This window comes from Panthera pardus, unplaced genomic scaffold, assembly GCF_024362965.1.
Source record: "Panthera pardus isolate Hobbes unplaced genomic scaffold, ASM2436296v1 HiC_scaffold_4, whole genome shotgun sequence".
Taxonomy (NCBI): Eukaryota; Metazoa; Chordata; class Mammalia; order Carnivora; family Felidae; genus Panthera; species Panthera pardus.
The window spans coordinates 17118531-17338662 of record NW_026526969.1 but is presented as its reverse complement, the minus strand read 5'-3'; the positions used below and the strand labels follow the sequence as shown (position 1 = coordinate 17338662).

At 61.9% G+C, this 220132-nt stretch overlaps 21 protein-coding genes, 7 long non-coding RNA genes and 1 other non-coding gene across 84 annotated transcripts; 11 read left to right on the top strand and 18 right to left on the bottom strand.

The window, feature by feature from the left end:
- The first annotated feature begins 11151 nt into the window (after positions 1-11151).
- Positions 11152-14539, top strand: LOC128774718 (uncharacterized). The gene is made up of 2 exons (XR_008419128.1): positions 11152-13483; positions 14279-14539. It is a non-coding gene; the product is annotated as an uncharacterized LOC128774718 (long non-coding RNA).
- A 2565-nt stretch (positions 14540-17104) lies between these two features.
- LOC128774711 (uncharacterized) lies at positions 17105-18859 on the bottom strand. Its single transcript, XR_008419120.1, has 3 exons — positions 18676-18859; positions 18200-18391; positions 17105-18105 (listed from the first exon to the last, which is right to left on the bottom strand). It is a non-coding gene; the product is annotated as an uncharacterized LOC128774711 (long non-coding RNA).
- An 887-nt stretch (positions 18860-19746) lies between these two features.
- Positions 19747-22630, bottom strand: LOC128774715 (uncharacterized). The gene is made up of 3 exons (XR_008419123.1): positions 22309-22630; positions 21129-21216; positions 19747-20103 (listed from the first exon to the last, which is right to left on the bottom strand). It is a non-coding gene; the product is annotated as an uncharacterized LOC128774715 (long non-coding RNA).
- Positions 22631-42352: 19722 nt separating this feature from the next.
- Positions 42353-44623, top strand: GNG13 (G protein subunit gamma 13). 2 transcript variants are annotated; one of them, XM_019437345.2, is made up of 3 exons: positions 42353-42479; positions 44128-44259; positions 44433-44623. In XM_019437345.2, the coding sequence occupies exons 2-3, from the start codon at positions 44162-44164 to the stop codon at positions 44536-44538; spliced, it is 204 nt and encodes a 67-aa protein (XP_019292890.1). In that variant the 5' UTR covers positions 42353-42479; positions 44128-44161; the 3' UTR covers positions 44539-44623. The 2 variants fall into 2 exon arrangements, with proteins under 2 accessions (XP_019292890.1, XP_053749948.1); XM_053893973.1 differs by lacking the exon at positions 42353-42479 and adding an exon at positions 42723-42845.
- On the bottom strand, positions 44594-53179 carry CHTF18 (chromosome transmission fidelity factor 18). Of its 3 annotated transcripts, none has more exons than XM_019437341.2 (22): positions 53026-53179; positions 52625-52819; positions 52393-52543; positions 52053-52221; positions 51539-51631; positions 51405-51457; positions 51131-51275; positions 50450-50659; positions 49589-49686; positions 49222-49345; positions 48987-49138; positions 48781-48874; positions 48379-48477; positions 48160-48290; positions 47801-47972; positions 46789-47013; positions 46557-46706; positions 46329-46459; positions 45517-45661; positions 45286-45402; positions 44958-45015; positions 44594-44884 (listed from the first exon to the last, which is right to left on the bottom strand). In XM_019437341.2, exons 1-22 carry the CDS (start codon positions 53114-53116, stop codon positions 44748-44750), a joined length of 2940 nt encoding a protein of 979 aa, XP_019292886.2. In that variant the 5' UTR covers positions 53117-53179; the 3' UTR covers positions 44594-44747. The 3 variants fall into 3 exon arrangements, 2 of the variants coding, with proteins under 2 accessions (XP_019292886.2, XP_019292887.2); XM_019437342.2 differs by having other exon boundaries at positions 52625-52708; XR_002076721.2 differs by having other exon boundaries at positions 44829-44884; positions 45517-45690.
- Positions 53180-53515: 336 nt separating this feature from the next.
- On the top strand, positions 53516-56592 carry RPUSD1 (RNA pseudouridine synthase domain containing 1). The gene is made up of 6 exons (XM_053893975.1): positions 53516-53630; positions 54127-54316; positions 54415-54538; positions 54625-54727; positions 54909-55010; positions 55492-56592. Exons 2-6 carry the CDS (start codon positions 54135-54137, stop codon positions 55887-55889), a joined length of 909 nt encoding a protein of 302 aa, XP_053749950.1. The 5' UTR covers positions 53516-53630; positions 54127-54134; the 3' UTR covers positions 55890-56592.
- A 14-nt stretch (positions 56593-56606) lies between these two features.
- LOC128774722 (uncharacterized) lies at positions 56607-58005 on the bottom strand. Its single transcript, XR_008419140.1, has 2 exons — positions 57921-58005; positions 56607-57035 (listed from the first exon to the last, which is right to left on the bottom strand). It is a non-coding gene; the product is annotated as an uncharacterized LOC128774722 (long non-coding RNA).
- Positions 58006-59320: 1315 nt separating this feature from the next.
- LOC109259611 (mesothelin-like protein) lies at positions 59321-66145 on the top strand. Its single transcript, XM_053894246.1, has 15 exons — positions 59321-59336; positions 59544-59664; positions 60282-60750; positions 61615-61700; positions 61857-61983; positions 62064-62254; positions 62582-62672; positions 62880-63021; positions 63378-63571; positions 63651-63806; positions 63875-64002; positions 64564-64694; positions 64774-64868; positions 65083-65338; positions 65749-66145. Exons 1-15 carry the CDS (start codon positions 59321-59323, stop codon positions 66012-66014), a joined length of 2469 nt encoding a protein of 822 aa, XP_053750221.1. The 3' UTR covers positions 66015-66145.
- Positions 66146-66435: 290 nt separating this feature from the next.
- On the bottom strand, positions 66436-69760 carry MSLN (mesothelin). Its single transcript, XM_019437363.2, has 10 exons — positions 69643-69760; positions 68939-68982; positions 68736-68835; positions 68283-68461; positions 68054-68209; positions 67818-67960; positions 67612-67739; positions 67158-67252; positions 66723-66909; positions 66436-66648 (listed from the first exon to the last, which is right to left on the bottom strand). Exons 1-10 carry the CDS (start codon positions 69725-69727, stop codon positions 66560-66562), a joined length of 1206 nt encoding a protein of 401 aa, XP_019292908.2. The 5' UTR covers positions 69728-69760; the 3' UTR covers positions 66436-66559.
- An 81-nt stretch (positions 69761-69841) lies between these two features.
- Positions 69842-81775, bottom strand: LOC109259669 (uncharacterized). Of its 2 annotated transcripts, XR_008419139.1 has the most exons (5): positions 80645-81775; positions 80345-80478; positions 72585-72700; positions 70348-70507; positions 69842-70000 (listed from the first exon to the last, which is right to left on the bottom strand). It is a non-coding gene; the product is annotated as an uncharacterized LOC109259669 (long non-coding RNA). The 2 variants fall into 2 exon arrangements; XR_008419138.1 differs by lacking the exons at positions 72585-72700; positions 80345-80478; positions 80645-81775 and adding an exon at positions 70986-71194.
- Positions 81776-90561: 8786 nt separating this feature from the next.
- CIAO3 (cytosolic iron-sulfur assembly component 3) lies at positions 90562-97835 on the top strand. The gene is made up of 11 exons (XM_019437260.2): positions 90562-90694; positions 91895-91990; positions 92684-92827; positions 93108-93240; positions 93745-93879; positions 94171-94289; positions 94512-94641; positions 95337-95409; positions 95905-96042; positions 96469-96626; positions 96862-97835. Exons 1-11 carry the CDS (start codon positions 90629-90631, stop codon positions 97098-97100), a joined length of 1431 nt encoding a protein of 476 aa, XP_019292805.2. The 5' UTR covers positions 90562-90628; the 3' UTR covers positions 97101-97835.
- LOC109259628 (uncharacterized) lies at positions 94968-96469 on the bottom strand. Its single transcript, XR_008419234.1, has 3 exons — positions 95966-96469; positions 95763-95835; positions 94968-95350 (listed from the first exon to the last, which is right to left on the bottom strand). It is a non-coding gene; the product is annotated as an uncharacterized LOC109259628 (long non-coding RNA).
- A 35-nt stretch (positions 97836-97870) lies between the features above and the next one.
- HAGHL (hydroxyacylglutathione hydrolase like) lies at positions 97871-101235 on the bottom strand. Of its 16 annotated transcripts, none has more exons than XM_019437262.2 (9): positions 100966-101235; positions 100325-100399; positions 99912-99976; positions 99704-99821; positions 99508-99616; positions 99327-99430; positions 98995-99096; positions 98566-98645; positions 97871-98302 (listed from the first exon to the last, which is right to left on the bottom strand). In XM_019437262.2, exons 1-9 carry the CDS (start codon positions 101233-101235, stop codon positions 98155-98157), a joined length of 1071 nt encoding a protein of 356 aa, XP_019292807.1. In that variant the 3' UTR covers positions 97871-98154. The 16 variants fall into 16 exon arrangements, 10 of the variants coding, with proteins under 10 accessions (XP_019292807.1, XP_019292808.1, XP_019292809.1 ...); XM_019437263.2 differs by having other exon boundaries at positions 98995-99093; XM_019437264.2 differs by lacking the exon at positions 98566-98645.
- A 490-nt stretch (positions 101236-101725) lies between these two features.
- On the top strand, positions 101726-105718 carry CCDC78 (coiled-coil domain containing 78). 14 transcript variants are annotated; one of them, XM_053894261.1, is made up of 13 exons: positions 101726-101833; positions 102125-102211; positions 102284-102370; positions 102606-102920; positions 103044-103111; positions 103237-103315; positions 103420-103545; positions 103786-103973; positions 104041-104212; positions 104352-104440; positions 105147-105213; positions 105291-105391; positions 105488-105712. In XM_053894261.1, exons 1-13 carry the CDS (start codon positions 101774-101776, stop codon positions 105597-105599), a joined length of 1551 nt encoding a protein of 516 aa, XP_053750236.1. In that variant the 5' UTR covers positions 101726-101773; the 3' UTR covers positions 105600-105712. The 14 variants fall into 14 exon arrangements, 11 of the variants coding, with proteins under 11 accessions (XP_053750236.1, XP_053750231.1, XP_053750234.1 ...); XM_053894256.1 differs by lacking the exon at positions 105291-105391 and having other exon boundaries at positions 102606-102731; positions 102864-102920; positions 103420-103973; positions 105488-105718; XM_053894259.1 differs by lacking the exon at positions 105291-105391 and having other exon boundaries at positions 105488-105718.
- Positions 105717-107806, bottom strand: ANTKMT (adenine nucleotide translocase lysine methyltransferase). 3 transcript variants are annotated; one of them, XM_019437273.2, is made up of 5 exons: positions 106906-107806; positions 106602-106706; positions 106369-106509; positions 106106-106156; positions 105717-105969 (listed from the first exon to the last, which is right to left on the bottom strand). In XM_019437273.2, the coding sequence occupies exons 1-5, from the start codon at positions 107065-107067 to the stop codon at positions 105748-105750; spliced, it is 681 nt and encodes a 226-aa protein (XP_019292818.1). In that variant the 5' UTR covers positions 107068-107806; the 3' UTR covers positions 105717-105747. The 3 variants fall into 3 exon arrangements, with proteins under 3 accessions (XP_019292818.1, XP_019292819.1, XP_053750242.1); XM_019437274.2 differs by lacking the exon at positions 106106-106156; XM_053894267.1 differs by lacking the exon at positions 106602-106706.
- Positions 107807-108421: 615 nt separating this feature from the next.
- METRN (meteorin, glial cell differentiation regulator) lies at positions 108422-112549 on the bottom strand. The gene is made up of 4 exons (XM_019437271.2): positions 112357-112549; positions 111808-112208; positions 110860-110919; positions 108422-110775 (listed from the first exon to the last, which is right to left on the bottom strand). Exons 1-4 carry the CDS (start codon positions 112452-112454, stop codon positions 110465-110467), a joined length of 870 nt encoding a protein of 289 aa, XP_019292816.1. The 5' UTR covers positions 112455-112549; the 3' UTR covers positions 108422-110464.
- Positions 112550-118579: 6030 nt separating this feature from the next.
- On the top strand, positions 118580-130276 carry FBXL16 (F-box and leucine rich repeat protein 16). 2 transcript variants are annotated; one of them, XM_053893753.1, is made up of 6 exons: positions 118580-118890; positions 125443-126101; positions 126776-127284; positions 127690-127774; positions 128121-128184; positions 128345-130276. In XM_053893753.1, the coding sequence occupies exons 2-6, from the start codon at positions 125457-125459 to the stop codon at positions 128491-128493; spliced, it is 1452 nt and encodes a 483-aa protein (XP_053749728.1). In that variant the 5' UTR covers positions 118580-118890; positions 125443-125456; the 3' UTR covers positions 128494-130276. The 2 variants fall into 2 exon arrangements, with proteins under 2 accessions (XP_053749728.1, XP_053749727.1); XM_053893752.1 differs by having other exon boundaries at positions 118581-118885.
- On the bottom strand, positions 130180-133608 carry LOC128774692 (uncharacterized). Its single transcript, XR_008419087.1, has 2 exons — positions 133497-133608; positions 130180-133258 (listed from the first exon to the last, which is right to left on the bottom strand). It is a non-coding gene; the product is annotated as an uncharacterized LOC128774692 (long non-coding RNA).
- Positions 131456-136629, top strand: WDR24 (WD repeat domain 24). Its single transcript, XM_019437258.2, is given in 9 exon segments — positions 131456-132534; positions 133522-133699; positions 133849-134314; positions 134316-134522; positions 135078-135196; positions 135275-135396; positions 135491-135595; positions 135675-136015; positions 136169-136629. Coding segments are annotated over 9 exon segments (2373 nt in total). The 5' UTR covers positions 131456-132053; the 3' UTR covers positions 136523-136629.
- A 60-nt stretch (positions 136630-136689) lies between these two features.
- On the top strand, positions 136690-139153 carry JMJD8 (jumonji domain containing 8). Of its 3 annotated transcripts, none has more exons than XM_053893758.1 (10): positions 136690-136933; positions 137019-137117; positions 137260-137308; positions 137386-137482; positions 137557-137625; positions 137730-137849; positions 137945-138012; positions 138089-138223; positions 138310-138406; positions 138984-139153. In XM_053893758.1, exons 1-9 carry the CDS (start codon positions 136818-136820, stop codon positions 138388-138390), a joined length of 834 nt encoding a protein of 277 aa, XP_053749733.1. In that variant the 5' UTR covers positions 136690-136817; the 3' UTR covers positions 138391-138406; positions 138984-139153. The 3 variants fall into 3 exon arrangements, with proteins under 3 accessions (XP_053749733.1, XP_053749731.1, XP_053749732.1); XM_053893756.1 differs by having other exon boundaries at positions 137924-138012; XM_053893757.1 differs by having other exon boundaries at positions 137924-138012; positions 138310-138435; positions 138982-139153.
- STUB1 (STIP1 homology and U-box containing protein 1) lies at positions 137716-140838 on the bottom strand. Of its 2 annotated transcripts, none has more exons than XM_053893754.1 (7): positions 140555-140838; positions 139827-140025; positions 139575-139740; positions 139275-139362; positions 139094-139150; positions 138982-139004; positions 137716-138435 (listed from the first exon to the last, which is right to left on the bottom strand). In XM_053893754.1, the coding sequence occupies exons 1-7, from the start codon at positions 140711-140713 to the stop codon at positions 138387-138389; spliced, it is 741 nt and encodes a 246-aa protein (XP_053749729.1). In that variant the 5' UTR covers positions 140714-140838; the 3' UTR covers positions 137716-138386. The 2 variants fall into 2 exon arrangements, with proteins under 2 accessions (XP_053749729.1, XP_019292815.1); XM_019437270.2 differs by lacking the exon at positions 137716-138435 and adding an exon at positions 138439-138809 and having other exon boundaries at positions 138888-139004; positions 140555-140835.
- A 1572-nt stretch (positions 140839-142410) lies between these two features.
- Positions 142411-145952, bottom strand: RHBDL1 (rhomboid like 1). 10 transcript variants are annotated; one of them, XM_019437300.2, is made up of 8 exons: positions 144938-145949; positions 144321-144683; positions 143852-144076; positions 143626-143774; positions 143396-143508; positions 143221-143321; positions 143080-143140; positions 142411-142910 (listed from the first exon to the last, which is right to left on the bottom strand). In XM_019437300.2, the coding sequence occupies exons 1-8, from the start codon at positions 144974-144976 to the stop codon at positions 142732-142734; spliced, it is 1230 nt and encodes a 409-aa protein (XP_019292845.1). In that variant the 5' UTR covers positions 144977-145949; the 3' UTR covers positions 142411-142731. The 10 variants fall into 10 exon arrangements, with proteins under 10 accessions (XP_019292845.1, XP_019292843.1, XP_019292847.1 ...); XM_019437298.2 differs by having other exon boundaries at positions 142411-143003; positions 144938-145947; XM_019437302.2 differs by having other exon boundaries at positions 142411-143003; positions 144321-144482; positions 144938-145112.
- A 767-nt stretch (positions 145953-146719) lies between these two features.
- Positions 146720-152478, bottom strand: RHOT2 (ras homolog family member T2). Of its 3 annotated transcripts, none has more exons than XM_053894220.1 (19): positions 152324-152478; positions 152138-152196; positions 151967-152048; positions 151835-151878; positions 150889-150942; positions 150349-150401; positions 150167-150275; positions 149870-149971; positions 149676-149774; positions 149435-149543; positions 149224-149344; positions 148901-148985; positions 148673-148815; positions 148489-148589; positions 148279-148409; positions 148066-148146; positions 147828-147950; positions 147533-147739; positions 146720-147251 (listed from the first exon to the last, which is right to left on the bottom strand). In XM_053894220.1, exons 1-19 carry the CDS (start codon positions 152358-152360, stop codon positions 146967-146969), a joined length of 2025 nt encoding a protein of 674 aa, XP_053750195.1. In that variant the 5' UTR covers positions 152361-152478; the 3' UTR covers positions 146720-146966. The 3 variants fall into 3 exon arrangements, with proteins under 3 accessions (XP_053750195.1, XP_053750196.1, XP_053750197.1); XM_053894221.1 differs by having other exon boundaries at positions 152138-152191; XM_053894222.1 differs by having other exon boundaries at positions 146999-147251; positions 147537-147739; positions 152324-152477.
- A 269-nt stretch (positions 152479-152747) lies between these two features.
- WDR90 (WD repeat domain 90) lies at positions 152748-168942 on the bottom strand. The gene is given in 44 exon segments (XM_053894223.1): positions 152748-153135; positions 153628-153712; positions 153799-153918; positions 153994-154137; positions 154247-154377; positions 154491-154691; positions 154694-154730; positions 154801-154923; positions 156894-157065; positions 157214-157325; positions 157446-157614; positions 157703-157893; positions 157989-158148; positions 158312-158433; positions 158760-158862; positions 159416-159513; positions 159857-160039; positions 160179-160310; positions 160499-160539; positions 160620-160750; positions 161018-161146; positions 161365-161526; positions 161889-162019; positions 162501-162631; positions 162773-162912; positions 163134-163369; positions 163592-163708; positions 163782-163912; positions 163997-164140; positions 164283-164401; positions 164903-164960; positions 165030-165175; positions 165254-165364; positions 165836-165904; positions 166135-166197; positions 166317-166526; positions 166615-166718; positions 167008-167075; positions 167160-167274; positions 167544-167714; positions 167900-168008; positions 168094-168270; positions 168377-168468; positions 168816-168942. Coding segments are annotated over 44 exon segments (5610 nt in total). The 5' UTR covers positions 168826-168942; the 3' UTR covers positions 152748-152923.
- An 803-nt stretch (positions 168943-169745) lies between these two features.
- On the bottom strand, positions 169746-175800 carry MCRIP2 (MAPK regulated corepressor interacting protein 2). 3 transcript variants are annotated; one of them, XM_019437309.2, is made up of 5 exons: positions 174644-175800; positions 174424-174541; positions 171642-171781; positions 170357-170458; positions 169746-170126 (listed from the first exon to the last, which is right to left on the bottom strand). In XM_019437309.2, the coding sequence occupies exons 1-5, from the start codon at positions 174693-174695 to the stop codon at positions 170056-170058; spliced, it is 483 nt and encodes a 160-aa protein (XP_019292854.1). In that variant the 5' UTR covers positions 174696-175800; the 3' UTR covers positions 169746-170055. The 3 variants fall into 3 exon arrangements, with proteins under 3 accessions (XP_019292854.1, XP_019292855.1, XP_019292856.1); XM_019437310.2 differs by lacking the exon at positions 171642-171781 and adding an exon at positions 170689-170816 and having other exon boundaries at positions 174644-174850; XM_019437311.2 differs by lacking the exons at positions 170357-170458; positions 171642-171781 and adding an exon at positions 170689-170816 and having other exon boundaries at positions 174644-174897.
- A 3539-nt stretch (positions 175801-179339) lies between these two features.
- TRNAG-CCC (transfer RNA glycine (anticodon CCC)) lies at positions 179340-179410 on the top strand. Its single transcript has one exon. It is a non-coding gene; the product is annotated as a tRNA-Gly (tRNA).
- A 349-nt stretch (positions 179411-179759) lies between these two features.
- Positions 179760-181492, top strand: METTL26 (methyltransferase like 26). Its single transcript, XM_019437313.2, has 6 exons — positions 179760-180025; positions 180176-180338; positions 180503-180562; positions 180943-181010; positions 181114-181192; positions 181272-181492. The coding sequence occupies exons 1-6, from the start codon at positions 179829-179831 to the stop codon at positions 181317-181319; spliced, it is 615 nt and encodes a 204-aa protein (XP_019292858.1). The 5' UTR covers positions 179760-179828; the 3' UTR covers positions 181320-181492.
- A 326-nt stretch (positions 181493-181818) lies between these two features.
- On the bottom strand, positions 181819-186172 carry WFIKKN1 (WAP, follistatin/kazal, immunoglobulin, kunitz and netrin domain containing 1). The gene is made up of 2 exons (XM_019437321.2): positions 184119-186172; positions 181819-183423 (listed from the first exon to the last, which is right to left on the bottom strand). Exons 1-2 carry the CDS (start codon positions 184287-184289, stop codon positions 181945-181947), a joined length of 1650 nt encoding a protein of 549 aa, XP_019292866.1. The 5' UTR covers positions 184290-186172; the 3' UTR covers positions 181819-181944.
- Positions 186173-186287: 115 nt separating this feature from the next.
- Positions 186288-215570, bottom strand: RAB40C (RAB40C, member RAS oncogene family). Of its 5 annotated transcripts, XM_053894189.1 has the most exons (7): positions 214752-214818; positions 214402-214625; positions 195669-195729; positions 195114-195174; positions 189277-189354; positions 188771-188993; positions 186288-188187 (listed from the first exon to the last, which is right to left on the bottom strand). In XM_053894189.1, the coding sequence occupies exons 2-7, from the start codon at positions 214541-214543 to the stop codon at positions 187907-187909; spliced, it is 846 nt and encodes a 281-aa protein (XP_053750164.1). In that variant the 5' UTR covers positions 214544-214625; positions 214752-214818; the 3' UTR covers positions 186288-187906. The 5 variants fall into 5 exon arrangements, with proteins under 5 accessions (XP_053750164.1, XP_019292869.2, XP_019292867.2 ...); XM_019437324.2 differs by lacking the exons at positions 186288-188187; positions 188771-188993; positions 189277-189354; positions 214752-214818 and adding exons at positions 191385-193503; positions 215390-215570; XM_019437322.2 differs by lacking the exons at positions 186288-188187; positions 188771-188993; positions 189277-189354; positions 214752-214818 and adding exons at positions 191385-193503; positions 215106-215183.
- Between the last annotated feature and the right edge of the window lie 4562 nt (positions 215571-220132).

The following is a 220132-nucleotide window of genomic DNA, read 5'->3' as shown; positions in this document are numbered from 1 at the left end:
TCCTTGCCAGGCGTCCTTCTGGGGGTCTCTGCCACGTGACGTGGACTGAGGCCCCCACATCGTTACTGCCTGATATTAGCTGGGAGCAGACACGACTCCCACCCCACGGCGGCGCCCCTGCCGATCAGGTGGCCCGACTCCCTGCCCTAGCTGCCCCTCCCCCTCCCCGCACCCGTCAGGAGCGCCTGGCCACCCCAGGGAGGGTCCCGGCGGGAACGAGGTGCTTCAGGCAGGAGGCCCGGCCGAGGGGGGCACAAGCGCGGGTCTGTGTGGAGGGCCCCCCCACACACACAGCCCGCCGGGCGGGGGGGGGGAGGGGGGGCGGCCAGCCGGTCCAGGTGCCAACAGAGAGGCCGTGTTCCTGCTCGCGGGGACACAGGCTCCCTGTGTCTGGCTCAGGACAGACGCGGCCTCAGACGAGGAGCCTGGAGCCAGCGAGTCTGCCCGCGGCGGCCGCACGGAGCTGCCCACCAGCCCGCCGTGGCCTGGGCAGCCCTTCCTAGGGGGCTGTCCCGGGAGCTCTGCCGCTGGGTGGGGGCACGGGGCGGGCGGGCGGCCTGGGGAGACTCCGCCGCCAGAACCACCGCAGGCCCCTGGCAGCTCTCGTTCTGTACCCTGGGCTCACCACACCCCTGCCCGTGGGCACCACGCCAGGCCTCCTCCACCTCTCCCAGGACAGCCTCCAACGGGCACGATGCTTAGGCCTTCGGGGCACACCGGCCCTCGGACAAGACAAACATCCGCTCGCCCAGAGGGCCACTGCAAGGGACACACGACATCTCCCACGGCCCGTACCCTCCCAGAGGCCCAGGGTGCCCCAGCCTCCACCTTCAGAGCCTGTCCCGAGGCCCACCATCATCTCCCTCCTGAGACCCCACCCCTCCTCCACTCGAAATCCTCCCGTGGCCCCAGCCTCACTGAGCACAAGCCTGGGGTCGCGCCGTGGCCCCCGTTCCTCACGCCCACCGGTGCCGGACCGCAGGGCCTTTGCTCTGGCAGCTCCCGTGCCGGCTCCGCACAGCCCACCCCCCCTTGAGGGCCACCTCACCCTGCCTTCGCCGGACCCCAAGCCGCTCCTCTCAGGGCCGAGCGACACCGATACGGGCCTGCTGGATAAACTGTCGGCCTGACAAAGTTGAAAGGTCCCAAATCCGCATCTACTCAGCCTGACCCTGTGGTCTCTGGGAAGCTGTTTCTTGGTCAACCCAAGAGAAACTTCAGGGGCTGGGGCTCGGGGACACATGGGGACATTAGCTCACCCTGCCTGGGTGGTGCAGGTGGACCGGGTGCCTCCTCTACCCACCCCCCGCTCCACCGTAGAAAAATCGTCTCCCGGGGGCGGGGCTCTCTCCTCACTGGGAACAAACAGACGCGGAGGTCAGGCTCAGGTCAACGCTAGGCTAGATATGCTGCCCGCACCTCCTGGGGCACAAGGCTCGAGGGAAGGGCCTGGCCCCAGGGAGCCGAGCCCGCCCAAGCCAGCGACAGACCGACGACCGTGTGCGGGGCCAGGGGAACCTTCCCTTTCCGAGAGGGTTTTCGCTCGGCAGCGGTGACGTGTGAAGGTCGAGCGGGGCTCCTCTCTACCTCGCTCGGACCACAGACCTGCGGGCGCAGGAGTTCCGGGCCCTGCCCGCCACTGCAGGCCTCCTGCATCTGCAAGGGGAAGGCCCCGTGCTCTGCCCCCAGGGCCGCCGGGTTGCGTCTGCACAGGGTCCGCGCACTTCAGGCCCCATGGCTCTGCGGACGGACACAGTGACAAAGTCGAGAAGGGCGCAGATTCCTAAAACCTGCCGGGTGGGCCCCGGGCAGCCTGAGTGGCCGTTAGCCATCACTGTTCCGCTCAGCTGCTTTTGCGATTACTCACGGGTCACCAGCCTCTGCCGTCTGTGGGGTGACGGCCCTTCCCTGCTCCCGAGGCTCATCTGGGGCTGGTCTTTCTTACCGCCTTCTCAGTCTCGCAGCACCGGCGCTGGGTTTTCCAGCCAGCATCCCCCGGCCCTAGCGCACAGACACTCGTTCTTCCTCCCTGCCACCTTGCGGGGGTTCCATCGGTGCCATCTTGGACTGAAAACTTCACTTCTTTCTATTCCTCCTTCTGACCTCGAGGAAATGGGGCCAAGGGCCCCATGGCTCAGCTGGACACTGTGGGCCTGGTCTGTGGATTCTAGAACTGCTGCCTTTCCCTTCAACCCATCCAAAGACAGAGGTGGGGATTTTAGTTTCCAGAAAAAAGGACTTGGGGCTACCTTTTGACTGTCTTCTATTTTACCCCATGCGTTCGCCACCCCCAAGACCCCCCTCCACCTCAGGCCCCCGCATCCTTAGGACCGACGTCCCTCTGGGAAGGACACCCTCGCCAGACGTGAAGTGGCTGCTTGCCTCCCTCGGCCGACAAGTCCCCTTGCTCCGCAGCACAACACCCTGGGCCCTGGGCCGCTCCCCAAGTCGACCTCCCTGCCCTGTACCCTCAGGGCATAAAGATGCCTTTGTCCTCAGGGAACTGGTTCCAAAGCCACTGAGTAAAGCAAACTGACCTTTAAAACTCCTAAAGTAATCCATGAAATCGACAAACCTTTAGTTTAACAAACAGAAAAAAAAAAAAAAAAAAAAAAAAAGATGCAGAGAACTAAAATCAGAAAAAAGAGATCGGGAGCATTACTACTGACCTTAAGTAAAAAGAACTTTAGGAGTACTAAGAGCAGTATGCCGACAAATGAGATCGCGTCGACGAAACAGACAAAATCCTAGAGACGCACCGACTACCAAAAGTGACTCAGGAAAAAACAAAGCTGTAAAAGATCTATCACAAGAGACTGCATCAGTAATCAAAAACCTCCCAGTAAATAAAAACACTGGACCAATGGCTTCACTGCTGAATTCTGCCAAGAATTTAAAAGAGCGTTAACACCGATTCTTCCCAAACTCTTCCAAAAAACTCAGAAAAGGGAACACTTCCTAAGTCCTCTCGTGAAGCCAGTTTTACTTGGTAACAAAGCCAAAAACACCAGTATCCCTTAAACATACAGACCGGAAAGTTCTCAACAAAATACTAGCAAAATAACAGCATGACCAGAGAGGATTCCATGCCACGGCCAAGTGGGATTCTGCCCCAGGAGTGCCAGAGTGGCTCAACTTCAGAAAATCCATCACCGCGGTACGTGCATCCGCATCGACAGAACGCGGCGGGTGGGGCACGCACAGTCCTCTCAGCAGATGCAGGAAAAGCATCTGACAAAATCCAGCCGCCTGTCGGGATAAGAGCCGCTCAGAAAACTTCCTCAACATAATTCAAGGTGGCCAGCCACAGCCCACAGCCCACGTCATTCTCAGTAACGAAAGACTGAAAGCTTTCCCCCCAAGATCAGAGCTGAAACCAGAATGTCCGCGGTCACCGGAGCCACCCAGCCCTGCACTCGAATTCCAGCGAGGGCAGTTGGTTGAGGAAAACTGAAGTATAACCACCTCTATTCACAAATGACATGATCCCACAGACAGAAAATTCCGAAGATCCACAAAAACAAACACAACAACCCCACGCCACACGGGAGCTAATACACTAACTCAGCAACCTGCAGGGTGCAAGACCAACACGCAGAAATCAGATGCGCTGCTACACACCGGCAATGAGCAATTTGGCAAAGAAACCAAGGCAACAGTTGCATTTACGAGTGCAGCCAAAAGACAAAATACCTACAAAAAAACGTAACCAAGGAAGCGAACGACCTACATGTTGAACACTACATAACACTGCTGGAAAACATTCTAAAGACCTAAGTCGGTGAGAAGCATGCCCCTCCACCAACCGTGCGGCTGGAGCGTCAAGAGGACAGTACTACCCAAAGTATCTAAAGACACAGTGAAATCTCTATCGAAATTCCGCTGGAGAAATGGAAAAGCCAATGCTCAAATTCACATGGAACTGCACAGGGCCCCAAATAACAAAACAATCTTAAAAAGTTGGAGGACTCACAGTTCCTGATATGAAAACTTACTCCAAAGCTACAGCTATCAAAACGGTGTGGTCCTGGCATAGCGACAGACACACGGACCAGAATAGAACGCAGAGCTAACAGACCCTCACGCATATGGTCAAGTGATTTTAGACAAGGGTGCCAAGGCCGCTCAGGGAGAGGGCAGTCTTTTCAACAAATGGTGCTGCGAAAGCAGGATCTAAGCACTAAATGATGAAGTTGGGCCCTTACCCCACACCATATTCAAAAATTAACTCCAAATGGATGAAAGAGCAGCAACTATTAAAAGTCCCAGAAAAAAAAAAATAGATTTACCAATGGATCCTTAGATGGGATGCCAACAGCAGAAGCAACAAAAGGAAAACCAGATAAATTGGACACCATCAAAATTTTAAACTTTCGTGCCTCTAAGAACGTTATCAGCAAAGTGAAAAGACAACCCACACAGTGGGAGAAAATATTTGCAAGTCATAGATCTGATAAAAGTCTAGTATCCAGGATAAATAGAGAACTCTTACAGCTAAACCACAAAAAAGACAAACCAATTCAAAAGGACTTGATTAGCCATTTCTCCAAGAAAGGCACACAACTGGCCAAAAAGCACATGAAAAGATCCTCGACATCCTCAGTCGCTGGGAAATGCACATGAAAACCACAACGGGATATTACTTCACACCCACTATAATGGCTCTGATTTTTTTTTTTAATAAACATGACAAGTATTGGCAAGGATGTGGAGAAATTGGCGACAAAACTTTATTCCTTGTCCCATTGTGCAGAGAGACCACATTTTGTTCATGTGTCACCAACAGACGATTTGTCGCCTGCTACAATGTGGAAAACCTTAAAAGTATTGTCCTCCGTGAAATAAGCCAGACACAAAAGGTCACCCATTACGTGGCTCTATTTATATGACATATCCTCAAGAGGTAAGTCTGTAGAGACCGAAAGACTAGTGATCGCTAGAAGCTGGAGCGAGGGGAGAACGAAGAGTGACAGCACCGTGGGTTCCTCTTGACGGGATGAAGCAGGTGGGGACTAGATGGAGGCGGTGGGTCCACAACACTATGATATACATACTCAGTGCCACCACCTGTTCCCTATAAAATGGTTAACTGTGGTAATGCCGTCTTCACCTTAAGTTTTCAAAATAAAACAAAAGCGAAGAAAGGCCTCCTAAGCGTCCCAAGACCCTGGACCTCCCTGTCTCCGGCGTCCAGAGACCTCACACTGCCACGATCGAGTGGGAACGCAGGGAGAGCCAGCAGATAAAGCGGCCATCCCTTCGGTGTTAAGTGCATACGGCTAGGTTCCCTTAAGGCCAGGACATAAGGTGGTACTTAGCCAGTGGGATAGAAAGCGGGTGTGCAGAGACAGTGTACGACCGTACACGAACTTTCTTCTAACTGAAGGTCTAGGAAGGACAGTTACAGGTACACAAGTACCAATCAGTCGTGGGAAATTTGAGCAGACGGAAGGGCAGCCAAGGTTACATTATGTTGGTGAGGCATAAGCCTTGGCCATCCGGATGGCTTCTGCCGAGGCTTCCGCCCTGTGGTTACCTGGTGTCAGCTCAGCACGCAGCATGGATGGGGTTACGCCCCACCTCGCTCCACTGGGACTGACCTGGCTGGGTTGGCAGCAGCCTCCAGGCTGGGTGGCTCACTGCTGGGGATCCATATGTGCCCACGTGTTTCTACATAGTCCAAACTGTTGCAGCTTCATAATCCTGGCACCTGGTGGTTTCAGCCCCCCAATTCTCAAAACTGCCTATCACTATTGGCCCAGTGCTCAAAACAAGCTAAAGTTCCTTATTCTAATAGTTCACGTGCAAACAGTGGACAGTGTCGTTTCTTCCCTTCCCGCCCTCGTTCCTTTCTTATCTTGTGCTGGCATCCAGGTTGAGGCCCACCATCTCCCTTAGGACCTCATCTTTTTCTTAGCCTAGAAGCTGTCCGTTTAAAAATCTCACTATGGTGAGCTAATCTACTACCCTTTACAAATACTAGGTAAAATATAAACAAACTTGATATGTGAACTCACAAAAAGAAAAGTGGAAAAATCTGACCCAAGAAGAGAAGCCAAAAAGCCAGAATGGTGCACCCCAGGCTGCAGGGAAGAGGCACCTTGTCCTGACAACGTGGGGACTCCCAACAAAGACCTTTGCATCAAACTAGAACCTTTTCAGGGTCAAACACTTGAGAACAAAACCAATGGAACCCAATCTGGTTCTTTGAAAATACCAGTGAGATGGATAAACCTCTAGCTACAACGATCAAGAGAAAAAGAGAGAAAAGACAAATTATCTATATCAAGAAGGAAAGCAGGGTCATCACTACAGATCCAACAAACACTGAAAGGGTATTAACATTATCAACTTTATTCTGCATTAGAATACTAGATGAAATTTTTTAAAATCCCTGAAAAGACATAATTTACTAAAACTGAGTCACAAAGAAAGAGAAAACCCAAACAGTCTCATAACAATTGAAGGAAATGAATTTGTGATTTAAAACCTCACACAGAAAATTTCAGGCTGAGATGACTTGACTGGTGTATTCCATCCGACATTTAATGAAAGAATGACATCATCCTGCACAAACCCTCATACACTGCTGGTCAGAGTATAAAAAAGGTACAACTGCTCTGGAAACGTCTGGCATTTCTGAAAACACTGAGCATAATCTACCATACAACCCAGCCATTCGAAGTATCTACGCAAGAAAAATGAGAAGACAGACTTGTGAGCCATGCTTTTAGCAGGTTTATTCAGACCAGCCAAATACTGGGAAACAGCCCAGGGGTCCACCAGCAGAAGAGTAGATGAGCCCATTGTGCTCTATCCACACACAAACAGTCCTTAGCGATTAGTAGATCATATTATTGACACACATCACCACACATCTGAACGTCAAAAACATGCTCAACTAATGAATCCAGAGACAGGAAAATATACACCCTATGATTCCATTTATACGGAACTCTTGAGGAGGAAGGAAGTCTCAACTGTGGTGATGGAAAACAGGTCAGTGGATACCCGGGGCCACGATGGGCAGGGGCTGACAGAAGAGCAGAACAAGGGAGTTTGCAGGGAGCTAGAAACATTCCAGGTCTCAACTGCGTGGCAGGTAACGTGGCATCTGCCAAAACCCATCAAGCTGTACGCTTAAAGGAGATGCAATTTATGGAAACTGCAATAGACCCTCCAAACAAAGACCTGATTTGTAGTGTTTTTGTTTTTTTTTTTAATTTCCATGATCTAAATACACTGCGTCTGATTTCGGCACGGAAGTGGAGAGGGATACACACAGTCGGCTCTCGTGTGGCGGTATAAGCCGGCTATCACCTGTACCTCAATCAAGTTGATTTTGAAAACAAAAGACGACAAAGAAACCCCAAAATATCCCTACACCAGGCTACGCTAAGTAACACTGGCAATGCCAAGTAGACAAAGGCACAGAGCACTCACAACACTGGCTCACCTGGGACTCAACAGATGCACGGACAAGTACCTTCGAGGAGGCCTGCGCTGGAGGTCACCAGCACTGTTCCTAAGAGACAAAAACTGCCAGGTCAGCGCCAAGAGAAGAACGGACAAATGGGCGTTCGCGGAATACTTCACTGCGGCAAAGAGCACCGACAATCTAGAACCCCTGGCAGACGGGGTGAATGTCACAGGCACGCTGCTGAGCCAGGGGGCCTGAAGCACTGAGGCAAAGGCCGCACGACCGAGTCACAGGTGTGAAGGATGACACTGGGGGCCACACAGGGCCAGGCGTACGGTGGGGGTGACACAGAGGTCTAGCAGTGTTCTAGCTCTTGGCCGGGTGGCAGTTACGCTGACGTTCGGTTTGTGGCAGTTTCCTGAGTGCACACATTTTGTGGGCTTTTTCTGTGTGTTCCGATTCACAACTAAAATATTCTAAACACAAAAACCTATGTTTCCAATGTCAAGGGGGAGAGCCTACTTTATTTCCGGTATTTTATTATCAAGAACCCTACACTGTTGTCCTTTCACAGGCACACACAAGCAAGCGTAAGCACAACGGATGTCCGCTCCCCTCCCGAGTCCTGATGCACCTCTGCCCCATCCTCTCGTGTCTCGACTGCGCTCCTCCCCTGCTTGTTGCCACCCCTCCCCACCCGCCGTTTTTCACTCTTTGCAAGTGTTTCCGTCCTCTTTTTAAGCTGCCAGGGTACCTGTTCTGGCCCAGGCAGGGACCGGCAAAGCCCCGCACGCCCCTTTTCTCCATGCAGGGCATCAGGGTGGTGACGTGGCTCTCCCACGAGCGTGAACTAAGTTCGCCTGACGCCCGAGGGACACGTGCGAGCCTGACAAAGCTTGCCACCACGGAGAAGATGGACAGGCCCCCGTTCCCGCCCACGGCTCCCTGCAAAGACACCTTGGCTTGAGGCGAAAAGCCAAGGAAGCTGTGACAGGCAAGGCCAACGAGACGAGATGATGCCTCCTGTCGAGGAGCAAACGGTGCCTTTGTCCTCGGGGAGGGTCGCCGGCAGTCACCTCCTCCTTGCGCTGGCTCTGGCGGGCGCTGCACCTGGGCCGTGGAGGGCACTCGGCGCCAGCCCTGCAGCTGGGGCCTTTCTGTGGTGGGCACACATTTGCATCTCAATAACCCCTGATTAATATTTAAGGAGCCAGCTGTCTGTGCCACATGGAAAAAGGGGGGAAAAAAACCCGCCTTGTTCCTTTAAGGGGTGGGCCCAAGACCCTTCATCAAGTGGCCTTCATCTCCCCACCGGGTCTTCACATTCACACGATTCTTCTCCACGAGAAAATACGAAGCGCCATTAGCGAGCTATCAGGGGCCGACTGTGTCCCCATCAATGCCCCTCAGTCCATTGTGGCCGCCGTGCAGCTGCAGGGCTGGCGCGGCAAGCTGCCGGGCTGGGCCCCGTCCCTCTGTCTGTCCGTTGTCATCGGGCACTGCGTCCAGCGTGGCCTGTCACTGCCCCATCCAACGGAAGTGGACAGCATGTTCGGAGCCCAGACCCCGACGTGGGGGCTGAACCAGCCAGCGCCCCCGCCCATCACCGTCCCCCGACGCCTGCACAGCCGCCGGTGCAGAGAGCCCTCCCCTCGCTGGCCACCGCCCCAGGCCGGGTCCTGGCTCACAAGTCTGCCCAAGAAGCCTCCACTGTGGGTCTCCAGGCAGGTGTCAGTTGCAGCGGGTTAACCAGCGTCCCTCAAAAGGCACGTCCTCCCAGAACCTCAGGACATGACTGTCTTTGGAAAGAGGATCTTTGCAAATACAATTAGCTAAGAGGAGGTCACGCTAGAACACGGTGGGCCTTGAATCCAATGTGTGGTGTCCCTGTAGTAAGAGGAGACACGGGGAGAAGACCAGGGGACCCCAAACCTGCGGCCCCCAGTGTCCCACACACTCTGCGGCAGTGCAGGTAATGACTCTGGGCCCGGAGTGGCCGCTCACAGCCACCCTCCTCGCCAACCTGGTGGCAGGGGCCAGTTGCCTCCTGGACAGCAGCCCCACCGAGAAGGTCGGGGGGTGGAGGGCGGCGGGGCCAACGGTCGCCTGGGGACCGCCCTCCCAAGCCCTGTCTGGCCCCTTGATCTCCACCCCATGTGAGTCCCGGGCCCTCTCCAAGCCCTTAGCACCGAGCTAGGAACCACCCAGGGCCCCTCACCCCCACGCAGGGGGGCCTTTCGCCCTCAATACACAGGAACCCCTGGATCACCGAGTTCCTGGGAGGCTCTGCTGGGCGTGCACGGGGGCCTCCACCCGGGGGAGGGGACAGTCCCAGGCCCTGCTTCTTCTCCCACCCCCCCCCCCCCACCCGAGGGCCGGTCCAGAGGAAGCCACTCGTCCTCAGAGCTCATCATCAAATTCTTCCCCAGACAGCATGGCCAGGTCCCCCAGACCTGGGGCCTCTGGCTCCTGCCCACCCAGCACCTGCCCTCCCTCACGGCCGGTCCAGGCTAGGGGCCACCGACATCGTTGGGTTGACTCGACAGTCAGTCCCCTTCCCCAGAGGGAAGGCCACAAGGACAGGCTCTGCACGTGCGCCTGCCTAGGAGGGGCCCTGCCCCCCCCCCCCAAACACCGTTCCCTCCCCATGATTCACGTGGGTCCCTGATCTGAAACTCAGCACCTTCCATCTCCCACCCCCACCCGGGGTCCCAGGCGAGGCCAACGTGTGAGGAGCAGAGGAACTCACCTCACCTGATCTTTTCCCTGCCCCTGGGGGCCAGGTGAGTTTGGAGGTTTACAGGCAGGGCTGGGGCAGCCCCAACGTCACTGGTACTCGGGGTTTCTGCAGGGGACAGACAGAGGACAGGCTAGACCAGTGGAAGATTCTTGCCAAACCTCCGATAAAACGTCTGGTCTCCAAGTGTGGGATTTGGAGCTGCAGGTCGGGGCGGTGGGCGGGCCTCCTGGGTCATGGATTTCCCTGAGGAGAGACCCCCTGCTCCCCGTTCCCCAGGGAGAGAAAGTGCGCAACGCCTGGAGATGGCCCAGGCACACACACGTGCACTCACGAGCAGGCAGGGGCACGTTCGACAGCACACACTAATATCACGATGTCATACACCGTGTGAGCGGCTAGATATTCCAGACCTAGGAATGAGCACCCAGACCTGACCTTCCGCCCTGTGGGCCCACAGGCTGCAGCCCGCCAGACCGAGGGCATCTACCCCAAGGGACAGCCTCCAAGCAGGAGCCACCTGCCGGAGGTATCAGCTGCCTTTTCCTTCTACAGCAAGGAACATAAGCTCCAGGCTTCGAAACGCCAAGGAAGGAACTCTCTCCGGGTTCCAATGCCCCTTCGAAAGGAAGGTCCAACACCCCAGGGGTGGGGACATCCGAGGCCAGCCCAGAGCCCACACGGTCTTGCTGACCGTCCCTGTGCCCCCACAGGATGCCCAGGAGGGTGGTGTCCGCTGCCTCTCAGGAGCCAGGAAGGTACCAGGAGGACACAGTCTGCTGGGCCCGGCCCCCTGCCCAATCTGCAGCTGCGCTGACTGGCCCCACGCAGGGCAGCTGTGAGCAATGAGCCCACCGCACACAGCCCCCCGGGCTCATTCCACACTCACTCTTCTTGCAAGATCTTGCTGGGGGGACACCTCCTTTCATCCCTAAGCGCTGGGGTTGGGGAAGAGCAGCGAAGCACAGAGGGCCTCCAGGTGGAGGCCGCAGCTCTGCCCCCTGACCCCACAGAGATACCACACAGTAGTCCTCCCTTCCCAAGTCCCCAGCGCCAGGGGAGGGCACTCAGGAGGGCTCCCTGCCTTCTCGGGGTCGGTTCTCCCCTAGCCCAGCCACGCCCGAATGGCCGGGGCAAGACAGCTGCCGGTGCAGGAGGGACAGCCACATGCAACACAGAAGATGCCAGGTCCCCGGACTCAGTGGGACACACCTTTTTAGGACTGGGGTCTCTGGCTCGGGTTCCAAAAGCAGCTCGGCTCTGGAGCAAGATCTAAACGAGGGTGGTCTCCCAGAACAGGCTGGCGGGGAGGCGGGAGGGTGAGAAAGCCCGGCAACAGGGGCGCAGAGTAAACGCGGCCCCCAGTGGGCAAGGGGCAAGTCCCATCCCTAGGGATAGGACCTTACTTAGGATCTTTGCTGTTGTGATTAAAGGTCTCAAGAGGAGATCGTCTTGGCTTACCAGGACAGATCCTGAATCCAGTGACAACCATCCTTACAAGAGACACAGAGGAGAGACCACATGAATACAGAGGCAGAGCCTGGAGGGATGCGGCCACAACCCAAGGGATGCCGGGAGCCCCCAGAGGCAGGAAGGAGCCTCCTCTGGAGCCTCTGGAGAGAGCACGACCCCACGAGGGTCTTCATCTCAAACTCTGGCCTCCAGGACTCTGACGAAACAAGCTCCTGGTGTCCTCAGCTGCCTAGTTCGTGGTAAATAGTTCCAGCAGCCTCAGGACACAGCACAGCCACCATCCCAGCCGTGATGTGGGCGCAACAGGGCAGCCCCATCGGCCCACGCTTCCTCTAAATGCTCTGGTCAGCCCTGGGGGAACAGCTGCCCCTCGGCCTTGTCGGGACTCACCCTTGACCTTGGGCTACACCTGAGCTACCGAAAGCGAGAAGCAGAAACTTTGATAACTTAGATGGAACGGACCAATCCCTCAAATCCACAAAACGCCAAGCTCATCCACATGTTACTAGATATTCAATAATATGTAACTGATAAAGACATTCGATTTGCAGTTAAAATATAAACGTCCAGGTCCAAGTGGTTTAACTGGTGAATTCTGCCAAACATTTAAAGAAAAAACACCAATTCTACCCAATCTCTTCTAGAAAGTACAAAACAAGGGAACACTTCCCAATTCATTTTATCAGGCCAGCATTACCAAAACCAAACCCAGGAAAGACAACACAAAAAAACCACAGACCGACATATCTCACGAACGTAGAAAAGTCCTTAACAGCATACCAGCCAGTGCACCAGCTGTAGACACGTAAACGCAGAATCACGTGCCGTGACCAAGTGGGGTTCACCGCAGAAACGCAAGAGCAGTTTGAAAATGGAAAATCAAGGCGCCTGGGTGGCTCCGTCGGTTAAGCGTCCGACTTCGGCTCAGGTCATGATCTCACGGTTCCTGGGTTCAAGCCCCGCGTCGGGCTCTGGGCTGACGGCTCGAAGCCTGGAGCCTGCTTCCGATTCTGTGTCTCCCTCTCTCTCTGCCCCTCCCCACTTGCACTCTGGTCTGTCTGTCTGTCTCTCTCAAAAGTAAACGTTATCAAAAACAGTGGAAAATCAATGAAAAGACTAAGAAAAAAACACAATCGATAGATGCGGAAAGAATACTAGGCAAAATCGAACATGTATTCGTGACCAAAAACAATTTGTTTTGCCTCTCAGCAAATCAGGAACAAAGCAGAACCTCCTCGGCCTACTGATGAGCTCTACCCCACCACGGCTGCGGTGCCTCCCAGCAGCTTGGGCGCAAGACAAGGACGCCTGTCCCGCCACCACCCTTCAGAGCCACGCAGGGAGGGAAGGGGGAGAGAGGAATTACACTGAGTGAAAGAAACCAGACACATGAGGCCACGTACAGACCGGCCGCACTTCACGCGCAGTTTTGGGACAGGTGGGGCCCTTCTGGACAGATGGACAGACCTGAGGGAGCACAAGGAGCTTCCAGGGCAATGGTGGGGGCAGGGGCATGGGTTTCCGACGGGCCCTTTTGTCGGAACCCACAAGCCGTGTGCGGTCACACTCTGTTTCACACACGGAAGCGTGGGGGACCTCGGCGCGGCTGTGGCCCTCCATCTCATCGGTACGGAAGCCACGGCCCAGGTCCCTCTAAGCCCCCTGAGGATGCCCACACTGTAGCCCAGCCCCTCACCTTAACTCAATTCCATCTGTAAAGACTCTGTCTCCAAACAAGGCCACGTTCAGAGGAACTAGGGACACACCTTCGGGGGGCACCATCCAGCCCGCCCCCAGGAAGGCACTGCCACCCTCCAGAAACTCACGCAGCCTGGTGTGCGCCTCCCAGGCCAGTCCCTGGCAACCCCGCTCCCCCTTCGCAGCCTTCGGTGATGGCCCACGTGGGGGGCTGACACACGCCAGAGGGGAAGGGCCTCTGACCCTCACAGATCTCCTGGTGGGCCCCCCTCCTACCCCAAGTTTGGTAACATGCTGGATCCGGTGTCAGCCTGGGTGAGGCCTGCCCCACACTGCCCTCCTGGCGGCTCTCGGCTTGAGGAGCCCCAGAGGGACGTCCCCACATGAGCATGACTTGTGAGGCCCATCGGCGATGACAGCTAGAGGCAGGAAGGAAGCTGGTGCGTGCCTCCCCGGCTTATGGCCGAAAGGACCTGGGCCGCATGCCTCCCCACGAGTCCCTCCACCGAAACTCTGCCGCTTCGAGGTGACTCTGGTCTCTGAGAAGGCGAGAATGGGACCAGACCTTGCCCCTCCCCCACAGGCCTGCCAGGCTCTGGGCGGGGCCTCCCCGGGGACTGGCGCCCAGGCCTGCAGGCGTCCCCCTGCGGCTCCCAGCTCCCAGCTGACAACCCTACAGGCTTCGGAGGAGCCTCCTGGGCTCCTCTGCCGGAAGTTACATTAGGAATTTCATCTCTCCCTTACAGACCTGTTCAGAGTGCCTGTTTCTGCTTGACACAGTTTTGGTGGTTTCTGTCTTTCCAGGAATCTATACATCTGATCCGGTGACGGTCAGTATGCGGTTTTCACCACACCCCCTTGTGACCTCCTCTAAGTCGGCGTAAGGCCTGCGGGCAGCCTGGCCTCATTCCCAACTTACAGCAAAGAGGTCAGGAAGTCGTCCCCCACAGTGCTGTGCGTCTGTGCTGCACACTCTCTTTCAAGTTCAAGAAATGACGTGCCATATTCCTAATTTTCTGAGGGTTTTTATCATAAACTGGTGTGGAAAATTAAATACTTTTCAGCATCAACTCATAAATAACTAGTACCGACTCTCAGATATAAAATTATATTACTAAATCCCTAATAATGATGCACATGTTTATAAATGCCTATCTCCAGGATACAAATATCTATAAATGTAAATAAAATTCATTTTATCAACAACGGTATTCTGATTTTCTGTATTTTCCCCTACTTTCGCTCTACTTGTTCGGCGTGTTGGAGGGGTGTGTTCAAGTCCCCACAGACATCCCCAGCTCTGTCCTGAAAGTCACCTGTCACGTCCAGGGCCAGGTCATGCAACAAGAGCCGGCTGTTAGCATCTTGTCAGAGATTCTCCGACCACTGGCTCAAACGCCAGGGTGGACACCACAGCGGTGGCATCTCCCCTTGGGCCCGTCACTTGAAGAAAGCCAGCAACACGCTTTAAACCTGCAAGCTCTACACCATCTCCCCAGGCCTTGCTTTCAATATTTATTCATTTTCTTAATTTCTAGTGAGCTTTTTTGTTTGGTTCGGTCTGGGTTTGTTTTCTTGTGTCCTTTTAACTATCAAGGCAACCCGTGCTAGGGTGAGAAGCTCGGGAACCCCAGGGACAGGGGAGGAACCGTATCTGACTCTGACCAAAGCCTACAGACATTTCAGAGAGGGTGGCATGTTCGCACGGTCACGGGGCCAGAGCAGCCCTGGTCCTCGGGATGGAACCACAGGGTCCTGGGTGGGGACAGCCCCGTGTCCTGGGCTTACCTGCATTCTCACGGTGCCTCTCGGCCTCTGACAGTGAAAAAAGACAAAGGGCAAAAACCACGGAAATCACATGGATGTGAGTCTGGAGAGAAGGAACCCACCCGCCTGTGTTCTCAGCTCTATTTTCCGACTGTGACCCAAACATCTGCTCCCCTGAAGTCGTCCCCCGTCCCTGGCTGTGAGAGGGGGATGCATGAAGCAAAGACTCCGCAGAGCCAACCTCCAGGGCCGACGGGCCCCTCATAACAAAGGGGACCCATGTCCCTGGGGTCTGTGTCCTGTCCAGACAGCTCCAGAACAGGAAGGTGACCGGGGCCAGCCCAAAAGCCGGTGTGTGGCCACCACTGGGACCGGGCAGATGCTGGCCCACTTGGGGCGCGCAGGAAGGGCGTGTGAGACCCTGCAGGCATCCCCGGGGGGACCAGCCTGTCCTCCACCTGGGGCGTCCTCGGGTGACCGAGTCAAGCCACCACCCCGCTCCCACTCCTGCTGATAACGGCGCCTGCTAGGAGCCCACACCAGCAACTTCCGCCACAGATTACGTCCAAGGCCCACAACAGAGGAACGCGTGCCCTGCCAGGTTCCAGACTCCACTGGCCAGGGCCTGATTGAGCCCGCGTGAGCCCCCCACTCAGCCCCCTCCCTCCCCAGCGTGTCCAGCTGCCCGGCGATCCCTCCACATCCGGTCCAAACGCCTGACGCACCAGCCCGCCTCCCAGTCCCCCACCGTCCTCACAGCCTTCCCCGGCACTTGCCGCGGATCCCACCCCAAAGCATGTCGCCAGCCAGAGCTCCAGCTGCCCCGCCCGGCCGCCCCACCTGCCTCATCCCCGCTCACGGGGCTCTAGGACACGCTGCCCTTCCCGGCGGACCCCTACTCACGCTCCTCTTCTCGGAGAGACGGCCCGACGCCCGGCAGCATAGAGTCCGCGAGTTTCCGCCGTGGTCCCCTGGCTTCGGCTCAGGAGCCAAGGAGGCGCCATCTGTGCCGACTCCCCGCCTCCTGCTGCCAGACCGCCAACGCTGCGCCTGCGCACAGCCTGGAGCCGGCGGCAGCGTGCGGAGAGTGCGGCTGCGCGACGGGGGAGCCTCGAGGCCAACTGCAAGGCCTGCAGCTGCGCCTGCGCACGGCCTCGAGCAGGCGGCGGCGCGCGGACAGTGCGGCTGCGCGACAGGGGAGCCTCGAGGCCAACAGCGGGAGCCTGCAGCTGCGCCTGCGCACAACCTCCAGCAGGCAGCGCCAGGCGGCCGCGAGAGATGCGCTGTCGGTGGCAGTGGCCTGTGGCTGTGCCTGGGCACAGCCGTCTCCCCTCCCCCAGGAAGCTCCGCTGCGGCCACCCGCGTTCCCGGGGCCACCCTGCCCGGCACGAGGCCGAGTGGAGAGCGAGCAGAGCCGAACTGGTCTCCCCGCGAACCGCGTGTGCCGCTCGAGCCGCGGTTGCTCCGCTCGGCCTGTGCAGACTGCAGGCGGAGTCCGCCTCTCGCCCACCCGCAAGGGCCCAGGAAGCGCCAGGCGCTGGGTGGCAGAGGAGGCTCGAGTTCTGGCCCCGCTAGGAATAAATGACATAGAATAACTATCCCGCAGTGACATTTCATGCGGAGCGCAATAAATGCGAATTTCCAGATGAAGCGGCTACAGTGGGGGGCGGGACCCTAACCACACCGGTTCCACGGAAGAAAAGAGCCTCCAGCGAACCGCAGCCCCCAACGAAAACGGGCCCTAATGACTCCACAGATGAACTCCACCACATGTCTAGGGACCAGATGGTCACAGCTTGCCCAGTTGTTCCGGCGCCCTGAAGTGGAGGGGCACACGCTAAACTGTGCCGGCCAGTGGAGCCCCGCCCAGGAGTGCTGACCCCAGCCCCCTCCTAGAAGGCCAGCCGGCAGAGCCCCACCGCAACGGGAGCTCTGACCCCCAGACCCTACTGGAAGGTGCAATGGGTGGGAAGACAGACACGGTGACCACGTGCGGGACTGACGCCCAGATGCCACAGCCCGCCTGGTTGCTGGGAAATCCATTTGTGAAAGTCACTCTTGACAGACCCAAAGAGAAAAATCACGTGCTTTCTCCCCATAGGTGCACAAAAAGCCTCTGGCAAAATTTAACACCCATTCCTGATAAAAGTACAAACAGTAAGGAAAACAGGAAGTGACAGCCGCTTTCTTAACATAGTAACAGAGCCTTTTCTAAAGTCTCCACCTCACTGAAGCAGACGCTGGTGTCATTAGGGGCAAGATGAGGACTATGCTTGCCTTCACCGCCCGCCAGCCCGGCCCTGGAGGCCTCAGCCGCTGCAGTCAGACACGGGGAACCCGTCAAGGCCCCGAGAACAGAGCCCAAAGCCAGCTGTGTCCATTTGCAAAGGCTACACTGACGTACCTGGAAAACGCTGGAACAGTAACATGCAGTGAACTTTTCACGATGAGGGGATGTCCCACAAGCTCAGTGTCGGAAACCCGCCAAGCCCGTGCGGCCGCCAAGCACTGGGAATGGGGCGAATGTGGCGGCATCGTGAGCCTTTGGTCTCATTTCATCTCATCTGTACACGCGAGCTTAGCCACATGGGACTCCGGACCGGGCAGCGAGCGTGGCACCAGGCCATCAACAGGGAGGAAACAGACTCAAGGGATAAACGAACTCAGTAAGGCTAAAACTAACACACAAAAACCAAAAGTGCTCATAGCCACACAAAGTCACCAGCTGGAGGATGGAGTGGCAGAGGGACCCCGGCAACGATGGCAAGCAAGAAGGTGAGGTCCTCGGAAAGGCCCCCGGGAGAAGTGGGAGTCCTTCCCGGGACAGAGAACCGAAGACCTGTGAATGCAGACTGCAGAGTAGAGACCATGTATCGTTGCAGCAACACGGACGGCCGCCCCGGCGGCAGCACACCCTGGTGTGGGGAACACACCCCGACATATTCCACTCTGCAGATTCAGGTGCGAGAAGGAGAAAGCAAACGCAGGAACACGTGAACGTTTGGGCGACCTGCCAGAAAAGAACACGGGGAGCCGCTGTACTGTTTTTCACAACTTTTCTCTAAAAGTGAGATGAATTCAAAATCAAACAATAATTTACGAACACCCATGTCCTGGGCCCAGGTGCTCCCTGGCAGGAACTCAGATCACGCTTGGTCTGTGAGGGTACCTTCTGCTCGTTCCGGCCTTTGTGATTACGTCCTGAAAGTCTCCCGACGGCTTCTCACGCAGCCACTGAGAAGAACCCAGCAGCTCTGGACACACCGATGCTGTGCAATCCCCACGGCGTCCTGGGGCTGAGGGAGGAGGGCAGATGATGCACGGGGCCTCTGCACGCGGACAGCACCCCCGGGATGCCCGGCCTCGCGACCCACCACCACGGGGCTGGAGGTGGTGGCAGTGAGCTTGGGAAAAGCCACATTTCTGTGCGTTTCTCTCAAAGCTAATTTTTTTTAATGTAAATGGTTTTTCAATACCGTCGAATGGAAGAGGGCACAGCTGGGACCTGCACTAGGTTGAACCCTCCCACGAAACGATATGTCTCAGTCCTGACCCTGGGGATCGCAGCATGGGGCCTTACTTGGAAACAGGGCCACTGCAGGCACCATCAGTAAGAGGGAGTCGGTGACCAGCTAGAGTCGGTGACTCCCCCCCAACAAGAGAGCAACGCCGTGTGCCCCTGGAGGCAGAGAGGGGGTGACGCATCCACCAACCAAGGGACGGCAAGTATGTCTGGCACCACCAGAGGCTGGAAGCTGTACAGGGTGCCCGAAAGGCAGTGCCCCAAAGGCCAAAGGCAGCATGGCCCCGCGACACCTCAGTTTAGGGCTTGCGGCCTGCAGGCTGAGAGGGATGCCTGCGGTTTGAGCCCTGAGTCTGTGGCTTCGTTAGGGCAGCCCCAGGAAAGTAATAAGACCCTAAAGACAAACAGAGATTCCTGAGTCCACGGTGGGCCCAGCGTCCACGAGCCCTCCATTGGCCAGGGACACCCCCTCCTCCGTCCCTGTCACAGGATGTGGAACGGGTCCTCCCTGCTGTAGCGAGAAACCACCTCTGGCTTGTTCAGCGCAAACACGATTTCCACCGGTCGCCGGGACACGCAGGAGGCTCCACGAAGGAAACGCGCAGGAGGCACCAGAAGCTCAGAGGAGCTACAGATGCGGGTCCGCCACCCACAGCACCGGGGACGGGGCGTGTGGTGACCAGAGAGCAGAGGACAGTGACCGGCACGCGTCCCAGTGGCCACAGTGGCTGCCGGCACAGCAGAGCAGGAGTAGCCGTGTCAGCCCGAGGGTCTCACGGGTGTGCAGGCCGGCGGCCTCGGGGTGGGCATCACGCGGCTGCAGGAGCGGAAGCCGACGCCCAGGGGAACGCCGCTCATTCTGCGGTCCTAGACGTGGACACACGCAGCACCCCAGCCACAAGGGCTCACCAGGCGCCCCACTGCGTCTTCACAGCCGCGCCCTGGCTCCAACGGGACAGCCGGCGTCTCGGCCCCCGTCCCGAGGGGACGTGGGGTGGACACGACCATACCCAGAGCTGGTGGTGGAACCAGGCTCCCCTCCACCTCCCTGATGGCCCTGAGCGGAGGCCAGGGCAGACCGCTCTGCCCTTCCCAGAAGGAGCAACCCTAAAGCCACAGAGGGTCGGCCCGAGGTCCCCCCGCCCCCGCCCCCGGACTGGCAGTCACACCGGCATTGTGGCAGCAGGGCTCTGAGCAGCACAGGGGGGATCCGCGCTGTGGAGACAGGAGCCACAGGCTCTGACACGGAAAACCCAAACGAGCCTGCGGACGCGGTGGAGCCGAGGCATCAGCGAACTCATGGCTCTGGTGGGAGCGGTGGTAGACGAAGGCACCCACGGAAGCGTGTACTTTCTCAAATCCGCGTCTGCCAGAGGCACCAGGACAGAGGGGACGGGCGGAGGATCTCAACACCGGAGTCCCGGACACCAAGGAAGGACGCCCCCAGGACAGGCTCCCACTGGCCACGGCCCAGGCAGCCGGAGCCTGAAAGTACGAGGAAATCACATAAATGAACGAAGAGAGTTTGACGGGAAGAGGGCACTGGCAGTTTCCAGGCTACGAGGGGAGAAGGGGCCTGGAAGGTTCCTTGCTGACAGAGCACGGGGGAATCACGCCCTCCCCCATGGCACATGCCAGGCCCGCTCCTGCACGCGCACGCACACACACACACACACACACACTGCCTCCTGTAGCGTGGTGATGTCAGGCCGACTCAAACCCGGGGACCCACTGGGCAGAGCCTGAGCTCTCCAGAAATAAATGAGATGCAGCAGCGTCAACCTCTTGGCCCAGGGCCCACTCCGTGAGCGCCCCAGCTTGCACAGGGTCCACACGTGGCAGCTCGTGGGTGTCACAGAGCTGATCCCCTTCCCCAAAGGACCCTACAGCGTGGATTAACTTCTCTGTTGACTCTGCTTTGGAGTTTTCCTAAGAATTTAGTGACCCTCCCTTGGCACAGAGAATGACCTCAGATTCCAGGAGGGGGTCCTGACCCGGAGGAAAGACTCCCGATGACTTTGCTGCTCCAGGCAAGAGCCTTGCCCTCAGACAGGTCTGCGTGGGGAGCATCAGGAGGCGGGCCACCCCGTGCAAGGCGCTGGCGGGGAACTCAGAGCATACAGAGCCGAGAGGGACCAAGGTGGGCACGTGGCAGGGGTTCTGGGCTGACGGTGCCACTGTCCCGGGGCACCCCCCACCCCTCCCCCAGCCAAGATGGGCACCTATCATGGTGTTTCCAGGGGCCGCTTCCTACCCCACTGGTTCCGGTGGTGCTGGACGGGACCCCCGAGGCCTGGCCCCTCGCTGTGGCCAGAGGGGTGAACAAGGTACCCTGGGTCCGTGAAGGGAGGCCTCCCCAGAGCCCAAGCTCCAGCGCAGGCTGCCCGTGGGCCTGAACGCAAGGCCCGTTTGGATTCCAGAGAGCGTGTCTCCGTGACCCACATGTGCAGGCCACGCAGGGCTGCTACCCTGAGGGGACGTACCCCAGCCCCATCCTGCCACTTGCTTACCCGAAAGCTGCCTGGTGAGATCCAAATTCACTTCTCTTCTTTGTGTGTATTTTCTCTGGAGCCCGACCCATGGGCTTTTCTGCATTCTCTTTGAGATAAAAATCAAAAACAAATCTTTAAAGGCCATCTCCAAAAACCACAGAATGGCTGGAATTAAATAAACATAAAGCTTGTGGTTTTCCTCTCAGGAACTTCCTGCCTAACTGAAATGCACTGAATCAGCAGCACCTCAGAGCCCAGGCGGAGGCTCCCAGGACCCCGGGCTCAGCCTTGGGGCAGGGGCCACACCCAAAGGTGACCACGTCCCACCCTAGTGAGCCCCGGCCAGCCCTGCTGGCCTAGTGCAGCGCAGACGTGGGAGTAGCTTCCCGTTCGAGAGGAACTTCACTGAGGCCTGCACACCATCAACGCAGTGTGAGCCGATCAGGGTCCCCCAAATATTCATGTCCACAGAGGAGAGGCTCCGGGCAAAGACAGCTTATTACGCCCACGGACACAGGGCACAGGAAGCACCAGAGTGTTGGGGGCAGAGGCCTGAGTTGGGGCGGCAGGCTGCAGGCTTGAGATTCGAACGGGCTTGGGCACGACCGCCCGCTGCTGCCCAGTCCCTGGCCCTGGTGATCTAGGACACGGGGAACGCCCGCGCTGTGTGGGAGGTGGACAAGGGGCGGTGGGGCCATGGACGCAGGATTGTCCAGTTCCACAGGAGGCTCCAAACTTCCGCCTCCTCCCACCCGAGAACCTCCCACGTCAGAAAGGAGGCCACTGAGCTGCTGTCACTCGGGGCACGACCAACACAACGTGTGCGCTTTTCTCCTGACATCAGCCGAGTCTGCCGCTCTCCGGACACCAGCCGGGGGTCCTGCGACTGAACTCAATCCCGATACCAACCGCCAACGTCAGTGCAGACCCCCCGGGCTGAGGGGCCCCTCGAGACTCCCCCATGTCAGGTGCCACAGCATCAGGTCACCCGGGGAGTTTGGGGGTTTCTTATGAAGGATAAGACTCGGGAACAGGGATGGAAGAGACACTCAGGGCAAGGGGTGGGGAAGGGGCTCGGAGCCTCCAGACCCTGCGGGGGGGGAGGGGGGCGGGGAGATGCGGGGGGGGGGGGAGGCACCACCCTCCCGGCACCTCAATGTGTCCCTTCTCCCCAGGAGCCCAGGGGCGGTTTCATTACAGAAGCGCGATTGATCGCGTCACCGGAGGCTGGGCGTCGATCCCCATCACTTTGCTCCTCCACTGGTCTCTCTGGGAGCAGCCCCCAGGCGTCTCAGCAGCAAGCCAAAGAGCCTCACCCGCCCCAGGGGCCAGTGCCTGGGGACAAAGATCAAATGTCGACTTTTTATCATCCCACAGGCCTCTTCCCACGAACATCCTTCAGCTGTCTTGAAAGCCGAGGTCCGGGAACAACTTTTTTGATCCGCAGGTGCAGAGCGGCGGCCCCAACGCAGCCTGTGCGCAGACGCGTGGCTCTGCTCGCGGCCTCCCTGCAGGCGGCTCGTGGAAAGCAGGGCCAGGCGGGGGCAGACACCCGCATCTCCGGGAGGGGCCCCAGGAGGAGACGCAGGGAACCACGCAGACCCAACCCGCCCCACAGACCCATCCGCGGAGCCGCCCCGCGACCACCCCCGCACGCGAGGACCTGTGCCGCAGTGTCCACAGCGGGGCAGAGTCCGCCCACAGAGGAGGGTGGGCAACACGGGGCCCATCCACAGGATGGAATACCACCCTGCCTCAGAAAGGAAGGGGATTCTGACGCGCGCTCCGATCGGACGCACCCGGAGGACGTCGCGCCCACGGAAAGCCGCCGCCACGGGAACATGCTGTGGTTCCCCTTCTGGGAGGTCCCTGGAGGGGTCCAAGCCACAGACGCGGGGAGTAGACGGTGGGCACCGGAGCCAGTGCCAACCGACCTGGGGTTTCATTTGGGGACAGCAAAATGTCTTGGGCCCAGAGAGAGGCGATGTCGCACGACCTCGTGAATGGCCTAAACGCCACCGAGTTGCTCCCCTCAACATGGTTATTTTGTGCCAGGTGAACGTTGCCTCGGTAAAGGAGCCCGAGGCCGCCCTGCGAGGCCCGGCGGCCCGTCCCCCAGCAGACAGGGCCCCGGGCGAGCAGGCGGGCAGCGTGCCGCACCCGCCCTCCCTCCCCGGACTCCGCCAGGCACCCCCGCTTCCTCACTCCCACCACCCCGCGGTCTCCCGCCTTTGCCGGGGCCCCCACGGCGCAGCCACTCGCCGCCCAACCTAACAGACAAAGAAGCCAAGAGGGTGGGCCGGGAGCACCAGCCTCCACGGGCGGAAAGCCCGGCCAAAGGGCCCGAGGCCCCCACGCGCCCCGCCCCAGCGCTCATCCGGGGGTCTGAGAAGTGAACTCTGGCCCCACTTTATGAGAAGATCTCGGCCTTCCAACGCACACGTACGAAGGTCTCTCTCGGCAGAGGCTTGAATGAATGGTCAGCCTCCGCTCCCTGAGGGAGCAGCAGATCCGCTGCTCCAGGGCCCGAAGCCCGGGGGCGGCTCCCAGAGGCTCGCTGGCTGGACCCCTGTGGAGGGGCACCGCCGGCCTCCAGCCAGCCGCACGGCATTCGGTCTGGAAGCGACACGGGGGTTCCTCCAAGGTCCCGAAGGGGCTGTGGGAGAGGGGCCGGAGCCCGTCCTGAAGGCGGCCCCTCTCCACCCGTGGGCGCAGACCCTACGGGAACGGAGGCAGGTGTCAGACTCGGCCCCACGTCGCGGCAGCACAACAGCAAAAGGCAGAGGCAACCCGCAGGTCCATCCCCAGACGGACAGACAAATAAAGCACCCCATCCACACGCGGAACGTCGCAGGAAAGAGGCACGGACGTATCCCGCAACACCAACCTCACACGCGGGCCGCTCAGCGGGGAAAGCCAGGCAACAGGCCACACGGCGTGACTCCACTGACGGGACGCGCCCGGAGCAGGCAAGCCCGCGGACACCGAGAGCACAGTGGGTGGGGAGTGACCACTACCGGGTACAGAGTTTCTTTTGGGGGCAGGTGATGGGAATGTTCCGGAACGAGACAGAGGTGGTGGGTGCACAGCACTGTGAATGTGCTAAATGCCGCTGCATTGTCGAGTACTAAGCGGTTAATTTTATGTGCGTTTCGCCTCGTTTTTTAAAACAGAAGAAACCGTGAAAAATCAATTCGTTTAGAATCACAGACCGGGGGTGGCAGAGAAAGTTGGAGCGGAGAGAGGCCGGTGTGTCTGACGTCCTTCCCGCCGTCACGGCCCGAGGTTCCCACACTCGTGGCACGCCCTGCAGGACAGGGTCCTTAGGACATGTGACTGATGCACTCGGGACAGGGGATGGCCCCGTTCCCCGTTGTGACCTCAGGCCTGTTACTTCCCCTCCCCTCCAGGAGCCTCGAGGCCCCCGGCGCCCCAGCGTCGGCCGGAATCCAGCTGCGTCCTGAGCAGGACTCACGTGCGTGTGCCCGTGCTCGTGTGCACTCACGCACCATGCACCGTGTCGCATCCACATCTGCGCGCACATACACATGCCCGTGTTTGCGTGCGATGGCGTGTGCTCATTTGCGTGCGTGTCCGTGCACGTGTGTTCTGAGAAGGCGGCTGTGGCACAGCTCCATCCAAAGAAATACCATATGAGCCACAGACTCACCTTTTTTTTTTAAGATTTTATTAAATAATCTCTAGGGGCGCCTGGGTGGCTCTGTCGGTTGAGCGTCCGACTTCGGCTCAGGTCATGATCTCACACTCCGTGGGTTCGAGCCCCACGTCGGGCTCTGTGCTGACAGCTCGGAGCCCGGAGCCTCCTTCGGATTCTGTGTCTCCCCCTCTCTCTGCCCCTCCCCTGCTCACACTCTGTCTCCCTCTGTTCTCAAAAATAAATAAAAACGTTAAAAAAAATTTTTTTAAATAATAACCTCTACACCCAGCGTGGGGCTGGAACTCACGACCCCGTGATCAAAAGCCGCACGATCCTCCGACAGAGCCAGCGGAGCGCCCCTCGGCTGTTGAGTTTTCCAGGAGCTGCCCATATCGTAAAAGGAAAAGGAAACACAGAGTTAATGTGAATGATACACTTAACCGGATCGGTCTAAAACACTACCACCCGGCCACGTAACGCATATAGCGCGTTATTCACCTGCCGTCTCGCGATCTGTGCCAAGTCTCCCCGTCGGGTGGGACTCCGCCCCGAAGCCCCTCGCTGCGGGCCAGCCACACTTCCGGGGCACAGAGGCCGCGGTGTCCAGCGGCATGTGGCGGGCACCCCGGCTCCTCCTCGCTGCGGCCGGCACCAACGGCGAGTCAGAAACGACCGACGAGGGGCGCCTGGGTGGCTCAGTCGGTTCGGTGTCCGACTTTGGCCCAGGTCATGATCTCACGGTTCGTGGGTTCGAGCCCCGCATCGGGCTCCGCACTGACAGCTCGGCGCCTGGAGCCTGCCTTGGATTCTGTGTCTCCCCCTCTCTCTGCCCCTCCCCTGCTCACACTCTTTCTCTCTCTCAAAATAAAGATTAAAAAAAAATCTTTTTTAAAGAAAGAAACGACTGACAAAATCGCACACGGCCACTGCTGGCCCAGGGGGCACCAGCACAGCCATGGGAATGGCCGCCATGACCCGACGGTGGCTCTGAGGTCCGGTCCCGAGCCCGAGGGGCAGCAGGCAGATCACACTTCCCTTGCCGAGTCCCTTGGTCCAGGCCCCCGAATCCACAGTCCCCAAAATGTTCCAAGGGATTTGGGTAATGTCGTCATGAGATGGCATCACCAAACCAACAAAACTGTCCATTAAGCTGCTTTCAGCTGCCCGGGGTGCCCCTGCAGGACAGCGCGGGAACTCAGGGCAGGGCTGGAAGGAAGACCCTCTCAGGCCGTGTCTGTGCGTCTGTGTGTCTGCCGTGTCCACGCTGGCGGCCCAGAAAAAGGCCTGGAGAGACGCGTGAGGCTCTCGTCGCTGGGAACGCCGGGTTCCGGACGACCGGCCCTTCGGACCATGGCGTGCCCCTGAGCGTGGGCTGCCTGCACGCACAAGGGGAATGTTCTGGTCAGGTTGCGGGAGCAGGTACTCGGCTGCATGGCGGGCAGGCAGCTCTGCCGGGGCGGCTCCTCCCACACGTAAATTTGAGACCCGGGACGTGGGGGCTGAGGCTGTTCGAATCCGCTCGAGGTCTCTGCTGAATTCCACAGGGTTCGACTTCAAGAAAACAACACCCACGTGAGTGGCACCCACGCCCGGCTCCGGCGCCCTCTGCAACCTGCGACCGCCTCACAGTCTGTCCCTGGAGGTTTGCCAACCATGTGCTCTCAGCTCCTCTGGACAGATGGAACCCTAGTCTTTCCTTTCCTGCACTGGGAAAACACAACAGCTCTTCTTGAAATCCACTGTCGGCGCGCGGTAACAGAAGACAGCAGACCGTCAGAACCCAGCTTTGCTACAAAGTGGCTGGCTGGGAGGCAAACCCGATTCTATTTAGGTGGATGAGACGGCAGGTCAGCTTGGCCAAGAACGAGAACTTGGAGAGAAGAGACAAGACGTGAGGAATCAGATGAATTTCTTTTGTGAGGCAGAGTATTCTCTCCGTTTCCAGCTATAAATTCTAACAAGCTTACTGAAAAGAAAACAGAAACCACACGCACACACACACCCCCAATGCAGAGCCCAAGGCCCAAAGCTGTTCCAGAACAGAAGAAAATTAGAGCGATAGCAAAATCACACTTGAAATTAAGGCAGGGAGGCTCAAGGAAGCGACCGTACCCGCTCGGTTCCTTCCTGCCAGGAACAGAGAGAGAAAAGTAAAGCTTTCAGAAAAGAACAGGGGCAAGGGGTGGGTGGTGGGGAGCCAAGAGGCATCTAATTTTATCTGGCTTCTTTCCAACAGCAAAATCTAATCCATCATTCTCCCCGGGTGGAAGCTCTTAATGAAAATGTAGAGACCGAACTTGGAGTTCTCCGGGGATCCCGCTGGGAAGGGTCCCAGCAGCCCCGCATCCTGCCCGGAGAACTGCCTCATGTGAAGCCTTCAGACTGTCCTGCGGCTCCCTGAACACCCTGTCACTGAACACGAGGCCAAGACGTGCTTGTGTTTATGCCCCCGAGCCTCCTCCTGGCCTGGGGGGGGGGGGGGCGGGGGGGTCTCCTCCGAGATGCCAGCTGGCAGCTCTTGGCCCCGGAGACCTTGCAGAGAAAGGCCGGTCCTGGGCTCCGCCTCCACAGCCACCCTTTCCCCTCCCCTGCGTGGACAGGGCACGTGTGCCCAGCCATCTGTCCGTCTAGAGACACTCAGGTCATCTGAACCTTTGGCTGCTGTGAATAGACCTGCTACGAGCCTGGGCGTACGGCGATCCGTGCAGACCCCCGCTCTCGGCGGCCTTGGACGTGCACCCGGGAGCGGGATCGCGGGCCATACGGTGACTCCACGTTCCACCTGCTGAGGAGCCACCACGCCGTTTTCCACAGCGGCCGCACCGTTTCCCGTCCCGCCAGAACTCGTTATTTCGCATTTTGTTTTCTCGTCATCACCACAGTGGGTGTGAAACGGTACCTCGGGGTGGCTGTGAGCCACGTTCCGCGAGGAGTTTTTTTCGGGGGCCCGCTGGCCGTCTGTGTCTCTCCTTTTGGGAAATGTCCGTTAAGCCCTTTGTGCGTTTTTTAAAGTGGGCCTTTTGTTTCCGCTGGTCTTTCTCGAGCCCCTGAACGGAGGAGGCTCTGGGCGTCCCACGGTCTGGGCGCAGGGGGGTCCCCCATGCTCGGTGGGGAGGCTCGCAGGGCCTGCCGGCACAGCCCACCCTGCAGGACGATGGGCCAGACATGGTGCAGCAGCCTCGCTCACTGCTTGGAAACAGGCAGGAGGGGCCGGCTCAGCTTTTTGCCTCTCTCCTGGGTGATCCCTAGTTAAGGATCTTGGATCGAGGGACGGTATCATCCAGTAGATCTTATTTTCTCCCAGGAAGAAACGGATCCCAGCTAGCACAGAGCATAAGCAGTGACCCAGAGGCCAGGCGGACGGCTTGAGCCAGAGTGGTGTAACCCGTCCAAACCATCCAAACGAAAGCTCGTGGCAACCAGAAATTCTGGAAAAGGCTTTCGGAACCAGACGCTGCCTTCATTCAGAGGGAAAAACGGTTACCGCTTGAAAGAGACAACATGTAGCGATACCAACATGTAGCGATACCAGATGTCACCGTTATGCTTAAAATAGTGACAAGTCCCGAACGCAAAAGACGCCTTCTCCCGCTTCAAGGTCGTGCCACCAGCCCTGCCGCTCCCCGCGCTGTGGGCTCCGTGTTCCTTCAGTTTTCTGCCTGCGACAAACAGACGATTGGGATTCATTGCCACAAAAGCCGGGCCCACGTAACTCTCAACAGACATGCTCTCAGCACACGAGGCGCTAAGAGCCATGTTACAGCACTTTGCATTTCAAATTTCTGACGTTCCAAAGTGTCTCTCCCTGACACACTGCATGATTTAAAAGGAGCTACCCAAAATAGAGAAGCCATGTTTCTCCGTCCCTACGTGGAAATATGGGTGTGACCGCTCACACGTGCAAGCTAGCAGTGAAGCCCGGGATGGTAAACACCCCCGGCCACGTGAGCACAGCCCCGTCCGGGCCGGGGTTCCGAGGGCCGCTCTACACAGTGCCGCCCCGTCCCGGTTGTCCTGATGCCGGAAGCACGCTGGAGCCGGCTGAGCCCCTGGCGTCCCCCCGGCCCAGGCAGCGAAGGGCTCCCAGTTCTCTCCGAGCACCACGCAGATGACACACGCGGGGTGCGGTGGGGCCGTGTGGCCAATCCCCCTTTCGTTTCTCACGTGGGACATTTTGAACCCGATTGAAACAAAACACCGGGGAAAACTAAACATTTGGTGGAATTTTCCAATATCCACTAGCCACCCGAGACTGCGATGAGCCGCCCACCCTGGAGAGGCGCGTATCCTGGCCTGCTCCACGGGGGCCCCCGCCTGCCTTCGACCGGGCCTTCTTCTCCCACTCACCTTCACAACGTGACAATGTCTGCCAAGGACATGATGAGCGATCTTGATCTTTCCACTCATTCTGCTGAGTTTTGTGAGTGTGATGTCACACATACGAGAAAGAAAGGAAGATGGAGGGTGTAGGGGTCCTCGGTCCCAGCACCCATCCCCCACCCCCCTTCCACCCGCCTTCCCTCACCCCACCCCCATGACTGGCCAAGTTGGGGAGCCTCTGTCAAGAAGGCTGCAGGAGCCCCTCTTAGGTTATGTGCGTGGGGCCTGTGAATTAAACTGACAAGCAACGGATTAACAAAAGAAAATAGTTTAGTCACGCGCCCATGGGAGCCAAGACAAATAGTTGGTTCAGTAGTTTCAATTAGATGTTTATATATCTAACTTGGTAGGGGAGAGGGAGAGGGGAGAAAGATCCTTCTTAAAGTTGGAACAAATAGACTTCTTTAGGAAAGACAAATGTGTTTCAGGAAAATAAGTGAGATGTAAGGAAGTTTGTGACACCACTTGTCTCTACAGGTGTAGGTGGCCTCTTTGGCCCTTTTAGGGCCATAAAACCCCCGGAGAAGAGACTTGGGATAGGTTTATCCGTGGGATCCCCTTTGGGAGTAGACCTGCCCTAAAGAAGGACTTGGTGGCAGCCTGATTTCCCAGAAGTTGCTTCTGGTAGTCAGATAGGGGAGGCTCCGACAAGGATTCTTTCTGCGTCTGAGTCTCAATTATCTTCAGCTCAAAATAACCCTCAGGCCGAGGTGGTGTATTTTGGAGTGCCATCTCCCGCTCCCTTCAAGGCCTCTAACCATGACGCATTCGCCCCATCACCCAGCTATAACCAGTCCTCCTGGGCCAACGGGAGTCACTGCTGTGTGGACTCTGTCTGTTCTTTCCTCTAAGACCGGGCCACGGCAGATCTTTTAAGAGCCACTCGATCTCCCGAGTGAGGATGTTTAGAACACCCAATGCAGAAGGAGCCAGGAGAAGAGTGTGGCCCCCGCGGCAGCCCAGAGCCCACTGTGGAGCAGAGGAGAGGGACCACGTCGGGTCCTCGCTCCAGGAAGCCAGCGACCGAGCTTAGGAAGGAGAGGGGGCCGGACATGCCACAGCCTCCCGTGTTCCGCCAGCCAGGCCAGGGCCTCACGGTCCGGGCCGCCCTGAGTAAGGAGAGGTCACAAAAACATCCTCTGACGGAAACCATTCAGCTAATCGCTTCCTGGAGCCCTGGTGATACGGACAGTACTGAGCGGCTTAGATAAGCACTGTGCTCGTGTCCGCTGCCCTTCTCCTCTACGGCCAGCACCCCGCCGCCCCACGGTTGACTCTTTCGGCCAAACCACGGTTGTGTTCAGGGCACCTGATCGATTGCTGTGACAATAACACAAGTTGAAGGGTCTGCCCCGACACATCAGCGTTTCTTCCAGTTGGAATAAGAAGAATACATGCTCCTCAAGTGGTCGGAAAGAAGAGAGCTAGAACGGGTCCTGTGGGCTTAAGAGGTGGGGGTCAGAATCCTCAGGCTGTGTCCTGGCCGTTAGCAGTAGCTCCCAGACAGGGTGCAGCCAAGGCTGTGAGGCCCATCATCACCACCAGCATCGCTGTCGTCACCAACATCACCACTCGCATCGTCTCAGGCTGACGCTTCCGTGGCACTAACCATCAACCTACGGTTAAGCTAACTGTCTGTTATCTTATCTTATCTTAAGCTAACTGTATCTCATCTTGGCACCCTCGGGAGTAGAGATCATTAACCCCAGTTCACAAATGAGGCAACCAGGGCATCCAGAAACTAAAGCCATACGCCTAGGAAAGGACAACACCACAGTGCGAACCCGGCAGTCTTTCTCCACAATAAACACCAGACCTGTCCCCGAGACACCGGAACATTTGCGAGCCTACCTCCCAGGGCCCGGAAGGCTCACGGGTGCCTGGTTGGCAGGGAGCCGTCCTGCTTCTCTTTCCCTTACTTCTCTGTTTTTGACACAGGGAACTCTGAGCTCTTCGGCAGTAAAACGGGGTGGCCCGGGTCACGTACAGCAAAAGCTCCGCCAGCCCCCACTGGGGAAGAAGGAAGGCGGGAAGCTCTGGCTATTCACCCACAGCTAAAGCAGCCCACGTGAGTCCAACTCAGCATGTGGTTTGCTTTTCTGAAGACAAACCACAAAAGTTCAATTCCTGGGGAGCAGAGTTGGTTCTGTTTCTGCTTTAAATGCTAGACGATGTCACAACTCGGGGGCTCCAGGCTGAGAAGAGCAGACAGGCCGAGGGTCTGGAAGAAGCTACGGCTGAAGGGCCAAGAAACGCTCTCACCAGAAGCAGCCAGAACCAGCAGTCACACCTTGCCGGCTCCACGCACGGCTGCCTCAGTCACGGGTCGTGCAGAGGGGTGTGGAAAGCTGTCGTCCGTCCATCAGCCTGTGTCCAGAAGCTCGCTGAGAACATCAAAAGCCAAGAGCCTAGATTGTTACTCAGCTGAAGGCGCATCAGGGCTGACTGGAGCCAGACGTACTTTTTTAAAGCAGGAAGCAACCTTCACCACAAAGCAGGTGTCACCAGAGCAGCGATGTGTCAGATCCAGACGGCCATGGGGCTCCAGGCGGCTCCCCCACCAAAGCACCGGGAGGGTGAAGGGGACGTCCCAGAATGGCTTCTGGTCTTTCAGCACCTTCCCCCCTACCCAGTCCAGCCTGACCCTTCCAGGCTCCTACGCACGCCCCTGCGTCCGGCTGTGCACACACCCGCGTGACTTTCCACCCCCACCGGCTCCCCGTGGAGCTCAGCTCTCAGCAGAAGCAGGTCACCCACAAGCAGCCTGGGCTGGGAGCAGGGCTGCCTTTCCCGGCCCGAGCCGCCCTCCACGTACTGGCTGCACCAGCAGAATCGGGGGCCTCAAAGCCTCACCTGGGTGCTAAGGGGTAACACAGGTAAAAGCGGCACCTCGAAGCCCTAAGAAACTCCCATCGCCACAGTGAAGCCCCCAGAAAAAACAAAAGGAGATGGCGGGAGACGCCGTCCTGAACACACGCCCCCCCGTTAGCCGACCTGAGGAGCAGGCCCGACAGGGAGCCGGCAGGCTGGCCAGGGTGCCCGCGGGATCCCTGCAGACCCACGGGCTGAAGCTGGAAGACGCGTGCTCCCTGGGCAGAGCCCGGCCGCCAGCGACCCAACAGCTCCTGGCCAAAGCGGACCCTCTGCTCCCCCCTGAGGCCCCCAGCTAGAAGGAGCTGCAGAGCTGCCTGCCAAGTGCTCCCTGCCAGGTGCTCCCACCGGCTGCTCTCACCAGGTGTTCAAGAACGTCGGGCCCCCATTTCCCTTGGCTCTGCTTTCTGGTTGCCGCTTCTGGGACACCACGGGCTCCCCCAGCCAAGGGCTGCTATCCCTTCACGCGCTCGGCCCTACCTCCCTCTCTCTCTCCACTCTGTTCCCCAGTCCCCAGGCCCTCTCCGTCTCAAGGGAGGGAAATGGGACCTACACAAAGGTCATGGTGCGAGAAGCAGTTGCCATGTCCCCACCTACCCATGAGAAAAAAACAGCTAACAAACCCCAAGTGAGAAGCATCCAAAAAAATTCCTGACCGACACACCTCAGATGGTCAAGGCCATCAAAACTAAGAAGAGTCTGAGACATTATCGCTATTGTCCCAGCTCAGAGGAGCCCAAGGGGACAGGATGATCAAACGCCATTGGGTCCCAGGACAGAGGGTACCAGGTAACAGCTCAGGACATGTGCTTAGAGTGCCAGCCTCAGTCTGCAACACTGTGCCAGGGACAGCTCAGTAACTGTGACAGGCACACCACACTGATGCGAGAGGTCATCAGCAGGACGTTCTGCACGGGCCGACAAGCACAGGGGAGCTCTGTCCTTTCTGCTCTGTTTTCTTGGAAACCTAAAACTTCTCTAAAAAAGGAAGTCTGGGGGCGCTTGAGGGGCTCAGTCGGTTAAGTGCCTGACTCTTGATTTCAGCCCAGGTCATGACCTCATGGTTCATGAGATCGAGCCCCGCATCGGGCTCCACACTGAACACAGAACCTGCCTAGGATTCTCTCTCTCTGCCCCTCCCCAGCTCGTGCATGTGCACATGCTGCCCCTCCAAAGGAAGAAAAAAAAAAAGGGAAGTCTACTATTTTTAAAAACTAGCAAGACTCCCAGAACCACACCAGCTCAGTCTTTCCACAGACCCCCAAAACGAACAAGGCCCTTGCCCTTCGCGACTGATCTGCAAAGTCCCTGACACAGACATATGCATGGTCCCCCCACTAAGTCTCTGCGATACTTGGGGGCCACTCCCACAAGAGCCCCACTCAACTTGCCATCCTTCTCGGGGTTTCTTGAGACGGTGACTTCTGGGAATCTCAAATAATCCGGGCCTCGGCAGGAGTGAAAGGGGCAGCTCCTTAATGTGCAGAGTAACCTTTATTACAAATCAGACTGCTGCAAGTTCATTTCTCCCCATAAAAGCATATTAAATATTTTACGTCTGGTCCTCCTGCTCTCTAACAAAAAAATAAATAAAAGGAAATAAAATAAATAAATAAATCAAATGAAAATGCAGCAAACCAATGTAGACAGGATACCAAAAAGGACACGAGGCAGCTGACAGCTGTGTCTGCTTCTCAAGGTAGTTGCAGGGCTGTGGGGACTGCTAAGAACTTGCCTGGTTTTTTTTAATGTTTATTTATTTTTGAGAGAAACAGCATGAGTGAGGGAAGGGCAGAGAGACAGAGGGACAGAGGATCCCAAGCGGGATCTGTGCTGCCTGCAGAGAGCCCCGTGTGGGGCTCTGCGGGGCTCAAACTCACGAACGGCCAGGTCATGAGCTGAGCCAAAGTCAGATGTCTCACTGAGCCACCGAGCGCCCCAAGAACGGCCTTTCACACCCGTTCTCTTGAAAGGGCCCAGCAGCGCGCTCCAGAGGCTACCCGATGGTGATGTTGGTAGGGACGAGGGCAAAAGGAGAGTGGAGAGCACAGCTCTGCCTTCAAGGGATCGGCCTAAATGTAAAACATACCTGTAAATTTGTTTGGGTAAAATACTGCTTTTTCTTAAAAAGGAGTGCTCGTGTGTAGTGGGTTTTATTATCGTTTTTTGTTTTAAGTTTATCTATTTATTTACAGATAGAGAGAGGGGGAGAATACCAGGCAGGCTCCGCACTGTCAGTGCAGAGCCCGATGTGAGGCTCAAACTTGGGAACCTTGAGACCATGACCTGAGCTGAAGTCGGACACTTAACCAACTGAGCCGCCCAGGAGCTCCTATCATTGTTTAAGTTAAAAAAAAAAAAAAAAGTATGCGCAACAAATTTGTTTCCACTTCTAACACAGTATATACCCCTCCCTATACAGCACCACATGACAGAAGTTCAACAACGTTGGAAGATAGTTAATAAGGGGTCCTGAGACTGGGAACCAGGGATGGCACTCACGCGCACCTGCGGCGCCACCTAGCGGCGAGGACCGGACCGGGGCGCGCACAGGGCCCAGCCTGCTGACGGATGATGCGGCCGCCTGGTGCCTTATTCCATCCGCCGCGCAGAGTCACCGGGCTTCTGTTTTCCAAGATAAATGGGTGTCATGGAAAGATCCTGACTAGTGCCTTTTTGGGGTGCTGTTAGATGTATAATCAAATTCTGTCCTGACAAGGTCTTCCCCCCAACGTCCAGCCCCGCGGAACCTTGGCCCAAGGTTCTACTGGGGGTCCTCCAGGTTCCGCAGAGTGTGCTGCCGCTGGTTTGTTTGCAACCGGCTAGACAAGGTTCCCACCTGCACACCCCACACCGCACGCAGGCCCGGGTCCAGAGGACTCGGGGAGGCAAGGAGGGAATGCACGAGCACACGGCCAACAGGAAGGGATGAGAAGCAGTCTTAAGGCCGGAACTCAGAGGCCCAGCAGGATAGGGCAGTGGTAGGGCCACCCTGGGCAACCGACACCGTATCGACCCAGTAGCACAAATGTGGCACAGACAGCGGTGGGGCCTGAACAGACGTGGGACACCAAGCTTCGCGGGAATGCCAGACGTCACAGCTCTCTTCCCGTGCCTCAACTAGGCTGCGATCTGTCTCCAGGCCACCCCTCCCCACTCACCTACAAACCTGCCATCACGCCTTTCCTCATCAGGGTCCAGAGCCACGACGCTACTGGGGACAGAGCCTGAGGTCCTTGGACCGAGTCCCACTGGAAGACCACCTTTGCCTACTGTCACCCATCTTTCCAGCCTGGGACTTTTGTACACCTCAGCCCCTGATGTCAAACTCTAACAGACCTTCCGAAGATTCCTTTTGAACAGTAAGTAGTAGCCTGCTCAGATGTATACAACACTCCTTTAGCCTGGAAGAGCTTCCGCTGCTTTGCAAAGGGACAATATGGGGTGGGGAGGGCTGAAGGTGGTGACCCAGGGCAAGGAACCTGGGGGAGACGCTGGTGAGGACACCTGGGGGGGGGGGGGACCCGAGTGGGGACACGCCGAGGGGGCACCTGGGGGGATCCTGAGTGATGAGATGCTGGAGAGGAGACCGGAGGCGGGCGAGGGAGGGACCTGAATGAGGAGATGCTGGAGGAGAGACGGGAGGAGACCTGAGGGGACCTGAGTGGAGTCCTCGCCAGGCGCCGTCTTCTGTCTCTAACAACGCCCGGGTTTACACGGGGTTCCACAGCCCAACTCGCTCATCCACTGGTCGAGTTAGGGTTAACACGGGCCTGGAAAACCCTTCCGGCCGAGGAATTGCACGTTGGAAACGCGGCTCCAGGGAAAAAAAATCCGAAAGCCGGACCCCTGACACCTCGCCCGGCCTTCGTTCCAGGCCGCCGCCGTCGCCGCCGTGCTCCGGGTTGCTTGCGTCTTGCGAGCCGTAGCCCTAGACTCCTCCCCCACGCTCCGGTGACCCGCCCCTTCCGGCACTTAACAGGAAGCGACCTCCCAAGGCGGAAGTACCCGGGCGGGTGGAAAGTTGGCGACCGGCGGGTTTGGTTCGGTGGGGTGGGAGGCTGCAGGGAAGTCGGGCCCGTGCCAGGCGGTCCCCCGAGAGCCTGGAGGGCGCACCCGCACGGCGAGGATGGGGCCCGGCCGGCCTTCCGGGGCAGATCCTGGGTGGCCGCGGGGACACAGACCGAGACCCCCATTCTGGGCAGCCGGGGCCGCTCAGCGAAGCCTCCGCAGCGAAGGCAGGACCACAGACATTTGGCGTCCCCTTCCGCCTCCAGCTTTCGTCCCTTCTCTTCGTCCCAAAAGAGCAGGGTTTTGTACGGCCTCTGAGCGAAAAATTGTTTTTATGTTTGTAGAGGTTTAGATGAGCAGCTGCCTTGGGCCTGGGGAAAGTGCTCAAGGCACATCTGTTTGCCCTCAGGTTCTGTGCCTGGCGGATCGGAGGCCGGGAAGCGGTGAGGGGCTGAGGACACTGTGTTCCTAACAAGTGCTCCCAGGGAGAGCCGGTCTCTCAGCCCCGGCCCGTTCGGACCCCTCTGGGGGACCGTGGGCGGCGTTGGTCGGTGAGCCGGCGTGACTGTTCGCAGGGACTAGGTTTGCCGCCTGGCTGGATCCCCAGAGATGCTCCGGCTTTGATGCCGACGCCCGGGGACCAGCAAAGACATGGTCCTGGATCAGCGATGGCGACACAGGCGTGGACGTGAGCTTCAGGAACTCCGTCCTGGTGAAGCCTTCCAGTATGTGGTGCAACCGTTGGCCTTTTCCATTAAGGGTAGTGTTTATTTTATAACCACTAGGGTTTTGTAGCTGATCACCAGGATGCACCAGGATGGCATTATCCTGGGGGTTCTGCCTGTGCTCTCTGTGTGGTTTCACCCCGGATGTAAAGTAGGTGACAGGTACCTCTACCAGGCTGGAGAGCTGGGTGGGTCCTAGAGGCAATAAGGGCCCTGAGCACGTTCATAAAGTAGTGCTACAAGTGACTGACTCAGGACAGTGCCAGGACACTGGGAGGCTGGCAGCCACTGTCGCCCCGAGTGCTGTGCCTCCCGCTGCCTTCCACCGTGTGCCTGTGGCTGAGGGGTGTCTGTGGTCATGAGACCGGTAAATGGCTAGCATCACATCCACCCCTGGGTCTTAGGTCTCCCCAGGCAGCTTTGTGGGGCTTCGGCCACAGTTCCTGCACTCGGGAGTCCTCAGGAGGACCAGATGGCTTCCTGGGTGCCACGACTTGCTGCAGATAGAGGGTGTAACAGCATCCTGGATGGTCCCAGAACACCAGGTGCCTGTGCTGACTCTTCCCCTCCTAGGGATTCTGCGCCCACCCTGCACCTCCGCATTTGGTGGGGACTGGCCTGTGAGCTGCCCCCCACCCACACCCTTCTGAACACCCGCCTGCACAGCATCAGATGCAACTGCCCGGCTGGCCCGACCTGTGACCACCCCCTCTCCACATGGCCCCAGGGCAGCAGACAGCCTGTGTGGGCTCCATCCCCATTGCGTGGGCCTGGCTTCTCTCTGAATGGCCCCCTGATGCGTTGCGGCCTTGACACATACCGTGCGTGTGGCCAGAGAATCTTGCAGGGGCACAACGACAGCCTTCTCTGCCCCCAGACTCTTCTCTGGCGTGGACAGTTTGTGCAGGGCACCCCTCACATGGTGCACAGCCTCACTTTGCCCTCACTGCCCCCTCTACGTAGTCATGGACACCATCTTTCTGTCAGCTGGGCTTTGGAGACCTGCGTCCTCTGCCTCCAGGACACTGTCCACATGCTGCTTGGGGAGCTGCCCTGGCTGCTAGACATCCTCGCCTTTGGGGTGAGGCCTGCGGGGGGAGGGAGCAGAGTGATGTCCCCTGAGGTGTCTCCTCCTTTTGCCCTGGGAGGAAGAACTGGGCCCTGAAGCTGTTTCTAAAAGGCCTCTGGCATAACACCGCCTTCAGTGGTGGGCGCGATGGCCTGGCACCGCAATTACCAGAGCCACACCTTGTTGACTTGGCCATCAGGCCACTGTCACCGCGTGGGGTGGCTCCCGGTGCAGGGACAGCGGTCTGTGCCTGCTTCAGGAGCTGTGTGGGGGGTGTCAGCTGCTAAGCATAGAGCGCAAGGGGCCCTCCATTCAGCCCCAGCCCTGTCCGCGTGCCTGCATCCACACTGCTGCTGTGGTGCCACCACCCCTGTTGGCTGGAACTGGGGTCAGGCCAGCAGTCGCTGCAGCACGGCCAGCCCTCAGAGCAGCCTGTGCCCCTACGCGCCAGATGCCCAGATGGCCCAGTGGCCCAATGCATACATCCCCCCCCTTTATGGTGCGTGTCTCTGGGGGTGCAGACCAATAGACTTGCTGATGATGCACTGGGTGGGACCCCCCCCAAAGGTGGGACCCCCCCAAATGGCGCTAGCCTCATCAGGCAGTGACCCCACGCAGTCTGTAGGTGCAGTCAGACCAGAACCAGCCGCATGCCAAAGTATCCTGAGCCTCTGCAAGTGGCAGACCTAGGCCCCACTGTATGCAAGCTGCTGTGCCTGTCCCCACACTTGGTGGCCACACATCCGGGCCACTGGCACCCTCCAGTCCTGTCTGGTAGCGGGAGGCCTGAGCCAGTAGGTGGCACCTGCCCACGTTCCATCTCTCAGCAGGGATGAGGTGATGTGAACCGCACGCAGGGGGTCTCAGCACGGCAGGACCCTCCCCCAAGGACTTGTCCCCTGGGTCTGGCCTTGGCGGGGAGGATGGTGCTGGGCCAGCTCTGAGATGCCCCTTCACTCCACAGGTGACCGGGCAAAGTTACTTGACCTCGTCTCAGAGTAAGCGTCCGCTGGAGGGGAGACAGCTCTGACAGCCAGGGGGGCCTGTGGGGCCGGTGCAAAATGGGACAGTGGGCAGCCTGAGCCAGTGACATGGCAGGCCTCCCCTGCACCCACCACGTATCACAGGCTCCCCTCCACGGGCCTTCCCGAGATGGGATCACCTGCAGCTCGGCAGATTTGTCTGTTTTAGACAACTACCCTAACTTTGCTTGACGTTCAGAAACTGCTTTACTATTGGGCGCCTGGGTGGCTCAGTGGGCTAAGCATGTGACTTTTGGTTTCGGTTCAGGCCCCAATCTCCTGGTTTATGAGTTTGAGCCCTACGTCCAGCTCCGTGCTGCCAGTGTGGAGCCTACTTGGGATTCTCTCTCCCACTCCCTCTCTGCCCCTCTCCTCCTTGCTTGCCAGCTCACTCTCTCAAAGTAAATAAACTTAAAATAGATCTATATTTTAAAAAAAGAAAAAGAAGAAGCTGCTTTACTAGTCTCTCGCTTTGCCCTGAAAGACACCTCGAGGACTTGGGTCAGCTGCAGACGAGGGCCTGGCATTGGTTCCCTGGCCACCGAGCTGCCAGAATGAGCCGCTTCCCTGAGACGGACTCAGGAGGTGTTGCAGATGACATCCACCCTCCTGCCCGTGGCCTCCCCGGAACCGTGTCTTACGGGTTTGCGCAGAACAGTCTAAGCGAGCCTAAGTTATTTACGACTGTCGCTTCCGAGCTTGCAGAGGTCACGTACAGGCCGGTGTTCCGTGAGCTCTGCTTAACAGGGTAAAATCAGAGGTTCTGTGCTGGCTTTCCAGTCCTGGTATTTACCACTGTCAGTCATCCCCGGGGCAGGAAACAAGTCGGCATGTCCCCGTGGGGCTGCCAGGGCCACCGTCGCCGTGCCTGTTGTAAGCCCATGGGTCCCATGCCCTCCCCTGGGACAGAACGTTGACAGGCCTTCCCCCCGCCAGCCCAGGCCCTGCAGCGTTGACCGCTTGTCCTGTGGTCTCACCCCCTTAGGACGTGTCTGTGGCCTTGGGAGGGTTGTGGGGGGGTCTGACCCCCCAGAAGTCTGAGGCAGAGCCGCACACTGGCACTCAGCGGTCTCGCCTCGGGCCTCATGGTGCCCACGTGCAGGCTGGCCATCTGCCCAGAGCCGTGTCTTGCTGAGGAGCCTGGTCTCAGGACCCGAGTGTGCCCATGGCCCAGAGTTGCCAACATGCCTGTGCATCAGTGGCCCAGTGATGGAGACCAGCCCCAGCTCTGGCCTCTACCAGTAGAGAACCCACAGGTCACGGTGGTATCGGGGACGACACTAGACGGCGGGTCCCTGTCTGGTGGGGGTGTTTCCTCTCCCTCCTCCCTGGGCCCTCTTCAGGGTCCCACCCAGAAGGGATCAGGGCACCCCACACGCACCAGTCTTTGACTTCCTGCCGCAGTCTCACTATGCCTGCCGCGTCCCCCAGAGGCCCGGCCCACACTGCCCACCCGCCCGCCCGCGTGGCAGGAGCCTGGCAGTGGGGCCTGCGGCAGCCGTTTCTAGGCCAACAACCAGCCCGTTGGTCTCACCAGCAGCCCAGTTAGCGCAGCTAATTTCAGCACGGTGTCTGGTGTCCCAGGACCTGCTCTGGGTGCCTGCAAGGTGGCGGTCAGCTAGAGGACGAGCTGTTACTGCTTCCCCCTGCGCAGCATCCCAGGAAGGTGAGAAATGCGGGTCCTTACAGGCGTGAGAGCAGACTTGCGCCACCGGTTCCACCACATGAACTCGTGGCCTCTGTGACGTGGGGCTGCGGTCAGCGCGAGGACCACCCTCGCCCGGCAGCAGGTGTGGCCGGCGCCCAGAGGCCAGAGACAGCACAGCAGTGATGTTCAGGGAGGGCCTGTGCCCCCCGCAGCTGCCACCTGTAGGCCTGGCTCCCACCGTCCTGACGACGACCCACGCTGCTGCCTAGCTGCGCCCAGGTGCCCCTGCCGTGTACTTCCTGCGTCGGTCGCAGCTGTGACCACAGCGGACCCGGGTCACAGCAGGGCTTCCCCCAGTGGACTCTCCAGAAGCTGTCTGGTGCGGGTGCCCTGTTCTGTCTGTGCAGCCTGGAGAGAAGACATGACTGTGTGGCAGGATCTGTCCGGCCCGGGGGTCAGTCCAAACCTGGAACCAGTCCCGAGGGCCGACATAATGCCGTGCCCTTGGCTGCCCACCCCGTGTGAGCAGCACCATGGGCCACAGGAGAGCCCTGGGCAGCAGGAGCAAAATAGTATGCGGGGCCTCGCAGGTAGGTGAGCACAAATGGGCCTCAGCGGGGGGAGCAAGGCCAGCACTGCCGACCATCTGCCCTGGCAGGATGGCAGTGCCCTGGGATCTAAGCCCCCATCCCCCTAAATCCATAATAAAAATAATCCCGCATTTGCCTGATCTGCCCCAGTTCCAGAAGTGTCTCCTGATGTGTCATCGTGTTGATGCGTGACAGCAGTCCAGGGAGGCACAGCTGACCCCATTTCACAGAATTGCACCAGGGAGGGTTTGGGAGCCCAAGGGGGCAGGGGACACCCCATCCTGCCTTCTAGGTGAGGACACCTGACCGTTCATAGGCCCCCAGCCCAGAGCTCCTGCTAAGAGCCTGGTCCAGGCCTTTGCGAGGATCATGACTGGGAAGCTGGGCACTGCTGGTCCCTGCGGCTGCCGTTGCTGCCTGGGGGCCCCCCACCCAGGATGCAGCCTGGCGCCTGCGTCACTCAGTAGCCCCAGGGGCACAGTTCCCCTGGGAGCAGGACAGCAGGGCCTACCACACACACCCAGAGCATCACGGCTGAGGGGAATGTGGTCCCAGCCCCGACGGCACCTTCTGCCCTGAGGGGCAGAAGGCAGAGGGACTGTCTGCTTGGGCCCCATCGCGGGCCGGGTGAGGAGCCTGACAGAGAGGTGATGGGCCGCCTCCCTCCTCGGAGCCCCCAAAGCCACTCAGCCTGGGCTTGGGCACCCCCGAGCCAGACACCGCCTCCTGAGGCAGGACACTGCCAGGGCACCCCTGGGCCCACGAAGAGCAAGTCTGGCTGTCTCTGGCTTAGGGTAAACTGAAGTATGGACATACCTCCCCGCCCTCAGGGCAGCTATCCAGTCTACCCGCTGCTGGCCTGGGCATGGGGCACAGGCCCAGATGCCCTCAAGGGGACAGGCTCACTCCTGTGGGTGGCTCAGCTCCAGGGGAGGGCTGCCCACAGACCCTTCAGTTGGCACTGCTGAGACCTCAGAGGGGTACAGTGTCCTGGCCCTGTTACCCATACCTAGTCTATGATTCAGCCCATCAGGGGCACGGAGGGCTGTGGCACAATCTAATGGCTCTAAGTCTTTGGTGGCAGCACCACACGGCAGCCCAGGAGCCCACCCAGCCCTGTGGGAGACCACTGTCCAGGGCCAGAGCTGACCCACGTGGCCTACCCCTGCATCTCCCACCCCCAAGGGCTGGCAGACCATGTAGGGTCAGGCGCAGTCCCTGGAGGAGGAGGGGAGGCAATGGGGGCGGTGCCAGAGCCTGGCCCCCAGGTGGCAGGAGTGGGCGGGGCACCTGCCCAGGCTCTGCCCGCTTATGTGCCCGCTCATTCACTTGGTCTTCGCTGTCACTCACCATCACTTGGTCCTTGTCACTTGGCCCTTGCTGGCACCGTCCAAGGTAGGTCTGATCAACTGGCCCCCTGTGCAGAGCAGGAAACCGAGGCCGGGAGGGATTCTGGGACTCGCCCAAATCCCACCAGGCTGACCTGGACCATCCTAACCCCCAGATGCCCCTGCCTGTTGGTCTTATGGCCGAGGGCAGCTGCCCTGCGTGTCCCAGCAGGCCCGACCCCACCGGTGGGGAGAACCCCCTCGGTCTTCGGGAGGGCGGGGCGGGGGCGGGGGCGGAGCGGCCGAAGGGGAGGGGAGCCGCGTCCTGCGCCGTGCGCGCCGCCCGCAGTGCCCGCCGAGCGCCGAGCGCCGTGGCCGGGGGCGTCGCGGGGCGCGCGGGACGGGCAGCCGGCTCCGGCGGCGCTGCGCGCAGGTAGGGCAAGCAGGGCAGGCGGCGGGGGCGGCGGGCAGGGCCGCCGCCCCCGCCCCCGCCGCGGAGAGCCCCCAACCACGTGGCTGTCCCGGCCAGGGGTGGGGATGCTGAACTTGGGGTCTCCGGGAGGGGAGCACCTGCATGCCCCCCATTGACTGCCCCCCCCCAAGAGGCAGACTCCCCTCCACCGGGGCTCTTATCCCTGGCTCCTGACTGACCCTCCCACGACGACTCCTAGTGCGGCTGTTCTGTCCCCAACCGACCAGGGCTGACCCCCCCCACCCCCACCCCCACAAGAGATCTTCCTGCCAGGAGTCCCCTCCACAGGCTGACGCAGACAGGGCCGCGCTCCTGTCAACCCCTGTCCACCCTCCCAAGGTCCAGGAAGCCTGGCTCTCAGCCTCAGTGATGGGAGCAGGGCCTGGGGCCCAGTGAGGGACTCCCTGGGCCCCTGGAGTGGGCTGAGGTGGGGGAGGAGGCAGGAAGCAACCTGCTCTGCCAGGCTGGTGCACGGCAGAAACTGGGCCAGATGGCTTGTGGAGGGTGCTGGGGGCAGCAGCCCTGGGCCCAAAGAGGCTGCAGCCCCTCCCCAGTCCCAGACCTGCTGTGCAGCCTGGGACCCCAAGGTCCTCAGCACCTCCTCTCTGCAGCCTCTAGGCAGAGATGCAAATTGCAGCCAAATCCTCCTGGCTCTGGGATTAACTTCCTCTGGGTAGGCTTCCCCATGCAAAGCATTAGAAAGGAACTGGAAGGAAGCCAAGCAGGGCCCCACCCCTTACATGATGATGGTCTGGGTCACCCACTCTGCAACCAGGGTGGCAAGTGGGCCTGGGAGTCGGGAGGGCGGGCTTCTGGGAACCCACTTGTGCCGTGTGCCTGGCCCTGCTGTCGCCACAACATTGCCCCTTTCCTTCCCACCCAGGGACCGGGCCGTGGTAAGGCTTTGGTGGGGGTGGGAGGTAAGGGTGTGGAACTGAGTAAAAACTTTTCCCTGCGGCTAATTAGCCCCATGGGGGAGGGGCAGGCACATGGGGCCTCATTTGTGGGGCTTCAGCTCCAGGCCCTGCACCCTGTGGACCGTGTGGGTGCCTATGTGGACCTTGGGAAACCGGTGGTGAGGCCCCTGGGGACCTCCCAAGCCGCAGACTGGGTGTCACTGTACAAGGGTGGGCCTCCCTCCTTCCTTTGGGAGGGGGTGCCCTCAACCAGTGGGTAGGGCACATCTGGGGGTGACCGCCGGCTGGCGGGCCCCCTGGCTGTTGCTTCCTCTCGCGCCCTCCAGCCCCAGGCTGGCCACTTCCGAAGCTCCCGACGCCATGGAGGAGTGGGATGTGCCTCAGATGAAAAAAGAGGTAGAAAGCCTCAAGTACCAGCTGGCTTTCAAGAGGGAGATGTCGTCCAAGACCATCCCTGAGTAAGTCCCCAGGACCCCACGGAGCCCCGCCCACCCAGGGCTGCCGGCTCCCATCGGCATCTCATTTCCCTGCCCTGAGCGTTTTGCATGAGCCAGAACCACACCTCCACAGCCAGCCCTCGCCCTCGGGCACCCGCCTGCTCACCTCCCCCTCTCCACCCTGCCGCACACAGGCTCCTCAAGTGGATCGAGGATGGGATCCCCAAGGACCCGTTCCTGAACCCCGACCTGATGAAGAACAACCCGTGGGTGGAGAAGGGCAAGTGCGCCATCCTGTGAAGCACCCCCGCCCCAACTCTTGCCTCTTTGTAGGGAGAACACCTCGATAAAGGTGTGGCTTTTATAAAGACTCTTTGATGACGTCCGTGCTTTTGTACATTTTCTGATGGAGAAAAAGCAACAGCACAGCATCAAGCCTGGACCCTGGGGCGTCTGGTGGGGGGGTTCCAGGGCACCCAGCACGGGTCGAGGTGTCCGGCGCAGGCCCGCTACAGTAGGTCCCGGATGTGCAGGCTGCGCCGCACGGCATTGGAGACGCCCTCCTTGAAGCGAAACCAGACGTCACTCCTGCCCACCGCTGTGCCTATGCGCCACTCGGTCGCATCTGTGTCCGGGGCCACATCTCCTGTGGAGGACGTGTGGTTGCTACTCTGCCTTGCTCCGGCCCCTCCCTCCCTCCCCTCCCTCCCGCCACACACCTGCATTCAGGGCTGGCGCTCTCTTGATGACCACACGACCAAAGAAGTCTCTCTCGGGCTGAAGGAGGCAGGTTGGTCAGGGTCTCAGACTCCCTGCTGTGAGCAGAGGGCCCAGCGGCTGCGGGAGCAGACGCCCACCTCCCCTCCCAGTCTCCCTTCCCTTCAGCCCCTCAGAACCCGCATAGTGGCAGGAGGACACCGTGACCAGATCCAAACGGAGCCAAGTGGAACGCCCTACGCTGAGCAGCAGGGAACCACTGGCAGGCCCCCCAGGGCTGAGCACCAGCCCCATCCCTACCCGCCTGCCCCCCACCCCCACCCCCTGCACCTGTTCCTCCAGGGCCGCTTTCTTCAGGATGCGCTCCAGCCGCTGCTCCTCGTGGCTGCGTGAGGCGGGTGGCTGTGTCCCTTTCTCCCCAGCAACCCCCTGGGGACCCTCCTCTGCCTGCAAAAACAGGTGGCGAAGGCTGACTGCGCAGGGCCACTCCAGGGACAAGGTCCCTTCCAACAGCCCTGCCCTCCTAGGCCTGGCTCTGGCCCGAAGCCTGGGCAGGCTTACCTGGTGGCTGTCCCCAGCCCGGGCCAAGGCCTCTGCCCGCCGCATCTTCTCCATTTCAATCTCGTGGGCGATGAGCTGCTTGGCCTGGTAGGTGAGGGGCTTGCGGGCCGGCAGCTCAGGAAAGCGGCAGACCTCCTCCACATTCCTGCTCTCAGAGTTGGCACAGAGATGTACCTGGTCAGCAGAGACAGGCAGGGGCCACCTGCCACACCAGCCCCAGATGCCAGAATGTAAGAGCTGCAGGGTGGGCCCGGTCCTGGCAACACAATGCCTGAACCCCACAGCAAGAGAAGATTACCTGCCCCAAACCTGTTTCCCCGACTACACGTGGGCACAAGAAGGGAACCCCTCCAGGGCCACAGGATGAAGAAATGAGACAAGGCAAGGCCTGGTCTCAAGTCTGGGGCTGAGTGCTTGGAACGGTCACCACTACTGCTTCCCTGTGACTGTGACAGAGGGAGACGTGCGGCTGGTGCCTCACTGGGTAGCAGGGCCCCGGGGACTATCTCGGGATGGGGAAGCCGAGCCCTGGGGAGCTCAAGGGCCCTCTGTGGGACACTGAGGCAGCGAGAGCCTCCGCAGTAAACCTCAGACCCCAGCGCTGTGCCTGACCTGGAACACCACGCCTCACGATCACATCTGGGCAAAGGCTAACCAGGAACCGAGCCCCTGCCGCTCCCCCACAGACGGCAACACCAACACACGCGTCGCCGAGACCACGCTTTCAGATTCCCGGCCCAGAGACCGCCACAGCACTTGGAGCCCAGCTTCCTGCCCCCGGCACCCCCGCCCCAGGTGCCGCACAGACTCACGGCTCTAGCCTGTAGACATAGTGCCCGTCGGGCATGCGCTCCTGGCGGTAGGTTAGGCTGTAGGCAAGCATGGTTCCCACAAGGCCGGCCAGCTGCTGTTTCTCACGAGTGCTGTACAGCTGTGTGCTCACCTGGGGACAGGGGCAGGGGCAAGGGCACGGACGCTGAGCACGGCCAGGGGCCCTCCCCTGTGGGCAGTCGCAACCCCGCCCTGGCTGAGGCACTCACAGGGCGCAGCTTGGGCGCCAGGATGTCCAGAAGCAGGCAGAGGACATCCAGGACGAGGGCCTGAGGTGCAGCTCGGCTGCGGGTAGCGGGCGTCAGGCCCGACACCAGCGTCTGGATGAGGTTCTGTGTCCTGCTTGTCCGGTTCTGGGCCTGGGGCAGAGAGTGAATGGGGCCTGGGTAACCCGGCGTCTCTGGGCCGGCCCTGAGCCCCGGGCTGGGTGCAGGGGCACACCTCCTGCTGGCTGCTGGGGAAGGCGATCCTCGGCACGTGGCTGGAGGCGAAGAGCAGGTGGAAGGCTGCCGGCAGGAAGGGCAGGTAGCGCAGCAACCGGAAGCTCTGGCCGTGGTGGGCGGCCCGGCTCAGCAGGTCGTCAAAGGCCAGCCAGTCGAGCGCTGCGCACACGGCACCCAGGCTGGAGTCCCGAAGCCGCAGGCGCAGGAAGTTGTCAAACAGGCCCTGGGGGTGAGCAGGTGGGTGGGCCCCGAACCCCTCCAGCCGCGGCCCCCAGCCCACCGTGTAAACACCACCCAACGGGAACCTCCACCTCCCACCGCCCTGCCAAATGCAGGGCCTCGGGACATCTGCAAACACCAGCAAGGGCCCGCCCCAAAACCCCAAAGACAGACCCAAGAAGGCCCAGCCTGCCACCCCGGTGTTCTGACCAAATCCCTGACAGACGCACCAAAGAACCCGACCTCCTCCCTAAAGGAAGTTCCGTCGGTCAGAATCAAGGGCATAGAAAAAGCCCCACTCTCGTTCCTTGCAAGAGTCGTCTCCTTGGGCTACGGCACGACCCCTCCCCGTAACGGTTTCCAGATTTACGGATCACCCAATAATCCAAAGCTGCTTAGTCAGGGAGGCAGCTTAGGCCAGGCTTCCCGGGGGTGGGGGGCACCTGTGCCACCCGCCCAAACCGGAACTCCACTCTGCCCGCTCCGCCCCACCCAGATGGATCCCGACCAGCAAATGGAGTGACCCCACCGCGCACCCGGCCCACCTCCCCACCCTGCCAGCCCACACGGGGCGTCCCCTCCTGGCACCAGCTAGTCCCTCCACCCAGGCCTCTGTCCATTTGCTGTCATCTCTGAGAGATCTCCCCGATGCCCCATGTCCACCACCCCTCGCACCTATCCTGTTTCCCTGACACCACCTGAGGTGTCTCCCACCCGCTGTCTGGGGACAGACACGCAGCCAGGTACTGAGCCACTGGGAGCCCCCAAAAACGTCCCAAGAGCATCATTACCTGGACCACCTTCTCATGCTCGCCTGCAGACGCAGCCACGTGCAGGATGTGGTAGAACCGCTGGGAAGTCGCGGTCAAAGGCACCTCGGCAGGACGGGGCCCCAGACCTGTGGGCCCATCGCCAAGCAGGAGCGTGTGCGGGATCAGGGCCAGGTTCTGGCCCCAGCGTTGCCTGCAGAGGGGTGCCGAGGCTGGAACGGAGCCCCGCCTCTTTATCGCTCTCAGTGGCACCTTGCCACCCAAAGCGGCCTGAGGGTCTGCTCTACTGGTCCTTAACGGGATGGCGGGGAGGCCAAGTGCCCCCAGGGCCTGGGCAGCATTCGGTCTCTGCTGGAGGCAGGGCTGGCCGGCCTGCTTACCTCTGCGCCCGGGGCAGCTGGAAGACCTCCTGCCACACGGAGAAGAGCCCCTTGCGCTGGTCCTTGAGACCCACGCGAGTGGTCTGCACGACCTGCACGCTCAGCTGTCGCCGGCCCCGCCCGTGCAGGAACTGGACACAGGGTGTGCGGGGCAGTGAGAGGCGGCTGAGCCCTGCCTCCCCCGGCCGCAGCCCCTGCCCCACCTGCCCACCTGCCCACCTGCAGGGTGTTGATGCAGGCGCGGATGTCGTTGTCCGTCTTCTCGCAGAGAGCCGCCAGCGCACCCGGGTCGGCCTGCATGCCCCGCCCCAGGGAGATCTGCAGGGAGGCGGGAGGGTGGGCGCTCTCCCCCCCAGAAACCCACCCCAAGGCCACCTCTTCCCGAGAACACAGGTGAACGCAGGGGAACAACAGCTACAGACTCTGGGGCCCGGCCTCGCTCTGTGCTCGAACCATCTACTGCCAGAGGGCAAACTGGTCCAGTCACCCCCATGCCCAGGGGTCAGCTAGGGGATGGGGCCTGGATGCGAGAGGGGACCAGGACAGGCGCGGCGTCCCCCCACCCCATAGCTGGCCACATGGCCCCCCGGTTGCGTATTCCCCACCACGGCCCTCACCCACCTCTTGTAGCCGCTGCACGAGCCTGGAAGACAGTGTGGGCGGAAAGTGGAGAAGAAAGGCCTGCTGCCTCAGCTGCCGCAAGGAGGGCACAAACCTGTAGGGGGCAGACACGGGCACACACCCGCCCCCAAGGGCAAAGGCGGGGGGGGGGGGGGGGGGGGGGGGTGCGGCACCCTCCCAGGGGCCCTCTGCTCTCCCCCACTCACTGGTCATTGCAAATGCAGATGACGGGCCTCATCAGGAGTCCCCCCTCAGCCCGGCGTCGCCGTCCCCCACTTGTGGGAACAGCCGGACCCCCAGACTCTGCTTCTTGCGGGCCCTTGCGATCCAGGATGCTCAGAAGAACGTTGACAGCGGCCTGGGGTATGGGCGGAGGACACGGTGAGCCCTAGCCCGTCGCCGGCCCACCTGCCCACCCACTGGGGCGCCCAGGAGGCCCACCACAGGGGCCCCGTCGATCTCATCGATGACCAGACAGTTGGGTTTCCCGCCAGCACCCAGCACCGACTCCATCTGCGTGGCCGCCTCGATGCACGTGCGGAAGGCCTCAGGGCTGCGGTCGTCACTGGAACCAGTGAGGCCAGAGGTGGGGCCATCAGGGGAGCGATCGGGGTCCCTGGCAGCACAGGCTCCCAGGACTGGGCCACCAGGCCTACAGCTAGAGGCTACCCTGTGACAGGACCACCCCGCGTCCCAGCGAGCCCTGACAAAGCACGAACTCCACCGCCCAAGACCCCGGGACCAAGCCCCACCTCTGGCCCACCACGGTTTCGGGGGAGTCAGAACAGACCGGAGGCCTGGCACGTACCTCGCATTCAACTCCACCACGCAGTAACCAGCTTGCCGCGCAATCACGTGAGCCAGGGTGGTCTTGCCCAGCCCCGGGGGGCCACACAGCAGCGCCACCTGCGGCGGAGACAGGCCGGATGAAGACAGGCTACCACCCGTACCGCCGCGGAACCCCCGCCCCGCCCCCGAGGCTGAAACTCCCGTCCCGTGAGGCTCACTCCTAAGGGATGTGCCCCAAGCCCACGGTGGCGAGCACACAAGCACAGACCACACTCAGCGCGCTTGGCTTCCCGCCTACCGCTTCAGAGTCGGAGACAGCGCCGCCCGAGACCAGCAGTGAGGAGATCGGACAGGGACACAGACGCTGCTAGTGCAACTGACCCCCAGAAACCACCCGCCGTCGCCGTGAGCGTCCTGGAAAGGTACGCGGTCCTCCGAAAGGCAGACTTCGGCCGGGTCTTTTTTTTTTTTTTTTTTAATTTTTTTTTCAACGTTTTTTATTTATTTTTGGGACAGAGAGAGACAGAGCATGAACGGGGGAGGGGCAGAGAGAGAGGGAGACACAGAATCGGAAACAGGCTCCAGGCTCTGAGCCATCAGCCCAGAGCCTGACGTGGGGCTCGAACTCACGGACCGCGAGATCGTGACCTGGCTGAAGTCGGACGCTTAACCGACTGCGCCACCCAGGCGCCCCTCGGCCGGGTCTTTAAAGCACGCTCAAATTCCAACTCACGGCGCCGACGTTCCGTGCCAACAGCCTGGCGCTATGACGCCCTCAGCCACGGAGACAGAGGCCCCCAGAGGCCGCACGCGCGCTGGCCACCCGAGAGCACAGCCCCCGGGCTCAGACACGTGTGTGGCACGGCCAGGTGGGGCTCACCTTCTGCCGGGGCCGCCGGCTCGGGTCCAGGTCAGCCTCCAGCATGTCCTCTAGCACCTGCTCGTGGCTTTTCCATTTGCCGGAGGTCGTGGCCTCCTTGCCACCGCGGGCCAGCTCTAGACCGGGTCTGGGCCTCCTCGCAGGCCTCTCTCGGCCGAACACCACCAGGTCCCACAGCTTCAGCCACTTGAGGAGGCAGCGGTTAGTGAACTGCGGGACGGGAAGCGTGGCCTGGAGGAACCGCCAGCGCCAAGGACTCCCCGTGCCCGCCCTTCACGTCAGCCTGCGGTCCCAAGCCCCGAGAGACACACGGGAATGTGGAAGCTAAGGAACAGGTCACCCTGCCGGTGAGTGACAGAGCGAGGCACACACCAGGACCTCCATCCCTACCACCTAACTCCCTCAGGAGACCCCACTGTCCCGCGTGTTCCAGCATCAGCTGCCGGGACAGTGGGGAAGGAAACAGGCTGCAGGCAGGGGGAGCCCTGGACCCCCAGCCCAGGTCGCAGGGGACCTCCAGAACGCCAGCCCCATGCTGGCCTCAGCTTCCCCACATACAGCTCCAAAGCGCAAATCCAAACCCTCTCCGCCCTCCCAAGGTCCTTCAAGCTGACAAGACCAACTCTAGGGCAACAAAGAAATCAGTCACGCTTGAACGGGAACAAGAGAGCGAGGTCTCACGTCATCGCTAAGAAGCTCCGTGTAGCACCGGGGTGCGAACTCATCCACCCAGAGGCAGTGCTGGGAGTCGTCTTGGCTGTCAGCCAGCTCTTCCTCAGGGGCCCCCGAAGTCTGGACCTCCTCTCCCACCTCCTCAGAGCTGAGGCTGGAGAACATCATGCCCTGAGCTGCCGGGCGAGTAGAGGGACTGCACACCCCCCGCCGACTACAGGCTGGAGATCAGCAGTCCAAGAGCCGGTAAGGGTCCCAGGGCTGGAAGGGCCCACCGTGTCACCTGCGAAGCGTGTCTGAGAGCTGACGGGCCTCCTCAAGCAGTTGCTGCCTCCGCTGTGCAAACAGCAGAGACGGGATCAGCATGTCTCCAGCATGCAGTCACCCCAGAGCTACCCTTCTCCTGACAAATCCCACCTCACTGTCGACCTGCTCCTTCAGGGACGCGAAGGACACACCCAACAGGTCCAGCTGGCCACGGCCTCGCCACCAGATATCAAGGAAAGGGTTCTGCATGGAAACGAGGACACCATTTGTCATCTCTCAGAACACAACCACCCACAGACCCTCTCTCGTCAGTGCTCAAGGACCCAGGTGGCGTTTTCTACTGACAACAGACCAACGCAAGGACAAACCGCATCTCCAAACAAAAATCCTAAAGAGAAAATGCACTGGGATGGAGATAGCTTTAAAAAAAAAGGTAAAGGTTAAAACATCAGAGAAAGGGAAAAGAGACACCACAGGAAGGGGACAGTGAAACAGGCCCTCACAGGTGGATGACCGCAGGTCACATGAACTTCCTGAGGGGTCCCCAGGGTCTGAGGATTGATATGATGTCTAGGACCCTTTCCTGGACAGCACCGAGCCCGCCAACCCTACGGGAAGGCTGTTGCCAGCCTCTCACCCCCACTTGTGGCCACACAACACTCACCTGCACCCCTGTGCCCACGGGGTCACCCCGCAGCACCAGAAAAGCCCGGCAGCCACCAGTGGAGGTCACACTGACATAGTCCTCCAGGACAGGGGGCCGCCTCAGGACAGGATTTCGAGCTGCTGGAGAGGCCTGAAGGGGACCCACATCAGCACCAGCATCCAAGAGCCTAGGAAGGGACAGATGCTGACCTGGGGACACTCACCTCCTGTGACCATGGCAGGAGAAACTCAGATCCACTCTTGACTATACATTCCTCCCACACACACTCAGCCCCAAGCCTCCCAAAACCTGGGACCCTCCCAAAATCCCTGGGGCATCTGTGCCCCGAGCCACACACCCTTTGCCCCACAGTTCAGGGGGGATCTCCGGACTCGGTGGGGGGGTGATGTCCCCAGCAGGTGAGTCAGGAAGGGGCGGCTCTTCCATTTGCTCAGGTCTGAAGTTCAGCTTCTTCACGACTTCCAGCCTGAGCCGTTTGACCCTGGGGGCTGGGGAGAAAGTCGAAAGTTTCAGAAGCTCTTGCCAAGCCTCACACCCCACCCGTATGCCTTGGGGCTCTGAGGACATACTGGGGGGCAAGGCCCCGTCCCTGGGGTCATGATCGGCCAGCTGCCTCTTCCTGGCACTGCCTTTGTGGTTCCCTGGAGGTCCGCCTGGAGAGCGATGAGTGGCAGCGTCCCCTCCAGCAACGGCCTCCTCGAATGTCAGCCGGGACCGACACACTGCGGGCCAGGGACCCCTGGAGGGCGACGGGGTGGCTGTCCCTGCCGGGAGAGAAGGTTGACAGCAGCGGCGCCAGGTCAGCCTGTACAGGCAACAGCTCCCGCGGCCTGGGGCGCTGGAGGGCCCTTCTCGCTCCGATACGCCCCCGCCTGAGCTCGCTCCAGCCTCCGGGTCCCCCGCCGCCTCCCCTCCTCCGACCAGCCCTCCAGGACTAGGGGGACGAGGCCGAGGCGGGGCCCACGCCCACCTTCCAGTTCGGCCAACACCTCGAGCTCGGCCGCAAACTGGCTGTAGAAGTCGTCCTGGCCGCCCCCCAGCTCGCGCTCGGGGTCTCCCATGGCGCCCGCTCACGCTGCACCAACCCGCCGCTCCGAACCTCCCGCGCGGCCGCCGGTGCTGCGCGCCGTTCCCGCCCCTCGCGTCCCGGCGCCGCCAATCAATGGCCGGCGTGCCCGGCGGCTCTCGCCATTGGCCACCGGAAGGAGCGGGGCGGAGGCGGGGCTGCGCGCGCAGGCCGGGCGGGGCCGAGCCAGCGCCGTGGCCTCGGGCGCTCACCATTGGCCGGCACGCCCGCCCGTCTGCGACGAGGGCGGGGAGAGCGCCGGGCTGAGCAGACGCGCCGGAGTCGAAGCGTAGGTCCTGGGCGCTCACCATTGGCCCTCACGGCCGCCCGTCCGGGGCGTGCGCGGGGCGTGGGCGGGGCGTGGGCGGGGCGTGGGCAGGGCTGCGCGCTCCGGTAGGTCCCGTGAGGCGCGGCTGCGGGGTCGCTGGGCCGCCAGGTGCGGGGACGTGGTGCTGGAGCCGGCGCCCGGCAGCTGCCTCGCGGGCCGGGGCGGCGCGGCTAAGCTGCAGGTCGGTCCGATGTAGGGGCGGGGCAGGCTGCGGGAAGGGCTCCCAGAACCCGTAGGCCGGTGCCCATCAGACGCGGGGGTCGGGGGCTGCCGGGGAGGATTGTATCTGCTTCGGGGCGGGGGATGAGGGCGGAGATGGCCGCCCTCGCTGGGCGCCACGGCCGCCGGGGGGGGGGTGGGGGGTGGGGGGGGGGGCCCGGCAGCTCCTCTCTTGGCCCCTCCCCTCTCGGCAAGCGGCTCCGGTCGCGCGTTGGAGGACTGCCCCGGAGGGGTCCGCGGGGGTGGGCTGAGGCGCGAGACTGCTTCTTCCGGGCTCTGCGTTTGGGTCGGACAACCCCACAGTCAGAGCTGAGAAGTGAGAGTAGAAAGGGATCTAGTGCGTGCGGACGCCGCGTCAGTAGCTTCACGCCGGGGACCCTGGAGAACAGGGATGTACACGCCAATTGCGCAGGACGCTGACGTGCGCTGTACTTCCCGTGGACCCCCGTGCGTTGCAGGCGCCAGCATGGAAGCAGGCCCAGTAGAGAGCCTGTCGGTGGTGTACCAGAGCCAGGATTTCCTGGTGGTGAACAAGCACTGGGACCTGCGCATCGACAGTAGGATGTGGCGTGAGACCCCCACCCTCCAGAAGCAGCTGCGCCTCCGCTTCCCGGAGTTAGCGGACCCTGACACCTACTATGGGTTCAGGTGTGCAGAGGCCAGGCACTGGTGGCCCCCAGCGGCCTCTGCGGGAGGGAAGTGGCCACCCCCAGTCTAGCCACCCCTGATCCGCTGCCCCATGCCAGGTTCTGCCACCAGTTGGACTTCTCCACCAGCGGGGCCCTCTGTGTGGCCTTGAACAAGGCTGCAGCGGGCAGCGCTTACAAGTGCTTCAAGGAGCGCCGTGTCACCAAGGCTTACTTGGCTCTGGTAAGGCCTGACCAGTCTCCGAGGCAGGGGGTTCCCCAGAAGTGGTGGGTGGCCCCGAGGGCAGCTCGTGACCCTCTGCCTGGCAGGTACGGGGACACGTCCAGGAGAGCCGGATGACCATCAACTATGCCATCGGCAGGAACAGCACAGAGGGTCGGGCTCACACCATGTGCATCGAGGGTACACAGGGTACGCGGGCCAGGGGAGTGGGGTCTGTCAGGGGGACATCCCTGGGGACCAGTGGGAGGGGGAGGGTCATCCAGTGAGAAGCCTGAGCGGGCAGGGCCCGGGGAGACAGGTGAGCTGGGCTGGAGTGGATCGGGCCCTAGGCTGGTCCGGCCAACTTCACGCCCTGTTCTCCTCTTCACAGGCTGTGAGAACCCAAAGCCAAGTGTCACCGAGCTGGTGGTCTTGGAACATGGGCTGTACGCGGGCGACCCCGTCTCCAAAGTGCTGTTGCAGCCCCTCACGGGTACGTCTGGGGGCGGGGACCAGGAAGCTGTCCAGGCCCCTTTGCTGTCTGTTAACGATGTCCCTCGCGCCCCTGGCGTGGTCGATGTCTGGCACCCACGTCTCTTCACACAAGGTGCTGCAGTGTCCCTTCTGTTACGCATGAGATGAAACGGTGGCACAGGGGCAGAGTGGCCTGCCTGGGGCCGTTCCGCTATCTCAGCCCCACACGGGGTCTTGCTCCTGGACGTGAGGGCCTCTGGAAGGCCGGCAGGAGTTCTCCAGCGTGCCTGGCCCTGACCCTCCCGGCAGCGACTCTTGGAGTCGACCGCTTCTCTAAATCCCGATGTTCTCGTTTGTACCAGGAAACAGAGAGGTCTGCCGTTTTCAGGGGTTTCGTGGGGCTTCCAGACAGCGACAGGACAGGGCTGGGGCGATGTGGGGGGAGGGGAGGGGCACGGGATGCCCTCCCCACCCTACCTGTTCCCTCGGCACCCCCACAGGCCGGACGCACCAACTGCGCGTGCACTGCAGCGCCCTCAGTCACCCCGTCGTGGGGGACCTGACCTACGGGCAGGCGTCAGGCCGGGAAGACCAGCCCTTCCGCATGATGCTGCACGCGTTTTACCTGCGCATCCCCACCCACACCGAGTGTGTGGAGGCCTGCACGCCAGATCCCTTCGTGCCCACGCTCGATGCCTGCTGGAGCCCCCACACCCTGGTGCGGTCACTGGACCAGCTCGTCCAGGTCCTGAGGGCTGCTCCCGACCCTGAGCCTGCGGAAGGGAGCCCCGGACCTTGCCGCACTCCCACACCCTCCACCAGGCCCCCCGAGACAGAGGCACAGCGGGCGTCGTGCCTGCAGTGGCTGTCAGAGTGGACGCTGGAACCTGACAACTAAGGGCACCACGGTGGGTGGGAGCGCCAGCTGGGACCACTAGGGGTGGAGGCTTCAGGGGAGAACCCTAGGCCCGTCCCAAGTCGGGGGTGTCCCTGTGTGCGGCGCCCCTGCGGACAGGGACGGAATCCCCTGGCTGTGGCAGCTAGACCTGGAGAGGGGCCGCAAGGCCAGCAGGGGGAGCCAGGCCGCCACGATTCTGGAGGATGAGGCCTTCCTCCGAGCCCCCTCTCCCCCAGGGGAAACCAAGGCCTGCCTTCCTGGCTCCAAAGCTTCATCCCTCGCGGCTTGTTTTTGTAAATTTGCTCAAGGTCTCCCTGCAAGAGGCAGAGGCAAGAGCTGAGCCAGCCTCGAGTTGGGTCCCTCCGGGGCCTCAGAGCACCTGGTCCTCACCGTTCTCAGAGGTCCTGTGTTGGTCAGCCTAGCCTGGCTGGGCCTCCCCTCTTGCAGACCCTGACCCATCCTGCCCGTGATACTGCCTTGTGCCTTTGCTTCTACCAGACTCTGCCCCTGGGCCCCCTCCTACCCAGATGGCTTGTGGGGAGGGTCTGAGCCACGCCTCTCGACCCTCTCACAATGCCTAGGCAGCCAGCAGTCCCGGATTTGGGCTTGGGAGTGAGGACGACCAGCCCCCATCCCCGGTAACAGCCCCGTCAGCCTACTTGCAGCTGAGCGTCAGGGACTCAATAAATACTCAGTGACTGACCCCGTGAGCGATCGTGAATCTGTCCGACGTGGGGGACTTGGGGGTCCCGGATCCCTGCCCTCTTCCCTGCATGGGGCAGACCTCTGCCCTAGGCCCCCCCAGCAGGACCCAGGATGGACCTCATGGTCCCGGCCGCTGACCTGTCCTCCCCCACCGTGCAGTGAGCACCCCACAGCCCTGGTGTGAGGGCCGGGCTCTGGGTAGAGGACCGAAACTGGGTCAGTCCTGTTCCTGGAGATCCCCATTTCTGGCCAAAAACATCGCAGCATGCATCTGTTCTCACCGGTTCTTCCTAGAGCTGTGGTCTCCACGTCCGCCTTAGGGCCCTTCACCGTCTCAGAGGGCCAGCCAGTCTCCAGGGTCGGGGAGAGCAGGAGGCAGGTGTGACCAGCCGCAGAACACTTGTCTGGACACACTGGCCTGGGGGGGCCCACGGGCTGGGCCTACAGAGCCAACAACAGAGAAGTCAGAGGGCTGGGTATACCTCGTAGTCCCCAAGGTAGGAAGGCATGAGGCTAAGGCACACAGGAGTAGGCACCGTCCTGGGGAACGTTCTCCGTGTGCTGCTGCTCCCCGTAAAAGATCTCCTTGGTGCCTTGAATCCCCCCGGGATCCAGAAAGCCACCCACAGGCCAGGTCTGGACCTTGCTTCCTACGGGTAGGCTGGGAGGTTGTCTCCCACCACCCTGTGGGCCTCTAGGCTGAGACTGCAGAGGCCAGACACAGGCGCACACGGCCCGTCTGTGTCCCCCCCCCCGCCCCGCCCCGGCCATGGGTGGGCAGAGCTGGAGGGTGTGGGGATCGTGCAGGTGCCTCTGGGCAAGGGGGAAAAGGAGAGCTTCCTTAGCAAGAGTGGCAGGACAGGCACTGCTGGTGGGGCCAGAGCATGGGCAGGTCCCCACTGGGGAGCTGCGTGTGCTGGTGGGGCCCAGCCCCCAGCCATGCGGAAGGGCAGCTGGACTTCGGTGAGGCCTGTCCACAGCAGGGGAGGGGGGAGCTGTCTTCAGCCGGTCCCTCTAGCTGTTGGCGCCTTAGGCCCTGGGTCAACACGCCTGCTTGGCGGTGAGGCTGGCTCTCTGGGCACGTGTGGCTCTCCTTGTGGTGCTGATGACAGTAGTTCGGTGGCTGACCCAGCACCATGGGGTTCCAGGCCCCCGTATCCCCCGGGCCCTGCCCCCCTCAGCTGGGGATAAGCCTCCACGGCACCTCCCACTCTACCTCAGGGGACCCATCCTGGGCCCCAGAGCGTGTGCACCACAACTCTTTGCCATTGAGGACACCTGTCTGCTGCCTTCATCCCCTCCCCGCCTCACAGCACGCACACTTACTGACACACACGCTCACGGGGCAGAAAGTGCCGCATGCGTCGCTGAACCCAGGTGCCACACTGGATCCACGTGTGCCTGACGTCCCTGTGGGGAACACATCTATCATTCGCATAGTTGTGGCCGCCCCCAGGCACACGCGTGTGCACAAGGACAGCAGCACACACGACAGCTGCAGACACGCACGTGTACGAATACACACGTGACCCCCCAGGGAACAGACACATTCCCCAGTGGGCAGGGGTGTGCGTTGGGCGGCTGCCAACCGTGAGCTCAGTCTGTCGCTCCGCCGGGGCCGGAGGGCAGGTGTCTGCTGTGCTCAAGTTCCCCCGGGGCGGACACGGCACCGTCACCTGGCACAGCCCTGGTCTCTCCCCTGCACATCTGCCAGGTAGGCATCGCTGCAGGACTGGGTGGCCAGGCAGGCAGGGTGTCAGGCGAGGCATGGAGCCGAGCAGGGACACAGGTGCCCACCCCCTGCACCAGCCCTGTGCCCCAGGGCTCAGCTGCAGGGTCTGACACACTCGATGGGCTGGGGTCCCTAGTGGCTGGAGCACCCGTCACCTGGCTTATACCCCCCTGCATTGGACAGCCACCCCGGGGCGCGGGAGCAGCCTCCCTCTACAGCAGAAGGTCTCCGAGCCCAGGTGAGAAGTGACGGCTGGGGCAGGGCCACCCGAACCTCAGGGCGCAGGCTGGGAGTCAGTGTCGTCGTGGCTCTGGGTGGGGAGCTGAGCCCCTCTGAGCTAACGCTTTGCTCCCTGCAGAGGACAGTAACACCCTGGGTGGAGCGGAATCTAGAAGCCCACAAGCGCCAACACCCTCAGGACCTCCATCTGCAGGCTGGCCAGGGCTGTTCCGGGGCTGTGGTGGGGGTTGTGGCCGGAGGCAAGGTCTGGCTGGGCCTCCAGGTCTCCCTGGAGGAGAAGAGAGCTTTCTAGGCCACCCAGGTGTGGGCACAGGTTAGGGAACCCCTGAAGCTTCAACCCCCAGCTCCCAGCGTGCGGAGGACTTACTGGGACCACCGCCCCTGCCCTGCAGCTGTGTGGAAAGTCCACCGCCCCTGCCCTGCAGCTGTGTGGAGATCTGTTTTTCGGAGACACCAGAGCCTGCAGGTGCCACGAGCCCTGACCTGCGATAAGGAAGGCCCCGGGGTTAGGGCCGGCCCCCTTCTGCCGCTCCCTTTGGTTCCGCAGAGCTATTGTTTGTGGGGCTGTTACCCTCCCCAAAGACAGACACACTTGTGGGGCAGCCATCCTGTGTGACCCCAGACTGCAATGCCCTCTCCGTGCCCGGGCCGAGGAGGGCAGGGGACGGTGATGGCGTGGGCCTCATCCCGTCCTATCTCCTCTCCAGCGTGTCCCGAACCCACCGCCCGTGACCCCACAGCTTCCTGCACAGCCATGGGCCTAAAAGCAGGTGAGACTGCCCCCCCTCACAAAGGGCACCGTGGACCCTCCGGGGGTGGTTCCCACGGCCGGCTCCTCTCAGGTGGCAGGACCATCTGTGGTCATAGGGACACAGGGAGCCCTGGGCAGACCCTTGACGGATGCCCCCACCAGGCAGGCGCAGCCGTGCCGCGGGGGGGGGGGGGGCGTCAGCCACTCATGGCCCGTTCTGTTCCAGGTGCCCAGGTGAGCCCAGGCCTCGCCCTCCTCGTGTGGCTCACCGCCCACTGCTCTTGTCCCCAGGCCCAGGGCTTCTCCCAGGAAGGGCTGGATGCCAGCAGGGCTGACCTGTGGGCCAGGTGAGTGCCAGCCCCTCCTGCAGTTCCAACCTACAGGTCACATCCTGGCAGCTGACCCCTGGCAGGCGGGGGGGGGGGGGGTGGGGGGGTGGGGGGGGGGTGCGGCTCCAGGGGCTGCACCTGACGGCCCGGGCGAGGCTGAGGCAGGGCTGCCCCAGCACTCACCGACCTTGCCCCAAGGTGGCCCAGATCACCCAGTGTCCTGCATCATGTCCCAACCACACCAGAGTAGCCAAGAGTGGGTCCCCCAGGCTGTCGCAGCTGGGGCCGGGGCCGCTGAACCCCTCACCTCTCACACTGCTCTCCCGGCCAGAGTCCTCTCGGCTTTCTTCCCCTGCCCCGAGGCTTGGCTGCTCTCTCAGGTCCTAAACAGAGACTCGGTAATTCCCAAGCACTGTTCAGAGGGCTCATGCGTGGGCTCAGCCACCCCTCCCTTCCCTGGGAGTCACAGACCTCTCGTGGACCATCAATCACTGACCAATCAGTGTGCTGATTAGGCAGGGCTGGAGACCCAGGCTGAAGTCCCGTGAGACGCCCTCCCCACGCACGGATTTTAGTAGACGCACAGCCTGCGGAGCACTCAGCTAGGAACCAGCCTGGCCGTGGTGACACCGCAGATGCCCGGACCACATCTGCTCCAAACACTCAGCCGTTGCTGGGGCCGGGGAGCTCACTCGAGCTCGGAGCCCCCTGGGACCGGGCCTCGGGCGGGAGCACAGACCCAGAGTCCGGGCCGGGGCCATACTGAAGCCCTGCTCATCGCCTGGAGCCTGGGGCCAACTACGTGCCACAGGGGCACAAGTGCGTGCCGAGCGGAGCAGCGGTCTTGCCTGCGCCCAGGCGCCACCAGCCACCCTTCCTGTGTCTCAGCCCCTGGGTGTTGGGGAGCTGACCTCTCTCCTGTGCACTGCAGTCCGGGCTACACCCCTCCCCCCCCACTCACCGCCTGCCTCCTTTCTGCCCAGTGCCAACGCCTCCCTCCTGCACAGCTTCTGGTGCCAGCCGGCCAGCCAGCTGCCCCGGGACCAGCTCTCTGCTCTCATCAGGGCGATGGCGACTCGCCGGGTCCTCCTCAGAGCCTGGCAGGTGAATGGCTGTGGTGGATGGGCACAGGCTGTGGTGCTGAGGGCAGGGGTGTCCCCAGCGCAGGACACGGGCCAGCGGGGGGCCCGCGGGCCCGGGTGGGGGCGAGCTCACGGTGGGGGAGAGAAGGGAGCACTGGGGCCCTGCGGGAGACACCGCCAGCGTCACCACCGCCTGAGGGGTGCCGCTACAGTAGACCCCGATGCGACAGGGGGTCTGGCCCTCCAGAGGTTGGGCTTTCCCTCCCCTGAGTGATTCTCTGCTGCTGCCCACTTTGGATCATTTCTAGGGCCTTCTCTGCCAATTACCTGCAGACCCCCTGCCTTCTGTTCTTGTGTTCGGGTGAGGGCTTATCCGCCAGGCCTGCGCTGGCCGCTTCCTCCCTCCATCTGTCATGCAGCGTCCCCCTTTGGGACGGGTTCTGGGCCCGGGGCAGATCCCCCAGCCTGCTGGCCTCTCCCCGCGACCCACCACTGATCCAAGCATTGCCCATCCCTGAGTTTAAAGAAATGGAAAGAAGAAAAGCTACCATTTCGTGTCTTTGTAACATTGGTATGAAGTTAGTACCGAACCTAGAACGACCTCCAAGTGAGTCAAGCAACACAAGAAATCCAGGCAGGCGGCCCTGAGAAAAATGCCTCTGAGTCACCGTAGCGCAGGGGGGCCCAGGGTGGGGAGGACTCTCGGGCTGGCCTTGACACATCCCGAGAGCGGCTGAGACGGGAAGACGACGTGATGTCCAGGTGAAGCGGGGTCCAGGCAGGCAGGGAAGGGGCCACCCTGAGGGGGAGGGTAACGTGGCAGAGAGAAGGGGGCCGGGGGAGCCCCGGGCTGGGCGAGCGGGTGACCCATCACCGCCCTGCCCAGCTCAGCTGCCTGGCCAACCTGGCCGCGCTGCACGGCCTCCAGGACGACTTTGAGCTCCACCCGCCGGACCTGCTGCTTTTCTACAAGTGAGTGCCCGCTCCCGGCCCGAAACCTGGGCGGCACAGGCTGAGCGTGCCTCCTTTGGAGTCCCGGGGACCCCAGCTCCCCAGGGATATCCGGGCCGCCCCAGAGCACGATTGGCCGGTCCCCACCCTCCCGACAGCCCCCCAACCCTCCCGCAGCCTGACGCAGGTGAGGGAAGCCGACTGCCGGGCCTTCACCCACCGTGCCGCCCAGGGGGACACGGAGCTGCTGGCCAACCTGCCGGACCAGAGGGCCGCCCTGCAGCGTGTGGCCTTGGCCTGCCTGGTAGGCACCGCGGGCGGGCCCTGGGCGGGCCGGGTGGACCGGAAGCGGGGCCAGGCTCACGCTGACCTGCCGTCCCGTAGGGAGGACCCCGCTCGCGGCTCAGCGCCTCTGACCTGCTGCTCCTCGGGGTACTGGTGTGCGACATGGACGCGTCCAGCATCGTGGCCGCGGACCCCCGTGTGCTGCAGAATCTGCAGCGCTGCCGTCGGCTGACCGCCCCCCAGCAAGCCGCCCTCAACACGCTGCTGGCCAGTGGGGAGACCACGCTTGGGTAGGCAGGGCCGGAACTCTCTGCCCAGGCCTCCCCCTCCGGAGGAGACCGCCAGTGTGTACCGCTCTGCTGACCTTCGACCTCTCGCCCCGGCTCACAGCCCCACTGACCCCGCAGCCTGGGACACACCGGCTTAGGGGTGCTGCCCCCACCCTCCGAACCCCACGGTCCCCTGCCCCCACACCCGGAGTGGGAGAGTCTCTCCTGAGCAGGGTGTCCCCCGCAGGGCAGGCCCCAGAAAGTGGGTGCTCGGAGAGGGGCAGGCAGCCTCCAGGCCCCGGGGCTGTGCTCCCGACCCTGACACAGTGCCCCCTTCCCACATGCCAGGCCTCCGGGTTCCTGGAACCTAGAGGGGCTGCAGGCTCTGGGACCCCTGGCCACCTACATCAGCTCCAGCCTGTGGATGCAGGTGCAGCAGGTAGGGTGCTCTGGAGTGGGGGGTTGTCCAGCTGGCTGTGGACAAGGGGAGGGGCGTCCGGCCGGCCTTCCACCAGCCACTCCGCTGGGGACTGGTGTCCCCAGTCCCTCCCTGCCCCAGGGTTTCCATCCATGGGGCGGGAGGGGGAACCAGGGGCCCCTGCCAGCCCCTCGTCAGGGTATGGAGTCTGTATGCCCGCTCTGCCAGGCTGTGGGCCTGGACTTCTTCGGCAGCACGGTGGCCACGTACCGAGCTGGGCGGCTCAGCCAGCAGGACGCCAGGCGCTTCGTCACTGTCTTTCTGAAGGCCAAGGCTGAGTCGGTATCCTCTCGGCCCAAGCGGGGCACAGGTCAGTGTGGCCACTGTGGCCCGGGGATGCTCTGTCTCCTCCGCTTTGGGCTCCTAACCCTAGGGCGGGCTCACCCAACATGTGGCATGCTGGCCTGGGCGTGGCCTAGGGGTCTGCTTCCAGTCGGGGGGCGCAGGGGGTGGGGGGCGTCGGGGTTGGTTAGAGCCCAGTGGAGCTGAACTGTAAGGTCGGGCCTGGGTTGGGAGTCGAGGTCAAACTCAGTCTGGTCTGGGCACAGTTTTCTTGGCTAGAGGTCAAGCTTGGGGAGAGAGTCAAGGGCAGGCCACATTTAGGAGCGAGGTGGGTGGGGCCCCAGGTCAGCACAGGTCAGCTCCAAACCCCCAACCCACCCCCAGCCACAGGGAGACCCTGCCTCCGCGGGGACATCACGGCGGCCACGCTGCGCGACGACCTCTTTCTGGTGCGCTATGACTGCGTGCAGCTAGAGTCCTGCCTGGGGAGCCGCGTGCTCGAAGCCAACCTGGACCCCCTGCTGCAGCACCCGCTGCCGGCCGAGTGCCAGCGCGTCGTCAAGGCCAAGCTGGCTCGGGTGCGCCACGGGCCAGCTGCGGGGAAGAGGTGGGCGGGCGCCGGGCGGTGTGCCTGACCCCCCCCCACCTCCACCCCAGGTCTACCCGCGCGGGGTCCCCGAGGAGCAGCTGCCGCTCATCGCCTCGCTGGTCTACCTCTACTCCCGCTCCGAGATCGGCCAGTGGAACGTCACGTCCAGAGACACCGTCGTGGCCCTGCTGGCCTCAGATGTGGCCCTGGAGAACCAGACTGAGGTGAGGGCGGTGCGGGGGGGGCATGGGGGTGGGGGGCGCCGACCCCGCTGACTCGGCCTCGCCTCCAGGCTGTGCTACAGAAGTACCTGGACCACAACGGCACCCTCACCGGCGCCCTGCTCGTGGCCATCGGGGGCTCCCGCCTCTGCTGGATGAGTGCCAGGCAGATCCAGGCCATCAGGCCCTCGGAGTTCCGGTGAGCCGGCCCAGCGACCCCCCCCCCCCCCGCTCACCGCCCCTCAGCCAAGGAGGGTGGGGCTCGGCCAGGCCACCTGAGGCTGTTAGTTTTCTACGGCTGCACAACAGAGTGCCATTAACCCAGCCGTTTGAGACCTCTCGCGGTCTGGAGACCGGAAGTCTGAGATCAAGGCGTCACAGGACCAGCCCCAGCAGGGACGTTCCTGCTTCTGGGGCTGCCCAAACCCCTTGGCCTTCCCGGGCTGGCAGACGCCTCGCCCCGGCCTCGGCCTCCGTGGTCACGCGGCCTCGCACTCTGTCTGCGTACAGATCTCCTTCTTGCATCCAGTTGTTAGACCTTGGGCCACGCTAATTCAGCGTGGGGTCATGTTAGAATAGACCTACAGATAGCGACCATGACTCCGTTTTCAAACAAGACCACCTTCTGAGGCTGGGGCAGGTGCGAGTTTGGGGAGGGACGCTATAGGCACAGTACAGAGGGCGAGAGGAAAGCTGTGGAGGGGAGCGGCCAGGAGCGTGAGGGGCTCCCGGCCTGCCCAGCAGCCTCCTCCTCCCCCAGGCTGGCCGGGGCCCTGGATATCTCCTCCTGCCCTCAGAGCCGGAAAGACGTGCTCTACGCCAAGGCCCGAGAGGCCTTCGGCAGCACCAGGACCACGGCTGCCTATTACCGCTTCATGCGTCCTTACCTTGGTGAGACCCTGCCCTGAGTGCAGCACCCCATCCCCAGAAGCCCGCCGCCCCTCTCCCCTCACCACTGCCCGGCCCCCAGGAGGTGCCCCCGTGGAGGAGCTGCGGCATCTGGTCCAGGCGAACGTCTCCATGGACATCGACACGTTCACCAATCTGAACCCCCGTGTGCTGCAGGTGAGCCCTGGGGGCTGCCCGCCCAGGGCAGGCCCAAGAGCCCCAAAGTCAGAGGGATGCAGACCGCATGAACCCCAGCTCACTGCTGCCCGGCCTCACCCCTGTGCTCACTCCTCAGTCAAGCACTGCCCTGCCAGGTCTGCCCTTGGCCCCAAAGCTGGCCTCTGCGGGACCCTCCGGCCCTCCCCCCACGGCCCCCTCCCTTCCCTCGCAGAGCCTGAGTGTCGGCAATGTGACGACACTGCTGGGCCAGAACGTGGGGGACCTACAGAAGGCACGGAGTCACCCGACCATCAGCTCTTGGCTGCGCAGCCTCAACAGGTCGGCCCTTGGCGAGCTGGGCCTAGACTCGGACCCTGCCGGCCTCAGCGGCCCAGGCCGCTCCACCACCGTCACCCCCAACACCGCGCCCCGGGGGCCCTACCCAGCCCCCACGTCAGGCCTTCCCAGGCACAGCGCCCCCGCCTCCGGTATGCTCCCAACCCGCCCTCGCCTCTGGTGGGCCTTCCCCACTCGGCCCGGTTGGTCTGCCCAGCGCCTCTGTGGACCCCCAACCTCACACTCTGTCGGCCACTCTTTCTGTTTGTCTCCCTGGGTGGCATCTAGGTGACACCGGCCTCACTCTTCACTGGCGACTGAGTTATTGGAGGACAAAATCCCCTCCTCCAAAACCTGCTGAGTGCCAGAAAGTGGGGGGGGGGGGGGAGGAGAAGGTGTGCCATCCCTGCCCAGGGCCCAGGACAGCAGCCTACATGGCCTTCCCCAACTGCAGGGACGGTGTGAGCCTTGAGGGGGTGCCCAGGCCCGGGAGGCGGCGGGACAGCCCGGGGGCGGCTCCCAGCTGGGACTGATGGGTGCTCTCTCCATGTTCTGCCTACAGGCAGCCCACCAGCCCATCTGGGGTACCTGCCACTCTCTGTGGCCCTGCCCTCTGGCCTCCTGTGGCTGCTGTACTGGGGCACCCCAGGGCTCAGCCAGGACTGCTCCTGGGACACCCGCACTATGGCCTCTGAAGACGGCGCCGCCCCAGCACCACGAGCAGGGAAACGGGGACGGGTAGCTGGAGTCCACCACGTCCGGCGTTCTAGGGGCCCGCAGGGCTGGTCCCCACCCACATCCAGCTCCCAGGACACGGAGCTGGAATGAGGATCTGGGCCCACCCCGAGGCTAGCCCTGAAGAGTTGACGGAGATGCTGTCCCAGCCCTCTGGTCTCCCTCAGATGCTGCTGGGGAGGGGGCGTCACTGAGGGATTCGAATAAAAGACAAGGTGACTTTCCAGCCTGTGTCCCTTTGTTCTGAGCCCGAGGAGGGGCAGAGACCCTCTCAGCCGGGAACGGGACTTCCAGCCGTGTCTCCAGACGCCACCCTGAGTGTTGGCCTGGACTCAGAGGGGAGACCCCGGGACTGGAAACAGTGATAGGAAGGCCCTGAAGGCCACCTACCTGCCTGGACTACCTCCCCTGGACCCCCTCCTCCAAGTGCAAATAGGAGGGGCTACAACTCGGGAACCACATCTACCAGGTCAGGGCCTTCCCACCACGTCCTCAGAACACCACAGGGTGCCTCTGCAGGGAAGGAAAGCGTCCTTTTATTGAACCCCAGTCCCCTTGAGGCGGGCCAGGGAGCACCGGGGCCGCTTTGGCCAGGCGGGGCCTCCAGCAGGGCAGGTCCAGCATCCGGAGCAGCGGGCTCAGTTCGGGACCAAAGCCCACAGCAGAGTGGGGACCGCAGTGAGCACAGGTCCGGGTCGGAGCAGGCGGGCGCCCCCTGAGAGGGCCTCTGTACAGAGGGAGTGACTCAGACGCCCCCTGCCGCTCCGCTCTGACCCCACCCAGCCGGCCACCCTGGCCCACCTCGGAAGCTGAGGTCCACGACCAGGTAGCCATTGGGGATGCCGCCTCGGAGCCCCAGGCCCAGACTGTCCAGGTCCTCCTGCCGCTGCCGTGAGATCCAATCCCGCACGGGGCTGCCCTCCCGCGCCGTCTTCAGGCCCACCAGGTTCGGACCCAGAAGGTTTCGGACCTCGGCAACGGTCAGCGGCTGCCAGAGCCCCCAGGGGGCGGTCAAGGGCGCCCTGCCTCACCCACGGAAGGCTGCCGGGCTCTGCTCCGCCCAAACCTCCCGGCGCTTCCCTTCCCGGGCGCACAGACCCTGCCTTGACCGCTCCAGGATTCGGCGCTCGCCCGGGCGCGAAGGCAGCCCCCGCCTGGCCCCGCCCCCCCCGTGCCCCCGCCCCTGGGCCCCGCCCCCATGTGGCCCCGCCCCGCGGCCCCGCCCCGTGGCCGTACCACCACTGCCTCGGGCCGCAGCGTCCGGAACGTGGCCAAGTCCATGCTTATGTTCTGACGGCTGAGAGCCCGCAGGTCCTCCGTGGGGGCCCCACCTGACCGCGGGGAGAGGGCCCCAAGCGTGAGACCTCGCAACAGCCCCAGTCTTATCCCCTGCGCGGAGGCTGCAAGAAGCCGTCCTCCTTCCCCAAGATTCCCTTTCCCTAAGGAGCTCCTGGGCCCCGGGTTCCCTTGGTGCCCATCTGACCCTCAGGGTGCATGCAGAGGCCGGAGGTGGCCGCGGGAGCATCTGGGTCGGCTCAGAACTCACAGGGTCTCCACCTACACACACTCGTAAGGGCGCAGGGCACAGTGACCACCAGTCACACCAGCAGTAGCCTAGTGAGGGAGGAACTGACGGCTCCTGGGTGGGGAGCCTTGGCCATCACCGCCCCCTGGGTGTACCCTGGCTCACCCAGGTAGGGCTTCATCTTCTCGAGGTATTCAGACCCGCTCATGTTCTGGAAGGCAAGGCGGGCCTTGGGATAGAGTACGTCCATCTGGGCCGGGCGGCATGCATCCAGATCCGGGGGCCGGGCTGCCCTGGAGAGGCAGCAGGGCCCGGACAGTGAGCCCAGGGCACAGCGTGCCCACCACCCCCGACGGACCCCTGGGACTCACCAAACAACGCTGGGGTGCACTGACTCCAGCTGCTCAGGACTGAGGAAGCACAGGTACGTCGGATGGAAAGCGGCCAGTGTGTCCAGGGTGGCCTTGTCCAGCTGGCCCCTTCCCACCAGATAGCGGGCAATCAGGGCAGCCACCTGTGGAAGGAGGCCACGGGTGCCTTGGGGCAAGGAGACCCACAATCCCCTGGGGTCTGCACGGCCTCACACCACCCGCTCCCGCCCTGTCACCTGAGCATCCATTTTGTGCCCTTTGCTGACTTCAAGAAGAGATTTCACGGTTTCCAGGGACATCGCGTTCCACTTGTGGATGTCCTCGGGGGTGAGCTCAAGGAAGAAGTACCCGAGGTGCCGGACCAGGGACTCAGGGTACCCCTGTGGATAGAGCTGCCCGGGGAGGTGACCGGATGGCTGGGGATGCTCCGGCAGGGTGGGCAGGTATGAGCCCCTCGTGAACTACCTCGTCCAATTTGCGCTTAAAAACGCCCAGCTGCTGGTAGGTGAAGGGCACCGTGTTCACCCGGTCCATCTGAGCAGCCAGCAGGGCCCCATCTACACAGGCCTCCAGCTCCCAGGGCTCGTAGAAGACAAGGTTTTCATCCACCACACGGGCCCTCCGCTCTGGTGGGCAGGCTTTCTCTGTGGGGGCAGGCGGGGGATTGAGGGCTGGACGTCTCTTGTCAACCTCCTCCTCCCAAACCTCAGGGACACAGATCCTGGGCAATGCAGGACCCCCTCCAGGCCTCAGTTTACACATCAGCAGGATGGAGTGATTCTGTCCCTTCTCCGAGGTTGTCACCGTGGAGCAAGCCGAGCAGCCAGAAAGGGCCACGGGTATGGGCAGGTGTGAGCCCACGACCCTACCCCATCCCCGGGTCTCTTGACAGCCAGTGGGACAGGGTTTCCCACTTACTCTCTGTGTCCCGCCGGTCCCTCGGGAGGAGGACAGTCAGCTCAGGCCGCTGCCAAGACTGGTCCCGGGTGGTGCCTTGCAGCCAGGGGGTCATGACACCCTGAGGACAGAGCAGGGCTGTAGCTGAGCTGTGCGTGGCCGGGGGTCCGAGGCCCCCTACCTGGGGCCAGACACCTTCCTCTGTCTCCCCAGAGGGAACTTACCGGTCGTGAGTCTGCAGCCCGGACCCTGGAAGGTAGCACCCACCCTGCAGGGGAAGAGCATAAGGCTGGAAGGGACAGCCAGGGATTCCTGGGGTGCCTGCCACCGGCCCCCACCGTGTGTAGGAAGGAGGCAAAGCTGCTCCCCCAACACTGCGCTCCCCCCACAGACTTAGGCCCCTGCACCCCATGATGTCACAGCCCACCCCACCCCAAGGGGCCCAGGCGTCCCTCATCCTCCTCCTAAGCCTTCACTGCTCCGGCCGAGGAGTTACCCTCTCCATGGACACTCTCAGCTTGGCCTGAGCGCCCATCACTGCCCTGGCTCAGCCGCTAATGCTGCAGGGCGTGGAGGTCCAGCAGGGGGGCCGCCACAGTCACCTCTGGGGACAGAGACACGGCTGACAGCCTGCCCAGGTCTAGGGCACCTACCTACAACTTGGGGCACCCATCTGGAACTCAGGGCGCCTGTTCAGGACTCAGGGCACCCGCCGAGATTCGGAGCACCCGCCAAGACTCGGGCCACCTGCCCAGAACTTGGAACAGCTGCCTGACCTCAGGGCACCTGCCAAGGATGGGGGAGGGGGCACTGCCCACGGGCAGGGAGGAGGTGTGGGGCAATGAGAGCCTTTCTTGAGGCCCCTCAGCTGTTTGGGCCCCCACTACTTTGCAGCAGCACCCCCCCCCCCCGCCACCGCGTTACTCACCGAGGCTGAGAAGCAGTAGCAGGAGGCTGCAGTGGGTGGGGGTCCCACGGGACCCCAGGGGAGGCAGAGCAGCCTGCAAGGCCATGTCTGTGGAGGACAGCCAGTCTGATATCCCCACCGTTTGGGTGAACAACCCCCCCCATCCCCCTGACTACCCCCCCCCCCCCGCACCCCTCCTTTCCCCTCCAACCCACCTGCCTCACCCTGGGCCAGTGCAGGGCCTTATGAGGCTGGACGGTCTCAGAGCCCCACACCGAACCTTCTCAGGCCCCTGCAGGTGGTGTCTCTGCGGCCTCCAGCCCTGCTCTCAGGACTGACCTGTCCACCTGACCCACCCCCTCCGGGAAGCTGGCCCCTCCTGCAGGGGGTGTTGAGTCTGAGTCAGCCAGGCCCCCAGCAGTGAGAGCCCAGGCGGGCAACTGGTTAGGGCAGGGCTGCCTCTGGCCCAGGCTGGCCTGATTCCACATTTGTACCAGAGCTGGGGATAGATTTGAGTGACCCCCCCCCCCCGCCCCGCCCCACAACCTGGGGCGTGGCCACTCTCTCCTCCCCATCCTCCTGCTCCTGGCACCTGCCAGGCTTTGTGCAAACCCAGGGCCCGGGTGGACAAGGCCACTGAGGCCCACCTGCCCTCCTGCTTTCTCTTCTGAGGTCCCTCCCAAGACAGAGGCCTCAGTGTCTTGTGGGTACAACACCCCCTCTTACCTGCCAGTCCCTTGGGTGAGGCAGTGGGTGGATAGGGATTCTGGGGCGGTTCCCCTGCATTTTTGGAGTGGGGTTCAGGGGGCCTTGCCAGCCAGTGTGGGGTGTGGAAGTGGGTGGAGAGCCGCTTTCCAGGGAGTATTGTCCCAGGTAGGGTGGGGACCTGCGGGAGACCGAACCAGTGTAGACCAAACTACATTCACCCCTCCCAGGGAGGGAGGCTGCCTGCCCTGGGCGTGGTGAGCGGAGACATCCCCTCCCCGCAAGCCTCCGTGCAAGCCTGCGTCAGCCCCACCCGGAGTCAAAAATGAGGGGGGCGCACTCGCCCATCAGCAACGCCTTTCAGCGGGGCGAGGAGCCTAGTGCTGGGGTTGTGTCCTGGGAAGTGGCCCCAGGTGAGCCTTCTCCCCTCCCTCCCCAGGTTCCAGAGGTGACGAGAGAAAACCAGACCCGCAGACCAGCAAACGGGCAGTGGAGTGAGGGAGGACCCCACCCCTTGGATGGGTGAGGCCAGGTGGGCCCCTCCCCAGGCCCATGTAACCAGAGAACCCCCAGCACCTCAGATGGGGCTTCCCAGGAGCCCCTGCAGGCCACGTGGGCCCTGGAATCTGCATCCCTCACATCTCCACCCCCAGACCCACCCCCGGAAGGCCAGGTTGGGGCCACGGGGGCACTTCAGCTGTCAGGTGTGCAGCTTCCGAAGTGGCCTGAGCTCGACCTGTGGTTTCAAGTCTGTTCCTGCCAGTCTGGAGTGCCCGTGTTTGTGTGTGACGGGGAAACAGTCCCCAGCAGAGCTCTGTCTCCCTCTGCGAGCCTGCTCCCGAGCCTCCTTTTCTGTCCTGCATCGTTCCCCGGGGGGGGGGGGGGGGGGGGCAGTACAGGGAGGGTGTCAGGGCTGGCCCCATCTCTAACCCGAGGCCTCTGTGACAGCATCCACCTGGTCGCTGTCACCCTTCAACACCTACACGCTGGCTCAGGGCCAACTGCATGCTGGGCCCTACTCAGATGCTGGCACATGCCAGAGCGGGCAAGGTTCGGGGCCCGTCCAGGGCCCTGGCAGTGGGGCCTGGCGACAGAGAGGCTGGCCCTGCCCCTGCCTTTCTGCCCCTACCCTGCTGCCAGGTGGGGTCTGGGGTCTGAGCGGACCACAAGCTGCTCAGAGTGCAGAATGAGGCAGAGGTAGCTCTGCCTTGACAGATTAACGTCCAGCTCCTTCCCTGGCCCGAGCATCAAGAGCTCAGAACTCGGGGCAGGCCAGCTGCCCCACCCAGCCCACCCCCGCCCAACCCCCACCCACCATCTGGTCTTCAAGCGACAGAAAATGAAGTCAGACCACATTCCCAACTTCAGGTCCTTCTCGTGCGAGTTGGCAGGGGAGCCGGACAGGTTCTGGGTCTTCCACGCATGGTCATTTAGTCAGCCCCAAGCACAGACACGCTGTGCAGCCAGCCCGGGGTCACGCAGTGTGGCCAGAACAGCTGGCACTAGGGCAGAACTGACCCTGAGGAGAGTTGGGGGGTGGGGCGGTCCTCACACTCGCCGAGTGCGAGGACCTTGGAAGGGGGCATCTGTGGTGGCAGGGGCCGGGTTGCCCCCCCAGCCTGCTTCTTTGGGGTGGCCAGGGTCCCTCCCAGGTGGGCCCTGGGACCAGCCTTGGCTAACCCCCGCTCCCACTCAGACCTTGGCTAGAGGTGCCAGGAGTGCTGAAGGACGTGACCCCACCCTCACCTGCCCAGGCATGTTCATGCGGGTGACCGAGACCCCAGCTGGGCCGTTGTCCCCACCCCACGCGGATGAGGCCATGGTCAGCCCCTTTTGGCCCTGGATACTGGGCTGGACCCCAGGACACCACGGGAAAGTCCCCTGGGAACGTCCCCTGGTGCCAGTGGGCCCTGCACTGTGGTTCTTTCAGGGCGATCTACCAAACCCGAGCCTCCTTTGCCTTGGTTTCCTCAACCCGGAAGTGGCCAAGAGTCCGGCACCCCCTCAGGTCAGTCGAGCCAAACAAAGGAGGCCTTGCCAGCTGGGAGCAGGCTGCTCCTGCCGCAGGAATGTGGGGGGGAGTCACCCGGGAGGAGGGGGGGCCCCGGGTGGAGAGCAGCCCCAGCCTGGGCCTCCCCTGGGGGGCGCGGGCACGTACCAGGCTCGAGTTGGGAGCTGACGCCTTACTTCACAGCGTCTCACTGCCCCATTTCTCGTGCCGTGAGACGAGGCTCAGTGGGCAAGGGTGGGTCCCCCACCTGGTGCCGCCACAGGATCTCCTCAGGCCGCCCCACTAGTCCTGACACGGGCGAGGATGCGGAGAGAGAGGATCTCTTTGGCACTGCTGGTGGGAATGCTGGCTGGTGCGGCCACTCTGGAAAACGGTACGGAGGCTCCTCAAAAAATTAAAGGTAGAACTACCCTACGACCCAGCAATGGCACTGCTAGGCATTTATCCAAGGGATACAGGTGTGCTGTTTCGAAGGGACACGTGCACCCCCATGTTTATAGCAGCACGATCAACAACAGCCAAAGTATGGAAAGAGCCCAAATGTCCAATGATGGATGAATGGATAAAGAAGATGTGGAATATATACACGATGGAGTATTACTCAGCAATCAAAAAGAATGAAATCTTTCCATTTGCAACTACGTGGATGGAACTGGAAGGTATTATGCTCAGTGAAATTAGTCAGAGAAAGACAGATATCATAGGACTTCACTCCTATGAGGACTTTAAGACACAAAACAGATGAACACAAGGGAAGGGAAACAAAAATAATATAAAAACAGGGAGGGGGACAAAACACAAGAGACTCTTAAAGACTGAAAACGAACTGAGGGTTGTTGGAGGGTTGTGGGTGGGGGGATGGGCCAAATTAGTGATGGGCATTAAGGAGGACACTCGTTGGGTTGAGCACTGGGTGTTACTAACTAACTTAGATGTAAATTTAAAAATTAATTAAAAGAAAGGAAGAAAGACAAAGACAAAGGAAAGGTCCATCCAGGGGTGCCCGGGTGGCTCAATTTGTTAAGCGACTAACTTCAGCTCAGCAGCTCAGTCATAATCTCGCGGTTCATGAGTTCCAGCCCTGCATTGGGCTCTCTGCTGGTCAGCACAGAGCCCACTTCAGATCCTCTGTCTCTCTCTCACTCTGCCCCTCCCCTGCTCTCCCTCTCTCTGTCTCCTAAAAGTAAAAATAAATATTAAAGGGGTGCCTGGGTGGCTCAGTCGGCTAAGCGTCCAACTTCGGCTCAGACCATGATGTCGCAGTTGATGAGTTCGAGCCCCGCATCGGGCTCTGTGCTGACAGCTCGGAGCCTGGAGCCTGCTTCAGATTATGTGTCTCCCTCTCTCTCTGCCCCTTCTCCGCTCATGCTGTCTCTCTGTCTCAAAAATAAAATAAACATTAAATTTTTAAAAAAAGAAAGAAAGAAAGAAAGAAAGAAAGAAAGAAAGAAAAGGAAGGAAGGAAAGAAAAAGAAAGAAAGAAAGAAGAAAGAAAGAAAGAAAGAAAGAAAGAAAGAAAGAAAGAAAGAAAGAAAGATCCGTCCACAGATGACAACTGAAACACTCCGGACAAATCGTAAAAACCAAGTCCTTAAGGGTCCTGGGGAAGGAACGAAAGCTAGCAGAATTTGGAGGGGAATAGACACTGACAGAGGAGAGCAGCAGGGAGGAGGTCTCCGTCTGCGTATGTAGCTTTGCCCTGAAGACAGTCAGAGGCAGGGCCCCCGTGATCGGGCTCCAGCAGAGATCCCACCATCTTTCTGGCTGAAGGAGGAAAGAGCCCAGGATCAGCAGATCCCAGAGAATAAGTGGAGAATTCTGAAAGAGAGCCTGGGGAGGGGACCCCAAATTCTGTGTTTGAACTCTACCCAGGTCTCTGGCTGACCCCTGAATCATGCATGTGCAAGGCAGACTGGAAACAGCTCAGCCAAAGATGAAATACTGGCCGAGACCGACGGGTATGCAGAGTTCACTGTTCAAGCCTAATCAAGGTTATTGCCTGCCAAGACAAAAGCATCAACAGTCTTCACAGGAATATAACAGAATGCAGCGTCTCTACGACGTGATAGTCACAGTATTTATGATAAAATCATATCTATACTTTGCTTAAGGAAACTATACTTTGTAACTATACTTTGTTTAACTATACTTTGCTTAAGGAAAAAATCCAGGGGCACCTGGGTGGCTCAGTTGGTTGGGCGTCCGACTTTGGCTCAGGTCATGACCTCACAGTTCACAGGTTCGAGCTCCTCATCGGGCTCTGTGCTGACAGTTCAGAGCATGGAGCCTGCTTTGGATTCTGTGTCTCCCTCTCTCTCTGCTGCACCCCGGCTCATGCTCTCTCTCAAAAATAAGTAAGTAAATAAATAAATAAATAAATAAATAAATAAATAGAATTGTTAAAGCAGCTATTACAACTATACTCAACTGAGTAATGGAAAATAGGCTTTCATGAATGGAGATGTAGGATACACACACACACACGCATATAACCAAGTTTTAGAAATGGCAAACACGCGATTTGGAATTTTAAAATCCACAGGATGAGCTTAATAACAAGATTAATCACTTCCAATTGAGAGTCAGGTAGGAGCTCCTCAGTTGCACGGTTAAATGGGTTTTGAAGTGTGGAAACTTCCTTTGCGAGAACACTGAGGAGCTGTAGTTTGAACTCAAAACATACAGCCGCTGCCGATGCAGAGAGGAGTGGGGAGCCCGCTTCTGGTTTCAGCTTAGACAGCATGGGAAGCATGTGACCCACATCCTTGCGATTCACATAACGTCTTTGGTTGAGATGGCAGTAACGTGTGTATGTTTCACATACGAGTACTTCTTTCCCTTGTAATTTGAGGCTAAAATCATTAAGAGACATGATCAAGTCTGAAGCAAAACTTAAATTGCAAAGCAATTCAATGTTCGATAATTTAGGTTAAAGGAGGTTCTTCACAGTGAATACAACAAACAGTGGATTGTACACTTTAGATGGGTAAGTTTTATGACATGGGTATCATATCTCATTAAAGCTATGTTTTAAAAATAGGCCGGGGCACCTGGGTGCCTCAGTTGGTTAAGCATCTGACTCTTGATTTCGGCTCAGGTCATGATCTCACGGTTCGTGAGTTCAAGCCCCGCATTGGGGTCTGCACTGACAGTGTGGAGCCTCCTTGGGATTCTCTGTCTCCCTCTCTCTCTGCCTCTCCCCCCTGCTCATGCTCGCTCTCGCTCTCTCGCTCTCTCTCTCTCAAATAAACAAGCATTTAAAAATAGACTAGAGTAGAACAGAATAAAACAAAACAAAACAAAAAACAGGCCAAGGCAAGAATATCCAGTGGGAAAAGGACCATCTGTTCAACAAATGGGGATGGGACAACTGGACAGCGACATGCAAAAGAGAGAAACTGAACCACTTTCTTACATCACACACAAAAATAAACTCAAAACGGATGAGAGATCCAAATGTGAGACCCGAAACCATAAAAGTCCTTTAGAAGAGAACACAGGCAGTAACTTATCTGACATGGGCTGTAACAACTTCTTTCTAGACATGTCTCCTGAGGCAAGGGAAACAAAAACAAAAATAAACTTTTGGGACCTCATCGAGATAAAAAGCTTCTGCACAGCAAAGGAAACAATCAACAAAACTAAAAGGCAACCGACTGAATGGAAGAAGATGCTTGCAAGTTACATATCCGAGAAGGGGTTAGTATCCAAAATACTTAAGGAACTGATACAACTCAATTCCAGAAAACCAAATAATCCAATTAAAAATTGGGCAAAGACATGAACATTTTTCCAAAGACACCCAGATGGCCTCCAGACACGTAAAAAGACGCTCAACATCCCTGATCATCAGGGAAATGCAAATCAGAACTCCAGTGAGGGACCACCTAACACCTGTCAGAATGGCTAGACTCAACAACATGAGAAACAACAGTGCTGTCGAGGATGTTGAGAAAGGGGAGCCCTCTCGCACTACTGGTGGGAATACAAACCAGTGCAGCCAGTGTGGAGACCAGTATGGAGGTTCCTCAAAAAGTTAAAAATAGAACTACTCCCCCCCCCCCCAGGGGGGCATCTGGGTGGCTCGGTCGGTTGAGTGTCCAACTTTGCCTTGAGTCATGATCTCACCGTACATGAGTTCTAGCCCCACATCTGGCTCGCTGCTGTCAGCACAGAGCCCGCTTCATATCCTCTGCCCCCCTCCCTCTCTGCCCCTCCCCTGCTCACACTGTCTCTCAAAAATAATAAACATTAAAAAAATAGAATACCCCCAGTCCAGTAATCACGCTACTGGGTATTTACCCAAAGAATACAAGAACGCTAATTAAAAAGGATACGTGCGGGGCGCCTGGGTGGCTCGGTCGGTTAAGCGTCCGACTTCGGCTCAGGTCATGATCTCACGGTCCGTGAGTTCGAGCCCCACATCAGGCTCTGTGCTGACAGCTCAGAGCCTGGAGCCTGCTTCTGATTCTGTGTCTCCCTCTCTCTCTGACCCTCCCCCATTCATGCTCTGTTTCTCTCTGTCTCAAAAATAAATAAACGTTAAAAAAAAAATTAAAAAAAAAAAAGGATACGTGCTGCACCCCAATGTTCATTGCAGCATTATTTACAATAGTGAAATTATGGAAGTGGCCCAAATGGCCATCGATGGATGAATGGATAAAGAACAGGTGGCGTAGGGGCGCCTGGGGGGCTCAGTCGGTGAAGCGTCCGACTTTGGCTCAGGTCACGATCTCGCATTTCGTGAGTTCGAGCCCCTCGTGGGACTCTGTGCTGACAGCTCAGAGCCGGGAGCCTGCTTCGGATTCTGTGTCTCCCTCTCTCTGCCCCTCCCCCACTCGTGCGTGCTCGCTCTCTCTCTCAAAAACAAATAAACAAATTTTTTTACAAGAAGAGGTGGTGTATATAGAGAATGGAATATTGCTCAGCCATAAAAAAAAAATACGAGGTCTTACCATTTGCAACAAATGGATAGAGCTATAGAGCTAGAGGGTATGATGCTCTGAGTGAAACAGTCAGTTGGACAAAGACAAATACCATGTGACTTTACTCATAGGTGCAATTTAAGAAACGAAACAAATGGGGGCGCCTGGGGGCTCCGTCAGTTAAGCATCTGACTCTTGATTTCAGCTCAGGTCATGATCTCTCCGTTTGTGAGTTCAAGCCCCGCATGAGGCTCTGTGCTGACAGCTCAGGGCCTGCTTCGGGTTCACTCTCTTCCTCTCTCTCTCTCTGCCCCTCCCCTGGCTCATGCTCTCTCTCTCAAAATAAATAATTAAAAAAAAAAGAAACCAAACAAATGAAGGGGGAAGAAAGAGAGACAAACTAAGAAACAGACTCTCAACTACAGAGAACAGAACACACTGATGGTTACCAGAGCGGGTGGCGGAAGTCGGTGCTGGGGGTGAAGAGCCCACTCGTCATGATGGGTAGCAGGTGACATGTGGGATCGTTGGATCACTGTACCGCGTGTGCGAAACTGTCATCACGCTGTACCGCGTGTGCGAAACTGTCATCACGCTGTATGTTAACTCCACTGCACTTAAAACATAGATCGATCACTTAAAGAGGCTAAGGATTTGAACAGACACTTCACAAAAGGTGTGTGAATGGCCAGTCAACACATGGGAACGTGTGGGGACAACAACAGCGGTCCGACATCACCCACCGCCCAGGGAAACGCAACTCAAATCTGTGTGACACTTGCCCACCTGAGCGAGTCAGTTGGGAAGGACTGACAGCGCTGAGCGTTGGCAGGCAAACGGAGCAGCCGAACGGTCACACGCTGCTGGTGGACGCGCGTGCCAATGCCGTCACTTTCGTCTGGCGTTTTCTTTTCTTTTTTGGGGGGGAGACACCGAATCCAAAGCAGGCTCCAGGCTCCGAGCCGTCAGCACAGAGCCCGACGCGGGGCTCGAACTCACGAACTGCGACATCGTGACCTGAGCCGAAGTCGGACGCTGAACCGACTGAGCCACCCAGGCGCCCCTCATCTGGCGTTTTCTTAAGACATTAGACATACACCTCACTGCGCGATTTGGTCACTCCACTCTTAAGTAATGGCTCCAGAGAAATGAAAATGTACATCCACGCAAAGAACAGTCACAGTAGCTCTATTCACAGTAGCCAAAAATGGGGAAAAGCAATTTTCCACCAATAGATGAACGGACAGACTAAATGTGGTCCGTCCATCTGGCAACAAGGAGGAACAAGGCACTGACACGTGAAGAAACGATGACTTTCAAGATCATGCTGAGTGAAGAAGCAGAGGGCAAAGAGAATATAAAATCTTTGTAAAAACTTTAAAATGCAAGCTAATCTATTATAACAAAAAGCACATCAGCGGCTGCCTTCAGCCAGGCAGCTGCCCCCAGGTTAGGGATTCCTGTTCAACAGGGAGTAACGATCACAAAAGTGCAGTGGAGACGTTCCGCATCCTGGTTGCGGTGGTGGCTTCATGGGTGTGTACGTGCCAAGGCTCTCTGGATGGTGCACTTTAAACAGATGCCTTTATTGTACATAAATTGCACAATAAAATGGATTTCAAAATCCACAGCCTAACAAGCGTTGGCAAGGATGCGGAGAAGCCGTTCCCTCGTGCACTGCTGGTGAGAGCGTTCACTGGTGCAGCCACTGTGGAAAACAGCCTGGCAGCTCCTCAGAAACTTAAACCCAGCATGACCACGCGACCCAGCAATTGAAGATATGCACCCACAAGACTTGAAAACAGAAACTCAAACAGACTTTGTACACCCATGTTCACAGCAGCCGAGAGGCGACAACACGCCAAGCGCCCATTCGGCAGAGGAACGGTGAAGAAAGCACGTGGACCGTCCGCGGTGGCGTATATGACTCGGCCGTGGAAGGAATGGAACGCATGCTCCAACGTGGACAGGCCTCGAAAACATGGCGCTCAGTGGAAGCAGCCAGATGTGGAAGGACAAACATTCCCTCTTTATGCAACGTCCAGATTAGGGAAACACATCGAGACAGAAAGCGTAACAGGGGCTACCAGGGGCTGGAAGCGGGGAGGGGAATCACTGTTTAAAGAGTGCAGAATGTCCGTTTCATAAAAAGTTCGGCTGGAAGTTGACGGTGGTGATGGGTACACAGCATTGTGAGTGTACCTAATACCACCAAATCGTACGCTTAAAGGTGATTAAAAGAGTAAGTTTTATGTATATTTCACAAGCATAAAACATCAACAGCATTCATTCATGTCAGCAATAATAACAAACTCAGTAGAAAAGTAATCCTTTCTAATAACGAGGAGATCCACAAAGTCTCTAGGAATCAGCCTAATAATGCAGAGAACAACCCAGCAGGATAACGCTATCAGTGCTCCTAAAATTGTTCTGTACAATCGGACCCTATTTTTAAAAATTTTTTTTAATGTTTATTTATCTTTGACAGAGAGAGACAGAGGCAGAGCATGAGTGGGGGAGGGGCAGAGAGAGAGGGAGACACAGAATCCGAAGCAGGCTCCAGGCTCTGCACTATTGGCACAAGCCTGACGCGGGGCTCGAACTCACAGACCGCGAGATCATGACCTGAGCTGAAGTTGGACGCTCAACTGACTGAGCCACCCAGGCGCCCCAATCGATTCAATCCTATTAAAAGTTAAAATACGAGGTTTTTTTTTTTTTTCAGGAACGTAACGATTTTATTTTTAAAATAAAGAGAAAAAATATCCGTGACGTAAGAAGAGACAAGCTCCTGGATGCTAAGACAAAGCCACGCGTAATGAAGTTAGGAACAGACAGCGGGGGCAGGCACGAGACGACACAAAATGCCCCCGTGTGCACGCAGGGACTGCTACCAGCAATGGCGGGGAAAGGGACAGTCCATGGGACAGGTGGGGCAGGGAAATGAGGCCCCTTGCCCGCATGGCAGACAAGCTGGGTACCAAATTCAGTAAGACCTGCGTACGGCAGAGAAGACTCTAGGCACATAGAAGGACATGGACTGAGGAGTCGCGAAAGATGCCAAGACCCAAACAGAAACTACCTGCTGATTGTGGGTGAGTCGGACTTCCCCGGAATGAAGGATTCCTGTTCCACAAACAATTGGCAGTTAGCAGGCAGGCGTCCACAAGGAGAGGGACAGCCGAAGCCTAGAAGTGCCCGAGGCTCGGTGAGTACCTAGAACGGGGGAGAACAGGAGCCCCCGTGACCACAGAGATTCCAAGTCAAGCAAGGAGACGGACACAATTAGAAAGGTGGGGGGTAACAGGTGTTGGTGACCATGTGAGGGACGGCCCGACGGCGGACATCTGGAACGAAGCTCCCACCCCCCCACCCTGGCAACCTGGATGTGCCTTCCTTTCCGGTCTCCTCCCAGCGCGGCTCAGCTCCACGTTTTTGCAAGTTGCGCTCGGGCGTGCAGCTGGCTTCTCCTTCCTCATGCACGACCTCTGTTTGTCCTTCCTCTCTGTCAGGCGTTGCCCCCAGGCTATTGCTGGCCTTGTCACTCTTTGGGTGAACAAAACAAATGTGGGGCTGCTTATTCTGCACAAAAAGAAAAGGCCTTTTTTCTCCTGTTCACAGGACTAAATCTGTTCCTCATCAGGGAAGGCATCCAGTCACGGCTAAGGAATCGGATGAACGGTCACTCCTGGTTTGATCGCTGGTGTGGACGCGCTTCCGTCTAATCTGATCATCTCCATGAGTCCAAGGGTGGGCGGCCAGGTTCCCCGGCAGGACCCACGTCCTGGCACGGCAGGGTCCGTGCCCCGAGTTCAGTAGGCTGTCTCCAGTCCGATTTCTCGAAACACCTGTTCCCCAGTGTGGGCAAAATAACAAAAAGAACCAGAGTAGGCTGGCCTGGAGCCTGGAGCAGACCTGTCACGGGTCTCTGCACCAGGTGGCCTCTTCCAGGAAGCCTTCGTTGGCTGGCGGTCTTCCTGACTCTGAGAGGTCAGCCCCTTTCTCCCTGAGCCCGTTTCCGCCCTGATGCCAGTCCAGAGCAGAATATTCATTCTGTGAATGAAGACCCACTGCAGATGGGTTTTTACCTTTTTACAGAGAAGGAAACTGAGGGCCAGAGAGGTCCGATGACTGACCAGAGCCCACATAAGAGTCAGGTCTCTCGGCTTTGAGAGAGGAGTGTGGGGACGGTTCCGGTGTCTGGCACCCCCAGGGCGACATTCTCGCTCAGCCACTGCCCTGCGAGCAGGTTCCAGGGCCTCGGTTTCCCGCTTTGCCGGGTGGCACTTGCCGGGGGTGGCTGCATGCCTGCAGCTGGGCCCCAGCCTCAAGGAAACGAGGGGGCCCCTTCCTGCCCCCCAGAACTGGCCAGGTCCGGTAGGTGGCCAGGGATGTTTCCCTTTGCCGCTGTGTCCCTGAGGCCACGGGGACTGCAGCCACAGGAACCAGTGATCCAGCCCAGCTGGCCTGAGGCAGACGTGTGGGTGGTGGGGCTGTGGCTATTCACCCGGCTGATGTCCCCTGCCTCTGCTCACAGCTATAGACCTGCTCACAGCCACCAGCTAGGTGGCCGCTCGTCTTCTTGGACATTCTGAGGGTGTCCGCGAGTGCCAGGGCTGAGGCTGCCAGCACCACACTCTGCGCCAGCCAGGCCTGTGGGCTTCTTGTATGTTGTGGCTTCCCAGGTGGGCTGCAGGGGCTGGAGAGACATCACCAGAGGATCTGTTCCGGTCGGGCCCTGCCCAGCCCTCCCGCCACCCCCTCTCACGAGTCCACACCATCGTCCTGGAGGCTGTGGTCCACTGCCTGGGGCCAGAGCTCACACCATGGCCATCACTGAACTCAAGGACGGCTTCCAAGGGCCACTGACCCTCTTCCAGGCTTCGGTGACTCCTGTCCCAGTTCACTTACTACTCTCGGTGGAGGCCCACGTGCATGCTCCCAACAGGGGCAGGGCTGTGGGCAGAGCTGGGACTGCTTCGTCCAGGGGTGGAGGACACGGGCCAGGTCCCAGGGAGGGGGGAGTGGGCCAGGACCAAGTTTGACCTGAATGCCCACCTGCCTGCTGCTGCTGCCACCCCAAGCCCTGGGCGATGAGGCCCAGTGGAACCTGTGAGTGTCCCCACGGGCCACCGTGGTACTGGGATAGCCTGCTGGGCTCCCAGAGCCTCCCCCTGACCATCAGCCCTCCCCCGACATAATTTGCCTGGATACGACCTTGATGCCTTCTCAGAGGAGCAGAGGAAGCTCACGCACAGCTAGATGTGGGGACCCAGCACACCCCAGCACGGCACAGCAGTGTCAGGGAGAGGGGGCAATCTTGGGGCTGACCCCAGGTCTCTACTTGGGCCCTGCTGACCCTGACCCAGCTGGCTCCACTGGCCGAGATGAGGGCCAGCCCCACCCAGACACTCCCGGGCTTGCTTTGCAGGCCCACTGGCATCTGTGAGTGGTGTCCTGGGTCAGAGGGCACAGGGGAGATGGAACTGCCACTTGCCCAACTGACCCCTGTTCCTCAGGCCCGACGAACGAGCGTTGCCCCGGCCACCTCCCCCTGGACCTCCCCTGGACCTCCCCTGCTGCCACATGGGACCTGGCCTCCAGGGCCAGCACAGCCAGGACATCACGCTCTGGTTCCAGACTCACCCGCTGCCCTTCCTGCTGGCCACGGCTGGTGCCATCCTGGCCCTGATCCGGGGGGATGTCTTCCGTGATGCCTTCCAGCAGATGTAGGAAAAGGTGGGGGTGGGTGGCCCCGGTGCTGAGTCGGGTAGGGGGCGCCTGGGCAGTGACCCCACCCCTGTGCCCCAACCCCCGAGTGAGGGGCCGCGACGGTGTCTTCCAGCTGCTCCTGGTGCTGGCTCCCCACAGCACCAGTGGCCTCTGCAGAACCCTCCTGGCGTGCAAGGCATCTGGGGGTGAGGGTCAGCAGCACGCAGGGCTACCCTCACTCTCTGACCCCCCCCCCCCACCCCAGCACCGTTCGGGTCCCTGGGCGGTCACTGGGAGCAGATGGGCAGAACTTGCCTCCCCCGCAGGGAGCTGAACCACAGTGTGGGCTGAGGACATGCCTGCAGGGACCCTCGTGCTCAGAAGTGGCCACGTGCTCCAGGGAGACTGCGTCTTTCCGACCGAGCACCTGCTACGTCGGGGCTGGAGGCTCGGTGGCTCAAGCACGGGGAGGGAGGAGCGAAGCCAGCTGGACTTTGGAGTGGGACAGGTGCCTCCCTGACAGCCAAGCTGACGGGCAATGCCCACCTCCAGGCCCAGGTCCCGGATAGGCCAGCCAGCCCAGCTGGCCACCTCCTTCATGGCCTCAGGCACCATCACCCAGGAGCTGACCGTGGACCAGGCCCTGGACCAGCTCTCTGTGGAGCTCCCCGGGTCTGTCAAGACTGGCCTCTGGCCTCCACGTGGCCGGTGTCCTGGGCCTGCTCTGAAGCCACTGCAGCCAGGGCATCTGGGGTGACCTGTTTCCCCTCCCCACCAGACTTGGCCTGTGGCCTACTTGGCCCCACCGACTCCAGGTCTGGTCCCTTCCTCAGACCCCTGGCCACCCACAAGGACCCTACCGCACGTCAGGACAGCTTCCAAGGGCGAGTGACCGGGCTCTGGCAGGAGGTGGCTCACCTGGCCATCGGAGGGTGAAAGTGCTTCCTCACTGTTCTCTGGCTTCGACACATCCCCACCTCCCAGTGCCTCCTGCAGTCAGGGTGACCTCTGGGAGCAGTGGTCCGGATTGGGATGACAAGGACCCTAAGGTACACGGGGAAGTCAGGGCTGCCCAGGGTGGAGGTGGCCCCAGGTCACTTCCTCCATGCCACCACAGAAGGGAAAACGAGGCCGAGATGGAGAGACGAGCCAGGACCTCGGGGAATCAAGCCGCGGCTCTCACAGGTCACAGCCACGGAAGAGCGTCGTCGGGGCAGTGGTGGAGCGGACCCTGCCGTGAGCCCTTCTGTTCTGCACAATGGCTCCCCTACCCCATCTATACCAAGGCAGCGGGCTCCTCCCTCCCAGTGCCCCCAGCACAAGAAAGACCTCATCTTCTATGGAGTGTGGGAGACTCCCCCCCCTACCCCCAGCTGCTACAGCCCAGGTGAGCTGGAGGCTGTCCCCAGCGGAGACTGGCAGGGCAGCAGGGAAGGGAGCCTGGGATGGGTCTGCTGAAGAGTGCCGAAACGTCAAGAGCTGAGACGTCTCGGGGCTCGGCTCCGAGGCCCAAAGCACAGGGTCACCCGCCCACAGGCAGTGGGCCAGGCCTGACCTCACGAACCAATACAAACCTCACACAGAGAAAACCAAGTGGGCTTCCAGGTTCCTGGTCCTCCAGTCACTGTGCTGGTCAAGCCCCCTGAGCTATCCCGGGGGGTGCTGTCTGAGCCGGCCCCACCTGGAGCTCCATGGAACACCTTGGAAGGTGCTGGGGAGGGGTCCTCCCGGGCCCGGGGGGGCTAGGTGAGGGTGGCCGGCAGGGCAGCATCAGAGGGGCCACAGCCAGGGACGGTGGGGGGGCCACAGAGATGAGTCAGGAGGGAGCTCAGATGTGGCAGCAGGGTGGGGAAAATGCCACGTCCCCCAAAAGAAGGCGCCCCAGAGGACCAACCTGGTGCTGCCGATGGGCCAGATGTGAACACGGACATGTGTGTGATCCCCAACCCCGGGGAGGTCTGGATGGGTGGCCCTGCCCGTCTCTGAGCCTGTCATCTTCACAGGGCCAGGCCAGCGGGACAACACTGCGACCCCCTTCACCCCGACCAGGGGTTCCTGGACTGGTCAGCCCGCCGTGAGCATGGATGTGGCCGGCAACGGCCGAGGGGGCTGCAGGTACAACACGTGGAGGGACTGCCGGGTGGGCTGCAGAGCCGAAGCACGTGAGCACCAAGGGTGCATGGGCCTGGAGGCCTGGGGGCTCCTGAGGGGGCCCCGCGCCACCCAGCAGTCTCAGCTCTGCCTCCAGACACCCCAGATGGCCCCCTTGATGACTTGGGGGCTGAACAAAGTGCAGACGCAGAGGCAGCTCAGGGCCAGGGGGAGAGCGCCACAAACGAGCCCCACAACCCGCCCCCAGAGAGTCGCCTCGCTCCCCCCACCCGCTCCCGCTCCGAGCTGCAGGCCTCGAAGCCTGACCAGCTTCAGGCGCGCCCTCCAAGAGTGGACTGTGCCCCCGGCCACACTTCCTAGGCCACAGCCCAGAGGCCCAGCCACAGAAAGTGGCCAGCCATGTCCCGGGGCCTTCCTGGCGCTCTCTTTCTGGCACCTGGTCAAGCAAACGGGGCTTCCTGCCGGCGCCTCCCCACTGAGACGGCTTCGGCGTCCAGGGCTGAAGCGGAGCCAACCTCCCAGACCCAGGGACACGTGTGCAGCAGTGAGGCCGTGTGGCCGATGAGCTCTTTCTGCTGCTTCCTGCGCCTGGTGGGTGTGGAGGCAGGACCCTGGGAGCCCCAGTGCTCTCTCTGTGACCCTCCCCCCTCAGGCCCACACCGGTCTCTCCCGAGGAGGAACAGGTCATGGCAGGCGTCCTCATTAGCTACTAATTGCAGCCCGTTCCCGGCCTCCCCGGGCTCTTGCCGGATTACACCTGTTGACAAGATGTGGCGTCCCCAGCGGGAAGGCGCGTGTGCTGATTATGCCGCTAATGATGTGTTCATTGCCCACGGTAATTTCCTTCAACAAATAAAACGCTGTGTCTGCCCAGCCTAGGGACACTTCTGGCTTCACGAGGAGCCCGGCGTGCACCTGAGGGTGGGGAGGGCTGGTGGGTTCCGAACGGGACACCTCAGGCCACCAGGGAGTGTCCCGATCCAAGCACTGGACGAACTGCCCGCAGAGCCTGTGTGTGCTCCGAAGAGAGACTGCTTTCTCTCTCGACTCTGAGCATAAGGGGCGCTGGGTCCCACCCTGACGCGGACCCTCCCTGAGTGGGCTCTTCCTTTACCCTCCCTCCCCACACCCCAGCCCAGGGCCCAGAGAGCCTCCCAGGTGAGTGGAAGGTTTGCAGGGACTGGCCTGGAAGGCTGTGCCCCCACACCCACCGAGACGGGGCAGGAGAGCCATGATCCTCAGGGACCTGGGCTGATTTACTCAGAAACTCCTGAGCACGAAGGCCCTCACGTGGGAAGGAGACCCCTCCGTGGCCGCCCAGGCCCACAAACAAAATCGTCCCCAGTTCACAAACAGCACGGGAGCAGATTCCGAAGGCCAGAACCACTTGTTTGGGTGGGGGGCCGGCCTTGTTCTACCTGACCCCCCTCCCTACCAGGCAGGGGCTCCGCTGTACAGGGAGCCCCTCCGTGGGCCCTGTTTGCCCCTCCCCACCCCGGTGCCCGATGAGGAGGCCAGGGCCTCTGCACCAGCCACAAGTGTCCGGGTGGGTCCGGTGGGCAGACGGACAGCACAAGCACACGGGCCGTCCCTGGGCACACGCTCCTCCCCCTACAGCCATGCGGAGAAGGGGGAGCGGACCCCACATCTCCTTTCCGACATCTTGGGGGGCCTTGATGCACAAAACAGTAACCCTGGAGAAGGTAGTGTTTTGAAATTACATTTTAAGAGAAAGTTAAAAAAAATTTTTTAAGTGTTTATTTAGACAATCTCCACACCCAACATGGGGCTCAAACTCACAACCCCGAGATTAAGAGTTGCACGCTCTTCTGAGCCAGCCAGGGGCCCCTAAATTTTTTTTGGAAAAGACAAAGGCCGTTTACTTTTCCTGACCCTAGGTGGATGTATTCCTACAGCACACAGGCTGTCTGTCCCCGCCCCTCCAAGACCCTGCGGCCGGACTCAGCACAGCCCAGCGGGAGCGGTCCGCCCTGGTCTCGCACCCCAGGGCCAGCGCAGTCATATGACCTGTGAGATGCATCACATTATGCAGCTGTCCTCTGACCCTTGAGGGTCCCACAAAAGTTGGACATGAGGGCTCTGGCGGGTTGAACAGTGCCCCCCAAATAACATGGGCCCCAAACCCGTAAATGGGGCCTCACTAGGAAATCGGGTCCTTGCATAGGTAATTAAGCTGAGGGTTTCGAGATGAGATCATGCTGGGAGGTAGGTTGGGCCCTGAATCCAGTGACAAGTGTCAGGAGAAGACACACAGGGTCCATGTGCTGATGAGGCAGATGCTGGGGAGATGCTGTCTTGCGCCCAGGGCTCCCCACGGCCACCAGGAGCTGGGCCTGCTGACACCTTGGCCTCAGACTTCTGGCCTCAAGAACTGAGAGCGTGCGGACGCCTGCGGGGCTCAGTCGGTTGAGCGACTGTGCGAAACAGAACACCACAATAACCACAGGGGCATATTCATTCAGGCTCCAAGATCTCTGAGAAAGCTCGAGATCATAGGGTTAAAAATAATGCAAAAGGAATGGAGCGAAATGCCCTCGGGAAATGTGGCCTGTTCTCTAGCAGGCAGACAAGGATGTTTTGCTTAAAGGAAGCCAGCTGTAAATAACACAGCGTGTTCACTCCCCTCTTTGTTTCTCATCCTGCCATAAAGATTCCTATCACATCCTATGTATCTGCAAGAAAGCCTTTGCACGCAACGGCAACGTAGGTTTGTGCTTCAGCTGAACCACACGTACTTTGTTGCCATGCCTTACTAACCTTCTACAGTTAATCGTCGTGGATCTGTAGCTTTGTAAAAGTATAAAAGAAGATGTACAATAAACCTCGGGGCCTCGGGCGGTTGGCTCGGGGTCCCCTGTGCCTCGCTATACTGTCGTCTTTTTCTCGGCTCTTTCACCGCCCCAGGTCCACGGCCCAAAGAGGTCGGCAAGCGACCGACTCTTGATCTCAGCTCAGGTCATGATCTCACAGCTCGTGAGGTCGAGCCCCGCGTCGGGCTCCGTGCTCACAGCACGGAGCCTGCTTGGGATTCTCTCTCTCATACACACAATAAATAAACATTTTAAAAAGAAAGAAAGAAAAAAACCAAGAGGATAAACTTCTGTTGTTCTAAACCCCCCAGTCGTGGCCCTTTGTTGTAGCTGCCTGGATACTAACATCAGGCGGGTTCCTCAGACGGTGAAACTCTGATGTGCGTCTGCTCCCACCCAAAGATCTGGTGGCCAGCTTCGGGCAAAGGGGGTCCTGGGGACACATCCAGAGCAGAGGCCAAGCTCTGCTCCTGTCCCAGCTCAGGGAGAGGGGTGCCGACACCCAGGCACAGCATCACAGCCGCTGCCCAGGCTGGCTACGGGGCCCACGGCCTCTCAAGTCCTCAGCTGGCCCTCAGTTTCCCCCACGTGTGTAAACCCCGGCACACGGGAAGCGTGCAGTAAATACTAATGATGATGAAAGAATCTGCAGGTGTGAGAGCAGGTGCACAGAGGAGGTGCACGCAGCGTCTGCTCAAGAGCCCCAGGTCTCCAGGGACGGGGCTGCGATTGAGTAAAAGACCCTCGAGGGGCCCTTGTTGTGTGAGGGTGTGGGTGATATCAGAGATCCCGAGTCAGGTTGTCTGAACCAGAAACCGTCGCCCAGGCACGGCACGGGGATGCTGGGACCGACGGTTCGATGCTAGGCCAACCTGGGTGCACTCAGCGTCCGGACCTCTTAAAGCTACCTTGGGGCAGCCAGTTTTATTGAGATATAGATGCACATGCCATAAAATCTGCCCACTTAAAGGGTGCCGTTCCGTGATTTTTGATACATTACATTAGTAGTTTTCAAATTGTGGTAACATACCTACAACAAAAGTTGCCATAGCAACCCTTTTTAAGTGGCATTAGTTACAGTGTTGTGCAAAGATTACCTCGCTTTCCAAAACTTTCTCATCACCTCACCCGGAAGCCTCCTCCGGGCCCCTGGCAACCTCCAATCTGCTTAACGTCCCTGTGGAGTTGCCTATTTCACGGGCTTCATAGAAATGGAATCCTACGATAGGCGGCCTTTCGACTGGCTTCTCTCGCCGAGCATCATGTCACCAGGGCTCATCTACACGGCTTTACAGCTGAGTCCTCGCCCGTCTACCCACTCATCTGCCAATGGACGCGTGGGCTCTTCCACTTTCGTCCACCCCCACCCTTTGCTCCACCTGGTTCGCTCCCACAGACTGGGGTTCCGGGGGAAGGAGGCAGGAAGCCCACCCTGCAGGGACCCCGGCTCTGCACACCTACCGGCTGCAGCCCCCCTTTCCAGCGTCGGGAGAACCCTCCCTGTCCCCCCAGCCTCAGCCAGGGCCCCTCCCGTGTAAATCCTCTCCACCACTCCTAACGGACCCTCACTCCTGGCCCCCGTCTCGATGCCGCTTGTTACTCTCACGAGTCTTTTGGAAACCTACTCTGGGGCATTTCGGTGAAACTAAGGTTGGTTGGGGCTCGCCCACTTCTAAGAATCGCTTGGGATTGTCCAGATTTCAAGCACCGTATCTCAGACCTCGGTCAGGTATTGTTGGGACAGGGGACGGGTGGCGCCTGGGGGCCTGGAAGCGGAGCTCCCCTAGCTGCTAGGGAAAGCCTGACCCAGCTGCTGTAGGAGAAAGTCCTGTCTTGGCAGCCAAGAGGAGCAGCTGCAGGGGCCCGAGGACGCTGCCCCTGCCGGTGGACCTTGGGTCCCTGGGCCTCGGGGAAAGCCCACAGGCAGGTGTGGGAGTCAGCAGCACTCAAGTCCACACTGGGTTAAGTACTGCAAGGAGACTGGGGAGCACAGGCCAGGCTGGGCCCTCAGAAACACGAGATGAACACCGGGACGTGCCAGACTCAACTCCTGCAGGTGTCTGGAAAGCCCCACTAAAAAGGGGTCAGTAGTGGCAATAAAACTGGACCCGACACGATTTATAACGGCCCAGGGCCCGAGCCTGGCCAGCAGCAGTCCCGCGTCGCGCTACCAAACCTTACAGGGAAACGGCGCTTTCCCAAGCTGGTCTCCCAAAATGACAGAACAGGGTGTCGGAGCCCGTGAGAGAAGCTCCGCACGGAGCCGCCGAGTTGTGGGGAGCGCTGCCCGCCCTGTCACTTCCATTTCCCTCGCTCTGCAACAGGAACTGCACGCCCGGGGGGGGGGGGGGGGGGGGGGCGGCAGGCGCCCTTCTGGGGTCTCGAGCGCCCCTGCGACCAAGTATAGCAAGGCTGCTGCTTCTGCAAGCTCCCAGGGCAAGGACTCAGGGCCGCATATCCCGCCGGCAGTGAGCCTGGGTGAGGGAGGCGACACTGTGGTCCTGGCGGCCCCTCCGCCCGCGCTCAGGAGGCCGGGAAGGGGACACGCTCCCCCGCGGCACGGGCCCCGCCGGCAGGGGGCGCGCGGCCCGGGGGGACGCGGATGCGCATGCGCCAGGCGGGTCGCTTTCCGGCAGCGTGGCGGAACAGTCCCGCAGTTTCGCGCCGCTTGGCGACGTCGGCGCCCCGCGCCCAGCCGCAGTACGGCCGCCATGGCGTCGCCCTTCAGCGGGGTGCTGCAGCTGACAGACCTGGATGACTTCATCGGACCGTCTCAGGTGGGGCGGCCCGGGTCGGTGGCGGCCGTCCCTGGCGGGGGGTGGGGGAGGACTCCCCTCCGCTCGGTTTCTTTCCCTGAAAAACGAGATCGGAACCCAGACTCCCCGCCCCCGGGCCTCTGGCGCTCGGGCTAGCTTCCTACCGATGGGGACCCGAGGCCAGGGATGGAGGCGCCCCGAGCCGGGTTCCTGTGCCGCGAGGCGAGGCGAGGCCAGGTCACCATCCCGCAGCGCCCAATAGGACAAGTAGTTTCGGGTCATCACGCTGTCCTCGGCGCGACCGGGGGACGGGAGTGCCGAGTGGGCAGCAGGAAGCGGGCGGGAGCCGGGCAGTGGCGGGCTCAGGACTGAGGCCGGACGAACCTGTCCGCTTACTCTGGTAGACGGGGGCGGGGAATGATCCCATCTCAGTTTGGAAGGCAGGGGAGTAGGTCCCTTGGAATCACCTACCGTGACGGGGGGGAGGGGGGGGCGGTGGTCGTCCTAGGTGCTGGTTTGGGGAGGACCTAGCTTGCCCCTAAAGGGGACAGGTCAGGTACACTTGAAAGCGGGAGGCGGCCTTCGCCGGTGTAGCTGCCTATCAACTGCACCAGCTGCGCAGGACACACAGGGGTGGGAGGGGGAGGGCATGGGGCTGGTCACAGCTCCGGAGGTCAGGGATGAGCTTGCACAGGGCCCCACCCCCCCCACCAGGGCTTTCTGGGGCTGATCATCTCTGGGAAGGGAATGGCCAGAGAGACTCTTGTAGTGACAGCGAGAAAGGGCAAGAACTCGAAGTTGAAGAGAAAAAGAACATTTCACTGGGCAAGGCGGGGACTCCAAGTGTTCCTGGAGCGATGCAGAAATGGTGATTCCTGGGCGTCCTCTTGGTAGCCAGGGTAACACTGCCTCTCCATGTGTGGCCACGCCTTCGGTTTGTGCTGAACAGAGTAAAGGTCAGGGCTGGTGGTGCCCGCAGGCACGTTAGTGTGTAGGCCCAGCCAAGGCCGCCTTCCCCTGACTGAGCTGCAGAGTAGGCCTCAGTGCTGGCAGGGGTTAGAACGTGTGCCCCTGTGCAAGCAGGGTGACAGCTGTATTGCCATGACTGCTGCTGTGGCAGGAAGAGAGTCGGGAAGCACCCCTGTCCCATGTGGTGGTGCCCCTCCTCTTCGGTAACCTCCACACACTCGGGCCCCCACTTGGGGTCTCTTCCTGGTACAGGATTGCATCAAGCCCATGAAGGTGGATAAGAGGTCGGGAAGCGGCGTGGCCAAGATCCACATCGAAGACGATGGCAGTTACTTCCAGGTCACTCAGGTAAGTTCCAGCCCAGATGGTCAAACACCTGTTTTTGCTGCTCCGTCCAGTCACAGGTACGGAGATCATGGGACCTTTCGCTGTCATGAGAGTGGTCAGATTCACTGTCGTCACGGCTGGGAGGGCAGAGATGGTGCCTGGGGTGGCGGTGGAGGGGCACAGAGGCAGAACATGGAGCTGCGGGGGGAGCTCTTTTTGCAGATGGTGGTTCCTGTCTTCCCTTCCCTCTCTCCCCCCTCTGTGAGTTCTAATTCTGTAAGATTTTCCAGTTAAGGACCCCCTGGGCGGCTCAGTTGGTTAAGCGTCTGACACTCTCTTTTTATTTTTTTCTGTTTATTTTTGAGAGAGAGAGTGAACTTGAGAAGGGGAGGGGCAGAGAGGGAAGGAGACACAGAATCCGAAGCAAGCTCCAGGCTCTTAACTGTCAGCACGGAGCCTGATGAGGGGCTTGAACCCACAAACCGTGAGGTCCTGACCTGAGCCAAAGTTGGACACTTCACAGACTGAGCCACCCAGGCGCCCCAACCAATATTTAATTTTTAAAAATTCAGTGGCACACAAAGCCAGCCTCCCACCACATTGGTTGTCGGTGTTGTGAGCCAGAGAATAAAGGCTTCCTTCAGGTTCCATTATGCTGAGTGCTCGTGTCCTTGCGTAGAGGCCCTCTGAGTCCCGAGTGCTTGTGCCTTCCAGGATGGAGGGACCCGGAAGCTGGAGAAGGCCAAGATCTCGCTGGATGACTGCCTGGCATGCAGTGGCTGTGTCACCTCGGCAGAGACCGTGCTCATCACTCAGCAAAGCCACGAGGAGCTGCGGAAGGTTATAGATGCCAATAAGGTAAGTGGTGGGCGTCTTTGAGACTTTTTTAAGCTGACGTCAGCCCCAGTGTCCTTTGCTCTCGCTGCCAAGGGCAGCCCATCTGGTGCCTCCTGCCTCTTGTAGGTCTCGTCGGCAGGATGCCCGTGAATTGCTGGTCAGGATTTCACACCGGGGTGTGGGGCCCTGCGTGTACGTGGAAGCGACCCGCCCTGCCGGAGGCAGCACGCACTCCCCCCAGCGCTGGCCCCCTGGGAGTCTGTAAAACACAGCGAGTGAGCATGTGTCCTCTGCTTTGCAGACGGCGGCCCCCGGTCAGCAGAAGCTGGTTGTCGTGTCCGTCTCGCCCCAGTCCAGGGCATCGCTGGCCGCACAGTTCGGGCTGAACCCTACAGACACCGCCAGGAAGCTGACTGCATTCTTCAAGAAAATCGGTAGGCAGCAGACCTCGCGTGTGTGCTGAGCTCAGCGTGTGCGGGGTCCAGCGAGGGGCTCTTCCGGCCTCTGACTCACTGAACTCAAACGCACCAGAAACTGTTCTGAGTTGACTTCGATACGAAGTTTGGGTTTGACAGATGAGAGCTGAGCCTTTTAAGAGGCAGCCATCTGAATCGTGGCTGTCCTCCTCCAGTCTGGAATTCCTGGAATTCTCTGGAATTTGCTCCCCCTTGTATTGTTTTTAAATTATCACCCTCGAGGCCCGTTTCCCTGGTCCCCTGTCACGCTCTGGCTCCCAAAGACTTTGGTCGATCTCTGTGAGCCAGGAGCAGGCCTGGGATGACATGGGGCGGGCACAAGAGGTGTGGCCTGGCCCGGACAGCCGCTGTGCAGACAGCTGAAGCGCCCCTGGAAAGTGGCGTCCCCGCTCCCAGGGGTGTGATCGGGGCCTTGCGATGTAGCCACGCTTCGTGGCAGTGAGGCGGGTGCTTGTGTTGCAGGGGTGCACTACGTGTTCGATACCTCCTTCTCGAGGAACTTCAGTCTCCTTGAGAGCCAGCGAGAGTTTGTGCAGAGATTCCGAGGACAGGCCGGCTCCCAGCAGGCCTTGCCTGTGCTCGCGTCCGCCTGCCCAGGTGTGTTCACGCTGCGGGACACGGGGGACAGGAACGCTGGGTGGGGCCACACGAGGCTTCTGCCACAATGGCCGCCTCGGCAGAAGGAGCTGCCCTGAGAGCCACCTGGGGTCACCAAGTTCCCCAAGACTGTGATCTCACAGATGCTAGAAGCACACGGCAGTGACAGCAGAGTAGGGACATTCTTTAACGGGACCAAAACTCCCCGTACAAGCCGGTGCACCCCAGAAGGTCATGCCACTCCCTGCCCAGCTGCTCAGACACCCCGTTTGTTCCCCGTGTCGGCCTCAGGCTGGATCTGCTACGCGGAGAAGACGCACGGAAGCTTCCTCATCCCCTACCTCAGCACTGTTCGGTCCCCACAGCAGGTCATGGGCTCCCTGGTCAAGGACTTCTTTGCCCAGCAGCAGGTAACAAAAATATTCCAGCTGTGAACGATTCACTGCCATTGTTCTCAAAGATGAGCCAAGACCTCCGATGTGCACATGGCCGCATGAGGAATCTCGGTCCCATCCTGGCCGCTGGCCGCCTGTGTCCCAGGCCGCGCCTGTGATGTCACCCCCCACCTTATCCTGCGGGCTCCTTTACTATCAGGTCAGGCAGCGACTTCACAGTTCCACATTTCCCTGCAGCATTTGACCCCGGACAGCATCTACCATGTGACGGTCATGCCCTGCTATGACAAAAAGCTGGAAGCTTCCAGACCAGACTTTTTCAGCCAGGACTACCAGACTCGTGATGTGGATTGTGTTGTCACCACAGGTGTGGGTCCCACGTAGTGGTATTGCCCGGGTCCTGCCCGCAGGCTCTGGCTGCAGCTGCCAGCCCCTATGCATGAGGCAGCCGGTGGCCCTCCCCTGGGTGCCAGATCAGACCTCACGGCTGTTCCATTGTCTTGGGGGACGTGTGGCCAAAGGGCCGGGTGTTTGCTCTAAAACAGTCTGCATGAAGAGACGGGTGGGGATTCTCGTCATCCACTCTGACTCACATGGGCCAGTCACCCCATTTTTGAGTTGAGCAGCCTCACAGTCTCCCAAGTGCTTAAAATACAGAAAAGAAAATGCTCAGGAACCCAGACAGTGGTGGGGGGGGGGGGGGGGATGGGGGGCCTCCCTGCATGAACACATGCCCGCCCCTCTCCACCTCATGGGGAGCCACGACCGCACCGCGGCGGGTCCAGGGATGGGTATGTCCACCCCCCGCCACGCTGCTGGGAGGGTGGAGGGTGGGCTGCGGGTCTGGGGAGCTGGCTGGCTCTTCTGAGGGTCCTCAGAAGTGGCGTCCTTCCTCGCCTCAGTGGCCAGGTTGGCCCTCCACCCATAAGCCAGGAGGTGGACATCTGGGTCTCTGGAGCTAAGGTACAGGTTGCCAGGGATGCAGATGACGCGGGTTTCCTCAGCGTTCTGTTTTGATTGAGATCTCAGCTGAAGCGCCCCTGTGCTGGGGTCTTATTGTAGGAGAAGTCTTCAAGCTGCTGGAAGAAGAAGGGATCTCACTCTCGGAACTGGAGCCAGCCCCCCTGGACAGTCTGTAAGTCACCACCCACTGCAGCAGAGGGGAGAACGTGAATCCAGCGTCGGGGAGCTCGACGTGTGGGTTGGGGGGTTGCAGGCGCGCTGGCAAGCAGCAGCAGTGAGGGCGTGGGGGTAGACGGTCCCCAGATGGACCTCAGCTCTGCGTCCCCTCCCTTCCTCTTCTCCACCGTGACTTCCTCCCAGCCAGGTCCGCCTCCGCCCTGTCGCCGGTCTCAGTGCACACAGAGGTGGTCAAGTTCATGACATGGCCAACGGACAGTGCACTGATGGTCATCAGAGCTGTCCCAAACTTGACACACGTCTGAGCTCCCCAAATAGGTGACTCAACAGAGGAACGATTTCTCCCACCTGAGCTTCCTCTTGACACGCAGACAGAGGCCCTGGGGGTTCTGGACTCCTCTCCCATCTAGCAAGCAGCTCCCTCACAGGGGAGAGACAAAAGGTCACCCGAAAGCTCCCGCTGCCACCGAGGCCATGCTCTGCTCCCCAGGTGCAGCAGTGTGTCTGCCCAGGAGCCCAGCAGCCATCGGGGCGGGGGCTCAGGGGGCTACCTGGAGCACGTGTTCCAGCACGCAGCCCGGGAGCTCTTTGGAATCCACGTGGACGAGATCACCTACAGACCCCTGAGGTCGGTGGGAAGGGCTGGAGCATGGGGACAGGGCGGCAGGCTGGGGTGGGGGAAGACCCAGGGCACCAGCCCTCCTCTCCCGCTCACGTGAACCGGCCTCCCCACCCAGCGGTCCGCGTCCCTGCCCACACCACAGGGGGTGAGAGCCCCAAGGCCACGGTGGCGCGCCTGGCACAGGGTGTGTCCCGACACGATGCTCCCTTCCACGGAGGGAGGGCCGGGGGCTTTGTGCGACCTCGCCACGCCTCACGGCCATTCTTGGGAGGGAGGATCAGGACACTGAGGCCCCCTGCCTAACGGCGGAAGCGAGCTTTCTACCCTGTCCTTCCATCCCTGTCCTCCCCGTCCCTCACCGAGGAGCCGGTTAGGGGGCAGAGGTGCCTGCAGGGGCGGGTACCGAGGGAGCCTGGCCTGTGCTCCCCCCAGGAACAAGGACTTCCAGGAGGTAACCCTGGAGAAGGAGGGCCAAATCGTGCTGCACTTTGCCGCGGCCTATGGCTTCCGGAACATCCAGAACCTGGTGCAGAAGCTCAAGCGAGGGCGCTGCCCGTACCATTATGTGGAGGTCATGGCCTGCCCCGCAGGTAGCTGGGGTGGGGCCCGCTTCTCCCAGAGGGCACGGGGGCCCTTTCCAGGACCAGGGCTGCGGGCAGTGTCTCACCAGGGCAGGAGGGGTGGAGGCGGAGCCCGGGGGTCAGGAGGCTCAGGAGGGCCGGTGTTGGGAAGGGGTCGTGCTGTGCTTCCCAAGCCCCTTCCCCCACTCCCCGGTATAGGCATCCTCCCTGTCACCGTGCGCTCACCTGTCTTGCTCTGCTACAGGCTGCTTGAACGGCGGAGGCCAGCTCAAGGCCCCCAACACGCCCGGCAAGGAGCTTCTCCAGCGCGTGGAGACGCTGTATAGCATGGTCAGGACAGAGGCGCCGGAGGATGCACCCGGCATCCAGGAACTGTACAGGTGCTGGCTGCAGGGCGAGGGCTCGGAGCGTGCTGGCCGCCTGCTGCACACGAGCTACCACGCGGTGGAGAAGGCCAGCTCCAGCCTCGGCATCAGGTGGTAGGAGGCCTCCTCGCCAGCCCTCTAGGCCCGCCACAGCCCGCACCCGCACTCCCGGGAAGGTCGTGTCCCGAGACCCCGGGGACCACCCCCAAAACGCGGACGTCAGCTGTGGGGGTGTGCCGGAGCCCATACAGAAACGAGCCTCAGGACCCATAGCCAGGACAGGTGTGCTCGTCCTGACTGCCCACTGCAGGAGGTCAGATGGTCCACAAGGTCCCAGAACCTCCCCACAGGCCCAGCTCTGCGAGCAGGGTGCTGGCCACTCCTGCCTTGTGGCCCAAGTGTGTGAGGGTTTCAGCCGGTCCCGTGGGCTGCACAAGGCAGAACAAAAGTAGGAGCCAGGCTCCCACCGAAGCCAGGCTGTGAAGGACAGTGATGGGCTGCGCCTGCCGGGCCGGTCAAACTTGGAGCCCAGCGTGAGGAACCCTACCACGCTGGACGGCGTAGAATGCTGGCAGGAGAAGGGCGCCCAGCCTGCGACACCCCCTGCTGGGGTGCAGCACCTGCCCCGCCTGGGACTGGGCACTGATGATGCCAGGCATGGCCTCTGGGACCTGACAGCTTGCGTTCTCGGGGCAGAATTCCAGATGGGAAGCAGGCTCTGTGAGAGAGACCGCTGAGACTAGGCACGAAGTGCCTTCTCCACTTACAGGAGTGGGGGAGAGGACAGATCAGGCTGAGCCCACAGGCCTTTCCTTACCAAGTTCCAAGTCTAATAAAGGGATCTCTCTCCCGATGGTTTCTCTCCGAGAGCATCCACCAGCATCAAAAAAGTCTTTCAAAGCTTTATTCAAAGTTCAAAAGCCCCGTGCACCCCACTAGGCTGCTTCCCAAACACCCAGGTCTCAGGGCTCACATGCACCCCAGAGAGGGGCCTCATATGTCCCCTGCCAGGGTGCCTACCCTCCAAAGCCAGCCAGCCAGCTGGGTGGGGCCATGGAAGGTTCCAGACGCAACCCTCCTGTGGGCTCAATGTGCCGAGGGTTGCAGGAGAAGAGATGTGCTGCCGGGCCGCACGGTGGGTCCACTTGGGGCTCACTTCTGTTGGGGTGTGCTCAGGGCCCCCACTGCAGTGCCAGGAGAGCCCGGGCCTGCGGCTGCAGGGGCTCAGCTGCCCGCTCGAAGCTTGCCCGCTCCCTGCAGAGTGCCTCCAGGACCTCGGCCGGGGCCGCCTTCCCCGTGAACTTGCACACAGGCTCTTCTCTGCGGGGAGAGGGGGCGCCGTGGGGACTCTCCCTGGGGACACTGCCGGGTGGGTGCTGGCAGAGGACACTTAGTGAGCAGCCTCTCCCTGGTGCAAGTCAGCCCAATAACCAGTTCCCTGGCACCTCCTGCAGAGCCCAAGTGGCTGTCGAGTCGGGCTCAAGGCCAGCAGGCCGGCCCTCAGGCAGCCTGCTCGGTGGGACAGCCCCTGGAGTGGGCACAGGGCCCCCGCAAGAAGGCCTGGGGTGCCGACCAGTACTCACGCCACCCTTAGGAAGGGGTTGTAGAGGAGCTCCTCGCCCAGGGTGGATGGCACTGTGGGCATGTCGTCCTCATCCCTCTTCTGGAATGACCACAGGCCCTTGTCACAGCCTTGTCTCGAGAGCCCCAGACAACTCCGCTCCACTCAGCCCCGCCCCTTCCTGGGGGCAGGAGCAGAAGAAGGGCTGCCTCGCCCCATCTAGTACTTGAGGGCAGCCACCCTTGGGTCAGTTCTGCCAGCTGCCCAGCCCCTTGTCCGAGGCCACCAATCCCTCCCCTCACCAATAGGAGCCTCAGTCAGCAGGATACTCGAGGCTAAGCCAGGTCTGATCACTCCAGGCCAGTCATGCCTGACTCCCCCTGCAGTGCCCCTCCTCCGTCCCAATCTTCATCCACCCTCCAAACCTCGCCATTCAGAGGAGTGGCCGCACCTTGGCCCATGACAGCTTGGCCCTCACGTGGTCATTGCCGGGCTCCACTTTCTGTGCAAACTCAAGGTTGCCCAGCGTGTGCTCGTGGCCACAGAACACCTTCTGGAGAAAGGAGGCACTCAGAGGGTGCACAGTGCTGCCACAGGCAGTGATGGGGGAAGGAGCTCACCCGGGCTGGCCTGGACCCTCCCTGGACCCCAGAACCCCAGGCCTGATCTGCCTGGACTCCTTGGCTAAGGTTCACTCTGTACCTCTGGCACAAGGCAGGTACAGAGTGTGGAGGTTGTGCAGGGACTCTGGACCCTGCAGGAAGGCAAGGGATGCCGGCTCACCGTCTCGGGGGGCAGCGTACCCAGGGTCTCGACCAAGCTCTGATACATTTGCTGAGCTGTGCTCTCCAGGCGCAAGCCACAGCCACCCACCGACAGCGCATCCCCTGGGGAGGAGAGCAGGTCAGGGAAGGTGGGGCGGGGTCAGAGGGAGGTGGGGCTGGTGGGGTAGGGCGACCAGTACCCGAGAACACAGCCGGCGGATCAGGACAGTCCTCTTCCCATAGGAAGTAGCTCATGTGGCCGGAGGTGTGGCCCGGCGTCAGGAGACAGCGCACATGGATGGCCCCAAACTGCCGCAGAGGGGCAAGCGGCTGGTGACGCGGGAGGGCCCGCGGCGCCATTCCCACCCCCCACCCCGCCCCCGGACCGGCCCTCACCTGCAGCTCCTCGCCGTGCACCAGCCTGCGGGTCAGTGCGCAGATGCGCTCGTCCGCGCCCAGCACGGCCAGCCCCGGCCGCAGCCGCGCCAGCTCCGCGTTACCCCGCGCATGGTCCCTGCGGACGGGGCGGAAGCAGGATCAGAGGCGGGTCGGAGTGGGGCAGGGGCGATGCCCTCGCGCCTCGGCCCGCCCCGACCGCGCTCACCAGTGGTGGTGGGTGGTCAGCACAGTGGTCAGTGACACCCCCTCCCGGCCCACGATCTCCAGCAGCTGAAAGGGATGGGAATTAGGGAGATTCGGCCGGGCCAGGTGGCCGCCCCCCACCCACGCTAGGGCGCCAGGTGTGATGTACACAGACTGCCGGGCAGGCCAGGAACGGGTAGGGGTAGGGGAGACCCAGCAGACGATATCTGAGCGCCCCGTGCGTACAGAACAGTTAGGCACCAGGGAACGGGGAAAACGGAGGTGACGTGGTCCTAACTTGAGGGCAGACTCCAGATTAGAGAATAGGGGAAAGGCCTGCTCCAACCAGGGTGGTCGGGGCGGTGGGGGGACCCTCGGGGGCCAAGTTGCCTAGGCCCGCCGCGGCGCTCCCCGCCGCCCACAGGTTGCCCTCACCCTCTTGGGCACGGCCACGTCCACGGCCACAGCCTCCCGCGTGTGCTCCTCGATGACCAGGTACATGTAGTTATCCTCGAGCACAGGGATGACCTTGACCTTCATGGTCGCAAAGTCCAGGCACCCCGCGTCTTCTCCTAGAGAGGTCCCCCGCTTCTGAGCCCCTTCCCCTGGGCGGGGGCTTCCCTCAAAGCAGGGCTGGGCGAGGGAGGGGTCGGCTCCACACACACTTCGGGGGCCAGAAAGGGAGCCCGCCCCCTGCTCCGTGGACTTCCCGGAGGACCGGTGCGGAAGCCAACGCCCCAAGCTCAGGCGGTCCGGCCAAGTGCGGAGGCCAGCCCCCAGCGACGCCAACGCCGCCGCCGCCCGCTGCGCAGGCCCCGCCCCCCCCCCGCCGCCGGCCCGGTCCCCGCGACCGCACCGCCCGCTCCACGCTCAGGCCACTCCCCTCGCGACGATACGACCTCCCCAGCCCCGCCCCACTCACCCCGCCTTCCCCTTGAGCCACGCCTTCCCGTGCCGCTCAGCGCTCTGCCTAAGCCACGCCCCTCGTCAAGGCCCCGCCCCTCTCCAGGCCCGCCCCGCCCCTCAGGCCCCCCTCCCGTCACGGCGCGACACGGGTCCCGAAATGTTCCCCTTACCCGCAAGGGCTGCGCCCGCCCCCCGACTGCGCGGACCGCTTGAGAGACAGCGGGACAGAGATGGGCCCAGGGCACTATCCTCAGGGCCCGAGCGGAGCGCGGCGCTCCGCCTGGCCGCCGCCACCGGCCCGCGCCCCGGCGCAGGGAACAAGCGTGCGCAGGCGGGGGCGCGCGCGTGCCCGGTGGGGGCCGCACGCACGTTCGGCCCCGCCACGCGGGGCGCTGCGGTGCGTCCTCCGCGAAGCCTTCCCGGCTCGGGAGCTGAGCCATTCCTCTTGAGACCCCCAGGCCTTAACTGGAATGTCTGCGTCCCCTTCCCTCAGGCTGGTGGTGAGAGAATCTGCAGTTTGTTCGCCTGCCCATCCCAGCGTCCGACCAGAAACAGCAGGCACACAGGGGGCGCCTGCTGAGTGTGTGAACCCCCACGGTAGAGCAGGGCACTCTGCGAGAGGAAAACGGTAACAGCAGCGGTCACTCTGTCTCACACCTTCCCAGGCTGGGCGCTCTCATGCACTCCTGGTTCCATCTGCGCCCAGGATAAATGCAGCGGTGCTGGTCTGCATTTCGGAGAGGAGAAAACGGAAACCAAAAAGGACGGACCATGGAATGAGCTGAGAGAGTCCCCCTCCCCACCTCCTCAGCCACCACCGAACTTCCCCTTCCCGACTGCCCTCGTGGGTGGGGCCCTCAGAGACCGGGGACCAGCAGGAGACCAACAGAGGCCTTAGCAACGCCCCAAGCCTCTGTGTTGCAGCAACAGGCCAGTAGGCAAGGTGGCACTGCACTTGGGCCAGACTTCCTTTTGCTTATGGAGCATGCAGCAGCCCCAGGCCCCAGGCCGGAGCCCCCACCCTGGGCCACTGAGAATGTGAGTCCTTCAAGGACACTCCTGCTTCTGTCATGGGGTCAGGGTGCCTCCCCATCACCTCAAAGGCCAGGAAGGGTGCCATGTCCTGGATTTGATCCTGGCCATGGGAGAAACTGCCTAGTTCACTCAGGCTGTGGGGTGTGTGTGTGTGTGTGTGTGTGTGTGTGTGTGTGTGTGTGTGTAGGAGATATTAGGGAGGAAGAGTGCATGGCTGGTGGCTCCATGGGAGTGGAGGCCACAGCCCAGGCCTGAGACCCACCTGGGGGGTGCGGGTGGGCGGTTCCTCCCCAGGTTCTGCGGCAGGCCGAGGACTGGACAACCAGCCTCAAGACAGAGCTTCCCTCAGATCTACAACTGAGTGAGGAGCAGCGGCTGCAGGTTGGTGTGGGGCCCTGGGGTGCTAGCAAGGAGGGTCCCACAGACCCCACCTCTTACTCTGGCCACCCACAGATCTCCAAGGAGTTGGTTGACCTGCAGATCACAACGCATCACTTGCGGGAGCAACACGAGGCTGAACTCTTCGAGCTGAAGAGTGAGGTGGGTGCCGATGTGTGCCCACATGTGCCCTGAACACACAGGAGGAGGGTGCATACCGAGGACCAGTGCTGGGAGGGGTCCAGGGGCACCCCATGTGATTGTACACACTCACGGAGTGCCTGTGTCTCCACCTCTCCCGCGTGTGCTCTGGTGCCCTGCGTGGGTCCAGATGATGTTGACCTGCCCCGGGTGTCCTGGCGGGCGGGCGCACCTGCTCACCCTGGCCACCCTGCAGGTCCTGCGGCTGGAGAGCCGGGTGCTGGAGCTGGAGCTGCATGGAGATTGTGCAGCCCCGGCAGAGGCTGACCTGGGGCGCCGCCAGAAGCCGGCACAGGGGCTTGGGCACAAGGCCCGGGAGCAGGTACACTCCATCCACCACAGACCCCAGGTCACCCAAAGTGCATGGAGGGCCTGGCTGGGTGGATTGGGTGGCGGGGAGCCAAACAGGGGTGCACAGGGGCGCAGTGAGGTTGGGACCGGCTCTCCTGTACAGGCACAGCCTGAGGACTTCTTGACCCCTAAGACCGAACAACAGAAGCTGGGGAACAGTGTGAGCGTGCAGCTCCCTAGCCTGGGAATTAGTGCAGATCTGTCCCAGCCCAGGGTGCGGCTGGGCAATGCCAGGGACCCAGAGCTTGGGGTCTCATTCAGCCAGCCCTTGTGTACCCGGCAGCTACAGGGAGAATGGCAGCGAGTGCTGGAGCAGCACAGGGCCCAGACGCAGGCGCTGGAGACCCGCGTGTGAGTGGCTGCCTCACCCGGGATGGGGAGGATCCGCGAGGGCACCTGGCGCAGATCGGCTGTTCCCAAGAGGCAGAGGGAGGCCCCGCCCTGAGCCCAGCTGAGCTTGACGCCCACGTCTACAGGGCAGATCTGGCTCGGCGGCTGCAGGGAGCCCGAGAGGAGGCCAAGATAGCTGGGCAGCGACTGGCCACACAAGCCATGGTGAGGCCCAGCCCGATCCCCTGACATCTGGTAGACGGGTGTCCTACAACGTCAGCAAAGGGCCACCTCGTGGAGCGCAGGTTCAAGGCTGCCTCCACCCGCAGGTATTGTCTGCCTGCCAGGGCCAGCTCCGCCAGGCTGAGGCGGAGAACGCCCAGCTGCAGCTGCAGCTCAAGAAGCTGAACCAAGAGTATGCCATCCAGCTGCAGCGATGTGCCCAAGCCGTGGCCGTGAGCACCACCTGGGGGTGGCCCTGTGCTGGGTGGGAGGCTTCGGGTCCCGCGGAGCCCAAGCCTGGCCCGAGTGCGCTGGGCTGCTTCCCGGACACCCCGTGGGCCCGGCCTGCCGCACGGCCCAATCTGCTCCACAGAGGGAACCGTGGGAGGAAGTGTGGGCCCAACCAAGCCCCGCCCTTGTCAGCCCTGGCCCCACCCCCACCCCCACCCCCAGCCCCGCCCAATCTCCTCCAGGAGTCTGCAAAGCGCACCGGCCAGGTGCCCGAAGCCGCAGCCCTTAGGACGTTCCTGGAGACCACTCTGGAGGACATCCGGGCAGCACACCGCAACCGTGAACAGCAGTTGGCCCGGGCTGCTCGCGCCTACCGCAAGCGCCTGGCAGATCTGAGCCGTAGACATGAGGAGCTGCTGGCCAACCACAGGTGGGCCCGTCCCTGAGACGGGCACCTGGGGGTGGGGTGGCCCTGTGTGACCCGGCATGTGGCTTAGTGTGCAGCAGGTGCCGGCGGACCCCAGTGGGGCACCCTGGACCCCCAAGGCTACCTTTGATGCAGCCACCTCAGACCTGGAGCCACTGCCTCTGCACCTGGTCACCGAACTCAGTCACCTACCAGAGAACCAGGCCAAGCTGGAGACCAAGCTTTGGAAGCTCCAGGCCCAGGTGGGCTCTCCCTGCTGCCCTACACTGGCCTTGGAGCTCAGCGCCCCAGAAGAAACCCCAGCCCCAGGACAGGCTCAGCAAAGGTCCAACCCTTGAGTAGCCTGCCTTACTGAGCTGACAGAGAGTTCCTACCACACAGCCTTTCCAGTCCAATGGGCTCATGACGCTGCTCTTGTTCCTACAGAAGGGACCCAGTGGAGCCTCCCAGGGGAGCACATCAGAGCCACAGTGAGTACCCTGGGGTGGGTGTTGGGGAGATCTGCGGGGAGAGCATTCATTTATTCCCCCAACTCTAACTGCGGGGTGGGAGAACAGGGAGGCCCATCTGTGTCCTTGGGTCTCGGTCTATATGGGGGGCATCAACAATCACAGAAAGCCAAGTGCCTGGGGTGAAGGGGGTACCTGACAGGAGAGGGGCTAACCGTGACTAGAAGGATCAGGGAGAGACCCTGAGGAAGGGACATTTCAGCAAGACCCAGAGGACGGAAGGATGAAGAGGTGTGGTGGGATGGCCAGCAGAGGCCCTGGCCGCAGGACGGGATAGGGGTGGGCCGCCTGGTGACTTTCACAGCCCTTGCCTCTAGATCTCCGTGTGTCTGACTACAGTGGGCAGGGACTGTGTCAGCGCAACTCCGAGTTTCGAGAAGCAGACCCCTAGAATGGGGAAAGTCTTCCATCAACATCCATACAGCACTGGGGTCACTATTTTACCTCGTGACTTAGGCCTGAGTCCCTGTACAGGGAAGGCTGTCCTCCTGTACAGATGGCTCAAAGGCCCAAGTGGGGCCCAAAGTGGACAGGTGGGCCCATGCAGTCCTGCACTGGCTCCCAGCAGGCAAATCAGGAATCTAGGTGCCCCAATTTGAGCATGATCATTGGTCAACACCTGGCCTGATGCTGGCCCTCACACATGCCCCTCCCTCTCTCCTTCCAGGGGCCAGGAACCTGCCTCCTGGGCCCAGATCCACCAGAAGCTCCGGGACTTCTCCCGTGGCACCCAGGTAGTGGGCAAGGCCTGGCTGGGGACCCCCTCCTCACACTCTGTCCTGCCTCAGAGCTTCTGCCCTCCCCATGCCAGGCAGAGCTGGAACGTGAGCGGGCAAAGCTACTAGTCCGGGCCACGATGGCTGAGGAGCAACTTTCTGAGCTACAGGACTATGTGGACCAGCACTTAGGCAGGTGGGCTGGGAGTGAACTGAGGGCCTCAGCTCCAGGCAAGAGAGTCACGGCTTGTGCACAGCCAGGCAGGTGACTAAGCCTGACTCCTTCGAGCAGGTACAAACAAGAGATCCTGAGGCTGAGGAAGCTAATGGGTGCAGAGGATATCTGCAAAGTGGGGGCCACCCCTCCAGTCAAGCCCCAGCACTCCAAGACCCACAGCCGCTAGCCAGCTGTCAAATGCACTCAGCAGAACTCTTCGCAGCCGGCATGGAACCCTCCTCACAGCACCCCCTTGCCGGCAGAGGTCATGCCACCCAACCCTCCACCTAACAAGAGTCAGTACGTAGTCCAGAGTCTTTATTGTGTCCAAGTGGTCAGCCAACCTGAGAACGGGGGGCTCCAGGGACTGAGGCAGAACTGGGTTCCGGGGAAGCCTGACCGTTTGGCCCACCACTATGGACATCATAGGCCCAGACACGGTCCAGACCCTCCCCCATCACAGCCACAGGCTGCCAAGTGGGGAGGGGGAAGCGCCCCGACACCACTCGGGCCCCTGCGGGCAACTCTGCCTGCAGCTTGTCTTCCAGCAGGGGGAGCTGTGGGAGAGAGAGCAGGAGGGAGGACAGGGTGGGCAGGATTGAATACAACTGCCCCTGCCCAGCTCCTCCAGGCCCAACCCCTCCACTGAGGGTGGCCCGGGCCTCCCCTGGGGCTAGCAAACCCCAGACCTACCACGCTAGGGGCCAGGAACACAGACACGTTGTGGCAGTCCCTCAGGCTCACCTGCAAGAAGAGGTCACCCCAGCAGGGAGCGGGGCCCCAGCCGAGGAAGAGGTCTGGTGAGCTTGGGGTAACTGTGGCTTCCAAGTCCTGGCCCCAGCCCACGCGGGTGCAGGCAGGGGAACCTGGGGTTGTCAGCAGGGTGGCCAACCCAGAGCTGGAAGTGTGGAGACCAGGCGTGGGGGCCCCTGGGGGTCCGGGACTCCCTGGGTTACCTTCCAGAGGTCCTCACGGAGGTAGCAAACACTGCCGGCACAGCCTGCTCTCCACGCGTGCAGCCGGGCCAGCCCCACTAGCCACGGGTTCAGCTCGTAGCCCACAGCCGGGCGGAGACCGCACTTATGAGCAGCCAGCACCTGTGGGCACACGCAACTGTGGGTCCAGAAGGTGGGGAGGTGCGCTGGCGAGAGGGGGCGACAAGGACACCCCCCCGCATCCCACTCCTTACAATCCTGCCGTCGCCAGAGCCCAGGTCCACCGTCTTTCCAGGACGGCCTCGCAATAGCGACAACACGTGCTCCACCTGCCGCTCACTTGCACCGACATAGGGCACCTGGGCAAGGAGGCAAGCGGGGCTGGGTCCCCAAACCTGATCCCACGTTGGGGGGGGGGGGGGTGAGACGCGCAGAGCTTGCCTCCTGAGCTTTCAAGGTCCCCACCCACGGCCCGCCAGGGAGAGGCAGCGCCTCCCACTCACTGCGGGCTCGGCTCCGCCCCCGGACCCCGCCCCCAGCCATGGCCCCGCCCCGCACCTGCAGCCGCAGCGGCACGCGGCGGAAGCCAGGCTGCAGCAGCAGCGCCCACGCGATGTAGGCGGCCAGGCCTGAGCCCGCCGCCGCCTGCAGCAGCTCCAGCGCGCCCAGCCGCCGCTCGCGCAGCTCCGACAGCGCCTCGCCCGGGTCGTCCTGCTCCATGGCGGCGGGACGCGCGCCCCAGGGTCGCCCCGCCCGAAGGCCCCTCCCGGGCTCGGGTCGGACACCCTCACACGCGAGCCGGAAGCCGGAGGGGGCCCTCCTCCCCGCCCCCTACTGGAAGTGGCGGGGAGCCGGAAGTGCGGGAGGGGGAGCGCCGGAAGCGGCCTTCCACTCGCTTTCCGCCGCGGCCCGGGCCCCTTCCCGCGCGTTCCGGGTCCTACTGGGACGTCTGCGGCCGCCAGCCGCACCGGCCCAGCCGGCGCACGCAGGGGACCCCTGGGAAGGGCCAGGCAGGCGTGGCCGGAGCCGGGGGCGGGGGGCGGCCGTGGAGCTTGGCGGGAAGGGAGCCCCGGGGTGTGGGGCGGCCCGAGCCGCAAGGCTGTCTCAGAGAGACTGGTGGAGGTCCCCGCCCACCGCGACACCCGAAGGCCAGCCAAGCCCGGGGGCGGGCTCAGGGAGGACACCCTCCCGGGCCCTTCCCACAGCTGAAGGCAATTAGCCCGAGTGGACAGGACGGGGAGGGTGCGGCGGAAGTTGGGAGCTCAGCTGAGAGGTAGGGTTGACCGGGAGATCTGGCTGACCCGAGAAGGCACGTGTTGGCTGTGAGTGTGGTCGGACGGGGGCGGGATATGAGGGGTCGAGCGACTGGCAGCCGGCCCAGCCACGGGAGTGGAAGAAAGAGCCCCAAGAGCTAGGCAGACCACCTTCCTTCTCCAAAAACGCAAAAAAAAAAAAAAAAAAAAAAAAAAAATGAGTTCCCGGAGGTGATCTGGCAAAGCCTGGGGGTGGGAGAAACAAATAGGGGGACAGAGCCCTGGGTCAGGTGGCAGAGCCAGAACCTCCTCATCCCACCTTGAGGCTGGGTGAGATGTCTCGTGAATGTTAGGGGCTTTCATGTACACAGGTCATGGCCTGGCTACTTGGGACATCCGCGACCCTGGTCCGGAGCCTCAGCATCAGACAATATAAACATGCCCAAGACCCCTGCCCCCACCTTCAGGTACACATCGCCTCACATGCCTGCCTGTACTTGTCCCCAACTGGCCCCAGTCCTGAAAGGCTCCTGTGGGTGGCAGGAAACTCCAGTGCCATGCTCCCAAGAAATGAGCACTGGGGAGGAGGGTCGGCCCCACGTGGCTCACAGGGTCCTGTCTCCTGTGGGACTGTCACTGGGCCCTCCCCAGAAAGAAAGTTTGTGCACTGGGCTCTAGGCAGTTGGGGGGGGGGGGTGCTTACACAGTACCCCACCCTTGTGTGTTTTGTTCCTTGTTTTATTCCTAGGGTAGCACCTGGCACCTAGAAGGCACTCAATAAAAGCTGTTGACTGAATGAATGCACGTAACCAGACTCCTCAGTGCACACACCCCACAACTCTCATGTTTACTCAGGTGCTCTGCTCCTCAGCAGTCAGGCACGTACCTGTGTGAGTGCACATGCCCAGAGGTGCCCCACAGGCCAGCTCCCTTAGCCCACAGCCCCCACATACATGCTCACCCACACCGTTTCCCCTTGCCCCCGCCCCCCAGGGCAGGCATGAAGCCCCTGGCCCAAGACTTTGGGGCATGACCTGGAGCACCCCGGGCCTCCTTTAGCCCTGTTAGCCATACCCACTTCTGCCCTTTCTGCACCTTATGAAAAGAATACTAGTTGCAAAGTTAGCACTTTGCGGAGGGGGTGTGCATGGGAGGCTCAGGCACTTCCTGGGACAGGTGCGTAGAGACCAGTGTCCAACCAAGGGCTCAGCCCAGAGCAGCCGCCCTACGTTTTTGTGGACAGGTGGTCTGGGAGGCAGTCCACAGTGACCCCTGGGTGTGGCCAGGGGCGTCCTTCCCATGAAAGGCTGTGGGGAACTGACCACAAAATCAGGACAGATACCAAGGGTAAGGATAGCCTTGGAGAGGAAGCCGTCCTTGGGGCCTGGACAAAGCAGAAACCTCCCAGCAGAGGAGGAGGATCAGGAGAGTACACCCATCTCTTCCTCCTCTGGTCTTTGCCGAGATGCTCTTCGGTGAGGGGGAAGAGTCCAGGGGAAAGGTCCAGGCTGGAGATCAAAACACAGGGTCATCAGCACACTGATGGTTTTTAAAGCCACGAGGCTGCTCCAGCTCTCCGATGAGTGAATATCAAGGGACAGGAGAGGTCTACTGCGTGACCCTGAGCACTCCATGGTTGAGAGTGTGGGGAGAAGGGAGCGGCAGTGAGCCTCAGGAGGGCGGGTGGCTGCAAACCCCTGGGAACCCGCCTCCCCTACCCACAACTGTCAGCCAAATCTGGAGGAAGGAGCCCTGTATCTGGGCCCTGCACAGACCGGCCGGCCTCTCTTTTAGTCTCAGCTCCTGCCTGAAAGATGAGGCGGCCCCCGGCCTCCATGCCCACCGTCAGCTCCTTCCCCACTGCAGACTGGCGGATGAGGATGGGAAGCTGTTTCTGGGGCTCAGCCTGTGAGTCCAGGTGCCCCACCCCCACCCTGAGCTTTGGCTTCCTCAGGAACGCGTGGGGTTGGAGTGAGCAGAGTCAGCCAGTCCCGGTTCAGAAGCCCTCCTGTGCACCCCCGCCCCAGGGGCATTCAGCCTCCGCACAGGGCTTTGTCCCAAACTGCCCTGGCCTTTTATGTGACTGAGGCTGAAGAGGAAGGCGGAGGCAGCAACAATGGGGCCAGTGGCGGGAAACGGTCCTTAGGGACCCCATTGTATCACCCTGCCCTCCAGAAACGGTGCCCGACCCTGCAGGGGAGACCCCGCTCCCGTGAGGATGAGCCATTTCCGGATGCTACGCACGTCTCGGGGCCCTCAGGACAGAGGGGGCCGTTCTTCCCCGAGGATCGGACGCGGCCAGGATGACTCTGCTGGGCTCCCAGCGGACCACAGAGGGAAGTCTGGCATCCTGCCAGATTGCACCGCCTTCCCTCACAGGCTAGGAGTGCTGTCTTCCTGCCTGTCCCCCAGTAAAGGACCCCTCCCACCTCAGACCTGGGGAGTTACAGCCCTTTTTCCGCTTGCATTCTCACTTACGGAAGAACCTGGCCTCGAAGGTAGGAGCAGCAGAGCTGAGGATCACGTGGGAGGAAGGGTCCCTGCTTCCCCCCAACCCAAGCAGCAGCTCGCCTTCAAGGCACGGGCACGGGCCACTCTCCCACTCACTAGCTGGGTGGCCTTAGACAAGGCATCACTGCCCAGAGCCTCAGGGTCCCACTCCGAAGCAGAAATCGGAGCAGTGGGGCTGGGGGGGGCTTAGATGGCCCAGGCTCAGGCATGGGACACTCCATCTACGCTGGCTAATGACATCGGTGTTCTTATTGGTTATGGCTATCACCTCAGAAGCAGCTGGGACCCTGAGGAGGCTGTCCCTCCCCACCCACCCTCTCCCAGCCCCTCCCCAGTGCCCTGCTCCCGGCCGCTCAGTCCAGTGCCACCTCACAGGGGTGGAGGTGGTCGGCGTGGGCAGCCGCATAGGCACGGCTGAATTCCTGGAAGCGGGGTGCACAGCCCAGCCAGGCCTCACCAAAGCGGCTCCAGCCCATGAAGAGGAAGGCGCCGGGGCCAGGACGGACGCCGCAGCGCAGCGGGGCGTGAATGGAGGCCTGGCCCCCGGACTCCCCGACCCGGAACAGCGGCCGCGTCTGTCGGAGGACACGGGCAGCTGCCACTGTGATAACAGATTCCCGCAGCTCTGTGTTGTGGGCAACCCCGCGGATGGTTCCGTTGATCACTGCGAGGAGACGTGCTGCCAGTGGCTTGCAGGGCAGGGCAGGGCAGACCCCAGCCCCCACCCCCCTGCGGTGGGGACACTCACCGAAGTCGCTGGCGCACGCAGTCAGCAGGAGCTCGGCATCGCTGCAGGGCCTGCAGACACCTGGCATGAAGCGGGGATCCCGACTGTAGGTCCTGCCCTCTCCTGGACCCCCCTAGGCCTCCCCCCAGCCAGAGGCAGGAGGGAGAGGGCAGGCCGCCAGGCCCTCCCCTCACGGCCTGATGGCAACGGGGGACCCGAGGGAGCAGACGGGCACACACATCTTGAAGACACGCTGTATTCAGGGTGACACTTGCACGCTCGTGCAGGCACAGACGTGGGCCTAGGGGCCGTGCCCAGTGCGCGGGCACAGGGACTCGCCGACCTGCAGGGGGTGTCTGGGGGCACACTCCCATACACCCATCTTACATATGCACACCAGCACGAGGGAACCCTGCGGCCCCCAGAGCTGCCTCCCGCCGCCCAAAGACACCAGCCCAACCTGGTGGGAGACAGGAGGGACTTTGGAGTAGTTGGCCTGGGGCCAGGGTGCAGAACAGAAAGATCCCCTGTGGGGTCAGGCTTCAAGTTCTAAGAGAGTAAAGAGCTGGGCCTGGTGCCCTGCAGGGGGGGGCAAGGCAGCGTCTCCATGGTGACCAGGCACACACTGGACTTTTTGTTGTACTAGACTGGGGGAGGGGAGGGAGGTCACTGCCGGGCCAGGGAGCCCTGGACAGCTTTGGCTGGAGGCTTTGATTCTGTCCCTCCGTCTTCCCCTCCCCCAACCCCTCAGGGACCAGGAGTCCCCGCGGCCTCCCCTTTCCCCCATTCTGCCCAGTGCTAGCTCTTTCCCTAGGCTGAATCATGAGGGATTGCCCGCCCCCTTTCCAGACCCTCCGACCTGTCCTCGCTAGCTGTGTGGCCTCTGACAACCCATTTCGCTCTCATGCCTGTTGTTCTCCCTGTACAGTGGGGACGACAGGCCCACCCCCCACCCAGCTCATCACTCACCATCGGCACCAAGACCGTGGGCCTGTGGAGGCAGCTCTGGGTACCTGTCCTCGTGCGTTTCGAAGCGGAAGGAAGCCACGCGGCGGCTGATGTCTGGGTGCGGGGTGGCCTGCAGGAAGAGGGCCCGGCGCTCACGGGGACCCCAGCGCACGCACCGGCCCCCCGCCGGGCCCAAACCCTCGGCCAGCAGCAGCTCCAGGGCGCCGCCCGCCCGCTCCGCGAAGACTTGGGCGCCTGCGAAGGACCGCGCGGGCCGCAGGCAGGCGATGCCCGAGCGCGTGCCGGAGCCGGAGCCGGCCAGGGTCAGGCGCAGCGCCCCGGCCGGGTACAGCCACTGGATCACGCCCTCCGAGCAGGCCAGGGACAGCTGCCCCACGCTGCCCGGCTCCTGGGTCAGGCCGCTGGGGACAGGACGGGAGGCGCTGAGGCAGGCGGCCCGCGTCCCCACCCGGCACGGCCCGCTCGCCCTGCACCCTCCCCCGCAGCCAGCGGCAGCTGTGTTCACTTTGTTCTCCGGACCCCGGGGGCGCGGCCTTGGGGCGGTCGTACCTGCCGCTCCAGCTGCAGCCGTCCCCCGAGTAGCCGGCGTGGGTGGCGGTGGCCAGGAGGCCCCAGCAGAGCGCGCAAAGCAGAGCAGGGGGCGGCATGACGCGGGCGGGCGGGCGGGGCGGCGGCGGGAGCCCCTGGGTCGCCAGCCGGCCCCGCGCACCCCTCCGCCCGCGCCGCACGGCTGCGGGGCAGTCCCGCCGGGTCCCGGGCGGCCGGGAGGCGGCGGGCCGGGCGCAGCCAATCACGGCGCGGCCCAGGAACTTTCCACCAATCGCAGCGGCGCTCGCAGGGACGGGAGGACGAGCCTCGGCCGGGGAGGCGCGGAGGACCGAGCTCGGGGCTCTGTGCGCCGTGTGTCCCCAGCTCGGGACCCCCGACCCCGGCCTCGCCGTGTGCGCCCATGTCCTGGAGCCCCGGCCGGGATAGGGGTGGGAAAGGCGCCCACTGGAGCCTCGGAGCGGGGGCGGGTGGTGGGGTGCTGTGGGGCGTGGGGGGAGGGGAGGAGGAAGGGCGGCTCATCTCGGTGACCCTTTCCAAGAGAGGGCCCTGGGCTTCCAGCTCCCATCGTGCCCCGACCTGGCCCTGCTGATTCGTCCCAAGAGGTGGCCACAGAACCCCCCAAGGATGAGGAGCCCGATGCTAGGCATGTGGGCACCACGGAAAACCAGGAGCCAAAGGACAGCCCTGAGCCCCAGAATCAGGAGGTCCAGACAAACTGAAATGGGGCTAAAACCAAACACCCCAGGGTGCGTGTGGAGGCTGTGTGTGGGGAGGGCGGGGAGCCCAGAGATTTCCTGGGAGCAAGGACTTCCTCTGCGTAGAGGGGATGGGCAACAGATGGCCAGGTAGGGCCTGGAGAGGATTGCAGGCATGGGGGGAGGGGGGAAGCAGACTGCCCTGGCAAAGGCCCAGAGCTGGGTGAAACCCCTGAGTCAGATCACAGAGGCTCTAGGCACAAAGCCAGGAGTCCAACCGCGTACTCCAACCCTTGGGGTCACTGAGAGCTTTTAACCAGGGTCTGCAGGTAACAATATAGGCTCTCTGCCATCTGTGGATGTGAACCCTCCACACCACTGCCCCCCACTCAGCCCTCCAGCTACTCCTGAGCCTGAAGGGCATGGCTGGCACATGAGGGAGGTGGTCCCAAGGAGAAAGGGGACACACCCCAGGGCACAACAGGCCCCTGGCTCCAGGCAAGGTGGAGTGAAAACCAACTATCGCAACAGCCAAAAGGCAGAAGGAACCTAAGTGTTTACAGACACAGGAGAGGATAAACAAAATGTCCATCCAACAGTGGACTGTGATTCCACCTTAGAAAGGAAGGAGGGGCACCTGGGTGGCTCAGTCGGTTTAGCCCCAACTTGGGCTCAGGTCATGGTCTCGTACATAGTTCATGAGTTCCAGCCTCAGACTCTAGGCTGACAGATCAGAGCCTGGAGCCTGTTTCACATTCTGTGTCTCCCTCTCTCTCTGCCCCTTCCCTGCTCATGCTGTGTCTCTCTCTGTCTCAGAAATAAATAAACATTAAAAATTAAAAATTAAAAAAATGGTCAAGGGAGCAAATTTTACTCAGTTAAAAATGAAAGAGGTAGACAGGGCCCGTGCTGGGAACATAGAAGGCAAAAGAGGTTCCAGTAGGAGGAGGGGAGAGGGCACCCCGGACAACACCACAGCTGCTGGGGCCCAGGCGACGGCGTCCACCTCCCACCTTCTGACCAGTCTCTAGGGCCCGTGTCCAGCCGCGGTCTCTGAGGCACGTAGTGGGCTCCGGGCGCCCTCTGGTGGCAGCGTGAGGAGTCAGCTGCAGACTCACCCCTGCCAGCCTAGAGCCCCTGTCTCTGACTCCCCACTGCCAGCTCTCCCCCAGAGAATGAGTCAATGTCCTGTGGGTGTCCGTGGCCAGCGGCCTGGCCCTGAGCCGTCTCCTCATCACCAGGATTCCCCCGTGCAGACCTCTTACCGTCGCCCAGTGGGTAATCCCGACTCTCTGCCTCAGAAACCCTGCACAGGGGCAACCTGTCTTCACAGCTGCTGCCCTCCCACCAGCAAAGTACCTTGCTGTCGTTAGCCATCAAAGATCTGCTTCCCGTAGGATAAGGAGTCCATCAGGCCATGCCTGCCCTCGATCACTGAGTGCAGTGACCAGAAACACTGCAGGTGTTCAGTAAATACATGAGCAGTGAGTGGCTGCACCAATGAGTGAACAGAGGGCTGAATGAGTGAATGAAAGACATCTCAGACCCCAGTGTCTGTGCTCACACGCCCCCAGCTCCAGGACCTTCAGGGCCCTGACCCTCTCAAGGGGCCTCTCTCCATCCCCACCCATACCCTAGTTCTTCGCAGGGGGTGCAGCTGAGGCTGGACAAGGAGGGGCATCCACACGGAGCCCTGTACTCAAGCAGGGGGTCGGCCCCCGAGGACAACAGATGCCTGACAGGAAGCCCCAGCCCTGGGGGCACAGGCAAGGAACCCTCATGACCAAGGCAGGGGCTGAGCTGGTCGAAGACCTGGGGGAGCGGCAGGTCCGAGAAACAGGGGGAATGCCTCAAGGACAGTGTGGAGCCCAGGACAGACCTGGAACCAGGAAGGTGGCGAGTTGGAGGAGTGCAGGTCCAGTCCCGGGCCCATCAGGTACCGAAGGGCCTGCACTTGGCCTGGAGGGGACAGTGAACAGGGCCCCAGAGTAAGAAAGCCCAGACAGAGAGGTCAAGTTCTTTCACTCGCACAAGACTCGCCTGGGCTCTCATTTCAGCAAAAGTGGGGGAGAAGGAGAGGTGAGGCCCCAGCAGAGGCCAGCCCTGCCTGAGTCCCCAGCTGGACCTGTGGTCATCCAGACCCTTGCAGCTAGGCCCACCTGGTTGTGCTGCCCCTCTGGGGTGGGGCTAGGGGCTGGGGACAGCAGAGACAGTTCCCAAACTGAATGCCAGGGGGTGCCAGGAGCCTACCAGAACCCGGACCCCCCAGTGATGTGCTCTGATGGTATCCACCAGGAGCACTGGCCTGGATTGCCCCTACCCAGCTTGACCCAGGGTCTCCCAAGGTGCTGGAGTGACCAGCCTGCCCAGAGACCCCATCAGGGAAATGGTCGTATCTGCTGACTCTTCTGGCTCCCCTTTGCCAGCACCCCATTTCCCTGGCCCTCACCCCCAGGAGAATCTGGCCTTGCCCACCTATGGATGCTGCATCTGGAGACCCTCGACAGCAAGGTTCCTGTCATGGGGGGGTTTTCTTCCCCTTGACAAGAAATCCACCCCCCCCCACACACACACCTTGTATCTTCTGGAGGAGCCAAAAATGCAGCTGCAGATTGACTTGTAGCTGAGCTAAAAATAACTGCCAGGCTCCAGCCAGGGCCCAGGAAAATATCTCATTGCTAGGAGACGACCGTTACTGGGAGACCGCCATTGCTAGGCGACAGGGTTGCCGTGGTGACAGCTGGGCCCTGAGTCATGCTCAGCCCTGTTGCTCCGCCCCTCTGCCCCTGGCAGTCGGCTGGGTCCCAAGAGGAGGAAAGGCTGGGAGCAGAAGGCAGCAAAGGGGCCCGCCCCCTGATGCCCACAGCCACCATGGCCACACCAGGCTTTGAGGTTCTCACTCCTGTGGGCGCCCATTCCAGCAGTGGAGTGGTGAGGACGGCAGAACACACAACTCTGCCCCACACGGCCCCTCCCCGGGTGCTGGGGCACGGGAGGGAGGGTGGGGACAGAGGCGGAAAGTGTGACCTATGGCTCCATAGCAGGAAGCTTCAGAGCCTGCCGAATTACAATCGGGCATGGGGCTCTCACAGCCTGGGCTGTGCTAGCTGGCGTGCTGACCTTCAGGGCACCCCCTTGGACCCCACACCTATTTCCCAGGAGGGGAAATATTTGCCTGATCCCCCCCCCCCCCACCACCACCACGGACGGGAGGATTTGGGCCAGGCAGGTGGCTCCAGGCCACATGTACCCAGAGCCCCCACAAGGAACTGCCTGAGGACCTTCTGTAAGGAACCCCAGGCCAGCCATGAGGAGTGACCGCATCGTGGGCAGCCCCAACCCCTGATGTGACCCTTCTCCCCGTCTCATAGAAAGGACTCAGGGTGGGATGCGCCAACAGCCTTCGCTCCTCACCCTCCCGGGACTAAACAACCGGAAACCTCCAGCAGCCTGGCCTGGGGAGACTCCTCTGTGCTCATGCACCAGCCCAAGGAGTGCTCCAGGGGAGGGAGTATTTTAGGTGATGTGCTGCTGTAGGTGAGAAGTGCTCCAGGTGAGGAGTGCTCCATGGGACGGGGTGTTCAGGTGAGGGGACACCATAGCGGAGCACTGTGGCCCTGGAGGAAGGCCAGTGTGGCCACAGCTCCAAGAGCAAGGGGCCAGGTATAGGGCACAGCTGGGGGCCGACGGTGCTGGAGACTCGGGGTTTCTTGGGCTGCAGCGGAGCAGACAGAGCCCTAGGAGGATGGGGCCGAATCCCCTGCTCCACGGGGAGAACAGTGGCCGCCATCAGCCATGGAGGAGAGCAGCCGGCTGGCTGGACGGGGAGGGTGAAAGAGGTGGAGGAGGGAGCAGAACCCACTGGTATTCGGGAGGCAGGCTTGTACAACGGTATTTCACATCCCTCCGAATAAATATTTTTCTTCGCTCAGATCCTTCCAAGGCAGGGAGTCTTCTGAGGCCCCGCTGAGGGCGGAACCTGCTCTCTGCATGAGGTCCTGGCACCTCCTGGAAGCAGGAGGTAAAACCCTGTCCTCCAGGTCACGGTCACGCACCCTCCACACCGGGGCCCCCACGGGGTGGAGGATGAACTGGAAGGCCAGCCCGCTGGACTTGCACACCAGGGGCGACCGTGTGGGTGACAACACTCAGTCACCCCAGAGGTCTGCACGCGTCCTATTCTGACTGCCCGTGCCAAGCTCCCTGCTTCGACCAGAATTAGCACAAAGGCAAGACACTGATTCTTGAGCCCCTGCCACACGGGAAAGCGGCCGTCACCCCAGCCTCAGCAACCGGATCCAGGGCCCTGCACACAGCGAAAGCAGCGCTCCAGCTCGCAAACAGCTAGGCTCCCCCCCTGCAGCTGCCCCCACCTCACAGCAGCCCCACTGGGTCCTGCTTCCCACCAAACGCTGCGAACACCAGCTGTTTTCATTTCCCTCTGCCTCTCCAGGGCCTTCCCTCTTGGCCTTAAGGCTCCTCCCCTAATATGAAGACCCCTCTCTGCTCTCCCCACACCTGATCCGTCCCCAGTCTCTGCTCCCAGGAGACCCCGGGATGGGGTCCGGGATGGTCACCATTAGCCTCCATTCTCTGCTCTGAGCCTGCTGGGAGGCCGGAACAGAGCCCTGCACACCCTCCCTCTGCATCCCACCCGGGCCCCTCTCCCAGCCTGGTCCCTACACAGCGGCCATTACCAACACCCGCCTCCAGCGGGTTCCAGAGCGGGCTCGTCAGGCTCAAGTCCTCAAAACCTAAAAACCCGTGCACACCCCTTCCGGGGTAACTTCGCCCACCCTGCCATCCTTGGGGTCGCCTGTCAAGTGTCCTGTCCTCAGGAGCGACGCCTCCAGCCCCCTCCCGCGGTTACTGTCACGTGGCCCTCTTGAAATTTCATCGCGCTTGTCACTCCCTTGAAATGATCTGGTGGTCACTTGTTTCTCGGCTCTGCGGGAGAGGGGGCGTCCCCGCTGCGGGGGGTTCTGGACTTGGCACCCAGCAGGTGCGCCGGAGACGTGAGGGCCATGAAGGGGGCTTGGCCGCCCGCTCCGCTCCGCAGGAAGGGCTGCGAGGGGGAGGGGGGCACCGTCCTTGCCCTCGAAGGTGGCATCCCAGGGTCGGGACGCGCGGGGCCGGCACCTGTCTGCGCGGGACCACGTACCCCCGAGCCAACCGCCGGCGCCAAAGAGCTCGAGTCCTCTCCCCCCGCAGGGCTCCGCGCAGGCAGGGCTCTCCCCCGGCCGGCGGCTCTCGGGCTGCGCGCCCTGCCCGCCCCGCCCCGCCCCGCCGTGCGCGCGGGTCTGCTGTTGTGCGGGCGCCCGAGGCGGAGGGGCAGGGGTGCCGCCGGGCCGGCGCGTGCCCGTGGGCGCGCGGCAGGGCGCGGCGGGCGGGGCGGGGCTCGGCATCCTCGGCGCCCCCGCCCGGGCTCGCCAACCGGATTGGCTCCCGGCGCCGGGAGCGCGCGAGGGCGCGGCGTGTAGAGCCGGGCGGGGGGCGCGCGCGGCGCCGCCGGCGGCCGCGGAGGAGCGCGGGGAGGAGGGCGCGGGGAGGGAGGAGGCGCCCGCCCGGCTCCCTGCAAAGCGGCCTTATTTATCTGGGCACTGCCTCAGCCTCCCCGGTGGGAGGCTCGGGCAGCCGATCCTCTCCCACCGGGGAGCTCCTCTCCGGGCGCGGCCGAGGGGGCCGGCCAGGCCGGGGCGCGGGGCGCGGCTGGGCCCTGCCGGCCAGGCCAGCACCTCGGCCGCCTCCCCGCTTCGCCAGCGCCCATGCCGGGCTCCCCATGACGAGAAGACGCCCGGCGGACAGCGTGGCATGAGCCAGGTGCCCGGGCCGAGGTAAGGTGTGTGCACCGGGCCAGGTTGTGGAGCGGGGAAGGGGCCAGGCCACGCCATCGCGGCGGCCACAATGAGGAGGGGGGAGGGGGCTTCGGACAGGGCCGCCAACACCCCCAGGGTCTCACATCCGCGCGGCCGCTTCCCAGGCGGAGGCCACTGAGCCTGTGGTCCTGACAGGCCCTCCCAGGGCTCCTGACCCCAGAGGCTGCCTGGTTGAAGCACGCTCCCCACAGCCACTGGACCAGGGCTGTGGGCCGGTGCCGCCCGACCATATCTCGGTGGAAGCAGAACTGCAGGCCCCCAGCCGGCGTGGCTGGGTGAGATCCTGGACCTCCTTTGAGCTCTGAGCTTCCCTCCCAGCACCACGAGCCCCTGGGCCTATGAGACAGGTGTTAGACACAGTTCCACTCCAGGAGCCATGTGGATGCATGGCGGGGGCCCAGTCTGCCCTGGACACCTGGGCCTGTGTGGAGCTGCCACCACAGCAGGAGGATGAGGGGAAAGGAGGAGGCTGGCCACGTGCCTGGTCCTGGAGGAGGGGTCGAGCCTTGGCCAAGGCTGGACGGCCTCAGAAGGGAAACCGGGCACTCTGAGACTTGCTAGGGTAGGGGTCTGGCCTCCCGGGATTTCAGGGGAGAGAGTCCCCCACCCATCACCCCAGAAGGAAAGCAGGCCTAGCTGTTGGAGCCTCAGGGAGCCCACGGCCCAGTGGCCACTCCTCCAGCCCCTCCCGGCCTCTGCACAGGAAGCCTTCCCTCCAAAGAGACAACAGATGGCGGATGCCGCTTCACCTGCCCACTCGGTCAGTCCCTTCCCGGTACCCGCCACCTCCCAGGCCCCTTCCTTCAGCCAACGCCTTTGAGCGGAGGCCTGGGCTGGGTCCCTGAGAGGGCAAAGGCTTGATGGAGACTTGCTGGCCTGGCAGGAGGTGGCCACAGGTCTGGACCAGGAGCTATGGGGACAAGGGAGATCCAAACCCCGGTCATAAACGTGGGCAGTGCAGGGCAGACTGTTCAGGCCCCAAGGGCCCGCCGTCTCCGCTACTTGGCTCCCCTCTTCCTCAGCCACCTCTCACTTGGGCCAGGCCTATAAGTACCCCTGGTGCTGGGCAGGCTCTCTGGACAGGCGCTACCCTCCAGTTCACACCCACTTCCAGGGCACTTCGGTGAGTCCCCTCTCCCAATGGAAGAAGGACACAATTAGCCCTGAGGTAGGGGCACCTGGGGCCCTCGAGACCGCTGGCCCGGGCCCAGGAAGCCTGCGCTGCTGAGAGCCAGGGAGACATCTCACCCCAAGGTAGGGCCCTGCTCGGCTGCCCGTAGCCCCATCTTGTCACACGTGGGTGCTCGCTGCCATGCCTCAGAGGGGAAGAGTGGAGGTGGCAGTGAAGGAAGGCTCTGTGGGGTAAGTGGGTGGTTCAGAACCTTCCCCACCACTGGCAGGTTGGAGCCGCAGCCAGACCAGTCACAGAGGGTGGGCTTGGACCCCATCACTTCACTTGGTGGGGAAGAGGGGGAGGGTTTGAGACAGCCACCCAAAGAGGCAGACACTAGATGCCCCCAGTCTAGGCACTGGGGGGCTCATCCTCCAGAGCAAAAGAGCCAAGATGAGGCGTGGAGCCCAAGCCCATTCCCCAAGGTGCCCAGTCCCACATGGCCAAGCTGTCTTGAGCTTGACCGCAGGACTGGGTCTGATGAAGCACCCATTGGGTCTCTTTTGAAGCCATGTGCTCACTTCCTGGAGCCCCCGGGGCACGGGTGGGGCAGCCTGTGCCCCAGAAGCATCTCTGGGCTGGGGGCGGGAAGGGAGTGCTGCCTGGCACATGTGCAAAGTGACAGGGATGTGAATGTGCCTGAGTCACGGGGCTTGTCATGGAGTTTGTCAGCCCGCACTGTGTCCCCAATCCCAAGCTGGTTGTCACCCCAGTCCCTGGGGATGTCACTGCAGATCGACCCGATGTGAATTTTTCGGGCTACCCACGCCCTGCCCAGCTCCATGGGCCTCAGTGGGCCGGGAGAATTGGTCAGTGCAGGTCCTATCAGGGCCAGACCCCTCCAGCATTCACGGTGGGCTGTGTCAGAGTATCGGGGATGAAGGAAGAGATCTCGGAGTTGGGGGCCATGAGGAGTGGAGGGTTTCCTAGGCACGAGCAGTCCAAAAGAAGAGAGTCCTGCAGCTTGCAACCTCTGGTGAGAGAGCAGGGGCATGACAGAGATAATGCTGGGGGAGACCACTAGCCTAAGGTCCCAGGCTGGGAGGACACAGGGGACAGGAGAAGCAGAACAGGGCAGAGGAAGAGGCCTCAGGAAGTGCACCTGGCCAGCGGCAGACCAGCTGGGGGCCCAGGGTCACCATCTGGACCTCAATGCCTAGCTTGGTCTTTGGAGGTCAGACAAACTGGGGTCAAATCCCAGCTTTGTGCACCTTTTGAAAATTCAGTCTCCGAGCCCCACTTTCCCCACGCCTGGTCAGGCAGTGTGTGAAGGGCTCAGACCAGCAATAGAGGAGTGGCACTGGGAAGAGCAGGGCAGGACCAGCTCCTCTCTCCCTTCTGGTGGCTCCTGTCCCCTCTGGTGGCTCCTGTCCCCTCTCCCTGGATCTGGCCAGATTATGAGGGATGGGCAGGCAGCCTCCTTAACCCTGCAGCTCCCATAGTGGGGACCCAGCCAAAAAAGAGATGTGAGCCATCCTCTTCCCATGGGCCTGAATAATTGCAAGGCCCACCCTAAGCCCCAGGGTCTTGGGCGCCTTCTCAGAGACTCTGGCACCAACCCAACCCAGTGGCTGCCCTCACTGTGGACAGTGGCCTCTGCTACAACCAACATTAACAAACTGAGCTACAAGCAGCTCCCCTACCATCCACTGCCCTCTTCTTCATCTGGCCTGTCTTCCATCAAGCCTCCTGGGCATCTGGGAGCCATATCCCTTTCTGCATGACCCTGCTGACTGCCATTATTCATTCATTCATTCATTCATTCATTCATTCATTCAGCCAGCACTCAGAGGCCACTCAGTCATGGTGCTGCCTGTCTTCAAGAAGTCCCCAGCCAAGGGAAGAGACAGATGGATGGACAGTAATGACTGAGACCCTGGAGATGCTTTTTTGCAGGGCTGGGGAGTCCCGCAGGGGGAGACCGGGGTGGTGCTCACACTGAAGAATGGAGGGTGAGGAGCTGGCAGGATTAAGAAGTAGGGAGGCCAACTGAGCAAGCAGGGGGCCCACCATGTGCCCTGGGAGGGGATGAGGAATACAGAACAGGGGTTCTGGCTGGACTGTAGGGCCATGGCTGGGGAGGAACCAGAGGCGAGGCTGTAAGGTGGACTTGCTAGGTCTCAGGGCCCAGTGACTTGGCCGCAAAAGAAGCAGTTCCTTTCAGAGCCTCAGCGTGGGCATCTGGAGACTGTCGGCCTGGGAGCCACCAAGTTCTGGAGTCCTCCCAGGAACCTGGAGCCCCCGCAGCCTATCCCAGGAGGACCTCCTCCAGAATTCCGCTCCACACGGAGGCACAAGACACCAGGGGCTGAGGCTGAGAATAGTGCAAGTTTGGCCATCTTTTTAAAACGCCTCTTTTCCTAGCGTTAGCTCCTAGTGCTTAGTGCTAAAGGAGGAGGCAGACCACGTAAGACTGGCCACTGCCCCTTCCCCATCCTGACTAGAAACTCCGGGCAGGTCCTCTGAGCCCCAGTGCATGCAGTAGGGACAGGAACAAGTACCAAAGAGGTTGGGGTCTCGCAGCCCATCTGGCTGGGTGGGTGGGACCAGGCAGAGGGCCACTTGTCCCAGCCCCCTGCAAGAGACCCCCTGCCTAACTGACAGGAAGACTCATCTCTGACAGCAAGCTCGGTTCTCTCCTAAAGCCCTGACCCCTGGGCCAAGGTGTGGCTGTTTCCAGTTTTGAGCCACAGAGCAAGGATTGTCAGGCTGGGTCAGTGAGGCTGGAGTGTGCAGGTGGAGCCCAGCAGGACCATGGACAAGGTCAGGAGCTCAGAGCTGCTTCCGCCGAGAGGCAGCTCCAGGCGAAGGCACGGCAGAAGGGCTGACCCACTGGCAGGCAGGGCAGTGCCTTCTGGCCAGGGATGTGAGTGTGAGATAAGGGGCAGCCAGGCCTCGGACACCCCCACCCCCACCCCCACCCCCAGGAGGAGGCCATCCTCGACCTGGCCCCTCCCTCCCGTGGGCTCTCTTCACCCGCTGGCTGTTTTCACCAGCTCCACCCTGAGGCCTGAAGAGGGGATGGGACTGTGGGCGCGTGCAAATGTGAGCTCCAGTGGGGTGGATGGGGGCGGGGGGGAGGGAAGAGCCCTGCAGATGCCCGGGGCATCCACGTGCACCCTGCCCCCCACCACCAACTCAGGCACTCCACGTGCACACCCGTGGCTGGGAGCATCTTTAACCTAAATCGGCACTGCTCTTGAGTTATTTCTCCCCTGGTGCCACCTCCGCCGCCTCCTCCGGATCTTGGCGGAGCGGGCGGCTTCTCGCCCCGCCCCGTCGCCTGCTGAGCTGGGTTTGCCGGGGCCGGCCCCCCTCCCCACCCCCACCAGCCGCTGTCCGCGGTGGAGCCCGCCGGGGCCTGGCCTCCGAGCACGCGCACAGCGGCTGGAGGGGCGCTGTCCATGGTGCTGCGCTCCGGGGCCGAGCCAGCCGCGCCTGGTCTGCGGGAAGCGGCGGAGGCCGGGTGGGCGGCGCGCCCTGAGCCCTGAGATCCTGGCGCCCGGCACCGGGGACACAGAAGGTATTCAGGCTGGGGCTGCCTCTCTGAACCCAGCACAGCCCACAGGAGGGAGTCGACAGGACGACAGGACAGCCTCTCCTCTGGTCCCAGGAGTGGGCGGCCAGTCGTGGGCTTCACCCTGTCCCTCCATGAGGCACTTCTGATCCACAACGGTCTCCTCATCACATACTGGTTTTAAGAGATCTGGGGCAGCCCTCGTGTCAGGCTGCTCCCCCCGCCCCAACACACACGGGGCCGACATGAAGCTAGTGGACATTCGGCGGACGTTGTTATGAATGTCGTGTTTTATCCAGTGTGAGGCTGCTACTATCTGGTCATGAGCTTCAGTAAAGGGACAGCCAAGGTTGGGGAGCCTTCCCAGGGGAGGGTGGGCCTGATGTGGACTGCCAGGCTGGGGGCTCATGGCTGTCAGAGCAGGAAGGCCTTTCAACCCAAAGCTGAGTTGGTAGCCATGAGGCCATGTGTTCCCATAGACCCCTGGTCCCAGCCCAGGTCAGCAACCCCTCCACAGATATGGAAGGCCAGCAAGGGTTGTCCTGTCCAGGGCTTGGAAGCCAGTGGAGGCATGGTGCTGGGTAGAGCAGGGCAGGGTGGCTCACTTCCCTCCCTCCTAATGGCTCCTTACCCCTTCCCCTCAGGCTGGCCATGGGGTCTAGAAGCAACTTCCTCACCACTTTCCAAATGCTGACTGTGGGCCATACACTATGCTTAGCCCTTTTCACATGTTGTCCTGTGGGGGTGTATCATCCTTTCTCAGGCTCAAAAGTAAGGAAAGTGAGTCTCAGAGAAAAGTGCCTCACTGAGGCCACAGAGCCAGGGTGTGTGACCCCAGAGCTTGTATGGCTGAACCACTGGGTGCACTGCCTTTCCGTGGGATGTCTAGAGTGGGGCTGGGCGAGAGAAGATCTGGAATGTGGAGCAGATGGTGGTACTGTGAGGGTCCCCCTGCCCCCCTCTCCAGGGCTATCTGTGCTCAAAGCCATCTGCCACCCACTCACAACCTCAGAGCCCTGGTGGGGGGGGGGGCGCATTGGGGGGGTGGCTTCAGTCCCACCCTATGAGGAACTCTCTACAAATATGCTTCCACAGCCAGCTCTAGTCCAAGCCTCGACTCCACCACTTACTGTGACCTTGGGCAAACAGTTCATGCTGCTTTATTTTCCTCATCTGTAACAATGGGCACGATCATCATAGTACGATCCTCAACGGGTTAGATGGAGGATTACAGGACAGTATGTGTCCAGGGATCATTGTGCTGGCATCAGAGTAAACCTCGCCCTTTCTTTTGGGTAGATTATGAACCACAGAACCTCCAGTAGGCACTGACATTTTCAGGGGCTGGTGTGTGAGTCTCAGACAGGGTCCTGGAACCACTCCTCAGAGGCATGCCGGAACCCCACAGTGGAGATGCAGAGGCCACCCCACACCAGCTCCCTCAGTTTCCCAGTTCCTACCCGGGTAGAGGTAGGCCTGGCAGACACTGATGTTGGGCATCAGGGTAGTAAAGGTGAAGGGAGCAGTCACAGGCAAGTGTCTGTCTGTCGCTGCCTCTCTTCTCTCATCTCTAAAACGAGAACCATAGTACCTAGCTGTCAAAAAGATGTGAGTACTGGTTGAGCTCAGTGCGCATAGTAGGTGCTCAGGGAGTGTCATAGTCATGAACAGCCCTGATCTCACAGTCGGGGAATGAGGGACTTGGATTCAGATCCTTTCTGTTGGGTGGTTCTGGGAGTGCCAGGGGAGGAGATGCCCTGGGATGGGAAGGAGCCCGGCCCTCCTGCGGCAGGAGACTCATTACCCCATCCTGGACCCTGTCTGCAGATCGAGCGAGGAAGATGTCGAGCCCGGGTGTGGACGGCGACCCCAAGCCTCCATGCTTGCCTCGAAATGGCCTGGTAAAGCTGCCGGGCCAGCCCAACGGCCTGGGTGCAGCCAGTATCACCAAGGGCACACCAGCTGCCAAGAACCGGCCCTGCCAGCCACCACCCCCACCCACCCTCCCACCGCCCAGCCTGGCTGCCCCACTGCCACGGGCTGCCCTAGCTGGGGGCCTGTGCCCCCCGGCAGGGCTCCCCCTTGGTGGACCAGCCTCAGTCCCAGTTCCTGGGCCCCCAGTGGAGCGGCCACCACTGGCCACAGATGAAAAGATCCTCAATGGCCTCTTCTGGTACTTCTCGGCCTGTGAGAAGTGCGTGCTGGCCCAGGTGTGCAAGGCCTGGCGGCGTGTGCTCTACCAGCCCAAGTTCTGGGCGGGCCTCACACCTGTGCTGCACGCCAAGGAGCTGTACAACGTGTTGCCTGGTGGCGAGAAGGAGTTTGTGAACCTGCAGGGCTTCGCTGCGCGTGGTTTTGAGGGCTTCTGCCTGGTTGGTGTCTCCGACCTGGACATCTGTGAGTTCATCGACAACTACTCCCTCTCTAAGAAGGGCGTCAAGGCCATGAGCCTCAAGCGCTCCACCATCACCGATGCCGGCCTGGAGGTGCGCCCCACCGGTGGCCTGGAAGGGACAGGGATGGGGTGGGCAGGGCCAAGCAGCAGCAAATGAGCTGGGGGGTGGGGGGAGGGAGGGTGCCCCCGGAGGAAACCCCAGGCATACAAGGAGCAAAGGAGCTGAGGGTGGTGCTGGTGCTCTGTGGATCATGTCTCTGGGGGAGGGGAAGCAGGACTGGTTACATAATTGGGGGGACCCAATCCAAAATGAAAATTCAAGTCCCTTGTTCAAAGATGGTTAAGAATTTCAAGACAGCAACATCAAAGCAATCAGTCAAGTGGGAGCCCCCTCTGAGCTCAGAGCCCTACATGCCTGTGAGGCCAGCCTTGGGTGGGGGGGGGAGGGATGCTGCAAGGGAGCAGGTGCTCAGGCCAGAGGAGCAGCTGTGCAAGCTGCCCCTTCCCCAGGGCCAGGACTCTAACCATCAAATCCTTAGCACCAAGTGCTCTCCAGCCCCTGCTCTGGAGAGGCCCTGAGCTCCCAGGTCCCCCCGTGCTCTGCCTCTTCTCTTAGAATGTGGTGGTGATGTGAGAAACACACTGCGAAGTGCACTTGTCCTGTTTTACACCCGTCTACACTCGAGAACACTGCTTTCTGCCCCTCATCGGGCTCCTTCCGCCCCGCCCCCCCCCCCCATCCTCACCACGCCCTGCTGCCCGCAGGTGATGCTGGAGCAGATGCAGGGGGTCGTGCGCCTGGAGCTGTCAGGCTGCAACGACTTCACCGAGGCGGGGCTGTGGTCCAGCCTGAGCGCCCGGATCACCTCGCTGAGCGTGAGCGACTGCATCAACGTGGCCGACGACGCCATTGCGGCCATCTCGCAGCTGCTGCCCAACCTGGCCGAGCTGAGCTTGCAGGCCTACCACGTGACGGACACGGCGCTGGCCTACTTCACAGCACGCCAGGGCCACAGCACGCACACGCTGCGTCTGCTCTCCTGCTGGGAGATCACCAACCACGGCGTGGTCAACGTGGTGCACAGCCTGCCCAACCTCACCGCGCTCAGCCTCTCCGGCTGCTCCAAGGTCACCGACGACGGCGTCGAGCTCGTGGCCGAAAACCTGCGCAAGCTGCGCAGCCTTGACCTTTCGTGGTGCCCGCGCATCACCGACATGGCGCTCGAGTACGTGGCCTGCGACCTGCACCGCCTGGAGGAGCTGGTGCTGGACAGGTGCGCGCGACCCCCACGCCCGGGCAGTGGGGGGGGGGGGGGGCGGGGCGGGGCCTTCTGAGCGGGGAGCCTAGACCAGTGGAGCGACCTGTAGCGGAGTGGCGCTGCCGCGTGATGGGGAGTGGGTTGAGGACGGGCGCTCACAAACCCGGGATCCAGAGTGGCCCTGTAACAAGGGTGGGGCTGAACCGCCCCCCCCCCCCCCGGGAACGGGTGGTGCCACCAAGCAGCCAGGGTGGGGGTTGGGGGGGACCTGGCTGGGGAGAGTCTGTGGAAAGGGAAGCGCTCTCATCTGTGCCGCCGGAGGGGAGCTTCAGGCCTGGACCCGCCGGGAAAAGCAGGAAGGGGCGGAGCTGAGGGGCGGGGTGTTTCAAGGTGGGCAGCGCCCCTCTGTTGCACCCACAGGTGTGTACGCATCACGGATACTGGCCTCAGCTACTTGTCCACCATGTCGTCCCTCCGCAGCCTCTACCTGCGATGGTGCTGCCAGGTACCCGCCCTCCTCGCCTCCGAAGACTGGGGAGCGGAGGTGGGGGACTCGGCCCTTCCCGGCCGCTCAGCCCGCTGCCCTGATCCCGGAAGGGTCAGAGGAAGTTTGGGTCCCTCCACACCTAGCGCGCGACATAGGCCGAGCGCCCGGACTCCCTGGGACCCTCAGCGCCACTCCCCCGCTGCCTCCTGGCTCCTTGGGAGGCCGAGAAACCCCCTTTTTGAGCCCTGCCCCCCTGCCCCTCCAACAGCTCCAGGCCCAAGGCCTGACCCTAGAAGTGCCCCCCCCCCCCCTCCCCGCCAGGGCGCGACCGGAGGTCGTTAACCCGCCCTGCCCTCCCGCCCAGGTGCAGGACTTCGGGCTGAAGCACCTCCTGGCCATGAGGAGTTTGCGGCTCTTGTCTCTGGCAGGTGAGACCCCACCCGCCCCCACCTAGCCCTGCCGGGTCCCTCGCGCCGATTCATACCTGGGGCTGACTCCCCGGGTCCCAGGGCCCGGTCCGGAGGGAGACGCCGGGCGAGCTCCGCCGGCCCCGCACTCAGCCGCCGCCTCGCCTCCCGCCCGCTGCAGGCTGCCCGCTGCTGACCACCACGGGGCTGTCGGGCCTGGTGCAGCTGCAGGAGCTGGAGGAGCTAGAGCTGACCAACTGCCCCGGGGCCACCCCCGAGCTCTTCAAGTACTTCTCGCAGCACCTGCCCCGCTGTCTCGTCATCGAGTAGCGCGGGCCTCCCCGCCCCCGGCGCAGGAAGCCGCCACGCTCCGGGGCGGGACGCCTTCTCCCGGCCCTGCCCTCAGGGGAGCCCTCGCGCCTGCGGCCCAGCGCGGGAGGCAGGGCGAACCTAGTGACCGCCCGGCCCCCGCGCCCCTCCCGGCCCCGCCCGGGCGGGGAGGGGCGGCGGGCGGGCCCACCCCCACGCACGCACGCACACTCGGGGACTCTGTGCATGCCCCTCGTGCCCGCACTGCACGCCCGCCCTCCACCGCACCACAGCCGCCTCCATCATTCGTCCACCCGCTGGGGGTGGGGGGGTGGGGCCGGGGCTCGGTCCTAGGGGGCGCTTTAAGCTCTCCTGACCGCCGCCCTTACCACCTTTCCCGCCACACCCCGCTCTGTCTCCCCGCTGTCCCCCCATCTCGGGCAGGGCCCGGAGGGATCGAGGGGAGCTGAGTCCCCCAGGACACAGGGGCCAGAAGAGCCCCAAGGGCTTCCCGCATCTTCCACTGCACCGCGCCTGAGGCCCTCGGAGGGGTGCGAGGGGAAACAGGCCACCGCCAAAGCCATGGCCCGCCAAGGAGCCCAAGTCCCTCCCGCCCGTGCCCCACCTCATGCCAGCCTGACCCCATGAGACCTCCCCTTTTCCTGGCCACTGTATGACGCAGTCCCCTGCTCGCCCCATCCCCCACTGGCAGGTCTATGGGTCCCTGGGCCAGAATGGGGTGGGATTGGGTTGAGGGAGGGACAGCCCTGGCTGACAATGATATTGGTGTAGTCAACATTAACCGAGCCGGCTGCAGCTTACCTCAACCCCGGCAGGACACCACCACCTTGAGAAACCACAAGCTGGAGCGACCCTCAGGCCCTGCAGGCCTTGCAAACAGCCCTGGGTGGACCCCACACCAGTCCCTGTAGCCAGCTAGGCCCAGCCTCCTCAGCGCCACATTTTATCCTGGGCAGGTCTCTGTCAGGTGGAAGCTGGAAAAGCGGGCCCCAGCCAAGGCTCAGGATCAGTGCCAGCCAGCAACTCCAATCTTACGGTGGCCAGCACACCCTCAGCATCCAGAGGAGGGAGGGCTCCTTTCTAGCTGCCCCCACCCCCTCCCCAGCTTCCCAAACCTCTGCCTGCCCAAATGGGCTCTCGCCATGTTCTGTCCAATCCCAAGACATACGGAAGTCCTGGGGATGCTGGCACATCTTGGCAATTGCTGAGGAGGGGGCTGGGACCCCTTTCCATCCCAACCTTGAGCCCCAGGAAATACAGTGCCCACACCCAATCTTGGGACACCCCCTGTCTGGTTGGAAGAAAGTAACCAGTTTCCAGAGAGCCAGAGAGTGAGCGAGAGAGAGCGAGCGAGAGAGAGAGAGCGAGAGCGAGCGAGAGAGCGAGAGATGCTGTTGAAGCAGAGAAACAGTTCAACAGCCCAAAGATTTCCCTGTCCTGGAGTGCCCACAGGAAGCTCCGGGGCTGAGGTGGTCAGGAGCCAGTTTCTTCAGCCCCTCCTCCCCACGGCTCCCTAGTGGGGAGGAGGCAGCTGTCCATTTGTCCAAAGTATTAATGCAACTGAAGCTGTGATATTTCCAACGACTGTAGGAGGAAAAATTAAGGGGAGAGAGGAAAACAAAACAAAACCAACCAACCCCTAAAATCATTTTCTTATTGTACATAACGACCTCATTCTCCTGTATATGCGGAAGATATAACCTTATATTTGGTAAGTGTTTCTTGTGCTATTTTATCACGTGACCTGTTTATAAAAATATATATTAAAAAAGTTGTAAAAACACGTGTCTGAGTTGTTTTTAGGTCATCCGACCGTGGCAGGGGAAGGTGTATCTGCCCAGGGTGGCCCAAGTCTCTGGACTCTTGTGCACCGCTCAACTCATCACACTTTCTGGTTCTCTCAACACGCAGAGGTTGGTGCCACTATGCAGACTGGGAACACAGCAGTGACCAGTACAGAAGGTCCCTAAGCTTTCATTGCTTTGGGGAGGAGAGAATGATACCAAAGTCATTACATATAAGATTAACCTCAAAATATCTAGAATCTAGTCCATCCTTCCAGAAGGGCAAAAATGAGCCCTGTTTCGTGCATTGGGTAACTGAGGTTAAGAGGGGGGCAGGGATGTCCTATAATCATACAGTACAGCAAGGACCGAACAGGACTCAAAACCAGGAAAGAAAGGACGGCTCAGAGAGGGTCATTCGATTGCCCGGGGGTGGTGTGAACCAGCAGGATCTGTCAGGCACCGGAGTTTGTGGAGACCAAGACAGGCATGATCCCTGCCTGATATACACTCGTGTGCCACACGCCATGACCAGTAAACGAAGGAATGCGTTTTGACAAGCACTGTGAAGGTGACAGTGACTGGAGAGGCCACATGTTAGATGTGGGGGCCGGGGAAGGCCTTTGACAACGAGATACTTATGCCGAGCCCTGGAGCGTGGAGAAGACGCTTTCTGCAGAGCGGAGAGTGCAGAGCAATCGCGTGGCCCGGACAGGAAAGAGCTCGGTGGGCTGGAAGAAGCGGTGTAAGCGGCCGTTGCTGGAAGTGCGCCAGGAGAGACGGAGGCCGGGAGTCTGGGGGTTATTCCTAGAGCGGTGGGGAGCCCTGTGGACTTAGACCAAAGAGTGGTACCTGGCGGCTGTGCGGGGCTCAGATCGGGGGGAACGAGGTGGGTCCAGGGGAGGAGAGTGAGGAAGGAGGTGGAGACGACTGCAGGGATTCGGGACTCGTTTAGGGATGGCTGGACTTGCTGGCGGAGAGCGAGCACCAGCATCAAAAGACCAACCGCTGAGGCGGAACCGCGGGAACGCACGGCAGCGCCTCTCCCACAGTTCGGGACCATCCTTCCCGCTGCACCAACTCGGCTCCCTCATCCGGAACGCTTGCAGTGAGGTGCCCGGTTCCGCTGAGGGGCTGACAAGCACGGACCACTTCCGGCGAGCAGGTGGGCGGGAAAGAGAAGGGCTGCTTCCGGCCTGGCGCTTCCGGCCAGGCCCGCCCCGCAGTTTTAGGCGATGGCTCCGGTGCCGGCGGAGGGAGAGGCTTCTCCGATCCCTCCAGCGGTGTTCCCGCGGCCTCCCCGGCCCCGCGCGCGCCACTCTCAGTGCTCCGCGCCGCCGGGGTCTCCTGCCTCCCGTCCGGCCAGACCCCTCAGGCTCTTTACCCGGCTTGGCCCTTGAAGTCCCGTCGGTGGCCGCCGCGCGCCTCTGGCCCTTCCGCCTCTTCCCTGGAGGCCCCGAGACGGACTGTGGGGACTACTTCGCATCCTTGCAGGCACTGACTGACCGAAGGTCCAGTAACCACCCGGGTCTGACTGTTGGGGGATGGAGCGGGGACCAGGGCTGGCACTGACCGGGTAGGGTCTCCCCACAAGTCAGACGTGTCTCCTGAGGGGCGGTGAACGGTCCTGGATTGGCTCCCCAAGACTGACCGGCCCAGGACTAAGCAGCTTGGGGGGGACCCAACCAGGGTGGCGGGTCTGGACTGACAGGCCCCTCCTGGCTGACCAGGCCAGTCCACTTGACGGGCCTCGTGGCCCCACCCCCCCGGGCAGCCATGGAGAAGATGTCCCGAGTGACCACGGCCCTGGGTGGCAGCGCGCTGACGGGCCGCACCATGCACTGCCACCTGGACGCGCCGGCCAATGCCATCAGTGTGTGCCGTGACGCCGCCCAGGTGGTCGTGGCGGGCCGCAGCATCTTCAAGATCTACGCCATTGAGGACGAGCAGTTTGTGGAGAAGTTGAACCTGCGTGTGGGCCGCAAGCCCTCGCTCAACCTGAGCTGCGCCGACGTGGTCTGGCACCAGATGGATGAGAACCTGCTGGCCACGGCGGCCACCAACGGCGTGGTGGTCACGTGGAACCTGGGACGGCCGTCGCGCAACAAGCAGGACCAGCTGTTCACAGAGCACAAGCGCACGGTGAACAAAGTCTGCTTCCACCCCACCGAAGCCCACGTGCTGCTCAGCGGCTCCCAGGACGGCTTCATGAAGTGCTTCGACCTCCGCAGGAAGGACTCTGTCAGCACCTTCTCTGGTGAGGCCCTGGAGGTGGTCGGGCAGGTGGAGAAGGGCACCATGTGCATCTAGAGTCTTCAGGTGTGCTCCCCGAGAGCACTGCCAGAGTGGCTGAGGGTCAGCATGGGAGCAGGGGGCGTGGGATGAGGGAGAGCCTGAGCAGACTGCGGCCAACCTGGGCCGCTGAGCGGACGCTTTGGTTTGCTGCCTCCTCTTTTCCTGCCTCAGAGCCCCGGGCCGCTTCACTGAATGAAGGAAGCCACGGGGACCTCCAAGGTCCGCAGCTGAGGGATGAGAGGAGGCGGAGTATGCTGCCTGCCCCTGCCCCCCAAGTTCTTTTCCCAGCAGGCCCAGCTCCTCCGCCACTGGCTCAAGGCCAGCTGGCCCATTCACCCTGATGAGACCAAGTGCGGCACAGGGCGGAGCCCTCGGTCGCCTCAGAGAATTGGGGGGCCTCCTAAAGCACCTGAACTACCTGCGCTGTGAAAAAGCTGGAGTCTTTGAAGGCTCTTGGTGTGCTGGTCCAGGGGGTGGATGTGGACCGTTAAGGTCTCCGGTCCCCGGAGCTGACCCGGCACTCCACCTCAAGGCGAAGGGATGGGGCTGAAGCTGGGGCACCCTCGGGGGAGTGCAGACAGCCCAACAACGCTCAGTGCTCCGATGGCCAGTCCAGAAGGCAGGCCGCAGCTTTGTGCAAGGGCTCACGTCAGATGCAGGATCCAGGGAAAGTCGAGGTCGTGTTTCTGCTTCGGAAACCACATGATGCCTGGCATCCTGCTCCCTGACCTGATCTACCCGAGCTCCTCTGTGAAGCCTCTGCCCACCATCGCCCACCCTAGGCAGGCTTAGGGGTGTTTACTCCGCCTCCTAGGCTTCCCGGCCTTGGTCATGGGCAGCCATGTGACTGCAGTCCAGTCACTCCAAGGCCGCCACACCTGGCTGCCCTCTCTCCTGGAGCCTCCTGTGGGCTGGCTCTCTCACCTTTTCTCTCCATGGATGTCGACAGGCCAGTCTGAGAGTGTGCGGGACGTCCAGTTCAGCATCCGAGACTATTTCACCTTCGCCTCCACCTTTGAGAACGGCAACGTGCAGCTCTGGGACATTCGGCGGCCTGACCGCTGTGAGAGGATGTTCACAGCCCACAATGGACCTGTCTTCTGCTGCGACTGGCACCCTGAGGACAGGTGTGGGGAGGGGTGGGGAGGGGAGGGCGGTGGCAGTAGGGTGGGATGGATGGGCTCATGGAAGGGCTGCCTCAGAACCTGTGAGGCAGAGAGCGGGGAGCCCTCCCACCCCTGGAGAGGATGCTGAGGGTTTCACGGACCTATTGCAGGGGCTGGCTGGCCACAGGTGGGCGTGACAAGATGGTGAAGGTCTGGGACATGACCACGCACCGCGCCAAGGAGGTGCACTGCGTGCAAACCATCGCCTCGGTGGCTCGAGTCAAGTGGCGACCCGAGTGCCGCCACCACCTGGCCACCTGCTCCATGATGGTGGACCATAACATCTACGTGTGGGACGTGCGCCGGCCTTTCGTCCCGGCTGCCATGTTTGAGGAGCACCGCGACGTCACAACGGGCATCGCCTGGCGCCATCCACACGACCCCTCTTTCCTGCTCTCCGGCTCTAAGGACAGCACGCTGTGCCAACACCTGTTCCGTGATGCCAGCCAGCCTGTTGAGCGCGCCAACCCCGAAGGCCTCTGCTATGGCCTCTTTGGGGACCTGGCCTTTGCTGCCAAGGAGAGCCTCGTGGCCGCTGAGTCTGGGCGCAAGCCCTACGCTGGCGATCGGCGCCACCCCCATCTTCTTCAAGCGCAAGCTGGACCCTGCCGAGCCTTTTGTGGGCCTCGCGTCCAGTGCTCTGAGCGTCTTCGAGATAGAGCCTGGCAGTGGCAGCATGAGCTGGTTTGTGGACACGGCCGAGCGTTATGCCCTTGCTGGTCGGCCTCTGGCTGAGCTCTGTGACCACAATGCCAAAGTGGCTCGGGAGCTTGGCCGCAACCAGGTAGGCGGGGTGGCCCCAGAGGCCATGGGCTCCCAGGGGCCATGACCTTGGGGGTTCCTCCGACTGTTACATCCAAACCCTTTCAGGGATTTAGCACTCAGCTCTGGCTGCTCCCACCACCAGCCGTCACCCTGGTAACAGGGTGCCCAGTGCCCTGCCGTGAGCCCGAGGCCACTGCCATCCTCTGGGTGCAGGTCTCGGGTGTTATGGGGTTCAAGTGCCCTCTTGTGGCTCGTTTTTGCTTTTGGATTTCCCAAGCTGTCCCCGCTCTGCAGAGGTGCATGCAGCCACTCTCGTCTCCCTGGGTCAGCAGGCTCATTTTCGTGTTGGCTGCCTTCAATTTCTGCTTTTGTCTATTCCCCTGTAGGAAGGAGGCTAGAATTTTTGCCTTTGGCATAGGCCTCAGTTTCCCCCGCTTGGGGTGGGCCAGGGTGCTAGGTCCCTGGGGCAGCTGAACAGTGAGAGGTTGTGATTCCATCTGGGCGTGGGGGGGCGGGTGCTGCATGGGGCACCAGGGACCCAGGCTCCTTGTAAGTGCCTGGTGGCTGCTCCTAGGTGGCACAGACCTGGACCATGCTACGGATCATCTACTGTAGCCCTGGCCTGGCGCCTGCCACCAGCCTCAACCACAGCGTGGGCAAGGGCAGCTCTTGCGGCTTGCCACTTATGAACAGGTAGACGCCTGGGGGTGGCTCTCCACAGAGGGTGGGACCGTTGGAACCCATCTACCCATCAGCCCTCCCTGTCCCCAGTTTCAATCTGAAGGATATGGCCCCGGGGTTGGGCAGTGAGACCAGGCTGGACCGTAGCAAGGGTGACACACGGAGCGACACGGTGCTGCTTGACTCCTCAGCCACACTCATCACCAATGAGGGTAGGCTGAGGGGCGGGCAGGGGGTTGATGGGAGTGGGGCCAGGGCATCCCAGAACCAGCCGCCTCTGGAACGCCCACCCTCCCTTGTGGGCAGATAACGAAGAGACAGAGGGCAGCGATGTGCCCGCAGACTACCTGCTGGGCGACGTGGAGGGCGAGGAGGACGAGCTGTACCTGCTGGACCCGGAACACGCACACCGTGAGTGGGGGCCGGGAGAGTGGGGTTGGGAGGCAGGGCCGGAGGCTCAGACCCTGCCTTCCCTGCCCCTGCCTTGCAGCGGAGGAGCCCGAATATGTGCTGCCCCAGGAGGCCTTCCCGCTACGCCACGAGATCGTGGACACTCCACCTGGCCCCGAGCACCTGCAGGACAAGGCCGACTCGCCCCACGTGAGCGGCAGCGAGGCTGACGCGGCTTCCTCGGCTCCCATGGACTCCTCCTTCTCGCTCATCTCGGTATCACACGCCCTCTACGACAGCCGCCTGCCGCCTGACTTCTTCAGCGCCCTGGTGTGCGACATGCTGCGCTTCTACGCCGAGCAGGGCGACGTGCAGATGGCCGTGTCCGTGCTCATCGTGCTGGGTGAACGCGTGCGCAAGGACATCGACGAGCAGACCCAGGTGGGTGACCGGGTCTCCGGGAGGGCCTCCCTGCCACCCCCAGACCTGACCCCCCGCACGTCTGCCTTCACCTGCACCCGGCGCGCTCAGGGTGAAGCCCACAGCGCGCCCACCTCCCGGCCTCGTGCCTCCCTCCCCTCTCCGCACCGCCAGGAGCACTGGTACACGTCCTACATCGACCTGCTGCAGCGCTTCTGCCTCTGGAACGTGTCCAACCAGGTGGTCAAGCTCAGCACCAGCCGCGCCGTCAGCTGCCTCAACCAGGCCTCCACCACCCTGCACGTCAACTGCAGCCACTGCAAGCGGCCCATGAGCAGCCGTGGCTGGGTCTGTGACCGGTGCCACCGCTGCGCCAGCATGTGTGCTGTCTGCCACCACGTGGTCAAGGGTCTGTTCGTGTGGTGCCAGGGCTGCAGTCACGGCGGCCACCTGCAGCACATCATGAAGTGGCTGGAGGGCAGCTCCCACTGCCCTGCGGGCTGCGGCCACTTGTGCGAGTACTCGTGACCCATCTGCGCTGGGCCCGGGGTGGGTGGGGCTGGGCGTGCGAACCAAATAAAGGACGCGGGAGCCGCGGTCTGAGGCTGCCTGTCACCCCATCGCGCCGCCGACGGCCCGGTTTTTCTGCGCTGGGCGACCGGGGTGGGTAGATGGCCTCGTCGCCATGGGAACTGGCGGGGGTGGGGCGTGGCCCTAGCCCGGGTCGGGTGGCCTTCGCTCCGCCTTCGAAAATACCCTTCCTTCCGGGGCGGGCCAGAGGAAGGTGCTTCCGGGCCGTTGCCGCGACGACGGAGTTCCCGGCATGCCTCGCGGCGGCGGGCTAATGGCGTCGGGGGCGCGGCTGCAGTTACTGCTCGCGCTCTGGATGCTGGCGGCTCCGGCCCGGCCGGTGGCCGCGGACGCGGGCGACGGAGGGTGGTGAGCGGCGGGGTCCGGGCGCGCGGTGGGGCCCGGGGCACGCGGTGGGGCGGGGGGGGGGGGGGCTGACCGGCTGTGCCCGCAGGCAGCGACGCGGGCCTGGGGCGGCGGCGGCGGTGGCGGAGGAGGAGCGCTGTGCCGTGGAGCGTCGGGCCGACCTTAGCTACTCCGAGTTCGTGCAGCAGTACGTCCCCCCTACCCCCCCGGAGCGCCGATGTCGCGCCCTTTCTGGCCCGCCCGTCCTCCCTTACCTCCCAAGATCTATTTGAACTAACGCGTGGGGGCTGGCGCGGGTCAGACTTGGCCGTGGCTCTTGCCCCTTCTAGCTACGCCTTCTCCAGACCCGTCATCCTCCAGAGGCTCACAGACAACTCGGTGAGTGCTGGCGCCCCTCCTGGCCACTTTCCGCCCTTGCTGGGCCCAGCCCTTGAGTCTTCTCCCCACCCCCTTAGAGGTTCCGGGCCCTGTGCTCCCGTGAAAAGCTGCTGGCCTCGTTTGGGGACAGCGTGGTACGGCTGAGCACTGCCAACACCTACTCCTACCGGAAAGGTGAGCTGCCCCACCCTGCCTGCCAGCATCTTGCAGGCGGTCCCAGCCAGTCCTGACCAGCCCCTTTCCCGCAGTGGACCTGCCCTTCCAGGAGTATGTGGAGCACCTGTTACACCCCCAGGATCCTACCTCCTTGGGCAACGGTGAGTGGGCTTTGGTCGGCCCTGGGGTGGGGTGGGAGGGAATGGGGGCATTGGAAGTACTCGGGTGCCAAAATTCCTGCGTGTCCTGTGTTCTTTGCTGGCAGACACTTTGTATTTCTTTGGGGACAATAATTTCAGCGAATGGGCATCACTTTTCCAGCACTATTCCCCACCGCCATTCAGCCTGTTGGGTACCACAGCTGCTTACAGCTTTGGAGTTGCAGGTGGGTACCTTGCAGGAGCAGAGGGCATGGGAGAGAGGGAGGGGGTGGGGAGACTACAGGCTGGGTTTGGTTAGCGACTGCCGGTAACTCCACAGGAGCTGGTTCTGGGGTGCCTTTCCACTGGCATGGGCCCGGCTTCTCAGAGGTGGTCTACGGCCGCAAGGTCAGCACAGGACGGGGGCTGAGGCTTGGGGCTCGCTGACTGCAACACAGAGTGACCTTGCTGCTCCCGCCCCCAGCGCTGGTTCCTGTACCCCCCCGAGAAGACACCGGAGTTCCACCCCAATAAGACCACACTGGCCTGGCTTCAGGACGTGTACCCAGCCCTGGCACCATCTGAGAGACCCCTGGAGTGCACTGTCCAGGCTGGCGAGGTCAGTAGGTGACAACAGGAAGGGGCCTCCGGGCTGGACCGGCTGCCACTAACTCATTTCTGTGCCCCGCGTCCGTCCCCCACCAGGTGCTGTATTTCCCTGACCGATGGTGGCACGCCACACTAAACCTGGACACCAGTGTTTTCATCTCCACCTTCCTCAGCTAGCCAGAGCGGGCGGCTGGTGAGCCCCGCACACACCAGCACACACCCCTATTAGTGCTCACAGATTTTATTACAGGACAGTGGTGGCGGCAGCCCACCCTCACCTGCTGTTTCTGGCCCAGACAGGTGGAGGTGGGGTTCATGGTCCAGCAGCAAAACTGATGAGGGTGGGGGTGGGGACACTGGGGCAGGGATCTAGGGACACAAACTATGTACAGGGACTGGGAGCTACTGCCCCAAGGCCCTCCTGGGCCAGGATACTAGGCACGGCGGGCTGCCCTTGCGCTCGCCCGGCCTCAGTAGTCCTCCACCCAGCCGTTCTCAGAGATGAACGCATCAATGACCTCTTTCATGGCCAGGTTCGGGATGAGCTGTTCCTGGGTCAAGGGGCTCCGGGTGACAGGGTCAAAGTGACCCACACGCTGCAGTGTGCAGTGACAACAGGGTCAGAAAGCGCTCAGTGCTTATGGGTCCTGCTCCCAACACCTGTGGGCCCTCACCTGCAGGTGCTCCTCGATGTCCTTGCGGTCGTAGGTGATGCCACTGGGTGTGATGCACGGCTCCCGCATGAGCTCAAAGCTGATCTTGCCACACAGGTAGTCGGGGATGTCTCGCTTCTACAGCACAGACCGTCCAGTCAGGCGCCAGGAAGGGGACGCCGCTCCGATGCCTGCTCCCCAGCGCCAGAGGACCTACCCGGGCTTACCTTTCTTTTCTCATCCACCTGGGAGAAAAGCTCATCCATGTCTGCTAAGTACTTGTCCTGCGAAGAAGCAAGCAGCTACGCGTGGGCCAGACGCCCCATCCCCCTTCCCCAGACACAGGCCCCCTCCCACCACAGGCACGCGGTCTGGCGCACACCCACACACGGGCTGGGGCACCCTCACGTGCTTGGCCTCGATGCAGGCCTGCTGGGCCCGAACGTGGCTGTCGTCCTCATCACCCTCGTGGTTCCTCTGGCATTCTTCCAGCTCCCTGGGGGTCAGCCAGGAGCTAGTCAGAAATGGGTCTGGCCAGGAGAGGCTACGCTCCACCCACACCTTGTTCAGGTTTCATTTCCCTCCATCTCCCGCTCGCCCGTGTCAGCCTTCAATAAACACTCGTGTTCTTGGCTCCGGATCAGCCCGAGAGTGCTGACTTGGGGGGGGGGTGGGGGGCGCGCGGAGCCTGCCACTTGCACAGCTCACCTCTCCCGCTCGGCCACGATAAGCCGGGTGAGGTAGGAGTGCAGCTCGTTCTCCTGGTGGATGCGCCGCTCCTCAATGCTGTTCCAGCGCTTCTTCTTGGCGATGCGCAGGGCACTAGGGATGTCATCCCCAAAGTTGAGCCGCTGCTCCTTGGCGAGGTTGTAGGCTGGGGGGAGAGGGGCTTCAGGTCACCTGGCCAGACGATCCACCTGGTCCCAGGCACCCCTACAACCTAATAAGCAGTAGGCCCACCTCGCTGCAGGTTGGCAATGGCCTCATCGTAGCTCTCCATCTCCAGCTGGCATTGTCCCAGGAAGAAGTGTGCCTTCACAGACTGCCCGTCCAGCTCCAAGGCCCGCCGACAGTCTGCTAGGGCCTGCTCGTGCTGCTGCATCTTCAGGTAGCACAATGCCCGGTTGGTGTAGTACACTGCCACCAGAGGATTCCGGGTCTGGGGACCAAGGCCGGGCCAGCCAGCGTGAGGAAGTGAGCTCTGCGCGCCCCCCTCTGTCCTAAACCCTATCCCAGTTTGGAACCCACGGCGAGAATCAAGACATCAGAAATTTCTGACTTTCAAAGCTCCTGCGTGCTAAAGATTAGTGGACGGTGCGCTCCCGGTCCCAAGGCCTGCCTGAGCCCACCTTCTTGCCTCCCACGAAATGTTGCCGAGACAAATTTCCGAGCCCTGTGGAGATCCCCAGCTTTGGGCCTGGAGTTCTCAAGGAACAGGGATCCCTCGTCCGCTGCCCGGGAACCTCAAGCACCCCTGAAGCCCCACTCGCCATACTTCTCCAGCAAGCAGCACTGGCTGGAGAGCAGCGGCCTTGACACCTTTGGAATAAGAGCATCGCTAAACTCTCAGGGCCCAAACGTCCGCGCGTACGAGCCAGGACCCTCCGAAGGCCCGGGGCCCGAAGTCGGCGCCCCGCCCCCTCCCCTGGCCCGGTCGCAGATCCCCTCCCCGGCGCGGGTGCACTCACGATGGCGCGGCCGTAGCAGGCCGCCGCCTCCGGGTACTTGCGGCCCACGAAGAGCCGGTTGCCCTGCTCCTTGAGCTCTTGCGCGCTCGGGCTTTTTTCGGGGCTTCCGCCGCCGGCGCCCAGCCGCGCGCCGCCTTCCTTCTCCTCCTTGCCCTTCATGGCGCCGCGCGGCACAGCCTGGGCTCAGCTCCCAGGCTCCGTGTCTGGCCCACCCAGCGCCCGCAGCCCGAGCCCGCAGCCCGAGCCCGCGATCCGCTCGGGCCCGGTCCAGCGATCCGCCACCGGAACTTCCGGCCGCGGTGGGCGGGGACGCGTGTGCGTCCGACGGGCTGCGGGGGTGGGGCCGGCTGGAGCATGCGCTCGAGGCAAAGCGACCCGCGACTTCGGAAGGCTACGGAAGCGTCAAGAGTAACCGGGGCTGGTGTCAGCCCCGCCCCGCCGAGGCCCCGCCCCGCGCGTGAACATGGCGGCTGTCCGCGGGCAGTGGGGCCTGAGGCCTCCAGCCGCCGGGCCGTGGTCCCGGCGCTCCACTGCGCGGTGCTGCGGGCGCGCGGGGACCGCCAGAGCGGCTCGAGGCCCTGGGCCGATGGTAGGGCGGACCACCCCCGATGCCCGAGTCTCCGTCACCGCCCTTCCCCAGGTGTCGAGAGAGGGGTGTCCGCGGCCACCGAGGGCCGAGCGGAGAAGCACGTGACACGGGACGAACTGGAGCGGCTGCCGGCGTGCAAGCGGGTGGTGAGGGCTTCCCACGTGTGGGGCGGGGCCTCGCGGCGTGGGGGCGGGCCCCCCGGGTGAGGTCCACCACCCGTGACCCCCAACCCGATCTGCCCCGATCTGGCCGCGGAGGGGCCGCTGCCCGAGCTGGTGGTGCAGCGCTCGGCCGGCGCCCTCCGCCTCCAGGCCGACGTGCGGGCAGCCGTCACGGAATTGTGGGCCTCGCGACTGCCTCGGGTTGGTCGGAAGAGCTGGGCGCCCCGGCGGGGTCGCGAGACCGGGCGTGTTAGTGACCCTGTCTGTAAAGTGAGCCCAGGGCCACGTCCATGACACTTGGGGATCCCTAGGAACGGCAGCCCTACGCCGAGGTCGTCCAGACGCTGGCGGGGCATGACGGCTGCCCCTTCACTGCCCATAACCTTCCTGGCTGCGGGAGCTCCAGAGGCGGCAGCCTTCACGTCCGAAGGCCGCAGTGGCCGCGGTGCCGGACCAGCCAGCGCTGCAGTACGCCCACAAGCCCTAAGTGTTGCACCTGAGCCGGGTGCAGAACCACGCCGCAGCCCTCAGCAGAGGGGAGGGGCCCGTCGGAAGGCAGGGAGGGCATCCAAGGCCCTGGTCAGGCTGGCGAATGCACGGCTGTACAGCATAGACTGGCCAGCGTCCCCGGGCCCCAAACTGCCTCTGCCCCTCCCTAGATAGTACCTGAGGGCTGTGGACCCCTCACCGTGTGCAGACAGCACCACGGACGTGGGCTGTGGGGCAGAAGCTGTGCCCAGACCTTGGCCCCAGCCCGGCCACCTGATGACACCGTGCCAGCCGAGAAGAGCAGGACTCAGGCTGAGTGAACTTGGGTGTGGCCCGGGGCCTGCACGTGCCCGGTAACCTCAGGCCACAGGTTTCTCTGGGTGTGAGCTGGCCAAGGAGGAGGCTGGCTGCTGCAGGAACTCAATAAACGCTTGCTGAACTCTCACCTGACTGTGAGGACCGCCCCACTCCCCCCTGCCCCCCCTACACAGCATACGAGTGCAGAAGAGTGAGGGAGGAGCCCGAGCTGTCCACATGGAGGGAAAGGCCCTTACGGTCTGCTCAGCGAGTGGGAAGGAGGCCAGGCCCGCCCTCAGAGCCCTGGTGCAGCCACCTGGTGCTGTGTAAAATATTTATTCGTTTTCCAAAAAGGCTCAGACCGCAAATCGTGGTGGGGAGGCTGGGGCAGGGTCTCCTCCAGGGCCACACTTGGGGACCTCCACTGCCTGGCCAGGCAGTCCTACCTCCCCAGGCCCGGGAGGGGGTGGCCAGGGCCGATGTAAGGCTTGGCCTGGACACCACGGGCTACAGGACCCACCGGTCCCCACGGAGGACAAGCAGTCTTGAGATGTACATTCACAGCGGACGGACACGCGGGCTCGCCCGGTGGCCGGCCCACACGCGCCCGCACCCTGGCCTGTGTGGCCCTGAGGAGCCCATCAGGGTGGTGGGGGGATGTGGGCGCCTAGCAGGTCATAGGCGAAGACGTTCCAGAAGATGGCAAAGAGCAGGAAAGTGCCGTAGGCAAGCAGCACCACCCACCAGCCGCACTGGTCCCGAAGCCGCTCCTCATAGCTGCGCAGGATGGTCAGACCCATGCTGACCCCGACCACTGCACCTGCCAGGTGTGCCATGAAGCTGGGCTGTGGGCCTGAGGCAGGCAGTGGTGGGGAAAAGCGGAGCCACACGGCCCGGCCCACCTCGGAGCTCACTGCAGAGAGAGGCAGCAGGTGGGAGGCACCCTGGCCTTAGGCTGAGGCCCCCCAGCCCCCTGACCCCCTACTTACTGCACACCAAGGCCAGCACCATCCTCAGCAGCTTGTAGGGACACCTCATCCCAGCCCAGTTCTGACGGAGCGTGAGACAGAGGCTGTGAGACAGGCCTCGTGGGCCCCTCCCCACGCCCGCCCCACAGTCTGCCCTATTACCATGACGACGTTGGCCAGGTGTGCCGAGCACAAGGCGTAGACCCCACCAGAGCCCCCCACCACAGGGGCCCGCATGTCGGTAATGGAGACAGTCAGGGAGCCTGTGTGAGCAAAGGGAGAGCAGTGAGGGTGAGGCTCACCAGTGACCAGGCCAGGGGGCACGTGCCTGCCTCACCTGCCAGCACGCCGGCCAGGTAGAGCAGGCTGATGCGGAGCAGACCGTGCACCATCTCCAAGGGCACCCCGATCATCAGCTGCAGGAGCGCGTTGAACCCCAGCTGCTCCAGGCTGGCCGTGTGGGCGTAAACAGACGTGAAGGCAGCGGTCAGGCCACCAGCCCCGGCCTCGAGGGCCTGAGTCCTCCTGACGCCCTCAGAGAGATGCCAGAGGCGGGCCCGGACTCACCCGACGTGCATGAACATGTAGGTGAGGAAGCGCCAGGCTCGAGCACGGTGGCCGGGATGGTACACGAGGGGGCTCTTCATGTACTCAGGGTGGTAGGTCTGCAGCACCCATTTGTTGAGACGGGCCCCGTAGCACAGGAACACGATGATCTGGGAGACAGAGGGGTTAGGGCCAGGCGAGGCCAGGCACGGGGGCGGTTCCCAGAGTGGTGGACAGGTGGGCACACCTGGGCAAGGGTGACCGAGGCCATAAACACGGGGGGTGGGCAGCTGCGGTGCCGGTAGAAGTACCAGTGGCGGTCCACCTCCCGGGGCAGGATCTCGTAGGCGACGTAGCGCACAAACCGCTTGTAGACGCCCAGGCCTGGCTCATCCAGCAGCCCGTCCCGGGGCAGGGCCCTCTGTCCGTTGGCGATGGCCCGCTTAAAGCTGCTTGAGCGTTTACTGCTGATCTGGGGGGGGGCGCCCTAAGCATGGGCCACCGTCCGTACTCCCTGCCCACCCACCCCCAGCCACCCTGCCCCCTCGGCCCCACCCAGCTTCTGGCAGAGTCTGAGGCCCTGCCCCAAGTGCACACCCCTCCCTGGCGGGAAGGGCAGGGAGTGAGGGCTGCCCGCCCACCCCACTCTGGCCAGGGCACTGTGCCCGTCAAGGCCTGGGCCCGTACCCTTGCTGTTTGCCCGTTATGGCACTGACCAGGTCCACCAGCTCCTGGTAGCAGACCTGGCCCCGCTCGTTGCTCTGGGCCAAGGCCACCAGCATGTCCAGCTTGGCTGGGTCCAGAGGCAGCTCATGGCTGTGCACCAGGCCAGTGAAGGTGTCCGCACCGATGAAACCTGTGTTCTCAGGGTCCAGCTGCTGGGGTGGGGGGGGGCCGCCGGCCAAGGCTTGAGGGTGGGTCAGGCCAGCTGGGAGAGGCAGGCTCCAAGCACCCTGAGACCAGACCTCTGTACCCACGGAGTCCCCGGAGCCGCCAGGACACCAGTGCCTGGGTCCCAGGCCTTCAGCTCCTACAGCTCTTAGGGGCCTCCCCGCCTCATTTCTGCCCTGCCCATCCTCCTGGAAGGATAGGACCAAGGTCTGAGCACAATCTCCCTCCCTCCTGTACCTCCCCAGGCTCCCTGGTCTGGCTGGCCCTCTCCTGGGGTCTCACGCAGGGGGGCCGAGGTCGTGGGGGAGGGGGCTTGAGAGGCTAGGCGCCAGGGGGGGCTGGACCGCGGCTCTCTGGGAGCTCCGTCGCCTCGGCCCACCCCAACGTTGGGCCGAGGGCTGCGGCGGGGGCGGTGCCGGCGCCCCCCACCCACCCCACGCACCTGCTCCTGGATAAGCTGCAGCAGCGAGCTCCTGTCCATAGAGCCAGGCGGGGCCGGGGGCCGGGGTCGGCGGCCGCGGCCGGAAGGGGCTGCTCTGCGGAGGACTCCGCTCCGCCCCGGCCCGCCCGCTCCGCCCGCTCCGTTCGGCGCCGCGTCACCGAGCCAGAGCCGCCCGCCCCCGCGCGCACGCTGCCGCCGCCCGCCCCGCCACGCGCGGCCGGGACACGCGCGCGCCCTGCCTGCGGACGCGCCGCAGGCAGGAACAGCCGCGACCGGAGCTGGGGTCGCGCCGCCACGCTTGATGCCGTCCCGTTCCGGGGCCGCTCGTTACGCGGGGAAGCGACTGGGAAACTGAGTCACAGGGCAGCGTCCAGATCCCTCCCTCGCGCGCCCCTCTGCTCGGGGCCTCAGCGCTGAAGCCACCTCCTCGGGGAAGCCTTCCTGACCACCGCACTGCCTGTGAGCCCTTACCGGGCCAGGGCTCCCTTGAAGGTGCCGGCAGGCCCGCCAGACACGCTTGCTCCCAGGCGTTAAGAACGCACCACAGCCCCTCCATGTGGGAACCAAGTCCAACAGGGCAACTAGCAGGAGTCGGGCAGGCTCAGTGCGGCTCTCTTTGCTCAGCCTGTGGAGGCTGAGCCCCAGCACCCGTCTGGGCCTGGAGGCCCCTGACCACTCCTGCAGCCACGATGCTGCAAGGCAGGACCTCCAGTTCCAGTTCACTGGGAGCCGAGACAGACCCATGGGCATTGGGGCAGAGCCCCCAGCACACGAGGCTGCAGCTGGCTAGGAAAGGTCGCTACTTTCTGGGGACGGCAAGTAGAGCCCTCTAGCAATAGAGGTGACAGAGACCAAAGGAATGTGTCATCACAGCAACCCCAGTGGCTAGAAAGAGCATCCTGCCCCACCCTAAGGCAGGTGAGAGCTGCCCCTGTGGGCCAGCGGGCTGGAAGGCTGGCAGGCATGTTGGAAGGACAATTTCGGAGTCAACCCCAGACGCTTCAGCAGGCCTGAGCCTCCCCGTGGAGCAGCAAGCCACACCCCCCCGCCCCGCCGTCCCAACTCCTGCAAAGAGCATTTTGGGACTTGGGGAAGGTGCCTCTCAGGACTGCGATGGCAGGAAGGGCACCCTGCCGCCACACCACGGGCTCGCTGCTCCAGACCCCAGAACACATACCGAGTGAACACTAAGAAGTGCTGAAGCCCAGCCCTAAGCCGGGCCCCCCCACCCCCAGCCCTGCAGGCTGGGGTCTCTGGCTGTCCCCTGCCCAGGGAGAGGGGCAGAGGCCTCTCTGGTCAGGGCCTGAGGAAACAGGGCAGATACCCCAGGCTGGGGCCAGACCACACCAGAAGGGCGACATCTGGGCGGGCCCCCGTCCCACCGCAGAGTCCCCCATACCCCAGGCTGGGGCCAGACCACACCAGAAGGGCGACATCTGGGCGGACCCCCGTCCCACTGCAGAGTCCCCCATCTTCCATACACCACAGCCTCGCTAACTAACGGGATGGTCAGACTGGGGGTGGGGGTGGGGAGGCAGTGCTGCGGGGCACACCGGCCCCGGGGCGGGGCATCGGGAGGCTCTCAGGTAGCAGATCCCCTCAGGCCAGCACGGACCTTGAAGGGTGCAGAGGCTCGTAAGCTGCAGCTGGGCCGCGAATGAGACCCCAGAGTGGGCCCCAGACCTGGAGGCGGCGTGGGAGCCAGTGGTGAGCCTTCAAGCCCATGCGAGACAAAGGACACATTCTAGCGGATTCAAGAAAAGTTGTCTTCTGAAAGCAAGATTCGAGATGCAAAAGACACCAGCAAAGTTTAATCAGGACGCCCGAGCTGATGCCTTCTGAGAGGGGTGCGGCACTGGACCCGTCTCCAAACCAGGGAGGAAGGCCACACGGTGCTCAACCACTTCCTGCCCCCGCCTCCGGCCCAAAGTTCTGTCTTCCGACACCCTTCATGCCCACTGGCTGCCTGGGACCAGAAAGGTGTGGAGCCCTGAGAACTATTGGAGTCTGGGGTCACACGCTTCCTCACTCATGATCCCCAGTGCCCCCAGAACCTCGGGACCCACCCACGGGTCTTGGGCACAGGCAGGGCAGTGGGCAAAGTGTCCCCAGAAACCAGGTTCAGATAGAAGTTAGGTCCCCTCGAGCACGTGGCCCCAATACCAACACCCGGGGGCCCCTGAGGCCTCATCGGGTCTTCACCAGGGCCCTGTAGAGTGAGAAGCTGAGAACAGCAGTGACGGCAGCCCCGATGACCCCCAGTGTCACCCGAAGCCAGAAGGAGGTAGAGTGCAGCTCCCCGTGGGCCAGGTGTCTGCAGGAAAAGAGAGGCCGGCTGGAGGCGCCTCCGGGACGCTGCCCGGAAGCTTGCTGCCACACCCCCACCCGCCTCCTGGAAAGCCCCAGAGCCCACGGGGCTGTTAGCGTGGGGAACGAGAGGGCTCCCACGGCAGGGGGCCACCAGCGAGACCAGACCCGCCCCGCACCTGCGTGACTCCAACCACACGGTTATAGCTGTCCTGCTCTCCCGGTGACAGAGACTACCGGTCACCGGGCTGAGGACAGGCTCCCACCACAGGGGCTGTGTGCCGGTACCCACGGGAAAGTGGCCATGGCAGCGAGCCGGGTGAAGACAGCGGTGCTGAGCTTGGCCGGGCTGGCGCAGGAGAACGGAGCAGGGGCGGGCAGCCGGTGCCTGCGGCAGAACTCCGCAGGCGACAGGCCAGGTGGCGAGATGCCCTCAGGCAGGTCAGCCTTGGAAGAGACGAAGAGGCAGGGGGTCTGCCCGTCCATGTAGTGGCGCTGCGGAGAGAGGGGCCGCGTCAGGGTGCCATCCCCGGTGGCCTGGGCCAGGGTACTGCCCCAAAGGGACTAGGGGTGGGGGCCTTGCCTTGTAGACGCTGGCACAGAACGCAAAGGACCCGGGGTCACTGCCATCGAACATCAAGCAGGCCACGTCACAAGCAGCATCGGGTGCGGCGGCCAACAGGCTGTCTGCGCTCACCTCGCACAGCTAGACACAGGGCGGTCTCAGGAAGGGGTCCGGGGCTTGGCCCTCTGGGCCACATTGAGACAGGTCCCCCAGCACGGACTCGGGGTCTATCCCGGGGGGGGGGGGTCACACTCACTATCAGGTACTTCTCCTGCCCGTTGACCTGCACTGTGTTGATGGCGTAGACGGCAGGCTCCTCGGGGGACTCCCTGCGATCCTGGCGTGGAGGAGGGAGGCATCTGAAGCCCACCGGCCTAGAAGCTGCCCAGAGCCCCTTGCCCCTCGGGCGGCGGGGCGAGGGCCGGGGCAGGAGCCGGGCCCCCTCGGCCAGGGATACTCGGACGCTCACCCCCAGACGGCGGCCGAGGAAGGCCTGCAGAAAGGCGGATTTGCCCACTCCGCGGGCTCCCACCACCTTGCACAGGAGGACGTTCCTCTGCGTCTGCCCCTTCTCCTGATCCAACCTCTTCTCACGCGTGACTGTGGACAGACAGCCAGGGCGTGACTGAGGGGGCCGCCCGGGAGGGGCTGGGCTTGGGGCGAGAGGGCGGATGCCCACCTGTGATGGCGTGGGCCTGGGAGTCCCGCTCGCAGAGAGTGGGGTAACCCAAGTAACCAAGGTGCTCAAGGCAGCGCCGGACATCCAAGTAGGTCACCAGGCTGGGGGACAGGAGGGACGTGAGGCCAGGGAGGCGTGCTGTCACCGCCGAGCGGGAGGGGGCGGTGGCAGGGGTGGCACTCACGTCCACTGGCAGAGGTACCCGTGCAGGGGCAGCCGGCCCGCCTCGGTGGGGACCTCAAGAGGCAGCTGGGAGCCCCAGGGCGCAGCTGGAAACACGCTGAAGAAGCTGTCCAGCTCCACAGGCGAGAGGCTGCCATCGTGGTCCTACAGGCAGAGAGGCTGTGGGGACGTGCGCCTGGAGGCGGGAGGGGCTGGGGGGGGCGCACGGCGGGAGTCACGACACCCTCACCTGATCGTGCTTCTCAAACACCCTCTGCACAAACTGGTAGCCGAAGTGGTTGAGCTCGGTGCTGCAGCCGGGGGGCACGTGGAGCCTGTGGGGGTGGCAGGGGCTCTCTGGTTCCCAGGGAGCCCCGTGCCCACCACGCTCCCCACACCCCCCGTGTCCCGGGACAGGGAGGCTCCCGCATCACCCCCTCGGCAGAGCAGAGCCCGCCCACGCGTTCCTCCCAGCCTGCCTCCCCGCGAGGGGGGGTGCTGAGGAGCCTCCCCCCGGGCACCGGCCTGACTCGGAGAAGAGAGGGGGAGCCCAGCGCCCCGCCCAGCACTCACGGCGGAGCAAGGTAGTCCAGGGTCAACTCCAGTGTGTCGCCGTAGCCAAAGCGCCGCAGGATAGTCCACGTGGTCTCGTGGCGGCCACGCTGGATGAACAGCGTGTTCAGAAAAAGGAAGCCTGTCCCGGAAGGGGCAGAAGGGCGAGTGACGCGGGGCGCAGCCTGACTCCTCCCTGCCCCCAAGGGACGGGCAGGGCGTCAGGACTCACCGTCCAGGGTCAGCCGGTCCTCCCGCACACCTCCCGCCACGTTCTTGCACACCACCGTCTTCACGTCCTCCAGGGCCTGGGGGGCCAGGGGGTGCCCGAAGCAGGATTTCTGCCCCCGAGGGAAAGTCGCCATCAGCCGGCCAGCCGCCTCAGCGACTGCTCAGCGTCACTAAGGGCACCCGAGGCACGGAGCGCAGCTGAGCCCTCGAGGGGTGGGCACCAGCAGCAGAGGGGGCCGCACCTGGAACGCGTTGAGTTCCTCGTCACTGAGCGCCTGATCTAGGTCCTGGTCTGAGAGCCTGAAGATGCGCGTGAGGGCCTGGACACACGCGGGCCTCAGCTGCAGGGACAGCCGGCTCAGCACGTACCCCCCCCCCGGCCCCGCCCCCGCCCCCCGCCGGTCAGCTTCACCTCCTCACCCTGCCTGTCGCCCACCTGCTTGGCCTCAGGGTCGTAGAGCGGGGCCGTGGGGTGTAGCACAGCCTTCTGTGCGTAGTAGAACAGCTCCGAGATGTTTCTCAGGTTCTTGGCAGAGCACTGGTGGCCACGGAGACAGACTCAGAAACGTGCCCAGTATCAGAGGACTCGGAGGGCCCCCAAGATGCTGGCACAGGGTAGCAAGCAAGGCTGCACCTGGCCTCAAGGACACCGGCTGAGGTCCCGGGGACAGCGGCGCAGGGGCGCGGGCCGCGGGGCCTTGGTGCTGGGTTCCCGGTCTCACCCGCCACTCACCTCCACGCAGGTCTCGATCTCAGGGAACTGGCTCATGATGGGCAGCACGGCCTCCATCGAGCTGCCCGCCCGCAGGTCTGACTTGTTGCCCACCAGGATGATGGGGACTCTGGGGAGAGAGACCCATGGTCACCGTGGGTGGGGGAGCTGGCGGGGCCCACCCCCCGGGCCCTGCCCGTTACCTGGGGCCCCTCTCGGTACCCCCGTTCACCAGTGGGATCCATTTGGTGCGGATCTGAAAAGCAAGGCCTAGCCGTGAGGAGAGGGGCCTGCCTGCCCCACGGCTCCCACCTGGAACTCACGCCTAAAGGGGGAGGTCGAGGCCCACTGAGGGACAAAGTCACAGATACCGGGAATGTGCCCGCTTGGAGAGGACAGCAGGTGGGACCTCATGTGATCCTGGCAGACACACCCAAGGGACCCGGGATCAGCAGCCCACGGCACCCCATTCCACAGACTTCTGACCACCCACGGGCCCTGTGGGGAGACAGGGCCACAGGAGCTCCCCGGGGGAAGCTGCGGGGTCCTGGCTACAGGCCCCCGCACCCAGAGTGGCTCCGCGAGGTTTCCTGAAGCGCTGGTCAGAGATGGGGCCAGACACAAGTACGAGTCGCCCAGAGCCCGGGTCGGCAAGGCGTCCAGCTAAAGTCTGTGTGGAGGGCAGCACAGAGGTGGGTGCCAGCAGCAAGGACCGGGGTGGGTCAGGAGCTCTACCCCCTCACCTTCTCGATGGTAGCCTCCTCAGACACGTCATACACCACACACACCACGTTCGCCTGCGGGAAAGGGGGTGAGGCACGGCGTGACCACGGGCTCCTTGCTTCACGCTGCCCTTGACGGGGCCGGAGACCTTGGAAACGCCCCTCTAGCCGATGCTCCCCGGCTACCGTCAGCTGCTCCGACTTGGCAAGTCCCTCTTGGTGGCGGGGGTGTTGCGGCTGCCAGGCCCGAGCACTGCAGCTCTGGCCAGTGAGGCTCCTGGAGGGCTCAGGACCGACACCGCCGCCCCCAGAACTTGGCACCCCAGCCCTGCATTCCCTTGTCATCTCGGGCAGAGAGAATAACGAAGTACGCCGTGAAGGATGACGGTGGCGAAGAGGCCGCCTCTGAGTAACGGTGGCCACTGCCCTTGCCCAGCAATGCCCCAGAACACAGCAGGAGCTACCGGGACAGCTACCCGCCCCCACCTCCCCCATCGCAGCCTGGTTCAGGTACAGATCCTCTTGGTGACGGCACACGAGCAACGATGACCTATAGCCGTGGTCACAGCACCCACTAGGGTCCAGAGGCTAGGAGCCGTGGACCGGACTACGGGATGGGAGGGTAGCTGGCCAAGGCACGGAGGTGCCTAAGGAGTCACTTTGAAGAACACTGAGACTGCTCCCCAGAGCCCACCAGAAGAGCAAATAACGGGCGCACTGAGCCAAAGGGCTGGCCAGCCATGTGGTGTGGGTACCAGGGCCCCTCTTCTCCCCAGCTCCCAGCGGGGGGAGTCAGAGGAGCCAGACGACTCTCAGTACTGGGAGGTCAGGGAGGGATTAGCGAAGCCTCCAGGAGCACCTTAGTCTAATCCCTCGGAGAGAGAAGCAGATCAGGCGGAGGCAGCAGCCCGCACCCAGGCCCTAAGTGATCAGCGCCCCCTTCCTGAGCCCTCAGGGCACGCTGTACCTTGTCAATCTCTTCCTGAAGCTCCTCCGCCGTCTGCTCGGCTTCTGGAAAGAAAAGACACGCTACTGCAGAACTGCCCAAATGCCTGTTCCTGGGCAGAGGCGGAGGGTGGGCTGGGCGGGCCGGCTCTACCTGAGTAATCCACGATGTGGGTGGGCACCTTCTCCGGGGTGACGTCGGCGGGGATGGTGATCTCTTCTGCTCGGGGAGGGACCTGGAAAAGACGCGGCGTACCGGTGGCCCGGGACAGAGGGAGGTCGCGCCGGAGAGACACCGAGGGGTGCGGCCGCGCTCGGCTCTTACCTCCGCGGGGAACTCTTCGCCCACGAGAGACAGGATCAGCGACGTCTTTCCCACCTGGGCTGCGCGGGGCGGAGCGGTCAGCGCAGCGGCCAAGAGCGCGGCGCCCCAGCCCCAATGAGGCCGGACCCTCGCCGCGACCCCGGTGGCCCCAAGGCCCCCACCCAGCTCCCAAGCCCGGGGTCCTACCCTCTCCCAGGAGCAAGATGCGCACATCCCGCTTCATGGCGGCCGCACGGATCCGGATTTAGATCTCGACCCCGATCTCGGCTCGACCCCAGCCCGACCCCGATCACGGATCCAACCCACGCTCTCCCACTTGCCCGCACTTCCGCCCCCCGCCCGCACTTCCGCCCCCCGCCCGCGGAGCCGCACTAACGAGCGAGGCGGGCCAGAGCGTCCGGACTGTGCGGCGGCGCCACCGCGCGGGCACACTGGGCACCGCGGGTATCGCGCCGGAGGGACGCGGCTCTCGCCCAAGGTGCCGCGCCACCCCGCAGCTCCGCGCGAGGACCTGACCCGCCCACTCTGGGCAGGGAGCAGGTCTGGGCGCTCTGTGCAGGCTGAGCTCAGGCCAGGGCAGCGGGATCCTGGAATGACCATCTCACGATGCCAGAATGCAACCCCCACGTTTATTTGAACTTCACAGGGCGGAAGCATACAAAAGCTCTCAGACCGAGAGCGCTTTCCGTAAAGTCCGGGCTCTTGACGATTTACAGCGGCAGGTCCGCTGGCGTGTAGACATGGGCCTAGAAACCACCTTGGCTCAGCCGGAGGCCCTGGGACAGCTCAGCTTCTCCGCCAGGCTGGCCAGGACCCTGAGCCCAGGGACTCCTCTGTGGCCCGGTGGCCCGAGACTTCCCACACCAGGATCTCACTGTGGGCCACTGAGAAGAGCAGCCGGGCAGAGGGGGCGAACCTGCAGAGCTGCACCAAGTCGTCATGGCCAGCAAAGTCCTGCACGGCCCCCGACTCACAGTCCACCAGCCTCAGCATGCGCTCTGCGGGCAGAGGGCACAGGGTTGGGCAGGACGGGCAGGGTGCCGCGCATGCCAGGCCCCGTGTCTGTGTAGCTCCGGGGCCCAGGGGTCCCCCAACCCGTCTGGCTGCCGATGCCTCGTGGAGGAGCGTGTAGCTAAAAGCCATGTGCCCTCCATACCCCCAGGCCTGCTACAGCTGGGACCAGGGGCAGCCGAGCTATGGGGGGGGGGGGGGGGCCATCAGCACCAAGGTGCCTCACAACATGGGGCTTTCGAGGCCCCAGTCTACACCACGGAGTCCCTCTGCTGAGGCCCTCGTGCTGGGTACAGCAATCGGCACCCCGCACTCCTCATCTCTGGACCCTACGACTCCCCTGGGACAGGTGTCCTCACCCCGCTTCAGGGATAGGGAGCTTGGGACACGGAGGTGAGAGGCACATCTCAGGTGGTGGTATGGGTGACCCACTCGGCCCTGCTCAAGACGGGCTGGAGTCCCTGCCCGCCAGGACTCACCAGCAAAGCCAACGGCCATGAGGTGGGCTCCGGGGGACAGGCTCAGGGACACGGCAAAGAAAGGAAGCGGGATCCTCTCCACCACCTGTGGGCAGTGAGCATGAGCCTCCCCTCCCCAGCCTTGGATCCCCCCGGCTCCGGGCACCGCGTGGGGGGAGGGGGCGCACGTGCCTGCTTCCGGTGGAGGCTGTAGAAGACCACCTCTGGGTGCATGCCGAGACCCGCACACGCCAGCAGCGCCCCATCCCAGGGGCAGAAGGCAGCAAGACAGGGCGGCGGACGGCCGGGAAACTGGGCAGGGCACGGCGTGCTGCGGTGAGGTGGGCGGGCAACTGTCCCCGCCGCCCGTGCCACCGGGAGCCTTACCTCCGTGAGGGTGGGCGAGGGGGAACTCAGCCAGTCCAGGAGCTCACAGTGGCCACGTGGCCAGTCGGAGGCCCAGATGCTGATCCGCTGGTCTGAGCTGGCAGCCAGCCACAGGTCGGCACCCTCTGCCCCTAGGTCTCCGCACTGGGGGTGCGTGAGGGCTGGTGGGTGCCTCCTGCCCTGCTGTGCCCAATTCCCCGCCCCTGCCGGCACCCCCAAGGCCAATCCCCGCCAGCTCGTGGGGCCACCTCACCTCTTTGTCCGTGCTCTGGATGGCGGAGATCGGAGCGCCCCGGTGGTCACTCAATACGTGGAAGGTCATCCCCGTGCGGGGACGGCTCACGGCCACGAGCCCATCCTTATCTCCGGAGAGGATGGTCTGACCTAGGCCAGGCAGGGCCACACTCCGCTACCCTGAAGGCCCTGACCCCAGCCCAGAGGTATGACCTGGGCCCAGCGGGGGCTGCCCTGTCCCCCTGTGGGCCCCCACCCCTCACCATCAGCAGAGAAGGCAATGGCCGTCAGCGCAGCCCGGTGGGGGCGCATCTTGAGTTCCATGGCAATTTGGGAGACGCTGAAGACACGCAGCGTGCCATCGCTGTAGCCTGCTGCTACCTGCTGCTCCTCGGGACGCCCGCAGGACGGAGGGCTCCAAGCCAGGCAGAGGCAGCTCTGGGGACCCAGTGGGGGCACACCAGACTCCCCTGAGGGTGGAGGACAGGAGCCCAGCCCCAAGGCTGGGATGGACACTGTGGGGAGGACAGGGCCGGGATGTGGTCTGGGCTCAGCCCCGGTGCCCCCCAGTACCTGGTTCAGCACCTGGAACTGGATCAGGAGCTCCATGCTGGCCAGGGACCACACTCTCACACTCCCGTCATCACTGCACGTGGCCCAGTGGGACGCACTGGGACTGAAAACCACCTCGTTCACCTGCAGGGAGCCAGCCAGCCCCACGTGAGGCCGCGTGGCCCCCAGGCAGAGAGGAGACACAGCAGGCCCGGGTCTTTTTTTCTTTTAAGACGTCATTTTTTTTAAATGTAATCTCTGCCCTCGGTGTGGGGCTCAAACTCACGATCCTGAGATCAAGGGTCCCATCCTCTTCCAACTGAACCACCCAGGCGCCCCAAGTGGTCTAGTCTTGAATGTGAATTTCAAGCGGAAGCGTGAACTCATAATGCTTCTCACTTAAAAAAATAATTTGGGGCACCTGGCTGGCTCAGTTGGTTAAGTGGCCAATTCTTGACTTTGGCTCAGGTCGTGATTGCACGGTTTTTGAGTTCCAACTCGGCGTCACAGAGTCCAGAGCCTGCTTCAGGTTCTGTGTTTTCCTCTCTCTCTGCCCCTCCCCCGATCACACTCTGTCTGTCTCTCTCTCTCAAAAATAAATAAACATTAAAAAATAAAATAAAAAACTGGCTGAGCAGTAACAGGTTCCTCTGGGACTCAGACCATGACCTCTATGTCGTCTCCCACAGGAGGCACCCCGGGCTCTGAGAAGAAACAGCCACGGCAGGTCCTGGGAGGAGCTGCAGAGGGCCGCCTGGAACACCTTGTTCCACACGAGAGGGAGATCGCCAGCAAATGCCAGCTCAGGTCAAGGCCTCAGGACCCAAGTGTGCAGGCCCCAGTGGATGAATGGACATGAGTTCTACCTGCACCACAGGATGGCACTTGGCTTTGACAGGCTACAGCATGGAAAGCCCCGGAAAGCATGGTGCTCAGGGAGATAAGGCAAAAAGCAATGCCCGGGGCAGGCGCATCCACAGAAACAGGTTGGTCTATGAGGACCAAGGACCGGGCAGGGGAATGGGGGTGAATGGTTAAAGGGTATGGGGCCCCCTTTTGGGGAGATGAAATGCCCTGAAATTTGACTGTGGTGCTGGTTGTACAATTCTGTGCATGTAACAAAACCACGGACTTTCAGCGGAGAAAGCACAGGGCACGTGGCTTATGTTGCAACACGCAGCTGTCACCAAGAACAGAACAAGTATGCAGTCCTCACCCATCTCACACTCGTTTCTTTGATGGCAACTGTTATATCTGAACAAATGAACAGATATTTTTAAAAAAAAGGGGGGGAGGGGCTCAGGTACCAACTCCTAGAACCTCCCGCTGCCTAAAGGCTCGCTGAGCATCAGGAGAAACGGTGAGCACGAAGCTGTGGGACCCACATTTCCATCCCGCGGCTCACAGACACTCCAAACTGGTGGGCCACTGCTGGATGCTGAGGACCAAGCTGGCACCGAGGACACCCAGCCCAGAAGCCAGACGATCGGCTACCCTGCCACTCCTGCCTCGGCTGTGCCTCGGGGGAAGCAAGCTCACCAGCACGTCTCTCCCGAAAAGGATCAGACCGGCACCACCTAAGACACCCCCGAGCAGTGAGTCATTCTATGAGGACATCGGTGACAGGCAAGCGGTCCCCGAGTGCTTCCTGGTGAGACAGCTTGCTCAGCAGGTGCCACGGGGACAAACTGGCCCTGACCAGGCCCTGGCCTGGCCCCCGGACAGCTCGGACCCCGGGGAGCGCAGGGCAGAGAGGCATGTCCGGCCCCGTGGCCATGGGAGGCTCCAAGGCAGCCAACATGGTTTTTTCGGCAAATCAATTACCAGAGAAAAAAAGGCACCACAAGAAACAGGTCAGAGCAGGCCAAAAGGCTGGGGGGTCCCGCCTATGGGTCCTGGCCTGGGGGGACGCCTGTGGGTCCTGGATCCACAAGGAGTAAGCACGTATCTCTATGCTGTGGAGTCCTCATCCCTGGCGGGACCTCCAGAACCATTTCCACATAAACCCGTCTGACTGCTGGGCTCGGACTGGGAACAACCTGGGGGAGGCAGGGACAGAGGACAGCGTGTGTGGCTGGCTGCCCTGCCCCTGTCAGGCTTGGAGATCCCCTCACCTTACTCCTGTGGCCACTGATGAGGCGGGTGCTGGTGCCGTCGGCCCAGCTGACATACCAAAGGGTCCCCGCCGTGGTGCCCACCACGCCCATGTCCATGCTGTCGTGGAAGACGGCGCTCACGATGGCACCATCCAAGGTCAGTTCGTGCTCCATGAACACAGAGCTAGACCTAAGGCGTGGCGGGGGAGTGGCTTCAAAAGGTGGCAGCCGGGGCCCAGGGCTCTGGGGACACGTCCCCAGCCTGGGGCTACGACCCCCAGGGCCCCGCTCAAGGGGTCAAGGACACTGGCTCCCAGACACACCCACACACGTCCCACCTGGCACGGGCGCCTTTGCGCCTCAGCTCCGGCACGGCCCCCACCGCCCACAGGCGTAGGCGCCTGGTGTTGCTTCCGCTGACCAGCCGCGCTCCCGAGCACAGCAGCACTCCTGGGGGGCAGGAGGTGGCGTGAGCCCTTCCCCAGACGCCCAGACCTCGAGACGAAGGCTCCCGGGGAGAGGCCCAGCCCCGAGCTGTCAGGGGGCGCAGGGAATCCGTCAGGCACCCACCGATCTCGCCGTCATCTGCTTCCCAGGCCAGGAAGCAGCGGCCGGCACGTGTGTCCCAGACACACACCCGGCCAGTGTTGGAGCCGCAGTAGAGCAGAGGCGCGGCCCCGTAGCAGAGCGAGGTCAGCTCGCCTGCCCCCACCTCCTCGGGGATGGGCTCCCGGTGCACCTGGAGGGACACAAGGGCAGCGGGGGTCGGCAACGTCCCGGGGCTGAGCCAGACCCCACCCTCCACCACAGCCTCTGAACCCTGGCACCTGGAGGGTGACTTCAGCCCCGCGTTGCTGCAGGAGCCACGAGGTGATGGCACCTTGGCCCACGCAGGCGAGCTCTCTGGCATCCCTGGGGTTGAAGGCCACGCCGTGCGCTGGCTCCGGCAGGCGGGCGGAGGACAGGAGCTCGCAGGTGGCCACGCTCCACAGGGCCAGGGTGCAGTCACCGTAGTCCCCTGGGGAAGACGCACAGTGGATGCATCAGCTTCCCGGGAGTCTCAGCACAGGCAGGCGAGCCCAGAGACGACGGTCTCCCCGCAACCCGACTCACCCAGTGTGACGAGCAGCGCGTCGTCCGGCGAAAAAGCCAGGGCCTGCACGGCGGTGTCGTGGTAAGAGAGAAGGTGCCGGCAGGAGCCCCCAGGCACATCCCACATGCGGATCTGGCAGCAGGAGGCTGTGCTGCTGCAGCCCGAGGCAGAGGCTAGGATCTGCCGGGCCGGAAGGCGGGCGGTCAACCAGGAGGGCGCGGCCCACCGGCCCTCCCTGGGCCCCGTCCTGCTCTGGGGAGGAGAGCCAGCGTGGCTCTCAAGAATCCAGGCTCCCAAGTGCACTCCGGCCCCAGGCGCACAGGGTAGGGCGTGCAGCCAGCACCTGAGCATCGTGGCTGAGGGCCAGCGTGGAGATCTCCTCGGGGTGGCCGAGCCAGTGCCGCTGGGCGCCAGAATGCAGGTCCTCCACCACCACCAGGCAGCCACACGTGTAGGCGAAGAAGCCTGGGGGCAGGGAGGGCACCCCTGAGCCAGTCGGCCAGGCCCAGGGTGCATCCTCCCTGTTTGCTTCCACAGCCGTGGGCGCTCGCGCCTGGGAAGCCCAGCTCAGAGGCGGCACGGGTCCGTGCGGGATGGAACACAGGACAGGTTACCGGGAGAACACGCCTCAGCTCGGGGATCCCTCCTGGCCCGCCACCCAAGCCCCCCGCGGTGGCAAGGGCTCGCGTGCTCTGAGGCTGGGTAGAGCCTCAGAGCCACCTAAGGGTGGGTAGAGCCGGGCCCCTCCCCGCGGCTTCTGGGCTGGGAGCCAGGGTGCCCTGTGGCCCCACCTGTATCTGGCTTCCAGACCACATTGGCCCGCCCGTTCCCGTTGTAGCCCACGACGGCCTTCAGGAGCAGACGCTCGACTCGGGCACTGGGGACAGAGGCACTCTGCGAGGACACGGGAAGGACGATGGTGCGCCGGCACAGCACCCAGCACCCCGCCCCCCCCCCCCATGTCTCAAGCTCTTCCCCCCTCAGGCCGGGGCCGGGGATGAAGCCTTAGGTCATGCAGGATCCCAGGAGACAAATGACAGGAGCCTGGGCCCCAAAGCCTGTGTAAGAGGCCAGGGAAGCCGAGAGGTGTGAATGCTGGGGGCAGGCAGTGCGGGAGGCACCTGGGTCGGGAGGGCGCAGGTGAGGGAGGGGCGGCGGGGGCGGGGGGGAAGGGAAGGCTCCACAGGACACCACCTGGGGCCACTGTGGGTGTCAGCAGGGCAGTAAGAGCCTTGACCAGCCAAGCCAGAGTGCAGACACAAGGTGCACGGGAGAGCTGCAAGGGGACTGGCCCCAAGGGCTATGGCAGCCACCCCAGGGAGACCCCAGGAAACTGAGCTTCCCAGGGAGAAAGAAGGCTCCCAGAAAACGCAGGGCCATGCCCCCTCCACCCCGGGGCCCGCAGCATCTCCTTGTGAAAGGTGCCGTGAGGATGCCCCCAACTGACCTTGACCAGCGAGGAGGCCTTGTAGCGAGCGGTGAAGTGCCTGTAGCAGTCTGGGCGAGCAGGGGGATGGGCCTGGGCTTTTGTGGTGCTCCGAGCAGCTGGCAGGGAGAAGGAAGAGGCCTCGGAACGTCAGAGCACCCGTGACCGTGACCGTTCAGAGACCCCTCCTCGCACACGGTCGGCTGGCCCTGCCGGATGGGACAAGTGCCTGACCCGCTCTGGATACCTGAGGTCGAGGGCGCACTCAGGCTGCATCCCACTGCTAGCCTGGCCCGGCAGGGGCCCCAGGCCAGCCTACCTGCCCTGCAGGGAACACCTCACAGGGTAAACCTCAGCCCGTCAGCAGCTGGGCCTCCCTTAGGCCACCTGGCACCCACAAGACACCTTGGCCGGCCGGTCATGAGTGTCCCTGCCCCACCCTGCAGCCCCTCCTCTGCTTACTGGCCCAGCCACAGGGGTGGGGATGCATGCTGAAGCCCCAGGGGCCCCCGGGAGCCCCCCGGGCCCCATCTCCAGCCCCGCTGGCCTCTTTCACCAGCATGGGCAGGCTTGAGGCCTGATGGAGCCCCTCGGGGCTGTGGCTCTCCTGGGACGGTCCTTCTTCATCTGATGTGGAGAAAGCACCTGGGGGGGGGGGGCGGGGAAGGTGAGAGGAAGGAACAGAGCTCCCTCGCCCCTGTCCCTGCCCCTGCCCCTCCCCAGAGGCCTGGAGGGAAGCATGCTGGCTCCACCCAACAGTCCCTCCCAGGACCCCCACCCTTACCATCGGCACCCTTGAGGGGCCCAGCACGGGCGCCCAGCTGGAGTGGGGAAGCCTGGGATGGCACAGGCACCTGCTGCCGGGGGAGCCCACCGGTGCCTGCCTCGGTGTCCTCCGGCTGCCTCGCACCTGGGCCTGGAGACACAAGAGGTCAGCCTGGGCTCAGGGCCCGGGGCACGCACGGCACATACAGACAGGTGTCCACACACCCCAGTTCTGCCCCGGGGACCCCAGGAAAGGCAGGGCACTATGCTACCCGCAGGGACTGAAGAGCCGGCCCCAGAGATCACCACAAAGCCTACCCACGTGGTGGGGCCACTCACTAGCCTCGCAGGTCGGGGGTGCCCCAGGTGAATCTCCGGCACTGCGGGGCAACAAGAGAGTCAGGTGGGGGGGGCAGGTAGCCGAAGGCCTGGTGGACAGGGGTCGAGGGCGGGCACTCGCCTTCCCGAAGGTGACCTCCCGGGGGCACCCAGAACGTCCCAGAGGAAGATGGCATCCGCCACGCTGAGGAGCTGCCGCTGGCCAGGGGCGAAGGCCACAGCACGCACGGGCTCTGAGTGGCCGATGTAGACCTGGGGGCAACAGCAGGCATGTCCAGAGGCCCTCAAGGCATGGCCGGGGCACCACGGTCCTCCCAGTGCCGGGACAGAAGTAGTGCTCCACGCTTCACGCAGCGGACGCATCCTGCAGGCCTGGCCGTGACCCCCCGACCCTCCAGACCAGGGCCTGAGCAAGAGGTCCTCCGGGGTGTCAGGCCCCAGCGGGCACAGGGTGAGTTGAGGGTATCGTCCTCCACCTGCCCTCCCACCACCCGCCACGCACCTGCCTTCGGCACCCACCTGGCAGCCGGGGCTGGCCTTGGCCGGGTAGTCCCACACCCTGATGACCCGGTCAGTGGCCGTCAGCAGGAAGCGGGCATCCCTGCTGAGAGCCAGGGAGGGGCAGGCCACAGAGTGGACGCCTGATAGCTGCAAGAGGGCTCTTGTCAGTGAAGGGAGATTGAAGCTCACAGAGGCCCCGCGTGGGAGAAGCCTCTCCTTCCTCCCTTCTCGGAAAACGCCCCCTCTGAGGAGCAGCAGGTGGCCCAGGGCCCCCCGCGCCCCGACTCCTCGAGGCACTGCAGGTACCAAAGCTGGAGCCCAGAGAGAAAAAGAAGCCAAGCCGCTGACCACAGCCCCGGGCTCACCTCCCGGACCACGCGGCCCGACGCGGCATCCAGCACCACCACCGTGTGGGACGACGTGGACACTAGCAGGTGGCCGGGGGGTACGGGGCCAAAGCAGATGGCCACAGCCGAGTCCAGGCGGCTGCCGGCCAGCTCTAGGGCACTGACATCAACTCGCAGCAGCTGGGGGAGAGCAGCAAGTAGCCACCGGCCACGACCTCCAGACGGAGCTGACGCCCCCAGAGCCGGAGCGCCGGAGGTGGGCAGCCTCAGGCCCCTACTCAGCACCCCTGCCTGCCTGTGGCTCACACGCTGTGTCTGAGTCAAGGCAGCGGAGCCTAGACCCTCTCCGAGGTAAGCACAGCCTCCCAGCTGCCCCCTCAACTCCCTCCGGCTCCATACCAGGCCAAGGAGAGCCCCTGCCCCTCCCTGCCTCCCTCCACCCTGGTGGAACCCAGGACAGTCACGCGGCGGCCAAGAGATGATCCCCACGGAGTCCGCTGGCCGGGCCGACACAGACACACGGAAAGCTCCAGCTGACTCACCTCTTCTAGGGAGGCTGTGCTCACGATGGTCACCACGTACTTGGAGGGGCCCACGAAAGCCAGCAGGCGGCTGTCCCCACTAACCACCAGGGCATTGGGGGTTGGGCGGGCATCCCGGCACACCACGTTAGCTGCTGACAGCACGGGGGAACACGGTCAACTGGGCGCAGAGAGGGTACCCGCAGGAGACACGGGTCAGGACCCAAACCTGCCCCCAGCTGTGGGAAACACCCGCCCAGAGCCTGGCAGGTCACACAGCAACAGCCCACAAGACCCGCACGCGAGAGCACCAGGTTACCCGGCTACTGCTGGGGCGGCTGGCGCTTCTCCAGGTGACCACCTGGCTGGCCCGAGTTATAGCAGCCACAAGAGAAAACAGACAGATGGCCTCGGGGGGTGCTCTGGGGTGGGCCGACCCCCACCTGGTGCTCAGGCCACACACCTGCTCCTGGAGCAGGCTGACACAGACCCTCAAGGACCTGCACTGACCTGGGGGCCGAGGAGTCCCAAAACCACCCTCACCCCAGAGCTCTGGGTAGCGAGCGAGCCCCACCCCGCAGGGACCCGACAAGGACACGGCTGGAGGGCCCAGTGGGGCCCGGGGGGCCTGACCTGTCACACGCAGGACGTGGCACCGGGTGGTAGAGCAGTGGTACTGGGCCAAGGTGCCCCGAGAGCAGGAGCTGAACAGGAAGCTGCCGTCGGGGCTGGCGGCCAGGCCGGTGACCGCTCCTTGGTGACGCCTGTAACACACGGGGACACCCACTGCCCAGACCTCTCACAGCCGGGCCTGGCCGAGTCCCCGGAGGGCAGCGGAGGGCCCCCCCACACCACGTCAGCTTCCACCACGGGTGTCTTGGGGCTGGAACCCGCCGGGCACCCACCTGTGCCGTACCAGAACCCCAGCGTTCTCCAGGCTGAAGGAGCAGACGGCCCCGCTGGCAAAGCCACAGAAAAGAACTGGCTGCGTGGGGTGGAAGGCGATGGCGCGCGGTGTCTCCTCGGGGGACCTCAGGTCATACAGCTGGAGGGCGGGGCTCCGTGAGGGCACGCAGAGGCAGGGCTACCAGATGGCCTCTGGCCTCAGGAGCCCGACGGCCAACCTTTCCAGCTGGCCTGAGCCCTCAGGCCCCACGGGCCCTCCTGTGTTCCATGTCTGCCTGGGCCCCACCCACCGGCCCCCAGGGTGGCCTGCAGCCTTCCGGTCCCCCCCTCCGCCATGCCTCCCTTCGGGCCACACCCCACCTGCTGCAGGGTCGCCAAGTCCCAGACGCGGACGGTGTGGTCCTGGGACACGGTGGCCAGCTGCCCTCGGCTGCACTCGGTGGCCAGGGCCAGCACCGGCGCAGTGTGGGAGCGAGCCAGCGTGTTGTATTCTCGGGAGGGGACGTCCAGGAAGCCCAGGTGGCCCGAGAGGGTGGCGGACAGCACACGCAGACCGTCAGGGCTGACGCAGACCCAAGAGACCGGGCCCTCGTGCTCTGCAGGCGAGGGGAAAGGAGTGGGGCTCGGCGACCTCTCGGCCCCTACCCAACCCACACAGACCCGTCTCCTTGCGGCCTGTGGCTCCCCCATAACCACCGGCTTCTGGGCTCAGCACTCAGCCCTCTGGAGCCCACGACTGCCTTCTAGCCAAGGGACGGCCCCAGAACACGGCCCTCCCGCGGCAGCTCTGGCGGTGGCAGTCGGTGTCATGGCCCCACCTGCCTCTAGGAGCACGGAGGAGAAGTCCAGGGGCCAGAGGCGCACGTAACCGTCGTCGGAGCCCACGGCGCACGTGGTCTGGGAGACACTGAGGCTGCTGATGGAAATGCCGGGGCCTAGGGGGTGGGCAGCGTCAGCCCAAAGCATCGGGACCGCTCCCCCCCCCCCCGCAGCGGGGGACCCACCCACCTGTGCCAAATGGCTGCTTCTGTGAGGAGTGGCCGCCAGGGGTCTGTGTGGGCAACAGGCGGCGAGCACGCCGAACGGCCCTGCGCCGGTGGTCGATTTCCAGGATGTGGCCGCTGCGGCCGCACACGTAGCTGCTCGGGAAAGCGACAAGTGAGGGCCGAAGGGGCAGCAGGAAGCAGGACCCAGCCAGTTACCGGAGCGAGGGCAGGGCTCACAGCGTATGGCTGTCCTGGGCCTGCCCGAAGGCCAGGTCGGTCAACTCCAGCACGCGGTGCTCCCCCAAGTCCACGGGGCAGGAACGCAGCTCCCCGCCTCGCAGCCGCCAGAGCCGTACGCCGCCCTGCCCGCACGACGCCATCCTGCCCGGCAGAAACCCGACACTGAGGACAGTCCGCACGCCAGGCAGGAGGGGCAGGCTCAGCCCCCACCTGGGCCCCTGGGCTGCCCAGGACCCATCCCGGCAGGGCAGGGGCGGGGGCAGGGCAAGGACAGTCCGATCACCTGGTTTCATCAAAAAAGGCAACCTTAAACGCCTGGATGTCAACGCCGGTGTGCGTCTTTGCCAGAAGGACGGCCTCGCCGCCTCGTCCCACCTGCTCTGTGCCCCAGGCCAGCACCACCTGCGACAAACCCGTGCTGAGGGCCCGAAGCCCGCCCACCCACCCCGCCTGGCCGCCCCTACGCCTCAGCTCTCCCTTCCCATACCGGCCCGCCTGGGCCCTCGGCGGCCAGGAGTGTGGGCATGTCGGCCTACGCGCGTACCCCGCGGCTTCCACAGACACTCGAAACCGGGCGCGTCTGCGGAAACGGCGAACACCGACCCACAAGCAGAGACGGACCCGCGGTAGCATAGGAGACCCCGTGGACGCAGCGGACTTGCGAAGAGCTGACGTGTAACACACAGCCAGCAAGGACAGCGTGCCTTGTATAAGTGCTGCCCCCGTCCGGGAGGGCTGAAAAACCCGCCGTACCACATGGTGTGCACGGAGCGCGAGGCCGGGCCGGGGAGCTCTGCTTCCCAAGCAGTCTGGACTCTACCTGCGCCCCGGCCCCCCAGCCCCGGCCTGTTCCCGCTCGCCCGTGGGGGTCCTCGCCCCGGCCCCCCAGCCCCGGCCCGTTACCGTTCTCCCATGGGGGTCCTTGCCGACGCCACAGAGCAGCACCCCGTTGCTGGAGAAGCTGCAAGGGCAGGCGGGCGGTGAGCGTCGCTGGGGCTGGCCCCCCACCCCTCAGAGGCCCCGCGCCCACCTAAGGGAACAGAGGGCGTGGACCGGGCTCCGGAACAGGGACAGACACCCCCCGGTCTGGAAGTCCCACAGGCGCAGCATGCTTGGGGGCCGGGCCTGGGCTGAGGCCAGCAGCGAGCCGCTCCCATCCAGCGCCAGGGCAGAGACCTGGGGAGGGGGCAGGTTGAGGGACGGGGCTCAGCCTGCAGGCGCGAGCCCCCCTGGGGACGGGCCGGCGGTGCCCACCTTGTCAGTATGGCCGAGAAAGAAGCGCTGCTCCCGGGTGTCCACGTGCAGGACCACGATGACCGCGTGGCAGGGATACACCACAGCAGCCCCATCCTTGGTCCACAGGGCCTGTGCACGGGGGCCAGAGTCCGGTGTCACAGGCCGGTTGGCCTCACGCCTTCTCAACCCCGGCACACCCCACCCTGTGTTTCCGGGATGCACACGCACACAGACGCGGGGCCTCCTCTGAACCCCGTCTGCGATACAAGAAACTCTGGGGCCCAGACAACGAAACACCGGAACCCACAGAAACTCGTGGCAAGCACAGGACCGTAGAGACCCAGAGGTGGTGCCCACGCCCAGCCCCACACGCCAGACGACAAGCATCAGCGCCTCACACAGCCAAGTGTGAGTTCTCGGGCCGACAGAAGCGCAAGCAGCCGGGCCAGTGCTGACCCAGCCTGTGCTCGTGGAACAAGCAAGGGACGTCCGGACAGGAAGCCCACACGTCCTTAAGAAAACCCAGAGCCACGTGCAGGCATGGGATTGAGGACCTCAACACCCTCTGTGTAGTTCCAAAAAGAACATAAGAGCCCTCACCCATTTGGTACTGTGGCCCCCAAAGCCAATGACGCCCTTGAGCTTAAGGATCGGATCTGGAAGAAAGCTCTGAAAGAAACAAAGTCCCAGTGAGACACAGGAGGCGAGGCCCCACCCGCTGGGACTGCACCAGCCAGGGCTAGTCCCTCCCTCCCGAGAAAGTGTCATCGTCCTCATGGCTGCCAGCTGCACTGTGGCAGGGAGCCAGGATGTGGCCACAGTGCGGATCCTCCGGGGACTCTGGCTCCTGCCCCTGCCTGGAGTCCAAGGCCCCTGAAGATCACTTGGTGCCTCCTTACTCTTTGTTCAAAGACAGTCTCGCCCAAAGTCATCTCTGGCCTGCTCTGCTTTCTGCCAGGAGGCTGGAAAACAAACGGTTATCAGAAGCCCAGCAGCCCCTGTCCATACCTCATCAAGGCCCCACTCCCTCAAGGCCTCACCCCCACTCAAGGCCCCTACCTTCCTTGGAAAAGGCACTGACCTGGCGCGGGGCCACATCCTCCAGGGCCACGGGCACCATGGCTGACTCCGGGACAGCCGTGTGAACACCGTTGCCGGCTGTGTGCTTGTCAGTGACCTCCGCCCTGGCCGAGGGCTCCTGGCTCCGGTCACGGGGGCCATTCATACTGGGGACCTCCGAGTGCTCACGGAACAAGCTGACCTCTGGAAGGGGCCTGGGCACAGGCCGGGCCTGGCGAGACTGCAGAGGTACAAGTACCTGTCAGCACCCTAGGGCCACCACCCTCCAGCCCCATCCCCGAGGGCGCAGGAGCACTCACGGCTGTGGGGCCAAACATCCGGACCGCGGGGGACACGCCGTCCGGGAAAGGATTACTGAAAGCCACTGGGGGAGGGACAAGCTCCCGCACGTGCCCCCGGAAAACTGGAAAAGAGCAAACGCACGTGGAGCAGAGCACAGAGGCCTGGGGAGAACGTGGGCCCTGGCCTCGCCCCTCCTCCGGCAGCAGCCCACCCTTCCACCCTGGGCCCCCCGTGAAGTCTGAGACCAGCAGGCACCCCACACAACCTCCCGCACGGTTCTGGCACCCCAGGACGGCCTCCAGAATAGGCCCGGCCCCCGCGGGCCCCATCCCGCCAGGCTCACCACCCCCAAACGGTGTCAACACCCGCTCCTGCCACACTCCACGTCCCTGCTGACCCCACAGGCCCACCTGCCTCAGGAGGGGAGCGGCTCTTCTGAGCCGGCTCGGAAGATGCTCTTGAGCCGACACTTGGAAACCTTAACGGGGTGGAGGGAGAGTCAGTGTCCAGACTGCCCTGCCCTCCCTTCGGCAGCCGCCTCGGGACGGGCAGAGCCGCTCACCGGATGTGGACGTAGTGCTCGTGCCAGCTGTCCCCCTTGGGCACCGGGAATGCCATTTCTCGAGGTACAGGAGTGACGGGCAGCTTTGCCCGCCGGGCCTCGGCAACGGTGACGGCTACGAAAGGCAGAACCGGTTCGAGGAAGCCCACCCGGCTCCCTCTTCCAACACAGGCGAGACTCAATACCGGGGGACGATACGGTGTCACCCGGTCCCCAGCCCAGCCACCACTGCCCCTTGCCCCCCACGGGCGCCTCAGGAGTCGGGGGGCTCCAAGACGGCTGCGATGCCAGCCCCTCCTGCTGAGAAGCCCGGGACGGAGGGAGGGGAGGCGCACACGGGCAGCGGGAGGAGACGCTGCGGTACGAGCGGGCTGCGGCGCCTACCGGGGTCAAAGCACAAATCGCTGGTGTAGAGGCTCTTGACGAGCAGACTGGCGCACAGCCTGACGCCCTTGAGGTGACCATAGCGGCGGTTCAGGTAGACCAGGAGGATGTCCTGCAGATCCAGCTGCAGGCACGTCCAGCGGGCACCAGAGGGGGCAACGCCAGCCAGGTCTGCACAGCATGAGCCAAGATCAGTGCCCGTGGTCTCGGCGGCCAGCCCACGGCGCTCCACTTGGCCGCAACCACACGTGCCCCCCAGCACCTACCCCTGTGCCTGGGCCGCCCACCTCCCTCCCTGCTCCCAGGCTGCCTCTCCTGGACCGCTGAATCCTGTTCACTCCCTGCCTCCACCTCACCTTTCCTAGACATCCCGGCCTCACAGATGAAGGGAAACTGAAGCCACGTGGCCGTAGACTTGAACTCCCTGAAGAGGCTGGAGAAGGACACACGGATGACCTGGCTGTCCTGCAGGCAGAGCATGACCATGAGAAGACAAGCGGGGCTGCAGGCACGCAGCCCACCCCCCAGCCGCCACTCCCGAGCCCGGCACCTCCGTGGCTACGTCCAGATGAATGACGAAGTGCTTGGAGGGCAGGGGCCGGAACAGCACATACAGGTACCGTCCCGTCAGCCCCAAAGACTGGGTGGCGGTTTGGGGGAGCTGGATGTAATTCCCGGCAGACACGGAACCCCGGATGCGATACACCGTGCACTTGAGAGTCTTATCCTGAAAAGAGACAAAGCAGCACACGCGTGACCCTTGGGTGGTTCTGCGAAATGTCTCAGGAGCGAACGGGTCCCTGCTGCTGCCACCAAGTCCCTTGTCCACTTACTGTCACAGGAGTCACGTCGCCTTCCTTAGTAGACCGCTTCCACTCGCCCACTTTGAAGTGTCTGAAGACGTTGAGGAACGGGTGCTGCCACGCTGGGGGGTCACGAAGGTATGAGGACCCTCACGGGCATGAAGGCCTGACCCCAGATGCCAGATCCCCTCGGGTCCTTGGGGGAAACCTGTCCCCGGGTGCCAGACCCGCGCGTCCTGGGGACGGGGGACCCGTCCCCAGGTACCAGAGCCCTGCGGGTCCTGGGAGAGGAGAGCGGCATCCCTCCGTGGGCCACCAGACCTTCCACGGAGGGGCCAAAGTCTGGCTCTACGCTCCCCCCACGGTGACGGCGATCACAGCGCGCGGACCCGGCTGGGGCAGCGCGGGTTCAGTACGCTCCGGTCCCCGAACCCCGGACCCCGAGCCCCGGCCTCCCGCGCGCCGTTACCTTTCGCCATGGCGTCCCGGCTCGCACTTCCCGCCTAGACCGCCGCTCACCCTACGCAGGGCACGCAGCGCGCGCTTAGCAACGGCCGCCTGGCAACGGCGCCACTTCCGCCGGCCCCCGGACGGGGCCACGTGACCTGCGGCGGGGCGGGGCGCACGAGAGCGCGCGGTGGTGGCCGCGTGACTGCGATCGGCCAGGAGTCCGGTCGCGCGGCCTGGGTCACGGCCGGAGGGTGCTCCTGGCTCGCTGTCCTCAGCCTCTCGGGCGCCTCGGGCCTCTGCGGCCACTCTCAAGCCGGGGCCCTGCGGGGATGCTCTAGCAAGTTTAGCTGTGGGGACCTGGGAGGGGCCTCTCTGGGGCCCACCTGTATAGCGGGAACACCATGTGTGGTGGGAACGCGCTTGGCAGAATTAGTCCCTACCCACCGACGGCCCACACTGGGCTCCACCTGCTGCCTCCAGCCCTCTAGCGATGCCGTCCACACCGGGGGTACTCCACTCGGTCCCGTGTCAGCCGCAGGCAACCCCACCCACCCGAGAGGCAAAGCAGTGTTTCACAGGGCAACTCACCTGTGTTCAGTGTCCAGCAGCTCTGGGGGATTAAGAGACAGGACTAGGCGTCCTGAGACTTGGCCCCAGCCCCGAGCCACTGGGACTATATCCCAGGGCTAGTTTCGTAACATTTGTGGGTCTGGAGATGGGGTAAAGCACCTGCCAAGGGAAGAGAAAGCCGGGTGGTGCAGGGTAGGTCCAGTGACATCCAAGGAAGAGGAGCTGGCCCAGGGCCCCGGCACCTCTGTCAGGACCCAGAAGGGCCAGAACTGGGCAGAACCGCACTGTGGAGCCAAGGAAAGGTCGGGCTGGACGCGGCACAGGGACAGGAGGACCCTGACCCCACCCCCCACGCACCAAGTAAAAGCCACTCAAAAAGGGCAGTTTCTCGACTTTATTATTAGCCTGGAGCTCCTCCCTGCCAGCCCTAAGGGCTGGTCCCTGGGCACAGTGAGCAGGATTGAGGTCAGACAGTTTCAGCCCCTGGCAGCATGGGACAGCCGGGCCAAGGGGTCAGCAGGTGCAAAAGTCCAAATGCTGGCACTTCAGGTGTGGCCGGCGCCTGGCCGGGCTCAGGGTGGAGCATGGTCCGCCTCAGCAGTTCATCAGGGCGCCGTGGTCCTCTCCTGGCAGGGGTCCACCATGAGGCTCATTTGGGCCCTGCAGGGGAGCGGTTCCTTCCAAGGTGGCTAGGAGCAGTTAGTGATTCTGGCCAGGAACTGCTGCGCCCACCACTCGTCCAGGTCAATGGGCACGAAGTCTGCGGGCACAGTAGAAGGCTGGGCAGTGACGCTGCCTTCCAGGTCGGTCAATGTCTGTCCCTGTGAGCTGACCACAAGCCCTTCACCCAGGCCCAAATGTAGCAAGCGCTAGGAAAAAGCGGGTCAAGTTCAAGCGCCCTCCCCAATCCCCTGGGGCTAGAACCCAGCAGGGCCCAGGTCAGGGTCGGAGGGAGTGGGGGGGACTCCCTGAGGGCAGGGGAGGGCTCACTCTGCAGCCGGGGGTTGGGGGTCTTCTCCACATACTGCACGGGCCTGGGCCCACTCTCGCCAGCTGGGCCACCACCCAGCTGCCGCTCCACTTGCTGCCACGCTGTGGGGAGAGGGCAGTCGGACTGAGCCAGGGCCCTGGCATCCTGTCTTCCGCCCAGAGCCTGGTGGCCACCCTGGACCCCAGCCCAGAACTGGAGCAGGCAGTCCCCTGGACGGTCATGGGACAAATGGAGAGTCTAGGAAGGGCCCAGCCCTCTGGCTACTCTGAGTCAGGTGGCAGTGGGGAAGAGGAACAGGGGCCCGAGCCACACCCTCGGGCCTCAACGCTACCTTCAGACACAAATCGGACGTTTTCCTCATGGGCCAGTGTATAGGTCTCTTGGGTCCCCTCAAGGGATGGAGACGTGACGGGGGGCCGCCGGCCATTCACCCGATTGAACACGAGCCTTGGCCCCGGGCTGTGGAGGGGGGAGGAGCCAGTCAGCGACTGTCCAGAGCCCAGGTGATGCCCGGCAAAGCTCCAGGAGCAGGTTCAGGCCACACCCCCCCACCCCGGGCCCGGGCCCAGCCCAGGCACTTCCTTGAACTTCAGGGCGGCTGCAGGGGTGGTCGAGGCCGCTCCCCACAGGCCCAAGCCCCCAGCAGCTCAGTTCACACCTGCGGTCCCCAGCCATGTCCCAGATCCCCAGCAGGGTTCCCTGCTCAAGGCACACAGGTGCTCTTTGTCCAAGGGTCTCTCGGGCACCCCTGCTGCCACCTGCATCCCGCCTCCCCAGGACGGGCCAGGCCTCTGGCAGTCCCTGTTCTGACCTAAGCTACTGCCGGGTCACTCTGTCCCAAGCACAATTCTCGGCCGTCTTCTTCCCCCACAAAAGCTTCTCCGTCTCACCATTACCCCCAGTGTGGGAGGAAGGACCCAAACAAGAAGGTGGTCTGAGCCCTTCCCTCTTCCTGGCCGCCCCAGGCTCCGTGGGGATGAGCCCTAAGTGATGGTCTGGCCGAAGACCACTGGGTCGGGAAGGTGTGACTACAACCCCAGCCCAACCCTGCAGGCCCCAGACCAGGCACCGCTGTTGCCCACAGGGGTGGGAATGTTGAGTGAAGAGGCGGTCCCCGGGAGCCCAGGGCTCAGCCTACTGGGTGTGGGATGTCCAGGGAGCCGCTGGGTCTGTCCCAGTCAGCAGGGCCCAGGGCGGTGATGGGCCGCTCCAGCTGGCGGCAGCTGGCCTGGCCCTGCACACACAAAGCCCAGGACGGGGCCGTGGAGGGGGCGGGGCCCGCACCTACAGCAGGAGGTGGGAGCCGGGAGTCCTGGGCTGCACGTGCCACTCCGCCAGGCACTCGCGGTCCCGCCGGCCTGCTCGCCTTCCTGGGCTCAGGTGCCCCACCGCCGCTCGGGGGTCCTCCTTGGCTGAGAGGGCCACTAAAATAAAGAGGAGGGTCTTGAGGGGCACCGGTCCCGCCAGCTCTGGGCCGGCAGGGTCTGGTGGCCCAAGAAAATGTAGAGGGGCGGGGCTCCTCCCAGGCCTGAGCTGCACCAGCCAGGGGGTGTGAAGGTTTGTCCTTGCCTCGGACAGCCCCTCGCCTGCCACCCCCGCCCCCACAAAGGCTGCTGGTTCCAGGAAAGTGGAGGCCGGGCATCAAAAAAGCAAAACAAAAAAGGGAATTGCAGCCATAGGCTGTGAATCACAGGGACCACGGTGGTGGCCTGACCAAGGCTGCGTAGGGGCCCGAGGGGCAGGCGCCCACCTGCCTGCTGCCTGGAGTCATTTACGTAAGGCCCCTCCACAGGCCTTCTGGTGAAAGGACACTGGCTCGAGCGTGCACCTGTAGATGAAGGCCACACTGTGCCTGCTCCCAAGGGTGGTGCCCCCAGGCATGCTCCAGTGCCCCTGCTCAGGCCTACCTGGGTATCTTGTCACATAGTCTCCTCTCCGACCCCTGAGGTCGACCGCCCACCCGTTTTCCAGCCCAGGGCCCCAGACTCGAGAGAGAAGTGACCCGCCCAAAGTCACATGCTGCGTATGGGTGGCAGTTTCAGGACTTAACTGCACACCTGTCTGACCTCAAAGCCCACAACTCAGTAAAACCCCCAGGCCGCCTCCCCCGCCTGCTCACATGACCACAGGTGGTCACGCGGCGTCATATTATTTTCTTTCCAAGGACGGATATCACCTCCACTGATGTTTTCTCTCCCGTCGGTCTCACACTGGGAGCAAGAGCTCCTCAGAGGCACAGACCCCACGTGGCCTGTTCACCACCATGGCCCGTGCCCAGACCCATGCCTGGCTGGAACCCCAGCCTGTATATTTAGCTGGTCAGACACCTGGCACACCTGTAGGGCACCAGGCGTAGAGGATGCGGCAGCGGCCCAGACACGCCCTCTCTCACCGGCCAGTCAGGGTGCTGCAGAGAAAACAACAGGAACGGAGCAGCCGTTTTGGAGGGGGTGGGGGCCCTGAGAAGGTGCAGGAGAGGGGGTAGGGAGGACCCGCAGGCTGCTTCGGCCTCCTGGCAGGGTCCTTTCAAGGCAACTGGGACTGGGGGCAGGGGCAGCTCCAAAAGAGGGAGTGATTTGGGAAGGGAGTGGGCCGGCCCAGCGAGCACACAGCGTGCCTCACTACTCCCTACGCAAGCGGGACACTGAGGGACATGCTCCCTCAGGCCAGGCTGGTCGGCACCACCCTGGCCTGGCAGGCTGCAGTGTGCCCAACTGGCTAGGGCCAGATGAGGACAAAGGTGAGGCCTCCTGGGGGTTTGAAGGGCTCTATGCTGTCTGTCCCGTCTTCTTCCCTAGCACTTGCCAGCTGTGTCCCGGGTGCACCCTGGGCCAGCGACAACGGGCAGATGGTGGTTTAAGTTTCTCCAGGTGGAGCGCCTGGGCCACTTGGGTCCCAGACTGTCTGCCTGGGTGACCAGAGGTGGCTATATGCCTAGGTCTCATTTATTCCTCTGGGCAGTAGGGCAGCTGTGAGGACCCAAGCTGAAATCACAAGGCAATATTATAGCTCAGCCTGGGTCCCAGGAGTCACCCCCCAAGGCCCTGTTCACCTGTCTCCCCACGACACACCTGTGGCTGGCCCAGAACGTTTTCACCACTAAGTTCCAAGTGTCAACCGGCCCCCAGCAGAAGGCCCCCCGGGGAAGAGTCTCGGCCCAGAAAGATCCCCACAGGATGCCCCCTCCAGGCAGGCGCCCATCACCTGCACCCTCCTCAGCGATGCCACCTTGTTTATCTGCTGCCTGGACACACAGCCCTAGTGCAGGTCGCCTCAGGCCTCTGTGGGCCTAGAAGAAAGCCCAGGGCCCAAGCAATGCATAGAAGAGCTGACACCAAAGGCCCAGAGTCGAGACAAAAGAGTAAAAGGCTCAGGTCTGGGAGATGGAGAGGATCTGACCTTCAGGTCAAGGTCACGTGGAGGCCAAACTGACTGGGACTGCCATTCCTGTGGCCACAGGGGTGGTAGGCTGGCAAAACTGGTGATCATAAAAAGGCAGAAAACTGCAGCTTCCAGCAAGCCCTGACCATCTGTGGGAGGCCTCCCAGTGCCCAGCCAGGGTGTTGTGGGTGAAGGGTAGAGGAGAGCAGTGGCCTGGCAGGGCCAGAGGGAACCACGTGCACCCTCTCCCCTAGCCGGTTCCGCAAGGACGGGGCCAGCGCCAGGAGGCCTTCAGGGCCAGCACTCCCGAGGATATTTTGCTCTTGTCCTCCTGGGCAGCTCGCCTCAAACCTCGGCCTTGCCGCCCAAGGTCGCCCGGGGCATGTGAGTCAGCCGCGTGGAGCTCCTCCGATCCAGGAGCTGGTCAGCTTCCTCCCCACTCGGGGTCGCCAGGATCCCACAGGGCCAGCGCGGGTGAGGGGTTCATGCACATCCAGCCCAGCCCCTCCGACCCAGCCAGGTGCCAGGTGAGGTGGAGGCGCCGAGGTGCGGAAGCCAGAGCTGCCCGCGCGGGCGGGGTCGGATGCCCCGCCCCCGCGCCCTCCCGGGGCATGTGGCCGGGTCTCCGCAAACCTTCCCCAAGGTCACCCTCTCTGTGCCGCGGCGGCCGGCCCACGCGTCTCACCTCGACAGGGGCCAGGGTCCCGGCGGCTGCGCCCGCGGGGGCGATGGGGTCGGCGGCGCGGGCTGCCGGCATTTCAGGAGCTCGCCGAGCCTGCTCTCCACCTGCTGCTGCGAGGGACCTGCGGGCACGGGGCGCGTCAGCCGCCGCCGAGGCTGGGCGGTCACTGCGCGGACCCTCCCCCCGGCCGCCCTGCCCGCCCCCGGCCCCTCGCCCCACGCACCTGTGCGGCGCTGCGCGACCAGCTTGCTGGGCCCCTTGGTGATGGTGTACATGGTGCGGACGGGCAGCCAGCCCGCGCGCTCGCCCGGACGCACGCCCTGCCCTGCCCTCCGCCCGGGCTCGCACTCGGCGGGGGCCCAGGGCGCGGCCCCTTTAACCGGCGGCCGGGCGCGGCGGGGAGGGGGCGGGCCGCTACACGCCCCCGGCCCTTAAAGGGCCCGCGCGTACCGGTCGGCCTCGGGGCACGCGGCGGAGGTCGGGCTGTTGGGAGGCCGGCCGGGGCCGCAGTAACCAGCGCCCCACCCCGCATGGCTCAAGGCCAAGGCAGAGGAAGCGTTCTGAGGCCTGGGACGGCCTTCGGGCGCCTGAAGGCCAGGTGAGCCGCGGGGGAGGCGGGGGCGTTGGCAGGCGCTGGGAACGCTCTGTGTGGACCCTGGAACCAAGGCTTGCCCCCACTCCTGTCGGGGAGCTTCGGCCAAGGTGCCTGCGTGGGCCTGGGCCAGTATCAGGGGGCATTCTGGGCCTGTGTCTTGGGACTGCTGGGCCAGAGACCAGAAAAAGTGGGTCCGCCCCCTGGGTTTGGGCAGAGACCCAACGCCCTGGGAATCTCCCTTCCACTCCAGGGGACAGGAATAGTGGGTGCACTCCATTTCCTGACTCAGCCTCCCATGCCAGGGTCCCCACCCAGCTTCAGGGAGGGGAGGCCCCTTATAGACTGGGACCAGTGTGAGGGTGATATCCTGGGGAGAGAGAAGGTGGGTGAGGACGCCCAGTTTGCCTGTTTCACTCCAATTGGAAGGGAGCAGTTACCTCCCACTCCCGCCCTCCTGGAGGCATAGAGGTCCCCCTCCAGAGCTGCCTGGGGACCAGGCCTGCCTGGAATGTAGGGGCCAGGTGGCCTCCCACCCGCAGGCTTCCTTCGTTCTAGCTCACAGGCTGCTCCGAGCTCCTCAGGTTGAGGCCGGGGAACCAGGGCACTCTGGAGCCTGTGAGCCTGAGGACCTGGTGGGCTCAGCACAAGGCTCCCCTCGTCCTCCATTTGGTTGAATTCAATCCTTAACATCTCCCCACCCAAGAAAACACTCTGTCCAGAGTTGTCCAGGGGTCTTGGAATCCACCCCCGAGGCTTGTGTGGCTCCCACGGGGCTCCTACACTGTTCCCACAAGTATTTGAGGAGGCTGAATGCAGCAGGCACCAGGGCCTGGGGAGTCCAATGGGGCCATGTCTCAGTCCGGAGCTGCCACCGGAGGGGCAGTGGCCCTGGAGCAAACGCAGCCCCACTTTCCCTACACTTCCCCTTCAGAGCAGGGCTGAAACAGGCAGAGAGCACAACATGGGGAGTGGGAACTGTGAGGGGTTAGCTCCAGTGGTGGGGGGGGGGGGGTTGTGACATCAGGAGGAAGGCACCTGTAGGGAGCAGGGCTGGTCTCCCCCAGAGATGTCGGCTCAGCCTCGCTGCCCCCAGAACACACCCTAGCTTGGGATGGAGCCTGGGGAGCTGAAGTTTCTGTCCCCAGACTCACTCCCCTTCCCCTAGACTACACTGTCCTTGAAGGCAAGTTGGCTGGGAACCCCCTGCAAGGGGCCGGTAACATGGCCTTTGGTGGAGAAGCTGGGAACCCATCCCCAAGCTGGAGAGAGGCAGCTAGACAGAGGGGTGGGGCCTCACCCAGCACGCAGAACAGCGGCCACCAGCAGCTGGAACCATCTTCCTATAGGGCCTTTGGAGTGAGCAGACACTTTTACCTTGGACTTGGCTTCCAGAAGCATGAGAAAATATTTTTCTGTTGTTTTAAGCCACCCAGTTTGGGGTGATTTGTTACGGTAGCTCCGTGAAACCAAGGGAAGGGAAGCAGTGATAAGGAAATAGGAAGTGCTGGGGGGGGGGGGGGCAGGGCTAGGGAGGAAGCGTGCACCCCCATCGGGGTGGGCAGCAGGGCAGGGGATGTCTTGTTTGCTCGTGGCTCTCTGGGCACTAGAGATTTTATCATGTGGATAAACACTCATTTGGAAAGGTGCCCCGTGCCACAGAAACTTCCACACAGTGGGTGAGAAGCTCAAGAGGGCTGCCTGGGAGCTGAATTCCACCTCAGGACACAAAACCTCAGGAGGCCCCACGGAGCACAGGCCATGGGGTGGGGCGGGGGGGATGACGTGAGAACCAAAGGCAAAGGAAAAATGAAATTTCCTTACAACTTACAGCCCATTGACAAGTCCTTGAAACTGGCAGAGTGACCTTCCTCTGGGAGCTCAGCTGCCTCCATGATGACGCTTTGCTAAGGGCAAAAGGCAACCTTAGCCTGACACCCCCGATCCTATAAGTCTACTTTAACATGTAAAAATTCCTTTGGAAACTGCCCTTGTCTTTTCCTGCCCACGATACATGTTGGCAACCACACTCCAAGCCTATGGCCTGCTCATCTACACCTGAAGGGGTTCATGACTAGGATTTATTGGACAGTAGTAATGACCCTTCCCTAACAACAGCTGGCCCCCTCGAGGTCCTGGAAACCTTGCTTCCAAAATTTCTTAGAGACTTATACTATCTCTAAGCCCCTCCCAACTTGAAAGTACATAATCCATCGCTCCTCACGCCCCCAGTGCAGCTCTTTGTGCCCACATTTCCTATTCCCGTGTTTTAATAAAACCACCTTTTTGCACCAAAACGCATCTCAAGAATTCCTTCTTGACCGTCAGTGCCGAACCCCAACATTTTCTACATCAGGGGACACTTCCAGGGGTCCACCGTTCAGCATTTGCTGGGGGGGCCTAGATCCTCCCAGAATCTGACACACATCCATGACTTTCCAGAAAGTGTGCGTTCACAAGTGTGCACACCAGCCTTCACAGGCATGTGCACGTATTCACCTACACAACAAGCAGGAGAGGCTTCAGGTCTGCCTTCGCCAGGTCAGAGCCTGGTGAGCGCCCAGTGCAGGGGGTATCTCACATGGCGTCCAGCCCGGAATGACAAATATGGCAGGCGGGTATCAACCTAAGGTCAAGTACTGTTGAAAGGAAGACTTTGCTGAGCATTTGGACAACTTCCGAAGCAGGGCCATAGGGCATGGAGGGAGCAGGGACACCGGTCAGTCAGGTTCCCCGCCTCAAGAGAACATCTGGTGTAAAAGAAAGCAACGTTTTCTGCACTTTCAACCCTTTAGACACCAAGTGTGTGGGTTTCCCTCGCCAAGCAGTTCTCTGCAGACATTGACCGGGTGTCCTACGACTTAACTCAATTCTGACACTCTTATCCGGCATTATGCAGACCCCCGGGGCTGAGGGCCCAGTCCCACGAGACCACCCCCTCTTCCGATGCCAGTCACAAATCCAGGCTGTCACCTGTGCCTCTGATCCATCGGCTCTGAGTCGGGGTTCTCATGCCCCCCCCCTTCTCAGCCTCCATAATTTGCTAGAACGGCTCACAGAACTCAGGGAAACCCTCACTCGTGTTTACTGGTCCATCGTCAAGGATAGGACTCTTGGGAACAGGGATGGAAGAGACACACAGGGCAAGGGGTGCGGAGGGGGCTGGGAGCCTCCAGGCCCCACGGGGGCGCGCCACCCTCCCGGCAACTCCGTGTGTCCCTTGACCTGCCCGGAGGCTCCCGAGCCCCTTTCCTTGGGGTCTTTGTGGAGGCCCCGTGACACAGGTGTGGTTGATGAGATCATCGGTCCTGGGTGATCAGCTCGGTCTCCCACCTGCTAATCACAGGTTGGGTCCCCCGGCCACCAGCCCCCAAGGCCCAAGGGTCACCTGCTTGGTGGGAACCCAGGTAAGGTTGAAAGGGGCTTGTCATGCACAAACAGCAGTCTCCTCTCCACGCCCACACATGGAAGGACAAGGAAAATGCAGAGTACACCCAACGTGGCTGGAGGCAAAAGCGCATTCAGGAAAGGAAAGCCGGGGCTGTGAAATGGTGGTCACGTACAGAATGCCAGGGGGCCTGTCCAGAATGGCCAGCCCCACACCACTTCCCCAGCCTAAGCTGCAAGACTGCCATCCTCCCCTGACGAAACCCACATCTCGGCCCCTCCACGACAATCCCAGGTTAAAGCCCGGGTCAGGGCCACCATCTGAGCTCTGGCCAGAGTGACGTCGGGTTTGGGGATCTCACTCGTGAGAAGCTGCCCACCAAAGATAAACTGGCCGGCTGCAGAACAGGGCCCCTAGGAGACACGGGCCCCAAGCCGTCCACGGGGAAAACACCCTTGGACACAACAAATAGGGCTCCGACCCCCTCACAACGTCCGGGGACCCTGGGCTAGCGCTGGTCAGGTCAGCGTCACCGGAAAGCCCCGAGCAGCACAGGACCGCGGGGCCGGCGGCTAGGACCGCCCCGCTCGCCCGCGGCCCCGCTCGCAGGGAGCCCCGCCCACGAGGAGCCCCGCCCCGGCCCCCGCCCCACCGAACGCCCGCGGTTGCCATGGTTTCCACGGCGCCGGCGCGAATCCGGGCCTCAAGCCAGCCTCCCTTAGCCCCCCTCGTTCCTCTCTAGCGCTGGGCGCCCAAGCGACGCCGCGAGATCCCCCAGCACGCGGACCCCGCCAAGATCGGTGCTGCCACCGCGGCTGCCGGCTGCCGCGCGCAGGGGCCGGCCTCCCGCGAGGCAGCGCGCATGCACCGTAGTACTTCTGCGCGAGGAGAGGGTGCGTCACAATCTCTTAAGTCTCGCGGGTAGGAAGCTGGACAACGGCGCCGCTGGTGTAGTGGTATCATGCAAGATTCCCATTCTTGCGACCCGGGTTCGATTCCCGGGCGGCGCAAGCGTTAGTTTTAGTTTTCCCCCATGTCGACTAGACGGACTCGCTGACGACTGCAATTTCAAAAGAAAACCAGAACCGGAGAAGCACCAATTCTAGTGCAGCGCGAACGAGACGATTTCAGAGAACAAGAGCTTTGAAAGTGCCAGAGCGGCCACGGACACCCGGGCGCTGAGCCGATGGTCACCTGTAAACCAGTGACCCCAACTCACTGCCCAGTCCCCTCGGCTTGGCTGCCGCTCCCGGTGCGACTCCCGCGGCTGCGGGCCCCTTAACGCGCTGCGCGCCTCCTCCTGGGAATTGTAGTCTTGGGGGAGGCCGGACCACAGCTCCCGGCAGGGTTCGCGGCGACGGACTACGGCTCCCGGCGGGCCTCGCGGCGACGGAGTACGGCGACCCGCGGGCCGGCTGAGCTGCTGCGATGCTGGTGGCTGCGGCCGCAGAGCGGAACAAGGAGCCTATCCTGCGCGTGCTGCGGCAGTACATGGACCCGGCCCAGCGCGGCGTTCGAGTGCTCGAGGTGGCCTCTGGCTCCGGCCAACACACGGCCCACTTCGCGCGGGCCTTCCCCCACGCCGAGTGGCAGCCGTCCGACGTGGACCAGCGCTGCCTGGACAGGTGCGGAAGGGCTCCCGGAAGGCCGGGTCCCGGCTGGTGAAAGTGGGCGGGAAGCAAGGGCAGGTGGAGCGGGGCCTGTCCCGCTGTCCAGACTCCTCACGCCACCCAGACCCCTCGAAGCTCCCCCAACCAGGTGCTGCCCTTCCACAGCATCTCGGCCACCACTCAGGCTCAGGGCCTGTCCAACGTGAAGGCCCCGCTGTACCTGGACGTGACCTGGGATTGGGAGCATTGGGGCGGGATCCTTCCCCAGTCGCTGGACCTGCTGCTCTGCATCAACATGATCCACATCAGCCCCCTCAACTGCACCGAGGTCTGTGGGAGCAGGTCTGTGGGCCATGCAGCACCCCTCCCGGTGCAGCAGGAAGGGAGCAGGGCGGCGGTCTGCCCCACGTCTCAGATGGGGCACTGAGGGCTCTTTCAGGTGCGTGGGGGAGAGAACGCTCTTCACCGGTGCCCTGTTTTCTCACTCCCCAGGGGCTCTTCAGAGCAGCAGGACACCTGCTCAAACCCAAGGCGCTGCTGATCACCTATGGGGTTAGTGTCCCTGCCGGAGATGATGGGCCTCCCCTGGCAGGCCAGTCCTGACCCTGATCCCAGCCAGTCTATGCTGAGCTCTCCTTTCTGGACTCTCTCATTTTGGTTTCAGTATTTTCGGTTGCTTTCTCCCACCACTGCTTGTCACCGTTAAACCCCACCCGGTGTCTTCTGTCTCGAACTCCCTCCTGGTCACCTGCCAGGCTCCCTGCAACCCCTTGGCTCACCAGCTGGTCCTCAGCTGTCCCCCATCTTGGGGGCGGGGAGGGCTGCGTTCTTTTCTTTGTCTGAGTGCCAGCATGCCAGTCTGCCTGTTTGCTGAGGAATGGCTGACCCTGTGTCTGTGGGTGGCCGGCAGAGCTGTCTTCCCGTCTCCACAGCCTTACGCCATCAATGGGAAGATCACTCCGCAGAGTAACGTGGACTTTGATCTCACTCTTAGATGCAGGTCAGAGCTGGATAGGTGGGGGGCCTGGCTGGGAGGGCAGGTGGGCTGGGTGACACCCCCCAGCCGCCACAACACCTTCTCCCCTACCTCCTTCCCACTGCAGGAACCCTGAGTGGGGGCTGCGGGACACAGCCCTTCTGGAGGACCTGGGCCAAGCCAGTGGCCTGCTCCTGGAGAGGATGGTAGGTGGGAAGGGCCGGGGGCACAGGTGACCTCCCTGGGGACCAGGGGCAGCTGCTCCAGCCAAAACATCTTCCCTAGGTGGACATGCCAGCCAACAATAAGTGCCTGATATTCCGGAAAGAGTAACTTTCTCCCGCATGTTTGTGTCTTCACCAAGACCCGTTCTGGAATAAACCCAGATGCCAGCCCCTGCCTCCCAGGGCTGGGCCCTGGGGGCTGCCCTTGCCTGGTCTGGGGGCTCTTGGCTGGTGGCCACTGGGCTGCTTAGAACCTGGGAATAAAGTGTTTCTTGCTGCTCATTGCTGATGTTAACCGCGCCTGCTCCTGGGGGCATTTCTGGCGGTGCTGGGTGGGCAGGCTGTTGTCTCCAGGGGCTCTGTACTAGGGGTAGGAGGGGTCTGGCCTGTGGAGTCAGGGCTCGGGGGCATCCTGGACCGTGTTGCTCTGCTCCGGCAGCAGAGGAAGGAGGGAGAGCTCAGGGACTGCCGAGGCGGGACCGAGCTGGCTGCCTGGCTCTGCTGCCACGAGAGGAGGTGCCCATCTCGGGCCGGTCATGGCTTGTGCTCCTGCAGGGACATGGGAGGTTCCCGAGGAGCCAGCGCTCCCTCGGGAAGCGGGTTACCAGCCGGAAGGCAGGCTGAGTGGGGTGAGGGTCCCACCAGGAGGTCCGGCACCCGCAGGCCATGAGGTCAGGCTTTTATTCAGCAGGACAGGAAGGCAGGGTGGGCAGACACTGGCGGGGGGGGTGGGGCTAGTCCTGGAAGCGGTTCAGCAGCTCACAGGCCTTCTTCTCGAGCAGCTCCGAGATCTTTTTGACACGCTTCTCGCTCGCCGTGCGGACGTAGCTGCCAGCGTCCAGCACGGCCACGCCGTCTCGCACCTCTCCCATGATGACCAGGGGGCCGTCGCCAGCTGTCACGTTGGGGCAGGGGCAGGTCCAGTCCATGCCGCTCAGCGTCACCTCCAGGTACTTGGTGCCCAAGAACCTGAGGCCCATCTTGTCATCCTTGAGCACCTCGTCCAGGGCCACGCGGGCGATGCCGCCGCCCCCCACCTCGGGCTCCTCCAGCACCTCGGTGAGCCGCCCCACGATGGCGAAGTCGCTGCGGCACAGACTCAGCGCCAGCTTGCTCCGCAGGCGGCAGGCCCGGCAGGGCGGCGTGCGCGGCACGGGGCAGGCGTCCTCGCAGCTCGCGCGGCTCTCGAAGTTGTTGCCGTTGCCCTCGCAGCCGCCGTAGACGAAGGGGTGGCACTGCCGCAGCAGCGGGCTGTAGGCCCAGCGGGGCTCCCAGCCCTGGCAGCGGCCCTGCACGGCCGGCAGCACGCAGGCGTCGCCGGGGCCGCGGGCGCAGGCCCGCTGGCACGCCTCGTAGGTCTCGAAGCCCCGGCCGCCGCCCTCGCAGCCGCAGGCGGGGAAGGTCATGCAGCCCCCGCGCTGGGGGTCGTACTGCCAGAGGACCAGGCCGGAGGGGGCGCCGGTGCAGGCCTGCGCGGCGGGCAGGCACTCGGCCGGGTCAGGGGGGGTGGGCGCCGCGTCCCCGGCCGGCTCCCGCCGGACCACCGACAGCGGGAAGTCGGCCCGCAGCAGGCCCGCGGCGTTGCGTGCGGTGCACGTGTAGAGGCCGGCGTCCTCGGGCCGGGCGTTGTAAAGCACCAGCTGCCCGACGCTGGTGACCACCACGTTGCCGTACATCTGGTCGGGCCGCATGATGAGGGTCTCACGCCGGTTGCTCTGCTTCTCCCAGGTCACGGCCGGCGGCGGGCGGCCGCTGACCTCGCAGTGGAGGCTGGCCGTGCCCCCCACGAACACGGCCTGCGGGGCGGGGCTGCTGTAGAGGGCGGGTGGCGTCGGGGCATCCCCGGGCGTGGGGCGGGCCGTGGTCTCGGGTGGGCCGGGGCTGCTGGGCGGCCAGCTGAGGACGTGCTTGCAGGGCACCACGTGCAGGCGGAGGCCGCGCAGGCAGGCCTCTGCGTCCATGTAGCAGCGGTTGTAGTAGGTGAGGCCGTCGGAGGCACAGGTGAAGCTGGGCTCCTTCTCGCAGCGGTCACGGCAGCGGCACACGGGCTGCCCGTCCCAGATGTCACAGTCGGAGCCCTGCTGTGCGCACGTGAAGCCCTCACAGGAGGCCGGCGGCGTGGGCACAGCCGGGCCGCCGTCAGGGAAGCGGGCCGCCACGCAGCTCCGCAGCCCACACACGTTGGCGCAGCACTTCTCGGAGGCCTGGCAGTCCTGGGGGGGGGGGGGGGGGGGGGGCGGGGGCAGCTCAGTGGGGGCAGCTCAGCGGGGACCCTAGCTCTGCCTGGCAGGCTGTCCAGAGGGAGGGGGGCTGAGCTCCTGCTGCCCCTCCCGGACCTGTCCCCCCTCCCGTGGGAAGCTGAGCGCGTCTGCAGAAGTTTCCCTCCTGTTCTCTACAGTGAGCCACAGCTGCCCGCTGTCTAGGGGGCCGTCACAGGTGTTGTCTCCCTGAGCCTCACTGCATTCTCAGACATTCCCCCTACCAGGCAGGTTTCACCGCAGAAACGAGGAAACCGAGGCCCGGGGCGGGGCGTGCACAACGTGCTCAAGGCCACCGCAGGGCTGCAGGGCAGAGGTCCCGCATGGCCCCCTGCCTTTCTGGCTTGCTGGTCCCAGGGTGCGGGCAGGTGGGTTCGGGGAGCGAGGAGGGGGCTCTTAATCTTCAGACACATGAAGGCGCAGACTGGGGGTGTTCCCTGGGGCCCTCGTATGTGCAGCAGCCCAAAACCAGCAGCAGAGCGTGGGGAGCCTGAGGATTGGGGCCCAGGATTGGGGCCGTAGTGCAGCTGCTGGGTTCCCCCTCTGTGGGCAAGGCCTGGGTGCAGGGGTAGGGGGCAAGCCGCCAAGATGCCCTGAGCCCCCCACCCCCACCCCCAACGAGGGCCGGCGGGGGTGGTGCCTCTGCTTACCTGGTCCCCGATGCACTCACGCTCACAGGTGCTCTGGGCATCCACCCACAGGTTGGGGCTGAGCTGGTTGGGGCACACGCCTGGGTGGCTCCTGGGTCCTGGCGGCAGGCTGGCCCCCAAGGTCAGCCCAACCACGAGGAGCGGCAGCAGGAGTGGCCTCGGGGCCAGCATGGGGACCGCCAGGACAGGGGGTGGGGGATGTGACCACCAGTCCCTCCTCAGGCCCTGCCCAGCCTCCTCCCTGAAGGCATCTGCCTCCCCAGGCCTGTGGTCGCTGCCCCTGCCCTCCAGCCCCCAGCTGATCCTGGGGCTCTCCCCTCACCCCCAAGGTCTAAGCCCACAGCAGATGCTTCGTCTCAACACCCCAGTTCGAGGGGCTGGGTAGGTTCCGGGCCTCTCCCAGCTCTGAGTCTGTGCGTGCGGCGCCAGCCCCTCCCCTGCCTGGCCCCTCTGTGGTCAGCGCAGGGCAGGGGGTGGGGAGGGGAGGAGAGCTGGGGAGGGGCCGAGGCCCAGGAGCACAGAAGACACTGGCCGCGAGGGTCACCAAGGGGCGGAGAAGGACCAGAGAAGGGCTGGCTGCGGCGGGAGGGGAGGGGAGGGGACACTGTAACTGGAGCCCCTCCTCCCTCTGGGCGCTGGGCTTCGGATGGAAGGGCCCTGGGATCAAAGCTGCCTCTCAGACCCTCCCAGCCCAGGTCAGGGGACGGGGCCAGGCTGGCCAACCCCCTCGGGCTCTCCAACCTGCCCCAGCTGTCCAGGGCCTGGGTCTCCCCCAAGCAGGCCCAGGCCAGCCCCTTCCTTAGATTTATTTCTTCCAGACAAGACAGAGGCACAGGGGTACCGTGTTCAGCCCAGCAATGAGTAAGCATTCTGTTCCTTCCCAGGAAAAACTCCACAACCTTCTCCTGGGAGAAGGGTCACGACCTGCCAACAGGTCTCGGGGTCAAATTGAAACCCTCTCTAAAGTTAGTGGTGACGTCCCTGAAGCACAGGGGTGCACAGCGAGCTCGGCCTGGGCCTTTCCATGGTGACCCTCAGCAGATGAGGGTTGGGGGAGGCCAATGCAGGGCTGGACTTTGCCCCCGCCCCCAGGATGGCCCTGGTCCAGGCTCTTCCACAACTGGACAAGGCACGTGCCACCAGAGTGAGGTCCCGGGACGACCAGCAGGGAGGGAACTGTGTGCCCCCAGTATGGCCCCCAGTCGCACAGGCAGCAAACCCTGCAAACGTGGCTGGTGTGAGCGAGGCACTGAGTGTATCTACTTGGACGGAGTTGAATTTCAGTGGTTGTGGCCCCATGCGGGGCCAGTCCCTAGCGGCCAAGGCCACCTAAAAAGCACCCTGGAGATGGGGGGGGGGGGGGCGGTTTCCTGGGAGCCGCACAAGCGCCTGGGAGGAGGAGCCTTCCCTCAGACGGGTACGGAAGCCCCTCCCTGGCAGGGCTGGCAGGGAGAGCTAATGCAGCAAAACAGGACAAAGCCGCTGGAACCCGCCCTTCCAAACCCTTCCCCAGGGTCTGGGGCCCCACGAGCATCTGCTCTGAGATGGGATGGAAAACATCCCATGACCCCACGTCTGACCTTATGACCTAGGAGGCAGAGTAATAAAAGCCGTGTCTGGTCAGCGTGAGACCGGGAGACGGCCCAGATACGGAGAATGCATCCTGGGGGACTGTGGGCACGGGGTCCAGGACGGTCCCTCAGAGCTGCGGCCAGAGGCCTGGGTCCCCGAGCGCGGGGCTGCCAGGTTCAGAGTGGTCGTTCCCAACCCCCCAGCGCCCACCACAGCCCTGGACTGGGCCTCACGCACTGTCGCCCGGTGGCTTTCTGGCGAGGGCGCCAACTCCAGGCCCGGGTAGTGCCGTGCTGAGCGCTGGCAGGCGGCGATCCCGAGTCATCCGCTGCATCCCTGGCTCTGTGCCCACCACCCTCGCAGGCGGCGGAGCGAACTCGGCAGTTAGGCCCTGGCCCCACGGACATCGAGGGCGTTCCTACCCTCGGAGGCAGCGCGGCACAGAGCGTCTCCGTCGCACCCGTCCGGCCCACCGGGAAAGGCCGTGCGGCCACGCTCAGCCCTCACAGCCAGACGCGCACCAGCCGTCCAGGCCAGGCGTGGAGGGGGTGTCAACGAAGCGGCACCGGACCCACCCTGCCACGTCACACCCACCACTTGGCCAGTTAAAACCAGAGGCTTTAATTTCTATAAAACGCAGCCTGAAAATCAGAGCTGAATTAGGTTTACTGTACAAAGAAACAAAAACCGTCCAAAATGAGCACAGGAATGGTGTGTCAGCAGCGAAAAGTAGTGTTGATAAGGTGAACGTAGGACTGTCCACGTCCTCAAAACACAGTCTGTGTGACGGGGTTCAAAGTCCGAAGAAAGGGGCCTGACAGGCAAGACAGGATGGGTGTGGCCTCCTCTGCCTGACCCTGCTGAGGCCAGGCCTCACACGGGGACCCTGGGTGCCCCTGCACACCCGGGCCACGGCCCCCACCCTGCCTCCCAGACACCCAGGACAGGAGAGTCCCAGAGCCCAGGATGGGGCCGTGAGTAGGAGGTAGAGCTGAGCACCAGTGTGACCCGGTGGCCATGTCACCAACCAGGTGGCAGGAGGAGGCTGGCTGGCGGGTTCTCCAGGAGAGGCTCGGTGTCTCTGCTGCCGGGACCACTCCAGGCAGCATCACTAAGAAAATCTGGGTCAGAACGGTTCTGGTGACGTGTGACCCCGAGGGGTGACGCCAGGCCAGGAGCAGCTGTGGGGTCACACCCGAGGCCAGCAGACGGAAGGTGGCAAGAGTGGAGGCCAGGTGCCCCAGGAGACAAACAGGCAGATCTGTCCAGACCCGCAGAGCACCTGGCAGCCCCCCTGAGGATCTCGGCGCCTTCTCACGGGAGATGCTGGGCCGGTTTCATGGAGCAACAGACAGAGACAGGACCGGAAGGGAAGGGGCAGAGTCAAGGGGGAGGCTGTTCGCCCCCACACGTGGAGGGACACGGGGGGAGTGCATCCCACTATCCCCTCTGAGAAGCCCCAACATTCCCCTGGGGAACCTAGGAGATTGCCCCCAGCTCTGAGCCCATCTGAGACGCGCAGGATGTCACCCAGGAAGGTGTGGCCGCACCATTCAGACGGCCGGAGCCGTGCGGGCTGCCCAGCCCCTTAGGGGGGCACAAGGAGCCCCGTACTCAGGCTGGCGGAGGCAGCCACGGGCCCTAGAGCCCTGCCCGAAGCTCCCACCTGTCCCCTATGGTCTATGCACAGCCCACACCCCACGTGACGTGTCTGAACTCAAAGGGTGAAGTCTTGGGGGTTCCTCCTCGTCTTTGCCTCAAATCCCCTCCCTCTCCCAAGGTCCCGAAGCTTGAGCCCACAGCTGACAGGGGCTCACGTGTGGCTGCACCAAAGGCCTCCCTGCCCGTCCTTTAAAAATGTACAGAAAGGTGAACATCTTCCACATAAATAAGAAAGGGAGCCAGGCCTCCTGGGTCCCCAAGGGCCGCCCCCTTGAGGCCAGGCCGGGCAGAGCTGCCCCCCGGGCACTTCCCAGCCGCACGGCACTGCGGGGTCCCGGGCTTGTTCCGCCAAGATCCCCGCAGCGCTCTCCGGTCCCGCGGAGCTTCTCTGGCCCAGACCACTGCCCGCGCAGTGAGCCCCCACGCTTCCCAGGAGGCGGCGAGGTCAAAGCCTTCCCTGCACACAGCGCCAGGCCCAGCGCCCGGCCAGAGACGCTCCCCGAGCGTGAGCCCTCCCGGAGCGAACCGGACGGGGTGGCACCCGGCCCGTCCTGCTAGGAGATCTTGCAGTTGCTCCTTGAGCAGTTCTGGGGCGGGCTCTGCGGGGGGCGGATGGACTTGGACCTCTTGAGACTGTTGCCCTTGCTGCTGCCCCCGCCTGCCCCACCGGCCAGCGAGTAGGAGCGCCCGTGCATCATGACGGCGTTCATGCCGTTGGCCATCGAGAAGGACTTGAGATGGCTCTTGATGGTGACCGGCAGCGGGAGCTTGTCGATGAGGTGCACCGGGGTGCAGGAGACGATGGCCCGGCAGCACAGGTCCTGCAGGCTGAACACTACGGATGGGGGCGGGGGGAGAGGGAAAGGTCAGGCGGCGGGGTGCAGAGGTCCGCAAAGCTCAGGCTCGCGCTGCTCGGGACCCTGGAGGCCCACCACTCCACAGCCCAGCTGCCGGTGTCCCGTTCCCGACTTCTCCCTGAAGCCGCACGCGGAGAGGTGCCCCGGGAGACCCCGCTTCCAAGGGTCGCCAGCCCTGCCCTGGGGCCTAACGGGAGATGGAGGCCTCCAGCCAGCCCTGGCCCTTCTGGCAGCTGGGGTGGGACGGGGCTGAGGGACGGGGGAGCACACAGCCAGGATCTTCATGGGTCAGCTCCAGGAGGGGAGGCTTGGAGCCAGTCCCCTGTTCGCTCCAGGGCAGAGTCCACAGCACTCCCTCCCAGCACCGAGGCGCAGACCCCTGCACAGCGCCGGGACCCCACACAGAGCAGACACAGGGCGCAGGCTAACTTAGCTTCCAGGTGTCAGGGAAGCAGCGGGGATCTTGCTTCCCCTCCAACCCGGGGAGGCAGGCCCCTGAGTGGGCTGCCAGAGGCCCCCTCTGCCTCGGTTCTCCTGACCGTAGCTGCGACACCACCTCACCTCGGTTGGGCCTCCAGATCTTCTCCATGCCGTGCCTCATAAGCACGATGCGGGACAGCTCCGTGAAGGACTCAATGACATTGAAGTTGCACAGAGGGCTGACCTCGAAGAAGGTCATGCCATTCTTCTCTGCATAGGCGCGTGCCTGCTCTGTTGGAACTTGCCGCTTGAAGGCCAGGTGTAGCCGGTTCCCAACCAGGATCCGGGGGACCCCGGGTGCATGCTTGCGGGGGCGGGGGGGGGGGGGCACAGGACTCAGCAGAGGCACGAGCACAGGACACCCCCATGGTGGCACTGTCCCCCTGCCCCCAAAGCAGGCAGGGCCCTCACTGTCCATTCTGTGGCCACCGAGTATGTGGCAGTCAGTGTGCAAGATGACAGAGAGCCAGGGCAACGGGCAGAGGCGGGGGTAGGGACAGCCAACGGGGTCCCCCGGCTTCCTGCCGGGGATGGGAGTGCACCCTGGGAAGGGACCGTGCAAGGGCTATCTATGGATGCACACCTACCTCATCAATCTCCTTGATCCACCGGTCGATGCCGTCAAAGGACCAGCGGTTGGTGATGTCATACACCAGGAGGATCCCCTGCAAGGGAGACACGGGCGTCGAGAGGCCGGGGGCCGCCTGGATGGAAGGGGTCCTATTCCAGGCACAGTGCCCTATGTGGCCAAGCACCACTCCTTTCCAGCATAGGCGGGGCCAGGGCCACTCGGCTCCAGCCAGACAGCTTTTATTTATTTTATTATTATTTTTTAATGTTTATTTATTTTTGAGAGAGACAAGAGACAGAATGTGAGTGGGTTAGGGGCAGAGAGAGAGGGAGACACAGAGTCCCAAGCAGGCTCCAGGCTCCGAGCTGTCAGCACAGAGCCCGACGTGGGGCTCGAACTCACGAGCTGTGAGATCATGACCTGAGCCGAAGTTGGACGTCCAACCGACTGAGCCACCCAGGCGCCCCTCAAGGGGATTGTGTGGGTCACACGTTTTCCATGTGAAAAACGCCTGGCTTTGAGACTCTGTCACGCTTCAGAGGCATTGCTGGCATCAGCTCTGCACGCAGGGCTCAGCCAGCCCTGTCCCCTTCTCCTCACCGAGGGCAGGCCCGTGTGGTCCTGGATACCCTCTGTGTGGGGTGATGGCAATGGGGGGATCTCGTGGGCTCAGTGCTGCCTCTTCCCTCCCTATCTTGAAGACTTGGCTGGGAAAACTGGTATTTTTTCAATTTCTTTCCTCCAAACACATTGTAAGCATTATCCTGTGATCATTTAAAAATGACTCAAGCTGAAGGGGCGCCTGGGTGGCTCGGTCGGTTAAGCATCCGACTCTTGATTTTGGCTCAGGTCACGATCCCAGGGTTGTGGGACTGAGCCCCGTGTCGGGCTCTGTGCTGACAGTGTGGAGCCTGCTTGGGATTCTCTTCCCATCCCCTCTCTGGCCCTCTCCTGCTCTCGAGTTTTCTCTCTCAAAATAAATAAATAAGCATTAAAAAAAAAAAAAATCACCCAAGCTAAGACAGTCTACACAGGTCTACAGACAGTGTGGACAGGCCCTGCGGACAACCCTGGCAGGCAGACAGGGGTGATGTCCCTGACACTGTCCAACGGAGCTCTGCTCAGGGGACCCGGGGGACGAGCAGACGGGTTCTTAGTTTTCCAACCCAAATTTGCAGGCAGGACGCCAGTCACTCTAGCAGCCCCCCGCCCCCCCGAACTGGGCAGAGGATCTGCTGTGGGGATTTTGCCGCACATCCCTTAGAGACCAAGCAGTCAGAGCTCAGCTTTGGGCTGTCTCCGCCTGCCTGGCTCGCCCATCATCCCTGCCCGAGAGATCTCCATCACGAGCCGCAGAAAGGTGATTCCAGCAGAGAGCGTAGCTGCGGGCTCCCGCCTCTCTCTGCCCCTTCAGGCCACTCTGAAGCAGGCTCAGGAGCCGGAACCTCTCAGCAGACAGGATCCACCCCATCCTGCCCCATCAAGGCTCCATTCAGCCTGTGTCTCTGTCATACACGGGGACAATGCAGCTGAGATCAAAAGGACAGGGCACCCTCCACCTCCAAATGCGCCTTTCCCCTCAAAAAGTGTCCTTCAAATCCTGCAAGACTGAAGTGTAGCCCTCGATCTTGTCGACGTGGAGCTCAAAACCCCACTCTTGGGCCGGAAGGCCGCTGGCAGGGCAGAGCCACTTGCCGAGCCGGGAGGGACCCTTGCAGGGAAGGAAGAGCCAGGCCCGGAGCAACATTCTCTGGAGACAGATGTGCACAGACTCACTTGAAGTCAAGGGCGGAGACACCAGTCTGGCGGGGGCAGTGCCACGAGTGAGACTGGACAGGACCCGTGAGCAGCTGGGGTTAACCCTGTTGCCTGGGGCACAAGGAACAAAGCCTCTGGCTAGTGCTGCAGTGGGGGGCCCCTGACCGCCAACCCTGGAAACCCCCCTTCTTCGACATAACAGAGGGCGCATGTAGTGACCTCATCTCAGCCCCGTTCATACAGCTAAACGTGCAGTCCCAGGACTGGAGTAAGTCAAGGTATGGACGTACCAAGTGGGTATAAACGTAAGACACGGAGGTGCACAGCAGACTGTGAGAAGTACACAGATGTGCAGACCTTTTAAGTTGTTTTTTTTTTTTGAGAGAATGAGCACAAGTGGGGGTGGGGGAGGGGCAGAAAGAAAGGGAGACAGAATCGCAAGCAGACTCCACTATCAGCTCAGAGCCCGATGTGGGGCTCGATCCCACAAAACCGTAAGTGAGATCATGACCTGAGCCGAAGCAAGAGGGGGACGCTTAACCAACCGAGCCCCCCAGGTGCCCCTGCACAGTTTTTAGAAACAGAAGTACAAACACACAACAACCCACAGAGAACAGTTTCCACGCACAACCACGTGTTGGAGCTCGACAGGGACTCACCTTCTTGCTCCTGCTCACCTGTGTGAGGCTGAAAAGCTCAAACAAGCAGGCAGAAGCTCACCTCTTGGGCTCAGGCTTCAGCCACGCCCCTAGGCGGCTGTGGAACCCCTGGCTGTCCCTCCCAGCTGGCGCCAACCTGCACCCACAACCATCTTCCTGCGGCTGCCCCAGTCGCGGTCCATCACAGGGAGGAAGGACACAGAGCTGGTCACATCGCAGGCAGCAGGGACCAAAATGAGTGCGGGAAGGACAGGTGGGATCGAGCACACGTGGCACCGATGAGAAACCAAAGCGAGGCTGCTCGTTACCAGAAGACCCCAAGGGGTCCCAAGTCGGCCGTGCATTCCAAAGAGGCAGAAGGAGGAGCAAATAAATTCTCACTATACTGTTTTTTTCAATTAATAAAAGTACCACAGGCTCAGAGGTTTTAAATGAGCGGGTACTCCAGGGTACAAACAGAAGCTCTCCCCATCGCTCCAGGGATAACCGCTTACCGTCTCATTCCTGACACAGACGGGGATGTGGTGCAAGCTGCCCAGCCCCCACCCGGGACCCCCTGCCCCACAGACGCCAGAGCCTCACGCCAGGCTCAGCGGGTGGCACGGCTGTTGGCGCTCAGGTGACTTCACCTACTGTGTGATTACCAACACCTGAGATGAAGGCCTGAGCACGTACAACGTGACCCGGGCCACAGGATTCCCAGAGGTGGGAGTGCGGGGCCCAGGTCCTCATTCTGTCCATTTCTGAGCTACCGCTTATCCCTCCGAAGATGCAGAGAGATTTTAAGGGTGAGCAGTTTGACGAGCTTGGACAAACGTACGTACCTGTGCCACCAGCACCCCAACCGAGGTGCAGAGGTGCACTTTTTATGAAGTCAGTTTTCGGCACGTGTGATACATGTTGTACGGTAAGGCTCCCAAGGAGCTCTGCCTACACCCCCAACACGCGCCCAGGCTTCTGCCAGGAGCAAGACAAGCACTGAAAATGGGGAGCAGGTGTCTGTCAAACGGTCTCTGGCCCAAATGCCCCCCAAGCTGGGCGGTGACAGGTGGCATGCTGGTACCCTCACCAGCAATCGTGTAATGGCAAATGTGAGCCCGAGACCATTTTTCACAGGAAACCCCTTTTCACGGGAATGGATCGAACCCTCTCTATCCAGACCAGTGCCTGGCCGTGCTCTCCCCAGTGCTAATCCAGGTGACCCCAAACCCTCAATTGAACAGAACGTTCCCTGCTCCTGGCCCCCAGTCCCCTCCCTGGGACTCCAGGGGACCCCCACGGGAGGCACCGGCCTCCCAGGGCCACCTCAGCACCCAGCAACAGCAAACACGGGCCACAGTCCAGTGGTCCAGGACAGAAAGGTACTCATGGCGAGAGCCACGAGACAGTACCGCTGTGGGGCAGGTGACAACACACAGGGGCTGGCCAGGGGCTTCTGTGTTCTGGACCTTACGGGACCCGCAAGGCCTCTCTGACCTTAACCGAGGGTAGGAGAGTGACAGGAGAGAGGAAACTCCACTAGCGGTATCATCAGCTGCAAAGTCAGGTAGTGCTGACCATGCAGACCCCACCGTCCTCACTGCCACCACCAGACGGGACAGAAGCATGACAGGCAGAAGCACCCCAGACTCGGCGCCCGCTGCCGGCCACCCAGCCCCGAAACGACCAGCACCCCCAGGGCTAGCAAAGCAAAAGCAACAGCTGATACACAACCGACTGGGCTGGATGCTTTGGAGAGAACGTGGACGTGGTAACAGGATGTGCTTCCTCAGAACGTACAGTCTGGCGAACGTGCAGGCCTGGCTGCTGCTTTGGTCCTCAAGTGTCTACACAGAAGTGGGTGTCTGTGGTCTGTCCCACGTTCACACTCACAGCAGGCAGGGCAGCCGAGGCCTCTCGGGTCTTTTCTCAGCATCTCCCAGGGGGCCTTTATTATCATACCCAACGTAACTCCTCCCATCTCTTCATTTTCCGTTTTATTACAAAAGTGGTATGCGTTTATTGTAGCAAAGTTAGGAAATGGTAAAATGCAAAAGAAACACGTCGGAACTCACCAGTGACCCATGGTCCACTGACAATGAACACTAGCGGTCAGAAGACAGCCTTCTCGTCTCCTATGTATAAAACCACACGTGGCGTCCCGCCTTGAAGCAAAAGCGGCCCGTGGACCACACGTGCGTGCCTGAACTCTCCCTGTGCTCACTCAAGCTGACAGGCCCCAAAGCTGCGACCCACACCCGGAGGTCCCTCTGTCTTTCCTTGCTTAGGCTCAGTTTAGGACCTGCCGGGTGCACACCACCTCTGCAGGGCCCCCCCAGGCATCGGGCACGCACTGGGGGTAGCCTGTGCATGGGTCACATCACCAAGCTGGCCGCTCCAGGGGCAGAGCTCCCAGGACAGGAGCTCCCAAGCCCAGCCTGCGGGTCCTCCACCCCAACCTCAGCAGAAAGCAGATGGGGGCCCCGTTTGGGGTCTTCCTCCCGATCACCATGCCAGAGAGGCTCCCACTCAGGAGGCCCTGGAGGAAAGGCTGGGGCTGGGTGCTCCTGTCGACATCTACTCAGACTCTATCCGACTCTGTCACAGAAGAAATCTCCCTCTGGTTTCCCAGGTCCCATGGACCAGAAAGAGTAGCACGGGAATGGCTGGGCATTCATCCCTGCTCACGAAGCAAAACAAATGCCCAGGGGACTCCCCTCAAGCCCGAGCCAGAGTGGGGGGCTGGTGACAGGCAGCGCTTGCTCCTGCTAGATGCAGACCCACCTGTGGCCCGTGCCCCACAGCCAGAGGCCCGGCCACGTGCCCAAGCGCCAGGTCCCTGCACGAGTGTGTGGTGCTCCTGACGGGGGACCCTGCCTGGGGTGCAGGGCAGCTCTGACTCCAGGGGTCTCCTCCGCAGGGGGGTCACAGCCTGCCCTGAATCAAAGCTGACAAACCCGACCCGGCAGTGAGAGTCCACAGCTCTGTTGGTGTGGCTACTTTCCCTTCGCCTAGCCTTGAACCACACAGACCCAGTCAGCGCGTAAGCACGCTGGGGGAACCTGGGGGCGCAGACAGAAACGGGCAGGCGCCCCTGCCCCTAAGGGCCTGCAGCAGCCCCCTCCGCGGTGGCTCCGATGCTCAGTCCCTGAAGTCCTCAACAGTGATCCCGGCCAACCTGCCCGGGCAGCCCCCTCTTCCCGGTGAACCGGTGACTGAGCGGCTCCCCAAGGCTCCCACCACACCTCCCGCAGAGCTCGGGACGCCGACTGGCGCCACGGAGCTCTGACGGCCAAGGCTGCGTCACTCAGAGGACATCCTCGTTTGAACTCCTAGTGGAAGCCGGGTGTTCAAACACCAAGACTTGCTTAGAAAGAGTGACGCACGTGGGGTGTGACAACACAGCAGCCGGGGAGGTTGTCCTGGAGAACGGCACCCGCACTGATGCTGGGCTTACCTGCGCGCCCCTGGAGTAGGACCTGAAGATGGTGCAGAACCTGCCCTGGCCCGATGTGTCCCTGCAACACAGGGGACGGGGGACGCAGCACGCACAGCGTGAATCCTGGGAGGTGCGCGCCCCCTGCCCCCCACCACCGCCCCCCCCCACAGCGTGCCCTGGCTGACCCCCACGGGCCTCTGTTCCCTGGAACCCTGCCCCTCTGGGCTGGAGAACCCCACCCCTGTGGGATTTTACGCCTCCACACTGAGGTTCTGGAAAATGCTCCTTAACGTGTAGCCCAGTAAAGGGCAAGGGGAGAGCGGCCATGACCACTGTGGGAATGAGTCTCTACGGGAACAGGGAGCTGGGCTCGGACTTTTGGGTTCTGCTCCACGGAGCGAAGTCCATTCCACACTGACATAGGGTCTGTGCAAATGGCTATGCACGTGAATGTAAACCAGGACGCCCCCCGCTCTCTTTAAGGGTTCCTGACTCACTTCAGGCACTGTGCAATGACACTGAGGTGCCACAGCCCCTGCCCCCAGGCACCTTGCCTGGCATGGCCTGACTCACCAGAGTTCCAGCTTGACCCGCCGTCCATCCAGCAGGATAGTGGTCGTCTTATAGTCGATGCCTGCAAGGAAGCAGAGGGCAGCTGTAGGCGACGCCTGGGAACGGGCCCGCCAGGGCCGAGAGGTGTGCCACCCCACCTGAGCCTTCCTGTGGCTCCAGCCCAGCAACCCGAGCTGGCCACCCCCGTGTTGCCCCAAGAGCCCCGGCTGCAGGGAGGGAGGCTGCAGGAGGATGGCTCATCTCCATGCTGACCTACTTCCTGTAGGTCCTGTCGTCGACCTCCCGAAGGCTCGGTGTGCTTCTGGGTCCTTGGGCTCAATACAGTCCCCAGGTACTGGCAACTGGAGCGTGGTGGGAGCATTATTAAGGGTAAAGTAATTCCTAAAATGCCATTTCCCTGGAGAGCCTCCTGAAAGACCTATGCTTGCCATATCTTTAGTTTTTATTTTTTCACGCTTTCGTGTAAAGAGAAGTCGGCAGGAGCAGGGACACTTAGCTTACACGTAACATCTTCTAGTGCTTTGTGGGCCATCTGGAAACTTTGCACAAGCTCTGTCTTCCCTCCACCTCTTTAACCCTTAAATATCTCACAGGTTTCTTGTCTTTTCATAACACTTCCTCCAAGAGGGCTTGCAAATGGGCATTTTTAATGCAGGTGCTGTTCTCACACTGTGCATACGGCACACCCACTCCGGCACCGGTGCCTCTGCCCTCGCTGTGCCTCTGCCTGGCGAACTCCCAAGTGTGCCCCTAAACCTGGCTCCCACGCGTCAAAAGACATTCGACAGAATGAAGATGGAATCCACAAAATGGGAGAAAATATTTACACGTCACGTATCTGATGAGGGGCTGATATCCAGAATAGAGAAGGAAACACGACAACGAAAAAAACAACAAAAAATCCAATTAAGAAATGGTCCAAAGACTTGGGTAGACATTTCTCCAAAGAAGATACAGAAATGACCAATAAACACACGGAAACAGCACCCATCATCAGGAAAAATGCAAATCAAACCACAACGAGATGTCACCGCGCACCATTCAGACAGTTCTAGAAAAACAAACGAACAAACAGAAAATAACAGGCGCTGGTAAGGATGTGGAGAAACTGTACCGTCGTGCACGGCCGGGAGGAACAGAAAAGGGCGCAGACACACGGAAAACACTCAGGTGATGCCTCAAAAAATTAAACACCATTACTTTATGATGCAGAAATTCCACTTCTGGGTGCACAACCAAAAACGAAAGCAGGGAATCAAACACGGATGTATTTCCACACCCACGCTCACTGCAGCACTATTCACAGCAGCCAAAAGGCGGGAGGAGCTCATGGGCCCATCGGCGGATGGGTAGAATGTGGTCTGTCCACGCAGCGGACTAGTCCTGTACCTTAAAGGGGAGGAGATTCCGACACGCGCTCGGACGCGGATGGACCTCGAGGACGCCGTGGTCAGTGACATAACGCCTGTCACGGGAAGACGGTGCGGGTGCCCCTGGGGACAGAAGGAGACGGTGGTCCCCAGGGGCAGGGGAGGGGTGGGCACAGAGCTTCCGCTTGGGGCCGTGGGAGAGCTGTGCGGATGGGCGGCGGTCGTGGTCCCACACAGCGGGGATGCGCCTCCTGCCACTGAACTGCGCTCCTAGAAACGCCTTCTAAGGTGGGGAACTTCGACTACGTACGCTTTACCACAACACACAGAAAAGGGAGAAGACTGTCTTGTACACATTCTCAAGTGACAGAGACACTTCTCGGAAGAAGCAAACTCAGGCCTGTCCCACCGTCTTTCCTCGACACCTGCCCTTCCCCTGACCCTCAGAGGAAGCTCCTGTAATTCTGTCAAAAAAGCAGCACAGGTTTGACCCGAAACTCGCCTCCTTTTGGTTCTGGCTCTACAGCTGCTGTGAGATGGACCACAGGAGGATAATGTGGGAAACAGAGATGACCAGAAAGGTTGTTGGTGTGGACGCCCATCCTCCGGGCAACATCTCCTCCGGGTGGCGATCAGCCCGGCAGGCTTGGGCCTCGGGGACTGGACACCGCCCAGGACGTCTCTGAGGCTCCCAGGAAAGGGGCCGCCCTGACGCCAAGTCCCCCCGAGGCAACTCCCGGAAGCCCAGCTGGGAGCCGCAGGGAGGAGGGCGCGCCCGGGAAAGGCCCCGGAGACGACGTCGACGTGGACCGCACCGTGTGCAGCCCGGCACCCCGCTGACCTGTCTGCCTGCGCTCCACCCGACCCAATGCGGCAGCGCGTCCACGGCGGTCTCCGGTCTCTGCCCGCCGGCAGCTCCACTGAAGGCCTGGCCATGCGCACAGCGGGACCCACGCAGATGGGCACTCGGAGCTGGGAGCCAGACCGAGGGGAGGGTCCGCTCTGCTCCTGGCCCCTCCTGCCGCACAGCCCACCCAGCTTAGGTCAGAGGGCTCCCAGAGCACAGGGTTCTCGGGGAAGGCCACACAGGAGAGCCCGGAGACGGCTCGGAGCCATGCCCTCCCATCCCCGAGGAAGACCGGGCAGCCCGTGCGAGGGGCCTGCGGAAAGCAGACAGCAGGGCCCAGCTGCAGGTGGCCTGGTCGCTGGCCGAGAGGTCCAGATGGGGCAGAGAGCTTCGTGACTGCCCTGCCCCACATCCCCACCTCCCAAATCTGGACAGAAACTTAAAGCGTACTTTTTAGAGTCTTAGAAAACACAGACGAGAGTCCAAAGAGAAAGGCAGGATCTCCCTGCCGTAAACCTGTGCCGGAACCAAGCAGACTTCAGTGCTGAGTCGGCTCGGACACGTCTCGGGTCTCCAGATCTGTTGCTGGAGAATTTCAATCCTCCTCCCCCTACTTCAGCCCCTCAGTCCATAAATACCGAGCGTCTCTTGGAAAACATGATAACCAGAGGCTTCATTCAAAATGCTGAGTGGCTTGTACGGCACAGGCGCGACCGCTGAGAACAGAATCAGCTAGCGGGGGCAGGAACAGCTGCCCGAGGGCACCGGGGGCGACCGGGCCTCTCACGGGCTGGGCCCCAGCCACCGCAGTGCACGCGCTCAACGCACGAAGCTCAAACACAAGGAGGAGTCATCCTGGGCAGGTCTCAGGCCCAAGGACTTACGAACACTCTCTGGATGGACCACAGGGCACTGGGAGGCCAGGAGGGGCCAGGGGCAGGTGGCCAGAGGCACCCAGGGGAGACAGGTGCTGTTCTGATTCACGATCCTTCTTATTTAGTTAGTTTATTTTGAGAGAGACACAGACAATGCAAGTGGGGAAGGGGCAGAGACAGAGACAGAGACAGAGAGAATGAATCCCAAGCAGGCTCCACAGTGTCAGCACAGAGCCCCATGCAGGGTTCAAACTCATCAAGAGCGAGGTCATGACTCATTTACCCCTTGGATAAACACCCAGTAGTGCAATTGCTGGGTCCTAGGGCAGTTCTGTTTTTAATTTTTTGAGGAGCCTCCATACTGTTTTCCAGAGTGGCTGCGCCCGTTTGCTTTCCCATCTGCCGCTCTCTCTAGTTTAACTTCTAAACGCTCTTTCTGGCCCTCTGAACGCTCCTTTCGAATAACACCGTGTTCCTAGTTCTTGGAGCCAGTATCTCTGTACCTCAGGTAACACTACTACTTAGTAGATTGTTGTCTTCCTCACAGTGGGGCAGTGCCTGGATGTCCACCCGAGAGACCCTAAGAAGCTGCAGGATGTTCGGCGACTCTACTGACGCGGGGCTCCCGGCAGAGCTGCCTGGAGCCTCGGGGGGCGTGCAGGTCCTTCCTCCTGGACTTGGGACTGTCCCAGCAGAGAACTGGCTGCCGCCTCGGGGCAGCACGGGAACACCACCTGAGCACCAGAGGCAGGGCTGGCCGGCCCTCCACCACGCCCGCCTGAGCCTCGCCGGGAGCAGACCTGCGGTGCCCCTGCCCAGCCGCCCCCCAGCCCAGCTCAGCCCTGCCTTCCGGCGCTGAGCTCAGAGGGGCCCGGGGGCCCTGCCGGCGCCTCGCAGCCTCCTTCGGGCTTCTGCACTTCATCCTGGCAGCGGTACCTGCTTCCCAACCTGTCAGCCTCTCTCACCTGACGGAGTCACGGGTTTTTGAGACTGTCTTTTCTATTGTTTTACTGGGGTCTCTGAGTGGAGTGGCAATTCACCTGACACAAATTACCGTTTACATTCCTATTCTACACCAGGCATCGTTCCGGGAAGTAAAGGGGCTCACATCGCTGCCAGCTGTACCACAGCTGCACCGGGGGCAAGAGCGACCCAGGGTCCCTCCAGGGAGACATTTAGAGACCGTGGGGACATGTCTTGCTGTCACAAGCTCAGGAGGCAGAGGCCAGGGACTCCGGGTGAACTGCCATGCACGTGATCACTGTGCAGCACAGGGAATCATCCCGAGTCCTGAAAACACCTCCAACATCTGGCCAGGTGTTTGCACAGGTGAAGTTCCCGTGACCCTCACTCTGAGCGGAGATCCTGACCTGTCCTGCGCAGCGTGTGTGTCCCAGGCGCACACCACACTTGGCAGGGACGCCACCACCTTGTGAACCACGGGTGTCTCGTTTGTGCGGAATTTTACCGAAAGTTCTTTACCATTTTGGGGGAAAAAATCACATCACCCGTCGTAACACGGGTGTTACACGCACCAGGTACGTTTCCACCGCCCCCGCCTCAGCATCTAGTACGACGGCGCACGAGCACAGATGGTGTAGGGGGCGAGCACTTCTCCACTTCACCTTGCAGCGCGCCTGCGCGTGCGGGATCTGGCTCTGCGTGCAGGCAGAGCACGTGACCCGGAACCAGCCTCACTCCGCTCCGTTTCGGGGCGGTGGGGGCGTGTGCAAAGCCCTGGTCCAGCGAGGCCTGCCAGGGCCGAGGATGGCGCCGGCCACCGCCCCCCGACACCATGTCCCTGCGTCACTGGCCTCGAGTCCCTGCCCTTGACAACAGCCCGGACAGTGCGAGGTGAGCAGCTCCCGGCCCCAGGAAAACACCAACAGAGGCTGGAGGGGCAGGAACACCATAATCATGGGCTGAGGACTGGGGCGTTCTTCGAAGAGACGGGTCGGAGAGGGGAGGTGGAAGGAGGAAGCAATGGTGCAGAAAAGGTCATGAGGTTTCAACTTTCGGGAACGCCAGGTTTTGACAGTGTCCCCCTCCCGGCTGGTTTGGGGGACTCACCAAAGTACGCCTCTCCCGCCGAGACCACCTCACCAGGGGCTGTGACCAGAGCTGCAGGAGTGCGCAGGATGAAGGCTGGCCACGGGCGGCACCAACCAGCAGGACATGACCCTCTGTCGCCCCTGGCCTCTCACGCTTGGGGGTGGGACGCCTGCCACCAGGTGGGGCGTCGGTGGCCACGTGGCCAGCCTGTCAAGACAAGGTGGCACAAGAGCCACGCCGCTGGCCCGAGTGGAGGTGTGATGTCCCAACAGGAGTCATCCGACAGAACAGGCCGCGGGTCGGGGCGCCTGGGTGGCTCAGTGGGTTAGGCGGCCGACTTCGGCTCGGGTCATGATCTAGCGGTCCGTGAGTTCTAGCCCCGCGTCGGGCTCTGTGCTGACAGCTCAGAGCCTGGAGCCTGCTTCATATTCTGTGTCTCCCTCTCTCTGGCCCTCCTCTGTTCATGCTCTGTCTCTCCCTATCTCGAAAATAAATAAACGTTAAAAAATATATATATAAATAAATAAAGAACAGGCCGCGGGTCACACGCTCTCCGCCTCAGCTCCCTCCTTCAGACCTTCACCAATGCCCACGCGACTGTCAGCACCGACTGAGGACCACAGACCCCCCCCCCCCCCCAAGAAGACCCCCTGTCACCAGGAATTACATGGGACTCATGGTGAGAGGAACACACCAAAAAGAACCAAGTGTCTTCGGCTACCCGCCCGGTCAGCTTGACTTTGTGCGGAAACTGAGATTGTTGGCTCAGTTTTCCACTGTGGAGAGGGACCAGGGGCTGTTCAGATTGGAGACCCTGCACACAGCCTGGCTGACCTCTGGGCGTGGCCCTTTCCCACACGCCTGCCGGACCCGTCTGACGGGAGCGGGCAAGGAAGGGTGTCTCGTCACCTGCCCAGACAGCACGTGTGTCGCACCACCTCTCTGAGCTTCCAGACTTTTTTCTTTAATGTTTATGTATCTTGAGAGAGAGAGAGACAGAGCAGGAGCAGGAGCGGTGCAGAGAGAGAGAGGGAGACACAGAACCTGAAGCAGGCTCCAGGCTCCGAGCTGTCAGCACAGAGACCATGACCTGAGCTGAAGTCGGATGCTCAACCGACTGAGCCACCCAGGCGCCCCCTGAGGGTCCAGTCTTTATGGAAAAAAGGCAACACTAAATGGGTAATTATCCAGCTACTGTACAACATGATTAAAAGCCACAGGAGGACTTTTTTTTTTTTTTCAAAGTAAGCTTTATGCTCAATGTGGCACTTGACCTCACAACCTTGAGATCAACAGTCACATGCTCTACCAACTGAGCCAGCCAGGCACCCCACAGGAGGACTTTGTAAAAATTCCTCACAGTAAGGGGGGCCTGGCTGGCTCTGTTGGTTAAGCGTCTGACTTTGGCTCAGGTCATGATCTGTGCCGCGTCAAGCTCTGTGCTGACAGCTCAGAGCCTGGAACCTGCTTTGGATTCTCGATCTCTCTCTCTCCCTCTCTCTCTCTCGCTCTCTCTCTCTCTCAAAAATAAATAGGGGCATCTGGGTGGCTCAGTTGGTTAAATGTCTGACTTTACCTCAGGTCATGATCTCATGGTTCATGGGTTCAAGCCCCACGTTCGACTCTTGTGCTGACAGCGCAGAGCCTGCTTGGGATTCTCTGTCTCCTTCTCTCCGCCTCTCCTGCCCCCACCTCTTCAAAATAAAAAAACTTAAAAAATAATAATAAATAAAACATAAATTTTTTTAAATGCTTCACAGTGAGAGGAAGTTTATAAAAAGGAATTTAAAAAGGAACGAAACAGAACGAAACAAAATGCTAATTGGTGTCTTCCTTTGAAACTCACGTGCCAGCGATGTCCCGAGGCAGAGGAGGCCAACCCCGCAGGCTGTCCCCACCGCAGCGGCCCACTGACGGGAGTGGGTCCCCGGCGCTCGGGGCGAGCACGTTCCCACAGCGACACCACCCACGGAGCTCCCGGACCCCACCTCCCAGCGTGTGCTTCCAAGAGGACCGGGCGTCTAAACCCAGCACAGGCAGCTCTTGTTTCCTAAATGTTACTCCCCAGGGAAGGCAGGTGAGCTGTCCTCAAGTCCCCAAAGATAGCCGGGAAGCAGAAGAGGAATGCTGGTCTTCCAAGAACCGGAAAAAGCTTCCCGCAGCACAGGTGGACACACAGAACGCCCTGGGACCCACACTCCGGCCTCAGGCCCAGGCGGCCCTCGGCACGTACGTGTGCAGCCTTCACGCCGCCCCCCCCCGCCCCCCCCCCCCCCGAAGGCCACGGCACATGCCTGTGCTGAGGAGATGTGCCTCGCAGCACAGGGCACGCTTGGGGACCCACAAGGGAACTGCACACGCCCCCAGCGGACAGGAAGCAATGGTGGGCAGCGTGGCAGGCACTCTCACATGGGCCCGGGGTCCCGCCCCTCGCCTCGAGGGTGGTGGGAACTAAGACTTGCTACTGACCTGTGGAGGGGGGCCAAGGTGATGGACGTCCCTCCACGATCATGTTGCATGGGACCATGCCGCTGGCAGCGTCTACCTTGCTGGCTCGATGGGGCAGGCCGCCCACGCCCAGCCCCACGCAGCTGGGAAGCGAGGCGGTGAGCACTGCCGACCCGAGCCTCATGCCAACACGAACTTGAAAAGGATTCTTCCTGTCCCGGCCCACACCTGACTGCAGCCCGAGAAAGACCCTGAGACCCAGTGAGCATCCAGCTACACTGTGACCAGACTTCTGACTCACAGAAACTATTTGCTGATAAAGTGGGTGATGTTTGTAGTAATTTCTTAGTCGGATCGGGCTGCTGTGACAAAATACAGAAACTGGGTGGTTTATAAACAACAGAGATTTACTTCTCGCGGCTCTGGAGGCTGGAAGTTGGAGACAAGGCCCCAGCAGAGCCTGTATGTGGTGAGGGCCAGCTTCCTGGTTCATGGACAGCGGGAGGGGCCAGGCAGCCCTGGGGGGCGGGGGGTGTCTCTTCTACAAGGGCACTGATCCCACTCCTGAGGCTCCACCCCCATGACTGAGTCACTTCCCAAAGGCACCGCCCCTGACCATTCCCTGGGGGGTCAGGAGACACAAACATCAGTCCACAGCAATAACTAAGACCACCAGTACCTACCAGAAATGCAGACCTGCATCCCTCTCACCAGCCTATAAAAATCTAACCAAACCAACAAGATACAGAGAACTTTTCATGACGGTGTGGTGGGCAGAATAATGCCCTCGCCCTGTCCCTGGGGATGCCCTCCTCCTAATCCCTGGAGCCTGTGAACATGCATCCCACAAGGCGAGGGGACCCTGCAGGTGCACCTGGGTAGTTGTGCGCTTTGAGAGGGAGAGCGCCCTGGGTCATCCGGGTAGGCCTGAGGTCTGATGTGTCAGGAGCCCTAAAAGACGTGGACTCTTTCCTGGCGGAGTCAGAGATGAAACTGAAGGAGGAGAGACTCCGAGTCTGAAAGGGACTTGACCCCGCTTTGAAGGCGGAGAAAAAGGAAGGTGGGTGAGGCATGTGGATGGTCTCCAGAAGCTGGGGCAGCTACTGGTTCACGGTCAGCAAAGACAAGGGCGGGACGGGCCCATGAGCGAGGAAACAGACCTCCCCTAAAGCCCACAGAAAGGAGAGCCCAACCCCCAGCGTCCTGCCTGCTGACTTGTGACCACATAACTAACTGTAAGATAATGTGTTACAGCACCAACAGGGCTCGAGTACCTTGTGTAAAAGTAACTAAAGGTTAATTACTGCATTATTAACAAACTAAAGCCCACCCACTGGGGGGTGGTGGAGTAACAGAAGGTGATCCTTAGGACCCAGTGCTGCAAGGCTGTTACAAAGTAACAGGATAAAAGGAAGGCAGATGAACTGTCACCCCGCCGCCACCACGGGACCGCATGGAAACCAGTTTGGTGTCTTTTAAGGCTGGAGTAGGGGCGCCTGGGTGGCTCGGTCGGTTAAGCGTCCGACTTCGGCTCAGGTCATGATCTCGCGGTCCGTGAGTTCGAGCCCCGCATCGGGCTCTGTGCTGACAGCTCAGAGCCTGAAGCTGCTTCAGATTCTGTGTCTCCCTCGCTCTCTGCCCCTCCCCTGATCATGCTGTGTCTGCCTCTCTCAAAAATTAATAATTAACATTAAAAAAAATTTTTTTTAAAGAAATGAAAACGGAGAAAGAGAATCCAGACACACAAGAGTGCTGTGTGATTCCACTTCTAGAAAAACCCCAGAAATACAAATGAGTCTGTAACATGAAAACCAGAGTTTGCCAGATCTGGCAGCAGACAGGCCGACGCAGAGACCACGGGTGTCCGATGGCTTCTCAGGTGTGCACACCTGTCAACACTCCCTGAACTGCAAATTTTAAATGGATCCAGGCTTTTGGTACACAGGTTATACCTCGTAGCTTGATTAATAAGAAAAAAAAATGCCGACAACAGCAAGCATTTGCCAAGATGTAACGCAGTATTGGTGGTGGGAATTCAGAATGACAGAGGGCTTTGGACACAGTGTGGCAATTTCTTATGAATTAGGCAGACACGCACACATGTGACCTAGCAACCCCACTCGCAGAGGCACATTCACACAAGGACGTGTGAGCTGGGAATGTGTTTCATGCCACTAAATCACACACGTAACAAACGGCCAACATAATATGCACATGTACCACAAAAACAAATGTTTAAAAAAACTTTAAGGATTTGTTCAAGAACGTTCGCTCATACTGGCATTGTTCACAACAGCCCAAATCAGGAGATACTCTGAAGTGTACTGACAGGTAAAAGGATAAACGAATTGGGGTCTATGTGCGCAAAGGAACGGGGCTCGGGAACAGGAGAGACGGTTATGGTGTGCGCCCCGGCCAGTCTCACGTACGTCCTGCCAGGTGAAAAAACCAACAACGCAAAGGACCATCTTGCGTGACTCAATTTACAGGAAGTTCTGGAGAGGCAAAAGTAACCTTATAGTGACAGGAAGCAGACCCTCGGGGGCCGGGGGCCGGGGGCTGGAGGCTGGACTCCCAAGGGCCATGGCAGAATGTGTAGGCAAAGTGGAAACGTTCCCTACGCCAAATAAGGCAGTGGTTATGTAGGTATGCGCGCTGGTCAACTCCTTGAACTATACACTTGAAATGGGTACATCTCATCACACGTACATTAGATCTCAATAAACTTTATTTAAAAAAATGATAAACCCACAGGATAGGACCTGTATGGAGTTTAGGTTAACAGGCCCTTTGACCGCCAGGGGCTGAACTACCCTACGAGATGGGTCTGAACACTGACCAGAGCTGGATGCCGAGGGCACAGATGTTCTGGAACAGGGACAGCCCGCTAGCTCCTAGTGCCTGCCCTTCTACAGGCCAGGGTCTGCCACTGTGGGCCCAAGTAAGTCTGTCGCTGGGGAAAGAAGGCAGGGGCTGCCTGGGGAAGGACAGAAAAGGAAGCAGAAGTTACCTAATCAATTTCAAAATGCCTTTCTAGGCTACATGCTGGCTTTCAGGAGGGCTCTGGGCCACTTTGTGGACCGGTTTCCGTGAAAGAGCTTTTCCTTAATGCCTTAAAACCCACAGCAGAGCAAACCAAAGCAAAAGCTTTCATAAACAGCAAGCACCCCTTGTGCACAAAACTTGGCAAAATAAAGAACGCTTACAAAAAATACAAAAATTACTCATAAGCCCAAAATTCAGAGATAACACACCATAATGTTTTTTCATATTTCATTGCCCAATTCTTTCATTTGACACACATTTATACACTATGTAATTAGACATACTTTGCCCACTTAACAAGATATCAAAGATTTCCTCATTTCATTGAATATTCACTGGTCATTCCTCCAAACAAACATTGTTTGTTTTGTTTATGTGTGTGTGAGAGAGAGAGAGAGAGAGAGAGAGAGAGAAGGGAGGCAGGCAAAGGGAGACAAAGAATCCCAAACAGGCTCCACGCTCAGTGCAGAGCCCGACACGGGGCTGGATCTCACAACCCTGGGATCAAGACCTGAGCCAAAATCAGGAGTCAGACACTCAACTGACTGAGCCACCCAGGCACCCCAAACCAGCATTTTTCTTTCTTTCTTTCTTTTTTTAAAAATAAACAAATATATATATATATATATTTTTTTTTTCTTGTTTATTTATTTGGGGAGGGGGGCAAGAGAGAAAGAGAGAAGATCCAAAGTGGGCTCTGTGCTGACCTGAGAAAGCCTGATGCAGGGCTTGAACTCACAAACCATGAAATCATGACCTGAGCCAAAGTCAGACACTTAACCAAGTGAGCCACCCAGGCGCCCCCAAACCAGCGTGTTTTTTTGTTTTGTTTTTTTTTTATTTTTTTCAATGTTTATTTATTTTTGAGACAGAGAGAGACAGAGCATGAATGGGGGAGGGCCAGAGAGAGAGGGAGACACAGAATCGGAAGCAGGCTCCAGGCTCTGAGCCATCAGCCCAGAGCCTGATGCGGGGCTCGAACTCACAAACCGCGAGATCGTGACCTGAGCTGAAGTCGGATGCTCAACCGACTGAGCCACCCAGGTGCCCCCCAAGCCAGCGTTTTTAAAGGCTATGTAATATCTCACTCTATGAATATACCATATATCTACTGCTGGACCGTTAGAAAAAAAAAAAAGAAAAAAAAAAGCCTTGACTTTCTTTAGTTGTGTCCCCTATTATCCCTCAGGAAAGATTCCTAATTACTTAGGTCAAAAGGGAAGGCTCTTTAAGGCTCTGGATAACACATGTTGCTGACTCCCTTACAGCACAAAATACATACCCCGGCACATTTTTAACGTTGAGTGTCACCAGATTTTCTCTGTAATATACTTACACAATTACTTTGCAATATACTTACGTAATTTTAAAGTTAAACATCTCAGGGCGCCTGGGTGGCTCCGTCGGTTAAGCGTCTGACTTCGGCTCAAGTCATGATCTCACAGTTCGTGAGTTCAAGCCCCACAATGGGCTCTGTGCTGACAGCTCAGAGCCTGGAGCCTGCTTCGGATTCTGTGTCTCCCTCTCCCTCTGCTCCTAACCCACTCGGGCTTTGTCTCGCTGTCTCTCTCTCTCTCTCTCTCAAATATAAAAGAAACAATTAAAAAAAAATAAAGCTCAACTTCTTTCCATGCATTGGTTTTCGTTAGAATCCCACCTCTGACAACTGTGTGTGGCCCTGGCCAAGCGACTTAAAATGAGGGAGATCCTCTTACTGATGATACTGCCACCAAGTTGTTGTCACTTATCCAGGAACCTGCTCCCTGCCAGCCCCAGTGACCACGAGAGCTGTAAGTGTGCACACGCACCCAGGACCTCTGGCTCCCGCGGGAGAGCCACGTCACACACGAGCGCGGCAGCCTCCGCACGGTGACGCGAAGCCACGTGCCATCCCTCGGCTGAAATCTGTGCTCAGGGACAGAGCTGGTCCCTGTCCAAACAGCATCTATAAGGAAACCAGACTCCGCTCCCGACGTCTTCCGGCACTCTGAAGACTGCCGACATCAGACCCAGGAAGGACGAAACCACCCTGTTCCTTCCGTCGCTCAAGGCCGTACACAGTGTTGGCAAGTCCGGATACTGTCACCGAACCCACTAGCCGTCCCCCGAGCGAGGTGTTGCACAGACCTGATGACCAGGGGCTCACCCGAGCTCGGCCTGGGTGACGGGCACCGCTGCCCAGGAAGACCCAGGTCGGCGATGACCCAGCTCCTGACTGTCCGTACTCTGATGCTTTCCAAGATCCGCAAAGTGTCTGCCTGTGGCCAGCACTCGGGCCTTCTTCCGTTCTCTGTTCTTGCTGAGAGATGCCGGCACGTTCTCTTCCAGGAGGCTGGCCTCCTGACACCAGGCCCTCTGCATTCCTTCCTGGTTAGACCACTCCTGACCTTCCCTCCCTCCTCGCGATCCCGAAGCCCTGTCTTTCTGAGCACCGGCCGCTCACCCTGCACAAATCACTTCCCAAATCGCCTCCCCCTCACGCATTCCAGCCAAAGGGCCGTACCCCTCTGGACATAAACGCCTAGCACCATGAAGGGCCAAAGCTTGTCTGGCGGTACCCCACCGTCCCGCTCGTGTCCTGGGGTCCCCACCACATCCGTCAGTGCCAGGCTTACCCGGTCACCTCTGTTCCCCTGGCCCCCCTCTACCCTCCGAAGGACACACATCCACAGTCGATGAGGTACCCAGCGCTCCAGTCTTGGCAGGAGACAACTGCACGCTGTGGACACTTCACTGCTTCTCCCTCACTACCAGGACCACGTGAGCACAGTCACAACAAGCAAGCCTCGGGTGTCCCCTGGCTCAAAGTGCAAGTTCATTTTGTTCACTTGTATTTACTCTCACTCCCAAAAGACTTAAGGGGCCCACTTTCCCACCCTAAGGGCGACCCAATACACCCAGCCTTGGCGCAGTCGGCCCCCTTCCGGGTCTCTGACACCTGCACTCACAGTCCCAGCCTCCTTCCCCTGAATGCCCAGGGCAGTAAACCCAGCCTCACGGGCCACCTTGTTCCAAGCCAGGGTGCTGGACACTGAGACCTTACTCCATTTTCTCCAAATGCCTGATGGCGACGCCCTGACCCGTGTGGCCCCGGGACCCACCAACACCCACACTAGGTGCTGCCCACTGCCGGGGGCCCGGCTGAAACTCCACCCTCTCCCTTCTCCTCCTCACTGGCCACGGGCCCCAGACTAGGTATGTGGTCAACTTTCCAGGGACCGGCAAATTCGCACCTTACCAGTTACGAAAGGAAGTGACGTGGCTGAAAGACCCTTCCTGCCTGCGTCCTTTGCTCCCTGTTGCGGTCTCCTCCCTGAAACACACTTCGGTTTAGTTCATCATCCAAGCCACACGCTTGTTGGCGGGGACAATGACATTACGTGTACCCAACACGACAGGGCAATGTCACTGAGACACCTGTTCTGTTATCCGCTCGAGCTTATGGAAACTGCTGCAGGTTGGAGGGAAAAAAAAACCTGAAAATTTAAAATATTCTATGGGGTGCCTGGGTGGCTCAGTCGGTTGAGTGTCCAACTTTGGCTCAGGTCATGATCTCACAGTTCGTGGGTCCAAGCCCCACAACAGGCTCTGTACTGACAGCTCAGAGCCTGGAGCCTGCTTCTGACTCTGTGTCTCCCTCTCTCTCTGCCCCTCCCCTGCTCACTCTCTGTCTCTGTCTCTCTCTCTCAAAAAATAAACAATTTTAAAGGAAGTAAAATATTCTACCTACCCACTTTAAGAAAATTTAGGCAAGGCCATGCCAGTTCAAATTACAAATCAGCCTAGTCAGCTTGTCCGGAAGCAGAAACAGAACGTTGCCCCTCTCAGCTTGCCACCCTGTCCGGCTGGGGTAGGCCGATCTCTACATCACACACAGCGTAGGTGAGCGCCTCTGGCAAAGGGACAGGTAAGAAACCCAGCCCCGCACAGATGAGTCGCATACACTGGAAACTGGTGGTTTGCTGCCCTGGTTAGCCACTGACCCTGGGAGCTGCTGGGGCTCTGCTCCGCTGGTCACAGCTAGGAGAGAGGCAGGCAGGGCAGGAGCAATGCAGTGAAGGCAGAACAAATAGGCCTCAATGACTGGGCCCACGTCCCAGAGCAGCGGGGGAGGCAGCTCCAGGACCAGGGAGGGCACGTGGTGAGAAGAGGGCACCCACACCCATCAGCACCAGGTGCCCAGCAGCCACACTCCGGCCGACAAAGCCTGGAGAGAAGTGTCACCCAGGAACTCGGCAACCAGCTGCTCAGGGCCCAGGAGAAGGGGGTCGGGCAGCCAGCGCCTAGGGAGACAATGGGTGCCAGGCCCCGTGCTGCCTGTGACAGCTGCAGAGTCTCGGCTTGTCTGAGTTTTAGCTCCTCATCTGCAAAACGGGACGATGGTGGTGCTTCCGTCACAGGGTGGTGGATAGGACGAGATGACAGAGAGCCAAGGGGGAGCCCAGCACTGTGACCGTGCCGGGCACACCTCACACTCAGGGCCGACGCCCCTCTTGGAACCTGGCATCTGACAGAAGAAAGGTAAAGCCTAGTAAATCGCCCGGAAAACGGACAGAACCCAGACACAAGCACCAACCACACACAGAGAAAGAAAAGAGACTACGAGGGGTTGTGCGGTGGCCCAGAGACAACAGCAAGTTTCTGTCAACACAGACACGCTGCACACGGGCCGCTTGTCCATTCAGGACACGCAGCAGTTGATGCCTCCCGGGTAGACATCTCACTCCAACGCTGGGGACAAAGCAGCGGATGACGCGCCACAGGCATACCGTCCGGGACCCGTCCCGGCTCAGGAAAACAGCACGGCCGTTCCCCTGGGTTGGCGCTGAGGACACACACCAACTTCCAGCCAGGCGGGAAGAGATGTTCAGAACCGTCCGAGGAAGCACCGTGGAGCTGGGGGAACGGTGAGCTCCAGCCTAGCCAGCGGGTGGCTGGCAGGGGCTGTGGCCGACGCTCGGGACCGCCCCCCCCACGGGCACGGCAAGCACTGTTCGCTCCCACAGACATCAGCAACCAGCAGGCCCCAGAAGCTCACGCAGACGTCACGCTTGCCTGGCTCCGTCTACACCCGTCACAAACGCCCCACTCCTCCTGCTGACCCGCCAGCCACTCCCGAGGCGCAAAGTGCACCCAGCAGCTCCCAGCCACACCGACCGCGGGAGAAGCAGACAGGCCGGGATGGATTCGTGTCCGCTAGGGAGGCTTTCAGAACGTGGGCCTATCGACCACAGGGCACTTGCTCGTCAGCCCTCGAGCCTCACGGTGAAGACCTGTGGGCGCCAAGACGTTCGCTGCCCTCAGAAAGGTGGCAGCGGGCCCGTGCACCCACAGCAAGGGCGTCCCTGGGCTCCGGGGGCGGCCAGCCCACACCCCCAGGGCAGACGCAGAGCCGGGGTGCACTCGGGAGTAGAAGTTGCTCATGAAACACCCGCACCTCCTTCCAGCCAGCTCTCACAACCAAGACCCCTTGACACGTTGGTTCCGGACCGTAACGTCCCGGCAGGTAGCCCGGCTGGACCTCTGGGCAGAGCACGCCTCTCCCCCAGAGACGGCGCCTGCCTCCTCTACAACCACTGCTGCGTATCTAGGGGAGACAGAGACCTCCTGCAGGGAACGGTTCCAGACCACGGAGACCTGCACGCACAGAGCACAGCGGCCCGGCCAGAGAGCAAGAGCCTGCTGCGGGCTCCCTGGGGCACAGGCACAGTGTCGCACACGGCTGTCCCCGCTTTGGGTGCCAGCACGAGGAAGGCCACCTGGATGACTCCCGTGTCTGCAAAGCCGAGAAGAACGACGCGCACTCACATACCTGCCTCAAGAACAAGCTAGGCGAGACTTGGATGCAGGTGAGGAATCAGGTCGGCCCAAGGAAGGGACTTTGATCACCCGTCCTCCACGAAGTGGGGATTTCCCTGCCATGGGGTATCCGCTCCTGGTCACAGGAACCATGCACGTTCAGGCAGAACACAAAGAAACCGGGAGAGACGCTGAAGGCTTTCAACGGTGAATGGGAAAAAGAAATGCACGTATATCCCTTGCAAGAGAATCAAAAATACAACAATTCCCAGGGAGCCTGGGTGGCTCAGTTGGTCAAGCTTCGTCCAGCTTCGGCTCAGGTCAGGATCTCGAAGTTCGTGAATTCAAGCCCCACATCAGGCTCTCTGTTGTCAGCACCGAGCCCGCTTCGGATCCTGTCCGTTCTGCCCCCCCCACCCCGCTCATTCTCTCCCTCAAAAATAAACACTAAAAAAAAATCCCTGAACGTTATTAACTCTTCCAAAAAGCGAATTTAGGTTCTCACGGAAACCCGAGAACCAGCTGCTCCAGAGCTCCCCAAACCCTCAAGAGTCTCCCTTAAGCAGCCTTCAGAGAAGAAAGAGGCGCTCTCGGAACCACCAACTTCACTCTGCGAAAGAGCACTGGCCCCCGGGGTCCGTGAGCTGATGCCCTGACCACAAACACCCGCTCCCCTGCTGCACACGTCTTAACCCTGAGGACGCTACGCAGAGGCTGGCGCTTCGTATTTTCTACTCGATGGGAATTGTGAGTGTGCCCTGGCCCTAACTGCACATGCGGCCTTTCCAAGGGTGGGCTTTCCTCACCACTTCTGGAAGACGGCCCTCCCCCTGGCCCAGCTCCCTGGCCTCAGGCAGGTCGCCATGCTCTACTCAATACTGGCCCTACTTCAGTCAACGTGCCACAGGAACTAGGGCAGCCACCGCCACCACCCGACAGAGGGGACAGGAGGCGGGACCCCTCTCTCCGACTCGTGGCTCTGTGTGCCCTGAGTGCTCACTGCACCCGACTGGAGTAGCTGCCGGCAGGCTGAGCTAGGCCTCAAAAGCACATACCCAGGTTCCAGAAAAACGCTGCTGCCCCTGATGAAGCCGGGGCCCCTCGCGCTCTTGTAAACGCGCACCACCGGCCTCCGGGGAGCGCGGCTCCCCCTGGAAAGGCAGCCAACCGCTCACTGTCAGGAAAGACAGCTCTGACCGTCACTGCGAAGCGACCGTCGAGGTGGCAGGAGCCCATGACGGGGCACGCTAAGGCCCCAGTAGGGCCCCTCCCTCACCCACAACACACCCAGGGCTGCTCCCTTCTTGCCCTTCGAGGGACCTCCTCTGAGAAGGGCTGAGAACACATGCTCTGGGAGGCGAGGCGGCGGCTGCCTACCACCGAGGCCGTCCCAGCAGGAAGGGCGTGCAGCCGGTCCAGGTGATCCAACAACCTTGACAAGTCCTAAAACGAAAGGTTGGGAAAAACAGCGTCCACGCCGCCAGCCGCCTGTAGGCGAGCAATTTAGCAAACAGCAAACGCTCAGAGCAGTCTGACAGGACCGACCAGAGTCCAAGAAACAAAGCAACAAAGGGCGTGGAGAACAAAGACCTGAAGAGGTAAAATTAGATAAAACTACTTGCGGGAGCACAGAGGTCCTTGCAAAACCTGGGTGCTGACGTTCCGAAGCGGCTCTCCTGGTTCCTCTAAAGGGACCCCAAGTCCACGTGGCTTGGGACGGGCCCCAGCACAGAGGGGGCACCGGCCCCACCGCTGCACTTGGCCGTCTTAACTGCCTTCGCAGGGGACGCGTATGTGCTGCGTATTTCAGCCGCGCGCAGCCACTAGCGTTGAGAGCGGGGCATGTCCTTCCAGCACCGGCGCCGGTTCCCGGGGCGCAGCCGCGGGGTCACGGGAGCGGCCCGGCCACCCCTGGCACACCTGCTCACGGGCTGTGCGCCGCACAGAAGCCCCCGCACCTACATCCTGGCCCCCACTTTCACAGCCCCTCTCAGGGCACTGCCGGCCCCGCGGGGGCCCGCAGCCACCAGGCCGCTCGCCGCCAAGTCGCGGCCGGCCGTCTAGCGCGCAGCCCCCACGAAGGCCTCAGGCCGATGAGCAAAGTGCCAAGCCGCCGAGAGCTCCGGCTCCGGCTGCCGCGGCGCCGCCGGGGGCCTCCTCCGGGGAAGAAAGAGGAGGCGGGGACGCAGGCCCGCTCCCCGCCGGCGCGGGGTCGGTCCGGGCGCCGTGGACGCGAGAAGGCAGGCCCCCGCGACTGCCGGCCGGGCTGGCCGGGCGGGCCCGGAGCGCGGCCTTACCGTTGCTATAGGCGTACGGAGACTCGGCCGCGCCGTCCTGCAGGCTCTCCAGGATCTCGCCCTTGCCCACGTCGCTGTCGCCCACCAGCAGGAACTTGAGCAGGTAGTCGTAGCTCTTGACCGGGCTGCCCTGCGTCCCCATCCTCTCACGCGCGCGCGGGCCGCGCCCGCATGCCCACGGCGCCGGCCGCGGGAGCACGGCGGGGAGGAGGCCTCGGAACGACCTGCGGGCCGGAGCGCGGGTGAGTGGGGCCGGCCGGCGAGGCCCGGGCCGCGCCCGCTCCTCCGCCCCCGCCGCTTGCACCTGCACCACCACCGCCGCCGCGGCCGCCACCACCCGCCCGCCTCACCTCAACGCTGCCGCCGCCCCGCCGCTTCCCGCACGGAGACTAGCTGCCTCGCCGCCCCGCCCCCGGACCGAGCACTGCCATTGGCTGTCGCCCCGCCCGCCCGCCCAGGCCCATTGGCCCCTGCGCAAGTCCGTCACGGTCGCCGGCCCCCCCCCCCACCGTTTCCCACACAGCACCAAGAAGCCTCCTGTCGCCCCACCTCCACGCCATCCTCATTGGTCGCCCGCCGGCATTTTCTCATCGCCATTGGCCCATACGCACGTCCGTCACGACTGTCCGCCCCCACCGTTCCCCACGCAGCGTTGCGAAGATGCTGACCGTCTTGCCTGGTCGCCGTCGCCGTTGGCTACTCACCTCCGTATTTCCCGGAACCTCTGGTTTGCCGGCACGTCCGTCAGCACCTCTACCGCCCCCGTCGCTTCCCGCAGAGCACCTCCCGGGGAGGTGACTCCCGGGGAGTCAACAGCAATCCCGTTCTCTGCCCTCGCAACACCTCGGCCCTCGCCCGCCCCCTCCCCGTCGCCATTGGCCACCGCTGCCTATCCTCCCAGAGCCACTGGTCCGCCCACACGTCGATCACGGCCCCTCTAAGCCCGCCCCGCTCACCCCGTGCTTTCCTCCCTTCCCTACATGCTCACCAATCAGGAGCTTGGGACTCCAGATTGTTTGCATACGCCCCCTTCCCACAAGCGGGAGCAGGATGGTGGCCGTCCCCGGGGGTCAGGTGACGCGGCTGGGTCCCGGAGGACTTAAGCCTCTAACAAGTTGCGGTCGCTACTCCCGCAGAGACCTCAGCGAGGGCAGACAGCCCCCCTGGAACTGTGCTCTCGGGAGCCGCCCTCCCCGCGTTGGGGCGGGGCCCGGGCGTGGCGGGACGAGTCCGGCCAATCGGCGCTCAGGGGAGGCCTGGGAGGCGGGACTTCCTCTCCGGTGGGGGTGGGGTCGCCAGAGGCGCTCAGAACCCTCCCGCGAACTGGGGAGGGTAAGGGGCGCCGCGGCCTGGCCCGGTGGTCCTTAGGTCGCGGTGCACGACTGCGAAGGCCCAAAGTTCTCGAAACTCGGCGCCTGGGAGGACGGCAGCACGGGGCCTGCCCCCAGGGTCTCGAGGCAGGAGCCGCGCCGCCCACCAGGTCGTAGCGAGTCAGGCAGGGTGGGGGTCCCAGGAGGAGAGGGGCGTGGCGGTCCGGGGCAGGACTGGGGGGCCTCCAGGAGGAAGTCAGCCCGCAGTTGTTTACAAGAAGAAAGGGTTATTTTTCTTAGTGGGCAAAGAAGTATGCAGAACCTGTGAACACGTGTGAAGACGCATTTTCACTCTGCAAAATGGAAATTAAAGCAAAATAATTCCCCTTCCAGCCATCAGCTTGGCAACAGCGCTTGTGGGCCAGGACGTGGGAAACAGCTCTCTTGAGGGGGTCGGACAGGCTCGTAATTTAGCCTGGAGAAGTCCTCAGAAACGAGGTCAACGGACTTCACTACAACGTTGTAGTCATGTTGAAGGTCCAGAAACATCTAGGACCGCTGTTTGGGAGCTGTTGAATCAACCCCGTTCATGCAGTTCTACAGTGAACGAGATGAGGTGCAAACAACGCTGTCGTGAGAAGAGATGAGAAGAATGCAAATGACAGCATGGTCTATCCAGTGTGATTTCAGTTTATGCTCTTAAAAAGCTGACAACACATTTGATTCCAGGTTTAGGTCTATGAAAGCATAATACGTCCATAGGAAGTGGTCTGGGAAGTATGACAGGATCCTTTCCTCTGGGATTGCGGATCAAGAGTGACTTTCTCTGGGCACTTGGGTAGCTCCAACTCTTGGTCTCCGCTCAGGTCATGATCTCAAGGTTTGTGATTTCGGTCCCGCGATGGGCTCTGTCCTGATGGTGCGGAGCCTGCTGGGGACTCCCATCTCCCTTTCCGCCCTGCACGTGCTCGCTCGCACTCTCTCTCTCTCTGAAAATAAATAAACTTTAAAAAAAGTGGCTTTCTCTTCATTGATAACATTTTTATGAGAACATTATTTACACATGACGCTTAATAATGAGTAGCCCTGGGGCACCTGGGTGGCTCAGTCTGTTAAGCCTCCCACTTTGGCTCGGGTCATGATCTCACAGTTGGTGAGTACGAGCCCCTCGTCAGGCTCCCGGCTGACAGCTCAAAGCCTGGAGCCTGCTTCAGATGCTGTGCCTCCCTCTCTCTCTCTCTGCCCCTCCCCCGCTCATTCTCTTTCTCTCAAAAATAAATAAGCATTTAAAAATTTAATGATAAAAGCACTTTTTTCGCCTTGAATAAAAATCATTGAATTGTGCTCACAGAATGGGTGAATTGTATAATATGTAAAATATGCCTCAGAAAAATTGTTAATAAAAGAATTAGTTGCCAAAGCTGAGCCAAGCACAGCCCTCACCAGAACAGGCGCTGAGTGCTACGTGCAGCGGAGAGGCCACAGAGAGGTAGGGCTCCCTGGAAAGCACATCTGTGCAGAGGGAACAGGCATGTCCCCACAAGGGCCGTCCCCCGGTGTGCTGCGCTGAGGACAGCCCTGCTGGCATGTCCACCCAGGAAGTAAGGAGCTGGTTGCAAGAACTTTCTTCCCATGAGGTCACCGAACCTAGGCCATTCCTCCAGTAGCAGGTGGTTGTCAGGCAGCCGACCCCAGCGTGAATGGCACCACACCAGTGACCTCGTCCCCAAGCTGCAGCAGCCTTTCCCGGGAAGTGTGCCACGGGCAGGCCGCTGAGCATTTTGATGTGGTGCCTGGGGGGCTTCCTGAGGAGCTGGTTCCTCTGCTGGGTGAGTAGCACCTGGGCCTTCCTCACCTGCCTTCAGAGACTCTCCTCTGGTGCTCCTGGTCCTCTGGGGACGCACAGAGCCGGGACACTTGAGGGCAGAGACTGACTAGGGATGGGCAGGGCCACCTGGCTCGTTTGTAACCTGCAAAGGAGCCCTGACGATCCTGCTCGTGCACTTGCTCAGGCCACGCCCTCCTCCTGCGAAATGGCTGTTCCCTGGATGCTGGGTGGCAGCAGATACAGCCTCCGCATTTACAGGAAGGGCACAGCCACCCGCCTCACACAATGCTACAGAAACAGCCAAAGGCAGGGTCTTGTTGGGAGGTGGGGGACCGAGTCCCCAGAGGGGCCAGGGACTGAGTGTTGACTGGCGCAGCACAAGGGAGCTGGCAGGTGTCTGCCCACCCCTGAACCTCGAGCTGGCAGGGCAGGGAGGGTGCTTGGGGGTGACGGGACCGGCCTCTCCCGCAGCGGTCAGTGGCGGCTCTGCCCTGGCGCCGCCCGCTCCCTGCTCGGAAGTACCAAGACCCTCGTTCCGGGACTGGAAGCACTGTGGGGTTGCCACTTTCCTTCTTGGTTTCTGAGGCTGCCTGAAAGGGGTGGTGGGTGAGAACCCACTATCATCCCCTCCCCAGAGATTTTATTTATTTATTTTTAAAATTTTTTCAGAGATTTTAAATCAGAAGCATCCTTCATCCCTCTAGGACTTCCCCCGAAGAGGCTCTGGTGGCTTTAGCTCCACCGCCTGCTCCCCATCACCCAGGACAAACCGAGGAATTGGGCTCCGTATGCAGGCTTTTCAACCGGGCCTTTCCCAGCACAGCCTGTGGAGCAGGTGCTACCGTCCCTGCTTTGTAGGTTGGAGGCCCGTCCGGGGGTGTGATCCTTGGGGGAAGTCTTGGGCGAACTCTCCTCAGGGGCTTCGGGCCCTCCACTGGGTTCCTGCACTGCTCCCAGCCCCTCTGAACTCTTACCTCCCTGCCTCAGACCAAAAAGGCACCATAGGAACCCACAGGGTCTGGGGCAGTAGGGCCCAGACAAGGGCGGGATGGGGGGACGGGGTGGCGGGCGAACTCCCTGGTGTCCGGGAGGCCTTGTGGACAGAGGCGCTGCCTCCCACGCAGATGTGTGCCCTTCTGCAAAGACATCCTGGGGCTAAATGCCAGCTCTCCAGACTGAGGAGGGGACAGGACGGCATCCCTGCTGCCAAGAAGGGCCTCAGGCCAAGAACGAAGCAGTCCAGAGCAGTCCTCTGCTTCCAAGTCCTGGCTCAGCCTTGCTGAGGTGCCCACGCGTTAGGTGGTTAAGGGTGGTTCCCGGCACCCCCCTCTCTCGGGAGACTCAGGAAGCATCTAGTGAAGAACCCCCCCAGGCCCCCCCGCAGGCCTCCACACACGGCTCCCGTCCAGGTGGGGAGTGGTCTGGGATGTCTTTGCCTTCCCCTCCAGGATTCCCACTGCTCTCTATGCTGAACCCCAAGCTCTGCTCTCCAAGAAGGGTCTGGAGTCCCCCCCCCCCCCCCCGGGCAAACAGATCTTGGCTCCAAAGTCCTGTGCCCAGGCTCTCTGGGGGCACCCACAAAAGTTCAATTACTCTGGAACTCCCCCCAGACCAAGGCTGGAGCCAAGGAGAGGCCCCATGAAACCCCACAGCAGGAGGAAGCCGGAAGTCCCCGTGCGCGTCCAGCAACAACCAATGGCGCAGCCGGCGAGCCGGAGGGCGAGGAGGGTGGACACTCACGTGGTCGCAAACATCTCGGCACAAATTACTTATTAAAGAGTAAGTGGCTTTGCGGAGGAGAACCCCTGGCGACCAAGTAGACGTCACCAGGATGGACGGACGCCATGTGCCTCCCAAGGTGACACCCTGGGAAGGACACAGTCGCATGTCCAGGGTCTTCCTGCCAAGAGCCCAGGGGCTGAATCTTCTGGTCAGAATCATCAGATGAGCCCCACAGAGGAACATCCTACGGAGTAACTGTGGTGAAAGGCAGGCAGGCTGGGGGCACCGGAGGCTACAGGGCCCTGGGGAGCGGCACAGCGAGTGTGTGGCAGGGACGGGGTGGGGGGGGGGGGCGGAGGAGTTGGGGGGAGAGGACAGGCTACCGCAGAGGTCACCTGGGGGCACCCAGCAAGGGGCCCGCCCATGCTAATCGACTCCCCTCGCTGTGCTGTGGCTGCAAGGTACACACTGGACGTTTTAGGGGCAAAATTAAGGGCAAGTGACAAATTGTTTGGAAAAAAATACGGCACAAATACAAAACCCGAAGTGGCACAGTGTGAACGATGGGGAGTGTGGGTCAGGGTGCCAGACAGTACTGTGCACTGTGTTTCTGTAAGTTTGAAATATGTCAACACGGGGAGCTTCCAAACACAGAAGGGGCCGGTGCGGAGACACTGTGGGGCTCAGACCTGCCCGCTGTGTGGCCTTCAACTAGTCACCCTCCCTCTCTGAGCTCATCTCCTGACTGATGTGCGTGAGGCCACTGTCTTCCAGCCGTGAGAACCGGAGCGGGAAGTGGTGGCCCTGAATGGAAGGTAAATGTCCACTTCTCGGGGCGACCTGCGATCCAGCCTCAGGGAAGCCGGAGCAC

Excerpts from the sequence above, each read along its gene's own strand:
- FBXL16 (XM_053893753.1), top strand. The coding sequence starts at position 125,457 with ATGTCGAGCCCGGGTGTGGACGGCGACCCCAAGCCTCCATGCTTGCCT. Across the intron at positions 126,102-126,775 it reads TCACCGATGCCGGCCTGGAG|GTGATGCTGGAGCAGATGCA; the intron begins GTGCGCCCCACC and ends TGCTGCCCGCAG. Across the intron at positions 128,185-128,344 it reads GCGGCTCTTGTCTCTGGCAG|GCTGCCCGCTGCTGACCACC; the intron begins GTGAGACCCCAC and ends CGCCCGCTGCAG.
- LOC109259611 (XM_053894246.1), top strand. Across the intron at positions 62,673-62,879 it reads TGTGGATGCAGGTGCAGCAG|GCTGTGGGCCTGGACTTCTT; the intron begins GTAGGGTGCTCT and ends CCGCTCTGCCAG. Across the intron at positions 64,869-65,082 it reads TGAACCCCCGTGTGCTGCAG|AGCCTGAGTGTCGGCAATGT; the intron begins GTGAGCCCTGGG and ends CTTCCCTCGCAG.
- RPUSD1 (XM_053893975.1), top strand. The coding sequence starts at position 54,135 with ATGGAAGCAGGCCCAGTAGAGAGCCTGTCGGTGGTGTACCAGAGCCAG. Across the intron at positions 54,317-54,414 it reads GACACCTACTATGGGTTCAG|GTTCTGCCACCAGTTGGACT; the intron begins GTGTGCAGAGGC and ends GCCCCATGCCAG. Across the intron at positions 54,728-54,908 it reads GTGCATCGAGGGTACACAGG|GCTGTGAGAACCCAAAGCCA; the intron begins GTACGCGGGCCA and ends TCCTCTTCACAG.
- MSLN (XM_019437363.2), bottom strand. The coding sequence starts at position 69,727 with ATGGCCTTGCAGGCTGCTCTGCCTCCCCTGGGGTCCCGTGGGACCCCC. Across the intron at positions 67,961-68,053 it reads GGCACAAAATGGATGCTCAG|GTGGCTGCCCTGATTGCCCG; the intron begins GTGACAGGGCGG and ends CTCCTTCCACAG. Across the intron at positions 67,740-67,817 it reads GTGCACCCCAGCGTTGTTTG|GGCAGCCCGGCCCCCGGATC; the intron begins GTGAGTCCCAGG and ends CTGCCTCTCCAG.
- RHOT2 (XM_053894220.1), bottom strand. The coding sequence starts at position 152,360 with ATGAAGCGGGATGTGCGCATCTTGCTCCTGGGAGAGG. Across the intron at positions 149,972-150,166 it reads AGATCGAGACCTGCGTGGAG|TGCTCTGCCAAGAACCTGAG; the intron begins GTGAGTGGCGGG and ends CGTGGCCACCAG. Across the intron at positions 148,590-148,672 it reads GGGTACCTCTGCCAGTGGAC|CCTGGTGACCTACTTGGATG; the intron begins GTGAGTGCCACC and ends CCTGTCCCCCAG.
- METTL26 (XM_019437313.2), top strand. The coding sequence starts at position 179,829 with ATGCTGGTGGCTGCGGCCGCAGAGCGGAACAAGGAGCCTATCCTGCGC. Across the intron at positions 180,339-180,502 it reads GCCCCCTCAACTGCACCGAG|GGGCTCTTCAGAGCAGCAGG; the intron begins GTCTGTGGGAGC and ends CTCACTCCCCAG. Across the intron at positions 180,563-180,942 it reads CGCTGCTGATCACCTATGGG|CCTTACGCCATCAATGGGAA; the intron begins GTTAGTGTCCCT and ends CCGTCTCCACAG.
- METRN (XM_019437271.2), bottom strand. The coding sequence starts at position 112,454 with ATGCCGCCCCCTGCTCTGCTTTGCGCGCTCTGCTGGGGCCTCCTGGCC. Across the intron at positions 112,209-112,356 it reads GGCTGCAGCTGGAGCGGCAG|CGGCCTGACCCAGGAGCCGG; the intron begins GTACGACCGCCC and ends TCCTGTCCCCAG. Across the intron at positions 110,776-110,859 it reads TGCGTGCGCCAGCGACTTCG|TGATCAACGGAACCATCCGC; the intron begins GTGAGTGTCCCC and ends GTCTCCTCGCAG.
- CHTF18 (XM_019437341.2), bottom strand. The coding sequence starts at position 53,116 with ATGGGAGACCCCGAGCGCGAGCTGGGGGGCGGCCAGGACGACTTCTAC. Across the intron at positions 52,222-52,392 it reads CCTGAACTGTGGGGCAAAGG|GCTCTTGGATGCTGGTGCTG; the intron begins GTGTGTGGCTCG and ends GTCCCTTCCTAG. Across the intron at positions 48,875-48,986 it reads ATCTGCATTTGCAATGACCA|GTTTGTGCCCTCCTTGCGGC; the intron begins GTGAGTGGGGGA and ends TGCCCCCTACAG.
- JMJD8 (XM_053893756.1), top strand. The coding sequence starts at position 136,818 with ATGCCTCGCGGCGGCGGGCTAATGGCGTCGGGGGCGCGGCTGCAGTTA. Across the intron at positions 137,309-137,385 it reads AGAGGCTCACAGACAACTCG|AGGTTCCGGGCCCTGTGCTC; the intron begins GTGAGTGCTGGC and ends CCACCCCCTTAG. Across the intron at positions 137,626-137,729 it reads TCCTACCTCCTTGGGCAACG|ACACTTTGTATTTCTTTGGG; the intron begins GTGAGTGGGCTT and ends CTTTGCTGGCAG.
- CCDC78 (XM_053894250.1), top strand. The coding sequence starts at position 101,774 with ATGGAGCATGCAGCAGCCCCAGGCCCCAGGCCGGAGCCCCCACCCTGG. Across the intron at positions 103,974-104,040 it reads GAGCTGCTGGCCAACCACAG|TGTGCAGCAGGTGCCGGCGG; the intron begins GTGGGCCCGTCC and ends CATGTGGCTTAG. Across the intron at positions 105,214-105,487 it reads ACTTCTCCCGTGGCACCCAG|GTACAAACAAGAGATCCTGA; the intron begins GTAGTGGGCAAG and ends TCCTTCGAGCAG.
- ANTKMT (XM_019437273.2), bottom strand. The coding sequence starts at position 107,067 with ATGGAGCAGGACGACCCGGGCGAGGCGCTGTCGGAGCTGCGCGAGCGG. Across the intron at positions 106,510-106,601 it reads GCTCTGGCGACGGCAGGATT|GTGCTGGCTGCTCATAAGTG; the intron begins GTAAGGAGTGGG and ends GTGTGCCCACAG. Across the intron at positions 105,970-106,105 it reads TGTTCCTGGCCCCTAGCGTG|CTCCCCCTGCTGGAAGACAA; the intron begins GTAGGTCTGGGG and ends TCTCTCCCACAG.
- GNG13 (XM_019437345.2), top strand. The coding sequence starts at position 44,162 with ATGGAGGAGTGGGATGTGCCTCAGATGAAAAAAGAGGTAGAAAGCCTC. Across the intron at positions 44,260-44,432 it reads TCGTCCAAGACCATCCCTGA|GCTCCTCAAGTGGATCGAGG; the intron begins GTAAGTCCCCAG and ends TGCCGCACACAG.
- MCRIP2 (XM_019437309.2), bottom strand. The coding sequence starts at position 174,695 with ATGTACACCATCACCAAGGGGCCCAGCAAGCTGGTCGCGCAGCGCCGC. Across the intron at positions 170,459-171,641 it reads GCTCCCACCTCCTGCTGTAG|CGTGGCAGCAAGTGGAGCGG; the intron begins GTGCGGGCCCCG and ends CTCTCCCCACAG. Across the intron at positions 170,127-170,356 it reads CCCCAACCCCCGGCTGCAGA|ACTTCGTGCCCATTGACCTG; the intron begins GTGAGCCCTCCC and ends CTGTGCCCGCAG.
- WFIKKN1 (XM_019437321.2), bottom strand. The coding sequence starts at position 184,289 with ATGCTGGCCCCGAGGCCACTCCTGCTGCCGCTCCTCGTGGTTGGGCTG. Across the intron at positions 183,424-184,118 it reads GTGAGTGCATCGGGGACCAG|GACTGCCAGGCCTCCGAGAA; the intron begins GTAAGCAGAGGC and ends CCCCCCCCCCAG.
- RAB40C (XM_019437324.2), bottom strand. The coding sequence starts at position 214,543 with ATGGGGACGCAGGGCAGCCCGGTCAAGAGCTACGACTACCTGCTCAAG. Across the intron at positions 195,175-195,668 it reads CGGGTCAAGCTGGAACTCTG|GGACACATCGGGCCAGGGCA; the intron begins GTGAGTCAGGCC and ends CCTGTGTTGCAG. Across the intron at positions 193,504-195,113 it reads CCTACTCCAGGGGCGCGCAG|ACACTTGAGGACCAAAGCAG; the intron begins GTAAGCCCAGCA and ends ACTTCTGTGTAG.
- RHBDL1 (XM_019437298.2), bottom strand. The coding sequence starts at position 144,976 with ATGGACAGGAGCTCGCTGCTGCAGCTTATCCAGGAGCAG. Across the intron at positions 143,509-143,625 it reads TACATGTTCATGCACGTCGG|CCTGGAGCAGCTGGGGTTCA; the intron begins GTGAGTCCGGGC and ends CCACACGGCCAG. Across the intron at positions 143,141-143,220 it reads ACCTGGCCAACGTCGTCATG|AACTGGGCTGGGATGAGGTG; the intron begins GTAATAGGGCAG and ends ACGCTCCGTCAG.
- STUB1 (XM_019437270.2), bottom strand. The coding sequence starts at position 140,713 with ATGAAGGGCAAGGAGGAGAAGGAAGGCGGCGCGCGGCTGGGCGCCGGC. Across the intron at positions 140,026-140,554 it reads CCTGCTACGGCCGCGCCATC|ACCCGGAATCCTCTGGTGGC; the intron begins GTGAGTGCACCC and ends CTTGGTCCCCAG. Across the intron at positions 139,741-139,826 it reads CATTGCCAACCTGCAGCGAG|CCTACAACCTCGCCAAGGAG; the intron begins GTGGGCCTACTG and ends CTCTCCCCCCAG.
- HAGHL (XM_019437262.2), bottom strand. The coding sequence starts at position 101,235 with ATGGCTCAGCTCCCGAGCCGGGAAGGCTTCGCGGAGGACGCACCGCAG. Across the intron at positions 99,617-99,703 it reads TGCACGGCGAGGAGCTGCAG|TTTGGGGCCATCCATGTGCG; the intron begins GTGAGGGCCGGT and ends CCTCTGCGGCAG. Across the intron at positions 98,646-98,994 it reads CCAAGCTGTCATGGGCCAAG|AAGAGGGATGAGGACGACAT; the intron begins GTGCGGCCACTC and ends TGGTCATTCCAG.
- CIAO3 (XM_019437260.2), top strand. The coding sequence starts at position 90,629 with ATGGCGTCGCCCTTCAGCGGGGTGCTGCAGCTGACAGACCTGGATGAC. Across the intron at positions 92,828-93,107 it reads AGGTTATAGATGCCAATAAG|ACGGCGGCCCCCGGTCAGCA; the intron begins GTAAGTGGTGGG and ends TCTGCTTTGCAG. Across the intron at positions 94,290-94,511 it reads ACTTCTTTGCCCAGCAGCAG|CATTTGACCCCGGACAGCAT; the intron begins GTAACAAAAATA and ends ATTTCCCTGCAG.